Raw genomic sequence first — 265,131 nt, forward strand, 5'->3', positions numbered from 1 at the left:
GCTTCTTCCTCCCCCACTCCCCCTGCTTGTGTTCCCTCTCTCACTGGCTGTCTCTCTCTGTCAAATAAATAAATAAATAAAATCTTTTTAAAAAATTCTTAAAAGGCAAGAGAAGCCCACAGCTTCATTCATAGCCTACTTCAACTACTTTTTGCTGTGTGCCGTTGGTCATGTCACTTAACGTCTCTGAGCTTCATTTTCCCCATCTGTAAAATAGAATTAATTATACCTACTTCAAAGGGTGTCTTAAAATAAAGTGAATATATATAAACTACTTAGCACAGTACTCGGTGCCAGGAAGTGCTTATGCAATGGTACACGTGCGTCTTATTAGCAGGCTGCCATCAGTGCACACTCCAGCACAGATGTGGTGATGAGGTAGAAATGGTGTGGCCTTTAGGACCATGCAGACCTGGTTCGAAATCCTAGTTCCATTACTGCCATTATGGGGCCTGGGGAGAGTTAATTAACTTCTTTGAGCTTCAGTCTCCCTCTCTAAGAAGACGTTGATAACACTGGCCTTGTCAACTGGATAGAGTCGAGTCATCACCGAAGCCTGAGCACATCGAAGGTGCGCAGGAAATTTTAGCTACATTGGTATAGACTCATCACTCTCTTTCCAGCAGCCTTCACCTTGTTGGGTAGCTTCTACTGGGAGACGAAAGCCTGCTCAAAGTGATTTACTTCGGACAGCGTATTGATTTTCTCAAAGCCAGCGGTCTCTTTCCTGCTGTCATTCTTCTTGCCATCTCTGCCCTACTTGACCCTGGTGGTCACCTCTGACTTTTTTTACTTCTTTAAGACCTCCTCCCTCTCCTTGATGGTTTTCTTGACTCTTTGATCCCCTGATATTTCTCTCTCTCTCTCTCTCTCTCCCTCTCTCTCAACCCCGCCTTCCCTCCCTCCCTCTCTCCCTCCTCCTTCTCAGGCTCTTCATCTCCCTAGGATTATTCCTCTGTCCTTTGCTCTCCACATTCTTCCTGCTCTCCCCTAGAGAAAGGCGACAACACTGTCACCAAAAGCGAGCTCAGTCTGTTCTTGCTTCTGATCTCAAAGCTATCATTATTCTCCTGGCCACCCCCACATCCAATTCTAGATTCTGGTCTGTTTCCTTCCCTCTCTTTCTGAATCCAATCAATTGCCAAGCATGTCTATTTTTTTCTTCAAAACATTTCTCACATCCACCTCCTTCCTTCCCATCTCTTCTCGTGTCACTCTAGACCAATATCAACCCAGGTTTGATCCAGGGTTGGCTAATTCCAATCCATCCTGAATATTGCAATCTATGTAAAAAGATCACTATTTAAGCATGCCAGATATGCTCCTTCCATCCCCTCCCATCTCCTTCAAAATCCTATTAAGGCCTATTCCTTGGTAGATTTGAGGGCATTCAAGTCCTTCCATATCTGAGTTTCTAGATCTGACTTTCCATTAGCCCCAATCCAGACTTTCCATTTCATGAATGCCTCATCCATGTCCAACCCCTCTTCTTTGCCCAAGTCTTCTGCCTGGAAAGTCGTTCTCTCCATTCCCTCCTCTATTCAAATTCAATCCGTCCTTTAAGGTCTGGCTCAAAACTCAACTCCTTCCTGAGGCCACCCCTGCGCACTCCTGCCCACAGTTATCACTTCTTCCCAGTTTCCTCTGCTAATGATACGGCGGTGGGCACGGAGAGCCCCCTATCTGAGGAGCTGGTCAAAGCCTGCTGGCACACGTGCCACTGTCTCCTTCACCACGTTCCCGCGGGCAGAGTTGGGATCTCCTACATCCTCCTGAACGACACAGCATAGTGTCACTGTGTCACAGTGATTTGGATCGGGACAGACTTGTCTTCCAATCCTAATCTGTTACTTTCCCACTGGTTGCTGGGCCTTAGCAGGTGACCTAACCTCTCTCCAAGTCTCATGTCCCTCAGCTGAAAAGCGGGTCAGAGTGGCCTCAGAGAGCTGTTGTGCAGATTAAATGATAATGTGTGCAAATGGCTTTGCACAGTGCCTGCCACCCCGTCTACATTCAATAAAAGGTAGAGATTATTATAGTCCCTGGCACCCTGCAGTCCCGACACTACTTAGGCAGCCCTGCTCATTTACATAGCCAACAGTAATTCCATAGACCGTGATATTTTACTATAGGTAGATCTGGTTTCAAAACAGCTCTTCTCCAACTTTCCATTTTTATAAATTGTACCACTCTTCCAAGGCTCCGAGACTCAAATGTTGGCAGTGGACTCAGCTTTTCCTGCTCTTTCGTGGGCCAAACCTGTTGGCACTTAACCGTGGGCTGTCTCTAACTGTTCTGTCTTCACTCCCCATTGGGACTGTAAATGCTTTGAAAGCAGGAATTCTCTTATACTGCCTTGGTATCTATCATACTGGCGAAGCGCAGGGACCCAATATATATTTGTTTTCTGACAAGATGCTATCAATGAATGAATTTACAGAGACAGTTATGAAGGAGGTACTAAGACCATCTGAAACTAGGATAAGATATTCTGTGATTATGTCTTATTCTCTCCCCTTTCTCTACCCCATGAATTCCTCCTACTCATTCCTTTTTTTTTTTTTTTTTTTTTTTTTTTTTTAGGTTTTTTTTTTTAAGTAATCTCTATAGACAATGTGGGGCTCGAACCTACAACCCTGAGATCAAAAGTCACACGAGCTTCCTGCTGAGCCAGCTGGGTGCCTCCCTCCTACTTATTCCTTAAGGTCCAAATCAATACGCTCCTCTCCGAGATCTGCCGTAAGTGTTATTTCCTTTCTTTCTTTCACTTATGCTACATATTTAATTGCATAGAGTTTTTACCAATTTTTAAATTTAATATTTAATTGAAAAAAATTAAAATGACATAGAAAGGTATTAAGTGATGATGAAATTTTTTCTCATATTTCCTCTTCCCAAAGGTAACAACCGGGAACACTTTGTTGGGTATCCCTCCAGGTCTTTTCCTATTGCGTTAAGAATTAATATCCTATCCTAAGACAGAATATGAAAATAATCTTTTTAAAACAATTGTGCTTCGGGCTCCTGGGTGGCTCAGTCAGTTAAGCGTCCAACTCTTGATTTCAGCCCAGGTCATGATCTTGGAGTCATGGGGTTGGGCCCACATTGGGCTCTGGGCTCAGTGGGGAGTCTGCTCCAGAGCCTCTCTTTCCTTCTACCTCTCCCTCCCCCCAAATAAAAATATAAATCTTTTAAAATAATTGTGTTTCTCTAAGATTTTGCATGCCCCCCAAACGGCCACTTTATGAGCCGGATAGGAGGGAGATTAAAATAAATTCAAGTGGTGAAATAAATCAGTAAACGTCCCATTTGTCCCCCAGCACTTTGACAACTCTATTCCAGTGTGCACCCAGCACACTTCACTGTCTGTGTATGCCTCTGCGTCCCAGCTGGCTTGTACACTGGGGCAGCAACTGACATCAATTTTGGTATTCCCAACACCTAATTTGCACATAGTAAGTACTCAATAAGCATTTAGTGAAGAATGACTTAACTTTCATCTCCCATCGTTCTTAATATGTTCTTTGGCTTGAGTTATTTTTTTTAATAATAGATAACAGATTTATTTTGAAAATTTTGCATCTCACCTTTAAATGATTGATCTATCAGTCAGAGTCTCAGCAGGAAATGGAAATTCAGTTTCAGAGGATTCAAGAAACCTTAATGAAGAGACTATTCACGAGATGTGGGCACAGTTGAGGGAAACGAAAAAGGAGTTCGAGGGAACCAGAAGCTGGTAACAGCAGCAAGTTATTATCATGCTTGCTCAAAAAGACAAGGGGAAGGAAATGGAGTTTTGTGAACCCGGTGAGACCCTGAATCATGGAAGAGGGGCTGCTGACAGGAGCTGTTGCCTCAGAAGGAAGCAGTCGCCATCAGAAAATAAGAAAACGAAGCACAGAGCAGAGGGAAACCCCAAACTCTCTCTCGTCCTGCATGCCAATCTCTTGCCAATACCTCCCATTGGTAGAACCCAAGTGAGCAATGAGTCCAGGTGATACAGTCCATGGAGCTTAGCTTCCTGGGTCACAGGGCAAACGAGGGCAGAGAATGGATCAGGATGGGCAACACAGGAGAGGCACCAAGTCCATCAGTTACCAACCACCCTGTAATCAAGCGATGTCACCTCGGTTATCCCTCCATCAGAACCTAGATTGTAAAGTTAGCCACCACCAGTGTTTATCATGCCAGATAGTAAGGAAGTGGGGGAGGGGGAGAAACAGGAGCTACAGATCCTGCCTCAGCAGGTGGCCAGGAGGCTAAGCAGTACTCACAGCTACCTCCTATCATCTATTCCCAGTTCCTTAGTTCTGCAAGCATGTTGCCTGGGGGGGATTCTTTGCTTGGTGGAATGACAAACCTCCCTTTCTACAGAATTCAAGCCCTTCATGTTCTTGTCTTTACTGCTTTGCTACAATTTTACTTTGATGGTTATTAGGTATGGAAGAACTAGGAGGCAAGCTAGTGAATCCCCTGGGAAAGACAGAGTTCTCCTTGCCCCTGTTGGTAGCAGCAACTTAATTTCCATTTGATAATCAGGATCAATCACCCTAGCCAATATCGTAAAGCCATTGGTTGAAGAGCATGACGAGCCCAAAATGACCAGAGGGAGAGTCTCAGCTTCCAATGTAATGGAACCATGTTAATGTCTGTGTTCCCCGATGGAAGCATTCTTTGGGAAATAGGACCTCCAAACTCATTGAATCCAGAGTAGCAGGGTCAAAGTGCAAAAGTTCTATGGATGAGTTATTAAGTATAAATGTGAGAAAGCTCCCTCCCACTTCCACTCTGGACCCTTGGATTTTGGCCACGAGGAAGATGGCACCTTATACTGGTTGCTTGTTTAAGGCATATACCACTTCCTTTGACATCACCCTAACTTTGCACGTTGCTGTCTCCTAGATGGCACTCCCAGAAGTCACCTGTGATTTACTAAGCTATTTCTACACCATCCAGAATTTGTCTTAAGGTATGACACCTGAATTGGAAGTTTTTGTTGGTGCCTTACCATCTCTGAATGAAAGGGATATTTTGGTTATATGAGAACACCTTGTATTTTTATCATCCAAACAAACAAAACCAAGAAAATAAAAAAAAAAAAAAACCACTCTTGTTTATAATGATCTTAGATTCTATAGGCAGACCCCAGATAAGATACTTGGCTTCTGCCATGCTATTTGATTCCTAATTGTCACTCATATCTCAACTTCCATGGCCTCACCCCATCTACTGGAGAACAAGTCCACTGTACCGATATCAGCCATTTCACAGAGATGTTTTGTTTTTAAAGATTTTATTTATTGGGGGGCGCCTGGGTGGCTCAGTCGTTAGGCGTCTGCCGTCGGCTCAGGGCGTGATCCTGGCGTTCTGGGATCGAGCCCCGCATCGGGCTCCTCAGCTGGGAGCCTGCTTCTCCCTCTCCCACTCCCCCTGCCAGTGTTCCCTCTCTCGCTGGCTGTCTCTCTCTCTCTGCAATGAATAAATAAAATCTTTAAAAAAAGAGAGATTTTATTTATTGGGGCGTCTGGGTGGCTCAGTCGATCAAGCGGCTGCCTTCCGCTCAGGTCATGATCCCAGGACTCTGGGATCGAGCCCCACATTGGGCTCCTTGCTGATCGGGGAGCCTGCTTCTCCCCTGCCTGCCATTCTCCCTGCTTGTGCTTGCTTTCTCCCTCTCTCTCTCTGTGTCAAATAAATAAATACAATCTTTTTTTAAAAGGTTGTATTTATTTATTTGAGAGAGAGAGATCAAGAGAGCGCCTGCCCACTTGCAGGGGAGGGGCAGAAGGAGATGGAGAAGCAGACTCCCCACTGAGTGTGGAGCCCAACCACAAGCTCCATCCCAGGACCCTGAGATCATGACCTGGTCAAAGTCAGACGCTGAGCCACACAGGTTCCCCCACAGAGATGTTTTAGATCTCCTATTAAGAACCATTGCTGGGGCGCCTGGGTGGCTCAGCAGTTAAGGCGTCTGCCTTCGGCTCAGGGCGTGATCCCAGAGTTCTGGGATCGAGCCCCACGTCAGGCTCCTCTGCTGTGGGCCTGCTTCTTCCTCTCCCACTCCCCCTGCTTGTGTTCCCTCTCTCGCTGGCTGTCTCTATCTCTGTCGAATAAATAAAATCTTAAAAAAAAAAAAGAACCATTGCTAATGACAGCCTGGTAACTGTGACATTCATAAAGCATGATATGCTCTGTAACACATCAAGAAAGTGTCAAGTGGGCCCAGTGTTGAAGTAAAAAAAAAAAAAAAAAAAGATAATGACCCCTAGTGCTTCCCATTGCATATTTTGATCTGATAAATTAAACTGAAAAGCAGGGGTCCGTGGGTGGCTCAGTTGTTAGGCATCTGCCTTCAGCTCGGGTCGTGATCCCAAGTTTCTGGGATCAAGTCCCATGTGGGTTTCCCCGCTCAGTAGGAAGCCTGCTTCTCCCTCTGCCTCTGCCTGCCGCTCTTCCTGCTTGTGCTCTGTGCCAAATAAATAAAATCTTCAAAAATAAATAAATAAAATAAACTGAAAAGCAGCTTGGGGTAAAAGGAAGAGTCTGATTTGTTCAAAATTGTAGGAGAGGGGCGCCTGGGTGGCACAGCAGTTAAGCGTCTGCCTTCGGCTCAGGGCGTGATCCCAGCGTTGTGGGATTGAGCCCCACATCAGGCTCCTCCGCTATGAGCCTGTTTCTTCCTCTCCCACTCCCTGCTTGTGTTCCCTCTCTCGCTGGCTGTCTCTATCTCTGTCAAATAAATAAATAAAATATTTTTTAAAAAATTGTAGGAGAAAGACCTTCATTATAATAATCATTTTCATACATTTAAATAAGTATCTATTTCTTAGAGCCAATCTCAATACCGACTTGTAGTCTGAGAGCTTGGACTCCGAAATCAGACAACCCCAAGGTCCAAACTTTAACTCACCGCTTATGTGATCTAGAAAAATTATTTAAACTCTCTGAGCCTCAGCTTCTTCCTCCCTGTAAAGTGAGTGTAACTATAGTCCTTTCTCTTAGATTTAAAGGCTTGCACAGAGCCTGACATATATTACGTCCTTTAAAATAAAAAGGTAGTAATTGTGATTTGTAGTAATAATGTACCAGGCATTATGGGTGTTGGGCTCTAAGGTGAATGAAAGATTTTTGAAGTCTCTGTAACAGGGCAATTTACCAAGAGGGAAAGACCAAGTTAAGTTTCCTTTGGACAGTTTTTTTTGGGGGGGGGTGTTAAGATTTTATTTATTTCTTTATTTGAGAGAGACTGAAAGCGGGAGAGATCACAGAGGGAGAAGCAGACTCACCACTCACCCTAGGTCGTCTTCTAATCTAAAAACCATTGGATTTTTTTCTAGAAATAAATTCTTTAAAATGGAACTGTTTTGGTGGCTGAGTCGGTTGAGCATCTGACTCTTGGTTTTCGACTCAGGTCGTGATCTCAGGGTGGTGGGATCAAGCCTCGAGTTGGGGGGGGGAATCTGTGCTCAGCGGGGAGTCTGCTTGAGGATTCTCTTCCTCTGCCCCTCCCCTCACTCATGCTCACTCACTCAAATAAATAAATCTTTTTTTGTAAAGGTATCTGAAGGTCCTAAGTGCTCTAGTGAGCCTGTCTCAGGAAAAAATCTGACCGAACAGGGAATGAAACACTATCCAAAGAAATGCAAACCAACTATGCCAGTCAGGAATCCATTTTACGCACAACTACGCTAGAGGTTAGGGACAAACCTAGCAAGTCAGCTTATTGGAGCATAGAATCAACTGACTGGTCCCATCCTTCGACTGATAGAATTTTTCAGGAGTCCGTAAAAAAGCTTAAAGCAGGAGCGGCTGGCAGGTTCAGTTGGTAGAGCTTGTGACTCTTGATCTTGGGGTTGTGAGTTCAAGCCCCACACTGGGCATGGAGCCTACTTAAAAAAAAAAAAAAAAAAGCTTAAAGCAGGCCTCAAGCCTCTTTACCACACTGTCCCCCAGGGCTGTAGGCCCACGGATGGTAGGATCTAAGTTGTCTCAAGCAGTTTCCCAAGTAAGTCGTTTCCATTACTCAGAGAGTAGTGATTTTTCCCTCCACTGCTCCTTCTCACCTAGTTAGGGGAGAACACAGGTGTTCAATCAGCATGCTTTGTGCTTTTCGACCCTGGGTATAATATCAGGTTCAAAGTTACAGCTCAACAGATTATTATTAAGACTGATCCGAGGAGATTAGGGAGAGGCAGTTGAGAGTTGGGCAGGCCCCTGAACTATGTCATTCTGTGCTGAAAAATCTTAAATACCTTTCCCACACAAATTCAAAAAGCTTATATTAAAAAAAAAAAAACCCTTAAGACTGATTTCTTTTTTACAGGACACATACCTTTAAGATCCAGCCATGTGGCACTCCTTGTGGGTCCTCAAATTCACTAAATTCCCACTCCCCTCTAAGCCTCTCAGTGCCTGGGATGCCCTTTAGATTAGAGAAAGCGAGCAAGAAAGAGAGCACAAGCAGGGGGAGCAGCAGAGGGAGAAGAAGAAGCAGTCTCCTACCCTGAGCAGGGAGTGCAACGTGGGGCTTGATCCCAAGACCCCGGGATCATGACCTGAGCTGAAGGCAGCCCCTTAACCAACTGAGCCCCCCAGGCGCCCCTGAGACTTTATTTTTAAGTAATATCTACACCCAACGTGGGGCTTGAACTTACAACCCCGAGATCAAGAGTCACATGATCCACTGACTGAGCCAGCCAGGCGCCCCTGGTTTCATTGTCTTTCTAAAACTTATTCCAACCCTGTTAGTTTACTCAGTGATTATCGGCCTCCCCACTTTACAAAGTACCACAAAAGCAGGGACCTGTCTATCTCGTTCACCACTTACCTCAACACCCAGAACAATGCTTGGCATCTATTAGCTAGGTATTTAATAAATATTTATTGAACGGATGAATGCGTGCGTGCATAAAAGAAACAAGTGCTGTCCTTGAAGGAGTTGCTTCAACAAGAGTGTATCTACCCTTGTTCTGACAGCCATCATTGCTCAAAAGTATTGGGGATGGCATCTTTTAGAACTGACTTCAGGATCACTTTAAAAGTTACCCAAGAAAATCAGATTCACTACTCTGTCCTCACACCTAATTTTTTCTTTAAAAAATATTTCTCCCCAGGCACCTGGGTGGCTCAGTTGGTTGAACATCTGCCTTTGGTTCAGGTCACGATCCCAGGGTCCTGGGATCAAGTCCCGCATCAGGCTCCTTGCTCAGTGGGGAGTCTGCTTCTCCCTCTGTCCCCTCCCCCTGGCTTGAGCTCTCTCTTGAAAAATAAATAAACAAAATCTTTTAAAAATATTTCTCCCCAACTTGACTTCTTTTCTTTTTTAAAGTAGGCTCCACTCCCAATGTGGGGCTTGAACTCATGACCCTGAGATCAACCTGAGAAACATGCTCTACTGACTGAGCCAGCCAGGCGCCCTTCCCCAACTCGATTTCTATCTTATTCACTGATTTTCGCTCTGAATTACTTGTTTCCCCAAATTAAATTCACCCTCAAGAATAAAAAGTTGTCACCTTTGATAACAGTCTGAAGAATGGACTTTAGGCTCTGAAGACAAATTTGAAAAGAGGAATTCACAACCTCTCATTTCAACGTGTAAGTTCTGGACTGTTGTGTTGATTTCAAACAATGCCCTTATTTTACAGTGAAACTCTTTACACTGGGACAATAGTTTTTTCACCCCTGGACTGGATTTGCATTTTAGTTATTTTTGAAACAGTTCCACTTTAAAGGTTTATTTATTATTTGAGAGAAAGAGAGAGCGCACTCAGCAGGAGCAGGCTGGGGAGGGGCAGAGGGAGAGGGAGAGAGAGAATCTCAAGCAGACTCCCCACTGAATGAAGAGACCTATACAGGGCTCGACCCCACGACCCTGAGACCACGACCTGAGCCAAAATCAAGAGTCACACAGTCAACCAACTCAGCCACTCAGGCACCCCAAAACAGTTCCTTTTTAAAGAATTTATTTCCAGAAAAAAATCCAATGGTTTTTAGATTAAAAGGCAACCTAGGGTCTAAACAATTCGCTTTCTTTTCTTCTACAAAAATCACTCCAACCCAGTACTTCCCTATTCCTCAAACATCTCACACACCCCGGCCAATCCTTCCTGTTCTTTCTTCTGACTGGTATGGACCTTCCACGCTCCAATCCAAGCCCTAGCAAATTTGTATTCTTCTTCTTGGACCCAACTCAAAGGATTGCCTGTCAGAAATAATTCCATCATCCTCGGATCTCCCAAACCACTTAGGTACAAGCTCTGAGTCAGAGGCCATGTCTCTCTTCTTCAAAGTTGTATCTCAGCACCTCGCACAGTATCTGGCACATGGTTGATGCTCACGCTCAAAATATATTTCTTGAATGAATGAGTGCTTCTCTAGTCCATTATCTAACACATTAATATTTAGTTATTTATCTTTCTCCCCCCGAGACTGTTCATTTCTTCAATAGTAAGGACCATAGTCTTATTCATTTTTTCTCTCTCTGTGACATGGACAGGGCAATGGTGAGCCCAGAAAAAGTTAGCATTTATCTTGCTAAATTCCAAAGTTTCCATTCACTTACTCTCAGATCAGGTAGGATCGAAGTAGATTTCCTGTTTTGTTTTTGTCTTCTCTTTAGTCCAATAAAGCTGCTGATGGTGGAAGAGAGTCTCTAGGTTCTGAAGCTTATTCCCCTCCCCCACTCCAAGCCTGGGCCAGACTGCCTGGGTCCAGATGTAGTGTCGCTTAGGCCTAGGTGTCTCCAACTCCCATGTGAACTCCCTTCTTTCCCTTGCTTCCTCGGTCCTTGGCCCTTCTCCACTCGCTCCAGTCCATGGTTCCCTCTAGAAGTGGGTCACTAACTCAAACGCTTAAGAGTCTGGGTGGGTGCAAAAATGCCTGAGGAGTTAGAGGCAGTGCCCTCTAAAGGCAGAAACTAATTATTGCTAGAAGGAATAGGAACCAGGGTTCCTAGAACGTCCGGGGTTTCAAGAAAAACTAGAAATCCAGAAATTGTTTTTAAATGTGAACTCTCCCCAAGTTTAAGTACCAGCAACTATTTCATTTTTTACAAAATAAGGCAAGCCAATTAAAACATATGCACAGGTCAGATCTGGCCTGTGAGCCCCTGGTTTCCTTCTCTACTCTAGATCTGTGGCCAGGTCACCTCGCTGCTCCCCATGGGCATTCTATTTCCTTGCTTGAGCTTCCAGATACAGGCTACCGCTGGGCCTCATCTCCTGCCATTTTCCGTGCACACTTCCCCTCCCCCAGTCTAGGTCATATGACATGACTTGACAAACCAGGGACCCATGCCAAGGTTTGTAATGCTTTAGTGTACTCTGTATGTGCTGTTCCTATTTCGATTAACTGAGCCAACAAATCTTTATTGATCAGATAACCCAGCCCAGCATTCTGCTGGGTGCTGGAGACATAATCTTAAACACCACAGGCAAAGTTCCTGCCCTCATGGGGCTTACATTCAAGTGGCAGAGGTCGATGTTACTCAAACAATAATACAAAGTAAATTGAAAATGTGATAGGTTTCAGGAATAAGCCATGGAAACATATAACAACAAGAGCTAATCTGACCTCCTCTGGGGATCTGGGAAGGCTTCCCTAAAGAAGTGAAATTTTCAGGGCACCTGGCTGGCTCGGTCAGGAGGGCATGTGACTCTTGATGTTGGGGGTTGTGAGTTCGAGCCCCACATTGGGTGTAAAGATTACTTAAAAATAAACTCTTAGGGGCGTCTGCGTGGCTCAGTCGTTAAGTGTCTGTCTTTGGCTCAGGGCATGATCCCGGAGTCTTGGGATCGAGCCCCACATTGGGCTCCTCCGCTGGGAGCCTGCTTCTTCCTCTCCCACTCCCCCTGCTTCTGTTCCCTCTCTCACTGGCTGTCTCTCTCTCTGCCAATTAAATAAAAATAAAATCTTTTTAAAAAATAAAATAAACTCTTAAAAAAAAAGAAGTGACATTTTCATTTATCTGAAATTACAGTATACAGTATCCAAGGAAAAGAGGCGGGGGGAAGGGAGGGTTTGGGTTGGGGGTGGGACAACAGTGATTAGAATTTTAGGGTAAGGAGCCAGAAAAGTATGCAGTCTGGAGGAGGCAGGAATCTGGCTTCTTTGAGGAACTGAAAAAGGCCAGGGCTGCTGCATACAGGAACTGAGGAGAGAAAGTCCTGAGCTGGGGCAAGAAAGTCAGGCGGGGCTGGCCGTGCGGGCAGGGCGGAGTCAGGCGTGTTAAGAGCTCTGGTCTTTAATCCTGAGGGCAATGGGAAGTCACTGAAAAGGTTTTACAAGGTGTGTGTGTGTGTGTGTGTGTGTGTGTGTGAGAGAGAGAGAGAGAGAGAGAGAGAGAGACAGAGACAGAGACAGAGAGAGAGAGAAAGAGAGACAGAGAAAGAGAGACAGGCAGACAGACACAATCAAATCTGCCTTTTGAAAATATTATTCTGGCTTTTGGGTAGAGAATAGAGAAAGGATGCCGGAGTAGGAATAGAAGTAGGGGACGAAGAAGAAGGAGAAGGAGAAGTAATAGTAGGGGACCAGTCCAGAGGTGGCAGAAGTTCAAGTAAGGCATTACAGCACCTCAGATGGAGGCAGAGGTGGTGGAGATAGAGAAACACGGGATTTACAACATTCATGCAGGGAACAGCAGGACTTAGTCGTGGATTGTGTATGGCGAGGGTGAAGCAGTGGAGAGCAGTTAAAAATGACTCCCAGATGTCCAGCTGTGCAGTGAGTTAGGGGAGCTGTTCCCTAAGACAGGGGACACTGCAGGAGGAGCGGGTTGGTGGTGAAGGCAAGGGAGAGAATGGGAGTTTAATTATTTTGCAGATATTTACTTGGTCAACATACATTTATCGAATGCCTGCTCTGTTCCAGCCTCTGTCTTTACATACAAAGACAGAAATGTTTCCTGCCCGTAAGCTGCTCACCTTCTGGTTGGGGGAGACAGGCAGGAAAAAAAAAAATGATTATAACCCAAGTATCATGTAGGCCTCGTAAGCCTATGGACTCAAACAAAACCACATGAACTCTAATCACCCTGAGTTCCTGTTGTTGGCCCGGCAAAGTCCCCTTTAAGTATTTTGGGGATACCTCTAGGGACTTTTCACAAGCGGCTGTCAGACAAAGCAGTGGGTTAAGTCACTGGGCGCACCAACACTGCTCTGACCCCCGCTATCACTACCGAAGGCACCTTCTGTGGGAATGCTAAGAGCACCTTAGGACTAGAGTGAGGCAAGCAAGGAGCATAGCCTTGAGAGGGAATGCCTCCTTAAATTTTGCTTGAGGTGCTGGAGAAGGCCTGCATCCTGGAAAAGGAGCTTCTCCCAAGCCCCGAGCTATGTTAAATCATCTGGGCCCCAAAGCAGCAGTGCTGGGGCAGAAGTTTGAGTTCTATCGGGGACACATGGAGTTACACAGCCAGACAGGGATGTAACAGGGGTGCAATTGGTTATCTAGATCTGGAACTCAGAAGTCTGGGCTAGAGATCTACATTCAAGAACATGGAAAATGGAGAATAGGCACAGGGACCAAGCTCTGCTGAACAACTAACATTCATTCATTCATTCATTCATTCTGAACAACATTTAAATGCCTTGCCCCCACTCCACCTGGCAACTTCCCAAAGATCCAGCTTCTGTAATTCCTGTCCCTGTTGGTCAGGCCCTCTTTCCCATGCATTCCTACAGCCCTTTGTAGTCCTCTACCATAGCACCTTCCCGTCTACATGGTAACTCTTGGTTTGTATATTTGTCTCCTCGACTCAGCCGAGAGCTCCTTGAGGCCATGAACTCTCTTATTCAATGTTCAAGCTCAGGCCATTTTCATCTACTACATTGGCAAAGACTAAAATTATGGGAGGATGGTACCCAGAATTGAGTGAGGAGAAGGGAGAAGAGACTGCTCCCTCCCCTGCTGCATGGCACAGTCTTTCTGTACCATTTCTAGAATTACCCTGTAGATATGTGGATATTAGTGCACAAAAATGTTGTTCAATGATGCTCATTGCATTATGATTTGCCATACTGAAAAGGTGAATTGACCCTTACACATTTCCAAATATAGGCACCAGACCTACATTTCTATCAAAAGTGAACTGTTAAGAGGTAGCTGATGGAATGTTAGGCAGCCATGAAAAAATGAAGTACATTTCTCGAGAAGGAAAAATGACCAGAATATTTCATTTAAAAACAAGTCCCAAACTGTTCGTATAGAATGCTGCAATTTGTGTTTAAAACAAAAAAGATAGATTTGCATATAGATTTATTAAAATGTCTAGAAAGCTACACAAGTAACCATAGTAACCATTGAGTAATGCTTTGGAGAGGGGCAGTCAAGTGCATGGGCAAGGTTTGGGGAGAATTTCACTTTATGCCTATCTTATGGTTGGATTTTTCTTAAAACTAGAAATATATATATAATATACAATACACATACATATATACACATATGATTTTATTTTTAAGTAACCTCTACACCCAACGTGGGGCTCAAACTCAACCCCGAGATCAAGAGTCACGTGCCCTGTCGACTGAGTCAACCAGGTGCCCCAAAAGTATATATTTTTATAGTAAAACAAAAGTCTCAGAAAAGAATTTAAAACATTGAATCTTGGTCTCCCTTTCTCCTTCTCTACCCTCCATATATTTGGCACCAAGTAAGTGTTTAAGACTGAACAGATGAATTACACTCTTGGAAGAGAAACTCTCCTGTTCAGAGCTGTAGCCCTTCTTCTACCAGGAACTGGCCTCAAAGCAGGAGAGGTAGACAAGGCTTGCGGATCCCCCCATAGGTAAGGTCACACAGGTCAGGCAGCTACAGGCAAACCTTCATCTTTCCCAGTCCATCCATTAGGGACTCACAGGAAAGCGAAAGTCTGCAATAAGGTACTCAATAAATGTGTGTAATAATAATAACAATGGTCACCATGGCCTCTCAAGCACCTACTAATTACCAGCCCGGTGCGGGAGTGCTTTAATCCTCACAGCCCAGAGGTAGGTATTGTTTCCTGATTTTATCAAAGAGGAGGAAGGAGAGGCTGAGTATGGGTAAGGAATGTGCTCAAGCATCCAGCAGGTAAGCAGAGCCAACTCCGTCTGAATCACTATGCTCTCAATTGTTCCTACATCCTACACCATAGTAACTGGATTATGGGAGGAAATAGGGTAAAAGTTACTTGTGTTTTTGGGAACTCCCCTGCCAAAACAAAGTCTAGTTATAATCAGTGAAAATGAGACAGATTAGAGAGCAGGTCTTTCAGATCCACAAGCAAGATGAAGTACCCCGAACTCTTCATTGGGCACCAGATGGCGTGATAATAATTTTGCTTAGAAGTTCTACCGTCAGGAGATTTACACTGATATTTGTTCACAATTCTGCAAGGTAGATGTCATTACCTCCACTTTATAGAGGAGGAAACTAAGGCTCAGACAGGTTGTGCTTTTGCTAATGACATACGGCGAGGACAAGGCATTGCTGGGTTTGTATCTGTCTGCCTCACTCCAAAGTCAGTGCTTTCACAAGGCTTGTATATTGTTAATAATTTCTTCAGGTGAACCCGGAGCACCATGTGATACCGTGGTCAACACAAAATGAGCTCCAGACCTCTGGGCTTTCAGGACAGGAATTACTCTTCTAACCCCCAGGGAACTTCCCAGGGCCAGGCCCACCTCCACCCCAATGGAAGGCTGCCGCATCACTTACTTGGTAAGGACACCAGAGCGTCACAACCTGTTGCCTCAGAGATTACCTTTTATGTGTCTCATCCGGAAGAAGAGCTCAAATCTCCCTTCAACCCCACCCTTTTCAAGTAAGTAAAGGTTTGGCAGCCATCCTGAAGGACTGGTGATTCTAGTCCAGAAACCCACAGCTCCTCCTCAGACACTTCTTTATCAAAGTTTTATTAGCCTCAGCTCAAGGTACCTCCATCTGGGCATCTCATTACAGAGCAAGGACACTTCAGCCATTTGTAACACCACTCCCACCCAAACAAGGTTTTCAAGGACAGCACAGAAATGAGTTGCAAGAGAGCTATAAATCCACCTTGCCCCCTTTCCCCTCCTCCATGCATTTGCTCTCTCAACCCACCTATTTCTTCACACTCTCCAACTGGATTACTCTCGTTCCTTAAACACATGTCTGACATTCTCATCTTGAATGCTCATTTATTCACACTTCCCTTTGCTTGGAACTCATTCTCCCCTGGCCGAAATCTATCTCCTGCCTTGAACTCCAATTGCACTTAATTGTCACCTATCTTTTGGCACTGGTCACATTACATTCTTCATTACAATTACTCAAAAACATTTTTTCTCCTACTTATAAACTATCTATATGACTTCAAAGTCAAGTACTAACAGTGGATATACGTGTGTGTGTATTATGCGATAGTTTACGGAGATATTTGTGTTTATTCTCATTTCTGTGGGTAATTTCTTCCCCCCATCCCTAAGAAGGTAGCCAGGCCTTAAATGTTGCCTAGTTTGAAGGCTTCTACGTTTCGGATTCAAAAATCAACAGTTTCCAGCCACAGAGAAGACAATGTCCAGAAATGGTTTTGAAAAGCATGGGCTTAGTAGAGGAACTGATTCCAAAGGAAAAGGAATGGGAGTGCTTTGAATAGGGGAAGCACAAATCTGTGGAGGGAAAGGTTAGAGAAAGCACCCGGTTTCTGAGAGTTTATGGGAGTAGAGACCTAGGCTCATTTGCATATAGCACCCCGGGATGAGGAGACTGCCGTGGGAGACTGTCCACTATATACCTTGGCTTTGAGAGCAGTGGTAAGGCTCTGTCTCTTTGAGCAAGCCCGGAATGATCCATTGTGAAGGGTCCAAAAGAGGCAGGGAGATTCAGTAGGAGTCCTCCTACTGATACAACCATCATGGATTAAGGACCTGGCCTCTTCCTTACTTTTTTGCGCAAGAACCACTTAAGTCAGCAGAAAGCAGCAGTATATGTGAAGAGGTAAAATGCTTCGTCTTTTAAGACGACTACTCAGACCAACAATGGCTAACCTTTTAGCACCTACTGTATTGGAAACCTTGGGATAAGACTTTTGGGGTTCCCGGCTTCGGTCGGGCGCCCTTTCCCTCGCTAGATTTCAAGTCTCCAATCTAAACCTTCCCTCTTAGTTCAAGTCCTCCAACAGCCTTCAGTTTTCCCATTGACCCGTCCTTCCTCAATTTCTCCCTCCAAGCTTTCCTTCCCCATCTCCACCCCTCACCACGAGTCAGACTCTCCCTTAGTCGTGCCTTCTTCACCCCTAATTTCCCCCGTGCCCTGTCTCTTCCCCTTCCCTGTTCAGGCAGTCTCTCTCCTCTCTTCCTGCTCAGACCGCCCTCCCGCGACCCTCACTCGGGTCTCGGTTCATTTCCACACTTCACTGACCGCCCCCCACCCTACTTCACTTCCACCCCGAACCCCATTGAGCACGGGCCCCCTCCGCGTCTCAGCCGTTGGCGGGGGCGTGGCCCCGCGAGTAACAGGTCTCCCGCCCCACACTTCGCGGGCCCGCGCGCAGACAAAGACATTCCACAGCCCCCGCCCCTCCGCGCACTCGGCCAGAGGGGGAGGAGACACGTGTCCCGCTAGCGCCGAGTCACGTGGAAAAGAAAACGAAGCCCGCGGCCACTCGCGCACGCGCACAAGACTCTGGCCTGGCGGGCTCGGAGGGAAAAGGGGAGCGGGGAGGCGACTTCTTCGGGCTCCGCGGCGGTGCGCAGGCGCCGTGGCCCGACTAGAGACTTTGTTCTCCGCGGAGAGACCCAAGGGCGGTGCCGGTGGCTGGCTGCGCACGCGCGTCGCCTCATTTCCGGTGCTCTCTTTCGCTGGGTCGCTCGGGTCGGCTTCGGTCGCTGTCGCGCCCGCTCTCCCACCCCCGCCAACCGCCGCTCGGGCCTCTGCCGCTGCCGCGTCGCTTCCTCGATCCCTCGATCGCACATCCGCCCCAATGCAGCGCCGGGACGACCCCGCCGCGCGCATGAGCCGGTCCTCGGGCCGCAGCGGCTCCATGGACCCCTCCGGAGCCCACCCCTCAGTGCGTCAGGCGCCGTCTCGGCAGCCGCCGCTGCCTCACCGGTCCCGGGGAGGCGGCGGGGGATCCCGGGGGGGCGCCCGGGCCTCGCCCGCCACGCAGCCACCACCGCTGCTGCCGCCCTCGGCCACGGGTCCCGACGCGACAGTGGGCGGTCCAGCACCGACCCCGCTGCTGCCCCCCTCAGCCACTGCCTCTGTCAAGATGGAGCCGGAGAACAAGTACCTGCCCGAACTCATGGCCGAGAAGGACTCGCTCGATCCGTCCTTCACTCACGCCATGCAGCTACTGACGGCAGGTAAGCGGGCCTCCCGGGTCCCTCTGGGTCGCCTGGCCACCCGGGGGCATGGGCAGCAGTGGCTTTGTTCCGCCCGCTTCCCGCCCCCTCGGGGTCAAGGCAGTCGGGAACTCCCCTTCTCTCATCCTCATCCTGGGGAGCCTGGATTCCACACTCCCATCCCGGCCCTCGGTGCGAGGGAGAATTTCTGGACTGCGGTGGAGGCCCGAAGGGGACTTGGCGATCTCTTAGCGCAAAGATCTTGATGGATAGCGCTGCGCTCCCCGCCCCTTTGCCGACCCTTCCCCCTCCCACTTCTTGCAGCTGCCCTGCGCTCCGAGTGTTCAGATTCTTCCAGAAATGAACCTTTATCTCCCCCTACTCCCAAAGGGAAAGCTTTCTTCATTGCGGGTGGCGGTAGACGCCTCTACTAAGGGTATAGGGGGTGAAGACAGCCCGAGCAGGCGAGGGACCGTGGGAGGGAGGGCCGAGGTGAAATGGGGTGAGACTGGAGTGCCCTGTCCGGCGCGCCGCGGTCGTTGGGGCCGGGTAGGACTTAAGCGGTAACAGGAGCTTAAGTTGCTCGGAGACCGGAGCAACCTGTGAGAATCGGAGCTTGAGGTTTTCCGAATCAGATTTCCGACTTCGGCAGATAAAATGATAATTGCTGTAGAGCCCCTTTATTTTACAAGGTGGTGTTCATCAGAAGGGTAAAAAATAATCTTAGAGACGGTGAAATGGGGTAGGAGGAGGTCAAAGGTGGTTTGCAGGACATTCCCTAAGATGGACAAAAACAGAAGTCGCAGGATGCTTGTACCTGAAAGGCTTGGTCGTCTTGTTTTATTTCTTTTTGCTTCAGTACTGAAATAGATTAGGAAAAGTAGTCTTTGTTCTCAGTCTGTGGACTAACGCTCCTTTCCTGCTCTGCACTGGCCAATCACCTAGTCGCTCTGATTTCTCCCTAAAGCCATCTGTTTTGCCCTCACTTCTAGTTAAAACGTTATTTTAATAAATATTTCTTATGGAGGACTGAATTTTATAAGCAAGTAAAAAGTTGCAGCCTTCAACACTAGATGAGTAGTTGTACTCTTTGACAAGGTTGCTATAATGGACAGAGCGTTATGAAAATACCATTTCCCTCCCCTTTGTTCTCTATCTCCCTACATTGCTTAGGGGTCTTCACTTTTTAATGGAATAAACAAAGCTCGCTGTGGTCAAGAAAAAGAACATTTGGGTAAACTGCTTACATTTTCAATTGGGTGCTTTTCTGTTCTGTAACACAGATTGTTTGAAACATTACTGTTCGTTGTGTTCTTGAAGACCAGGATGCCTTTTTTTATCTTTGTATTTTTTATGTTGTCTTGCATATAGCAAACACCAGGTGTTTGAATCTAAAAGCAAGTACATGCAGACTTAGCAATGGCAGGCTAAATGCTAAAGGTTGACTTGGTAGTCTAATTTTTTATTTCCTCTAATCTTTAAGCAGGCCAGGTTAAATGAGTAAGAATAACAAACTTTAGAATTAAAGGTGTTAGCTTAGGTTTGAAATTCTGACCCTTAATTAGTTACCTACTCTTGGGGAAGTTTTCTGAACCTCAGTAACCTTATCTGGAAAGTGGGATGGTGAGTTGAGAGAATTAAATGTCATGTAAAAGTACTAGCACCATTCCATTTGGCCATAATCAGATAATAACTTATCACCACAGTTTTCTTCTAGCTGTAAATCCATGGTACTGAATAAGGTATGAAAACAAGGTATCTTTTGCCTTTCTGACTGCACCAAGTGCCTAGTACAGTGTTTTGTCTTTCAAGTAAAAGATGTTTCCTTAGAATAATCATCAAAAACTGTTGATCCTTACACGTTACTTATGCTCAGTCAGTAGAACATGTGACTCTTGATCTTGGAGTTATAAGTTGGAACCCATGTGGGTGCAGAGATTACTGAAAAATAAAAATATTTTTTTAAAAAGTTACTTAAAATTTTCACTCTTACTGCTTAAATTCTGTTACAAGAGAGTGCTCTTTAATATTTTTTAACTTGGGCTTTTTGGTGTTTTTTTAATGAACTAAAATTTTAATTGGAGAATTGGGGCTAAGGTGATGCTAGCTCATTGAGAAAACAGACTTGGAGTATATGGATGCTTCTAAGTGGGGTTAAGTTTTGATGTACATTGGACCTGGTTCTTAACGTATTTTTTAATGATCTGTAAAAGGGATTGTAGTGAAGTCAACCCACTGTGAGGAAGTGAGACTCTGAGAAGACAGAATAGTAGTATTTTAACTCTGATAAAGGGGTGCCTGGGTGGCTCAGTCAGTTAAGCATCTGCCTTGGACTCAGGTCAGGAACCCAGGGTCCTCGGATTGAGCCCTGAATTGGGCTCCCTGCTCAGGGTTAGTCTGATTCTCCCTCTCCCTCTGCCCCTCCCCTCAGTTCGTAGCTCGCTCTCTCTCTAGCTCTGCTCGCTCGCTCTCTCTCTCAAATAAATAAAATCTTTAAAAAAAAAAAAACAACTCTGATAAGGATACGTGTAAGAAAAATATAGTTAACACTTACTGTGCCAGGCACTGGTCTGAGCACTTTACATCAGATATTTAGTCTTTGTGACAATATTATGAGGAGGTTACTTTTTTTTTTTTTAAGATTTAATTTATTTGACAGAGAGTGCACGCACAAGCAGGGAGAGCAGCAGGGAGAGGGAGAAGCAGACTCCCATTAGACCAGGGAGCCCGATGCAGGGCTCGATCCCACGACCCTGGGATCATGACCTGAGCTGAAGGCAGATGCTTAAGGACTGAGCCACCCAGGCGCGCCAATGAGCAAGTTACTCTTATCCTCATTTTTACAGATGAGGAAATCAAGGCACCCAGAGATTAAATAATTTGCCTCAGGAATAAAATTAGTAAACAGCATAGCTAGGATTTGAAGTCAGTCTGAGTCTGGATCCATACACATACACCTAACCTTCCGCACCCATCCCACCCCCTACTATATATAGTACCTACAACAAATTGTACTTCAAAAATATTTTGTACTACTTGGACAAAATATTGCAGTTTATTTGAATGCATTGGAGTGCTAGCTAACAGGTCAGTAAAGATAATAAGGCCAGAAGAGGAAGGAAACCCAGAGAGCAGAGCCTAGCTCTAACTGACTCTCTCAGGCACCTCTGCTCATTTCCAAAGAGAAGCCTCAAGACCCAGACCACTCATCCTTCAGCAGCCTCATACCCCTTCCGGTTCCTTTCCTAGCCTTACTTTTTTTTTTAAGATTTTATTTTTAAGTGATCTTTCCACCCAACGTGGGGCTCAAACTTAGAAAACTTGAGATCAGGACTTGTATGCTCTACTGACTGAGCCACCCAGATGCCCCTCAGCTTTACTTTATTTTGTACTTAATCAGCATCTGATGTATTATATATTGTAGTTACGTATGTATTTGTTAACCACTCCTCCTTCACAGCTAGAATGTCAGCTCTACCAGGGCAGGGATCTTTTCTCTGCTTTGTTCACTGCTATATCTCCTGTTCCTCAGAAGACTGCCACACAGAATGGACTCTTACTAAATATTTGATGAACGAATATTCATCTTCATTGCATGATGGAAAAACATCAACACAGTTCTGAGAGATTTACATTTTGAATATGGACATCTATGTTAGCCAAATTGATATTCAGCTATAATGACAATTAAATGCATTTGCAGATATGCAAGGACTCAGTGTACCCATGCTTGTTTTCTGAAACAAAAATAATTGATCTTGTGTTACATATTTATGTAATAAACATACAATGCTTGTATGTATAGCAGTGTTCTTTTTCTACTTTGTACAATTAGGAAAATATAAGTTTGTGTAAATGACTCAGGAGTAAGTAAACATTTTGAATAGTTAACAATCCCCACAAGATCTTGAAAATATACTTAGAAATCCGTCTTTCAGAAGCACTCATCAGGGGCACCTGGGTGGCTCAGTCGTTAAGCATCTGCCTTCGGCTCAGGGCGTGATCCCGGCGTTATGGGATCGAGCCCCACCATCAGGCTCCTCCGCTATGAGCCTGCTTCTTCCTCTCCCCCTCCTCCTGCTTGTGTTCCCTCTCTCGCTGGCTATCTCTCTCTGTCAAATAAATAAATAAAATCTTAAAAAAAAAAAAAAAGCACTCATCAGACATTTAAAGACAGTCTATTGAAACTTCAAAATACTTAATTCCTTTATTTCTTTCACACTATAAAGAAATATCTATTTCATTTCATCTATAGGGCTAGCAAAACCTAATAAAATCAGAAAGTGGAATTAGTTGCAAAGAATTCTAGACCAAATATAAATATAAATAGTAGGGTAAACAGGCAGAGGTTATCATTATTTGCAACAATATTGTTGTTTACATAGGAAGGTGGTCTGTGATGCAGCTGATTACAAGATAGAGATGTATAAATCAGTAGGTTTCTGATACATGAGCAGTAGCCAGTTAGAAAAGATAAAATCTCATTTTTAGAATAGTATCCAAAAAATTAAAAATTAAAAAAAGAATAGTATCAATTGCCTTGCGATAAGCAATAAAAATCAGTTCAAAATGTATGTGAATAGGGGCGCCTGGGTGGCACAGCGGTTAGGCGTCTGCCTTTGGCTCAGGACGTGATCCCGGCGTTGTGGGATCGAGCCCCACATCAGGCTCCTCCGCTGGGAGCCTGCTTCTTCCTCTCCCACTCCCTCTGCTTGTGTTCCCTCTCTCGCTGGCTGTGTCTATCTCTGTCAAATAAATAAATAAATAAAAATCTTTAAAAAAAAATGTATGTGAATAATCATAAACAATAACGTTAAATAATATTTAACCATTGTGTAGAGCATGTAACATGGGCCATGAGGTATGCTACTTACTCAATCTTCCTGGCCGTTCTATGAGGAAGAATTTTTATCTCAGTACAGATGAGGAATATTATGATCACATACTATCAACTTAAAATTTTACTAAAGGTGATAAAGGAAGATCTGAATGAAAAGAGAAATATGCCATGTCCTGGGGAAGTTGTAGGGGGGCGTAAGGGGACTAGCATTGTAAAGGTGACAGAGGACTTTTAATATGTTGTTTTTTTTGCATTTCCCAAACTAATTCCAACTGGATTTATCTTTTTATTTTTTTAAGAGATTTATTTATCTTAGAGCACAAGTGGTAGGGGGAAAGGGAGAGGGAGAGAGAATCTCAAGCAGACTCCACACTGAGCACAGAGCTGGTCTTGGGGATCGCTCACATGACCCCAATGTGACCTGAGCCCAAACCAAGAGCCAGACACTCAAACGACTGTGCCACCCAGGCACCGCAACTGGATTTATTTTTTTCAACCTGACATGCTGAATATAAAGTAGCTGAAAGAAGAAATGAAGATAAATGAGAAAAAAATTTTGGAGATAGGAAAATAATGAAAATCTGCAATATTGACAGAAATTTAGTCAAACAATGGGGCGCCTGGGTGGCTCAGTCTTTAAGCGTCTGCCTTTGGCTCAGAGCGTGATCCCAGCGTTCTGGGATCGAGCCCCACATCAGGCTCCTTCGCTGGGAGCCTGGTTCTCCCTCTCCCACTCCCTCTGCTTGTGTTCCTTCTCTCACTGGCTGTCTCTCTCTCTCTGTCAAATAAATAAATAAAATCTTTAAAAAAAAAATTTAGTCAAACAAGACTCTTAGGGTTTGAGAGGATGAGAATTAGAAGGAACTCAAACATTGCTGGTGGAAGTATGAACTGATACAACCACTCTGGATAACAGTTTTAACATTTCATCTGAAAGTTAACTTTCAAATTCCTTTAAAATTCAGCAACACCATTCCTAGGAATATGCCCAAAGAAACTTTTGTACATGAATGCCTCATTCATAAAATGGTGCACCTTGTTCACAAAATGGTGCACCTTGTTTCACCATTGATTGGAGACTGTGAGCCTTTCAAAATGAAATATTTATATAGCTGTGAAAATGAAAACTTACAGCCTGATGCAACAACATAGGGAAATCTTGGAAATCTAATGTTAGTCAGAAAAGCAAGTCCCATAAGGCTAGATACACACGGTACAATACTATTTTTATGGAACATAATACTAGTGAGATTAAGCAAAATATTGTTAGCATACATTTTTCTCTGATAAAGCAGCTTTTTACAAAACTAAACATATGTTTACCATACGACTCAGCAATTGCACTCTTGGGCATTTATGCCAGAAAAATTAAAACTTAGTTTCACACAAACGTGTGCATGAATGTTCATAGCAGCTTTATTCTTAATACCCCAAAACTGAAAACAAACCATATGCCTCCAATAGGTGAATAAACTAGTACATTCATACCATGGAATACTACTTAGCAATAAAAAGAAATGATAAATGCAACAACTTGGATGGATCTCAAGAGAATTATGCTGAGTAAAAAGATCCAGTCTCTAAAGGAAACATATTGTATAATTCCATTAATTTAATATTCTTGAAAATACAAAAATAATAGAGATGGAGAACAGATAAGTAGTTGCCGGTGGTGAGGAACAGCTGGAGGGACAGGACTGTGGCTACAAAAGGGTAGCACGAGGAATCCCTGTGATGGAACTGTTTGCACCTTGACTGTGGTGGTGCTCACATGACTGATGAAACTGCATAGAACGAAACACACAAGTGGGTGTAAAACTGATGAAATCTGAATAAAGCCAGTAGATTGCATTAATGTTAATTTTCTGGTTATGATACTGTATTGTATATGTGCAAAGTGTTATGGAGAAAACTCGGTGAACGGTATATGAGATCTTTTATTTTTATTTTTTACTTTTTTTATTATGTTGAGATCTTGTATTTCTTACAACTGCATATAAATCTACAATTATCTCAAAAAAAATGGGGGTGTATGCCTGGGTGGCTCAGTTGGTTAAACATCTGCCTTTCGGTCAGGTCATGATCTTGGGGTCCTGGGATTGAGCCCCACTACAGGTTCCCTGCTCAGTGGGGAGTCTGCTTGTTCCTTTCCCTCTGCCCCACTTGTATGCACTCTTGCTCTCTCTCAAATAAATAAATAAAATCTTTAAAAAAGAAAAAAGAAGCTCTAAACTTTAAATTGTATCGTAAGAAAGAGATTCAAGAGACCATGGTCAGTATGTCATAACAGGGTTTGCCACTATCCTGGAATGTGAGAATTGAGCCCCTTAGAGGGCTCTTTACTCAGACTTCGGGAGATTTTTTTGAACTAATACCTATTCTCTGTCAACACTGTCTGTGAAATATTGTGTTGGTATCTTTTCCTAGGGAGCTAATCAGCTTTCATCAGATTCTCACAGGGGAAGATGACCCCAAAAAAGATTAAGAGCTGATTGGTCTGTGCTCTTTTTTAAAACAGTTAAGTAATTTGATAAATAAAAAGAAAGGAGTTTCTTTATACAAAGATAGTAAACTTACTGGACTTGTGATTCCACAAGTGGGTACCAACAGAAAAGTATATATAGGGCAGAGAATTACAAATTTGGGGATGATAAAGTCATGAAGGTATAGGACATAGAATTATAAACTTGGGCATGATAAAAGTCATGAACCATTGAGAGTGTTAATGGTACGTTTCTTTCATTCAGTAGACATTTATGGATGTCTATTGTGTATGAGACATTATACTAAAAATGGCAGGTACTCAGTTTAGTGATGGAAGGGGTCCAGAAATCATTAACAAGGGAAGGAGAATGTGGTTAGAAGTATGAACCAAGTGCATTGAAAGTCGAGAGGAGGGCATGACCCCTGACCTTTTGGAGTAGAGATTCTATGAATCTTGCCCTCTTAAAAACACTGTCCCCGGATGTCTTAGAAAATCTTGACCACTGTCTTGCTGCTTATGCAGCCCTTATCAAATGTTCAGTTAATGAAATGTTTGTGGTAATCTGTTTTTAGTTAAGCCAATCCAGTTGATAAAGTTTGTATATAATTTTTCCTAGCTTTTCTAGTATTAACATTTTTGTGTTTATTAAATCTTTTTTTCTCTCTCTTTTTTTTTATTATCCTTTTTAAAAGTAAGAAGGGGAGACTAAGAGAGGTTTAATGACTTGCTCAAGGTCACATACCAAGCATGTAGCATAAGTGGGAAACACAGTTCTGTCCGGCTTCAAAAGTCATGCTCTTTCCTCTGAGCTATGCATTTAAGAAACAATCTTTAGCAGTTCTTTCAGCCCATGGGTCCTATCCCTGTGCTTTAATAAAACCACCTTTTTGCACCAAATAAAGAAAAAAGAAACCTCATCCTTTAGAGCTTACAATCTGTGGTAAGACCTACCCAAAAAGGAACAGTTAAATTATAGTAAAAGATAGAGTAAGAGAAATGGCACAATATTAGTTGAATTTGCTTTGACTGGTGGAAGGAGGGACCTGGGTTTAAGTACCTGCTGTGTCACTAACTAGTTTTGTGGTCTTTGACAAGTTGCATAACTTTTCTGAGCCCAAGTTTTTGCACTTGTTAAATAGGGATAGTCCTGGTTATAAAGACAAAATGAAACAATAAGTACAAAATTCCTGACACATAGAGACACTGGATGAAATATGATTATTTATAAGCGTCTGGCTAGAAAACAAATGGGTCACCTCTCTGTGTTGTTTACACCTTAGCTTTCCTTTCTTTGGCTCTTGGGACATCCAAGGTCTCTGGTGGCCCAAGCAAAGATCACTTAAAGGAGTTAGTTTCAGAAAAGTTGTCTAGAAAGTACTTTTGCCTGAAGGTTAAACCATTTTTAGGAAGCTTCTCCTTGATATTTTTTTTTCTTCCCAATACAACCTACTCCAAGCTCTCCAAGAAGAGGTAGACCAAGGAGAAAAACAGAATTGGGGGGTGGGGGAAGCCAGACAAGATCAGGCTGCTGAACGTCTGAAGCACCCACAGAGTCCTTTCATGGACTTGAACCACGTGACAGTATCTGAGGATATAAACTGTATGCAAAATTTTGCAAAAAGAACTCTTCCTTGCTTAAATAAAGTTACCCCCCCTTCAGAAACTCTTCATTGAGAGGCAGTAATAAAAGCATGAGGTTTAAAGTTAGAGAAAGGCTGGGTTTTAACCCTTATTCTGGTACTTTAACAGCTCTGTGATTTAGAAACTTTTCTTTGGGGGCGCCTGGGTGGCTCAGTCGTTAGCGTCCAGGGCGTGATCCCGGAGTCCTGGGATTGAGTCCCGGGCGTGATCCCGGAGTCCTGGGATTGAGTCCTGCATCAGGCTCCTCCACTGGGAGCCTTCTTCCTCTCCCACTCCCCCTGCTTGTGTTCCTTCTCTCGCTGGCTGCCTCTTTCTCTGTCAAATAAATAAATAAAATCTTTTAAAAAAAAATTTCTTTGAGTGTGTTTCCTCATTTGCAAAATAGAGATAGTACCAGCTACTTCACTGAGTTATTTTGTAGGATAAATAAGGTAATATTTGTACGGTATTTGATACATAGTAGACATTGATTGAATATTCAGTCTTTTCCCTTCCAAACATGGAAGAGGAGCCCTCTTGAAGACTTCAAGTTGCCTCTTTGTGTTTTGCTTTCTAGGCTAAACTCCCCTGATTCTTTTATCTTTTCAGTGCTCAGTTTTATTTAAATCATCCTTCTGGGGCTTCTCTGAACATATTTTAATATTCTTTTAAAATGTTTGAGATAAGCTGGACAAAAGGATTCTGATTAAGATATGACTAGTGCAATAAATAAAATCTTTTAAAAAAAAGATATGACTAGTGCAAAATATAACAGAAAGATCCATGTTACAGAAAGAAAGGCCTTAAATTTACAGGGTGCATTACATTGCATAAAAACAAACCTTTCTCCTGAGTTCAATTTTTGCAGCCCTCCTTCCTACAGGAGTACAACAGATTACCAGGCTTTGACTCTTCTTGCACTGGCCAAGTAAAGTTTCTGGAAAGTGCTATAAAATATAGGGCCTAACTAGATGGTAGCAATTAGAACATACAAAGAGACATTTAAAATGAAGCATGTAATTTGTTCCACATTTTTAGAAGCTCTTTGGAATGTTTTCAGATCACAAAGGTGGCATCTTTGTTCCTAGGATTTTTGAGGATTGAGTACCCGGTTTTTCACCCTGGAAACTCAAGAAGAGATGTATTCAGAGATGGCAGGTTCAAAACTAGTGACTAGAAAAGGCTAATATTAGCAGCAAGTGGGAGGGCAGACTAGAGGTCAGGATATACCACCAGTAAAACAGCAAATAAACAAGAGCGTTGAATGAAGCATTTAGTCTGCTAATTTTAAGGTCAAGTTTGTTCTCTCTTTCAAGCAATGAAACATAGGAATGTGAAGAGCACTGTCATCTACGGTTCTTCTCATAGGAGTAAAGGTTTAATTAATATCTACGATATGGGATGGGGCGTCTGGCCGGCTCAGTCATTAAACATCTGCCTTTGGCTCAGGTCATGATCTGGGGTCCTGGGATCTAGCCCTGAGTCGGGCTCCCTGCTCAGTGGGGAGTCTGCTTCTCCCTCTCGCTCTGCTACCCTCTCTCTCTCTGTCAAATAAAATATTTTTTTTAAAAAAGAATATTTAGGGGCGCCTGGGTGGCGCAGTGGTTAAGCGTCTGCCTTCGGCTCAGGGCGTGATCCCGGCTTTATGGAATTGAGCCCCACATCAGGCTCCTCCGCTATGAGCCTGCTTCTTCCTCTCCCATTCCCCCTGCTTGTGTTCCCTCTCTCGCTGGCTGTCTCTATCTCTGTCAAATAAATAAATAAAATCTTTAAAAAAATAATAAAATAAAATCATATCCTATAACATCTGAAATTAGGCTTTTTAATAAGCAGAAGCCTTCAGTTTGAAATTCTGAACTCTTATGAAGTCTGTTAGAATCAAAGTGACTTTCCTTCATCTGTATACTTCACAGCCAGCCTTAGTCTAAACAGTTATTTTTAAAAACTGTTAAAGGTATGGGTTTGCACAATGTGTTTGAAGTAGTATATCTTTTTTTTTTTTTACTATTTTATTTAAGTGATCACCACACCCAACATGGGTCTTGAGCTCACATCCCCGAAATCAAGAGTCACATGCTCCACCGACTGAGCCAGCCAGGTGCCCCTGAAGTAATGTATCTTTATACCTTAAACCAGTGGCTTTCAAAGTGTGATCCCTAGATCAGCAAGATCAGCATCACCCTGGTAACTTGCTAGAAATGCAGATTCCTAACACAGATCCCAGACTGGCGTTGGAGCCCAGCAATCTAGTTGAACAAGCCCTCCAGGTGATTCTGATGCATACTGAAGTTTGAGAACCCTTACCTTAAAGTTATAGAAGATAGTGGGGTGCCTGGTTGGCTCTGTCAGTTGGGCATCCAGCTCTTGGTTACAGCTCAGTACACGATCTTGGTTTGAGATCGAGCCCACCTTGGGCTCCCTGATTAGCCGGGAGACTGCTTGAGATTCTTTCCTTTTCCCTCTGCCCCCTCCCCAGGGCATGCTCTCTTTCTCTCTCTTTCTCTAAAATAAAATCTTTTATAAAAATTATAGAGTATAGAAACACAGTATGGGAATAGTATATAAGGAGAAGAGTATATAAGGAGAACATAAGGAGAATATAAGGAATGTTCCACTGACTTCAGGGAGTATAAATTTCTTTTTTTGACTGTTTTCAGTGGACCATGTAACCTTTTAGTTGCTGTTCATTGCTTGCACACACTCTGCCCCGTCTGTGTTCGTACCCGTCGTAGCACTTAAGTGTACCTCATTGCCATCTTCATAGACGGGGAATGTCATTGTTTAAACATAGTGAAGATGGGGATTTTATCTGACTTGTTCTGCCGTATCTCCTGTACTTTACAGGATAGATGCCTGGCCCTTAGTAAGTCTTCCCTACTGGTTAATGATCATACCTGTATCTCTCCCTTCATCTGCCTCTCCATAGGAAGCACTCAAATGCTTCCAATGAATGAATGAATGAATGAATGAAGTTCCCTAATTATAGGAAATCTTTTTGGATACTAAGGTTATATCCGATGAAACTATCTTACCCTGTGAATTGAAAGTACCTTGGTGCATGTTTTCCTTTAGGAGGTTGACTGAATTTGGGCTAGATAACGTTGACTGTATGTTAAGCTCTTCTAGGAAATGGGCTTTAATTAGTACGTGTATGTATGTTATTTTATTCGGTCTTTATAGCAACCTCATGAGGTAGATATTGCTTCCATTTTACAGATGAGGAAACCAAAAAGTAAAGCAATTAAATAACTTTCCAAAGTTCACACAACTTGTCTTTCAGAACTCTTAAGGACTGTCATCCAAAGCACTACTCTCACAATGGAATTTTAATGGGACTCTTCATTGTGTGTTTAAATTACTGACCTTTGTTTCTTCATAAAGATAAGACTTGATGCTTTCTTTTGCTTGATGCAGACTTTATTTTTAGTTCATTTGTCCCCTTATCCCCATTTCTCTGCATTGGTTTTGTTAAATTTGCTTGTTCTTGAGAAACATTTGAAAGGCTCTGATGTGGAGGCTTCAGGTGGGGGTGGAAGAGCAAACTGCTTTCGTGAGAAGCAGCCTTTCAGTTTCCCAGTTGGCTCCACACGTCTGAACTGTTTGGTCTTATATTCCACTATTGCTTTAGGCAGACTTGGTAATTTGCCTCTAGTTACCAGAACAAACTAAATCGTGTTTGTCTTATCCAGAAATTGAGAAGATTCAGAAAGGAGATTCAAAAAAGGACGATGAGGAGAATTACTTGGATTTATTTTCTCATAAGAACATGAAGCTGAAGGAGCGGGTACTGATACCTGTCAAGCAGTATCCCAAGGTAAGGCGTAACGTGCCTCACTCACTTCGTTGTCTTTGTAGGTGTGAGAGCCATGGGCTGAAATAAAGACTTCGGGAAATTGTGATGCATCAGGTCCTTGAGCCCGTGAAGCTTCTCTTCCATACTTGCAGTACTTGTTTCTGGCAGTTGAAACATCTAAGTCCATAACGAACAGCATACCTAGAACTAGGAAGGAAATAGAATCAACTTTTTATTACCAAAAAGAATTTCTTTCTCAAATGTTTGTTCAGGCTCCAAGTTTAAAGAAAAAAATTGAAGAGTTGCTCTCTGTCAAAAGATTGATGTGGGGGAAAAAAGATTGGTGCAAAATCTAAATATAGGAAATATAACACAAATCCTTGGCTAGATGAAGTTAATTTTCTTTCTTAGTGTTTCACTTTTAAATAAATCCTTTCTTCTTTTTCTCCTCCTCCTCTTTTCCATTTTTTAAAGGAAAGAAATTAGTTCTGTTTAGTTTACCTAACAAGTACTGCAAAAGAATGCCATATGTCTCTTCTGTTCTGAGGTCACTGCCTTAAAAATATTTATATGTGTTCAAGTACTAAGGGTTGCAGTGCGATGATGTGGAAGGAGCACCAGACTGTATCAGGAAACCCAAGTTCAAGTCTAGGAACTGCTACTTTCTAGTTGTATAGTCTTAGACTATTCACTTTTTTCAGTCTATCCTCAGCATATCCTTCAGTAAAATGGAAATGGTAATACACTCCCTATTTTACAGGGTTGTTGAAGATCAAATGAGATATTGCATGTGGAAATGTTTTATAGGAACATGTGTATTGAGAAATCTATTTTTATTTTCTGTCAGTTCAATTTTGTGGGGAAGATCCTTGGGCCACAAGGGAATACAATCAAAAGACTGCAAGAAGAGACAGGTGCAAAGATCTCTGTGCTGGGCAAGGGCTCAATGAGAGACAAAGCCAAGGTAAGCTCATATCAGTGAGGCAAGAAGACAATGCGTTCTGGAAGCCAGCACTTGTAAGTGTACAGAATGTGAATCCCTTAAATTTGTGTTGGCTGTAAGAGATTATAGGCCAGGTTAACTCACTTGTTTGGCAACACTGGAAGAGCCTAGGTGTGCCCCGGTGATTGTTTTCTTTTCCTTATTTTTGACTGCATAGTAATGGAAGCAGCAGTAGCAACTTTCACATTTGTAGGCTTGTCCATGAAAACTTGGAAGAGAGCTGGATATACTAAAACTTATCTAGACTAAAGACACTAAAATGTGAATAGCATATTCCCTTTCCAGTAACATAGAGAAGTGAGGACAATAATGTTGTGAGTGCAGGTGAGTCTGAGGATTAGTTGTCTGGGTTTTTTTAGAGCCAGCTGGAACGTAAAGAACACTTAAAGTATTTCAAAAGGAACCATGAGTAATCCTGACAACAGAACCTAATGCTGTTTTTTTTTCCATGTCATAACCCCAGGGGCTTTGTATATTCTTTATAAGTATCAAAAAAATTCCTATCAAAACAGAATAGTCTTGGGGCACCTGGGTAGCACAGTCGTTAAGCGTCTGCCTTCAGCTCAGGGCGTGATCCCGGCATTCTGGGATCGAGCCCCACATCAGGCTCCTCCGCTATGAGCCTGCTTCCCTCTCCCACTCCCCCTGCTTGTGTTCCCTCTCTCGCTGGCTGTCTCTCTCTCTCTGTCAAGTAAATAAATAAAATCTTAAAAAAAACAAAACAGAATAGTCTTAACCTTCTAGGGTCAGCTTTTTAGATGAGACATACTAGGTACTGCCTAAAAACTTAGTCATTCAGGGCTCTTTTTATGCAGCCTATATTGCTGAACATTGTTTTCTCAGAGCCTCTTCATTTGTCCACTCACATTTCTCACTAGATGAATACACTTAGGACTGAAGTATGTTATTCTACCTAATGAGATTTACATGAGATTTTCTTCACTCTGTCCTGATTTTCTTCCTACCTTAGAACTCCCCAGACCATATAAGCAAATAAGAAGAGCTGGTGCTGGGACACCTGGCTGGCTCAGTCAGTAGAGCATGTGACTTTTGGTCTCGGGGTCATGAGTTTGAGCCCCACAATGGGGACAGAGATTACTTAATAAATTAAAAAAGTTTAGGGGCACCTGGGTGGCTGAGAAGCATCCAACTCTTGCTTTTGGCTCAGGAGAGAGAGAGCCCTGCTTCAGGCTCCACTCTAGGCATGGAGCCTGTTTATGATTCTCTCTCCCCCTCCCTTTTCTCCCCCTTAAATAAATAAGCTTATTTATTTATTTATTTAAAGTTAAAAAAGAAGAAGAAAAAGAGCTGGTACTTAAACAGCACTACCTGGGATTTAAAAGCAAATGCTTGGCAGTGAATGAATGCATGCATGCTTGGCAAACAGCTGATAATCTGAATAAAGACTGGAATTAAGTTTCTCTCTTCTACACCTTCTAATGAGAGCTGCAGTGAATACACCAGGAATTTAAGACAGTGGTTAACTTTTAGTAGCAGACTGATTATAGGTTTTGCAGGTTGTGTGAATTACTATTCTCCAGACCTTGTTTTGCTTTCTTCTTACACTTTATTGTTTTTCTTATGTGTTTAGGTTATTTCTTGCTGTCTCTTTGGACATCCATGTGATGTGATGTTTTTCTGCATTTTTCCATAGGAGGAAGAGCTGCGCAAAGGTGGAGACCCCAAATATGCCCACTTGAATATGGATCTGCATGTCTTCATTGAAGTCTTTGGACCCCCATGTGAGGCTTATGCTCTTATGGCCCATGCTATGGAGGAAGTCAAGAAGTTCCTAGTACCAGTAAGGAAATCCACATCCTATATCTTTGAGCAAGAGAGAACTGGTATCTTGTGCTGTTGCTAATAAGGCAGGGGTTCTTAATCATGGTCTCTGCATAACCTAAAATTGCATATCAAGTTCTATATGTTCATTTTTCTGAGGTGATGTGTTCCTTGTACCTAGTTCTCAAAGCACTATGCCCCAAAGCCACTCTCGCCTTACTTGTCTAATGTGGTTTTAGTTATATACCAGGATCTGTTGTTAGTATCTTAGGTCCACAGTGTGTCTGACATTTTAACATCTGGTTAACAATGGAGTCTTCACTGAGCTAAGTGTGTTGGTACGAGTGTGGAATGAGGAGGTTATGATAAGAAAATGGCTAAGATGGTTGTAAATCCCCTGTACTCAAGGGTTTGTGTTCTAGACTCTAGAGCGTGTAGAAGATAACAGTAAGGGGGTTCTAGCATCCAACGTGAATAGATGAGATTTTGACTTGGGTGCATTCAGGGCTTTCTCTCCTGGAGGAATTTGTTACATAGAGTTTGATTTGAAAGAGTCATGATTGTTATAGGCTTGACTGTTGATGATATTAAACAAATTGGTGTGCAGTTCCTTTCAGAGTATAACTGAGGCCCACGAAGAGTTGGGACAGAGCAGGTTACCTGTGTTGCTTATTACCATCTGGTCAGAGGGTCCATTCTTTGAATATGTAGAAAATGGTGTGATTTTTGCTCAGCAAGACCAGCTCGTTGTCAGAGTTAACATACTACAGTTGAATATTTAATAACCAAGGATGAATGTGGAACCTTAGGAAGCATCAGAAATACTCAGAACTAGAATTGAGTAAGCATCCTGTTTTCATTACTAAAACTAAGAGGAGGTGAGATACAGTTCTTGGTTTTCTTGTGTACACAAAATGAGGCGTTGGAACTACATGGGGTGTTAGAGGATGTGAGAATTGGTAGAGCAAAAATTTATAGGCAGTGTGTACCTATAATGCTGAGCTCTAAGAATTCCAACACTGTCTCAGATGCTTCGTTTCCAAGTACCTCGTCTTCGTTAGAATGTTCAAATGTGAAACAGCCAATTTAAAATATCCTAGAGAAGACCTCACAGCTGGTAAATTTTCCCTTGAGGGAGTTCTTTTTACTCTTTTTGTGTTCTGTTGAAGCATCCTGAGCCACCCGGTTTCTGAAGGACTGTAGGGGAATGCCCATCTCCTCTTTGTCCTTAGTCTCAGCATCTTTCTCAAAAGGGATAGCTTTACAAGGCTTGCATGTAAGTGGATCTTCTAAAAAGATGCCTGCCAGGCATATCTGGGTTTCTTCAGTGTTGGTATAGCATTTGGAGGAATCTAGGCAAATGGGCTGTCGTTGGTCACTTGATTCTCCAGGGTGGGTCTCAAGCAGCAGTCATGTGTAAGGTAGGAGGTGAAGAGTTGGAGGGGGGGCATCTCTGTGGTGACTAGAATCTTCTATTCTTGAAGCTCTATCCAGCTGGGATATGTAAAAAAGCATGGAGTATTAAAACTGAATGGCTCTCATCAGGAAACATGTGAAAAGATTTGCAAATGGCATTTGACTCAATTCTTCCCTCTTGTGAAGAAAAAAAAAAATGAGCCTATTTTTGCATCCATGACCAGAGCCTCCGTTTTCCCCTTAGAACCATTAACTGTACCAGAGAGGCTTCCTGGTACAGTAGGAAGAGCACTGGACTGGGACCTTTATCCGCGTCATCTTGGACAAGTTATTATTTCACTTTTCTGAGCCTCAGGTTGCTTGTTCATCCCAAACATTTGTTAAGTATCTGGTAGGTGCCTAATACTCTGCTTGGGTCTGAAGTTACAAAAAATGGCTCCTTTCTCACAATCTAGTGAGAAAGACAATTCTAGAATGACGTGGTAAGTGCTTGGGTAGAGAAAATTACACGGTGCTCTGGAAAAAGAGGAGGGAGTGGGGGTGGCATCAAAGACAGTTTTTCAAAAGAGGTAATATTTTAGATTAAGTCTTGTAAGAGTGAGTTAGTCTCTTAGGTGGACAAAAAAGGCAATGTAGTCTAATGATTCAAAGCCTAGATTTTGGAGAGAGGTAATTCTGAGTTCACGTCAAGTCTGCCACTTACTAGCTGTATGTCCTTATGTTGGTGTCTTTATATGCCCTGATTCTGTTTCCCAGCTGTAAAATGGGAAGACCTGTCTACTTACTTCAGGGTTATCTTGAAGATTAAACTGCAAAATCTATAGAGAGCTTATTATAAAGTGCCCAGTGTGTAGAGCTTAATTAACGTTAGTGACTTTTACTGATCTAGGAAGAGGCAGGTATTTGCAGGAATGGGTGTATAAGTGTGCCAGGTTCTGAACTACATACAGGTTGTTCCGCATGGCTTGAAAGGAGGTTATCCATGGAGAGTGGATGGAAGTGATACTGGAGAACTAGGTAGGGACTAATTTTGAAGAGCTTCAGCTGAATAATGAGGGGTCTGCCATCAGGACTTTCCTCGATGAGGTGACAGGTAGGGTGCCGTTTGACTTCAGAAAATGCATGACCTGAGACTTCATCCGGGCATTCAGAGCTGGTCTTAGTATCCAAGGCTTATGTGGGCTGGACAGCTTCTCAGCAGAAGGTGGAGATGTGGCCCAGTGGTCCTTATTATCTTTCATTTGCAGGATATGATGGATGATATCTGCCAGGAGCAGTTTCTAGAGCTCTCCTACTTGAATGGAGTACCAGAGCCCTCTCGCGGACGTGGGGTGCCAGTGAGAGGCCGAGGAGCTGCACCTCCTCCTCCACCTGTTCCCAGGTAAAAATAATGGAGACAACTAGAAACAGGATGTAACTTTGGCCAGTACCATTTCTCTCTTAATGGTGTTCTTACCTGCAGCTTGGAAGGGGGCCTTAGGATTTGTACCATCAAGAGTGGAATAAGTAGGTCTTAGGTATTTTGGCCATAGTCAAGTGCAGCAGTCCTGTTGAAACTTTTGGTCTCTTAATTTTGGACAGTTCTAGCATTTTTTTTTATGATTATGTTAGTCACCATATAGTGCATCATTAGTTTTTGATGTAGTGTTGCATGATTCATTGTTTGCGTATAACACCCAGTGCAGTTCTAGCATTTTAAAAATGGTCTCTGGCTTTAGAATTTTCCCTTTTGTGATTGACCTTTATGGAATGTTCAGACTTTCCGAAGTAGTCCCCTGATGAAACATTCACAGGTCCACTGTGGAACCTGGGGAGTCTCCAGTATGGGTCCTTTACCCACCCATATATTCCTCTGTGGGTTTTTTGGGAATTTTGTTTGTTTTTTCCTCTGTGTTGTAATAATAGTCTACTTAAGGCATTGTGAAATCTGTTTAGCTCCAGAATTTGCAAACAAATCTGAACATGAAAGTATTATCTATGTATTAAAAGCACCGTTTAAAATAAATTTTCTTTTTTCAGGGGCCGTGGTGTTGGACCACCTCGGGGGGCTTTGGTGCGTGGTACACCAGTGAGAGGAGCCATCACCAGAGGTGCCACTGTGACTCGAGGAGTGCCACCCCCACCTACGGTGAGGGGTGCTCCAGCACCAAGAGCACGGACAGCAGGCATCCAGAGAATACCTTTGCCTCCACCCCCTGCACCAGAAACATATGAAGAATATGTAAGAAGTTTGAACAGTGTGCCATTTCCAATACCTAGAAGGTTGCCCAAGGAAGTTGAGTGATAGGGCATTGGTCCTTGATGTAGGTGTCAGGGACTGCCAATAAGATCTGGAGTCTGGTCTCTTCTCTTGCAGCAAATGTTAAACTATGAGAAGATTTTTCCATTTTAAGCATAGTTTACTATGTGTGAGTAGATTAAACAGGAAATAGGCTGTGCCTTGATAAATATAGAGTGTTTTAGTAAGGGGTCTTTTTGCTAGTACTCCCGATAATGCTCAAGTTCAACATTTTACCTTGCTTCCTGCCCACGGTTTGAAGGGTGGTTTGGTTTGGTTTGGTTGGTGGTTCAGTTTTGTTTCATTTAAACAAAACAAAACAAAACAAAACAAAAAACCACCTGTTCTCTGTCAGCTATTCCCCAGTGAATGTTAATTTTGAAGGGAAATTCTGCTTTCTGTTAATCTAGAAGCCTACTGTCCTCCCCTGGGATGTAATTACCTTCCCTACTCTGTGTGATTCTGACTTTGTATTTCATTTTATTTGTTCTAGGGATATGATGACACGTATGCAGAACAGAGTTATGAAGGCTACGAAGGCTATTACAGCCAGAGCCAAGGGTAAGTCAGGCAATAGAAGTGCTGTTTTGTGTCCTAGGGATGGATGGAGGGAGTTGGAGCAACCGAGAGATTTAGGTAGCACACATCCAAGGAGCATTGTGGCTCCCCTTTGGAGGGCAGCTCCTTTGCTTTCCACGTCTGTAAGGCACACAGAGCTGTAAGCTTAGGTAACTGTGAATCTTAATTTGTAGTGTAGAATCTGGGAATAGCAGATGAGAAATTCCTGAGCTGCGACCACATGGAAATGAAGGGAAAATGCCTTTAAATTGTTTTGATGTATTCTTGCCACATTAAAGGTGCATAAAAGTTTAAAAAGAAGCTAGAATCCTACTACCATAACTTAGGTTACTTTCTGCGCTTGTCTTAAATAATGTTTTTGTGTATATGTATTTTATCTGCGATTGATTGAAAAAGTATTTCATAATTCTACAGTGGGGATAGAACAGCATGTTTGATTATTCTCTTCCAGTGAGCCGTGTGTGTGTGTGTGTGTGTGTGTGTGTGTTTAAGTACATAGCACATATGTGTTTTGGAACTACTTTCTGGTTTGGAGATGGGGCAAAATGAGCATTTTCCTGTCTTACACATGTAGAAAAATGCCTGAAATGTGGGAGGAAGGGGAAATGGAAATAGAGTTACTCTGTAGCTCTCTAACACTCTGTCTTTGGCTTTCAGGGACTCAGAATATTATGACTATGGACATGGGGAGGTTCAAGATTCTTATGAAGCTTATGGTATGTCTTTATTTCCATGGTGGGCAGAGTGTGCAAGTAAGTGCCTGCAGGAGTGCTAGTGACCGGATTATTGGGGGTTGCCAGTCACACACCCAAAGAGGAGCCTTTAGGAAGCCGAGATGTTGGTAGATGTGACAGTAGCCATCCCGCTCTTATTGAAATTGTGTGGTGTGCCATAGAAAGAGGAGATCTTAAGGTGAGACAGGGTTACTCTTGGAAGGCTAAGCAGATGTCTTAAACTAGGGCTCAGGTCCAGCTTGGCCTGGTTGGAGGAGCAAACTTTTAAGCCAATGTTGATCTTTTTCTACTTTAGACCAGGAGAGATTGCCAGGCCTAGGTCATGTTGCAGGTCCTTTGCTGCTGGTGCAAAGAACTTCATCATATCCAATTTTATTCTCCAGCCCCACTCCATTTTCTTTTTTTTAAGATTTCATTTATTTGTTTTGAGAGCGAGAGAGAGAAGCAAACTCCTCACTGAGCAGGGAGCCCAGCGCAGGGCTCGATCCCAGGACCCCAGGATCATGACCTGAGCTGAAGGCAGATGCCTAACCAACTGAGCCACCCAGGCGCCCTGCCCCCTTCATTTTTAAGAACAATTTTGGATCTCACTGAAAAGAGTCTCAGTGTAGAGGAAATGTTAGCTGAAAGGGCACTAGATGGCAAGTAGCTGGCCAAAAGCAGGTTGGGTGCAAGGATAGTCTCTGTCACTCTCAGATCTGAGGCAGTAGGGCCTGGAGCCAGTTCAGGGCAGTACTGGCACCAAGCTCCTTACTGGCTTGGAGACATCTCAACTCAGTCCTTGATTCCAAGAGAGCTACAGAGGCTGGAATGGCAGCAGAACCAAGCTGTCTTCCCTGAGGTTTAGTTGAAAACACATTGCTCAGGAGTGTCCGCAAGAGCCAATTATGGCCCCGTGTTAATGGGCCCCAGAGGGAGTGCCATGCGGCAGTGGGTGCAGAGAGAGCAGCCTTTTAAATGCAAGGTATTTTCAGCATACCTGAGGGAATTCCAGAGTCCTCGGCCAGGGGCTCAGAAATGGACAGTTCATCTTAAGACACTAGTTCACAGTCTCCCCTAACCCTAGCGGAAAAGAGGGAGTAGGGAGCCTCTTAGAGCTCCCATAGACAGACGAGCTGAGCTTAACTCCTCAGCACAGTATGTAGCAGCCAGTCAGCTGCTTGCCCAGGGAAACAGTTTTTACCAATTCTAGCGAAATGGTACTGGACAGTTGCCATCAGTAACACTGCTCTGCTCGTAGGCCACTATTTAGAAGGGCAGTGGGATTGCCCCAGGGTATTTCCCTCCCATTGGTGAGGCAGCACAATGGGGCCTCTGTATGTGTTTGACTAAATTACATTTCTGTTTGGCCAGAGAAGAGACTAGACTGAAAGAGGCAGGCTGCCTCTTTTGCTCCTGGTGTGATGTTGCCACAGTTAATGTTATGATTTCTGCCTTTATAAACAGAATTGCAAAAATAAACTGTCTTGTTAGTACCAGAAGCCACTTGGAAAGTGATGGATGTACCTATTATACTAAGGGTATAAACAGGCTTAGCTGGGGTTCTGTGGGACTTCAGGTCCATATAGAGGTTTTACAGACCTGTAGTGATGGAGGCTCATATTTGTGAATGCAGGCAGCTGGAGAAATGCATCAGGGATGAACTGGCGTGGGTAAAGTATGGGGGCGAGTGGGAAGTACAAGCTCATAAACGCGACTCCTTTTCATAAGCGGTCAGCTATAGAAGTAAGCGATCGTTTCCCTCAGGCTTTTCCCTGGAACAAAGGAAAGCCATTTGAGAATGTCAACCATACTGTCTGGCTCTGTGGACTATTGCATGAGAAAGGGGAAACAATGAATTTCTCCATATCAGTGTTATAAACACATTTCGATTGTACTTCCCTCTGTCAGAACAGTGGACCAGCTCTGCTGGTGGGGGAGGCCTCGTGAAATGTGGCTCTTGCTTGCTTCTCCCAGAGAGCCAGAGGACACTTTTCTTTTTTCTTTTTTTTTTTTTAAAGATTTTATTTATTTATTTGACAGGCAGCGAGAGAGGGAACACAAGCAGGGGGAGTGGGAGAGGGAGAAGCAGGCTCTCCGCTGAGCAGGGAGCCCCTCATGACCTGAGCCGAAGGCAGACGCTTAACAACTGAGCCACCCAGGCGCCCCAGAGGACACTTTTCAACAGGGAAACATGACCTGCTGTTGGAAAGGGAGCTACCTGTTTCCAGTCTGAAAGACTTCCCAAAGTGGCCACATTACCTGAGGCTTTCTGTACAGTTCCTTTGGGAACAGGAAAAAGGGCATTGCAGACCTGCTAAGATTCATTTCCTCACGGTCTCAAGCAAGGTTTTGGGTTTATCCAGGTTTGGGGGCTGGAGCACAGATCATGTTGCTTGTGGAGAACCTCTATGCTAAAGATGACTGTAGGCCTTTTCTGAGCTGTTTCCTTCTGTCTGTCCACTCAAAATTGCCCTACAGCTGGGAAATTAAGCTGTTCAGGAGGGCCAAGCAGAGTGAAAAGCAAGGACCACTGGGACGTGGCAAGACACTGGAAGCAAAGCAGTGTTTTTGGTGATCTTTACCATATGACCTATTCCTGCTCATCCTAGAATGCCAGTGGCACGTGGTTTATAAACTGTTCTTGCTTTCCCCACAGGCCAAGACGACTGGAATGGGACCAGGCCATCGCTGAAGGCCCCTCCAGCTAGGCCGGTGAAGGGAGCATACAGAGAGCACCCATATGGACGTTATTAAAAACAAACATGAGGGGAAAATATCAGTTATGAGCAAAGTTGTTACTGATTTCTTGTATCTCCCAGGATTCCTGTTGCTTTACCCACAACAGACAAGTAATTGTCTAAGTGTTTTTCTTCGTGGTCCCCTTCTTCTCCCCACCTTACTCCATTCTTAACTCTGCATTCTGGCTTCTGTATGTAGTATTTTAAAATGAGTTAAAATAGATTTAGGAATATCGAATTAATTTTTTAAGTGTGTAGATGCTTTTTTCTTTGTTGTTTAAATATAAACAGAAATGTACCTTTTATAATAAAAAAAAAGAAGTTGAGTAAAAAAAAAACCACAAACCTGTTAGTTTCAAAAGTGACATTGCTTGCTTAAAGGTTCTGAAGTTTAAGGCTTGTTAACTTTCTCTTAGTTTTGATTTGAGGCATCCCGTAAAGTTGTAGTTGCAGAATCCCAAACTAGGCTACATTTCAAAATTCAGGGCTGTTTAAGATTTAAAATCACAAACGTTAACGGCAGTAGGTGCCACCATGTAAAAGTGAGCTCAGATGTCTCTAAAAATGTTTCCTTTAAAAGCACATGGCGGTTGAATCTTAAGGTTAAATTTTAATATGAAAGATCCTCATGAATTAAATAGTTGGTGCAATTTTTAACGTTAATTGATTTAAAACAACAACAACAAAATTAGGTTTGTAAAACTGACTTTTTCATTATGTGGGTTTTGAAATCTAGCCCCAGACATACAGTGTTGAGAGATACTTCGTGGGGAGTAGGTTTTGAAGAGGTTAATTTGGGGAGAGGGGCTGGCCACCTGGATTGAATTTGATGCAGAGCTTTTTAGCCATGAAAAATCTTTCAGTGATAGTACTAATAATTAAAATTTCAGTATTTAAAAAGACAAAGTGTTTTGTCCATCTGAGGTTCTGCACTCCATGAAAAGCTCACTTGGACACTGGAACCAAAAGCTGATGATTTTTTTAAGTTGACGGTTGTCAATATTGAAATGTTCCCAAGGTAGTTAGTCAAGTATGTCTCAACACTAGCATGATATAAAAAGGGACACTGCAGCTGAATGAAAAAGGAATCAAAATCCACTTTGTACATAAGTTAAAGTCCTAATTGGATTTGTACCGTCCTCCCATTTTGTTCTTGGAAGATTAAATGCTACATGTGTAAGTCTGCCTAAATAGGTAGCTTAAACTTATGTCAAAATGTCTGCAGCAGTTTGTCAATAAAGTTTAGTCCTTTTTTAATCAAAGTAAATGTGATGAATTGTCATTTTTTTGGGTGGACAATAAAATAGTTTTCTCTTTCAAATAAACTTAAATTAACTCTAAAGTTAATGGGCTTGTTAAAACTTGGAGACATTCTTAAAAGTGGTGGGGGGGATTTTATTTTAAGTTTACCAAAAAAAAAGTTTATCGAGTTGTTAAGTTTTAGTTTAAAAATAACCAAAGCTTTTTCACCCCCGGGAAGTTGTTGACAGCAGTTTTATCCCATCCTATCACAAGCTCTAATTTCTGGAGAGAAAAACCCAACTGAGCCGAAACTTGGATTGGTTTCCATACCTAGGCCTCAGTGTTTAAAGTGCCAGCCACCCTCGCCTGCACCTCCGTAGATAGAGCTCCTAGGTGGCCCTAAACGTGACACCAAATAATCTCCGTGAGCTTGGAAAGGTATAGCACCTGCCTTTAGATAACGACAATTCAGCAAACCCTGGGTGCCCCTAAGGGTTTCCCTTATAATCCCAGAAATGCTGTTAACAAATCAGCTAGGCTGGGGCAGGATCTGGCATGATAGGCTGGCTCTGAACTCCCTCCTGAGAGACCAAGAGAGGAAATGATGGAATTGGTTGGCCCTGTTTCCACTCCTCTGTTAATTCTCGGGGTTCTCATGCCTTCCCTAAGGGGGCCGCCTAAACTGCTCGGGGGTGAAAAATCCTCTTGTATGAAGTGCCAAGCTGCCTGCAGCAGTGCATGATGGACATTTTTTTCTTTTTAAAACACACCAACAAAAAAATGTATTTGTAGATTGTGATAAAGTGTAAATAACTGAATTTTCAACCATGGTTTGAAGTCAGCTTTCAGGGCATTATGTCTTGTTTTGATGAAAAGAGATCACTCTATACCCCCCTTTTTAAAGGAAAATTATCGCAAGAGAATCAGGATGTGTAAAGCTAACATGCATCGCAAAAAACCAAAGGTAACCTAAATGTCTGATTTTAATAGCACATATTTCTCTTTTACATAAACTGTGACAGCAACTTGCATAAACAATTCTTTAGCTGTTAATGTTAAAACTTTGCAAAACTTGTTTAATAAAAATAGCTGTAAAAAGAAAAACCATATGCTGCCGCATAAATTAGCCATAACTCTTAATAATCCTGCCCATCACAAGTGAACTGTAATGTAACCTGGGCACAAAGTCTGACATCTTAAATGACACATTGTAAAATTTCAATGACTGTAGATTAGACCTGCTGCTCCCCAAAGTCAAGCTTTCTGCTCAGCTATTTAAAATGTACAAGGATGAGCCCCTATAGGTCCCCATATTGATATTCACAATGAAATGTTACTCAAAATTTCTTTAAAGTTGCATGTTTCTCTCCTGTAATGTGTAAACTGCATGCAGGATCTCTATCTTTTATTTTGTATGTCTTTAAAACTTCCTCTTCAAAAGGCTGATCTCTTACTTCTCCGTTTTCAGGTGACTGAAAACTCCTGAGGCATTTCCTGGAGTAGAATGGGTAGTGAAGACCCATGTCAGGTATGTTAAGGTGGCTTTCTATTAAGGATGTGGGACTTTCGGGGCGCCTGGGTGGCACAGCGGTTAAGCGTCTGCCTTCGGCTCAGGGCGTGATCCCGGCGTTATGGGATCGAAGCCCCACATCAGGCTCTTCTGCTATGAGCCTGCTTCTTCCTCTCCCACTCCCCCTGCTTGTGTTCCCTCTCTCGCTGGCTGTCTCTATCTCTGTCAAATAAATAAATAAAATCTTTAAAAAAAAAAAAAAAAAGGATGTGGGACTTTCATCCTACCTATAAAATAGTTTTGCCAGGAGGTGGCCTGGGACATGATCTGGGGGGAAATCTTTCTCTCGTGTCACTTGTACCATGTTTACAACACGACCATATTTATATGTTGGTTTACAGTCCATGTTGAATTTACTTGTGATGATTGTAGTATCAACTTATATCTGTTGAATCCCACCCTATCCTGTCAATAACCTAATCGGACAGGGTTTCATTTGGAGTTCACTGGCTGTCAGCAACAAAGTGACCGGCTAATGTAAATGAAAGGGAATTGATTAGAAGGATGTTAGGGGCTCACAGATTTAGTGTGAAGGCTAGAAAATCTGGCATGGGAACCAGATTGGCTGCAGAGAACTGGGACAGCAGTAATAGACCACAGGAATGTTCTTGAAGCCAGGACTCGCTGTTTAGGTGCTGTTGCTAGAATGAGTGAATTCTAGCCCTGTTTGCTTTCTTTTTCCCTTGAGATTCAAGTTAGGGAGGGAATGTCAGACTGTATTAGCTTAAGTCACATGTTCATACTTTACCAGGATGTGGTAAGAAAAAACTAATTCCTCAAAAGGAAGTCAGGGTGTTATTAGGAAAAGGGAATGGATACTGGGCAGGCAAACAATTGTCCAGTAGTATTTGTGTATTTCAGAAGTGACTGAGCCTTAATGAGGTTCAGTGACTTCCCGGGGTCAGATAATTAGTGTGGTTGGTTAGTAATCGAGCCCAAGTTTGTTGACAGAACCTGACATCTTTACTCTCCATATTATATTGCTTTTAATCTCAGGAAGGGGTATTGCTCACCCTGAGGAGACCCTCAGAAAGGGATAGTGTGGCATGGTAGAAAGGGCATGAGGCCTAACAGAGTTGAATCAACAAGCTGTCTTTGTTTAGTGGCCTAAAACCACTTATTTCGACATCTAGGAAGGAAGACAGTGATAATGTACCCCTTACAGTGGTCCGCAAACTGAATGAGTTGTACTATATAAAAGGCCAATTCGGTGTCCTATACATAGTAAATATTAGTGTTCGTTCTCTAAAAAGTTAGCCTCCCGATTTGGGTAGGCCGCGGCTCTGACAGCTGAGCAAGCCTTCTGCTGATTGAAGCCATCCAGGAACTAGCTGGATGATTTTTCCCTCTGCCCCTGAGTGAGTTGTTAGGGTTAGCAGGGCACCGAAGGGAATCAACCACACTGGGGAGAGGCCAAAGGCATGTATAGCCTTTGTCAGTGAAATTTGCCTTATTGGAGATCGTGTCTTCCCAACCTGCCTCTCCCAGAAGCCTCTGAGATCTGGAGACTTTAGGGAGGACCATGTGTATTGAGCATGGTTCTGGGCACCGAGGAAATCCTGAGTTTGATACCGATTACATGAACGGCAAAGCAATTTTAGAGCCAAGTCCCTGAATGCAGAGAATGAGTTCCAACTCTTCCTAGGGTAGTCTTAAGAGCAGAATATGGGGGATGCTTTTTTCCTCATTAGGCCTGTAATTTGCACCTGGAAAAACAGGTTTTATTGTTGGAAAAACAGGTCTGCCGGTGGTCTGCTTTTTCTGAGTGTGGAGCTTAGTCGGTTGGTTCCAGTGTTTTCTATAGCTTTCTGTCACTACCTGTGAATGTTTATTACAGTCCTGTAAGCTTTAGAGCCAGGCAGGATTGGGGACCTGTCCTGACTCTGCCTCATCATAGCCTTGGTCTTTGTTTTGACGAAACCAAGCCCTTAATCCCTCTCTGGGCTTCATTTCTTTATCATCAAATGAAGTTGATAATAGTACCTAACATTACTGTGATAATATCCTAAGCAGTTAGTAAGGGCGATCTCATTTGGTCTTCTCTACCTTTCTCTCTTAATTAATACAAAACTTGTGTAACTTCAAATTTACCGTTTTAACCATTTTAAAGTGTCAGTTTGGTGGCTTTTAGAATATTGACAGTGCTGTGCAGCCATCATCACTATTTAATTCCAGAAAATTCCCATTACCCCAAAAGAAATCCTATACCTATTAGCAGTCGCTCCTAATTCCTCTCTCCCCCCAGCCCCTGGCAACCACTAACCTACTTTCTGTTTCTATGGAATTGTATAATACGTGCTTTTGTATAAGATAGACTTCTTTCATTTTGCATAAACTTTTCAAGGATCAGCCCTGTTGTAGCACATTATCAGTACTTTGTACTAGTGATAGGAAGCATATTACTTCCAAAAGCAACCCATTTCATTTAAGACAGCTCCAGGTATTAGAAGTTATCCCTCATTTTGAATGAGTCACTCCGGTAACTTGCACTGTTCTACCTTGGACCCCTGAAGGAATATCCTGGCAAGCATTTGAAGTTCACTTTCATTCATGTTTCTTTTCCAGCTCCAGGAATTTTTTTGTTAGACTTGCTGGATCTGATCTTCCAGAAAAACTAGAAATTTGGATTTTACATACCAGCAGTTGTTTAATGTATGCTCAGATTAGCATTGGTCCCTGTAAAACCTCTGTGGCAAGCCAAATGCTGCCTGGAGGCAGCCTGCCAGCTTGCAGCCTCTGGTTAGCTTCTATTAATACAAATTAAAAGACGTGTTAGGATTATTGAGATACAATCGTATCCGTACGACTCACCTGTTTAAAGTGTACAGTTCAGGGGCACCTGGGTGGCTCAGTCGGTTAAGCGTCTGTCTTCCTTTCAGCTCATGATCGTGGCGTCCTGGGATCGAGCCGTATGTTCTCGGTCTCCCTGCTGAGCAGGGAGCCTGCTTCTCTCTCTTCCTCTGCCCTCCTCCCTCACCCCCCACTTGTGCTTGCTTGCTCTCTTGTGCTCTCTCTCAAATAAATAAATAAATCTTTTTAAAAAATAAATAAAAGTGTACAAGTCAGTGGTTTTTAGTAGATACAAAATTGTACAGTCATCACCACCATCAATTTGAGAACATGTTTATCACCCCCAGAAAAGAATTCCTGTGCCCTTTAGCAGTCTCCCCCAGTCCACTTACCTTCTCCTGCCCTGATCAGCCACTCCTCTGCTTCCTGCCTCTGTTGACTCACCTGTTCTGGACATTTCGTATAAATGGAATCATACAATATATGGGATCTTTTTTGACTGGCTTCTGTCACTTAGCATCATGTCTCCAAGTTCCATCCGTGTTGTAACATGTATCAACACCTCATTCCTTCTGTTGTCAATTATTGTTTCATTGTATGTGTTTTTCAGCGTTATTTGTCCATTCACCCACTGATGGACACCTGGGTTGTTTCTGTTTTGGGCTATGATGAAAAATACTGTTACGAGCGTTCTCGTGTACAGGTTTTTGTGTGGCCATATGTTTTCAGTTTCTTGGACATGCATCTAGGAGAGGAATTGCTGGGTCAGACAGCAGCTCAGTGCTCAACTGTGGGAGGGACTGCCAGACTCTTAGGTAGAGGCTGCACCATTCCCGCCAGTAACGTATGAAGGTTCTCATTTCTCCATATCCCCACCAACACTCGTCACGTTCTGCTTTGTTTACTGTAGCCATCCTATTGGGTGTGACACGGTGTCTCACGGTGGTTTTGATTTGCACTTCCCTAATGACTAATGTTGTCAAGCTTCTTCTCATGTGCTGATCCATTGTTTGTGTATCTTCTGTGGAAAAATGTTTATTTAAATGTCCTGTCGATATTTTAATTGAATTATTTGTCTTTTAATTATTAAATTGTAAATTCTTTATATGGTCTGGTGCGAGACCCTTGTCAGATAGGTGATTTGCATGTATTTTGTTCCCATTCCACGGGTTATCTTTTTATTTTCTTTGAGACACAAAAGTTCCATTTTGATGAAGTGTCAGTTTATTTTCTTTTGTTGTTCGTGCTTTTGCTGTCTTAGATAAGAAGCCATTGTCTCATTCAGGGCTCTGAAATTTATACCTGTCTCCCTCTAAGACTTTAATTATTTAAATTCTTACATTTAGGTCTGTGACCCATTTTGCATTAATTTTTGCATATGGTGTGAGGTCGGAGTTTCATATTCATTCTTTTGCATGTGGATATCCCGTTGTCCCAGCATCATTTATTAAAAAGACTGTTTTGGGGGTGCCTGGGTGGTTCAGCTAGTTGGACATCTGACTGGATTTCAGCTTGGGTCATGATCCTGGGGGTCATGGGATCAAGCCCCCACGTTGGGCCCCACGCTTGGCAGGGAGTCTGCTTGAGTTTCTCTCCCTCTGCCCCTCCCCCTGCTCTCATGGGTGCACATATGCACGTGCGTGTCCTCTCTCTCTCTGTCTCTCTCTCTCTCCCCCTCTCCCTCTCTCTCTCTCTTTTAAATAAATAAATCTTAAAAAAAAAAAAAACAACTTTAAAAAGACTGTTTTTTCCCCACGAAATGATCTTGGCGCTTTCGTCCATATCGGCACGCTAATTGACCACAGAGGTATGGATCCACTACCTTTTGAAGTAGGTATTACTTAAAAGGGATTAACATGATTTCTGGCATGCAGTAGCTGCTCACTGGTGAGGAGTAGCTGGCTGAATTACTTTGGCACCACTGAAGGCTAGTGGTGAGTGGTGGGGCTGGGATTTGGTCCCAGGTGTGGGTATCTCCAAACCGCATCTGTACCCTGTGCCCGTGCTGCAGGCTGCTAAGGAGGAATGAAGCCTCCTCTCTAGCTGCCGTGCCTCCCCGCATATGCCTTGCCTCCTCAGAAGCTTCAAGGCTGAGCACCACATGCCATTTTCCCCACCATCGACATCCATTGCTCCTCTCCATCTCCCTCCAGGATTTCTGTGGAATCTCTGGGGTGCTCCTGGCAATGACTGTCACTGCTAAGGGAACCGCCTCACCCTCTCTTACCTAGGGATATGGTAGTTATTCAAGAAACCTCAGGATTTGTCCCCTCTTGGTTTCTCCCCCACCACTACCCACCCACTGCCCCAAGCGAAGCATGAAGGTCCGGCTGCATCAGCAGCTGCTAGGGTCTTCTGGCCACTAAGGATAAAACAGATTCAGACTGTGTTGTATTTCAGGAACAGCAGCAGAGTTGGGACCAAAAAACCTTGCCCGTGCATGTGCAGAGTTCTGTACCATGTGAATAGGGGGATAGAAGTGTTGTGGTAGTGGATGTTTTGCTCAGGTTTTTGAAACTTAAGTATTCCCTGCCTGGTGTCAAACGCCGAAGCTCTGTGTCCCTCAAGGCTTTGCCCAGAGATCATACTGAAATTGGAACGCACAGGCAGAAAACAGGCTCCCTCTTCTCGATATGTTCTGTGCTTTGTATGAACCTATACGAGCTGCTGTTTGCTGGCAGCGTTACTGCTAAGTAGTCGTTTACATTGTTCCTCCATCCACTCCCATGCGTTGATCTTGACCCCACTTTGTAAAAGGAGGAGGAAGTGACAGGGAAAAACAGGCAGCTCTGTCTGGCTAAGGGAGGAGAGAACTGAATTTGCAGGCCCGTTGTGTGTCCCTATTTTTGTAAAGAAGGCAACTGATACTCGGAGAGGTGAAGTAATTTGCCACAGTTGCATAGCAAGTTGTGGGGAGTGCCTTTTACCATTTTTGTATACCGAAGTCCATCCTCTATGCTGAAAGCATGCTGCCTCTGTAAGATAGCATATTTCCTCCACACTGAGACCATTTATTATAAGATGTATCAAGTACTGCAAAGAAAGAAGAAATACTGCTAATTAAACCAACACGGTAGTTTGTTTTCAGATCAAGTATAAAACGCATCCTGATTTCGGGGATGTTAAAATCTGAAAAATATGTGCTTTAACTACTATTGCAATTTGTCAATTCTCACATTGATTCTTCACTATGTGCACTGTCTTCTCCACTTGTAAAGTAGCTATTATCCCGCTTTTACACAATGATGAAACTGAGGCCCAGAAAATTAAATAACTTACCCGAGGTCAGGCCTCTGTTAGGTAGCGGAGCTGGGAGTTAAGCTCAGGCAGTCTGACTTCAGAGTCTGTGATCAGCCTCAACTACAGGATTCTGCTGGAGTTTAGAGGGAGTCTTACCTGTCAGCCAGGACCATCTCGGGGAGCCTGTACAGCCCTTCTCTATCCTGGAAGGAGGCTGCTTCTGCAGGAGTATTCTTGCTAGTGCAGGGAACACCTGCTGAGGCCACTTAGGTCTTTATTCTGGCTGTTCTGGGCCATGGGTCTCCACCAGTTCATAGTGGGAGAGAGTCCGTCTTCAACAGTTACAGTAGCGTGGGGCTGTGCTCTGTTGCTGAACTGAATACCTAGGAGCCTGGGGAAGCTGTCTGAGAAGGTTCAAGAAGCACCAGGCAGACAGATTAGCATAACACCTTATTATGGCTTTAAACAGACTAATGTCAACTCCGCCGCCTCCATGGTTAGTTTCACTAGCTTTGGAGCCTTAGGTAAGCTGCCCTCCCCAAGACTCAGTTTCATCATCTGTAAAATGGGGGATTATCATTTATTTTATAACATTGTTGTAAAGATTGAGTGAATTCATGCAAAACATTCAACATGACCTGTAGTAAGCACCCAATAGATGTTAGCTATAAACAGAGACTGGAAGACAGATGAGTGCCCATTTTGAAAAGCTAAATGTTAGGCAAAGTAGTTGGACTTGACTCTGAAGTTTAGGGAGCTGTCGAAGGCCTTGCTCATGCGAGTGACTTGCACGCACTGTATCTGCATAGCGCCGGCAAGGTAGGGACCGAGGGAGAAAGCAGAAGAGCAGAGCCTTCTGTGAACCGGCACCACTCCTCGTGGGAGAGCGACGGGGATAGTCTCCCCTCACCCTGCCTGCCTTCTGCTCTCTTGCCTGAAGGCCTTTTGGTTCTTAGCTTTTTCAGAAAGAATAGTCCTCTCTCCTCTCAGAGACTTGGGCTATTTGAGGGTGGGACCTTAGGCCTTCGTCATATGTTAAGGGAGATTTCCCACCTCCTGTCCCTTTAACCCACCCGGCGAATTGGAGACCAGAACCTGGAGTCTCCTCTAATAGAAACATAGCTCCTAAGAAATTGTTCAGCTCAGCTTTGCTTTCCCTGAATGCATGAAGTCTCTGCCTCCATTTTAAGCTCTTAATTCTGTGCTAATTCCATTGGAATTATCATATGCAGATGTAGTGACCCATTTAATTTCAGACAGACAACCCTGCGAAGCGGAGATTATCCTGGGAAACTGACGAGTCCGGGTTAGGATGACCACAGGGCCCAAGAGCTGGAGTTTAGACCCAAGTCTCTGCTCTCACTTAACTGCCTCCCGGTCTCTTCTCTATACCTGCAGTGGCCACGGGAAGATCAGCTTACACTGAAGGTGGTTCCCAGCATCCCTGTAGGATGGTACCCCTTTCTGTGTTTCCAGGTTCCTGAAATTAAGAGAAATGGATCTTTCTAAGCCCTCCCGTTCTCTCTCCAGAACCTTCATGTACCTCTTGCTCTCTGGATTAATAGTCGTTACATGTTTAAAGCTAGCAAGCATCGGATGAATATTTAATAGCCTGAGCAGACAGGCTGGATACAGCTGTCTGAGATGGCAGCTGTTGGGGGGAAGGGGCGGAAGTGCACTGCCCCGCCTAACTACTTGTTCTTTTGTTCCCTGAGCTAGCCCTTGTAGGCCCCTTAGGAGCAAAGGCCTACGGTGGGCACTGTTGCCTAGTCCTGTCGGGGCCTGATTGCTCCCTGGGCTTCCAAGGAGGCTGCCTTCAGGCAGCAGACCAGACCTTTTTTAGGGGGTAATGAGCAGATAAGTTCGCTGACCTCTAAAGTCAGTTTTCTGGGGTGCCTGGGTGGCTCAGTCGGTTAGGTGTCCAACTCTTGGTTTCGGCTTGGGTCATGATCTTGGGGTCATGAGATCAAGCCCCATGTTGGGCTCCAAGCTCAGCAGGGAGTCTGCTTGAGATTTTCTCCCTCTCCTTTTCCCCCTCCCCCTCCAAATAAGTAAATTCTTCAAAAAAATAAATAAATAAATGAAATCAATTTTCTAACCCCTGGGCTGAAAATCATCTACGCTGTAACCTGTTCTAGCACTGGGGCTGAGGACATGTTCTCATCCAGTGTTCTGCCAACCGTAGCCCTCTATCCTAAGAGGAGGGAGACTTGTATCTGGAAGGGACTTGAATTTCATAACCATGCTGCTGGCATTTAGCTTCCTGACATTCCTTGACTACAAATGCAGTGGCTGGCAGGAGGTATACTGCTGTGGTGAGTGCCTTTGGCTGCTGTCGCTGGCGGGAGGTGGGCAGGTAGGAGTTCTTGGATGGGAACACAAGCTATCCCAGTGCTTCTCCCCACCTGCACCTAGGGAACTTGTCGCTTCAAGGAGGCCTTGTCGGTTCCAGGGCAAACTTGGGGAGGATATGGGGACTCCTGAGAAAAGACAACTCATTTGAGAGGTTTCCAGGCAGAGTATGGGGCACAGCCAGGCTGTCAGCCCCGATCAGTCACTTAAGTAGAACACATTGCCAGAAATTGGGAGACTGCTGTTCTTAAAACTTCATTAAGATGCCTGAATTAGCTGTTCCCTTGTCAACCTCTGGAGCCCACTTAGTTCACCTCGGTCTCTTCTTCCCAGACACTGTGGTGTGAGAACTTGAGATGGAAGAGTTTGTTTTCAGGTAGAGCTAATTCCTCCCGGGGGCTTTTGGCTCCTGCAGCTTCATGCTTCCCATTCACGGCCCAGCTTTAGGTATAGAACAGGTGGTCCCCATTTCTTAGGCTCTGTGAGGTGGGAGTTCAGAAACAAGCTTGACATCTGCCTTTGAGAAAGAAATACCTTGTGCTCTGATAGGCTTCTCTCCAGAGGTCAATATAAATGCCCCCCTTTCATTCATTTTATTTTTTTTTTAAGATTTATTTATTTGAGAGAGAGTGAGCAGGGGAAGGGAGAGAGAATCGTCAAGCAGACTCCCCATTGAGCACAAAGCCCGACACAGGGCTTGATCCCATGACCCTGAGATGATTACCTGAGACAAAATCAAGAATCAGCCACTCGGGGCGCCTGGGTGGCTCAGTCCGTAAGCGTCTGCTTTCAGCTCGGGGCGTGATCCAGGCGTTCTGGGATCGAGCCCCACATCAGGCTCCTCTGCTATGAGCCTGCTTCTTCCTCTCCCACTCCCCCTGCTTCCATTCCCTCTCTCGCTGGCTGTCTCTCTCTCTCTGTCAAATAAAGTCTTAAAAAAAAAAAAAAAGAATCAGCCACTCAACCAACTGAGCCATCCAGGCACTCCAATTTTATTAAACACATTGGCTAATATACATTGGAACGCCTACTATGTGCTAGACACTGGAGATTCAGTGGCAAATAAGGTGAAATTGGTCCCTGACTTCATGGAGCTTATATTTGAGGAAACAGACACTAAACAGTTGTTAGTCTCAAAAATAACCTACATTGTTTCGGTTGTGATAAGTGCTATGAAAGAAAGGAACAGGGTTCTAGGAGGACAGACAACCAGGCAGCCTAGCCTAGCTCAGGGGTTCTCTTTGAGGAAACAATGTTTAAGCTGACATCTAAAGGAAGAGTTAGCTAGGCAGGGTTTGTGAGATGGTTTGGGGCAAGGACACAAAGCACATTCTAGGCGGAGGGTGGGACTGAGGTAGGTTCAAGGTGAGGTGGGAACCTGGACTTTATTCTAAGGTCAACACTGAATCCAGAAGTGAGGTGTGGGGAACAACATTATTAAATTTAAACTTCACTGCTCCTGAGTGGAAAATGGATTATGGATTATGAGGCCCTGTTAGCAAACTTTGTGTTAGTCCAGACAAGAAATGAGGAAGACCTGTAGTAGATAGGGTGATACCCCTGAAAATGTGGAGAAGTGAATGGATCCAAGGCCTTTTCAGAGCTGCAATAAACATAATTTGGTGCCCGATTAGATGTGGGAGAAGAGGACATGAGTAAGGAGGGCTGGAACAGCCAGCAGAATAGGGGTGTCGTATTTTAAAAGAGTGGGAGTACTGCTACAGACTTTGGCGTGTGCGTCAGGCTTTAGATGTGTGTCTCCTGCAGATAACCCTGAGTATTTGGGGCTGGGGTGACCCCCTCAAAAGGCCAGAGGAGATGCCCACCTGAGCCTAGGACTGAGGTGCTAATAATAGCTATAGGAAGATGACTATTTCTTCATTCTCTTTCCTCCAAAGGCTTTTTTTTTTAAAGATTTTATTTATTTACTTAGAGAACACAAGTCGCAGGGGGCAGGGGCGGGGAGAGGGAGAGGGAAAAGCAGACTCCCCACTGAGCAGGGAGCCCAACGTGGGGCTTGGTCCCAGGACCCCTGGACCATGGCCTGAGCCAAAGGTAGACACTTAACCGACTGAGCCACCCAGGCGCCCCTCCTCCAAAGGCTTTAAAGCTCTTTGTTAATCTTAATGTGTTTCACATCTCTGGGAGAGCAGAAATCGTTCTCCCCTTCCTACAGCTGGAGGCCCCAGTGGCTTAGTTGATTCTGCCCTGGATCTCTCAGCTCAGGGGTGGCTAAGGATGGGAGGTATATGAAGGGAGAACCCATTCTCATTGCCCAAGCAACAACAAAAAGACAACTCTTAGGCTCTGGACTTCTATTGCCTACCCATCTGTGCACCTAGAAACCTGTACGACGGAATGAAATAACGAGAGTTGTGCTAGGGGATGGGGAGATTGTAAGGGGGGGCACCCTGGCCAGATGGGAGGCTAGGAAGCCCCCCAATAGGGTAGCTTCATGTCTAATTTTCTACCTGTGTCTTTGCAGCGATCAGAGGACTCCGAAAACCAGGAGAGCTGCCTGCTGTGTGGAGGCTGGCCTGAGGGCATTTGCTGAGCACAGAGAAACCCTGGAGGGATCAACAGTCTTTTCCCACTCCACCTCTTGATCTGTCTGATTTGCACACAGAAAGCCAGCCAGGATCCCCTAAGAGAGTCTCTAGGCCCAGAACAGAGTCCTGAGGGCTGCAGGGGGCTGTGATGCTAACGATTAAACCCGCTCAGGACTTCAGAGGGTCGAAGGGACTAACAGTATCCCTTCAGAGGGTCGAAGGGACTAACAGTATCCCAAGCACGGCCTCCTAGATCTGAGTAAACCGTCAACATTTTGCCTGCTTCCCCTTAGCCTCCAGCAGAACGGGCTGGAACACACTACCTCCTCCTCTTACTCCCCACTCTGCCACACCCGCGTTGTGGGGGCCAGCCCGGGGGCCCTTGGGCACCTCCAGAGGGCTCCCAGGACAAGGCTGGTTGGCACCCCTGTTAGAGGCAGAGGAAAGCCAAGTGAGAAGGTTTATTTACTTTGAACAAGTTATTTAACCTCTGAGCCTGTTTTTCTCTTCATTGTTGAGGACTAACCTTGTCCAAAAGGCTCTTGAGTGGGTAGGGCTCTTCCGACTTTACCTCTGTATTACATCCCTTCCCCAACAAATACCTGGCACTGAGGAGCTCAATAAAAGATTTGGTCGCGTGAAGAATGGTCCCACTCTGGTAGCTTCTGTCACCTTTGGGTAAGAGCCAAAGGCCCCTTGTCTAGCTCCTTTTCTTCTTCCCACTCTATTGAGCTAGCCGTTTGTCCTAATATGTTCTCTCGAAGGATTGGAAAGTCAGCCTTTGATAGACTTCTAGTTTCCTGTGGCCTATGTCGAGGCTGATTTCATACTGAGTTTCCTGAGAGGTTACGGATCTCTAACATTATATTCTTCCTTTAATAAAATAACTCTTCTGGTCATTTATCCTAACAAGGGAACCAGGAGAAGGGCTGAGTTTGGAAAAAGAGACTGTCGGCATTTTAACAGTGCCTGGGGCTTTCTAATGAGCTTGGATGCATTCTTAGCAGGAAAAGGATATTGAAATCAGTTGATTTACTTTGGGCAAGTTATGAAATATCTGAGCCCATTTTTATCCTCATTATTGATTATTATAAATAATAGCTAATAATTTATTAAGTGCTTAGTATATACCAGACACTGTGTCAAGCGTTTATATGCACGATTTCAACTCAACCCTCCAATCCATGATACTCATTTCACAGATGAGGAAACGGAAGCTCAAGGAGGATAAATAACTTGTATAAGGCTAAAAAGAAGCAGCTGTCAGACTTCACCCGTTTGTACCTCTCACCACCACAAGTTCCTTGAAACAGGAAAGCATTTGTGCTTGTGTGAGAGCTGTGTGTATGGTGACAAACCTTATCCAGGTTTGCCCAAGACAGAGAAGGTTCCTGGGATGTCAGACTCTCAGTGCCCAAACCAGGAGAGTCCCGGGCAGACAGAGATGCGTTTGTCACCTTGTTTGCACTGAGACTCCTGGTCCTGAGCTGGCCGCGGAGGCCGCATCTTCCTTGGCTTCTTGGTCTCTTGGGCCTCACCTTGTGTGGCTAGAGTCCCTTTATCTAGCATTTGAGGACTTGCTTCAGACCGGCAGGCAGGGAGGAGTTCGGCCTGGGGAGTTAGGGATTCGGATGGCATCTGAATGATAAACGGAGGCACAGAGCGTGGGGCACTATCTGAAAAGCCAGCAGGAGTATCCTAGGAGCCACACCCTCAACTCCCAGACGCCGGTAGGTACTCAGGAGCCACGGAATTACGGTAAAGCTCGCAGACCTAAGGCCAAACCCCACATTCAAATCCTAGCTCATCACCTGGGGTGTATTTTTCTGGGCCTGTTTCCTTGTAAAAGTAGGATAATAATCCTTATCCACTCAGTGGGATCTGAGAAACAAATGAAATGGGTGTGAAACACCTAACACGAGGTCTCCCTCTAATACTGCTCAACACTGAAGTTTCCTTCCTCCTTTTTTTCCAGCTTGTGGGTCTTACCCAAGTCCCATCCACCTGTCATGTCTGTCACAGACAGCCTCCTCCCTCCTCCTGTTACGGCTTGCAGCCCTAGGGATCTTCCTTTGAGAGCCCTGACCCAGTGGCCTTGGCCCACCCACCCAGCTGCCCTGCATGTCAGTCACCTCCCCTGCAAGCAGAGAAGGGATGACATCAACCCCCCCCCCATCTGAAGCCTCTGAACTGTTTGGAGCCATAAATATTTTAGCTGGGCCTTTCTCTGGCTGTTGCCAGGGTGATGGGCTCTCAGGGGACTGGGGTGGGAGTGTGGAGGCAGGGCTGGCAGCCTGGGGCCCAGCGGCTCTGGAGGGGCGGGTATGAAGTCTGGCCGGGAGGGGTATGAAGTCTGGCCGGGAGCCAGCTCTCGCTGCCGCAGATCTGAAGGCTGTTGCTCTGCCTGCCTGCCTTCCCCTTCCCGGGCCCCCAGAGTCGCTCCTACTGCTTCCAGGCCCAGCTCTGCCCTTTAGCGCTCCAGGATCTTGGCTCAATTGCGAAGGGTCTCTGGGCCTCCATTTTAACATCCATATCAGAGAAGTCCCTGCTTCACTCAGTGCTGGTAAGTGGAGAAGACAAAGCAAAGGAGCTTTTACAAAAATCCTATGAAATACTAGGTTAGTTGTGACTGGAGAAGCTAGGCCCCGTAACCCTTTCGAACAGACCTAACGGCTGGAGTCCCCGGGCAACGTGGATGCCACTCTCAAGACTGATTGTCAGAGGGGCGCCTGGGTGGCACAGCGGTTAAGCGTCTGCCTTCAGCTCAGGGCGTGATCCCGGTGTTGTGGGATCGAGCCCCACATCGGGCTCCTCTGCTATGAGCCTGCTTCTTCCTCTCCCACTCCCCCTGCTTGTGTTCCCTCTCTTGCTGGCTGTCTCCATCTCTGTCGAATAAATTAAAAAAAAAAAAATTAAATAAAAAAAAAAAAAAGACTGATTGTCAGAGAGGGCCCTGCCTCTCCCGCCCCTTCCTCAGGTTGCAAGCCCTGGCACCTTTTCTACGGGTCCCAGGTCTAGCTGGACCGCCTGGTCTGGCACGGGGTGTTCTAGCAAGGAGCTGGGCCCAGCGATGTAAGAGCAGAGTTGATGAAAGCCTTTTTTGCTTGAGATACAGAAACTCAGACCCCCCAGAGTAGATCTGGCCCTTATCCTCTACACCCCGTCCTAGAGGTCTTACATCTGGCCAGCTGCTAAATGCTGGGTTGTGGCAGCATGCCTCACCTCTGCTTGGGATGGGTCTAATAAAAGAGCCAGAGAGGGGGCATCTGGGTCCATGCCCCACTCATACAATTAAGAAGCTCTGGATTGGGTCCAGGATTCCACATCCCCTGCCCAACCCGGCCCACCACAATTTTCCTGTGGAGCTCGGAGCTCTGATTCCTTTGTATCAAGCTCCCTCTGGTGGTTGAGATATGCATTGCAGGGAAATAAGATCTCCAAAGTGAGGCTATTGCAGGCCACCCTGAGAGGTGGGATGATTTGCTTTATACCAAGGAGAGGAGAATCCTTGTCCCCAATTCCTAATGACAATCATTCCATTAAGATTTTGTTTTTATTTATTTGACAGCAGAAGCAGGGGGAGCAGGCAGAGGGAGAGGGAGAAGCAGGCTCACTGAAGCAGGGAGCCTGATTCAGGGCTTGATCCGAGGACCCCAGGATCATGACCTGAGCCAAAGACAGGCGCTTAACTACTGAGCCACCCAGGTGCCCCACTTTTTGTTTTGTTTTGAGAGACAGAGAGAGTGTGGGGGATGAGGGCGGAGGGAGAGGGAAAGAAAGAGTCCCAAACAGGCTCCACACCCAGTGCAGAGCCCAACTCAGGGTTTGATCTCATGACCTGAGATCATGGCCTGAGCCGAAAACAAGAGTCAGACGTGTAACTGACTGAGCCACCCAGATGCCCCTCATTCCATTTCTTATGTAGGCTATTTCTCCCACCTGTTTGCTTGTCATTAATCACATTTCAATGACAGGAATCATCCTAATTTTACCAAGGAAACAGGCTTAGAAACGTATAATCAAGTCCAAACTCTTCACTGTATGTAGCATTCAAGAACTTGACCTATTTTTCCAACCCCATCTTCAATTACTCTCAAGATGAAATGGACTTGCTCTTCTGGAACATTGCTTGCCTCTGGGCCTTTGCTCGTGCTCTTCTCTGTATCTTCATTGCCCACTCCATCCCCGCCCAAGCACATGACCTACCCAAATCCTGTTCGCTTTTGGACACCTAAACAAGAAATACAGTATTTTCTAAAGCTTGCACTTATTATCTTTGTAATAATCAAATACTATAAGACATGGGAAGACAAATGTCTGGATGAGTACAGGTGGGTGGGTGGCCCCGAGATGGGGAAAGTTAGACGGGGAGACTAACACATACGTGGACGTGAGAATGGCTCAGGAAATGAGAAGAACATGAAGACACGTGGATTCTCTTTCGGCTCTTGTAATAAAAACCAGGTGTAAGAATTCTTGCTGGCAGAAGAAAGAGCAAACCCCTGGGAAGCTGGGACAGAGCTACGGATGACACTTCTTCAAAGTCTTCAATCTTAAATTCACATTCATTTTCTTTGTACTTCATAATAGATCTGTGTTATAATTAGAGTAACTGAAACTTAAATAGCACTTCCCGTGCACCAGGCACTGTTCTAAGTACTTTCCACAGACGAATCTTCACCATAATCTCCTAAAACAGGTACTAATACTACCCTCTCTTGACACTGAGAAAACTGAGGCACAGGGAGGTTAAGGAACTCCCTAAGGTCATGAGGCTTAGAAGTGTTGGAGCCAGGATTTGATCCTAAGACTGGCGCAGAGAAGGTGCTCTGAATAACGACGCCTGAGCATTGAAAATATTGCCTCACATTTTCATGAATAAAGCTAACTCCAGTAAACAGTACTGTGTTTTATCCTGTGGTGTCAGCACCCCCACTGGCTGCCACTAGAGGTCTGTAGAATCCAGATAGAAAACTACTGATCTAGAGGACAGAATCGCCAGCCGTGGCCCCAGAACAACACGACCAAGGAAGAGATCCCAACTCCTGACACCCAATGACACAGGGCTGGCCCAGAGCCAGTGGCATTTCCTCAAAAATTCAGACTCCTGGGAGAGCCAATAGAGAGCCAGTTAATTAGGAAATGAAGATGCAAAGAAAGGAAGCGAGGGTTTCAAGGTCGTAAAACAGCTGAGACACGTGGCCACAGATCTGGAAAACAAGAACTTCACCAACATCCTGCCATCTTGGGTTCTCTTCCCCACAGATCCTGTAGAAGGCAGATGTGAAAAGTCTAGGACCCTAGATACCTCCGCTGGACACTGGAATAGAAGTGCACATTGTTCTGGATTATTTCAGTTGTAGCTGCCAGACACCAAACACAAACTGGCTTTTTGTCCAGGAGCGCCTGGGTGGCTCAGTCAGTTAAGGGTCCCACTCTTGATTTCAGTTCAGGTCATGGTCTCAGGGTCATGGGATTGAGCCCAGCGTCGACTCCACACTCAGCTGTGAGTCTGCTTAGGATTCTCTCTCTCCCTCTCCCTCTGCCCCCCTCCCCTCCCAAAAAATAAGTAAATAATTTTTTTTTTTTTAAGTCCATAGAGGAGGGGCGCCTGGGTAGCGCAGTCGTCAAGCGTCTGCCTTTGGCTCAGAGCGTGATGCCGGCGTTCTGGGATCGAGTCCCACACCCACATCCGGCTCCTCCGCTGGGAGCCCGCTTCTTCCTCTCCCACTCCCCTGCTGTGTTCCCTCTCTCACTGGCTGTCTCTCTGTCAAAATAAATAAATAAAATCTTTAAAAAAAAAAAAAAGTCCATAGAGGATCCAGGTATGGCTGGATCCAGGGGTTCAAATGATGCTATCAAGACAGTGTCTACTGATTTTTTTACTTTTCTGTATTTCCTTCATTGTCTAAGTTCTACCTCCCTGAAAGGTGGCAACATAGCCACCACAAGCTCCAAGTTTATATCGTGCTTGCTTAGCCATCCCAACGGGTAGGAAATTATTTCCCAATTATTCCAGCGAAGGTCCTAGGATTGCATTGCATCTCATTTGGCCTGACTAGTGTCACTAATCCCTCCCCCTCCCCAAAACCAGTCAGTGCAGCCTGGAGTGGCAGGGATGGAATGCTTTGATTCGCCAGGCCAGGGTTATCTGCCCACACTGGAACTGCAGAGTAAGGCAGCCCCGCCAGACCACATGGACTGAGACAGTGGGAGGAAGGGCAGTGTGTTCTAACCAGAAGGAAGAATGGATGTTGGGCGGGCAAAATCAATAGTCAACCTGTTCAAGGTGGGCAGGAGCCACAGATAATGGGTTACATGCACACCAGTCCATTTGGGTGGCTTTACCCTCTTACACTGGGTCACTGGGTTGTATGAATGTCCTCAAATCAATTAAGCAAACATTTCCTGAGTATTTGCCATGTACAAGGTCCAGCACCCTTCCACATAATAGATGGACAGCAAGACCACATAATAGATAGACAGCAAGACGTGCCCCTGCCACCAGCGCCCGTAAGGTAATTACCAGACCCGAGTTCTTACTTCCTCCCATAGGAGCATAACAGGCAAACTCTTACTCTTCTCTCAGAAACCAGCTCTGATGTCATCTTTCTTGAAGCCTTCTCTTGACTCCCTCCCCTGTCAGAGTTGGTCACCCTCCATCTGCCTCTGGACTTGGTATATACAGTTACTGTTATCACACCGTGCCATAATTCATTGATTCTCCTCCTTGTCTCTCCCAATGCTGTGGCACCTCGGTATCCATAGTGCCCGCTATTGCTCAGAAATGTTTGTCAACCTGAGTTATAATGAGTTCCCAGGAATGGCCCAGCTTCAGTGTTTTATGGACTATTCCTGAAACCCCTGAGCTTTCCTTCCCAATTGACTTTCCTTTTAAGAGCCAGTTTGCCTCTACCTGATTCAGCTGAACTAATACACATTGGAATGCCTGTCATATGCTGCCTAGTTCGGGGCTTTGGCAATTCAGAAATTAACAAGATACCTTTCAAGTTCAGTACTCTAAAGAGGTCAGAACCAGCTCTTCTAGGCAGAATTTCCTTGGCTGGAAGAAGAAATCTCAGCCCTGGGTTCTACTCTATTTTGTAAGCTGGTCATTATTCCTCTCTGGGCCTCTTTTCCCCCCAGAAGGGAAGGCCTGACATGGTGTAGAGTCTATAATTTAATAGATGTATACGTGTGGAATTAAACTCCACATTTCCATTTGCCTAGGCTACAAACCTTGGAGTAATACTCGATCTTCTCTTTCTTCCACACACTTATCCAATCTGTCCACAAATCCCGTTGACTTCACCTTCAAATCCAGAATCCAACATATCTCCCTCACTCAATCTGGTACAAACCATCAACATCTCTTGCTAAAATCATTGCCATATTCTCTGTCTGGTCTCCCTGTTTCCACTCTTGTTCCCTTACAGCCTATTCTTACACAGCAGCCAGAGTGAATCTTTAAAAACGTAAGTTCAAACCCTCCAACACTGCTCATCTCATTCAGAGTAAGTAGGAGCCCTATATGGTCCATCCCTTCTCATGTCCCACTCTCATGTCTATTCCAGCCAAGCCACACTAACCTCCTTGGTGTTTCTTAAACACACTAGCCATGTTCAGACCTGATGGCCCTTCCACTGATTTTTCCCTCTGCCTGGAATACTCCTTTTCTTTGGATATCTGTTATGACTGACCCACTCATTTCCTTCAAGTGCTTGGTCAAACGTGACCTTCTCAGTGAAGCCTACTCTGACTGTCCCGTTTAAAATTGCAACCTCCCTTCCCCCTTCCTGTTTACGTCCACAACAATTATTCCCTTCTAAAATACTACAGAATTTACTTATTTTTATGTCCATCGCCTCCCACTTAACCGTAAGCTCTGTATCTATTAATTAAATATCTACTAATTCATTCAATTAATTGAGTATTGATGTCTATTATGTGCCAAGCACTGTGCTAAGCCATGGAGCTACCAGGTGACTAAGACAGTTTATAGGTCTTGCAAGGGAAGAAGTCCTAACAGTTGGTAGTTACTAGTAGCTCATTTATTGAGTTCTTCGTCTGTGTTGAGTTCTTGCCATACGTCCTGATAATAATGACGGCTAACATTTGTTAAAACAGATCCTGTGCTACGTGAGTTATCTCGTTCAATCCTCACCAATACCTATAAGGTGAATATTACCAGCCTCACTGTAAAAAGCAAGAAACAAGATTTCAAGGCTCAGAAGGAGCAGAATCAGGATTTGAACTAAGGTGATGACAGGAGAAAGATTTAGGAGTTAGGGTCAGCCAAACGAGGTGAACGATTGGTTGTGGGGGGGTCGAGGGGAAGAGGGAGAGGACTCCCAGGTTTTGACTAGGGGGCACCAGAGAAAAATAAGGGCGAAGACAAAGACGAAAGCCCAATTTGGGACGCGTTGAGTTTGAGGCGCCTGCGGGCCACTCCTGGATACAGTCCATCTCGGGCAGAAGCCGAGAGGCGATTCCGGCCCCCTCTCTCGGGCCTGAAGAGATGCTGGGAGAAGGCCCGCACGGGAAGAGCAGGAGGTGACTTCCCTCCCTCTGGGGTCTCGAAGCGGCAGCTGCAGGAAGAGCGTAGGGACCGCGAGACAAAGAGCGCGCAGCCACCGCCTTTGTCCGCGCGGCCCCTTTAAGAAGCGCGCCCCCAGCTTCCAGCCCGCCTTGTATGCAAATTTGGCGGCCCGGCGGGAGCGCGCGGCTGATACCCGGGGACTGGGCTGCGGCGGTTAGTCCTCTCTCGGCCGCCGTCGCCTCCGACATATTGCCCGCAGGAGCTGCGGCGGCGGAGCGGAGAGCGCCGGGGGGAGGAGATGGGTGAGCGGAGCGGCTCCGGCTCGGCCGGGGAACGGGCGGGCGTGGGGGTCGGGATGGCCAAGATGCTGACTGCTCCCCCACGCGGACAGGATCCCGGCGAGGGAAGGGGGAGGGGATGCGGGGCACAGTGGGACCCCGCCCCCTCCTATCGCTTTACGGGGTGGGGCCTCGCTTGTGGGGGCGGGGCATTGGCGCGGGGGGCGGGACTTCTAAAATGGACAGGGCCCGTGGGGCTTCGGCTTTGGTGGGACCGGCTCACCTGGGCTAGAAGTGGGGACGGGGCTTAGCGGTGGGCGGGGCCTTGGTGCTAGGGCGGAGCTCCTGGGCTGTTGGCGCTTGAGCGGGGGCGAACTTTCCGGGTTATAGGGGCTTGGCACTGCTGGCGATGGGGCGGGAAGGAGACCTTGCAGACCAAGGGAGCCCATTCTGGAGCGGGGCTTCTGGGCTAAGAGAGCTTTTATTAGCTTGTGGGCGGGTTTTCTGGGCTGACAATAGTGTGTAGGCGGGGCTTCTGGGCCCAGGGGCTTTATGTGGGTGTAGAGCTTCTAAAGAGAGGAGAGTAGGTGTGGGCAGAGCTTTTGGACTGAGGGTGCGTGTGTGGGATGTTTAAGCCAGGTATAATAGGGTATACTAGTATATGAACAGGGCTCTGGGTTGGGGGCTGGTTGGGTGCGGAGCTCCTAGACAAGTCCTTTTTGGAGACATGTGAGAGAAGCTTATGAGCTGGGAAGCTAGGGCAAAGGGTGTGTGTGTGTGTGTGTGTGTGTGTGTGTGTGTGTGTAGGCTGTGTTGCCGTGAGGAGGTTTGAACAAGGCTGTAACTTTGATTAGGACTGCGGTGGTGCTTGGGAGCTTTGTGTAGAATCTTTGTGCAGGACGGTGCCTGGGAGCTTGGGCTAGACTGCTAAGCCAAGAGAAGTAGGTTTGGGGCCCACAACCGCAGCATTCTCCCAGAGCCCACCTCCTTGACTCTATGCTCAGGCTCTGCTCCTGACCATGAGACACCTATTGAGCTGGATCTCAGACTGGAGGAAAAGGTTTGAAGAATCGTAAGCCTAGAGAGACTTGTAGAGTCTGAACGAAGCAGTGTACGCCAGACCTAAGAGCACAAGCCTCAGACCCCAAACTACCTGTGACACAGTGTAAACTCAGTTTCCTAGTCTGTGGAAGACCTAACTTTGCCGGGTTCATTCACTCATCAGCATACACTTACAGGGTACTTACTTTATGCTGGACACTGGTGGAAGGGAGGGGTGCAACAGTAAAAAAGACGTATAAGGGTAATGACCTCACTGACTTTCTGTTCTAGTGAGACAGACAATAAATGTATTAACAAATGAATAAAATAAATCCCAAGAGTGAATTATTGTGGGAAAAAAGTAGAAATGAGAGTTATGGTTGCAGGTACTTTAAAAATGGCAGTCAGGGAAGGGCTTTGCGGTTAGGATACAGAAAGTGCGAGAGGTAGCAACAAGTTTGGTTTGGTTAAGGAGAGAGGACAGGAAGGCTGAGGCATAGAGGCCAGGCAGAGAATGGTAGGAGATGAGGCTGAAGCGGTAGGCAGGGGCCAGATCAGAGGTCTCTGTGATTAATGATAAAATGAGACACCAGGTGACCAGTAGCCAGTGTCATTGCTGTTATCCTTGCTCTGTGCCCTCCGGCTTGAGGATCTCCCTTATGTTGAGCCCCACAGGAGGACGAAGAGGTCCCAACAGGACATCCTACTGTCGAAATCCTCTGTGTGAGCCGGGATCCTCAGGGGCCTCTGGTGGGGGCCACACTTCCAGTGCATCGGTCACCAGTGTCCGTTCTCGCACCAGGTAAACCACCTCTCTTTCCCCTCACTGCGGGCTCCCGGGGGCAATAGGAACAAAGCTCTGCTTCACTGGGCTCAGGCTCTAGGATTTAATACCCCAGATGTCAGATGGGGGTTTGAGTACAGAGAGCAGCAAAAAAAAGGCTTCAGAGGTGGTGGTCACTTGGGCAGATGCAGTGGGATGTAGGGTAATAAGCCCAAAGGCCTGGATTCCAGTTACAGTCCTGCTCCTGATTTTCCGGTGGCTTGAACAAGTTGTTTCCCCTCTTTGGGCCGCCTTTTCCTCATCTGTCAAATGGATCTAATAATTCTTACCTTCTTGGGCAATGTTGGGAAACCCAAATAGGATTAAGGATAGGAAAAGGCTCTGTTGGCTCCTTTGATGGGCAGGGTTAGGAGGACTCCAGCCTTGCCCATGAGCTGCTTTTCTGATCTAACTCCACCACCCTGTGCCCTGGAAGCCCTTCTTGGTGGGGTTCTCCAGTCAGCTCCTGATGTTTTTCCCTCCCCACTTCCCAGGAGCAGTTCTGGGACGGGCCTCTCCAGCCCCCCGCTTGCCACCCAGACGGTCGTGCCCCTCCAGCACTGCAAGATCCCCGAGCTGCCAGTCCAGGCCAGCATTCTGTTTGAGTTGCAGCTCTTCTTCTGCCAGCTCATAGCCCTCTTCGTCCACTACATCAACATCTACAAGACAGTGTGGTGGTATCCGCCCTCCCACCCGCCTTCCCACACCTCCCTGGTAGGTGCCCAGCTAGGACCAGCTCTGTGCGTGCGTGTGTGTGTGTGTGTGTGTGTGTGTGTGTGTGTGTGTGGCATTTGGTTTCAGTTTAACACAGCTTACCAAGTGCCCTGTACACTTGGCCTCTCACTGGGCATGGAGAGTGTAGAAGGTACAGGAAGCGAATGATTCCCGAACGCTCGCCCCTAATTGCTCAGTACCATATGAGGCACTTGAAAGGTAGCAGAGATAAATCCGACAGATGATGCTTAAAGGAGCGTAGAATCTTAAGTGCTGTGGGGGAGAAGAGCCACAGGCGTACATGAGTATTTCAGGAGTGGAGAGATCTCCATGCCGAAAGAGAGGTGCAGGGACAGGGGCACGGGTGATCAGAGCAAGAGGGCTCACACACCACTCTCTTATCTCCAGGGACTGTCCCACTTCCCTCCTCTGGGTCCTGTTCTGCTCCTCTAGGTAATTTCCTGGCCTGACTCAGCTGGAGGCCTGTGAAGGTCAGAGAGTGGCGACAGTCCCTGTGGAAAGGACTGAGCAGGAGGAGGTGGGGATGAAAAAAGCCCGTATATGGGCAGGCGGCCCACATGACCCCCAGCCTCTGCCCCCCCCCCCCCCCCAAAATTTCCNNCACCTGATCGACTTCAACTTGCTGATGGTGACCACCATCGTTCTGGGCCGCCGCTTCATTGGGTCCATCGTGAAGGAGGTGATTGGGTCCCAGAGGCTGGCCGGGGACTTTGGGACTCCCCTTTCCCCTGGGGGTACCAAGGAAACATGCCAAGCCCTTCAAGCCTAAGGCAGTTCCTTGGGGCTCCCTTTGAACTTGGTTGAAGAACATTACATCCCATCACTCTTGGAGTTTACGAGGCATCGAGGAAAAGGATTCACCTTGCCAGGTTCTGCCCCACATTTCCCTGGGTGGGATCACAGGCCATGCTGGGTGGGATGTGGGCACAGCCCCGGTGGCCTCCATCCAAGGCCCCATCCCGTCCTATCTCGCCCTGACCCAGGCTTCTCAGAGGGGGAAGGTCTCCCTCTTTCGCTCCGTCCTGCTGTTCCTCACCCGCTTCACCGTTCTCACGGCAACAGGCTGGAGCCTGTGCCGCTCCCTCATCCACCTCTTCAGGACCTACTCCTTCCTGAACCTCCTGTTCCTCTGCTATCCGTGAGTACCCCTCACTTCACCCCTCACTGCCTCGCACCCGGCTCCTGACCTCTGCCCTGAATGTGGCTGGGTCAGCAGGTGCCCAGACCCGGGAGACTCACGCAGGGCAGGAACAGTATCCTCTCACATTGTCTGACAGCATCGCCCTGGGAACAGGATGATTAGCTTGCTTTTGCAGGAGCGGAAACTGAGATAGCAGGCATGATTCACCCTAGGTGCCGCCATCGGGGAGGTCAGAATGGGACTCAGATCTGAGTGTATACGCCAAAGGAACATTCCTGATGGGGATGCATGGGCTTTGTCTCCCTCTCCTTTCCTTTCCTCTCCGGTTCTTTCTCTTTCTCTGTCTTTTTTTTGTATCTTAGTGTTTATGTAATCTCTCGGTGCCTCCCCCAGGTCTGTGTGCATGCAAGCACCTGTGTGTGTGCATGTCTGTGTGGGTGTCTGTGCATGAAACCTGTGTGTGTGCGCACGTGTGTGTATCTGCGTGTGCATGTGTGTGTCAGTCTTTGTGTCTGTTTGCTCACTCACTGCATCTCACCAGAGCCCACATTGTTGGGGATCAGAAGATAGTGTCTGGGAGGAGCCCAGGACTGCTCCCTTCTGGCCTAGAACTGGGGAGAATTTGGCAAGACGTCCCTTCTGGCTGTTTCTGGGGCGGGCTCCTGGCTGTCTGGGCATTTACAGTCATTTCCCAACCCCAGGGCTTTCTGGTTCATGAATTTCCTCAGGCTGGGCCAGTTCTCTGTCATGGGAAGCTTCAGAGCCAGACACTCATCCCTCTCTACCCTGCATGAGCAAAAGGGCGCTGTCATGGGAGAAGCCCCATCACACTTGTTTTCAGTTATAATTAGTTTTTAATTATAAGAGTGACACATGTGTCATATAAAAACATTAAACTTTACAGAAGCTTTTACTGTAGAAAATGAAAGTCCTTTGTAATATCAGTCCTCCAGAAAACCATTATTTGCAGCATACCCTCCCCAATATTTTTTCAAGCATACACACATACATTTTTTTAACAAAAAAGGGATTAATCTATGCATGATGCCACACAGTTTACTACATTTTTCGCATAATCCCATAACTTGGGTATTTTTCCATGGCAAAACATAAAGGTCAGCCTCATTTTTTTAATGGCCTCATAGTATCCCATTATATAGATTTTTCACAGTTGTGTATATCTTCTCTTGGTGGCCTTTTGAGGTATTCCTAGCTTTTCCCTATTGAAGACAATGAGGTAGGGAACCTTCTTTTGTATACATCTTTGCCCACTTGTCCAGTAGTTCTGTACAGCAGATTCCCAAAGTAGCTTTACTACACCGAAAGATGCAGTCCATTCATATTTCTGATAGATATTAACAAATGGCCCTCCAGGGGTCGTAGTGGTTAGAGTTGCCTTAATTTTTTCCCGTTGTGGTTACTATCCAGTGAATCCATCCTGCTCGGATACAGGTATCCCCCAGTATTCGTATTTTGCTTTATTTTTTTATTATTTCATTTATAAATTTTTATTAATATAAGGCAGGCGTATCGTAACAAAGCAGTCCAGGAGTGGTAAAAAGCTTATGATGAAAACCAACCCCATTTTTCAGCATTTTAGTCCCACTTCCCCAAAGCAATCTCCTTTACTGTTTCTGGCTTTCACTGTTTTTTGAGTTACCCCATAATTCTAGTATCTTTGTACCTTTATTCCTTTTAAAAACATGTGATTGATTTTATAAGTTGGATAATAGGTTTACAAAGTTAAAATTCAAAATGTATGAATATGTGTAAAATGTATACATTTAAAATGTGTAAAGAATATAGAATGAAAAAGTCTCTCCTTGGCTCCTGTCTGTTAGCTGCCCAGTTTCCCTTCCAAGAGGCAACTACCAATATTTCTGGTTTCTTGCATATCCTGGAAATAAGTGTTTTATGCATATACAAGCATATCATACACACATACATGCACACATACAGTGATTCCCTTCAAGGACAGATAAAGATTTACTTAGTTCACCCTTCCATCCATACTATTCCCAGTATTTTAAAGGTGTTATTATTCTTTATTGATTATCTTTTCCAACAATGTCAATATGCCTGTATTTTTTATTTCATCAACAATGGTATCTTAATCCCTTTTATGTAGATGGTAATATTAGGAACTCTACCCATCCACTTTTCCTCCCCCCTTCCTCCTCTCACTTCCTGGCAGCTATACTCTTACAATGTTAAGCTTGACATTCACATTCTCCTATATAACGACATTTAAGTCTTCCATTCTTTGTCCAAGGTTAATTCTAAAACCTAAAAAGCAGTAAGTAGTCTTGATGTTATGAGTATGAAAATATCGTTCACTTCAGGGCCAAGTAGATGATATTCCTTCTCTATAGTTACTGAATTATAATCTTGGGCCTCTTAAAAAAAGAAAGTTCCTCATGTCAAAGTCAATGGTTTCTCTTTTCTTACATTCCATCATTTGCTTAAAATCATGTCACATTTTAGTTTGCTTCATATTTAGATTGTAACTTTCTTATACAGCCTTTTTTTTTCTTGGAGTTCTAATTGCCTTTCTTTTTTCTTGTTGACAAAAGAATGATGGGCCTTCAACATATCCTCAAGTTTATCCAGCCTCTCAGTCATGCTACCTGTTGCCTGGAGTCCATTTTTCCCCCTAAAGACATCCCTCCTGGAGCCCTCCATCCTCCTGCTCCAGTCTGGAGTGATTGTTCTTTAGGCCTGCTGTACAGCTCTCAGCCTGGGACTTCCCTTCGCTGCCCTCCTGGGTTGGATCCACTGTTTCCTGGATCCCATGTCTTCCTCTTTCTTGGTTTTCTCCCTTATTTTGCTGGAGTGCATTATCAGGTAATTTCCTTAACAATGGGTATGTGGGAGGTATATACATTCTGAGGCCTTGCATGTCTAAAAATGTCTTTATTCTGCCCTCACACTTGATTGATGGTTCAGCTAAATGTAGATTTCTAAGTTCAAATTCATATTCTCTCGGAAGTTTGAAGATACTACTTCATTGTCTGTAGCATCCCGTACTTCTAATGAGAAGTCTGATGCCAGTTTGATTCCAATTACTTTGTAGATGACTTGTTTTTCCTTTCTGAAAACTTTTAGAGATAATCCTGTTTATCTTTTGATTATTGAAATTTCACAAGGAGGTGTCTGGTGTGGGACTTTGTCTTTCATCTTATCAGTACTCTAGGGCTCTTAACCTGGAGATTTGGGTATTTCTTCAGATCAGGAAAATGTTCTGATTTCTTCGATAATATCTTCCCTTCTATTTTTTTTCTATTCTCTATGGGACTTCTGTTCATCAGGTGGTAGACCTCATAGATTGATCATGTGTTTCTCTTATATTTTCTCTCATATTTTTCATCTCTCTCCCTTTCTCCCTCCCCTTCCCCCCATCTTTCTTTTTCTCTGTCTCTATCTCTCTCTCTTCCCCCTCTGTCTCTTTCCTCTCTCTCTTTTTACTTTGCCTTTAGGGAGATTTCCTCAACTTTATCTTTCAGCTTTTTTATTGAGTTTTTCAGCAATCATATTTTTCCTCTCTAAGCCTCTTTCTTATTTTCTGATTGTTCTTTTCTCATAGCATTCTGTTCTTGTTTTAAAAATCTTTTCTGTTCCCTCAATTTTGTCTTTCCACTGGGGTTGGTTTTTTGTTTCATGCTGCTAGTTTTCTAAGCATAGTTCGTTTGTTTGGTTGTCTTTACACTGACAAACAAAGGACTGAATAGGTTGGAGTGCACTTCCTCTCACTCTGCCATTATATATGTGAGTGGGAGGCTTGACCAGGAATTCTAAGTACATGAGCAGGACACACTGACTGGCAGACTTTGCTTCAGGAGGAGGGAGTGTGGTGCTAGTTGTCAGGTTGTGGGCCCCCATAAACCAGAAGCCAGAGTGAGGGGTTACTCTAGGGTCCCCCCATTATAGACCACAATTCTCCCTAGACAGTTTATTCAGTTTTTTTACAGAAGAATCCTTCAGGGTGGGTTGTATATGAGAAAAGAGAATAAAGGGACTGACTTCTACAAATAAATGCAGATCTTTGTTTAATCCCATTTGTTCAGTCCTCCTGCTTGATTCTGCCCTGATATTTATCAGCTGTGCCTACTTCAGGTCAAAGTCTCTCTTGGGTCTTTGGGCAGATAAGCTCCTACCCCCAGTGCAGCCCTCTCACAGCATATTCTAGACCTACACCATCCAGTTCAGTAACTTCTAGCCACCTGTGGTTATTGACCATTTGAGAGAGGCTATTTTGGATTGAGGTGTGTTGTAAGTGTGAAATAAACTTCAGATTCTAAAGACTCAGTATAAAGAAAGAAAGTAGAGGCACCTGGGTGGCTCAGTGAGTTAAGCATCCGACTCTTGGTTTTGGCTCAGGTCGTGATCTCAGGGTTGTGAGATTGAGCCCTGTGTGGGGCTCTGCGCTCAGCGTGGAGTCTGCTTGAGATTCTCTGCCTCGCCCTCTCCCTCTGCCCCTCCCCCTACTCACGCACATTCCTGTGCATGCTCGTTCTCTCTCTCTAAAATAAATTCTTTTAAAAAGAGAAAGTACAGGGGCACCTGGGTGGCACAGCGGTTAAGCGTCTGCCTTCGGCTCAGGGCGTGATCCCGGCGTTGTGGGATCGGGCCCCACAATCAGGCTCCTCTGCTATGAGCCTGCTTCTTCCTCTCCCACTCCCCCTGCTTGTGTTCCCTCTCTCTCTGGCTGTCTCTATCTCTGTCAAATAAATAAATAAAATCTTTAAAAAAAAAAAAAAGTACAAATCTAATTTGTAAGAAATGATTATATGTTGAAATGATGTTTTGCGTATATTGCATTAAGTGAAATAGAGTGTTAAAATTAACTTCATATTTTTTTTCCATGTGGCTACCAGAAAATTTCGAAGTACATATGTGATTCTCATTATATTTCTGTTGGACAGCACTGCTCTAGATGATGGCTTCCTTCCTCATCTGTCAACATGTTTCCATCTGCTTTCTAAATTTGTCAAAATCACTTGTGAACTGATAACCCCACTCCCATTCTTTTTGCTGATATGAACTTATTTTCTATGTTTATACTGTCACGCCTTGAGTGGAGAAGATGAGAGGGAATCTGCCATCTTGCCTGGGAAGTAGCTTCTAATTTGTGACCTGTGGAGCAGTCATTTGCTGTTACCAAATAATTTAATTCTATCTGCAGTCCTTCTTAGAGGCAAAACCAGGGAAACTCTTAAGGACTTGGCCTTAGGTTTGGGTCTGAATCCCTTGTATGTTCCTGTAGGTGCCCCACTCCTTCATTCCCACAAGGTGTCCAGAAGAGTGTTTTGGGAATCCCATTTCAGTCTTCTGTCCCACAGAATCACTGGTCTTTCTTTTCTAAATAAAATTTTATGGATCTTCTGCTTTGGATCAAGCACCGTGATGAGTGTTGTTGCAAGGTTTAAAGAGAGTATTTATGAAAACACGAGGTGTAATGTCTAACTGAGTGTAGGGAATCAATACAAGCTCTATAACTTAGGGAAAATTAAGGAAACTGAGGCTCATAGAGGTTAATAACTTGCCCTGAATTACAGTACTAGTAAATAGCAGAGCTGGGATTTTAATCCTGGCCTATTTGACCAAAGGTTATGCTCCTGACCACAGTTCTCTAAGTTATCATACTTAACCTTACCCCGGGGAGAATGGGTAGCATCCCGATTTTATAGGCCAGAAAGCAAAAACCCAAAAAGGCCAACTGCTTGCCCAAGGACACTCATGTATCCCTTCTTGGAACATCAGAAAGAAGGAAGAAAAAATCATTACTGACAAGAAAATGCATTCTCATTGGCCCTGACTCCTGGGGGCAGCCCAGGGACCATTCTGCGGCTCTGTCTGAAAACCTAGAGAAATGGATAAGCCCCAAGCTAAAAAAAGGAATGTGTGTGAATAGCACTTACTACAATGTTCCGTGGACCGTGCTAGGCACTTAGCTACTTTTTCTCCCCTTTTTTATTTATTTGTTTTTATTTAAAGTAATCTCTGTGCCCAACATGGGGCTTGAACTCACAACCCCCAGATCAAGAGTCCCATGCTCCACCAACTGAGCCCGCCAGGCACCCTGACTGCTTTTTATAATTATCTACTTTCCTGGGCTTTGGGCCCATCTAGTTTTCTCCTCAAAAGGTACCAGCCATAGACTCAAAACACCCCTTGACTAATTAGCTCCGGCCCTAGAGGCACGGCTCAGAGAAAGGGATTTGTACTGTTGTAAAGGCCCATTTCAGTGCCTGGCACATAGTAGGCACACAAGAGATACTGTTCCTGAACCTCGTTCCTCCACAAGCTGCAGAGCTGCCCCCCGAGTATGCAGCCGTAACAACTTAGACCTCTCTCTCTTGTGGTAGCACGTACTTTTTTTTTTTTAAGTAAGCTTTGCGTTGAGTGTGGGGCTTAAACTCATGTCCCCTGAGATCAAGAGCCGCGCGCTTCTCTGACTGAGCCAGCCAGGCACCCCTTGTACATTTCTAGCTAGTTAATTACGCATAGTGTTTGTTGAGTATGTGTCTTGGTCTTTGGTACCAGACAGTTCTGGGTTTGAATCCCAGCTCTGTTGCTTCCTTACTGGTCGGGTAACCTTTGAGAATCCACTTCACCTCTCCGAGCCACAGTTTCTTCAAAGGAGTACAAAATAATAGTACTGAATACACAGGTAAAGTGCTTAGTACGGCGTCCAGAGCACAGCGTGTGCCCAGTGAATGTGAGCTATGAGGGTCACTGTTAGTCAGCAATAGACCACGAGGCAGGGCCTCATCCCTCTTCCTACTTTGTCCCCGATGCTCGGCACAGTGCTTGGCCTGCAGTCGATGCCGATACCTATGTTGAATGTCTGATCAAAGGATGGCTGAATAGAAGGATGGGTACATTCTCCCCTCTTAAGTTGCCGGGAGAGCTCAGGCCCAGGGAGGAAAGAAGATTCCTTCCGTGGGTAAGGGCGGGGATCGTGGCCCACGGTCAGGCCTCCCCTCACCACTGTCTTCCCCAGCAGGTTTGGGATGTACATTCCGTTCCTGCAGCTGAACTGTGACCTCCGCAAGACAAACCTCTTCAGCCACATGGCCTCCATGGGTCCCCGGGAGGCGGTGAGCGGCCTGGCGCGGAGTCGGGACTACCTGCTGACGCTGAGGGAGACGTGGAAGCAGCACACGCGGCAGCTGTACGGGCCGGACGCCATGCCCACCCACGCTTGCTGCCTGTCCCCCAGTCTCATCCGCAGCGAGGTGGAGTTCCTCAAGATAGACTTCAACTGGCGCATGAAGGAAGTGCTGGTCAGCTCCATGCTGAGTGCCTATTACGTGGCCTTTGTGCCTGTCTGGTTCGTGAAGGTGCGTAGCTCAACCCAGGGAGGGAAGGGGCCTGCCTGGGGCCTCACCTGCTGCCCGCCGCACAGGAGCCCTCCTGCTTACATGAATAACTGCACCGTGTTTGTAAGATTCCCATCTGTTCTCTTGAGAGCTAGAGTAACGACGACCCCGATTTCAGAGTGGAAAGAACAAGGCTCACTGGGAAGGAGTAGCCTGCAGAAGGCCACCCAGCCGACGAGGGGCCATGACATTGTTCATAATACTTGATAACAGAAAGCAGGGATGTAATTCACTAGGGCTGCTTTGGCCTAGGCGTGTCACAGGGTCCCGCTTTATCATGAAGTAGGAAAGCCAGGATTCATCCAGACCCTAGTGACTCCAAAAGCCCGCGCTTTCTCTCTAGTTTGTATGGCCTTCTGGGAAGGCACCTCCCCAGCAGACAGGAGGCTTGAAACGTTTCTCCAGGGGTGGACTGCACTGAATGGTTTGAGGCTGAGAGGACTTAATGTTTCTTGAGCACCTACGATGTGCTAGAGCTTTCGTGAGTGTGATAACCCTCCGCCACCTGTCAGGGGTGCTTGGTAGCTGTTCTTACAGAACAGAAGGGAAAAGCGAGAGCACAGAGAAGCGAAATGACTTGCCTGGTGTCACATAGTTAATAAGCAACAGAGCCAAGATTTGGACTCATGTCTGTTGGACTCCAGAGCCTGTACTCTGGCTCAGAGTGGTAGGCAGTAGGAGCGATTTTCCTGTAAGAGGAGCTGGTAGACAACGGAGTAGTGGGCACAGCGGCTAAGCCCATGAGTAAGCCCCCTTTATTAGGTGTTTGATTCTCCGTCTCAGGGCCCCCAGAAGGCTGTCCTGCTTTCTGAGGCAGATCGAGTCAGGGAAGGGGGAGGCAGGGAGGCCATTACGGACATCCCAGGCCTTACCCATCTCCCGCTGCCCCCAGAACACGCATTACTATGACAAGCGCTGGTCCTGTGAGCTCTTCCTGCTGGTGTCCATCAGCACCTCCGTGATCCTCATGCAGCACCTGCTGCCTGCCAGCTACTGCGACCTCCTGCACAAGGCCGCTGCCCACCTGGGCTGCTGGCAGAAGGTAGACCCAGCGCTGTGCTCCAACGTGCTGCAGCACCCGTGAGTCGCCCTCCCCTTCCCTGTCCAGCCCCAGCCCTTGTGGTCCGTGACTTTGGAGTCACTGGCCACCTCCCTCACCAGCTGCTGCATTCAGTCGGCAGATGGTGGCTGAGCATGTCTCGTGTGCTAGGCCTTGTGGCCAGAGTGGGGTATGGCCGGGCCCAAGGCAGATGCATCCCCTGGGCTTAGGTAACTTGCAGTGCCCCGGGGATCGGAGGAGGCCAGGCAGTAAATTCACAGACCTCGTTGACTTTCTCATTCACTGATGGTTACTTATGCAGCTCATTGACCGATTTGCTCCTGCCTCCATTCATTGCTTCTCTCCTTCTGCTACCTGCTCACTCAACCGCTCAGTCATCAGGTCACCTCCTTTCCAGCAGACATTTACTTCTTCTGAAGCCATACCTGGCCTGGTGCTCTGTACTGGACAGAGGAGCTTGGACTTTGACCTCCAGGCAGAGGGCGGCTATGGAGGTTTTGGAACAGTGAAGGAACCCATTCCGAGCTGCCTAAGAGACATCAGTGTGGGCAGAGGATAGGGTGCCATGTTAGCCGGTGGTGACCCCTGGCCAGGGAAGCAGAGCCACAGAGAGGGAATGACCGAGACGAGGTCTTTGAGGAGTTCAGTCTGGTGGGGGTGAGCACCGCATACACAAATGGTTATAGGATGATGGGAAGAAGGAAGCCGGGCTGCAGGACAGCTGCAGAGACAGAAGCACCGGCTCAGGAGCTCAGCCTCCCCTCAGCCTGGCTCATCCTTCGTGGCTCATCCTTCACGGTGCCTTCCTCACCGTACTTTTCAACCAGGTGACTCTCACTTTCCTGCCTGCATTCCCCCCATTACACTGGAAGCTCCTCAAGGCCTGGCCCACCCGAATCACATCTGAGGCTCGGGCCCAGCACAAGGTGTGGCAGAGAAGAGGCCCCTAAGACAGGTTTATAGAGGTAGGTCCATCAAGAAGCAGAGATGCAAAGGGAGGGAGGCCACAGAGACACCTGGCTGGCTCAGTCGGTACAGCATGTGACTCTTGATCTGGGGGTTGTGAGTTCGAGCCCCATGTTGGGCATAGAGATTAGTTTAGATAGATAGATAGATAGATAGATAGATAGATAGATAGATAGATGAAAAGTAGCTAAGTGCCCAGCACGGTACATGGAATACTGTCGTAGGTGCTATTTACAGACATTCCTTCTTTTTGCTTGGGGCTTGTCCATTTCCCCAGGTCCTCAGACACAGCCCCATTAGGGTCCCTGGGCTGCCCCCAGGAGTCAGAGCCAATGAGAATGCTACATTTTCTCATCAGTAGTAATTTTTTTCTTCCTTTTTTCTGATGTTCCAAGAAGGGAAACATGAGTGTCCTTGGGCAAGCAGTTGGCCTTTTTTGGGTTTTTGCTTTCTGGTCTATAGAACAGGGATGCTGCCATGCTCCCTGGGGTAAGGTTAAGTAAGATAACTTAGAGAACTGTGGTCAGGACCATAACCTTTGGGGTCATATAGCCCTCCGTGCTAGTCAGGGTCCCTCCCAGGCTCTGTCCAAATGGTCGAGGTAAGGGCATAGACATTGGCAAATGGGCCTCAAGGGGGCCCAGCTTAGCGTTAGCCTCTGAGGGGAGGGAGGAATAGAAAGGTAGAATAGAGCTGAACATGAGGAGAAACCTGTCCCTAGCTCACCATGGTCCGCAGAGAAGACCCAGGCTCCTTCGCATGGCTTCCCAGCTGATGAACTGGGTCCTGCCAGCCTTTTCTGCCTCCTCTCTTACCATGCCTTCCCCACTTACACTCTGCTCGAGCCAGACCAAACCGCTTCGGATCCTCAGATTCTTTTTTTTTTTTTAAAGATTTTATTTATTTATTCGACAGAGATAGAGACAGCCAGCGAGAGAGGGAACACAAGCAGGGGGAGTGGGAGAGGAAGAAGCAGGCTCACAGCGGAAGAGCCCGATGTGGGGCTCGATCCCACAACGCCAGGATCACGCCCTGAGCCGAAGGCAGACGCTTAACCGCTGTGCCACCCAGGCACCCCTCGGATCCTCAAATTCTATATGCATGTTTGTATGCAGGTGTTGGCACGCGATGCTTGTTTTGCCAGGAACACCCTTCCCACCTTTCTCTTCTTGATTAATTGCTATGCATCCTTTAGCAGTTTGCTTCCTCCAGGAACAGTTTCCTCACCACCCAGGATGGGTTCCGTGCCCCCTACCCCATGTTCCCACAATCCCATAATGTCATGATCATTGCACCTAACACTTTCTGCTCTGTTTGCTTAGTTACTCACCTGTTATTCCAGGACTAAAGCTCCTGGAGGTCAGGGTCCTTGCCTGTCAAGCGCTCAGCCGTCTCGCTCCTGGCAGTTTGCCTGGCTTATAATAGGTCCATGGTGAACTTTGGTGGTTTGTATCTAGTCTTTTTTTAAGATAAAATTTATATACGGTGAAATACACAAATCTTTTTTTTAATTTAAATTCAGCTTAATTAACATATAGTATATTATTAGTTCCAGAGGTAGAATTTAGTGATTCATCAGTGGCATATAACACCCAGTGCCCCCCTTAATCCCCATCCACCCAGTTACCCCATGCTCCCACCCACCACCCCTCCAGCAACCCTCAGTTTGTTTCCTAGAGTTAAGAGTCTGAAATGCACAAATCTTAAAGTGTACAATTCTTTGAGTTTTGATAGTCCTATACACCCATGTATAGGTAGACCTGTACCCCCATGTGGAGGTAGGCCTGTACCCCCATGATAGGCAGACCTGTACCCCCACATATAGATAGAACAAGATAGAACATTTACAGCCTCTCAGAAAATTTCCTCGTGGCTCTTCCCAACGACCGCCCCCACTTACCACTACCACCCAGACAACCATTTTTCTACTTTCTTTCAAAACTAGCCTATTCTACAACCTCACATAAATGAAATCTTGGGTTCAATTTCTTTTTCATTCGGCATATTGCCCGTGAGGCTCACCCATGTTGTTAGGTATAACATGATAACTAGTTTTTAAAAATTTTTTTAAAAGATTTATATGTGTATTTGAGAGAGAAATGGAGAGCGCATGCACATGAGCAGGGGAGGGGAAGGGGGAGAGAACATCCAGGCAGACTCCCACTGAGCGTGGAGCCTGACGTTTCTCTCACGAGCCATGAGCTCAGGACCGAAGCCAAAACTAAGAGTCAGACACTTAACCGACTGAGCCATCCAGGTACCCCGATAACTGGTTTTTAAATGAATGAATCAAAAAGGAAGGAACAGGGGTTAGAGTTTTTTGTAGACAGTGACTCTCTGTCCTCTGGCCCAGGACCCTTGGAGTCCCTGGGAGATGTGGCAGAACTAGAAGATCCCACCATCCCGTTGACATGCTCACCGAGGCCCCTCTGTGCCAGCCCTGTGCCATGCTCTGAGGACAGAGAGATGAAATGGACACGGTCTCTTCCCTCAAGGGCTCCCGGACGAGTGAGGGATACAGGGAAATAAGTGATGAAACACTGGAGAAAGTGGACCAGTAGCAGGAGATTCAGGGAGCTGTTGAAGGATGCCGAACTCTGTGGGGAGTTTGAGAAAGGCTTTCTGGAGGATCCCGAGTTCGGAAAGAGCTTGCCAGAAGCATACAGCATCAGGAAGGGCCGTCTAGTGGGAGGGAGTGACTTACCTAGAGATCTGAACAGTAGGCTGTGCTGCAGGAACTAGAAACCACTGGGAAGGGCTCCAGGCAAGCTGTGCGGTGGGAGTCATGGAAGACCGTGCAGGGCTCAGAGGCCACAGCGAATCTGGGGACTTGACTCCAAGGGCACTGAAAATACTTCAGAGGGTTTTGAGCAGAAAAGAGGCCCAGCTTGGTGTTTTACAAAGACCACTCAGGTGGCTCTGCAGTGGACCCGTCGCAGGCTAGAGGTGAGAGTAGGTGAGGAAAATGCCAGGGCACCTGGGTGGCTCAGTCAGTTGGGCGTCTGCCTTCGGCTCAGGTCATGATCTCAGGGTCCTGGGATCGAGCCCCGAGTCCATTCGGGCTTCCTGCTCAGCAGGGAGCCTGCTTCTCCCTCTCCCTCTGGCCCTCCTCCTCCTCCTGCTCTGTCTCTTTCTCACTCAAATAAATAAATAAAATCAGGAAGGAAGGAAGGAGGGAGGGAGGAAGGAAAGAAGGAAGGAAGGAAGGAAAGAAAGAAATGCACCCAAAGAGGGAAAAAGTTTTTCTTGACAGTCCCTCAGACATGAATCTCAACCCTGGACCTTCTGACTCCCATGAATTTCTCATGATTCTTACCCCGTTTTTACAGAGGAGGCACCTGAGACTCAGAAAAGGAAAGTCACTGTGTCTAAATGATAGCAGTGGGAGTAGGGCCCTGGTGGTTACACCAGGCCCAGTGTGCTGGTGCCCTGTTGTGTGGGTGAGCTGAGTGTAAGAGGCACTATTGGGCTGTGCCTCCAGGTGGACGGAAGAATGCATGTGGCCACAGGGCGTGCTGGTGAAGCACAGCAAGAACGTCTACAAAGCCGTGGGCCACTACAACGTGGCCATCCCCTCCGACGTCTCCCACTTCCGCTTCCACGTGAGTCTCCTCCCCTGGGAAGGAGGGGCGGGGCCTGATCTCTAGCGGGGAGGATCCCGGGGCAGGAGGGTGACGTCCTAGCAACAGAAAGCTATTTTCAATATTTTTCAAATCCAAAGGAAACCCCACATGTGCAGCACAGGACAGCCCTACAAACAGTGACTTCATAACCACTGCTCACTTGGTAGCAGGTCTTTGAAAACGTCGGGTGGAGGCGGGAAAGAGGACACCATAAAAGGAGGGGTTCTTGGGGCAAAAATCATAACTATCCTCATTCTGTATGGTGTGCCGGGCACAGTGGTAAGCACCTGCCACACACCCTCCATTCAGCCTCCGCCTGTGTGTGAGAGAAGTGCCAGGCTATTCCTACTTTCCAAGACTGAAACTGGCCTAGGGTCTGACTTGTTCAAGGGTGCCTTGCTGGGAAACTTGGGGTCTGATGGTGAGGACTCATGGACTCAGCATTACGAAAAGAGCTGCTGAAAATCACTGAGGCTAGTGGTCTCCATTTTATTTACTTATCTTGCTGTCAGAATCTTTTTTCCAACACCATCAAGACCTCGTGGCACCACTCTATTCGAAAGGGTTGGGACTCCCTTCACTTTCCACTCACCACTGCTATAGGCCCCTAAAAAGGCCTCCTTAGATCCTGGGGTTCCAAGCAGCACAGTTTGAGAAATCGTTATGTGGGTGATGTCTTCACAGTAGTAGAGAAAGCTGAGGCCGAGACAGGAAAGGGACTCGCCCAGGGTCCTGCAGGCTGTCCGGTGCCAAGCTGAGCCTGGCGTGCTGTTTTCTCGGACTCCCACTCTCTGCCACGTGTCTTCCCGTCCTGTAAGCAGCTCTTGAGGTGTACGCACCTTGGCCCCTGCAGAATCGAGATTCCCTAGACGTTGATCACTCTTTGGAACTGAGCAAAACGTTCGTCTTGAGTCCCTGCACTCTCCCTTGCTTTGTGAATACCAGATCAGAGCGAGGTGTCACCACATGCCCTGGAAGCTTCTGGCCTAGGTCAGGCTGCTACCCGTGAAGAAGTGCGTGACTCAGGCTGTAGAGTCTGTAATAACTTTCCATGCCTATGTCATAAGAGTCTAATTGGTTCGGGCCTGACTGTACCCGGGAGGATCCCCTATAAAAAGGTGTCGATGGTAGACCAGAAAAAGTTTGAGGGAGCAAGCAAGGTCTCTCAAGAAAAGCTTCCTGGAGGAGGGTAGGAGTTCAGCAAGGTCTTAACTTCTGTGGGAGTCTGTCATCTGGACAGAAGAAAGACCACAAGCAAAAGCAGAGAGGGTGGCAGAGTCCCCGCCCATGTCTGCATGGGGCCCCAAGAGCTTGTCCCCTTCACTGCCCCCCCAGAACCCCCATCCAGGAGGCACGTTTCTGGAACATACTTTCCAGTCCCTGCCTACCCTTTCCTGGGCAGTTCTTTTTCAGCAAACCCCTGCGGCTCCTCAACATCCTTCTGCTGCTGGAGGGGGCTGTCATTGTCTACCAGCTGTACTCCTTAATGTCTTCTGAAAAGTGGCACCAGACGATCTCCCTGGCACTCATCCTCTTCAGCAACTACTATGCCTTCTTCAAGCTGCTGCGGGACCGCTTGGTTTTGGGCAAGGCCTACTCCTACTCGGCCAGCCCCCAGAGGGACCTGGACCACCGGTTCTCCTAAGCCCCAGGGTGACCCCAGGGACAGCATCCACGCTTCAGCCTTGGGCTCTGTGGGAAGGGGCTGTCGGGGAGGGTTGGGTGAGGGGCAAAAAAACCCACAAAAACAGACAAAAAAATTCACCAGAGCTTTGTATTTTTGTTACGTACTGTTTGTTTCTTTGATAATTGATGTGATTATTAGGGGAAAAAAAAAGTCCTATTTTTATACTCCCATCAAGCCTGTGTGTCCTTTATTTCTTTCCCTTCTTCTTGCCTATCAGGCAGAGAGCAGAGGTTAGGATTCTGGGCCAGGAAGCCCCATGTGTGGCTTCTGGGGCCCCTGTGGGTCCTGCCTTCTCCAGTAGAGAAGAGATGGGGCGTCAGAGGTCATGGTAAACTGATGGCTGAATGCTGTGTGCCAGACGCTTTTCTAATGTGTATTATAGGCCTGTCTCAATCCAACTTCCATGGCAACCCTCGGAGGTAGGTGCTGTCCTTCCAATTCTATAGATGAAGAACGAGCTCAGAGAACTAGAGTGACTTGCCGAAGATAACACAGCAGTCCAAAAAACCCTCCCAAAAGACAACAGCACTGTCCTAGCCGAATGTGATGTCCAGATTCTCTCAGCATGCAGTCTCTGAGACCCTGCTCTGTGTCACTGCTGCATACAGGATGCCCAGACACAGAAACAAAAAAGCCACGCTACACTGGCATGGGTATAACGGTTCCAAGATACAGAGTAGCACAGGAGAGAAACTTTAATGCTCTCTGCACTTCTTGGAGGAGGGGATAGTCGGAGTTGTCAGCCACTTCTAGGTGGACAAAATGGGGGACAGGCACGTCAAGCAGAGGAAAGGACACATGGAATAGCACAGAGATTTGGAACATCCTGGTATATTTGGGGAGGGTAAGCAGAACAGTTCCTAGAGCAGGAAGGATAAGGAACATGGGGTGGGTCTGCAGGGAGATGATGGATCAGGAAGGACCAATGGTTCTGGGCGAGGGAGGGTGTGTAAGCAAGGCCAAGTGCTAGAGTGGAAACAAAGCTCTGTGGAGAGCCCCCCCACCCCCACCCCGGCTCCTACAGGACAGGCGGGAGGGCTCAGGCTGGGAGAAAAGGACAGTCATAGCCACTCATCTACTCTGCTTGCGTTCACTGAGCCCTTATTGGCCACAGGATATGCAGATGAGTCTCTGGTGGTGTATGGGAGACAGACACTACAACAAATGTTTTTGGTGTCTCTGTTGAGGAAGGCATCATGCTAGGCAGGGGACAGATACAAAGATGAAGATGCTGTCCCTTAGACAACCAGGAGAGACACCTTGTGAGTAAATTAAGTTGCTAAGTTTTCACTGAGAAAAATGTGTGTCCAGGGCACTGGGGAGCAGAGAGGATGGATACCAAGACTGTCTGGAAAGACAGGGTTTTTCAGGAAGGGGAAAGTTGAATTGGGTCTTGAAAGTAAATTTGTTCACCCCATGGTCAAGGGGGAAGGGAGGACATTGCATTCCAAGCAGAGGAAACAGCATGCATAAAGGCAGAAAAGAAGATAGCATACTTGGGGAAAGGAGGTTCCCCAAATATGGATGGAGCCTGGGTTGCCTGGTGGGGAGTAGCCCAAGAGGTGACTAAGGACCAGCCTGTGTGTCCGATTGAAATGTCTGGGCATTACCTAAGGGTGGGCAGACAGAAGTTGCTAAGCAGAGGAACAACCTGGCAAGGTCTCTGCTTGAAAAAGACGGCGCAATTGGTGAGCCTGGAGGTGGGAGACTAGTGAGGAGCCGGCAAAATAGACCAGGAGAAAATAAAGAGGGCTGACCTTGAGCAGAGGCAGTAGGAAGAGAAAGATAATGCTCCCTTTCTTGACCCTGCATTCCAGAGTTGGCTTTTTGACCCGTTTCCCTTAATGGGCCAGGCACAGGCCAGACACACAGCTAGGGGAGGCAATTTGTTGCCACAAAATCTGGAAACCCAGGTCCCTCATTCTTCTTCCAAAAGACAATTTCCTGTTTGACTAGTGACTTGAAGACATACCCTTCTCCTGTTTTTTGAGGTGGGGGACCAGGACTGACCTGTCATTATGCAAAAAGGGAGATCTGAAGTGTACCAACCATAAATTCCATGATTACAAAAGGCACGTGAATGCTTAGCCTCAATTTCCTCATCTCTAAAAAGGGAGATCATTCCTCCCTTTGTGGAAGTCACAGGCCTCTTCATTTGTTGCTTATTCACTAAACGATTATTTATGGGGCACATACCATGTGCCAGATCCTGTGCCAGGTGCCGGAGATGTGGTGAACATACAGAACCTACCCCCTGCCCTCAGCTTGCTGGGGGTGGGGGTGGGGGTGGGGGACGAAATCGCACGGTCAACTGTAAAGCCCTGAACCAGTCTCATTATTTTTCCACTTCTTATCTCCCAATAAGGTTGTAATCGGGTTAACTCTTAAATTCTTCATTTCCTTATCTCCATATCCTCAAGCAAATCTCTTCCCCCTCTCCAGAGGATTTCTTATTCATATCCAGCTCAGGGTCTATGATTGGCTTTACGAAAGGAGAAAAATTTTCTAGGGGAGGAGACCCCACTATAAAAGAGGGAATAGCAGAAAAAGCTGAGAATTCCTAAGCGCACTTGGCTTTCTTTAGTAAGTATCCCCTCCTAGTCTTTCTTCACTACTCCTCTTATATTCCACCCCTATTCCCCGCCTTTAGTAGCTGCGGTCTCTTTAAACGCGCTCCTCCCTGTAAACTAGGCTGTGGGGCGGAGAGCGCGTTTCTTCCCCGGGTTGAATGTTAAGTTGTTTGTCCGTTTCGGGCTGCCGTCCTGCAGATCCGCCATATTGTCTGCTGAAGCTACCGCTGAAGCTGCCGCCGCCGCCGCTGCCGCCGCCAAGTACGAGCGAGCGGAGCCGCGATGGGTGAGTAAGGACGCCAGGCAACTGGAGACTCGAGCTGAGGCAGTCCTGGGGTTTGGGGTCTGTCGGGAGCCTGTTTCCGGTCTGCAGAAGATGTCTGAGGCCCCTCCAAATAGGTTTGAGGGGAGAAGCCAGGCCGGGAGAGCCGCTCAGGCCAGTTTGGGGCCGGGCTAGGGCCCTTGCGGGAGCAGTCTTCGGGGGCTGAGCACCTTGCCACGCCTGGAGCCCCCACGTGGTGGCCCACGGCCGGAGCCCACGCGTTCCCGGGGGCTGGAAAGGGGCCGCTCCTCCGGCCTGCGCCGAGACCGGGGCTTGGGGACGGACTCCCGGCGGCAGGCCAGGGCGGCGTTGAGGGAGCCCTCTCCAGGCGTGTGTTTGACCGACGCGCATCTTGACTGGATTCGGGGGCTCCTCTGAACTCAAGGGAAATCCTGCCTACGTCGCGAGTAGAGTCCTCCGGTGAGGAAACGCCAGGCGAGCCGGCTCCGGGCCCGTAACCAGGGGCAGCCATGCCGTAAGCAGCCCGGGCCGCTGAAGGCCGACAGAACTTCCCGAGGCACGGGCGGAAATGGGGTGGTTCGGTGGGACTCAGAGTGACAGCCTAGTAGTTGAAAACCACAGGCCAAGACCTCGGGGCCGTATGTAGTAGATTGGGGATGTCAGGTGTGGGCCTGGCCCTGGTTAGCAGAAAAGGAACGACCTGTTGCTCTCTCCGAAGGGACTCTGGCTGGTGAGGCCTGTGCTCCGAGAGAATACGATGGCGAAGTCTTTGGACTAGGGACAGAACCATCAGTGAAGAGCTATTTCCTCTTAAGCATTTAAAACTGTTCATCTTGCTAAGCTCTTCCTACGCGTGGGCTTGTTCTGACTGCTTTACATGTCACGTTTTACTTAATATGCACAACCTAATGAGACAGATACAACTGATACCCCAGTTTTACAGGTAAGGAAACTGAGACTTAGAGAGAGGTAAAGTAACTTACCCAAGGTCACACAGTTAGTGGCAAAATCAGGGTGATCTCTCCAGAGCCCTAGTGTATAGCTGCAGTTCTTTATAGCTTGGCCACCTAGTGGTTGGGCTGGAAAGGGGGGAGGAAAGCTTTTAACCCTAGGCAAAGTTGTAAATGTGGTTTTTTTGTGCTGGTGGGCCCACTTTGAAATCTTAAATCTGAATGAAACTGAAAAACTCCAGAGTGAATTGCTAACCCCAACTATTGTGTGTGGAGAGGAGAGCTAAATGAGATTCTGGGATTGAGTTTTTTAAGAACCGTGATCCTGAGGAAACGTAAATTATTCCCTTGAGCTGCAAGGCAGTGACTTTAGAATCAGATCTGGTATTATAATCCTGCCTGCCACTTTCTAGCTCTCTCATCCAGAGAAGTCACGTAAATATCAAATGCAGGAGAAAGCATCTAGCACAGTCCACGATAAATGTTATTTTCCTTTCCGGTTCTTCCTTTTCCTCATCTCTAGAAGGAGGGGAAAGGGAGTGTTACCAAGATGTTTGAGGACTAAGATAACAGTGTTGAGAGCCTAGTAAGGGCTCCATAAGCATCAGAACAGATTCTTTTCTACCTTCAACAGCATTCCTTTCCTTGGAGCATTCTGGTTGCCAGAATCTGCTGTCAAGCCTGATAGGCTAATCTTTGTAACTGCAGCTTTATGTATCAATGGAAGATTTAGGGGACTTTCATGTTACAGATTTTCTGTTGGCTTTCAATTTTAGAGACACTGGCGCCTCAAAGAGAAGAAGCTAATGTTAAGTTTATTAAGCTCTGTGAAATGTTTATAGATTAGGAAACTGCCTCAGAGAAGATAACACAGCTAGTAAGCAGCAAAGCCAGAAGTGAGATCCTTATCCATTTTGCTGTACAAAACCTCTTAGAAGAGTTAAGGTGTGAAGTAAAATTAGTCCTTTTCTGGTAGACTTTGAAATGAAAGTTCCTATATGGAGCAACAAAGCCTGACCAGCGTCCTGAAGGGGATTTTTAGTCTAGAGTCAGGTGGCCTCCCTTTTTCTCTCCAACCCTGTTTTAGGTACCTCTCCCCTGTCCCACTTGGTCTTTCTGAATGTCCAGCTATTGGCGTTTATGTTTTTTGGCTGATCCCTGTACATACAATGTGAGTGAAAATAAGAATACATTTCATCCTAACATGGAATCCAAGGTAGTTTGGGTTATCTCCATTCATAAATGAGTAAACTGAGGCTTTGAGAAGATTAGGTGACTCATCCAAGTCTGGTGATGTAGGCCCTTTGTGTTCTGGGGATACTAACGCAGCCCTCACCACACCTCCATGAATCTAGAACCTACTGTATTTCGCTGCCTCTCGGGTGTGCTCTACTCAACGCGCTGGCTTCTGTCCTCCTATACTGTTTGTCCTTTGCCAAACTTCATTAGCTTTAACAGACTTCTGTAGTGATTTCACTGTCATTAGGAGCCTGTGGGGATGATGCTTACAGCTCTGGAAGTTACTTATTCTGACCGACCCTGACAGACCCCAGTCTCTTAAGACTAAGCCTTGGCAGACACTGGTTGTTTTATCACCCATTCCTGCCATCTTGCTAACCGGGAATCTGGCAGCCCCTCCCCAGCCCCAGGGATAGGTCTTGATTAATACAAACTATAAACCAATCATTGTAATTCTATCTCCCTAGGCAGTGATTGATTTAGGCTGGGGTATGTGATGCAGCTCTAATTACACAGGAAGGGAAGCCTGGGGGACTTCTGGAAAAGACTTCCTTATTTAAAAGAGATTTGCCAAGTTCTATTTTATTATTTGTTTGCCAGTTTCTGTTTTAACTTGGGTATCGCCAAAGTACAAGAACCTCAAAAAAAAAAAAAAAGAGAGAGAGAGAGAGAGATGGGCAAGCTGTAATAATAGCACTTAAATAGAACTTGTTACGTGCTAGGCACTAAGTACTATAATACTAACTACTTCTCAGATTCTTATGTTCTAGTTGAGGAAAACTGAAGCATGAAGTTCAGTTAACTTGTGCAAGGTCAGAGCTAGTGAATAGAAACACTTACTCAGGTAGTGTGGTTCTAACCAACATATGGGCTATTAAGGGCTGTGTTTTGTCTCTGGAAAGGAAAGAGGCCTTTTCTGACCCTGAAACTGGCATTAGTAATGCTGGGGTCATGAGGCCGAATTTATAAATAAGAGCAGGCAGTTCTAAGGGTGAGAGTAGAGAAGATGGGAAGAATCTGATATTTTCTTGATGTTTTTGAGCCACTGAACTAGGCAGCTTTGGAACTTTCTTATCTGTTGGTTTAACTAGGATACTGAAGGCCACTTCTAGTTTGTTTTTTAGCTGCAAATAACAAAACCTTTCTGAGAACTCTTCCTGGTCAAGAAGTAACTTAGCCCATCTCTTTTAGTTTCCCTCCAACGTTGTTTACCCACACATGTGTAACAGCTACTTGCAGAGCAGGCCCCTAATCATCAGTCCCCACCTAAGTGCCCCACAAGCATCAAACTCACTCCCCTTTCCTGGCCCACTTTTCCTGCATTTTTATAAATGGTAGAACCATTGGCCCAGACACTAGGGCATCTATCCATCTTTGGTTCCTCACTCTTTTCTTCCCTTTCTGAGTTGGCAGTTAAGACTGTGATCATGTTACTTCTAAATTGCTTTGTGTAGGTTTTTCTCACAGCAGAGACCCACAAAGAGTATTAATTTTGTGCTCTCTAACCTTACCGAATCTCAGGCCACTCAAAGTGAAAATGTGAATAAGGGTGCGGGGGTGGCACAGTTGGTCGGACATCCGACTCTTGGTTTCAGCTCAGGTCATGATCTTTAGGTCATCATCATCAGATCAAGCCCCGCATCGGACTCCACGCTCAGCTGAAGACTTTTCTCTCTGTCCCCTCACCCCCTGCAGGCATGTGCTTACGTTTTCTCTCTCAAAATGATAAATAAATCTTAAAAAGTGAAAATATGGGTAACATAATTTTTTAAAAGACTTTATTATTTGACAGAGAGAGACACAGCGAGAGAGGGAACACAAGCAGGGGGAGTGGCAGAGGGAGAAGCAGGCTTCCCGCCAAGCAGGGAGCCCGATTCAGGGCTCTATTCGAGGACCCTGGTACCATGACCCCAGCTGAAGGCAGACGCTTAACAACTGAGCCACCCATGCGCCCCTGGGTAACACTGTTTATTAATATTAATGAAGATTCAGTGAAATACTAGATACCAAAAAGTGTAAATTGTAAAGGTATTATTTTAGAAGCTCTCCATATCTCTCCTATAGCTTCCTGTACCACTGTTGTAATTCTTGCTATAGCAATGTTGCTAAAACACCCATTTGATCGTGTCACTCTACTCCTTAGTTTAGGAACCTTCATGGACTTAGTATTTACAGGATGAAGTCATAACCCATGCAGTGTGGTATTCAAGGCCTTCCTAATGATTTTACTAATCTTATTCTATTGAAAGATTTATCTACATATCCTGCGTTCCACTCAGACTACCTCCTTTGTATTACTGTCAAGAAGGTTACAATCCCGGGGCGCCTGGGTGGCAGAGCGGTTAAGCGTCTGCCTTCGGCTCAGGGCGTGATCCCGGCGTTATGGGATCGAGCCCCACATCAGGCTCCTCTGCTGTGAGCCTGCTTCTTCCTCTCCCACTCCCCCTGCTCCTGCTTGTGTTCCCTCTCTCACTGGCTGTCTCTATCTCTGTCAAATAAATAAATAAAATCTTTAAAAAAAAAAAAAAGGTTACAATCCCTTCCCCACCCATCTTTTCCTATGGAAATCTTGCCTGATTTTCAAGGTCTAATTTAAATGCTTCCTCCTTCATGAATTCTCAAATACTTTATGCCTTCCAAGCTGTAAGTGAACTGTCCTGAATTCTGTAGCACTTTGTTCTTGCCTTTCATATAGCCCATTTCATATTCTTTCTTGTGTTCCAGTTACTTAATCTGTAATATAGGGGCACCTGGGTGGCTCAGTAGGTTAATGGTCTGCCTTCGGCTCAGATTAAGATCCCAGAGTCCCAGGATCGAGCTCCCTCTGCTTCTCCCTCTGACCCCCCTCCCTCATGTTCTCTCACTCTCAAATAAATAAAATCTTAAAAAAAAAAATCTGTAATATAATATGTTCTTCAACCAGTAATTTAATCTCCACAGCCTTATAGTTCTCATCTCTAAAATAGGGATAGTATCAGGGCACCTGAGTGGCTTAGTCGGTTAGGTGACTGCCTTCGGCTTGGGGCATGATCTCAGGGTTCTGGGATGGAGTCCCAAGGCAAGCTCCCTGCTCAGCGGGGAGTTGTCTTCTCCTTCTCCCTCTCCCTCCACCTCTCCCCCTGCTTGTGCTCTCTCTGTCTTTCAAATAAATAAATAAAATTGTTTTTAAATAAATAAATGAATGAATAAATAAAATAAATAATATATATATGGATCCATATATATATGGATATGGATCCATATACCCATATGTATCTATATATATGGATAATATCTACCTCTATATAGATATATATCTACATATATATAGATTAGATATAGATATGGATAGATATGGATAATATTTACCATATATATCTATATACAGATATATATGGATAATATCTACCTCAAAGGAGTGTTAGGGGGATTCAATGAGCAAATGCATGTAAACCATTTTAGCATGGTGTTTATTATTAGGTAGTAAATACTTAACAGTAATTGCTTTTAGTCACTTAGTAAATAAATAAAGGACTTACTATGTTTCAGGCCCTATGCTAAAAATAGATTAATAGATTAAATAGTTTGTCTTTGAGGGGAAGGCGATAACATATTATGAAAACTTGTCAGAAACATACTTTTAGAGGCCAGGCAGGCAACGGTTATTCAGCAGTTTTAGCAAATGTTTATTGAATACCTAGCATGTGCAGGGACTATTCTGCTCTAGGCCCTAGAAATACAGTGGTGAACAAAACAGACAAAAATCTGTCTTTCTGGTGAAGTTTCAGAGTTTTGAATTCTAATGGGTAGTCAACCACATGGAGACTGACAGGCCATCTACAGAGCTCCATGTGGTCTGTGCAGCTCTAGCCAATTGTTGCCATGGGGGACTGGAGGTCTAGCATTGCCTTATTGCATAATTTCCCATTCCTTTCCACAGGCCCTCTCCCCTTGAAGTTGTAAATCCAGATTTTCATGATATTATTGGATTAAACATTTGTAAATATTACAAGTTAACTCTTAAAATCTAAAAACCTTGGGGCACCTGAGTGGCTCAGTGCGTTAAGCCTCCAACTCAACTCTATCTCAGCTTGGGTCTCAATCTCATCATCCTGAGTTGAGGCCCCATGTTGGGCTCTATGGTGGGCATCGAGCCTGCTTTTAAAAAAAAAAATCTAAAAACCTTAAGCCAGCCTAATATTTGGATATTTGAGATATAGACCAAGAACTGTCTGTCTTGTAAAATATTAGAAAATATTCTATGTATTTTATAAAATATTTCTTTATGTATTTTTTTTAAAAAGCATTTTAAAAGGAAGAAGATAGTTGCTCCTCAGTCGAGTGGTGGGTTGGGCGTGCAACTCGGTTTTGGCTTTTGGCTCAGGTCATGATCTCAGGGTCAGGAGATTGAGCCCCACGTTAGACTCTGTGCTGAGTGTGGAGTCTGCTTGGGATCCTTTCTCCCTCTGCCCCTCCTGCCTGTGCGCTCGTGTGCACGTGCTTTCTCTGTGGAAATACATAAATCTTTTTAAAAAAGGATGATGACACATTTTTAAACTCTTGCTGATCATGATAGCATTATGTATTTAGTAGGTATTCTTTTTTTTTTTTTTTAAGATTTTATTTATTTATTTGTCAGAGAGAGAGAGAGAGCACAAGCAGGGGAGCAGCAGGCAGAGGGAGAAGCAGGCGCTCCACTGAGCAGGGAGTCCCATACGGGACTCAGTCCCAGGACTTGGGATCATGACCTGAACCAAAGGCAGATGCTTAACCGGCTGAGCCACCAGGCATCCCAGTAGTTATTTTTTTTAAGCATAAAATGCTTTTGGAGTAAGATGCACAAGAGAGGGGCGCCTGGGTGGCTCAGTTGGTTAAGCATCTGCATTCAGCTCAGGTCATAATCCCAGGGTCCTGGGATCAAGCCCCACATTGGGCTCCCTGCTGAGCAGGGATCTTGCTTCTCCCTCTGCATGCCAACCGCCCCCCCCCCCAGTTTGTGCTTTCTCTCCTTCTCTCTCTCTGTCAAATAAATAAATGAAATCTTTAAAAAAAAAACAAAAAACAAAAAAACAGGATAGCTTGTAAATCCGCTTAACTAGGCACCCAAACTACATTATGAGGCAGTATCTTAAATGTGAGTGAACTAGTATCCTCACCTTCTTGGTATAACTTCCAGTCTTCCTTCAGGAAAACTTGGCCATGTGACCAACAGATAAACATTGCCACATTACCTGTATTAACAGGCTTATATGTATATATATACCTATGGTAAAGGTAATCCTTACTAATACATATATTAGTATATGTTTTTCTTCCTACCTCCTAGTTAATCTTGTGTCCCACACTTTGGAGACCAGTGAAAACTGGTAAATATTTGGATGAGGCAGTCCAGAGTGCTGTAGACACGTATAGCAAGGGGGTCCACCCTAGCCCAGGGAAATCAGCGAAGGCCTTTAAGCTAAGTGAGATCTGACCTATGGAGTAAGAATTGTCAGTGGCAAGGTGGGAATGATTATTTCAGAAGCAAAAGATTGGTAGATTAAATGGATTGGTAGCATGGGGGGAATGATATTTGGACTTTATCCTGATGATAGTGAAATGCCATTGAAGAATTTTAATCTCAGAAGTAATATGATCAAATTTATTTACTTATTTATATCACCTGGACAGCGCTAGGAGGATGAATTAGGCTGCAATAAGATTCCAACTAGGAGGTTCTTTAAGTGGCTGGTTTTTAAGTAATGCAGTAGTTCTGGCAAGAGATGATGATGACAACGATTAAGGTGGTAATGGTAGGGAATAAAAGAGTAGGAATTTGAATTAGCAGGACTTGGTTGTTAATTTCACTTGGAGGCTGATGGGGCATGTGGGGGAATTAAGCATGACTCTAGACCTCTTGCCTTAAGTAGCAGAGTGGGTAGTAATGCTATTAACGGAGATAAGTTTAAATTTTGACATTTTGAGGTGTTTGTCTGACCTCTAGGGGAAGATGTCCAAAAAGCAATTGGATATAGAAGTCTGAAGCTCCAAGAGTGAGGTCTGGGGATGGGGATAGATGTTTGATCATCTGTTGATCTATATATGGTAACTAAAACCATGGAATCACTGATGTATCATGGGAGATGGGTTCAAAAAGAGAACCCCAAGGTGCATCAGCTTTAATATGCAAGAAGGGGATCAGCAGCCAGAACTGGCAGAACAAAACAGTGATGTGTCAAAAACCAAGGAAAAAGAGTGTTTCAAGAAGGAAACGGTTGTCAGGGTTGAGTGCTGCTAAGAGGACCAGCAAAACATGGACTAAAAAGGTTGGTTGTTGGGGTGCCTGGGTGGCTCAGTCATTAAGCGTTTGCTTTCGACTCAGGGTGTGATCCCGGGGTTCTGGGATCGAGCCCCGCATTAAGCTCCCTGCTCCACGCGAGCCTGCTTTCTTCCTCTCCCACTCCCCCTGCTTGTGTTCCCTCTCTCGCTGGCTGTCTCTCTCTGTGTCAAATAAATAAATAAAATCTTTTAAAAAAAAACAAAAACAAAAAACTGAAATCAAGCATTAAAAAAAAAAAGGTTGGTTGAATTTAACATCATGCCTGATCAGTTGCTTTTACAAAAACAGTTTTGATGGCATGCAGGCAAATTGGAGTGGGCTAAGGAATGAGCGAGGAGAGGAAAACTGTTCGAAGAAGTTTGGAGTATATGGAGAAAGAAGAGGTTAATGAGGCTCTTATAAAGTCTACACAAGAAATCACAAAGACCTGAGTTAGGGCAGTTGGCAATAGGAATGGAGAAAAAGAGGGTGCAAAAATAATTAGGAAATAAAACTAGTATTTATTGATTGGGTGTGGGGATAGGGGAAAGTTGTCAAGAGTAACTCTCAAGTTTCTGGCTTGAAAAGCTAAGATGTTGGTATAGACCCCTAATTCCTTGTATCGGTATTTTCTCAACTTTTCTTTCATTATCACCCTCCTAAGGATCCCTTCTAGACATTTTTTTCCCTGATGGATCCCTCCCATGAAATCTTAACACACAGATATACTCTTTATGTACAGTAGTATATCTGTGCTTTATACATAAAAAGAGTAGACATAAAGCTTGCTTTTTATTCAATGTAAGGTTAAGAATAATGAGACAAAAATTTTAGTTTTAAAAGCTGTTTGCATTTAACTAAGTTTGTAGCTGTATTTGCTGAGTAACTTTTAATGTAATTTATTTACTTATGTGAATGATAATGTATCTAATTGCATATGCAAATTAACATTTATAAATACCTAACTAATGTAATAAAAAATTTAAAAATCATTCAAAGCTGTTCATTTTCCAATAATAGAAAAAAGTCACTTTCTTAAAGTTATTTTTAGTGAACTTTTCAACTGCTTAATATGAAAAAACTTACTTAACTAGCTTTTAGATATTCTTTTAGATATTGTTGACATTTTTCTTTTCAATACTTGGCATAGCTAATCATGACAAATTTTAGTTTGTAGAATTAAATAATAAAATATAAACTTTTAATTTCCAAAAAACCCTTGTCATACACAAAAGCACCGAGGATAAAACATAAATAACATCTGTAAGGCATAATAGTCATACGCAAGCCACTCGTATGACTTTGAGATCCAGTGGTCAGTCAAGAGAAAGTCCCCCAGTCGTGGCCATCTGTTCACTGTAACTTTGTAGTACAGATCTTGCATACTTATTGTCTGCCTTCCATGAAATCAGTGTTGGTATTGCTCATGTAATACTCAAGAGAACCCAATGAGAGAAATTAAATACTAAGAAATAAGACTTTATTGATAATGTTGAGCTTTGGAGCACCACATACTATTGTAATATCTAAGTCCCCCCACTACCTGTGAACCAGTTGTACCCTTTTGGGTGCAGTATTTCCCCCCTTGAGAATGCATACCTTTAAGAAACCATTTAGGCCAGATAGTTCAGAAAGGCATTATAGTACATAAGAGTTGGATAGCACCTCCAACAGAGTCTGGGGTAGAGTCCTATGTAGTCAAGTATTACTCATATTTTGTAGTAAACCATTAAGTGGGATAAATAAAGGCTGTAGTCTCATGTTTTGTTGGAGTTTTGCTGAATGTTTTGAAGCTGTATTTACTAAAGATCTTATTTTCAGAGCTCTTCTGATTTCAAAATTTCAAATAAGGGATTGTAGATTGTGAATTAAAAGAAATGTATAAGGAGCAGGTTTATGGAAAAGGTGACAACTTAAATTTTAACATGCTTTTTAAAAAGATGTTTCTGGGGGTGCCTGGAGGGCTCAGTCACTTAGGCGTCTGACTTTTGATCTCAGCTCAGGTCTTAAGTTCAAGTCCTGCATTGGACTACACACTGGGCAGGGAGCCTACTTAAAAAAGAGAGAGATGTTTCTGGGATATGAGTGGAAGGAACCCCTTGGGTATTAAGTGTGGACTACAGGTGTAGATTTGAAAGTTATCACCATCTTCCAAAGAGGCAGTAATTGTCTAACAAGACATGATTGGAATTGCTTATTTTGTGGTGAGTTAAATGGTAGAGAACAGCCCCCCCCTTTTTAAAGATTTATCTATCTATCTATCTATCTATTTATTTATTTATTTATTTATTTGAGAGAGAGGAACTGGGGGGAGTGGCAGAGGGAAAAAATCTCTTAAGCAGATTCCCCGCTGAGCGGGAGGCCAACACAGGGCCTGCTCTCCTGACCCAGGAGATCACTACCTGAGCAGAAACCAATAGTTGGACGCTCAGCTGGCTGAGCCACCTAGGCACCCCAAGAACAGGCCCTTTTTTTAAATGCTGGCCTAGCTTTGGAGGGAGTGAAGATGGACTAGAAAGATAAAGATTAAGAGGAAGGAGTGACAGTGTTAGGAAAAAAGAAAAGGAAAAACCGCCTGTTACAGAGAGCAAGAAAATATAGCTGTCCTCTTTGATCCTAACTTCCTAGAAATTGCCCTCATGGGGGATTGAGGCCTTTCAGAATAGGAGCCCAGAAGAAAAAGAAAATACCATTGATTCAGCCCTGAGGTCCTAGACACCGTCATATTGCTTCATCAGTCCTGCAGGGCTATAAAGTTTATTATGCTCATTTTATAGCTAATGCAAGTAGAGACTCAGAGGTAGTGGTTATGCCATTGGGATTGGAGCCCAACTGCCTGCCTCCCGAATTGTTGCCCTTTCTCACTACATCATTGTGCAAGGAGTTAATAGGGTTTGAGGGGGCAACATGGGATGTCTGTCCACAGCATGCCTTCTGAGGGCAGAAAGGATTCCCTTTGTGTGGCCTCTCAGTCTGGTGCTCCTCCACATATTGTCTGGGCCCTTTGTATATGGGGCCTCAGAAGACTGCCTCCCAAAATTGGCTCCTTCTTTTTGCATTAATATATACAGGTTAGAGGGGCGCCTGGGTGGCACAGCGGTTAAGCATTTGCCTTTGGCTCAGGGCATGATCCCAGCGTTATGGGATCGAGCCCCATATCAGGCTCCTCCACTATGAGCCTGCTTCTTCCTCTCCCACTCCCCCTGCTTGTGTTCCCTCTCTCGCTAGCTGTCTCTATCTCTGTCAAATAAATAAATAAAATCTTCAAATATATATATATAATGTATGTATACACACAGGTTAGAGAAATCTCTGGTTTTAATTTGTCAGAAGGGCTCTTGGAAAAGCCCTTTCTCAGATTACTAAAAGTTTAAACAAAGAGCTAATCAGATTTGTGTAGTCCAACCTACAGACAGACAATGCAGAACCCTCCTCGTTCAAGGCCTAGGGGTGGAGCAGCGTAGTGCTGCAGAATAGAGACCAACTAGCCAGCAGTTCACTTTTACATCTCAGGGATGTTTTGCTGTGGACCTTTGTTTTTTATACCTAACCGAACTGTTCTTGTTCCTCAAACCAACCTTGGGCTTTATAATCTCCTAATCTTTGCTCCTGGAGAACTGCTCTCCCTCCCCACCCCTATTACATTCAGAAAAATTAACCATTTAGTGCGGTGCCTGGGTGGCTCAGTTGGTTAATGGTCTGCCTTCAGCTCAGGTCATGATCCCTGTATCGGGCTTCCTGCTCTGCTTCTCTCTCGCGCCCTCTCCCCTGCTGCTTGTGCTTGCATATTCTTACTTTCTCTCTAGTGTGTTCTCTCACAAATAAATAAATAAAATCTTAAGAAAATAAGAAATATTAACCATCTAGCCTCCAAAGACCCCTGTAGAGCTTACACTCAGGACAGATAGTTCTCACTCCTTCTGAACTCATTAAACACTTAGATTCATTGTCTTTTATATTCTTAATGCTATGAGAGTGAAGTAAGTTGTAAAACTTCCTAAAGGCAGAAACCTTTACACAGTGCCTGGCACACACATTTTTTTAAATGAATAATAAATTCCTTGTCAATTTGAGTCAGTTTGGAGATGATTATTTGAGATACATATATAGATATATAGATACAGATATACAGATATATAGAAATATAGATATATATTATATAAAGATTTTATTTTAAATTAAGTTTAACATATATGTATTATTGGTTTCGGAGGTAGAGTTCAGTGAATCATCAGTCTGATAAGATTTCTTTATTTGACAGCACAAACAGGGGGAGCAGCAGAGGGAGAGAGAGAAGCAGGCTCCCCACTGAGCAGGGAGCCCAGTTTGGGGCTGGAGCCCGATGTGAGGCTCAATCCCAGGCCCTACGATCATGACCCAAGCTGAAGGCAGACACTTAACCGACTGAGCCACCCAGCCATCCCAAGATTTTATTTTTAAGTAATCTCTACACCCAATGCAGGGCTCACACCTATAACCCCAAGATCAAGAGTTGCACACTTTACCAACTGAACCAGCCGTGTGCTCCTGTTTTTTTCTTGATTCCTTGAACAGTGTGAGTGCTTAGAAGATGATCAGTGAATATTTTGGGGCTGGCTTAAATGGAAGTTGGGCTCTTTGATTTCTCTACTTTAATTCATCTTAGTTCCTTGTAGTACCTAGTCATAGTGGCAATAGGTTGTCCCTAAGAAGGTGAGAGCTGCCAGATTCTGCACAGTCTACAAAGGATAGTTGGAAATTTTCTTTTGGAGAAATTGTTTGGACTATAGCTGTCCTAGTCCTGTCCTATGTTTCTCACTAACCCTTACTTCCCACCCCTGGGTCTGACCATTGCACTTGCATATAGACTCAAGGGCCAAAAGAACTAGTAAATCTACGGGAGAATTAGCATTAGAGAACTAGTCTCTGGGACTATCAACGTCTGATTGATTCAGTACTTTAGCGTGCCATAATTCACTTAGACCTTGAGCTTTGAATACATAGTTGTGTGTGCAGATACAGTTTTTCCACATGGTCTTTTAGCCAGACCACCTAGTTTATAGATTCAGCTTTGTTTCCTAGAGTGATCACTGCTCAGCCCACTCCTTGTGAGGATCTGCCAGAATAGGAGTAGCCTTATTATGGCCCCATTGTGGACTGACCCAGTTGTCCCATAGAAGAGCCTCTCCCATTGTCTTGGTGACTAGCATTTCTGACAGGTTGGCAGATAACACCCTGAGAGCCTTGGGGCGCCTGGGTGGTGCAGTCGTTAAGCGTCTGCCTTCGGCTCAGGGCCTGATCCCAGCATTCAGGGATCGAGCCCCACAGCAGGCTCCTCCGCTAGGAGCCTGCTTCTTCCTCTCCCACTCCCCCTGCTTGTGTTCCCTCTCTCGCTGGCGATCTCTCTGTCAAATAAACAAAATCTTTAAAAAAAAAAAAAAAAAAAAACACCCTGAGAGCCTTAATGCTGTCTTGCCTGTTTCATGTACTGTTTTCCTGTTTGCAGTATTTTCTGGTCATGAAGCTGGGGGAGAAATTCCAGAAGTTTGGAAAGCTGTTACCAAACCTAATCCTAAAGTATTTTTGTGTATATTCTTATTTATTTTCATCATAACTCTGAGGTAGGAGACAGGGTACGGGTAGGAAAATCAAGATACAGTTAAGTGACACCCAAGGTTGTACATTTATTAAGTAGCAAGACCAGAAATCAGTTTATCCAGCCTTGTAGCATCCTTCACCAGTACCACACCGTCTCTAGCGTGCCTCTTGGTGGTCCACCTAGCACAGCTGCCTTCTCTTAGCCTCGCTGGTCCTTTCTAATGCAAACCCTTGAGGATATTCTGCCATTTACATAATGTTGAACTTTTTTAAAGATTTGTTTATTTTTAAAGATTTTATTTATTTATTTATTTTTAAAATTTTATTTGAGAGAGAGAGAATGAGAGAGAGTGAGCATGAGAGGGGGGAGGGTCAGAGAGACAGGCCGACTTCCTGCTGAGCAAGGAGCCTCATGTGGGACTTGATCCTGGGACTCCAGGATCATGACCCGAGCCAAAGGCAGTCACTTAACCAACCGAGCCACCCAGGCACCCCCATAATGTTGAACATTTTTTAAAAACATTTTCAAGCCCTACACCAGACTTAAATGACATTTGTCTCAGCTCATCATATTTCCCTCAACTTGATATCATCAGTGTAGCTGCTGCCACCGCCGCCAGTGACTTCCTTCTACACACACAAACACGGGCACATGGGGTGGGGCACTTCTAAAACAAGGAGGATTAACTCAAATGACTTGTTTTGTTTTTCTTTTGAAGTGGCAGACAGCCTTCAAATGACTGCCTAACCACCTGCCAGTCCCTACAATTTTCTACTTCTGTTCCTATCAGTGTTGTTGTCCTCTAATATTTGTATTCTCCATTCCTGGCAAGAACTGGATCACACCTCATTTGAGGGATTGAATCAGACAATGTTTAGGGTAGTAGAAGGAACATTGACATTCTGTCCAGAAAATAACAAGGGAGTCCCTTTGTGGCTACTATGCTGTTAAGTAAGGCGTATGGAGTAATGGAAAGAGCATTGGCTTTTAGAATACCTAGATTAGACCCATTTGGTTAGCTGAGTCCATGGGGTGCCTGGTGGCTCAGTTGGTTAAGCATCTGCCTTAGGCTTGGGTAGTGATCCCAGGATTCTGGAATCAAATCCCACATCGGTCTCCCTGCTCAGCCGGAGGAGCCTGCTTCTCCCTCTCCCTCTGCAGCTCCCCCTGCTTGTGCGCCCTCTCTCTCTCTCCCCCTGACAAAATTAAAAAATCTTCAAAAAAAAAAAAAGATAAATTACAAAAAAATCATAAATGCTAATAATAATAATTAGCTGGGTCCTTCTGCACGTTATGCCTTGATCTCCCTACCTCTAAAATGGGGGTTCTGTATGAGGTTAGCCTTAAAAGCTAAGCAAATCATTACTAAATTATTACCATTGAAATTTGAATTAACCCTCATAGAGGTTAGACATTGACTTTGGGGTATTTCAGAGATCTTTCAAAAGGGATATCTTGGCCTTTACTCTGGATTTAGAGAAAACCTTTTGACCATGGCTAGAGACTTTGGAAAGCATTCTGGGCTGAACTCGAGAAGACTGCTTCACATCTAGCAGTGAGAACCAGATGGGTGATTTTCTTGGCAGAAGCATCTTGGTCCTTGCCTGCCTTGGAGCCTGACAGAGGTCTCCTAGCAAGACACAGAACTAAGAAACTTGACACAGGAAAGGAACTTGTTGTATCCTGCAACAGTTTGTTGATTTAATCATAAAAATCATTAACTTTGAAGGCATCACAATTAAAGATAAATCCATTAAAAAGGGACTTAGGTGGATCACTGGTTTATTTTTATTATCCTCATGTGCTAGGTATTATATATAATGCCTAAAAAGAATAGGTATCCATTTACAAAAGAACAAAGTTGGACACTCACCCCCCCACACCTTACACATACACAAAATTAGCTCAGTGGATCAGAGGCAGATATAAAGGGCTAAAACTGTAAAACTCTTAAGAAAACGGAGTAGATCTTCATGACCTTCAGTCAGACAGTAGTTTCTTAGATACAGCATCAGCACAAACAAAAAGGAAAAAGATGAAATGGACCTAGTCAAAACTTGAAACTTTTGTTCTTCAAAAGGCACCATCACAGGAACGCCTGGGTGGCTTAGTTGCTTGGGCATCTAACTCTTGATTTCGGCTCAGATCGTGATCTCGGGGTCTTGGAAGCGGGCTCTGTGCTCAATGAGGAGTCTACTTGAGATTCTCTCTCTCTCTCTCAAATAAATAAATCTTTTATTTAAAAGAAAGGTACTAATGAAAATTATGTGAAGTGTTCGCTCATTGCTTTGTTTTGGCTGCCAGGCAGATAATATGTCAAAATGCAACTCAGTTGTTTTGTTTTGTTTTTTTTTTTTCAGATTTCATTTATTTCAGAGAGCATGTGTGTGGGAGTAAGCATGAGTTGGAGGGAGAGGCAGAGGGAGCAGTAGACTCCCCACTGAGCAGGGAGCCTAGTGTGGGGCTTGATCCCAGGACCCTGAGATCATGACCTGAGCTGAAGGCAGACACTTAACCAGCTGAGCCACCCAGTTGCCCCAAAATGCAACTCAATTTTAATAATTGATTCTTATCTTGCTATTTTATTTATCTATATCTTTCCTTTTTTTTTTAAGATTTCATTTATTTATTTGTGATTGAGAGAGTGTGAGCGGAAGGGGGGTGAGGAGCACAGGGAGAGGGACAAGCAGACTCCATGCTGAACATGGAGCCGGATGTGGAGCTCAATCTCACGACCCTGAGATCATGACCTGAGCCAGAATCAAGAGTCATATGCTTAACTAGCTGAGCCACCTAGGTGCCCCTGCCCCTCATCTTTCTGTCTTCTATACAAATTGGCATATTCCTATTTCAGATCTTTGGTTTTGTATTTTTTTGTTGTTGTTGAATTTGTTGTAAACCACGTTGGATCCTTTGGGAAACTGAAGTTTTTAAGATGTTGGATGGAACATTTGAGGGCATGTGTGTGGTGTGCACTGTGCCGTGGATTCTTGCCCTCAAAGATTTAATGGTTTAGAAGTGAGAGGTGTTCAGTTGTAAACTAAAACAGTGTCATTGCAGGTTGTCATTGTCAGTAGGAACCAATTTGGGTAACGAGTCAAAGATAAAGTGGACACTAGTTAAAGTGACAAGTACAGATTTTAATCAATAATATACTATCATAACAGGGAAAAGTGTGCACTGAATTCAACTTCGATTTCTACAATGTTAACTGGGCATTTTAAAGGGAGGATGGGGGGCGCCGGGGGGCGCAGTGGTTAAGCGTCTGCCTTCAACTCAGGGCGTGATCCTAGCGTTCTGGGATTGAGCCCCACATCAGGCTCCTCTGCTGGGAGCCTGCTTCTTCCTCTCCCACTCCCCCTGCTTGTGTTCCCTCTCTCGCTGGCTGTCTCTGTCAAATAAATAAATAAAATCTTTAAAAAAAATAAATAAAAAGTAAAGGGAGGATGGAAGAAGAGAGGGGCCAGAGAAAGGGGGCTTAGAAGAGGCAGGAAAGTGAAAAATTACAAAATGTGAGAAAGGGGGATTTGTCCATCTGAAACCCATCTGGGTTTGCTAACTGTTGCTTATTGACCTTAGGCTCCTACCCTCCCACAGAGCCTGGGAGATGGGCGCCCTATTTTCAGGTATTGGTGGAAAAAACAATAAATTCTTTTCACAGTCCTGAGATTTTCTCAAGCGGATATTTTAAGTGGGTACTGGGGTCATCCTAGTGATGCGACCTTGATCCGTTAGAAACTATGTTAGTGTTTTGTACAATGATTTATAGGCCATGGTTGAGGCCTAGTTGAGAAGGCTCAGAGGAAGCTGGATAGACTGTGGTTAAGGAGAGACAGGCACAGGTAAAAATCAGTTTATCAGTCTGTTGGAATTTGGGGAGGAGGAAGTTCATGGCTGACTTTAAGGCCAGGTGAATGGTAATGGGATTAATTGAACGAGGGAAGATAAGAGAAGAAACTGGCTAAAGAGAAAGCGAGGTGGAGATATAGCCAGTAGGCATTTGGAAATACACTTTGAAGCAAGAGGCAGTAACAGTAGGGATTCGGTACTTGGCATAAAAGTGGAGGTTGAAGCCAGGGGAGATCGATTGGTGAGGGGGCTGCTCCTGAGAAGAGGACCGAAGGTAGAACTGTGATCCACACTGACAGTGAGAGATGGGCACTGAAGAGAGCACAGTGTGAAACCTGAGGTGTGGTAAGAAAGGTGGAAGCGGAGAAGGCGGAGCCATCAGAATCATGAGTGGAGTTTCAAGAAGGCAAAGGTGATCGATCATCAGTGACAAATTAGAAAGTCAAATAGAATTGATGACGACAAGGTGACTGGATTTAGCAGCCCAGAATGTATACTTCTGAAGCACCTGTGTCCTGCTTTACAACTTGTTTTTATTCCATTTTCATATCAATCCAGTCAACCATAGGAGGAAACCTATGGTTTCTGGGTTTTTAGGAAGAAACCCTTCTAAAAAATCTGTCTTTGGAAGTTGTCCTCCTCTCCAGTCACAGGAAGACTTCTTTGCTATATACTTCTTCACTTACCGGCAAACACATGTTATGCAGCTATTCCAGCTAGGCCTTGTGTCTGAGGCAGTGTAGGTGTTCAGTAAAAATTGAATAAATAGTCGAACAATGATTCATTAACAAATACTTGTGTATCTATGATACCGTAGATGCTGGAGATAAAACAAAGGTCTCTGCCTTCGCAGGACTTGGATCATCCTACGGAGGCGAATAGACACAGACTGTAAAATAGTGTAATGAAGGAAATAAAACAGGTGTTCTGGCAAAAATAGAGTAGCTTACTTTGGGTTAGGGTAATGAGGAAAGGACCTAGCAATTCTAAGAGCTAGGGAAGAGGATTGTGGGCAGAGAGAAAGCAGGACTGCAACCGGAAACAGCCTCCAAATACTGGAAGGGCCATTGTGACAGGCGCATATGATAAATGAAGATACAGAGTTGAATGAGATGAGATGAATATATAGGCAGGACCTTGAACTGGGAAGAGGATTTTACTCTACATGGAAGCAGTGGTGTCTCTGGTTTTAAAGATTTCATTTATTTGTCAGAGAGAACAAGCAGGGGGAGAGGCAGAAAGAGGGAGAAGCAGACTCCCCGATGAGCAAGGAGCCCGATGTGCGACTCCATCCCAGAACCGTGGGATCATGATCTGAGCCAAAGGCAGGCGCTTAACCAGCTGAGCCACCCAGGTGTCCCGCTGTGTCTCTGGTTTTATTGTGATTTGGGAAAAGAGGAAAAGGTACGTTGTTTTAGTAGCTAGGTGAGAGATAGTAGTGACTTGGATAGTGTGGGGGTCAGGAATTGAAAGACCTGTAAACGCATTCAGGATATATTTGGAGGTAAAACTGAGACAGGTTTTGGCAATGGAGAGAGAAGGAATCAGGGATGGCTTTTACTTGGGTTTTGGGTTGAGTAACTTGTAAATGTTGTCGCTGTTGCTTTTCAGGGTGGGGGGCGGGGAGTTAGAGTTAGTTTTGGATATCTGGGTAAAAATTTTGATAGATGGTTGAATATATGGGTCTGGAGCTCAAGGGAAAAGGCTGAGCTTTGGAAGTTATCACGGGAATGGATGAAATCAGCTAGAGTGAAGATAGAAACCAGTATGTAGATGTAGGGAGGAGGAGCCCTTAAGAGGACTGAGAAAACTGGATGGGGTTGGGAGTGGTGGCAAGACAACAGTGTTTCCAAGAGAGAAGGGATTAGTAATTACTACTGAGGGTTTAAGAAGAGGACAGACATCAGGCTCCTCTGCTATGAGCCTGCTTCTTCCTCTCCCACTCCCCCTGCTTGTGTTCCCTCTCTCGCTGGCTGTCTCTATCTCTGTTGAATAAATAAATAAAATCTTTAAAAAAAAAAAAAAAGAAGAGGACAGAAATTTCTGTCCATTAGACATGGCAACAGGGAGGTTGCTGGTGACCTTGATAAAAGCAGTTTTCTGTGGAACAGAAGTAATAGAAGCCAATTTGAAGAGGTAGAAGAATGAACAGAGCACATAAAGATTCAACAATAGTGGTAATGCCTATTTTTAAAAGTTGGTCATTTTATCATGCTTTATATCTTACACATAAAATACGTAATATTCAAGAAACATATCACAACAAATTTAAGGTGAATGGAGACTTAGTGTATGTAGATGACTTTCAAGAGAGATCTGGTTGCCATCTTACCAAATTTATTAGCATTATCATTTGGGCAGCCTACCATTACATGCCTCCTAATGAGATAAGTATGAAACAGCATCCCCTTTACGTATTATTGCCAAAAACATATTGTGAACCCAGGGTGCCTGTGGCTCAGTCAGTCTGCCTTTGGCTCAGGTCATGATCCCAGGTCCTGCTCAGTGGGGAGCCTGCTTCTCCCTCTCAGTCTGCCCCCTCCCCACATGCTTGCTCCCACAGATATCTCTCTATCAAATAAATAAAATCTTTTTAAAAAAAAATACCGTGAACCTGAATCTACTCTAGCCTCAAGACCTAACTTCGGTTTTATGGGAAATACAGGAGATAGGCATATAAATTAATGACCAAAAATGAGAATGCAGGGCATTCATTAAGACAGCTGACCTAGTCTCTTCAGAAGGTCAGTTATCACTGGTAAATAAAGGGGCCAGGGGGAGAGGATAGGGATTTTATAGATTAAAAATGACCAGATGTTGAAATGATGACATTGTAATTAAAAAAAATTTTTTTTGTTTGATGGGGCACCTGAGTGGCTCAGTCGTTAAGCGTCTGCCTTCGGCTCAGGTCATGATTGCGGCTCCTAGGATCGAGCCCCACATCGGGCTCCCTGCTCAGCGGGAAGCCTGCTTTTCCCTCTCCCACTGCCCCTGCTTATGTTCCCTCTCTTGCTGTCTCTCTCTCTGTCAAATAAATAAAATCTTTTAAAAAAATATTGAAATAAGTAAGAAAATTTGATGGGCTAGATAATAGGTGTTTCATTCATTTTCTTAGGTTTGAAATTGTGGTTATATAAGAAGGTCCTTATTAGCAGGGACATACTAAAGTAATGAGGGTGAAGTGCAAGTTGTGACATTTACAACTTTGAAATGTTCAGTTAAAATATATATACATATATATTAAAAATATCATCCGTACATCTGATGGAGTAAAATAAATATGGCGTTGTTAAAAATTGTTGAATCTTGGGGCACCTGGGTGGCTCAGTTGGTTAAGTGTCTGACTCTTGATCTCAGTCCAGGTCTTCATCTCAGGGTCATGAGTTAAGCCCCATATTTTCTTTTTTTTTAATTGTTGAGTCTTAAAAGAGAGTTCAAAGATGTTTATTATGCTATTTCAATTTTTCAGTGTTTAAATAATTCATGGGGCATCTGGGTGGTTCAGTCAGCTTAGCGTCCTGACTCTTGATTTCGGTTCAGGTCATGATCTCAGGGTCATGAGATTGAGCCCCGCCTTGGGCTGTGTGCAGAGCGTGGAGTCCACTTAAGATATCTCTCTCCTGGGGCGCTTGGGTGGCACAGTGGTTAAGCGTCTGCCTTTGGCTCAGGGCGTGATCCCGGCGTTATGGGATCGAGCCCCACATCAGGCTCCTCTGCTGTGAGCCTGCTTCTTCCTCTCCCACTCGCCCTGCTTGTGTTCCCTCTCGCTGGCTGTCTCTATCTCTGTCAAATAAATAAATAAAGTCTTTAAAAAAAAAAAAAGATATCTCTCTCCTTTTCCCTCTCCCCCTCCCCCCTTCTTGCTCTCTCTAAAAATAAATAAAATATTTTTAAAATAAATAATTCTTCATAAAAAGGGGACAAAAAGTTGTTTTGGTCTTCATGAGAACAGAGAAATGGGGCAGTAGCTTGGGTAGGGGGGTGAATGAAGAGGTATACTCACAAGTGACTGATTCTTAGGATAAAGAATTGCAGGTGGTGGGGCACCTGGCTGGCTCAGTCGGTGGAGCATGTGACTCTTGATCTCAGGGTAGTGAGTTTGAGCCCCATGTTCATATTGGGTCTGTAGAGATTACTTAAAAATCTTTAAAAAAAAAAATAGAATTTCCCGTGGTCAGATTCCTGGAACTATTCCTGTGGTGCTGATTTTAGCTAGCAAAGTTGTAAATCAAAAATACCAAAACTTTGCCATCAACTTCATATGCATTCACAGTAATTATCTACTAGGTAGACCAGCAAGAAGACAGGCAAAATTTAAGCCAATCTTTGTTGTGTTTGATAAGAAACTGAGCCAGGTAAGTTTTGGGAGAACATCTTTGAAAATGTTCAAATTTACCTGTCATTTGTGTTGTATGTTGTCTTCCCACCCTTCCAGTTCCATCCTGGCTGGCTTTACCTGTTTTGGAAGAATTTTGTTTGTTAATTCTGCTTGTATGGGTGTTCACACAGCATCAGAGGTACTTTAGGGTTGTGGTCGGTTGGATTTGTGGTCTAGGTAAGAGGAGTCACTGCAAAGAACAACCTGTACTACGAAAATGAGCTCCTAAAAATCAGATAGAATGGATAGAAGTGGAATTCTCAGGCAAACATCTTGGCAAAGTTTTCAGTTGCTCCCTGTTCATATGCACTAATTAGAGAATTGATTGCCAGTAATTCTCAAGTTAAAATGACTGTGAGTACGTAGATCAATGTAGGCAGAACCTAGTCCAAGGGCAGGAGCCAAATTGAATAGAATTATGTGTGTTGGAGGGATGGAAAGAAGTAATTCTCAGAGGTTGGATGAAAGTGGAGGCTTTTAGAATTAGAAATCTAGATCCCAGTCCCAGCTTCACAATTTAATAGCTGAATGGTCTTGTGTAAGTCGTAACACTTCTGAACCTGGTTCTTTAGCTATTAATTGCTATTTAGCTACTGTCCAGGGGCTTAAAACAACTGATTTCACCATGGCCCCTGTCAAATCTTGTTTGGCCGGCACAGTGTTGTAAAAACTGAGTATGAGTGCAATCCGTGATGTAATATTATGGCTGTCCTGTTAAAAAATCATTCACCTCTTTACCTTTTAAGGCATTTGAGTTTGTGTTTAACTGAAATTCTGGGATATGACCAGATTTGTTTCTTTATTGGTGATGGAGTAGCTTCCAACCCAGAATTCTGATGGATTTGCTGTTACCAGTTTTCCTTCTCAGGAAATGAGAAGAACCTGGAGTTTGGGACCAAGTAGGTCAGGGTTGATGTATTAGCTTCTTGACCCTCTGAGTCTCATTTTTCTCATCTGTTAAATGGATTCTCAGAGTTGTTGTGAAGATTAGAAATATCGACAAAGAGATTGGCACATTAACAAATGTTGCTAGCCTGCTAGGGCTTTTGGACATTATCCTGGTACCCTTTTACCCTTTCTTTTCAGTTAACAGGCATATGGCCATAGTGTTTAAACCCAGAAATCTTATGTTGATACATAACTTGCTAGAGAATTCCTAGTGAAAGGTATGAAAGGCCAACTAAAAAAAGCCGTATCAGCCTGGGAGGAATCAGGTTCCTTCTTTCTTGAAGAAAGAGGCCTTAAATTGGGGAGTAACCATTTATCTCTTTTATCTCTCTTCCCAGTGCCATTAAGAAACCTTTAATGCATCATTATGAGTTGTAAAGCTTCTAACTGTAGCATATGCCAGTCAGTCTGTGTGATTTAAAACCTTAGCTCACTCTCAGTATCTGGGCAGCTACAATAACATTTCTTTAGAAAGCCTCCCTCTGCCGAGGAGTGCCCACTCAGCACCAGGACAAGGGAAATCATTTGAAAAGACTGACTGCTTCATAGTGTTCCGGGTCCCATCTCCTTTGAAGATTGTCAGGTCATTGCCTAGAAAATAATGCTAGTTCCCTTATCTACTAAATATAGCTCCTTTGGGTTCTTCCAGGAAGATGCCTTCAATCAAGTGATTGCTTGGTAGCTTTTTGAAGTACCGATCATGAACATAAGGCTTTGATTTGGAAGGCCCTAGAGCCAGCAGGTGTACAGGATGTGAGCTTGAAGGTGTAGTAGTATCGTTCCCATCTCACGCACAGCACAGCTGGCGAGAACGTGTGCAAAATTTTAAAGTTTTATGAATCTCAAAATTTTAAACATATCAGCGATTAAACACAGCACTGTAGTTATCTTGCTACTGCTCAGTGTGTGACTTGAGACTCGGGTTCTTTATCAGTTAGGGCTTACAGTAATTTGCTGCGCTGCCATGACAAAGTACCACAGCCTGTCTGGCTTAAACAACAGGAATTTATTTTCTCACAGTTGTGGAGACTGGAACTCCAAGATCAAGATATCCGCAGGGTTGGCTTTTTCTGACCCCTTTCTCTCTCTGGTTTATCAGTGGCTGTCTTGATGTTTACATGGTATTCTCTGTGTGCATCTGTATCTTCTCCTTTTTATAAGGACACTAGTCATATTGGATAAGGGCCTTATCCCAGTATCCTCACCACTTTAAAGACCCTGTCTCCGGGGCGCCTGGGTGGCTCAGTTGTTAAGCGTCTGCCTTCGGCTCAGGGCGTGATCCGGGCATTTTGGGATCAAGCCCCACATCAGGCTCCTGCACTGGAGGCCTCTTCTTCCCCTCCAACTCCCCTGCTTGTGTTCCCTCTCTCGCTGGCTGTCTCTATCTCTGTCAAATAAATAAATAAATAATCTTTAAAAAATAAAAAATAAAGACCCTGTCTCCATATAGTCACATTTGAAGGGAGTAGGGGCCAGGCCTTCGACATAGGAGTTGGAGGCAGGGCAGAATTCAGGGCATAACAGGGTCCTTGCCTATCTTGTATTATTATTACTGGTCCCTTGGTTCTAAAAGTTTATAGATAGTGCATGGTAGCATTAGCCGTTTATTTCCTAGAAATGGGAGGTATAACTTCAGGAACCTATTTACTTTGAGAGAGTTCCTTGACTAAGAAAACCCAAAGACTGCCTAAGACAGAAGCTAGAAAAGGTATATTTGTATCATGGATTTCTTTCTTTTTTTTTAAGAGTTTTAAAAATTTATTTGAGATAGAGCGAGAAAGAGAGAGGGAGGGAGAAAGAGAGCACAAGTGGGGCGGGGGCAGAGAGAGAGAGGGAGAAGCAGGCTCTCCACTAAGCAGGGAGCCCAGCTCAGGACTTGATCCCAGTACCCCAGGTTCATGACCTGAGCCAAAAGCAAGTGCTTTTGCTGAGCCACCCAGGCACCTGTATCGTGGATTTTTTGATCCAGCCCCAGCAAGTAGAGAAGTGCATGATGAAAAAAGCCCCTTTGCCTACTGGTCCCTAAATGAAAGTCCAGCATTCCTTTGGTTGCTGATTCCAGATGTGCGTCTGCAGTTGTTCCTTCTTCCAATCTAACCTCCCCTGCCTGGCTTCTCCAATGAAGTCATAAGCAAATACTTGTGATAGTTTCTTGTCACCATGGTGACTAAAGAAGCACAGCCTGGTTCTCCTTCCAGCTTTGCTGTCAGCTCTGCTCGAAGGAGGGGACAGCCCTCTGGGAGAGCCCAGACTCAGAGTCATGAAAAACCATGTGTCAGGTAATGGAGGACAGCAATCCATAGTGCTACCTTTAGGAATTTGTCCTGTGCCTCTTTAGTCTCCAGGTACCAGAGTAATCAGGGACCCCAAGGGAGGCCACTGCAGTCCCCTAGAATTTTTTTTTAATAATAAATTCACTTAGGGTCACCTGGGTGGCTCAGTCAGGTAGGCGTCTGCCTTCGGCTCAGGTCATGATCCCAGGGTCCTGGGATCGAGTCCTGCATTGGGCTCCTTGCTCAACGGGGAGCCTGCCTCTCCCTCTGCCTGCTGCTCCCCCTGCTTGTGCTCTCTCTCTCTGATAAATAAATAAAATCTTTAAAAAAAATAATAAATTCACTTGGGCTTCGTCAAGTGGATGTGGAGACTCACACATTCGAAGACCCACTGCTGCAGTTGGTTCACCCAAGCTACTTTCCAGAATGACCGAGGCACCTTCTCTGAAGTTTCATTTCCTCAGTTTCTCTAGCTCTGGAATTAATCTCTTTTCAACTTCCCTTTTCATTTCTCTTTCACTCAGATTCTCTTAGTAGACTCTACTCTGTCCCCCTCCCATTTATGTATGGGTGTTTCCACCCCCAACGTGATTTCCTGGTTAAAGAACCAGCCCAAATCTTATCTTAGGAGATATTTTTAAACTCTGAACTCTCATTACAGGGGCACCTGGGTGGCTCAGTTGGTTAAGCATCTGCCTTCAGCTCAGGTCATGATCCCAGGGTCCTAGGATTGAGCCGGCCATTGGGCTTCCCTGCTCAGTGGGGAGCCTGCTTCTCCCTCTCCTTCTGCCACTACCCCCTGCTTCTGTGCGCACTCACTCATGCTGGTGCGTGCTTGCTCTCGCTTGCTCTCGCTCTGTGTCAAATGAATGAATGAATGAATGAATGAATGAATGAATAAATATTTTTTTTTTAAATAATAAACTCTCATTACAGTCACCCCAACCACTTCAGGAGGGGGCAGTCTTAGAGTTACTTGTTCTTTCTGTGTGCCTATGAAGCTTATTTTTCACCCCTTTAGCAATACTTTAGTAACTGTTTCCAGTTAGAAATTTAGAGAATGAGGTGTGGAAGGAAGAAGTTTGTTATGCTCATAGGTCAGAGAAGGAGCCACTGCATGCATATAGGGTCACAGAAGAAAGCACCAAGTGGTCAGGAGGCAGAAGGGGCGGGGGCAAGCCAATTTAGGCCAGAGCCTTTACTGAGGTTTCTGAGGGAAAGTGAAGGCAGGGCAGAGTAAACAGTTGAGGATTGGCTAGTTTCTGGGTTGGTTTGGGTTTTTTTTTTTTTTTAAGATTTTATTTATTTATTTGTCAGAGCAAGAGAGCACAAGCATGGGGGAGCGGCATAGGGAGAGGGAGAAGCAGAGTCCCCACTGGGCAGAGAGCCTGGGGGAGGGGGCTGGATCCCAGGACCCTGGGATCACAACCTGAGCCAAAGGCAGATGCTTAACCAGCTGAGCCACCCAGGCGCCCCGCTGTGTATTATTCTAAGCATTTTATGGTCTTGGCTTGTATTTAGGTTGCTGATCCATTTTGAGTTAATTTTTGTATATGGTGTAAGCTAGGTGTCCAACTTCATTCCTTTGGATCTGGAAATCTCGTTGTCCCTTCACTGTTTTTTGAAGAGACTATTCATACTCCATTGAATGGACTTGATACCCTTATTAACATTTTCTGGCTGGCTATAGATGTGTGAATTTATTTTCTACACTCTGAATTTTATTCCATTGATCTGTAAACACCCTTACGCCAGTACCACACTATTCTGATTACTGTAGCTTTGTAGTAAGTTATAAAATCAGGAAGTGTGAGTCCTCCAACTTTATTATTTAAGAGTATGTTGTTAGTTTCCATATATTTGTGAATTTCTGGCTTCATTCCATATGGTCAAAGAAGATACTTTGTCTGATTTTAATGTTTTAGAATTCATTGAGATTCTCCGTGGCCTATAAGGTCTGTCGTGGAGAATGTTCCATGTATACCTGAGAAGGTATATTCTGTTGTTGGGTGGAGAGTTCAATGGGTCTTTTTAGGTCTAGCTGATTCATAATGTTGTTGAAGTCCTCTGTTTCCTTACTAATCTTCTATTTAAGTGTTCGTTGTTTTTTTTTTTAAAGATTGACTTATTTGAAATAGAGAGCACACATGAGCCAGGGGAGGGGCAGAGGAAGAGGGAGAGAGAGAATCTGAAGCAGACGCCATGCTGAGCTTGATCTGGAGACCTGAGATCAGGACCTGAGCCAAAACCAAGAGTTAGCCCCTTAAGCCAGCTGAGCTACCCAGCCACCCTGGTGCACTTACGTTTTATAAGTGCCATATCTTCTTGATGAATTGACCCTATTATCAGTATATAATGTCCTTCTTTATCTCTTGTAACAATTTTTGACTTGAAGTTTTTTGTCTGATGTTAGCATAGCTATCCCAGCTCTCTTTTGATTACCATATGGATGAAATATCTTTTTCCATCCATTTACTTGAAACTTGTTCATGTCTTTGGATATGCAGTAAGTCTTTGCAGACAATGTATAGTGACTGGAGAGCTTACATTTACATATAATATATTACTGATAAAGAAGGACTTCTGGCATTTTACACACTGTTCTTTTTGTCTTGCACCTTTTTTGTCCCTCTCTTCCTCTATTACTGCCTTTTGTGTTTAGTTGGTTTTTGGTAGTTAATTGTTTTGATTCCCTTCTCATTTCCTTTTGTGTATATTTTTAATTTCTATTTTGTGTATGTATTTTTTTTTTAGATATTGTGGTTACTATGGGGATTACATTTAACATCCTCCATTTATAGCAATCTAGGTTGAATTGGTACCAACTTAACTTTAAAAAGTCTGTTTCTGTACAGTTCCTATTCCCTTTATGTTGTTGCCGTCACAAATTACATCTTTACACGCTGTATGCCTGGCAACACAGATTTATAATTATTTTATACGTTTGTCCTTTAAATCATGTAGGAAATAAAAAGTAGAGTTACAAACCAAAAATACAATAATACTATTTTTTATGTTTACCCATGTAGTTACCTTTACTGGCTTCAAGTTACTGTAGAGTGTCCTTTCATTTCCTTTCATTTTAAGTTTGAAGAACTCCCTTTAGTATTTCTTGTTTAGCAGGTCTAGTGGTAACATACTTCCTCAGCTTCTGTTTATCAGAAATGTCTTAATTTCTCCCTTGTTTTTGAAGCACAATTCTGTCAGATGTAGAATTCTTTGACATTTTTTTTTCTTTTGGGTCTTTTTTTTTTTTTTTTTTTTAAAGATTTTATTTATTTATTTGGGAGAGATAGAGACAGCTAGCGAGAGAGGGAACACAAGCAGGGGGAGTGGGAGAGGAAGAAGCAGGCTCACAGCAGAGGAGCCTGATGTGGGGCTCGAACCCATAACGCCGGGATCACGCCCTGAGCCGAAGGCAGACGCTTAAACCGCTGTGCCACCCAGGCGCCCCCTTTTGGGTCTTTATTTGTCATCCCAGTGCCTTCTGGCCTTCATGGTTTCTAATGAGAAATTCTCATGTGGTGAGTCGCTTCTCCCTCACTGGTTGTAAGATTCTCTTTGTGTCTTTGACTCTCAGCAGTTTGATTGTGTCTAGATGTGGAGTTTATGCTCCTTGGGATTCAGTGAACATCTTTATAGGTAGATTCATGACTTACATTGAATTTGGGAGGTTTTCTGCCATTATTATTATTTTAAGTTCTAGGTTTGTTTTGTTGTGTTTTTTTTTTAAGATTTTATTTATTTGACACAGACAGCCAGCAAGAGAGGGAACACAAGCAGGGGGAGTGGGAGAGGAAGAAGCAGGCTCCTAGCGGAGGAGCCTGATGTGGGGCTTGATCCCAGAACGCTGGGATCATGTCCTGAGCCGAAGGCAGACGCTTAACGACTGCACCACCCAGGCACCCCTCTGCCATTATTTCTTAAATTCTTTCTGTCCCTTTTTCTGTTTTGACTCCCATAATGCTTGTTCAAATTTGATGGATCTTCTAGGCTCTTGTTACTTTTCACTCTTCTTCCTTTCTGCTCCTCAGATTTCATAATTTCAGTGTTCCTGTCTTCAGGTTTGTTGCTTCTATCATCTGCTCACATCTTCCATTGAACCCCTCTAGTGAATTTTTCATTTCAGTTATTGTACTTTTCAACTCCAGAACTTCTCTTTTTAAGTTTTTTTATTTATTTAAGTAATCTCTACATCCAACGTGGGGCTCAAATTCAGAACCCCAAGATCAAGAGTCACTTGCTTCTCCCAACTGAGCCAGCCAGGCACCCCTCCACTCCAGAACTTCTGTTTTTCTTTATCTGTTTGTTGATACTCATTTTGTTCATGCATTGTCTTCCTGATTTCCTTTGTTTATTTTTAGCTCTTTGTATTTAAGACCGTTTAAAAGTCTTTGTCTAGTATGTCAAGTATCTGAGTTTTCTCAGGGATAGTTTCTTTTTTTTTTTTTTAATTTTTTTTTTTTTAAGATTTTATTTATTTATTCAACAGAGATAGAGACAGCCAGTGAGAGAGGGAACACAAGCAGGGGGAGTGGGAGAGGAAGAAGCAGGCTCATAGCAGAGGAGCCTGATGTGGGGCTCAATCCCACAAAGCCGGGATCACGCCCTGAGCCGAAGGCAGATGCTTAACCGCTGTGCCACCCAGGCGCCCCTCTCAGGGATAGTTTCTGTTAATTTATTTTGTCCTTTCGAATGAGCCATGCTTACCTGTTTTTAATTAAAAACTGGAGATTTGAATATTATAATATTCAAATATTGTAACTCTGGAAATCAGTTTTTTTTCTATTTGTCATGTGTCTTGGCCTGTTTTTGTTTTATATATAATTCCATTTTATCTCCATTATTGGCTTATTGGTTTTAAAGAAATGTCTTAAATGGGATAAAGTTATTTTATACGTACCCATATGTTTACCATTTCTACTATCCTTCCTTTTGTGAGGATTTGAGTTACCATCTGGTATCATTTTCCTTCTACAGAGAACTGTAGTTTGTTGTTTTTGTTTTAGAACTGTAGTATTTCTTTAGTTCATGTCTGCTACGGACAAAGTCTCAGCCTTTTTTTGAAGAAGTTGATTCCTATTTCAGTTTCATTTTTGAAAGCATTTTCATTGGGTGTAGAATTCTAGTTTGACAGGTTTCCTTCAGTACACAAAAGATGGTATTTCATTATCTTCTGACTTCTATAGTTTCTGGCAAGAAGTCATGTCATTCTTACCTTTGGTCTTCTGTGTGTAATGAGTCATTCTAGCTGTTTTTCAGATTTGCTTTATCACTGGTTTTCAGGAATTTTGCTATGATGTGCCTTAGTGTGATTTTCTTTGTTTTGTTTTTTATATTTATTTGAGAGAGAGAGTGCGTGCATTTGTGTGCAAGGGGCGGCGCGGGGGGCGGGGGGCAGAGGAAGAAGGAGAGGGAGAGAGAATCCAAGCCGACTCCGTGTTGAGCACCGAGCTTCGCACAGGACTGAATCTCACAAGCCTGAGATCACCTGAGCTGAAACCAAGAGTCGGATGCTGACTTGACTCTACCATCCATCCAGGTGCCCCTGATTTTCTTTGTTATTATCGTACTTAACGTTTATTGTGATTTCTTGGGCATATGGGATCAAATTTGGAAATTTTTCAGTCTTTGTTTCTTCATAAGTTTTTTTTCTGTCTCCCTTCCTCCTGCACCCCACTTTTTCTCCTGTGACTCCAGCAACAGGTATATTAGGCCATTTGATAGCATTTGCACTGCAGCATCATTTTGGGGTCTGTCTCTGTTGGTTGATTTTTCTTCTGACTGCGGGTCATATTGCCCTGCTTTTTGGCATATCTGTAAGTTTTTAATTGGATTTTTGATGTAATTTTTGTTTTGCTTTTTTAAAGGATGTAGAGCTTTATAGGCAGTTGTTACATTCTGCTCAGTTGATCACTTTAAGTGTTGTTTTTAAACTTTGTTAGTAGTCCTTTATAGGGATAGTTTAATCTCACTGTTAAAGCATAGCCCTTCTAGGGTCTTCCCTGAATGCTCTGAGTGATCAGTGAGGAATTTCCATTTCTGATTCATCAAGTGCCTTCCCGCCGTTAGTCTTCAGCAGTGATATAAGGGAATCTCAAGCAGATTTCCTGAGGGTTTTTTCTGTGTATCTCACTCTTCTCTGGAATTATGCCTCACAGGTTCCAGGTGTCTCAATCTCCTTAAACCCTCTAGTCTCTTTCCCCAACTAGTAAGATCGCTGTGCTGTTTGGTAACTCTCTCCCTGCTCAGTGGTCTAGGACATCCTTCCAGGCAGAAAGTCAAGGAGATAAGTAGGGCTCACACTCTTGGGGATCACAGATTTTCACCGCCTCATGTCCAATATCTGAAACAGTTTACAGCAAGAAGGTAAATCCAGTCCCTCTTATTCCACCATGACTGGAATGGAAGTGATAGATAGCTATGTTAATGTCTAACAAAGTAAGACAAAAAGCATTATTAAGGAATAATTAGGCTGTTTACAATTTTTTAAAAAAATTCTTAAATACACCAGGAAGAAAGGACTGTTCTAAATGTGTGTACCTCTAATAAAATTGTCTTAGAATAAATAGAGCAAAAGAAACTGCAGGGTGAAATGGATACATTCAGTGTTGGATGTCAAGAAAAAAACTAGTAAAGCAATGGAAGAGTTGAACAACATGGGGAACAACTTGATTTAATGGACACATGGTATATAGAATGCCATGAACAATTATTAAAGAATACAGATTCTTCTCAAGGACACATGGGGCACTTAATTGAATACATTTTAAGCCAAAAAAGCAAATCTCAATATAGATGGTTCCTGACTTAATGATGGCTCAACTTACCTTTTTTTTTTTACTTTACCATGTTGTGAAAGCAATACACATTCAGTATAAACATTACTTTGAATCTTGAATTTAGGTCTTTTCCCAGTCTGGTGATATGTGGTACAATACTCTCTCCTAATGCTGGCCAGCAGCAGTGAGCCCCAGCTCCCTGTCAGCCATGTGATCACAAGGGTAAACAACTGGTACACTTAAAACCATTCTGTGCCCATAGGGACATTCTTTTTTTTTTTTTCCACTTTCCATACATTATTCAATAAGTTACATGAGATAGTGAATATGTTACTATAAAATAGGCGTGTTAGATGATTTTGCCCAACTGTAGGCTAATGTGAGTGTTCTGAACACATTTAAGGTAGGGTAGGCTAAGTTATGATGTGCAGTAGGTTAGGCGTATTAAATGCATTTTTGACTTATAGTATCATCAGCATAACAGTGGGTTTATGTGGGCATAGCCCAGTCATAAGTCAAGGAAGATACGTAAATTTAAAAGAATCTCTGAGACTCTAACTACAGTGTAATTATAGTAGAAGTAAATAACAGAAAAAGTCAGTCCCCAAATACTACTAATTTAAAAGAACACTCATGATCCAAATAAAACTGATGGAAATTAAGTATTCAATTACAGTGAATTACAATGAATATTAATTTGAAGGAAATTTAAAAGCCTTAGGAAGATAATAACCAAAATAAAAAGTCTGAATATTAATGACTTAGGTACATGAGTTAGAAAAAAGTAGAAAGGAGGGGCTCCTGGGTGGCTCAGTCGATTAAGCATCTGACTTCAGCTCAGGTCATGATCTCAGGGTCCTGGGACTGAGCCCCATGTCAGGCTCCCTGCTCAGCGGGGAGTCTACTTCTTCTCCCTGTGCCTCCCGCCCTCTATCCATGCATTCTTGTGTGCGTGCTCTCAAATAAAATCTTTTTTTAAGTAGAAAGGAGAAAAATCGTGCAGTAGAGAGGATTAAAAAAGGCAAAACTTAGATCTTTCAGAAGACTAAAAGAAGTCAAATCTGGTAAGATTTTTAAAAAGAACAAATGAGGATATAAATAATATTAGAAATGAAAAAAAAAGAACTACAAGTAAGGAAATTAAAAAGAACATTAACAACTTTATGCTGACACCTTTGAAAATGACATTCTTAGAATAACGTAAGTTACTACAGTTGACTCAAATAGGATATTTGACTAGCCTTATAATCATGAAATATATTGAATCAACAGTAAAGACTATTCCACAAAGAAAATGCCAGGCCTAAGTGGTTTTACAGAGGAGTTCTGCCAAATTTTCAATAAATTAGTTATTTTACTCTTAAGCATTCAGAAAACAGGAAAAGAAGAGGTATTTCTTTCTTTCTTTTTTTTTTAAGGTTTATTTGTTTTCAGAAAGAGCGAGTGGGGGTAGGGGCTGAGGGAGAGAATCTTCAAGCAGACTCCCCGCTGAGCACCAAGCCAGACTTGGAGCTCAGTCCCAAGACCTATGAGATCATGACCTGAGCAGACACCAAGAACTGACACTTTACCAACTAAGCCACCCAGGTACCCAGGGAGCATTTATTTTGGTAACACCAAAGGAGAATGAGAAGGTCCTATACTTTTCTTATGTCACTTGTGAGCAAGGATACAAACATTCTAAATAATATTAAAACATAACCAGCAGTTTATAAAAAACGAATTCTTCCTGACCAAGTGAGGCTTAAACAGGATCTCATGGGTAATTTTATTTATTTTAAAAAGAGTTTATATATTTATTTATTTGAGAGAGAGAGAACGAGCAGTGGGGAGGGTCAGAGGAAGAAGGAGAAGCAGACTCCCTGCAAAGCAGGCCCAGTGCAGGGCGCTATCTGAGGACCTGGAGATGATGACCTGAGCTGAAGGCAGACACAACCAACTGAGCCACCTAGGTGCACTCATGGGTAATTTTATATTAGAAAATCTATAGTGTAATGCATTCATTATGCCTTTTAAAGAGAAAAACCACATACCATCTCAGTAGATGCAGAAAAAGGATTGGATAATAATCAACAGTTAGTTATGATTAAAAACCTACAGAAAATTAGGAATACAGGGACCTTTTTTAACCTGATCAGAGATATATGCCAGGGCACCTGTGTGGTTCAGTTGACTGCCTTTGACGTGGGTCATGATCCCAGGGTCCTGGGATTGAGCCCCATATCAGGCCCCCTGCTCAGCAAGGAACCTGCTTCTCTCTCTCTCTCTCTCTCTGTGACTCTCTCTCTCAAATAAATAAATCTTTTTTTAATTTAAATTCAATTAGCCAACATATAGTAGTACATCATTAGTTTCAGTTGTAGAGTTCAGTAATTCATCAGTTGCATATGACACCCAGTGCTCATCACATCATATGCCTTCCTTAATGCCCATCACCCTAAAATCTTTTTTTAAAAAAGATTTATTTATGTTAGAGATTGGGGGAGGGGGCAGAGGGAGAGGAAGAATCTCAAGCAGAGCCCAACAGGGGACTCGATCCCATGACCCCGAGATCATGACCTGAGCCAAAACTAGGAGTCAGACACTTAATGGACTGAACCACCCAAGCACCCCGCAAATAAAATCTTTTTTTTTTTTTTAAAAAGAGAAAATATGATGTTGGAGCAAGAAAGAAATTGACCATTGGTAGAGATTCTAAAACTAGACTTGGTCATAGAGGGAGATTTGCTTGATGACAGGAGTGGCATAGTGAGAAAGGAAAATGTTCAGTAAACCATGCTAAGACAGTTATTTATCCACATTGGAAAAAAAATGAAATTGAATCCCTACCTCATATGCACAAATTTCAAGTAGATGAAACATTTGCATGTAAAAGGCAAGCTTTAAAACCTCTAGAAGACATAAGCTATCTTTCTGATTTGGGGAGCATGAAAGGATTTATTAAACAAGACACATGGAAAAAGCTAAGTGTAAAAGAAAATTTTAACTACATAATATATATATATATTAAGAACTTCTTCTTTTTTTTTTTTAAAGATTTTATTTATTTGACAGAGACAGCTAGCCAGCGAGAGAGGGAACACAGGCAGGGGGAGTGGGAGAGGAAGAAGCAGGCTCCCAGCAGAGGAGCCTGATGTGGGGCTCAATCCCAGTACTCTTGGGATCACGCCCTGAGCCGAAGGCAGATGCTTAATGACTGAGCCACCCAGGCGTCCCAAGAACTTCTTGTTAAAGAACTCCATAAAGTAAAAATTGAAAAAACTGAAAAGCTTCAAAATGCTAGAAGATATTTATAAAACAAATAACCCACAAGTGATTAACAACAGAATATCTAAAGAACTAAAGATTAATAAGAAAAGGGCAAATAATTCAATAGAAAAATATTCAAAATACACAAATAGATTTTTCACAGAAGGGGAAACATGGCTAATAAATATAAAATCTAACCTCATTAGTAATCTGGGATATGCAGATCATTATCAGTGAAATGCCTTATACACAGTAGATTGACAAAAGTGGAAATTCCAAGTGATAACATATATATCAATGGGAACCTGTTGTATATTGCTAAGATAGTGTAAATTGGTATCACAATGGAAGGCAACATGGTGCTAGTTGGTCAGGTTTAACATTTACCTGCCTACAACCCAGCAATTCATTCCTTGAGAGTTCTCAAAATGTGAGCTGCGGAGTATTTCAGAGGGCCTGGGAAGTGAAGACTAAGATGTTGTTTGCCAACTCAAAACGGATTAGAGACTTAATTGGTAAGAACCGAAACTATAAAACCCCTAGGAGAAAACATTGGAAATAAAGATCGTGGTCTTGGCAATGATTATTTTGGATATGACACCAAAAACATAAAACAAAAGCAAAGATAAAGAAGTGGGACTACATCAAACTAAGAAAGCTTGAACTTAACTTAAAAGCTGCTGTTACAGGGGCGCCTGAGTGGCTCGGTCAGTTAAGCATCTGCCTTAGGTTCAGGTCATGATCCCAGGGTCCTAGGCTTGAGCCCCGCATCGGGCTCCCTGCTCAGTGGGAGTCTGCTTCTCCCTCTCCCTCTGTCAGTGCTCTGCCTACTCGTGCGCTCCCTCTCTCTCTGTCAGAAGAATAAATAAAAATCTTTTTAAAAAAGAGAAGTTCTATACAGCAAAAAAAAAAAAATAGTCAACAAAATTAAAAGACAACCTGTAGAATGGGAGAAAATATTTATTGTATCTGATAAGGAGTTAATATCCAAAATATGTAAGGAGCTCATACAACTCAACAACAACAGAACCCAAATACTCTAATTAAAAATGGGCAGAGGACCTGAATAGACATTTTTCCCAGAGCCAGACATATGAGTGGCCAACAGCTACATTAAAAAGGTGCTTAACATCACCAGCCATCAAGGAAATGCAAATCAAAACCATAGTGAGGTATCACCTCACTCCTATTAGAATGGCTATTATCAAAAAAACAAGAGTTAAGGTCTGCCTGGCTGGCTCAGTTGGAAGAGCATGGAACTCTTGATCTTGGTGTAGTGAGTTCAAGCTCCACCTTGGGTGTAGAGGTTACTTAACTGAATAAATAAATAAAAACTTTAAAAACCCCAAGAGATAACAAGTGTTGGCAAGAATCTGGAGCAAAGGGAAGGTTTGTACACTGCTGGTAAGAATGTAAGTGGGTAGGGGTGCCTGGCTGGCTCAGTCAATAGAGTTGCAACTCTTGATCTCAGGATGGTGAGTTCAAGCCCCACACTGGGTGTAGAGTGTACTTTAATTAAAAAAATAATAATAATAATGTAAATAAGTATAGCTACTATGGAAAAGAGTATGGAGCTACCTCAAAAAAAATTAAAAATATAACTACCATATTACCCATCGATACCACTTTCTTGAGATGAAATCACTATGTCAAAGAGATATCTGTCCCCTGGTGTCATTGCAGCAATATTTACAGGAACCAAGACATGAAAACAACCTCAGTGTCCCATCAACAGATGAATAGATAAAGAAAACATGATGTATATATATAAACAATGGGCTATTATTCGGCTATAAAAAGAAAGGAATTCTGCCATTTGTGACAATATGGGTGAATCTTGAGGTCATTATGCTAAGTGAAATAAGTCGAAAAGAGAAAGACAAATATAAATCCATGTATGTGAAAAATCTGAAAAGACCAAACTCAGAAACTGTAGATTGGTGGTCGCCAGTCTGGGGTGGGGGGAGTGGATGAAGGTGGTCAACAAGTACAAACTTCAGTTGTAAAGTAAGTTCTGGGGATCCGATGTATAGCATGGTGACTGTAGTTAACAGCACTGTACTATATACTTGAAGTTGGTAAGAGAATAGATCTTAAATGTTTTCACCACACACACACACACACACACACACACACACAATGCACACGGTAACTGAGGTGATGGTTGTCAGCTAACCTGTGGTAATCATCTTGCAGTATGATGCGCAGATCATCACTTTGTGTGCTTTAAACGATGCTATAGATCAGTTATATCTCAATATAGCTAGAAAAAATTTTAAAATGTGATATGCCATTTTTACTATTTTGATGTTTGTACTGCAGAAGTACGAAAGCAGTGATGGGTGAAATGTCTGGTGCCTTAGAACAAATCAAGACAGTGGCACCATACTGTACTAGTAGTCCATGTATTTGCCACTAACTCACTCACTGTTGGAAAAAAATTTTGCTAGTTTCACTTAAGAATGTCCTTGATGGGGGGGGGGTGCTGCATGGCTCAGTCGGTTGAGTGTCTGCCTTTGGCTCAGGTTGTGATCTTGGGGTCCTGGGACCCCTGCATTGGACTCCCTGCTCAACAGGAAGCCTGCTTCTCCCTCTCCCTCAGCCTCCCTCCCTGCTCGTGCTCTCTCTGTCTCTATCAAATGAATAAATTTAAAAAATCTTCAAAAAAAAATAATGTCCTTGATGAAACAGTACAAACCCAACCTTTGAAAATGTGTCTGGAGGAAAATCACCTGTGGGTAATTAAGTTACTAGCTAATTAGACACTTTTTTTAATTGGCACCGTTTTTTAAGAAGGAGACAAACCAAAAAATAGACTCAACTATAGAGAACAAACCAGTGGTTACCAGAGGGCAGGTGGGTGGGGGGACGAGTAAAAGGTGATAGGGATTAAGAGCACACTTATCTTGATAAACACTGAGTAATGTGTACTATTGTTGAATCACTATATTGTACACCTGAAACTAATATAACACTGTATGTTAACTATGCTTGAATATTTTTAAAAAGTTGACACTGTTTTTACTGAATGACTGATAAACTGGTTATTCAGACTTAGATACTAGGCAGACGTTTTTTCAAAATGAATGAAATTCAGCATAGCAGTTTCCTTTTGGCTGGAGTTGGAGTGGGGCTGGAGGAGCCCAGGACTGGGTAAGGGCCCACAACAAGATTCAGGCATATTGATAATGTTCTAGTTCTTAGATTTGGTGGTGGGTTTACAGATGCTCATTGTGTTTTTTGCTTGGAAGCTTAACGTTATGTTTCATCTTTTTGTATGTATCAAATATTACAGCATAAAGTTTAACTTTTAATTTGAAAAATAGATCGTGGACATATGGGTTATTAAAGATAACATGGTATTGCATTGAATTAGATATGTTGTAATGTATGTCACCTAGCTTGGTTAAATATATTTGAGTTTATCGGACAAGTTAAGTTTTCTCTCTTTCATAGAGGTGATCATAACCTGTGACCATTTACCATATGGCCTAGCATTGTTCTAAGTAGTACTTCACAGGTATAAACCTGTTTAATCCTTCTTATAACTCTATGAAATAGGAAGTTATGTCCCTGTTTTAAAGATGAGATGTCAGGTGCTAAGTTATTGAGATTATCAGGCCTCCTTGAGGAGCTTCTGTCCCCCTGAGTAGGGGAGGTTGGGAGGCGGGGTAGCGACAGAAGCCCAGTGAAAAGGAAATGCTGTCTTAAGAACTTTTGTATTATCTCTTTTTCTAGAGACCATGGCGAGCCCTGGGAAAGACAATTATCGAATGAAGAGCTATAAGAACAATGCCCTAAACCCTGAGGAAATGAGACGAAGAAGAGAGGAAGAGGGCATTCAGCTCCGGAAGCAGAAGCGGGAGCAACAAGTAGGTTAACCTGAGTATGCTTGAACATACTGTTCAGGAAAACAATCCTGCCATCATGGTTGGTCTCCACCTTTCATTCTCACTTTCTCTTTAGGAAAATAGCATAGCTCTGTGGGCCACTCATCTAGTTTCCTTTATTGTAAAGAAATGTTGGAAGCTTTGAAAAAAGAGAATCAGTCCCTTTCTCCTTTTCCATAATTTAGAACAACTTATGGGGCGCCTAGGTGGCTTAGTCGGTTAAGCATCTGACTCTTGATTTTGGCTCAGGTCATGATCTCAGGGTTGTGAGCTCGAGCTCCCACCCCACCCCCCAATCAGGCGTGAAGCCTGCTTAAGATTCTCTCTCTCACTCTGCCCCTCCTTCCCCAACTTGCACTCACACATACTCTTTCGTGATTAAAAAAAAAAAAAAACGGGCGCCTGGGTGGCACAGCGGTTGGGCGTCTGCCTTCGGCTCAGGGCGTGATCCCGGTGTTGTGGGATCGAGCCCCACATCAGGCTCCTCTGCTATGAGCCTGCTTCTTCCTCTCCCACTCCCTGCTTGTGTTCCCTCTCTCGCTGGCTGTCTCTGTCTCTGTCAAATAAATAAAAATAAAATCTTTAAAAAAAAACAAAAAACAAAAAAAAAACAACAATTTAGACATCATTTATGTCTTCAATATAACATTCTAGTTCTAGCCCCTCGATGCCTTCTCTCTTCTTCACCCCAGTAGTCAGTGTTAGACCTGGCTCTTTAAGAGGCTCATCAGCCATTCTGGCGGCCTTAATTCTGTGTCTTCAGTCCATTCTTTGTTAAGTCTCCCTAGGACTAAGACTTTATTAATGCCTTATCATCTGTGCTCTGCCATGAACCACCACCGTACTGGTGCCTTGCCCAGGTCTAGATGCAGTCACCTGACCTGCTTTTGCCCACCCTCTTGCTTTACTAATATTCCTTTCCTTCAAAGCCTTTCATACGCATCAACTTTTATACAAAAGGCACAGAAATCTTTAACTGTTCTCTTAGGGACACCTAGCTGGCTTAGTCAGTAGAACATGCGACTCTTAATCTCGAGGTCATGAATTCAAGCCCCACACTGGGCATAGAGCTTACTAAAAAATAAATAAATAAAAATAAAAAGTTCTCTTAAAAAATGTGAACAATTAGGTGTAACATAGTAAAGCCCTTGAATATCTTTTCATGTCAATATATTAAGCTTGGCGTTATCTAAGCTATGCTAGCATTTCTCAGTTATTGCCATAATTTAATATTGGATCATTCTTTGTTCATTACAGTGAGTAGTTTTACCACTCTCTTTTCTTTCAGCTTTTTAAACGGAGAAATGTGGAGCTGATTAATGAAGAAGCCGCCATGTTCGACAGTCTCCTCATGGACTCCTATGTGAGCTCTACAACTGGGGTAAGGCCCTTGCATGTGCTTCAGGCAGGCCTGGGAAGTACCGGTGTCTACAGAACAGAAATTTGGCAGTTCTCGTCATCTAGTGGCTTTGCCAACAACCGTGCTAAGTTCTTTCTTCCATGGGCCCTTTTGTAACTGGTCAGCATGAGGAATCAATGGGGTTGCATCTGCGATGGAGACACCTGAGGCAATATTTAAGGGAAGCCATCATTTGCCTCAGAGGTTAGGAATCATCCAAATGTCCCAACTTAAAGCAGCCATGGATTAAACAACAAATACCTTCTCCTGAGCCTGCTGTTATACCATCCTTTAGCCCTCAAGTCTTTAGAAAGCAGAATGCCAAGCAGGAATGTGTACTCATATCTAGCTCTGGTGTTGGTTTGCAAAGTCTTAGATCTGTCTTATGTTCTAGGAGAGTGTGATCACACGAGAGATGGTGGAGATGCTCTTTTCTGATGATTCTGACCTGCAGTTAGCAACCACACAGAAGTTCCGGAAACTGCTCTCCAAAGGTACAAAGCCTGGTCCTCCCCAGGGAGGCCCTGCCCTGCATGATTTAACCTCTTGTTTCCTCTCATTGACCTCATCTGCTACTACCCTTCACTCATTCTGCTTTAGTCATACTGCTTTGGTATTCCTTGGACAAGTCAGGCACATTCTTCTTTTTGCACGGGCTGTTCCCTCTTCCTCATATCCTCTGGTTGCTGATAACTAGCTGTGTGCCAGCTCTCCACTTCTATGATCATATTCTAGGTTCTCAACAAGCCTGCCCTAATGCCCTGTCTAAAATTGTGGGTCCCCTCCACCCTCAGCACTTTTAATCTTCTTACCCTGCCCTACCTCTTCTTTATTTCCCATTACACTTATTAACATAATACAATGTCTCTCCTTGTTAGATGTAAGCTTTATGAGGGCAGAGACTTTTGACTTTGTTCATTATTTTATCTCCACTACTTAGAACCATTTCTGGCACACAGTTTGTACTCATTAAAAATTTGATGTTTGGGGCGCCTGGGTGGCAGAGCGGTTGAGCGTCTGCCTTCGGCTCAGGGCGTGATCCCGGCGTTATGGGATCGAGCCCCACGTCAGGCTCCTCTGCTATGAGCCTGCTTCTTCCTCTCCCACTCCCCCTGTTTGTGTTCCCTCTCTCGCTGGCTGTCTCTATCTCTGTCTTATAAATAAATAAAAAATCTTTAAAAAAAAAATAAATAAAAATAAAAAAATAAAAATTTGATGTTTGATAGAAGTACTTCTTGTCTCAGTATATGAAGCAGTCCTCCCAAGAAAAAAATGCTCTTTTTAGAAGGGAAATATTTAGATGAGGGTTCCCCATCTCTAGGGCTTTCTTCTCTTCCTTAATTCCTTACTTCGGGAATTAAGTTTCAGGAAGCCGAAGGTGAGTATACTTAATTTAGGATTGCTTTTCTCTTTAGCATCTCAACTGTATCACACATTTCAAAGATTACCAATTGTGAAAACTACCTCACCAAAAAGGAGTTTGAGAATACCATAAGGACAGTCAGTACTATCTAGGAAGGATGGTGGACTGACCCCAGTGAATGCACCAGCCAAAACCTCTGCTGACTTTTCCTTTCCTTCCTTTCTCCCTCTTCCAGAGCCTAGTCCTCCAATAGATGAAGTTATCAACACTCCAGGAGTGGTGGATCGGTTTGTGGAGTTTCTGAAGAGGAATGAGAATTGTACATTACAGGTGAGGCCTGGTGTAGAAGGGTACCAGATGAAAGCCGTTTTCCCAAGAAATTGTGGGGTGTTTCTATAGACACATCTCTCAGGAAATAGACAAGTGATATGAGGAAGTATTTAAGAGATGCCTCAGAGGTCTTGGTCTCAAATAAGAGAGCCAAAATTTCTTCCCTAAAACAGTCTGAATGGAAAGATACCAGAGAGGTGTTTGGGTGGCAGTCGGTTAAGCATCTGACTCTTGGCTTTGGCTCAGGTCATGATCTCAGGGTCGTGCGGTCGAGCCCCAGGTTGGGCTCCATGCTCAGCATGAAGTCTGCTTAAGACTCTCTCTCCGTCACTGTCTTCCCCACACACACCCCAGTGCTCATTCGTATGCTCTGGCTCTCTCTCAAATAAATAAATAAATCTTTTAAAAAAAAGAAAAGAAAGAAAGATACCTTAATATGACAGATTGATTATTCAGTTATAAATCAAAGGTTCTAGGGGCACCTGACTGGCTCAGTCAGTAGAGCATGCAACTCTTGATCTTGGGGTCATGAGTTTGAGCCCCACATTGGGTGTAGAGTTTACTTAAAAATACATACATATATCAAAGGTTCTAGTCCACTTTTAATTACCTATGTGACCTGAGGCAAATCATTTAGCCTCTCTGCATCTGTCTTTTCAGAAATATGTAATGAGTCCATCCATTAGAGCCTAGCCAGAAACTCAGCTGAAAGGGACTTTGAGAGATACATGTCACTCTGATCCTGGTTTCAGAGATGAAGAACGTGAGACTCAGGAAATAAAGCGACTTACCAGAGGACTCGGGTGCTGTACAGAACCAGACCTGGGACCATTGAAGCCTGGGTCCATCCTTCCATTGTGTTACATCACTGTCCACACCACTTTTTGTCAGTTTTGTAATATAAAGATTTTATTTGTAACTAATCACTGCACCCAACGTGGGGCTTGAACTCAACAACCCCGAGATCAAGAGTTGCATGCTCCCCTGACTGCGCCAGCCGGGTGCCCCTGCTTTCTGTCATTTAAAGGGGAAGAGGAGGACGTTCCTGGGTGGCTCAGTCAGTTGAGGGTCCAACACTTGGTCCCAGCTCAGCTGTTGATCTCAGGGTTGTGAGTTCATCCCCCACGTTGAGGGCTCCGTGCTGGGCATGGAGCCTACTTAAATATAGTAAGATAAAATAAAGATAAAGGGGAAGAGGATGAGGCTTATGTTTTAGTTTTTTAGTCAGGGGCAGGAGGCTAACTGATCTCAACTAGTTGGTAGGCTTGGCTGCTCTGCCTGGAATGACCTCTCAGCCATGGCTTAATCTTACTTTCAGTTTGAAGCTGCCTGGGCTCTAACGAACATTGCCTCTGGAACCTCTCAGCAGACCAAGATTGTCATTGAAGCAGGGGCAGTCCCCATTTTTATAGAGCTGCTTAACTCGGACTTTGAGGATGTACAGGAACAGGTAATGCTCACATTTGGCTTAATTCTTGATGGTACCTGTATTAGAATAAAAAAATATATTTGGTCTTTGTGCCCAGTTCCTAAAAACTAAAAACCTTGGCATTTCCTGGGTGATAAGAGTGTCTTTTGCTATTTATAATGGAACACACCTAATGAGATGATTGGGTGTGGCCCCTAGGTAGCCTCAAGATGAGGAGGGTGGTCATCAGAACTCCTAGCTCTTCCCATCCCTCCACCCCAACCTCCCCAAAGAGCTTCTGGGTTGGTGAGCACATTGACACAGTGCCCTAGAGAGGGCATGGAAGTTTGGTCCCACCCTGTCTGCTCACCCCGTACCTTGCCCTGTGCATCTCATGTCCTTTAGCTCTTCCTGAGTTGTATCCATTACAGTAAGCTAGTAAATGTAAGCAAAGTGTTTCCCTGAGTTCTGTGAATCATTCTAGTGAATTATTGAACCTGAGGAGGGGATTATGGGAACTTTTGAATTTATAGCCCTTTGGTCAAGAAGTATGGTGGCACCTGGGAATTGCAGGTGGTATCTAAAGTGGGGGCAGTCTTGTGGGCCTGAGCCCTTAACTTGTAGGGTCTGTGCTAACTCTAAGAGTTAGTGTCAAAATTGAATTGGATTGTTGGACACACAAGTGGTGTTGGAGAATTGATTGCTGGTGTAGAGAAAACGCACCACATTTGGCATCAGAGGTGGTATTGGAAAAAAGACACCACAGTACACATTTCTGGATACCTGCAGATCATAGAGATTAAGACACAACTTGAATTTCTTCCACTGGATTTTTACTGATAGGATAGAAAGTGGAAAGTGGTGCCTAGATTTTTTCCTCCGTTACTACATACAGGGTAGCTCCTGTGAGGCTGCAAGAATGAAACTTTCCAATCACTTTCTCTTTTTCTGAGGAGTGGGCATAGGGAGCTCTTGGTTTGGCTTCTTTGGCTGTGGTACAGATGTCACCCCTACTAAATGAGGAACTCAGAGGAAAGGCCCTCATAGAGCAGATGCTCAATAAGGAGGGTACCTGATCCTGTTCAGGATCTCGGGCCTTGATATGGTTTTTGTCCAAGTTACTGGGGGGTACTTACTCTGGTATAAAATATTGACAGCCGCCACTAGAGTCTGTGAGTGACGGTTCTGTCATCCCCTTTTCAGGCAGTCTGGGCACTGGGAAACATAGCTGGAGACAGCTCCGTTTGCCGAGATTACGTCTTGAACTGTTCCATCCTTAATCCTTTGTTAACGTGAGTAATTACTATCTTCTGCACCTGGGGCATCTGTAAGGCAGCCATGCGGCAGATCTTTTGGGGGCAGCTTAACTTAAGATGTTGAGTAAGTGCAAAAACACTAAAAGTGTGTTGATTGCCAAAGTAAGAGATATCTTTTGAGAGTAAGAAGATTGTGCCACTGGTCTGTGCCAAGACGGATCTTCTGTTTGCTTACTTCATGGCACTATAGATTCTCATGTTGGTCATACCTGCTTCGTTGTGGAGCCAAGAGAGAGAGGCAAGACTAGCCCATCTGGAGGGGCGCCTGGGTGGCTCAGTCATTAAGCGTCTGCCTTCGGCTCAGGGCGTGATCCTGGCGTTCTGGGATCCAGCCCCACATCAGGCTCTTCCATTGGGGGCCTGCTTCTTCCTCTCCCACTCCCCTTGCTTGTGTTCCCTCTCTCGCTGGCTGTCTCTCTCTCTGTCGAATGAATAAATAAAATCTTAAAAAAAAAAAAAAAAGACTAGCCCATCTGGAAAAATCCAACTTTCTCTATGGAATGCATTGATTTGCTATTTTATGCATAGGTACATTGGAGAGCTATGTTGTAAACCACAGATTAAAGACCTCATGAAGGGATGTAGGGATCCTTCACCAATCTCTCCCTCCTGTACTTTTCAAATAGAACTTCATCTAAATCAAAATAGATGGATGAGCTGTACTTTGGAGACCACAGTCTCCTAGACTACCACTATAATTCTTTCTTGGGCCCTTCATAGAAAATCATTGCTTACCTCACACTAGACCTTCAGCTTTGATTTCCAAAGAGAACAGTACTCCTTGTTTAGATCTTGTGGCTAGAGTTAGGAGCACAGTATGTCCTTTGCTCCTATCTAAAAAGGTTTGCAGGCTTACTCAAAATCCAGCCCTTTGTATGTCCTTACTAGCTGTGGTCTTAACTAGCCACAGCCGGTCCTAATCCTCTGTGAAGATGTAGGTCAGCCTCCTGGCCCAGACAAGCTCAGTTAACTTAAGGTCTGTGGGTAGAAAGAAACGGTGATGCTGCTTGATGCTGCTAGAGTCGTAAGGGTCTGATTGGATTTGCTCCTGGGGTTTATAGGTGACAACCCTATGCCCAGGGCATCATTGCTCAGGATCTATCTGGCTTTGCTGTTTCCTTCAGACTCCTGACCAAGTCCACACGACTGACAATGACACGGAATGCAGTCTGGGCCCTGTCAAACCTCTGCCGAGGAAAGAACCCACCCCCAGAGTTTGCAAAGGTGAGCGAGCTTCTTACGCAGTTCCTGAGTGAAAGCAGTTTTCTTCATATGCAGGCAGTTTGATATTGTCAGTGAGGTAGGTGATCTTGTGTGCCTTGGATAGCAAAGTGAAGAGGGTAGTCCTGATGGCTTAATGTAGCAGAAATCTCTAGGGCTTAGAATTACTTGTAGAGGAGACAGCGGTGTTTGGCTTAGTTGTAGAGCTGATGTAGCCCTGTCCCTTCACGAGTCCCTCTCACTCTGCTTCCAACAGGTCTCCCCTTGTTTGCCTGTGCTGTCTCGCCTCCTCTTCAGCAGTGACTCAGACTTGCTGGCAGATGCTTGCTGGGCCCTTTCTTATCTGTCTGATGGCCCCAACGAAAAGATCCAGGCAGTAATAGACTCTGGAGTCTGCCGAAGATTGGTAGAGCTTCTAATGTGAGTGTCTGGTTAGAAAGATTCCCTAAAGTTCTCCAAGCTCCAGCTAAAGGACTGCAGTAAGCAGTCTGCTGCTCTGTGCAGAGCTCTGGAGCCGTGACAGTGCTGCTGGTCCTGTGCTGATCAGGTCTCCCTCCTCTGTAGGCACAATGACTACAAAGTGGCCTCTCCTGCCCTGAGAGCAGTGGGTAACATCGTCACCGGGGATGACATCCAAACCCAGGTAAGGAGGGAGCTGTTTAGGGACAAAAGCCCTAACCAAGGGTTTGGGTTCTTTTGGGGGGTAGCATGGTCCAGGAGACAAAGCATGGGCGTGGGTCAGAAATTCCAAATTTGCCACTTCTGTACGATCAACTTGGGTTCTTCTGGGGGGTAGCATGGTCCAGGAGACAAAGCATGGGTGTGGGTCAGAAATAACAAATTTGGGGGCTCCTGGGTGGCACAGCGGTTAAGCGTCTGCCTTTGGCTCAGGGCGTGATCCTGGCGTTGTGGGATCAAGCCCCACATCAGGCTCCTCCACTGTGAGCCTGCTTCTTCCTCTCCCACTCCCCCTGCTTGTGTTCCCTCTCTCGCTGGCTGTCTCTATCTCTGTCAAATAAATAAATAAAATCTTAAAAAAAAAAAAGAAATAACAAATTTGCCACTTCCTGTACGATCAACTTGATTGCCTTAATTTCTTCTATAAGTTGGAAGCAAATCATTGTCCATTGGGTGCTTTTGAAGGAAAACTAAAGGGAATAGACTGACTACCTGGGACATTGTAGGTTAATTCTTAAGTTTTTGAGTCACGGTCCCCTTGAGACACAAAGCTGTGGAACCTTACCCCTACTTCCTACACCCTTAGAATCTTCACAGTATAAAGGGTTCCTTTGTTCAAACGCTAGAGATCAGAGTATTCTTTTGGTCTTGAGTAGTTGGCATAATTCTGTGGGATTCTTGACAAATTTCTAAGAGGTGAGTAATCTCACTCAAATCCACACTCATTTCCTAGGTCATTGTGTGTGTGTGTGCACGTATTTGTGAATTTTCATAACATAACATGTACTGCTTTTACCATTCAGTGTACCCTTCAGTGGCATTCATTCCATTCACATTGTTACTCAGTTGTCATCACCACCCATCCCCACAGCGTTTCATCATCCTAAACTGATTCTCTGTGCCCATTAAATGATAACTCCCCGTTTCCCCTTCCCTGGGCCTCAGTCCCTGGTAGCCATCACAACACATTTTATCTCTTAGGAATTGATTACTCTAGGTCCCTCATATAAGTGGAACTATATATAGTTGTCCTTTTGTGTGAGCTAATTACACTTAGCCTAATTTTTCAAGGTTCATATGTAGCGTGTAACCTGCCTTCATTCCTTTTTATGGCTGCATAGTAGTCCATTGTGCGTATATCCCATTTGTTTATCCATTTGTTGATAGATACTTGGGTTGTTTTCACCTTTGGGCTATTACATTGAACAGTGGCATACAAGTATCTGAGTCCCTGCTTTCAGTTCTTTTAGGTACATACCCAGAAGTGGTCATATGCTGATTTTGTGTTTAAGATTTTGAGGGACCACCAGCTGTTTTGCACAGTGGCTACACCATTTTCTATCCCTGCCAGCAATGTCCTAGGTTCCAGTTTCTCTACATCCTTACCAACAGTTGTATTGTCTGGGTTTTTTGATAATAGCCGTCCATCCTACTAAGTGTGAAATGGTATCTTATTTGCAGTTGGTTGGGTTTTTTATTTTGTGTTGTTTTTTTTTTTTAAGATTTTATTGATTTATTCTACAGAGACAGCCAGCGAGAGAGGGAACACAAGCAGGGGGAGTGGGAGAGGAAGAAGCAGGCTCACAGCGGAGGAGCCTGATGTGGGGCTCGATCCCATAACACCGGGATCACGCCCTGAGCCGAAGGCAGACGCTTAACTGCTGTGCCACCCAGGCGCCCCTGTTTTGTGTTGTTTTTTAAGTAGGCTCCATACCCAATGTGGGGCTTGAACTCACAACCCTGAGATCGAGTTGCATGCTACACCAACTGAGCCAGCCAAGTGCCCCCTTATTGCAGTTTTGATTTGCATTTCCCTAATGATTAGCAATGTTTGGCGTCTTTTCATGTGCTTATTGGCCATCTGTATCTCTTCTTTGCAGAAATGTCTGTTCAAATCCTTTTGCCATTTTTTAAAGTGGGTTCTTCAGTTTTTTTGTCATTAGTTGTAAGAGTTCTTTATTCTGGATATTAATCCTTATCAGATACACAATTTGCATATATTTTCTCCCATTCTGTAGTTTGCCTGTTCACTCTGTTAATGGTATCTTTTGATGCACAAAAGTTTTTAATTTCGATTAAGTTTTTAATTTGATTAAGTACCTAACTTTTCTTTTGTTGCCTGTGTTTTTGGTGTTCTAGGTCATTCTTAACTGTTCAGCCCTCCCTTGCCTCCTCCACTTGCTGAGCAGCCCCAAGGAGTCAATCCGGAAGGAAGCTTGCTGGACCATTTCAAATATCACTGCTGGCAATAGAGCTCAAATACAGGTAAAACAAGCAGAGAGAAGGGGGCGGGCGGGAGCAGGTGGGAAGGCAAGGGAACATGAGAGGTGGTGGGCTATTTGCTTCTAGAAGAAAGAATTTGTTTCCCTTTAGAAATTGCGGTCAGTGTGTGCTGTTGAAGATTCTTTGTAAGAAGCCAGGTTCCTCTGTAGCCTCTTACTTCTCTGGGAAGAACAGAGGACTCCCAGGAAGAGGAAGATATCTGAATCTTAGCTGATTTTGTAGGCTAGATTTGCTTACTCTTCTTAAAGTGACTTTCTCTGTGTGTCGCCCCACCCCCATCCTCTCTCAGGCTGTCATAGATGCAAATATCTTCCCTGTGTTGATCGAAATCCTTCAGAAAGCAGAATTCCGTACGAGGAAAGAGGCAGCCTGGGCCATCACCAATGCCACATCAGGAGGAACCCCTGAGCAGATCAGGTATCCATTCGTTTTTCATTGTCTTGAGTGATACGTGTACTCTCCTCCTTGGTTCATGGTCTGCAGTAACCACTAAACTGCTTTTCCTGGGCTAGGTCTGCCCCAGTCCAACAGCACCAGGTTTAACTGGTAAGCTGCTAGATTGGCATTGGAATCTGGAATAATAGATTCCTCTAAAGCATGTACCTCTTTTCTTCCTAGAAAATAGAAACCTCCAGGACACAGACATCCATCTCTCTCCCCTACTTTCTGCCTTCCAGAGAATTTAAATCTATATAATTCTCAATTATCCATACAAATAAAGGAAAACCATGCTGTGATTCATTCATAGCAGCTTCTTTGGGAAATCATTTGTGGGGGGTGACACTTGGGAGAAGCAAATAGAAAGCCTGTGTGTGTGTGTGTGCGCGCATGTGTGCATGTGTGTGCTTTGATTTTAGTTTGCATCATCAGCATGAGTAGGAGTGACGGGAACTGAACAAGTGTTTTGCCCTCAGCTTGTGGCCCAGGAAGAGGAGTAGGAGTATACTTAAAGCCTTAAGAGAAAAGGGATAGCCATTGAGTTAAGCTTTGAAGTATTCAGGGTTGTAAAAGCCCTCTTGGACAGGAGAAAGCATAAGTAAAGGTACAAGAATCAGAAGCCTGGAGATGTTTACTTGTTTAACTGGAATGTAATGTCCTTGGAAGGGAATGATAGGCGATGATGCTAAAAAGGAGGGTAGGAACCTGATTGTATAGAGGGTCTGTTTTGTCAGGCCTGTAGAGCTTGGACTGAACATTTTAAGCAGAGAAGTGATGTGTTCAGAGTGGTAACATTATAGCAAGGGGACAATAGAGATGAGGAGGAATCTGTGGCAGCCTTCCCCATGGAAATGAACTAGACCCAGATCATTGGAAGAGTGGAGAGACTGAGATAAAGAAGTGGTTATGAAGGCTCAGCAAGAGGGGGTTGCTGCAAATGTTGACATGTATGAGGGAGACCCACAGGCCCTACAGCACCTGCCTAGCACCTCTCTTGCCCTGTGTTAATTTAGAACTTAACCTGGTCTCTGCCCCTAGGTACCTGGTCTCACTGGGCTGCATCAAACCCCTGTGCGACTTGTTGACTGTGATGGATTCGAAGATTGTGCAGGTGGCCCTCAATGGGTTAGAGAACATCCTTCGGCTTGGAGAGCAAGAGGGCAAGCGCAGTGGCTCAGGGGTCAACCCCTACTGTGGCCTCATCGAGGAAGCCTATGGTATGTGTCCTGTCTCTAGCCTCACCTCTGCCTTAGAGAAGTTCCAGGTCAGGACCCAGGGACTGTGGGCCCCCAAAGTAGTCTATATGTGAGGCTGTGGGATTTGGGGGGTCATCATTGAAGAAGGTTTTATCCCATCATTTCCTTCTCCCTCTGAGGCGCAATAGATCCACTTCTCTTTTTGATAGGCTCTGCCCAGTACGTAGGCATGGCACAGATGCAAAAACAGAGCTCCAGAATTGATGAGAGAAACAGGCACTGGAAGGTATATGTATTCAGCTCAGTTTCTAGCAGGTTCCAGTAAGAGTGCTCATCACTGATCGAGCTTCAGAGAAGCTAATGATTTGCCAAGCCACACCAGTAGTTAAAAGCAGAATCAGAACTAGAACTTCTGACTTATAACTGACATTTTGGTCTTTTTCGGGTCCAAGAGAGATCTGATCGTATTACTTACGTTGATAAACACTAACATACCTCAGGGAAGGAAAAACAGGTAAGTGTTTCATGGCCCCATAGAAGAGCAGTCACATTTTACTCTTGTCCCCTCTTCCTTTTTGCCACCATAGGCTTGGATAAAATTGAGTTTCTCCAGAGCCATGAGAACCAGGAAATCTACCAGAAGGCCTTCGACCTCATTGAGCACTACTTCGGTGTAGAAGATGATGATAGCAGCCTGGCTCCCCAAGTGGATGAGACACAACAGCAGTTCATCTTCCAGCAGCCTGAGGCCCCCATGGAGGGCTTCCAGCTATAATGTCTGCCTCCGGGGAGGGGAGGGGATGGGAAGCACCACCAACCAGCGGAAAAGCAGCCCTCTGGTGGACGGGAAACCAGCCCCCCCATCGTCAGCCACCACGCACCTCTTGCTGCCCTGGAAACTGTGCTTTTGACCTGCTCCGCCCCCTTCCCTGGAGGGAGCACCCTCTGGACAGACAGAACCATCTGAGGCTCACATTTGGGTTTTGTGACAAGAAGGGGACGTGTTGGGTTTTTCTTCCTTACACTATATTTTGGCTGCACATATGTCTTTAACCCAGGAGCCCAGGGGTAGACAAAGGAGGACTGAGGTAATCAATTTTGCACCTTTTTAATTTTTTTTTTTTTTTTTTTTTTTTTTGGGGGACTTCCTTCCCTTTTTTTTTCCTTCTTCCTTNCCCTTTTATCTTCCTTCATCCTTCCCAGTTCTCTGCCCTAATCTGTGTAACTCTTATCTTGGGTACTTGAGCAGATGGAATATTCCAGAGGTGGGGGGTGGGAGGGGCGGGGAGAAATTCAAAACAAAGTGTTCTTGCTCTGACAGAATATTAATCTTGTATGCTTGGATTGAGTTATTTAATTTTTTTTTCTTTTGCACATTTTTCTTGTATTAAGACGGCTCTTTCCAAGAGCCATGAGTTCCTGGTTTTAGGAATCCCAGCTACCAGCATGGTCTGGGACTAGAGGCTGAGAGGGAGGTCACCATGAGACAAAGGCTCCTTCCTCCCTCTAACCCCTTCCCAGACCTCTTTAGTTTGGGAGATCTCCTTCCCTCCAGGGGCAAGTACACCAGTGGGAGTGGAGGGGAGGAGCACAGGCCTTCAGATGGGGCTTCTCATGTGTCGCTACTGATCCCATGTTTCCTACCCACCTTCCAATGGTGCGACCCAACTTCATTTGTTTACTTGAAAATTCCCTCAGAGTTGAACGAACCTCTGAGGTAGCTGTATTTTCTCCGAAGCACGAGACAGGGCGATGGTCCTCCTCTCTCCTGAGGAGAAAGCCCTTGCTCTGGTGACCCATAAGTTGCAGAGGAGGTGGAGCGAGAGTGTCATGTATTGGGATAGCCAGGGATCCCTGCCTTCGGCCTTTCTTCTTCCTCTTCCTCTTCCATAGTTGGATCATGTATATTTTACTTCCAAAGGAGAGAATGTCAAAAAGTTCTGTATTTTTTTATATTCTATATATTAGGTAGGTCAATCTTAATTGGTCTCAAGAGGAAGAACTGTCTGTAATTTCTGTAAGTAGGATACTGTGAGGAAGACCAAAAAGAGAGGGGGAAGCTGCCTCGCTCAGGGAGCCTGAGCTTGGTCCTTTTCCTCTCTACTTAGGTTCTGGGCCACCACCTGGGACCAACCCTTAGCTCTGGAACCTTTATTTAGCAGGTCAGCCCGGTCTGATTATCCCAGTACCCGAAGGGAGCAAGGATGGCCCCAGGGCCTGGAGAAGTCTACCATTCTAGTCCTTACTGCTAAGCATCCTGCTTATATCAGGAAACCCAAAAAGCATTCTACCTTCTCAGATTCAGTCTCAAAGCCCTGGCCACATAAGGTATCACACTTGCCTGCCTCTCCAGTGATCATAGAAACTTAGCAGCCTCGGGACTTTTGTGAGACTTACTGGTATCTTTCCTGTTTGGGATCCTTGGACCTGGTTTGGGTTTTTCCCTTCCGTGTGACAGTTATAATCCTAATGCCTTTTCTCTTTGAGTAAAGCTAGTGCGATGCCTCAGTGGCTTGCCTTCGCTTCGGTGGATTACATGACAGTAAAGCCCAATTGTTGGGGAGAGGAGTGGAGAAAGTTGCTGGCTAAGTGTAGACCAACTGTGGAGCTGTGGGCACAGTTTGCCTTGCCCCTGCTTCTCCACTGTGGTCAGTCACGTGCCTGTGCCGAGCTGTAGTTGCCCTTCCCCAGAGACAGTGCCACTTACTCCCATTCCTGCACACCCCTTCTGGCTCAGGTGAAATCCCTGCCCCTCTGCTTACAGATCTAAAGTTCAGGTGCTCACTGTCTGCCATTGGTCTTGATTTTGCCCTCTCCTAGTGTTGAGATCCAACTCCAGAACCATTTGCTGAAGAAGGTGGTGCGGGGCTTGCAGTTATCACCAAAAAGTCACACCAGTGCTGTGCCACCTTAGTATGTCAGACCTTAGTACCCTGACCTTGTATGTCAGATGCTATTCTTCAGCTTAGGAATGAATGACAACTACCAGCCCACAAGGAGGCAAGGGGCTGGACCTCTGTCACTTGGCCCACTGACTCCATTACAAAACTTTTCCCCTACAGTTAGAAAAGCCACCTGCTCCCCCCACCCGCCCCCTGTCCTTATCCAAAGGGCAAAGCACTTTAGTAGGACCTATTTTGTACATCTCAAGCAATAGTTGAGTCCCTGTCATTGGGGCCAGATTTTTATTGAGAGACATACACACCCTGCTTTTCCCAACTACTCCTCTAAAATCTTGCACTTCAGATCTGGGGCCTATACCAGATGGAAGACTCTTTTTTGATCGTCTGGCTGCTGCTGGGAGCCAGTTTTCTCCAAGGACTTGAAAGGCTGAAGTCTCCCAGGGTGCAACATGAGGACAGATTTCTCATCAGATAAGGTGGCCTCTAGGAGCTTTCCTTTGGCGTCTTCCTCAGACCATATTTTCCCGTTATTTCCTTCTACCCCTCTTTCAGCCAGCAGGTGAGGTTCTTCCAGCCCACAGGGGCAGTAACATCATCTTCAGTGTCTCCTCCTCTCCTTTGGTCCTCTTGGAAAGCAAAACATTATTTCTGTAGCCCAGCCTTGACAGCCACTCTTAATGGGCAGCCCCCATCTAGACTTCAGACCCTGGCCTCAGTGAGGTCAAAGGCTGCTTTCCAGTAGATCTCTGAATGGATGTTGTAGGGGTGATGTAGGCTCCGCAGCCTATTGTATGGAATAGCCTGAAAAGACATGTTTTTGGAATCTTCATGTGCTGGCACATAGCTGGTGTATCCATTGTAAGATCCCTGCTGGAGGTGGAGGTATCTAGGTGTGGATTAGGGGAAAAGGAGCCTTTCTCTTAGCTGAAGTGTTCAAAGACTGTTGGGACAGTACCAGCCTATTCTTTATTGCCAGCCCCTCTGGTTATCCCACCCCCAACATCTTCTGTAGTACTAACCAAGTCTCTGGTCTTACAAGTCTGCCTTCAATTCTGAGCTGTCCCCAGGTGACTGCCTGGCCTTGGCTGCCGCCATCTGGTAGAGCTGCATGGATTCCACTTGTAGCTGGCCAGCCTGGTTACTTGGGGCAGTGCGGACAAATGACCCCTCTGAGGAGCAGGCATTGATGACCTCAGCTTTCGGGGACGCTTGCTCTTCCCCCCCCTTACCTAGGACCCTTAGATCTACTTCTTCTACTCTTTGCCCTGGAAGCCACTTTCTAGGAGCCCTGTTTTTTGGAGCTGAACTTCACAGATTATAGCTGCTACTGTACTTGGTCAAGGAAGAGTGAAAGAAGGCTCTCAGGCACACTTTTCTATTTCTCTCAAGTCACACTAGACGGCAGAATGAACTGGATTTCCATGTTCTCATGTCTACCTGTTTCCCTCTACACCCTAGAGCTACTTGTTTCTAGCAAACTAAAAGGGAAGGAGATGAACGCCTAACTACTTCCCTCCTCTTCTCCTTGAGACTCACTCAGCTTGGTATCCATCGTCTTGGATTCTTCAGTAGATTCATCTGTGAGCTCAGATTGTGGATTTTCAGTTGAAGGCAGGGAGCCGTAGGGAGGATGGGCTGGCTGGAGGCCTCCCTGGCAGGCTGGGGAAAGGTGCGAGGCTCAGTGCACTGAACCATAGGAAGTACTCATAACCAGTAGCAACATCTTCTAGGTAGGACTGTCCTAGAAGTGAGTGAGTGTGAGACTGAGAAATTGCTCAGAGTAGGTTTCTTCCACAGCCGTTTAGGATTGCACATTCTAGACCAATCTTGTCCAGTATTTTTTCTGTGTCTTAACTTTTGAAGTCTTTTGTTAAGCCAACAAGCTGAGAATTTGGCCCTGCGGGGATCCCTGTGGTAGGCACTAGCTGCTCTTTGGCCAAGGCCTTCGTAAATGATTCAGTCATCCTACTGTCTGCCCCCTAGCCCCACCCCCACTTTAAGACCATGACAAGGGAAGAATTTGAAGTCAATACCAATCAAGTCTGTGAATTAAAGCTGTTGTTTTTCCTCTGAGAGGGCATTTTGCATCAGGCCTGGGGTATGTGCAGAACCAAAACTGGGTGTGGGGGGCAACATTAAATTTTGGGCCCAGAACACCCAGGAAAAAGGTTTCTGTAGTGTGTCATAAAGGTCTCCAGTGGGTTTGGGCCTACCTCGCTATTTCTGGGCCAGCCTGACTGCTGATGTCCATGTTAGCATATACCTAACCCCTTTCCTAACGCTAGCCCTACTCCTCCGTGTAGGTTAGATCTTCAGCTCCTGGGTTTGGGGAGAGAAAGCTCTGCCATGGCCTGGGGCTGGTGAAGGAAGTCAAAGCTCAGTTCCTGAGACTGGCTGGGAACCTCCTGACTCAGGATGTCATTAAAGAGTCCACCTCTACCAGAACCCTCAGACTCTGGAGTTAGATATTGTCTCGCTTAGCCAGCTTCTGTGGGAACTGCCTTTGACCACTAAAGAAGCTAAGGAGGGGTCGGGGGTGGATATGAGGTCCTAGCCACCGAGGTCAGACTCGATGCCCTTCAAAAACAGCTTGGGTTCCCAGCTAAAGACCCCAGGAAGGTGAATTGAAACTTTTTCCTCGTTGGTTTATTCTTTCCAAATTTATTTGCTCTTAGTTTTCTAAGAACTATAAACTCTGGCTGTTTTCCATGTTCTCAGGGCCCCTGGGTAGACAGACAAAGCTTGATGATTTCAGAGCAGACATAGGCCAAGAAACCGTGGCATTGAGTGTGCTGAGTCCAGACAAATGATATTTATATACACATCCAAATTTGAAGAGAAAATGTATTTCTTTAGGTTTCAAACACTGTACTAGATATAAAGCAAAAATAAAAACCTGTTGCAAAGTTCTAAATCGTCTTCTTTTGAATCATCCTAAACTGGATTTTTTGGAAGTGCATGAAGTAAGGGTATTTAAACGTGTGGCCTAACAGTGGAATTAGGATTGCAGCAGCCTGCTCCTGCTTATAAGAATTTTTTTTTTTAAAGATTTTGTTTATTCATTTGAGAGATTGAGAGTGCACGAGCTGGGGGAAGGGGCAGAAGCAGATTCCCCAATGAGCAGGGAGCTCGACCCCTGGCCAATCCCAGGACCCCAAGATCATAATCTGAGCCCATGACCTGAACCGAAGGCAGATGCTTAACCAACGGAGCCACCGAGGCACCCCAAGAATTTCTTTTAAGTAGGCTCCACACCCAACACGGGGCTGAAACTCAAAAACAATCCTAAGATCAAGACCTGAGCTGAGATCAAGAGTCAGACGCTTAGCTGACCACTCAGGAACCCTAAGAATTTTTTTTACTCAGCTTTATTGAAATACAATTGAGATACAGTAAATGGCACATATTTAAAATGTACAATTTGATAAGTTTTGACATACACACCCATGAAACCATCACCACAATCAAGATAGTGAACATATCCATCACTTCCAGAAGTTTCCACATGCCCTTGTGGAGTCCCTCCTTCCCACCCAACCCCCAGAACACTGATCTGTGTTCTGTCACAGTAGTTTAGTTTGCATTTTCTAGAGTTTCTCTACAGGATTTTGACATCATTTCATCAGTTCCACTTAACAGCCCTTTGAGCCACTGGGGTCGTACGAACTTCTCCAATTTATGTCAATTCCTAGGACAGAGATTACAAACAACCAGCCAAAAAGCTGATTCAACCTAAAAGGAGGGTTTTGGTTGGGTGATAGAGTATGTTTCATTCATTGCGAACATTTTTTAAAAGCTCTGTCTGGCACTACTGGATCTGAGTTTCTGCTTGAAGACAATCTGCAAGAGCTCTATTCTGCCACAATCCCCACCATTCCCAATGGAATCCCAGCTGACTCCGGAAAATGTTAATGTTGTTGCTATTTTCTTTTATAGCAAAGGAGAAAATAACCTTTAACCCACGTTTTGCAAATTTTCTTATTCCTTGCCTGCCTGCTCATTATCCAGCTGGCTCCTGTAGGCCACTGTTGATCCTTCTAGCTACACCATTCTACCCTTTACCCCCCACACACCTGTTCTTATTATCTTCTTTATCTCTGCCTAGAACACCCTCTTCCCATGGGAAGCCATCAAGGCCTAATTATGTGTTACCTCAAGAGATTTCCAACATGTTTTTTGGAAATAATCAGGGCCTTAGTTCAGAGACACCTGGATTCCAAATATTTCTGGCTTGAGTTCCACCTTTATACTATTATACCATACTCTCAAGGTTACCTGGTAAACATCAGACTACGGGATGGGGAAGAGCACTGCCTTTAGGTCTAACTGGGGAAAATACTGAACATTCTTAGGAGCCACAAAACAGTGCTCAATTTGCACAATTTCATTCTCTGCCTTCACTGCCCCAGACTGATGCTAGGCTTTAGGACTACAATTTTGCCAACAGTTCCTGTAATGTTCACTGACTTGTAAGCAAATGATTTCAACATATCACTACATATGCTGTTACAGAGCTCTATCCAGACCTAGGGAGCTGGGACAGACTGCAGAGCACTGGGAAGGGCTCTAAAGTGACCTTTGTGCTGGACCTCAATGGTTTTGTCAGGGCATTTTGGAAGCTGGAATAGCAACTGCAAAAACAGGGAAATCCTGGAAATAGTAATAAGTATAGTGGGAAGCAAAAAAGAGGACATGGGCAGGATTGGCTGGAAAATGCCAAACCATTTACACATTAAATTCCAGGCACATGGGTTGTTGGCTTTTACTTCATTGTCTATAAGCAGCTGAATAAAGAACTGTGATCTCACATTTGTAGAAAGTTTGGGTTTTCCCCCTTTAGCCCCAATGCAACTCGGATTTTGTAGAGGGTGGGCCAGTCAGAGAAAAAACTCAGGAATCTGCTGAAGCCAAACTTCCTGCAGAGCCCCCTCAGTTCCTTCCAAAGAGGGACTCAGGCTGGTAAGGGAGAGTTGGGGGCGGGGAGGGGAAAAATTTCACGAAATTACCTTGACTCATCCTCAGGGAAAGGGTGCCATGGTTATTTCTTCTGGGTACCAATCAGGGTAGTCCAGGAGTTAAAATGGGTACTGTGCCAGGCTTCCTGGTTTTGAATTCCCGCTCACACTACTCAATAACGATGGGACAAGTAACTTTTGCCTTACCGTCCTCAGATTCAAATGGGAATAACAAATAGTACTGATCTTAAGTAGTTGTGAGGATTAAGCTAGTAGATGGGAAAGCACACTGTAAGCACTCAAAGAATTATTGTTATGAAAAGTTTTCATTTGAATACGGAAACTGAAGCCCTGGGAGAGAAAAGAATGTCCGGTCACATGGCAAATTAGCGACGAGGTTAGGACTGGAATACAGGTCCCCTGATTCCCAGCCCAATACTTTATTTCTTGTCCTCAGAGTTCCTAGTCACAGATATTCACAGCAGAGGGTTGAGGGTTGGTGGGGGCGTACAGGAAAGAACAGCCCGTCGCAGGTCTTTGGACCTGAATCACAACTTCTGCACGACGGGAAGGAAACGGACTCGAGTATTTGTGCAGAATGACTAGCTCCTTTCAGACCTCTTGGGTATCCGGCTCCCAGAACTAAAGTCCTTTCTACTGCACCTGGGGAGTCCGGGTCAGCCCCGGTGCATGGCGGGAGGAGTAGTCCTCTCCCTCCCCCGCCTTCCCAACTCACCCGCCTCAGAGGCCGCCTTCGCTTCATCTTTCCCAGCAAGCCCCGCGAGAGCGTCGGCTATTGATTGGCTGCGGCAGGAGCAGGCGGCTCGGCCAGCAGCGGTTACCCAGGGTTTCCGGTGCGAGGCCAGAGCGGGCGACGCTTTCGGGAGGTAGGCGGTGAGGTGCGTGTCGCGGAGGCTGGGCGGACGAGGCGGCCAGAGGGTCAGTGGGCCTGAACGCCGTCGGCCAGTGATGGGGAATCCTGCCGATTCCGCGCAAGGGCGCGGGCCGGGGGAGGGGGGAAGGGGGGCAGGGCTGCGGCCTGTGCGCATGCCGCGGGCGGGCGGTGCGCGCGGCTGGAGGGCGCGCGGGGCGTGGGTGGCTGCGCGCGCGGGGGCCCACGTGGGGCCTGGGGGCCGGGGGAGGGATGGGAATCCAGCGTCCCGCCACGTCAGTCTCCTGCCCTGAGCCTATCCCGCGCTCTGCCTGTGGTGAGGGGGCCGTGTAGTGCCGGGAAGCGGCTTCGAGAAAAAGGAGGCCTCGCCTGCCCCGCTTCTGGAGCGGCGCCCCGAAAACCTGCCTGGGCGCGCCGTCCTTCCCTCACCGGCCTGAGACAGAACCGTTGACTCCCTCCGGTGAAGGCCGGCCGGTGTGTTCTAGGAAGCTTTGTGCACCCGGTATTGGGACTCCCAGCTGTGAAGAATTTCGAAGTCGGGAAAATAGCGCGTGTGCTTGTTTCTGTAGGATCTGCTCCCAGCCTAGCTTTGCAAACCACAATGAAGAACCAAGACAAAAAGAATGGGGCTGCCAAGCAGTCGGGCAACACCTCCAACCCAAAAAGCAACCCGGGGCAAGCGGAAGCAGGACCAGAGGGAGGCCAGGGGCGGCCCAGCCAGCCGGCTCCTGCGACAGAAGCCGAAGGTTCCTCCAGCCAGGCTCCGGGGAAGACTGAGGGTGTGTGCCAGCTCTGCTTTCCAGCGGGCGGGGGGAGGAGTTTGTGGTGCGCCGGGGTAGCTTCTGGAGTTCGAGGCCTCTGCCGCTGTTTACCCAGGAAGGAGGACGTGTAGACTGAGAGGAGGACGGCGCTGAGTCTGTGCCACCCCCAGATCCGCGGTTCCCCGGGGCGGGGCGGGGGTCGGTAGAAGCTCCTACTCTAAGCACAAGAACTGAGGTCTTGAGAGAAGGCTCTGACAGGGTTAAATCAGGTGGCAGTCAGATAAGACACTCAAGCAGCCAGCCGAGGTGAGAAACGCCTCCACCAGTGGGTAACTGCTCTTCTTATTGGGGGCCTTCCTGGAACTTTTTTAATAGCCAGAAATGACTTGCGGGGAGGAGAAGGGGATGGACTAGATGTTGAGCTCCAGGTACATGCCATCCGTATGTGCTGGATGCTTTATTTCCTTCACTTTTTTCACATAAAAGACATGGTGGGCAGTAGTGGGAAATAATTATATCATTTCATAGGTGAATAAACCGCGGCTTAAAGAAGGTAGGCAACATTTAACCCGAACCAGTAAGTTTGGGCCTGAAAAGTTGCAGCCAGTGGAATAACCATCTTGTCTCTCATTCTGCCCCTCATCCTGTCCTGCTGTAGGAGCACAAGCCAAAACTGCTCAGTCCGGGGCCCTCCGTGATGTCTCTGAGGAGCTGAGCCGCCAGTTGGAAGACATCCTGAGTACATACTGTGTGGACAACAATCAGGGGGGCCCAGGTGAGGATGGGGCACAGGGTGAGCCTGCTGAACCGGAAGATGCAGACAAGCCCCGGACTTATGCTTCACGGAATGGGGAGCCAGAGCCAGAGACCCCAGTAGTCAATGGTGAGAAGGAGACCTCCAAGGGAGAGCCGGGCACAGATGAGATCCGGGCAAGTGACGAGGTCGGAGACCGAGATCACCGAAGGCCGCAGGAGAAGAAGAAAGCCAAGGGTCTGGGTGAGCAGAGGGCAGCTATTGGGGAGGCTGGTGAGGCAGGGGAGTTTGGACCTGACATTCCTTGGGCTAACCTGCTCTGCCAAGATTCAGAGGAAACTACTTTACAGAACAGCAGGTCACATTAGTTTGAGCCAAGCCAGGGTTGTGGGCCATAGAACAGAGGCATGTAGGTTGTTCACTGCACAGGGGCTTCTGGCCTCGGGAGTAGATGGGAACCGAAATCTAGCCTGCTTGATCTTTGAGAAACTGGGGAGCAGGAGGTCTGGGTGGGCTCCTGGGTCAACCAACACTATTTTTTTTTTTTCCTTTAAGATTTTATTTATTGATTTGACAGAGAGAGACAGCGAGAGAGGAAACACAAGCAAGGGAAGTGTGAGAGGGAGAAGCAGGCTTCCCGCCGAGTGGGGAGCCTGATGCCGGGCTCAATCTCAGGACCCTGGGATCATGACCTGAGCTGAAAGCAGACGCTTAACAGCTGAGCCACCCAGGCGCCCCAACCAACACTATTTCTAACCTGCTCTGTGAACTTGGGCAAGACCTTTGTCATTTCTGGTCCTTAGTTTTCACTTCTTTACAGTAAGATTTGGACTAGACCAGGGTTGAAAACTCAGATAAGCCAAGTTAGACAAGTGATCCTATGAGGATAAGACATTGCCTGCTGCATCCAAAGGGGTGATTGCCATCTGGTCCCAGCATGCTGATAGCATGTAACACTACAGGCTAAGTGTAGCCAGCCTTTTTTTTTTTTTTTCTTTTTTCCGTTTCTTTTATGCAGAGTTACGTGAACTCTCTCTGGATTTTTAACAATTGGTGACTAATATGCTCGGAGCCAAACAAAACCCACGTGTGGGTTGGATTTGGCCTGTGTGCCAGTGCTTTGCAGTCTCCACACTGATCTTTCGAGCCTCTTGGGGTCGACGCTTCAGGAGCTTGGTGCTGTGCTATGTTCAGCAGCCCTCCAAGGAGACAGAAGGAAGACCCCTTGACTCAGGCACAGACAGTGAGAGAAAGTTATGGGGGAGGGGCTAGTGTGAGTGTTAAAGAATCAAAATTAAGTGATATACCCATGTCTTAGTCCTCACATCTGCAGCCTCTGCCTGTCATCCTAATTGAAAGAGGGTTTTTTGTTTTTGTTGTTTCTTAATCTTGGGATGAAATATTGGAAGATGTATTCGTTTTAAAGTTCACTGGGAGGGAACAATTAAATAAAGTTCACTGTTTGGCTGCCTCTGTTGACAAGACTTTAGTAGTTCTGAGGGAGACCTAGTCCTTTTTTGCCTGTGTCCTCTTTCAGAAGGGCCTTCCTCGTATCGACACAGTAGCACTTAATTGGCCAACGGGATGTCTTTTTTTCTCCTGCTGGTAGAGCAGACAGGTTTTTTCTCCCACCCCACCCCCCCAGTGTTCACCACAGAGTGTCCACACAGCCTCAGTCATTTGTCAAGCGTTTGTTGAGCACATCCTCCAAGATGGGCGCTAGAGACAGGACCGGGCAGCACTGGGGCCACAGCAATAGGCAGGAGTAAGTTGGCGGCCACCCTCATGAAGCACACGGTCTGACCGGACGGCAGCCAGTTCAACCGACAATATAAAGCATAATTGTGGAGGGCTGTCTCCAGGCCTAAGAGTGTGGACCGAGGCCTGGGGAGGTCCCCAGAGAAGAGGGTACATGCTTTCGCTTCCTGTGCTTTGCAGGGAAGGAGATCACATTGCTGATGCAGACATTGAACACGCTGAGCACCCCAGAGGAGAAGCTGGCAGCTCTGTGCAAGAAGTATGCTGAACTGGTCAGTTCTCCCCCTTCTCCTTGCACCCGCCCTGCCTCAGAAAGTCAGCAGGCCACCTGGCATGGGGTTGAGGGTGCAGGGGCAGGTGGGTGGCTTAATTCCTGTTCAGCCTCTCTCTGAGCCTTTTCCCCATCTGTTACGTGGGGAGTCAAGTCCCAGCTGGCCTCTTCCAGGCCGACAGTAAGAGGAGACCCTTTGCATTCCAGTAGTAGAACCCTGGCTCCTGGCCCCATGTCATCTCACACCTGTGTGCTTCAGTGTGCATCTCCCCAAAATGTGGAAATGCACAGCACCATCCTGACACTTAAAATTAGCGCTGAGCACGTGATATTCTCTAATACGCATATTTCTCCAGTTGTTTAATGTCCATTTGATCAAATCAGGGTCTAAAGGAGGTCCATTTAATACATTGGGTCCGTACAACTTTTTTCCTTTTACTCCAAAACAGTCCTCATCTTACAGCCAACCTTTTTCTCCTGACATTGACTTATGCAGATCATTTGTCCTATAGGGTATCTCACTTTCTCAGTCTGTGGTGGCATTTAACTTGCCTTAGTTCCTGTAGATAAAGTGGAAATTAGCTCTAGAAGCTTGATCCAATGCAGGTTCAACTCTTGATAAGAATTCTTCGTAAGTGGTACTCTGTAGAGAAACAGTGTGCTTCTCCCACTTCTAGTGATGGAAGATTGTCCACTGGGTTCAGGTGGGGCCAGCCAGGTTCCTTCTTTGTCAGGTTGCCATTAGAATTTGAATGAATGGATTCATCCACTGAAAGTCATTTCCTAATTACCTATTTTTAACTTCTTTCACTCCATTCACACTTATTAGCTGGAATTCTCCTATAGGGAGTTTTTCTTATTTGTAAAATTGGGGAAATCACACCTGCCTAATGGGGTTATTACAATGATTAAATAAGGGACAGGATATGAAAAAGATACCACCCCTTCAGAATGAGCCAGCCAGGGAAAGATGGATGAAGAGAGGAGGAACTGAGTCACTAGAGTGATGTTCTCAAGTAGACGAGGAGGTAAGGGCCAGAGCGAGAGGGCGGGCCGTGGTAGGAAGCACGGCTGGGTCCTGGTGGCTGGAGGAGAGGGCAGGTGGAGGTGGGTGGCCAGAAGTGGAGCTTGTGCCCCTTTGCCTCTGGTTGCTTCCATTCTCAGGGAAATGAAAAAGATAGTTGTTTCTGGGGCAGAGGAAAGTTGAAAGGAGGATGAAATAGTTCTCTGGAAGAGGAGTGTGAATAACATAAGGAATATAGTTGGGCCGCATGGCAGACAAGGGTCTGCCCCAAAGGGGTGGTCACAAATTTAAAGTGAGATGCTTCGGGCAAGGCTGCTTCAGTGCCAGTGCAGAGGAATCAGAAGGCTGGTATATCATATCAGGGTTGGAGTTCTGCTAGGAAAAAGGGGCATGGGAGTTGAGGGGTAAGGTCAGTGATTATTTAAAGGAGAATTCAAGGAAAGTGAAAGGATGGTTGGGTCATTGGGTTGGAGGTCCAATATGGTAGACTTTCTGGGACCACAGATTTTGGAGGGAAGGAGCTAGAATGATAGGTGATAGTGGTCCTGCCCTGGGATGAGATAATGGAGGTGTGTGTGCTTCTGGGTGATGACAAAACCTGGATCTGACCGGGACAGTAGGCACCAGCCGGTTGACATGTGGCTACTCTGGATTTGGATGTGCACGCATTGGATTTCAAACACGTAAGGAAAAGGGGAAGGATAAAATACTCAAATTTTTTTACATTGATTTCAGGTTGAATATTATAATATTCACATATTAGATTAAGTAAATATTTTACTGGTGTTAATTTCATCTCCTTTTTAATGTGGCCACTGGAAGAGTTGTCATTACATAATTGAGTCGCACTGTATTAACATTGAATGAGCTCACGGGACGGTAGCTGATCTGGGGGGAGGTCGGGGTCTGAGGAGGAGGTTAAGATCTGTCCATAATGAAAAGGCCAAAATGTTAATAGCCATCACACTGAGGAGAGAAATGTGCTGAATTTCGGAGAGTGAGAGGGAGTGATGGGGGGGTCTCATCTCAGGGCATGAGCGTCCCAAGAGTTGAGAGTCTTGAGAACTTTGTCTCTGGAGTCAGAGCAGAGGGAGGCTGGGGTCTGCAGCCTTTGCACCCCTGCTTGTCCCAAGGGCCCATTTCTGTATCCTTGCGATGGGGCCCTCGGGGTTATCGGAGCAGTGCGTAAAGCGCCCGCACAGTGTCCGGCAGGAGCTGTTAACAGCTGGAGTCGGGAGAGGGCCGGGGTCCCTGGGGAAGAGCCCCCCACGGCACTTGCTTGCCTTGCCCGTCCTCAGCTGGAGGAGCATCGGAACTCCCAGAAGCAGATGAAGCTGCTGCAGAAGAAGCAGAGCCAGCTGGTGCAGGAGAAGGACCACCTGCGCGGGGAGCACAGCAAGGCCGTGCTGGCCCGCAGCAAGCTGGAGAGCCTGTGCCGGGAGCTCCAGCGCCACAACCGCTCCCTCAAGGTGGGCCAGCCCCTGTGACTCTGCTTCCCTTGACTTCCACTTTTCTTTGGTGGGCTTTCCCCTTAAAAAGTAGCACAGGGGCGGGGTGGTAAAGGGAGGCGCCTGGGTGGCTCAGTCGGTTAGACAGTCTGCATTCGGCTCAAGTCGTGATCTCGGGTCCTGGGATCAAGTCCCCCCTCAGCAGGGAGCCTGTTTCTCCCTCTTGTCCCTGCTTGTGCTCTCTGTGGCTATCTCTGTCTCTCTCAAATAAATAAAATCTTAAAAAAAAAAAAAAAAAAGCAGCTGCATGGACTTTTGGCAGAGAAATAGATGTCCCCAGTAACGTCCTACCTTAGAGTCAGCTTCTTATAACCACTTGACCCGTATTCGTGTCAGGTAAGGTGAGGGCTGAGATGCTAAGGGAGCCCGGGAGGCAGAGATTCGGTATTTTTCAGTTTGCTGGCAGTCCGTAGGTAAGCCAGGGTCCAGTGCTGGCGGGCAGCTCCTCTCCCAGCCTTGGTCCGTCTGGGATGCTGGGTCTTTTCTCTTCATTCTGCTTCTCCTGGGGCGGGGTTAGTCTGGTTAAAGCCCAGTCACTGCTATGACCTCTGGGTGGTTTTTGTATATGGATCCTTTCTCTATTTCTTACAAATTTAGGTCTGTGAATATATGGTGTTTTGCAATGTGTTTTGCTCATTTTTAGTTTGTCTTTGACAACATTTCAACTTTAATATAAACTTGGTATGAGAGATTCAAAGGTGACAATTGCCCCTCCCCCTCAACTCCAGTGTCCAGCAGAAACCACTGGGAAGTAACCTACTTATGCGTGTGTTGAAGTACAGCCTACAGGCTTGCCTGCGTCCATACGTGATCCTACGTAGGCTTCTCTAAACAGAGCTCATACATGCATCGTTTCATTTCCTGTTCTGTCTTCTCACCTCCCAGAATGCATAGCTCTCTTTTCCTCTCAGTTTATTTAGGTCTGTCTCATTCTGTTTGATAGCATTGTTGTATGCATATCCTGTATTCTATCAGTGCCCTAGTTAAGGAATTGCTGGGTGGTTTAGTGGAAGTTCTTGTTGTATACGTCCCCGACTCGTATACAATGTATCCATAGGATAAACCTCAGAAGTGAAGCGTCTGGGTTAAAGAGTGTGCACATTGTAAATTTTAATAGATTTTGCCAGATTACCTTCCCACCAGTACTATCTGCATGCCTGATTCTGCACAGTCTTGCCAACCCTGGGTACTACTGAATTTTAACTAGTTGGTCGGGGGCGGGGAGTGAGAGGTGAGAAATGAAAGCGCAGAAGCAAGACTGCTTAACCTGAGGTCTGGGAGAATGGGCTTCGGGAGATCCAGGTCGCTCTAGAATGGCACTTAGGTGTATGCCTGCATCTTTCCAGGGAGAGAATCTCTCCCTTGCTGTCACCTGGTAGACAGAGGGGTCCATTGGGAGCCCCCAACGCATGACATCTTGGAACCTGGCTGCTCCTCATTCTGAGAGCAGGGAGGGTTGTTGGTACAGACCATGGCTGGCTGGGGAGCTGCAGGTGATGGAGCTGGGGCTGACTTCTCTGCCCAGGAAGAAGGTGTGCAGCGGGCCCGGGAGGAAGAGGAGAAGCGCAAAGAGGTGACCTCACACTTCCAAGTGACGCTGAATGACATTCAGCTGCAGATGGAACAGCACAATGAGCGCAACTCCAAGCTGCGCCAGGAGAACATGGAGCTGGCGGAGAGGCTCAAGAAGCTGATCGAGCAGTACGAGCTGCGGGAGGAGGTAAGGCATCCTGCACGGCCCACACCCACCACCAGGCCACCTTTCCTTTCCTAGCCAGAACAGAGGTGACGTCCCCACGTGCCTTTCTCCGCTGCTTTGACCTTTGAAGCCACACTGAGTCTACTGCCTCCTGCCCACTCCTGCTCTCGCACCCGTTCCCGGCTCCCAGGGCCCTTCCGGCAGCGAGGACTGCCTTGGAATTCACACAGCTAGTCTTGCCTTTAGATGGGGCAGATCTTTGCCGACAGGGCTGAGCTGTTGCATTGGTGGAGGTGTCGTTTTTGTCCTTTTTTTCCCATTTACGAAGGAGTCGGGCTACAAAAGTGAGAGTGGTTAGCCCAGCGGAGTGATCTCCTTGGGGCTGGAGGTTTGAGTGTATTTACCACTTGGCTTCCTGGGGCCGATTTCATCCCGGTGCACACCCAGGACTGACTGGAGAGAATCAGGGTGAGGTTGCGAAGTAGACCTTCCAGGGGCTTGGAGCCCACGTGCTGTGCCACATGCAGAGTCCAGTGTGTCACAGTGAGAGGGGAGGCTGGGGACCCTGGTCTCTGCAGATGGGACGTCCCTGCCACCACCAGGCTCCCTGAGAAAGGGAGCTGCTGACCGGTGGCCCTCCCGCCATGCTCTCCTACAGCATATCGACAAAGTCTTCAAACACAAGGACCTGCAGCAGCAGCTGGTGGACGCCAAGCTCCAGCAGGCGCAGGAGCTGCTGAAGGAGGCGGAGGAGAGGCACCAGCGGGAGAAGGATTTTGTGAGGCTCGGGCCCTGAGGGCGGGGAGTCTGGGAGGGGGCGGGTTGGGCTCTGGCTCAGCTCCTAGTCGAGTTTGTCAGGGAGAGTTGCTTCCTGGCCAGACCAGGACGCCGCTTCCGCAGATAGCAGTCAGAGAGCAGGGAGCTTCAGCGGGTCCTGGGGTGTATGGCTAAAAAAAGGCCAAACAGCCTCTAGGGGCTTCTGACAGGATCTGGGGTCCTATCTTGGAAACAGCTCCTCAAAGAGGCAGTGGAGTCCCAGAGGATGTGTGAGCTGATGAAGCAGCAGGAGACCCACCTGAAGCAGCAGGTGAGGAAGAGTGGGTCCTGATCCTGTGCCTCTGAGGTCCCCTCGCTGGGCCCCCATCCTGGGGGAGGGAAATGGGACCCTCGTTCTAGGACCACCTTGACTGCTGTGTGACCTTGCTGAGCCTTTGTTCTCTCTGGATCTGCCCAGCACCTGTGGTGGTGACCAGGTGGCTAGGTGAGCTTGAAGGACTTCGTTGCTAGTTGGAAGTGTTGTGCTGCATTTGAGGAGTCAGGGACGGAAAAGGTGTTTTTAATTACATTTAATTGTACTTTGTTTTTTTAAAAGATTTTATTTATTTATTTGACAGAGATAGAAACAGCCAGCGAGAGAGGGAACACAAGCAGGGGGAGTGGGAGAGGAAGAAGCAGGCTCATAGCGGAGGAGCCTGATGTAGGGCCCAATCCCATAACGCTGGGATCACGCCCTGAGCCGAAGGCAGCCGCTTAACCGCTGTGCCACCCAGGGGCCCCTACATTTAATTGTACTTATTTTCAGAAGAAAAGTTTGAAAACATACATAGAGGCAAAATATAAGTCACCCCCAATCCTGCTTTCTAGGCCTAACATTTTGGATTCTGTCGTTCCAAATACATAGTTTTTGTTTTGTTTTAAAGAAAAATGGTATCTCGGGCACGTGAGTGGCTCATTTGGTTAAGCGGCTGCCTTCGGCTCAGGTCATGATCCTCGGGTCCTGGGTCGAGCCCCGAGTCTAGCTCCCTGTTCAGCGGGGTGCCTGCTTCTCCCTCTCCCTCTGCCATTCTCCCTGCTTATGTGCTCACTCTTTCTGTCAAATAAATAAAATTGTTTAAAAAAAGAAAGATGGTATCTCAGTAGTAAGTGTTGGGTCCAAGGTCCAAGAATGGGTCTATGTTAACCAGAAGTGCCCTCCAGAGGCCTAATCTTATCTCTGGGCTTCTTTCTCACTCAGCTTGCCCTTTACACAGAGAAGTTTGAGGAATTCCAGAACACCCTTTCCAAAAGCAGTGAGGTGTTCACCACATTCAAACAGGAGATGGAAAAGGTAACAGTGTCCAGGCTGGGTGTGGCTGCAGGGGCACACGGGGCCTGCTTCAAGAAGCCCCAGCCCCTGAGGTGCCTCGTGGGGGGCTGTTGACAGTAACAATGTGATTGATACCAAGGATGGGCTGTAAGGAGGGATCAGAGTCTTTCCCCGCCTCTCAAGGAAGCATCACTGATAAGTGCATCCTTCAGGTTTGTCCTGGAGAAGGGGCAGCCTTGTCATTCCCTGTTGGTGGTGGTGGCATTTACTTTGAGATGTCCCGAGGTGGCACCAAAAGCACTGACTGCGCCCTGTAATATCTTGCCCCCTTGGGACTGTTCCCCCCCCCCTTGGAGACACAGATGCACAGATGGTCTGGCCCCCTGGTCATTTCCTTCTGTCTGTCCCATAACCCAGATGACTAAGAAGATCAAGAAGCTGGAGAAAGAAACCACCATGTACCGGTCCCGGTGGGAGAGCAGCAACAAGGCCCTGCTCGAGATGGCTGAGGAGGTGGGCTGTGTGTGCTCTGCAGCTGGGGAGCCGGGCCGGGGTGGGGGGGGAGGTGGGTTTGAGTGTTAGGCCCTTTCCTCTATATTCTGCCAGTAAGTCATGAAGCTGGCATGAGATGGAGCTGGGACTCATGTGTCCATCTGTCCAGGTGCAAAGGCACTGCCAGCTGTCACCCGCTGGGAGATGGTGAGCCCAGGGGTAGGTCTGCAGTAGAAGCAAAGAGAACAAACGAAAGAAAGAAATACAAGAACCGAAAAACCAAGGGTACCCGTGATGCGCACAGCTCATATGCAGAGTAGCCCAGCTACTTTGATTTCGTGGTTTGAGATGCAGGAGAAAGGAACGAATTGCTGGAGTAGCTGCTATTTATTAGACCCGCCTGGATGTTTTAGGCAATGCCAGTTCATTGAACCTTCTCGCGATCTGTGAGGTTGATGTCAGTAGTCTCTTTTTTTTTTTTTTTTTTAAAGATATTCATCTAGGGGCACCTGGGTGGCTCAGTTGGTAAAGCATCTTGACATCTGACTTCAGCTGAGGTCACGAGCTAGGGTCCTGGATCGGCCCAAGTTGAGCTCCCCGCTCAGCGGGGAGTCTGCTTGTCTCTCTGCCCTCCCCCCCGCCTTGTGCACATGCGAATGCACTCTCAAAACCTTTTAAAGAAAGACTGAAGAGAACGAGAGCATGCACAGAGGTGCACGTGTGAGCAGGGGGGAGGGGCAGAGGGCCTGGAAGAGGAGAGAATCTCAGGCAGGGTCCTTGCTGAGCACAGAGCCCGAGGTGGGGCTCAGTCTTGGGACCCTGAGATCGTGACCTGAGCTGAAATCAAGAGTCGGATGTTTAACCGACTGAGCCACCCAGGTGCCCCAGTAGTCCGTTTTAAAAGATAAGGAAATCAGCTCCAAAAGCCAAGTCGTACTTTGTGTCACCTGTAGATACATGGAGAGAGAGAGGGAGAGGTTGTCTTCAAGCCACGCCTCTTCTGTGCTCCACAGTGCCCCCTACCAGCAGCCAGGTTTTGGCACACACCAGGGCTGTTCCACTAGGAAGGGGACCAGCTTTTGGCTCTGGTCTGCTCCCAGTATCATTCAAGTGTGAATGTTTTCTACCGTCTGACTCTGTGGAGTGGGGGGGTTGATGGCATGGCACTAAGGCCCCATTTCGCTCCTAGAAAACACTCCGGGACAAAGAGCTGGAGGGCCTACAGGTGAAAATCCAGCGGCTGGAGAAACTCTGCCGGGCACTACAGACAGAGCGCAATGACCTGAACAAAAGGGTACAGGACCTGAGTGCTGGTGGCCAGGGCTTCCTCCCTGACGGCGGCCCTGAGCGAAGACCAGAGGCCGCAAGTGCGTCCAGGGAGCAGGGTTGTGAGGGTCCTGGGGCCCAGTCACTGAGCTCCCTGAGGGTCGCAGAAGCTCCTTGCTGCCCTGGAGCAGCGAGCACAGAAACACCCGGTCAAGCGGGGCCCCAGGAGCCCACCTCCACCACCGCCTAGGGAACCTGGCACGGGGGGCGTGCTGGGAAGGGAGCGAGCAGCCCAGCCAGGCCTGGCCCAGGCAAGGCTCCCACCGCTAAGCAGTCCAGTGCTGAGGCCCAGGGTGCTCCGACCTGGCTGACATCTGACACTTTGCAGTTTTGGATTTTGTGGGTCAGTTCTACATACACACGGCATATGTGCAAGGCCTCCTACATTTCTAAGTGTAACATGGGCTTGCACTGGAGGTGGGGGTGTGTACGGGTGAAGTCACTGGCACTTCTGTGAGCTGAAGAGTCTTAAAGAGGAGCTGCCGTCTGTAGCTGCTGTCACAGTGAGCTGGCAGGACAAGTGACTTGAGCATTCCCCTGCCTGATTTGAGGCTCAGACCCCCTCCCCCCCTCCTGCCCTTCAGGGCTTGTGACAGTGACACACTCAGGCCTTGACTGCGCTTCCCTCATTAGCAGGGCTTGGGCGGCTCTGGCTCTCCTAGCTCCCCTGGGAGCTCCTTTGCTTCTCTTAACCCGGAGGAGGGGGTCCCTGGGCAGAGCCTGGGCAGGGCCCGCAGAGCTGGGGATCCAACTGCTGTCCCACTTTGGACAGGGGACCTGGAGAAAGTTGCCGTGGGCTGGCACATTGTTAGGGAGCCCTCGGGCGGTGCCAGGACCAGGCCAGCGATGCTTCTCAGTAGCCTTATCATTCACAGGTGCCTCTCTAGCCCGCACGAATGATTGACGAGAGATCACCCAAAGGATGCTTTCTGAAGGTTTCTGTTTTGGGGGGTTGTTTTGTTTTGTTTTGCACATGACAGTGTGTGTATTGATCTGAGGAAGGAGGGGGGTGCTGGTGCAGTTGCCCTCCAGTGCCCCCCACCCTCACTACCCCACCTGGTGTCTTTGCCACGTTGGTGCTGAGATTTCCTGTTCGGTGAAATGAGATTGCGGATAGGAGGAAGAGAAGGGCATCTGATGGTTTTGCCACAAGCTTGCCTGCGTGTTTCAGTCCTGGAAGGCCGCCGCTGACGCCCATCACTGCCGTCTCCATGCGGCAGTTGCTGGGCCCCGTGCCCAGCTGTCCCGTTGGCTTTTAGGAGTCTGTTTCTGCTTCTCACCCCACCCTTAATGTGCAATCCTTGAGGTTTGCCCTGGTTCCATTGCCTGAGGACTAAGCTGAAGTATGTCCTAGACATTGCATTCCTGTGTGGAGGCGCCCGGCTCGTCTGACAGCTGAGGGACAGAGAGAGACTTGACAATTGACGAGCCTCAGAAATCACAGAACGGCTGCAGATATTTGGGTCTGGTGCCCCCTCACCCCCAGTACCTGCTGCTCTGGACTGAAAGTTCTGCTGGTTGCACGCTTGCCACGGTAGTCACCAGGCTATAGAGCAGTTTTCTGGAACAGCAGAACGAGGCAGGGGTTGGGAAGCTGGGCTCTGGTGGGCTTGAGCTGCTGCACCCACCCCCAGCCGGGCCTTGGCTTCAGTGTCACTGAGGGAGCCGTGGGCCAAGAGGCACGGGACGTGGAGCTTTTGTTTCTTGCTGGGTTTCCTTGAAGCTAGTTCATTATCCTGCCGGTCCCTTCCTTTCCAACAGCCAGCCCGCCTCCGTGCCTTTCCCTTTGATCCCTCCCACAAACAGGTTTGTGAAGAGTGCGAAGTGCTCCTGAAACATGTTACGACTTAGACCAGAGATGGCAAATGAATGGCACACCCGTTTTCCTCTGCCCCCGTAGCAGGTACTACTGACTGGCCTCTGAGTGTTTCCCGCTAATCCCTGGATATCTAGCTCACAGACCCCCAGCAGCCAGTACAAGTGTTGACACCTATTTGCCATCCCTGGCTGAGCTGCTGCTCTCCTGTGGAGAAGTGTTTCCTAAGACCTTTTCCCCTGGAATGGTTGGATCTGGAATAGTCCCCGGATCTGCCTTTTCCTTCCCCAATAAGGCTTTCCTCCCCTCCCACCCCACCCCCCAGCCTGTGTGTCGGGCTGAGACACACAGGAACTGCCAACCCCATACGGGGTTTGCCGGGCTCTGGAAGCACAGGGAAGAGGCAAGCTTCTGCTTGCCCGGTTTGAAGAGTGGGAGGCCTGCAGTAGCCCACGTGATTGCCGTGCTTGCTTCAGCTACCTCGTAGAGCCCCCGTGGTTGAGGGGGATGGCCGCGGGAGCCCACTGTGGAGTGGGGGGGTCACGGCCGTGTGCCTCAGCCAGCCCCAGAGACCGAGGCTAGTTGCTGTGGGGCTACGGTGAGCAAGGTGGCCCCAGCCAGGCTTCCCAGATCCAAACTCCGGGCCCTGGGCGAGTAGAACCTTGGCGCTCCGCTCCAGCCATGTCTAGATATCCAGGCCGGGCTACAGATGAGTATCCCGTCTACCCTTTCCGTCTTCTCCCCATTGACCAAATCACACTAATCACTACAGCTGCTCTGCTTGTCATGCTTTCCAAAGTCCGCCCAGCTACCTGGGTGCTGCCCTCGCCGTCCAGGAGCCTGGGCCAGGTGCGGGGAAGGTGGCCTGTCGGATGAAGGCCACCGCCTTCCTCAGCGGGGCAGGTCCTGTGCACATGACCTCAGTTTTAGGACCAAGAGCTGTGTTGGGTGCTTAGATTGCTAGCATTTCCTCCAGGGGACCGTTGCCGGAGAGGCTCGCCGCCCAGAGCCCTTGGCCCTGCAGACAGTACTCTGTGTTCGGACCACGTCCGGCTGACAGCCTCGCGCACGCCAGTCTTGAGAGGTATCGGCAGCACTTTGTTTTAATTTGTTTTCCATGAGGTTTTTGGACCATGGGCTGAGCTCAGGCACTTTCTGTAAGAGAATGTTCTGTCTGTAAAGATGGTTCTTTCCACTCCTCTGCTGCCATGGCGGTGGCTCTGCTGAGGGCTGAGGAGAGGCCGGTGGACCTGCGCCCGCGGCTGCGGGGGAGGCCGAAGCCTGCTGAGCTGACTGCAGCGGCTGCTCCGGCCCTCCCTCCGGAACAGCACGGAGGCGGTCACCCCGGGGACAGCCGGGCACCTGCCTGGGGGAGGGGTGCTGCCTTCTGTCCCTCTAACTGCTTCCCATATGGCCCGACCTGGCTGCCCAGATTTGTTGTAAAGCTGTGCTGACAGCCCTTTTTTGTCTCCTTTTGGTATTCACAACAGCCAGGGACTTGATTTTGATGTATTTTAAACCACATTAAATAAAGAGTCTGTTGCCTTACTTGTTTCTCTACTGATCTTCGTGGTCATTTGGTGCTTCCGGATCCATCTGGCCACCACTGACTGGTCTGGGTCCGCGGCAGAGCCTTGGGCTGTGCCGTACGTGCATCTTCCGGAGTGCCCCCTGCCTGCCAGGAGTCACCACATTTGAGCTGCCTGAGCAGAGCTGTTGGCAAAGTTGGCATGACGCTAAAAAATCAAAATAATCTCTACACCCAGTATGGGACTTGAACTCACACCTAGATCAAGAATCACGTGCTCTACTGCCTGAGCCCCCAGGTGCCCTGGAGAAAGAAGTTTTATTTTTTACTTTTTAAAAAGATTTATTTGAGCACAAGCAGGGGGAGCAGCAGGCAGAGGGAGAAACAGGCTCCCTGCCGAGCAAGGAGCCCGATGCAGGACTCAATCCCAGGACCCTGGGATCATGACCTGAGCTGAAGGTAGATTTTTTATTTTTTAAGATTCTATTTATTTATTTGACAGAGATAGAGACAGCCAGCGAGAGAGGGAACACAAGCAGGGGGAGTGGGAGAGGAAGAAGCAGGCTCCCAGCAGAGGAGCCTGATGCAGGGCTCGATCCCATAACACCGGGATCACGGCCTGAGCTGAAGGCAGACGCTTAACGACTGAGCCACCCAGGCGCCCCTGAAGGCAGATGCTTAACCAACTGAGCCGCCCAGACATCCCAAAAGATACTTTCAGATAAAGAAAAGGGGGTGCTGTGGAACCATAAAGGAAGCCCCTGTCCCTTCAGCAAGGAGCGCGGGGTGGACACCCGAAAGGGCCTTATGACCCAAAGGGCAGGTAGAAGTTTGACAGCTTGATTTAGTGGTGAAGTAGTTCACCTAGAAATGCACGTGCCCCGGAGGGTAGTAGGAGGAGGTCACCAGGAGCCTATGTGCCAGGTTAGGGAATCTGGGCTAGATCCAGAGGACTGGAGGGACCACTGAAGGTGTTGAAATAGGACATTGGGAAGATCCATGAGGAAGGCATAAGGTAAGGAGACCAGAGACCTAGGCATAGGCAAGTTGAGGCCCAAAAGCGGATGTCTGGACACTGTCATCACTGCTGTTCAGGGCTTTCTGCCCTTGGTAGCATCCTTTGGCATTGGCCCATCTGAATTCCTTTGATTTTGTGCCTGCCTTGAGAAGACCACATTCTCCATACAGTTCTGAAGAATGCGCTGGTTTTTTACAAATTCCTGCTCACCCCGCCAAGGCTAGGTGCTAAAGTTGGGGCTCCTGTACCAGCACCATATTCTCTCGAAGCCTGGGATGGCCTGGCATAAAGGATGGTTATGTGAATGCCCAACAAATGGCAAAGACAAGTAAAGGGCCCTTCCCTCCAGGCCTCCACAGCAGGTGTGTTCACACTGGCTGTGACAGTTTCCTCCCTCAGAGCCTCTGCCCCTTCTGATTAGGGTCCAAACAGGCTGATACTTTTCTGTGCTGGCCCCAATGGTTCCAGTCAAAGATCCTTTGGAAGGAGTCTGGAGAGGCTGCCCCAACTCTAAACTCCCAAGCCACGCATCTCTGAAGATAGCTTCACCCTAAGGGTACTCCTGCACCTGCCACCACTTTCCTGGAGGGACCCTGGTGCCCCTCTAGCAGCTGGAGAACAGCTTACTGGTTGTCCTCTCTGCCTTCGCAGACCCTTCCCTCCAGCCTCTGATTATTGAAAAAGTCCTGAATTAATGTCTCCCTTTCTCAAATAGTCTAGGTGCTAGGCGTTGGAAGCACCAGCACGGGTGCCTGTGGAAACAGAGCCCATCCCTCCCTAACTTATCTGGAGACCCAGGTGCCCGGAAGCTGCTCCTGCCCAGTGGGAGGGGAAGGGGGCCTGGGGTGCTGTGCATGTTGCCCTGGGGCAGTTACTTGAGACTCTAGGGCAGCCCGGCCAAGGATAAGCCTGTCTCCTGTTGCATCAGATGGTTCTCTGGGGACCTGAGCTGGGAGCCTCTGCCAGGTCTTTAAATAGCTGCTCCATTGATCTGGCCTCCCAGGCAGCAAGGACAGCACTGGGTCAGCCTCCGGGTGGCGCTCAGGTTTCCCTCCTGGGGGCTGGGGTCAAGCGCCAGGTAATCGCACAGATTTCCCTCTGACCTGATGCTCCCCACGCGTGTCTCTTAGACCTGGGGGTGGGGAGGGAGGAGGCTTGGTCCCATCACTTCATCAGGGGCTGAATATAGTCCCCACTGCTTACCAGCGAGGAGTGTCTGGGTATTGTAGGGTGAGTGGTATTACCCTCCAAAGACTGTAGTTTACTTTCAGCAAATGGGATGATGACAGTATCTTCCTGCAGGATTGTTACGAGAATAAAATGTACCTAACGGTGGACCTAGATTTCATAGGTGGTTGTCTTCTCTTACAGTTTGTTTCTGCTGCTGCTGTGTATAGGCTTATGTATATATATCTTGTACGCTTATTTATATCTTACATGCTTAAGTACATTTTCTGCCCCCATCCCTATCGCCCCACCCTGGCCTTCTGACAAAGCCACCACCATTTTGTAAGGGACTGTAACTTCTCCCCAAACTGATGGGAAAGTGAGTTTTTTAGATTGCCATCAGACAACCGACGTTAGTCACCTTAGCTCAGCTGGGGAGGTGGAGGCAAGGGAGAGGGACAGCCTGGTTAACCGTCGTAGGCTCCTCCCATCTTCTGCATCCCGACCGCTAAAGAAGGTCACTTTCTCTTTAAATGCAAATTACCTCCTGCCTGCTCTGCTTGCACCCGCTTGGTTCCCTAGGAGGAGAGCACTGAGGGCGGAGGGAACGGCACCGAAGCCTCACTCCTGACCGACACCTCCAGGTCAGTTGCCCCCTTCCAGGGTGTGTGTGGGGGGTGCAGAACATCACGGGTCTGACGCTCCATTTTGGATCCCGGCTCCCCAGCTGAGCGATCCGTTTGGCACGCAGCTTTGAAGACTGAGCATGGGAAATAGATCCCAGGTGGCCCCCAGCCATTCCTGGGGAGCAGGGGCTCCTGCTCCAATTCTTCTATCAAGTCCTTAATTGGGCCAAGCTGCTGCAACGCAAGACAGAGGGCGTGCTCTGGTCTCCCCTCCACCACACCCCCTTGGGGCCACCCAGCCAGGTGCCAATTTCAATGCTGATGCCCCCCGTGGTGCCACCATCACGGCGTGCAGACCCAGGCTGGGTGGCGGCAGCCTGGAGCGAGCAGCTTGGGAGAGCCCCTGGAAAGGGCCCCCAGGCCTCCACCGGGAGGACCTCAGCAGACCTGAGGCTTAGGGGGTGGAGCTGGCCTGGAGGCTGAGCGGTGCCAGCCACAGGCACAGCCATTGTTGGAGGCCCAGACGGCCGCTGCCCGACCACCCACCCCACGCTGGCCGCAGCTGAAGCAGAGCTGGGCCTTTCTGACCGGGGAGGGGGAAGCGGCAGGAAGCCCGTCCCTGAGAACTTCTGGGAGTTGCCTGCTGTTTGAGGTTGGGAGTGGGCGGAAGAGGATGGATGCCAGTGTCTGAGTGAGGGGGAGATCCCACAGCGAGCCCCATCACCCATCCTCTGATGGTGACTGCCTGACACTGAGGTCTTCCCAGGCGCCCCCACCTACACCTTGGTCACCTCCCTTGCTGATGGGCTTTGTCAGCATCTGCCTGGACAGCTGAATAAATAGAAGAGGACCGAGTTAAGACACTCCTAATCGGCCACTGGCTTCCTGCCGGCTCACATCCACGCTGCCTCCCCCTCCGTTTCCTCTGCCAGCTCCACCCCCTCAGCTCCTGGGACAGGAAATCCCAGCAGCAGCGGGACAACAGTGTCTGGTCCAGCCCTTTCAGGCAGGGGCCAGGTTTTCAGGCCAGGGCTGCAGGGCAGGTGGGGGACCTGGGGTGGGCCCTGGAAGGTCCTTCAAATACACATTCAAGAACCCAGCGGGAAGGTGCTGGCATCTGGCCCTGCCCATCCTGGACAGAGGAGGGGACCGAGGCCCTGGCAGTTGTGAGGGGACAGTGGGAAGGTCCCAGAGCCCTTCCTTGGCAGCTCTCAGGGGTGGCTGGGTGAAGTGAAGTTTTTGCCTCTCACTGTCTCAGCGGCACCTGAGGCCCAGCCGGCATCCGATGGAGGACAAGAAGAAGAAAAGGAGTCCCAAGCCCTGCCTGACCCAGCCAGCGCAGGCCCCGGGCACACTACGAAGGGTCCCTGTGCCCACCAGCCACAGCGGCTCTTTGGCCCTGGGACTCCCTCATTTGCCGTCCCCCAAGCAGCGGGCCAAGTTCAAGAGGTGGGTACAGAAGGAAAGCAGGGCAAGGAGGGAGGGACCCCAACTCTGGGCTGAGCCCTGTGGGAAGGAAGGTAAAGACAGCCGTGGCCTAAGCCCTAACTGAGCCTTAGCCTTAATAACAACGGACTCCTTCCCTGGGCTGCCTCTGCCGGCCGCTGAGAACTCGGAGAAGACTCAGCCCCAGTCTCTGCCCTCAGCTGCAGGGGAGAGGCTAGATGGGTGACTGGGATCTCACACCATGTTGATGCACCTCGGAGCGGGGAGTGGGCGATGCTGCCAGAAAGTGAGGCTGTAGGGCACACTGGAGAGACAGACAGACAGACCATGTCTAAGCTGAAGGACTTGCCTGACATAAGTACGGAAGGAAAATATTGCCTGGGAGGTTCCAAGAACCACAGGAGGTTGGTGGCCCTGGAGCGTCATGGAGCAGGAGATGGTAAGGGGAGACTCGGATGTACAATTTGAATTTTTGCTTAATTTTTCTTAGTGATTGGGGATTTGGATCCTACTGTACGTGTCCACGTTTGTTTCCCACAAAACACAAGGCGTTCCTTCTCCCATGACTGTGCCTCCCTGGGGCTTAGCGCGCTACCTGCCTGAGAGATCTGTCTGGGGATGGCCACACTGGGGTGTCGCTGAAGCTCAGGGCTGGAGCAAGAGCAGTAGGAAATGCAACAGGATGGGGGGGCAGGCTGAGAAGGGTCCTTCTGTGTCATTCTGGGGACAATGGAAAATTCAAAGTTTTGGAACAGAAGAGGAACTGAAGGAGATTTTTGGGAGAGGTAAGATGGCTGTCGTGGCAACAAGGAGTAACTATCCGCAGTGAGGACAAGTGATCCACCGGGGTCATGGGAGGAATGAGGGCAGGGCTGAGACAGGGACCCAAAAGCCCCCCTTAAGACCCGGGTCTGGCTATAAGGGTTTTCTGAAGAAAAAGACTTCCTTTGACCTCTTCTCCCTTCCCCTCCTCACTCACTCCCTTCCCTTCGCAGTCCTGGTGCCCAGGGCAGGGCCGGCTGGGAAGATGAGTTAGTGCCTAGACTGATGGCTTAAAAACCCTTCGGGTACCTGGCCGCCTGTGCCCTGTGACCATGCCCATGCCCCCCCTCCCCAGGGTAGGCAAGGAGAAATGCCGCCCCGTGCTGGCTGGAAGTGGGGGCGGCTCCGCAGGCACTCCCCTGCAGCATTCCTTTCTGACCGAGGTGACGGATGTCTATGAGATGGAGGGGGGACTGCTGAACCTGCTCAATGATTTTCACTCAGGCCGCCTGCAGGCCTTTGGTGAGTCCCCGGCTGGGCTGAGCGGGGGTGTGGCTGGGGCCGGAGGGCCTGGTGTCCCGGGCGGTGGCCGGGGCCAGCGTCCCAGGCTGCTCCCAGGGCTGAGACAGGTGTTGTCCAGGGAAGGAATGCTCCTTTGAGCAGCTGGAGCACGTGCGGGAGATGCAGGAGAAGTTGGCCCGGTTGCACTTCAGCCTGGACGTGTGTGGGGAGGAGGAGGAGGAGGAAGAGGAGGACGGGGTCACGGACGGGCTGCCTGAGGAGCAGAAGAAGACGATGGCGGACCGCAACCTGGACCAGCTGCTTAGCAATGTGGGTCAGGGCTGGGTGCGTGTGTTCCCGGGGACGCGAGGGGGTGGGGGAGGTACATGATCTAAGGCTATTCCGGGCCCCTGGGTGGAAAGCTGGGGGTGCATGGAGCCCCAACGCCCACCAGAAGATGGCTCACAGAGCATCTGGGGTTTGGCCTGGTGCCTCTCCTGACAGAAACCTCCTTTTCTCTCTCCTGACAGCTGGAAGATCTTAGTAATTCTATGTATCCTTTCCTATGTGTATGTGTGTCCACACTGCCCACAGACGAAATCCGTTTCCTTCTCCCCACCACCCTCCAGGAGTATTTATAATAAAACTAACATCTCTCCTTTCTGTCCTACTGAAGCAGAATTAGCCACAAACCGCCCCCATGCACATTTCTCCCGAATATCAGGAGAAAGACAGTTACAGGGAATGTGATTTCTTATGAAGATCCTTGCAAGTGAGGCCTCTGGCTGGCTCAGTCGGTAAAGCTTGGGACCCTTGATCTCTAGGGTTGTAAATTCGATCCCCGTGTTGGGTGTAGAGATTACTTAAAAATAAAACATTTTTAGTCACACTAGTGAAAAAAGTTTTTTTTTTTTTTTAAAGAGAGGGAGAGGGGGTGAACAGAGGGAGAGGGAGAGAATCTTAAGCAGGCTCCACACCCAGAGTGGAGCCCCCTGCAGGGCTCAATCTCACAACCCCGAGATCATGAGTCGCACCCTTAACTGACTAAGCCACCAGGCGCCCCCAAAATAAAATCTTTAGAAGAAAGAAAATCGTTGCAAGTATTTTAGCTGACACCAATCCACGGCAAAGCTTGTCTGGTGTCTTCCTACTCTTTCAACATTGAACAATTTTTGTCACTGATCTAGATTATCTCCCCATCTAGTCTCAGCCAGAAATAGTGCGGGTGCAAGTACCTGCAAGATCTAGACCAAAAGAGAAGGGAATTATCCACCTAGCAAGGAGGGCAGGTGTGGATTGCAACCTGGATCACGGATCACCCGAGTCCTCCGACCCCTCCCTTTTGTGCAACTGGAGAAACGAAGCCTCGCAGGTCGGGCAGACAGGGCAGGAAAGGCTGGGGTCTACAGCATCGCAATCCTTGACTGGCACAGACAGAAGCTGCACCTGGCCGAGAACGCCGAGCCCGAGGAGCAGTCCGCTGTGTAGGTGTCGGACCCAAGCCCAGACTGCCCCTCTCATTCCCTTCAAACTGTGACTTTTTACGGACTCGATCGGGTATTCCGCGGCCCCCCAGGTGCTATGCGGGAGGGGGGCACTGGATAGAATTAAACCAGAAAGGTTTAACTGGCTCCTCCGTGTGCTTCCTCCCCTCCTTGTGTCTCCACTCGCCGAAGGCCCCAGGTCCCGGCCTCCGGAGAGGCACCCCTGCGCGACACAGTGGTTTGGGTGGTTCCGCTCCGCGTGGCGGGAGGAAGGGGGAAAGGGACTGGAATTCCCAGCGCGGCTCTGGGAGTGGGAATTGGGAGCAGGCGACCCAACTCTGGCTGCCGCCGCCGCCGGAAAAACACGGTTGCCATGGAGACGACAGGGGCGGGGCCTGCACGCGGCGCGGACTAGTGACGCAACTGGCAGGCACCCCGGCTGCAGCCGGTCTGTTGGCGCCGGGATGGAGCGGGAGCGGTTGATTCGGAGGGTGTCGGTGCTGCAGGTGCGGACCCGGCGGGGGGTGCACGATTCCCACCATGGGATCTCGGATTGTGACCTTCGAACGAGATGAAGCTACCACGTTCGGTCACCTACCCTCATGCCCGCCTCTGGAGTTACCGACCCACCCCCACCGCCCTGAAGAATGCTGGGACCCCACGGACCCCCACCGGCCTTCCACTCCCACCATACGCTCCTGCGGGATCCAGGAACTGTCGGGAAGGGCCTTAAGTTCAAGAAGGGGACCCAGTCCGGCATCCTCCCTTGAACCACCGGAGACTGGCCTGACGTACAGCGTCATCACCTACTCTTTATCCGCGGCCAGAACCCGTCTGAGTCACTGGGACGATCTCTCCAGGAAAATCCCCCCAATGCCCCCACTTTTGCAGTGATAAGCATTTTCTTTCCCCCTTATTCTCCACGCAGGCCTGCGTCCGAGGCTTCTTGGTCCGACGCCACTTCCAGAGTCTGCGAGCTGAGTATGAGGCTATTGTACGAGAAATCGAGAGTGATCTGGGCACGCTTCAGTGGACAGAGGGCTGGATTCCCAGGCCCCAGTTTCTCCCAGAGGTAGTAGACACCCCAGTGGAAGAAGGGAGGGGTAGGAGGGACCTGGGCAGGGGATTCAAGGAAATGGCAGAATCCACCCTTCCTGTTGACAAGCTTTTCTCAGTGGAAGATACTGCACTCCTCACATTCGGATCCTTAATCCTTACCACCTTGTATGCTAAATCTTGGCATCCAGATATCTGGAAGGTTTACCTGTGAGGTTCTCATACTTCTCATTTCTCAGAAGGCAAAATCCCATCGGACCCGGAAATCCCAAGGGAGGGCACCAGATCCAGAGCAGGAACTGCGGAGCCGCTTCCCATGTAAAGAACATGAGAGAGAAGCTGTCTTGGAGGAGCTGATGCTGAAGAAGTCAGGAGAGAGCTCCGCAAACTCAGGAAGTCTTCCCTGCAGAGGTGACAGCCCCTGGCTTCGGGATGAGCACAGCAGGACAGCCAGGAGTCCCAGCCAAGGGGAGACCAGAGATAAGTCAAGGATGGAAAACCCAGGTACCTGTGTGCCTAGATTCAGGGCAAGCCCCTGACCCGCTCTGGGCCTCAGTTTTCCCATCTGAAAAGTGAAAGGCTTGTGCTCCATAAGCTGCATCCCTCTCTTTCTTCCCAATGCCTGGTTAAGGGCAGTTTGTGAGTGGGCATGGGCAGGGTGCTAGGGCTTAATGGTAGCCAGTGCCCAGTGTGTACTCCTAAAGCCTTCTCCATTTTTCTTTCCTCCTCCGCAGAAGCTGCAGGTCCAGGACTGCCCTGCAGCCAGACTGAGCTCCAGGAGCTCCAGTACCACCACAACCACTTGGCCATGGAACTGCTCTGGCTACAACAGGCCATCAACAGCCGTAAGGAGGTAGGCATTCCCTTGGAGCCCTGCCTGCACATTTAGGGCCAAGGGTAGGGGTTAGGGGAAAGCCTCCTGCTCTGTGCTCAAGCAGTCCTGCCTGGTACAGTGTCTTTCTCTTCCCCAACAGTACTTAATTCTCAAACACACACTGACATCCCCGGAGGCCAACCAGCCCAGAGACAAGCCCAGCGTGTGCCCAGACTACAGGGCACAGACCTGTGAGAGGGCTAGGTCGCAAACAAGCCCGCCACCGAAAAACCAGTCCTACAGAGACAGGACCACTAGAGAGCCGGACCACGTGGGTGACTGCTGGAGGCTCAAATCACCACCCCACAAGACCCCGGAAAGACTGGCCACTGCAGATAAAACCACTGCTGGGGTCAAGTACAGGGACCCATGCTACAGGAGGGCCAGGCCACAGCTGCCCACACCATCAGGTAACCAGGCCTTAGAGAACAGGTTCACCAGAGACCCAGACTGTGGCGAACAGACCTTTGGACGGACCTGCCCGCAGCTGACGACTGTCCTGGACAACTGCACCCCCCAAGGCCTCAAACCTAGGAGCTACTGTTCTGAAAAGGCCAGGACCTGGGTGCCCACACTCTGTGAAGACCCAGAGATTGAGGACAAATCTCCCAGGAGGCCAGAACACAGAAAGCCTGATTGCCAAAGAGCTAGGCCACGGAAGCTGGACTTCTCAAAGGACCATCGCATCTGGGATGAGACCTCGGCAGAGCATGGTGGCCAGGATCTCTGGGAGACTAAACCACCTAAGGGCCAGCTCCTTAGTGAGAAAAGCTCCAATGAACCTAGCCATGAGGAAGGGAAAAACCAGAGGACTGTACCATGGCGATCCAGGCCACCTGAAAAACCGTCTTTGACGGGGTCAGCCCACATGGGAGAGGAGCACTGGAGGGGCAGGCCATGGAAAACAGGACCACCAGGCTAGGCCCTGGGGAGCCAGGGGAAGCCCAGGTTCCAAAGAGGGATGCTATGAAAGGGTGATGAGGGAGGCAGGGCCTCATCCTTGCTCCCTGGTACCAGCTCTACCCCCTGCCCTTGGCCGTTGGTGGCTAACAGGGCCAAGAGAAGCTGGAGCAGAGCTGCCACCAGTATAGGGAGGGGAGGGAGAAGGACATTCTTTCATCCTCTGCCTGTGGCTTCATCCAAATTTTGGGACAGGGAGTTACCTGGGGAAAGTAACGGAGAGCCTAATGGAGAATAAAGGTTTTTCACGGATTCTGTACCGGTTGCATTCTGCCTCTGTTCAGGACAGACATTGGGCCCTCTGTGCCTTTCCTGCTGGCACGCGGCATCTTCCCCACGGCTGGCTGGGAGCCACAGTCCGGGGGCAGATGGGCCATCCATGGGAACAGTCCCCAAAGCCGGTCCTCCTTTGAGCTCAGCCCTTGGGCTTCAGAGTAGCGGGGAGCCTCTGAGGCGTCTTCCCTAGCTGGTATTGGAACATCTGTGTTTCGGGGTGATCTCCACCACTGCCTCTCTCACGGAGCCCCAGGGTCTTCCTTCCAGTATAGTGATCAGACCCGCCCAACTCTCTCGAGGCCCCACCAAGGGCCGGCTGGATGAGACGCTGAAGGCAGACGCGCTCCTGCAGTCTCTCCGCGCCTTCCTGGGTGACGGGGCAGGACTCCACTTCTGATTGGCACTGCTCCCAGCCTGCCTTGGCTGCCTGGCAACAGTTCTGCGTCTCTCGCTGAGGACACATGATGGCTGGTGGTGGCAATCCAGCAGCCAAGAGGGTGGTGGTATACCGGAACGGGGACCCCTTCTCCCCAGGCCGCCAGCTGGTGGTGAGCCAACGCCGCTTTCCCACCCTGGACGCCTTGCTCCATGAGGTGACCTCGACTGTGCAGGCCCCAGTGGCTGTGCGGGCCCTCTATACTTGTGGTGGCCACCCTGTCACTGACCTGGCTGACCTGCAGAACGGAGGGCAGTATGTGGCTGCTGGCTTCGAAAGATTCCGCAAGCTGCAGTGAGTGGGCCGGGGCTGGTTACAGCCTTGGGAGGGCGGTCACTGCAAGAGCAATCGTGTTCGTGTTCAGGGCTTATGTGTATGCGCAGGCACTGGGTACGTTCTCTTCTGGAATACAGTGGCCCTACGCAGGGGGGCGCTCTGCTCCCCTTTCTTTAGAATGGGAAATCAAGACAGGCTGAGTCACCTGCCTCAGAGTACGCAAGTTACAAAGAGCGAAGCCACAGCTCTAGGCGAAGTAGGACACTGATGTTTATGCTGTCAGAACCAGGCTGCGAGAACATTCTCCTGCAGGTGGAGCCCCTTTCTCCAAAGGCTTTTCTTGATTGGGTCCTCTATCACCAAAGGCTAAATCCATCCATTGCTTCCTCCCTGCTGTAATTAGGCATCCTGGGCTCTCCACGGGCTGGGGTCATCCCCTTTGCAGGGTGGGGCCATGCCTTCCAAGATGGGAGAAGAATTTTGAGTGTCTGAGCTTCCAACTCAGATCTGGCTCCCAGGTGCTACTCAGCTGTCCCCTGGGGTTGCTTACAGTAGCATAAGGAGCAAGGGGTGGGAAGCCAGACAGACTTAGAATCTGGGCTCCATCACTTACTTCCGTATTACTGTAGGTGAGTCACGTAACTTTCTCTGTCTCACAGAAAATGAGACAAAACCTTGTGAATGAGAAAATTTCTGAGATACAGTATGATGCTTAATGAACTAGTTTCTCTTGACCTTTAATCTTAACGGTTTGTGTCTGAGACGCCAGTCAGCCTGACGCAGGGCCCTAAGGACCAGCATCTGTTTCTGGACAGATGTTTTGAGAGTATCCCAGTGGGAATGGATACCTGGTAAGCTGAGCCCTAGACCCTCACTCTGGCAGCCACCAGGGTGTTGAGGTCCCAGGCTCCCCAAGATGGCCTATGACCCATCTGTCCTTTCAGGTATTTACCCCCTGGACGGAAGGATCCAGGTGGAAAGGGCAGCAGACTACGAGTGAGTCCTGGGGGACGCTGGCCTCCAGCCCTCTGTCTTCTCACCCCTCTTGGGATTGCCCCCGATTTGGCCTGGGAAGTCAGGGGCTCTAGAAATAACAGGATCTGTCAGGTCCATGGGGGACACACCCTACATCCACTCTGGAGCCAGCTGCTACCCTTCCTTGGGTACAGGATTTTAAGACTATCCCTTGCTCCTCGCCCAGCCTTTTACTTTATCTCCAGGCTGTGGTCCCCAAAAGAGAGAGGAAGTTGTAAAACATATGGGGGCAAGGGGATGGTTGGAATGTGACTTCGGGGAGGTAGAAGGTTCCTTTGGTGAAAGGTGTGACCCATCCCATCCCTCCCTGCCCCCTCCTTCACTCACCCTACCTGCCTTGGACTGACCCACCCCTAGCCAAAGGCCTCAACTCTCTCTTGATCTGAGGGCCTGACTTGGGTTTCAGGATCCTCCAGTGACTCACTACCCAGGTGACAGGACCCTTGGAGCGCGACCACCTGCAGGTTCCCCCTGCTATATCCAGTGAGTGCCAATGAGGGGGAGCAAAAACACAGATTTTGTTTCAGCGAGACCAAGAAATTGTGGGTGGGTTTGTTCCTGGAGCCCTTGGTCACTGGTGGGGATACAGAAAATCCCAACATGCCTGATGGGTGAAAACGGACCAATGCCCCGGTTCTCAGACCACCTTCCGGCTGTGCTGCCCTTCTTCCTCCATGTGTGGGGCGTTCTGGGGACCCTTCTCCTTACCTGACTGCTCTTTGTCCCAGTGTGTTCAGGAACGGGGACCTGGTAAGTCCCCCATTTAGCCTGAAGCTGTCCCAGGCTGCTGGCGAGGACTGGGAAACCGTGTTGAAGCTCCTGACTGAGCAGGCCGGACTGCAGGCCGGGGCTGTGTGCAAGTGAGTGTGGGCTCCAGGGAGACCCACCAGGCCCCAGAGGGAGCCCCCCTTGCTGATTGGGGCTGTCCTTGCGGACGACATGGCGAAAGGAAAGCACATTTCCCCAAACAGGACTTCCTTCTATGCCCCAAGGAGAGGCCCCTCCAGCTGAGCCCCTGGAGCCGGGGCAGAGCCGAGGTGACTGGCCCATGTGCCCAGAGGGTCGGTGGCCAACGGGTACCTCGGAATAGCCGCACCCACCCCGTCCCAGTCTGCCGAGTATGAAGAGGCATCTTGTCCACCGGCCTTTATACTCACCTACCTCTCTCTCCCAGACTCTGCACCCTGGAGGGGCTCCCACTGGCAGCAAGAGAGGCGCTGGTGAATGGCCATTATTATGTGGCGGTCGGAGAGGAGGAGTTCAAGGCCCTCCCCTATCTGGAGCTGCTGGTGCCTAGCCCCTCGCTGCGCAGGGGCTGCCGGTATGACCGTGTGAGGTGGCGGGGCAGCAGGCCAGAGCAGAGGAAGCCACCCTGACCCCCTGCCTGCTCCGGCTACTATAAACCTTTTCTTTCATTGCAGGCAACCCCCAAACCCAAAGTCGAAGCCCCGCAAGCCATGGGTAGGTGACGGGGAGGCCATGGGAGGCAGGAAAGGAGGGGGTGACTGGTTGACCTCTCCTCCAGCTCAGGCTCTCACATCACACTGCATCCTCATGTGGAACAGAGGTTACCATTCCCATTTTCCAGAGGAGACACTCGGGTTCACAGGAGTGAAGTCAGTTGTCTAGGGTGACACAGTTCTTGAGTGGCAAGGGCCAGACCAGAAGCTGGTGTAAAAGGCAGCTCAGCTCGGCTCTATGAAGACTGGAGGCCTCTGAGTTGCCGGAGCTGATGCCTTCCTGCTGGGCGGGCCGCTGGGAGAGAGAAGTGGCCTCCCTGGCATAGTGGGGTCCAGCTCCCCGGCTGATCCCAGGCCTGAGCCCTCCCAAGAGATGAGCCCGTGAGCGCTGGGTGGGAAGTCGGGAGACACGGCCTGGCTTCATTGGGCCTCCTGAGTGCCAGGCACCAGCAGCTCTGTCCCTGGATAAGGCAGCCTGAAGGGAAGAGGGAGCTGGGGGGAGGATGCAGGCTGTGAAGACGGACGGCATCTCTCCCAAACTCCCACAGGCCCCAAGGGCGTGCAAGCTTGGCCTGAGGGGAGAGAAGGCAAGAACCATCATCACCCACAGCCCAAGCCCAGTATCCCCTCCACGGGCCCAGGGCCACAGGGCTCAGGCACCTCAGACCTCTCCGGAGGAGCCCAGCCCCATTGAGCCATCTCCTTTTTAGGCCAGACCCCAGCAGGCCACTCAGCCAAGCAGCAGGCTACCCACGCTCTCATTTCCATCAGGTGAGGGGACCCTAGGCCCTTCGCACCCACCCTCGGACGGTGACACAGAATGGTCCCTGCTGTTGCGGGAGAGGTCCGTGGGGGCAGAATGCCCGGGGTACAGAGCTGGCCTTGATGTCAGCACAGATCTTTCCCGCTGCCCCATGTGCACACGCAGTCCCTGGCTGCTTCGCAGGGAGCTGGCAATATGAAACGAGGCACAAGGAAACTTCAGGGGTGGGATTTGGAAGGGATGGGGGCCAATGGCCTGCCTCAGAGCTACCCTGCCAGTCTCCAAGGTAGTGGGGAGCACGGAGCAAGACTCAGGGGAAGGGAAGGGCCTGGGAGAGAAGGGCAAGGGAAAGGCTCAGGACTCCTCGGCCTGGGCATCCGCCGACACTGCCTCCCTCATCAGGAGTCAAGGGAGTATATGAGGCTCCCTACCCGAGGAAGGAGACAGCAGGGGCCCAGGAAGTGGCAGATGACGAAGACACCTACACGGAGGAACCCTTGGATCAGGTGGGCGGGGGCTGGAAGCAGTATGTTGCTTCGGGAGCTCTGAGCTCGAATGGCAGCCCGGGGTCCCAGGAGAGCTCCCCCTTGGGACTGTGAGATCTAACTCTCCAAGCCCGACCTCCTACCTTGTTAAAGGAGAGAGCAGATCCGAATTTGTAAAGTCTCTTCCTCTCTGGGGGTCGGAAACTTCAGCTGAGGGCTGGAGGCGACAGGGGATGCTAATGCTCCGTTCCCTATGGCCTTCCGCCTCCTCCAGAGGGCAGCACAGGCGGTGGACGAGGCCCTGCGCCTGGCAAAGCAGCCTGGGCTGGCGCGGCAGTCTCAGCCTCAACCCCATCTCTGCCATCTCGGGAGCCAGCAGCTCCAGCCAGGAACTGGGGCGGCCACTCTGTAGCCACCTTTAATCCTCTTCTCCAGCAGTCTGCTCCAGGGGACCCAGCGCCTCCCCTGGGCTCACAGGATACCCTGTAGCCCCCTCAGCCCCGGCCCACTCTTCTGCTCCTAAACCCACAGCCCCATCTTCTTTTCCTTCTGAGCCAAGCAGCCCTAGCCATGGAGGCCAGGTTCCTAAGGAGTTCTCTGGCCAGAGACAGGAGGAGCCAACTGAGCTTCGAGGAGAGGCTACGAACTTGGCAGCAGGTCTGTCGCAATAAAAGAACACTTACTGTCCTCCGTCTGTTTAGTGCAGATTTATTTGACGCTACCCCGCGCCGGGCACCGTGCCACGTGGCTGAAGTGACATGGTGCTGGGGCCCCAGGCTGTCTGTCTGAGGGGGCGGGCAGATGAGGACTTCCACCCACCTCCTAGCTGGGCCAGGCAAGGCTCCTGGACTGCCCGTCTCCTCTACACCTGCCATCCCGACGTACTTCCTCCCCTCAGGGCCCTGCCTCAGCCAGCCAAGGCCCCTGGCAGCCCCGCGGCCTCCTGTGCGCATGTCTGGCTCGGACGGCGGCTGGCCGGCTCCGTGCAGCCCGTGCACCCTGCTGCTGTGACAGTCTGGATCAGGCCATGGTGACAGTGGCTGCGCTGGGGGCCTGACATGACAGCACAAGCACAGCTGCTGGGGCAGAAAGGTTGCTGGGGAGGTATGAAGTTTCTTGTGCTAAATCCTAGCAGCTGAACAGATCTTTCACTGTGGTTCTCCCGTGTGAGCCACCCCGAGGTAGCTGTTCGCCCCCTAAGGGGTGAGGGCGCAGAGGCTCAGAGGGGGAAGTGCGAGGTCTGTCTGCTCACTGGCTGCGCCTCCTGGGTGAGCGGCTTCCTGGACACAGAAGGACTGGAGGGTGGCATCGGCCCACTCAAAGGGCAGACAGTTGCCCCTGGGTCTTGCTCACGGAGCTCGTGACGCAGAGCGCGATCCCCACCACGGTGAGCACCATGCCTGTGAATGCTCCTGGGAGAACGGGCAGAAATCGAGGGGCTGAGCCCAGCCATGCTAGGAGGAGCTGGTGCAGGGCTGAGGGACCAGTGCAGATGGGGTCTGTCCCCAGAATGCCCAGGGCAAGGAAACTCTGAGGGCCATAAGGAAGCAGGAGAGCTGCCGAGGAAAGGGGAGGGATAGGGAAGGATCCTCTCCTCCCCCACCCGTGGCAGCCGGGCTCTGGGAAAGGACTGACTGGTTGTGGCAAAGCCCAAGGAGCGGCTTCCAGCACTCGCAGTGGCCTGACTTACCTTTTCCACCTATATCTTCTCCAAGAACCTTCCCGACAATCAGTGTGAAGACGATGGCCAGAGAGTTACTGATGGGCACGGCTAGGGTCAGATCTGAGTGATCAGAATGAAAAAACCTCTGAGATACCAAAAAATGCCTTTTTAGGCAAAAACACATTTTACCAAGACAGCCTCGGGCGCCTGGGTGGCACAGTGGTTAAGCGTCTGCCTTCGGCTCAGGGCGTGATCCCGGCGTTATGGGATCGNTGGCCAGAGAGTTACTGATGGGCACGGCTAGGGTCAGATCTAAGTGATCAGAATGAAAAAACCTCTGAGATACCAAAAAATGCCTTTTTAGGCAAAAAACACATTTTATCAAGACAGCCTCGGGCGCCTGGGTGGCACAGCGGTTAAGCGTCTGCCTTCGGCTCAGGGCGTGATCCCGGCGTTATGGGATCGAGCCCCACATCAGGCTCCTCCGCTATGAGCCTGCTTCTTCCTCTCCCACTCCCCCTGCTTGTGTTCCCTCTCTCGCTGGCTGTCTCTATCTCTGTCGAATTAAAAAAAAAAAAAAAAAAAAAAGACAGCCTGATAAAAAAAAAAGAAGCTATCTTATTTCCCCGATGAAATTGCAGCAAAGCTCAGGATTCAAATCAGGTTTCCCGACTCTATATTCGGTGCTCCCTCCACTCCAGCACGAAGACCGGAACAACAAGGTGGTCTGGGACCACCCGGGTTTGAGGCTGAGGATGAGGTCTTTGCAATCGAAGAGCTCCTGAGATCGCAAGGATATCGGGACAGACAGGCCCCAAAGCCGAAAGGATGCAGTAGGGTGAGTGCACCAGCGCAGCCGCCATTTATTAAGTGCCAGTTGTGTACCCATCTTCAATCTTCACAACGGCACTGCGAGAAGAGCATTAGCACTTTGCGTAAAGGAAACGAAAGCTCAAAGAAGACACATACACTGAGGCAAATCGAGGACTTAAACCAAGTCGGCCTGACTCCACAGCCTGGGCCCTGACTGAACCAAACGGAGATGGACAAACCGAACAGCCGGGGAAGCACGCGAGCCTGCTTCAGCTCCGGCTCGGGCCTCACGGAGTTGAAGAAGAGGAAAAAATGTCAGAAGCAGGAAGGCAGGTATATGCTCAGGACAGGGCCCCCAGGGCTGGGCCTCGGGTAGAGGGCACGACAGCCTAGGATCCCAAGATCGGTCCTTTAATTTTGAAGTTCCAAGGGCCTGACTCCCAATAAACAAACTTGAAAGACTAATCCAGTTAACACGGTTAGCTCAAAATGTGTTACGCTTTAATTCTGCAATTTTTGTACAAAAAATTGTGTACTTTTTAAAAATATTTTTATTTATTTGACAGAGAGAGTGAATGCCTTCACGAGTGGTGGGGGGGAAGGCAGAGAGGGGAGGAGAGCAGGGCGCCCGATGTGGGACTCCTTCCCACGATCCTGGGATCATGACCTGAGCCAAAGGCAGACGCTTAACTGACTGAGTCACTCAGGCGCCCCTGCACTTAAAACTTTTTTTTTTAAGATTTTATTTATTTATTTATTTGAGAGAGAGAGCGCATGCACAAGAGAGAGCACAAGTGGTGGAGAGGGAGAAGCAGGCTGCCCATTGAACAGGGAGCCTGATGTGGGGCTTGATCCCAGGACCTGGGATCAGGACCTAAGCCAAGGGGCAGACACTTGAGCGACTGAGCCACCCAGGCGCCCCCACCTAAAACTTGTTAGGAAGATAGGGGGCGCCTGACTGGCTCAGTCAGTGGAGCATGTGACTCTTGATCTCAGGGTTGTGAGTTCAGACCCCATATTGGGTATAAAGCTTACTTAAAAAACGACGACAACAACAACAAAACAACCTTTTTAAGAAGGTAGACCTCATGTTAAATGTTCTTACTACACGCATACCAAATAAAGAAAAAGGTAAATCAGATACTGAGTTACTTGATTACGACAAGACTGGCCAGGCCGACTGCTCACGTTGGCTCCTCAGCTCATTCCTTCCCAGCATTCCTGGTTTACCTCCCTCAAGAAGAGGAGAAACTGTCCTGCTTCTCATCCCGAGAGTCCCCACCGTGGCTCACATTCCCCATCCAGGAAAATGACCACAACGCCTACCTACTCAGAGCTGCTTCCTTGGGCTTATACCCCTTCCATGGCACGCCAGGACGGATAACGACTGGTTTGCAACAGTAGATGGGAAGGGAAGCAGCAAGGGGCAGTGGAAGAGCAAGGGCGCTGGAGTGAGGCAGACCTAGGCTTCCCTGTGTGACCTTGGTTAGGTCCTCGTTCGCTGTGCCCTATAACAGTGATAGCAAGGGGACAGCATCTCCGTACCACAGAGCTGCTGTAAGATGGAACAGGGTCGTGTGTCTAGTCCTTGGCTGAATACGTAAATCCTTGATAAAGTGGCCACTGTGCCTGATTATCACGGGCAGATGCTAAAGGATGGAGGTGGGGCAGGCGATGACATAACAGGACCCTAATGTTGCTATTTGCTCAAAACTTGGTAAAGGGCTAACTGCAGTCAGCCGGCCAGAGGGTTCAGCATTCTTGGGCAGCAGGGAGTGCCAGGCTTTCAAACTTTCTTTTCTTTTTCCAAACTTTAAGTTGTATTTAAGTAATCTCCACACCCAACATGAGGCTTGAACTCATGACCCTGAGATCAAGAGTCACGTGCTCTACCTACTGAGCTTGCCAGGCGCCCCTCAAACTTTCTTTTAAATGATGTCTTATGAGAAGCCCCAAATGTAAAAGAGAGAAAGGTAGAGTGCCCTTAGTTGAAGCTAAGGTGGCAGCTCTGGAGGTCAGCCTGTCTCTTCACTCTCCCATGGCCTCTGAGGGGTTCCCCAGAGCTATTTGGAGCCCAAACTCCCCTCAAGTCCCCGGCGTTCCTGGGTGAGATTCCAGATGAAACCACAGCAGGGAGATTTCTCATAGTAAAGTTCAAGAGCATGAACTTGAAGTAATATATGGTTTCAAATCCTTTTGCACTGACATGCTTGGGACTTCAGAGAAGGGAAATAAATTGCCCCGAATTTTGTCACTTCATCTCCTACATGGAGATCATCAGGTCTGCTCCAGTGTCCTAATGAAGATCACATGCAGGCTTGCTTCATTTTATTGCACTTCTCTCTCTCTCTCTTTTTTAAAGAGTCAATTATTTGAGAGCGAGAGAAAGCAGGGGGAGGGGCAGAGGGAGAGAGACCCAAGCAGACTCTGTGCTGAGCAGGGAGCCCGACGGAGGCCGATCCCACCACCCCGAGATCATGACCTGAGCCGAAACTGAGAGTCAAATGCCCAACCAGCTGAGCCACCCAGGTGCCCCATATGCTCTTGATTGTACTTCGCAGATACTGTGTTTTTAACAAATTGAAGGTTTGTGGCAACCCCACGTCAAGCACATCTACCGGTACCATTTTTTCCGACAGCTTTTGCTCACTCTGCGTCTCTGTGTCACGTTTTGGTAATTCTTGCAGTATTTCAAACTTTTCTTTATTGTTATATTTGTCATCCTTATCGGCGATCAGTGATTACGACTCACTGAAAGCTCAGACGATGGCTAGCATTTTTAGCAGTAACATTTTTTAATCATGTACACTGTTTTTGTAGACGTGATGCTACTGCACATGTAACAGGCTACAGGACAGTATAGACTTTACTTTTTGTTGCTTTTTAAAAAGATTTATTTATTTTTAAAGATTTTACTTATTCATTTGACAAAGAGAGCACAAGCAGGGGGAGCAGCAGGCAGAGGGAGAGGGAGAAGCAGGCTTCCTGCTGAGCTGGGAGCCCGATGCGGGGCTCCATCCCAGGACCCTGAGATCACGACCTGCGCCCAAGACAGACGCTCAGCCGACTGCCGGGTGGCCCCTAAAATTTATTTATTTATGTTAGAGAGTCGGTGGGGGAAGGTGCAGAAGGAGAGGGACAGAGTCCCAAGCAGACTCTGTGCTGAGTGCAGAGCCTAATTCGGGGCTCAATCTCACAACCCTGAGATCACGACCAGAGCCGAAATCAAGGGTTAGATGCTTAACCGACTACATCACCCAGGTGCCCGTTTTATTTTTACTTTTAATTTTATTTTAAGTAAACTCTACGTTTGAACTTATGATCCTGAGATCAATAGTCGCATGCTCCACTGAATGAGCCAGCTGGGTGCCCCTAAAAATAACTTTTTTTTTTTTTAAGATTTTATTTATTCATTTGAGACAGGGAGAGAGACACCGTGAGCAGGGGGAGAGGCAGAGGGAGAGGGAGAAGCAGACTCCCTGCTTGAGCTGGGATCCGGACATGGGGCTCGATGCCAGGACCCGGAGATCATGACCTGAGCTGAAGGCAGATGCTTAACCATCTGAGCTACCCAGGCGCCCCTAAACATAGCTTTCACGTGCACTGGGAAACCAAAAAAATCATCTGACCTGCTCTGCAACATCTGTTGTATTGCAGTAATCCGGAACCAACCCTGCAATATCTCTGCGGTATGGCTGCAAATGTGTACAATTAGTAAAGTATCTGATGCAGGAGAGGACAGTCAACAATCAGGGGGAGGAAGGAAATATATAGTCACTGAGCTCCTACAGGGCGCACCAGCTACTCTGCTCGATGCTTGCCATACACTGGATTTAATCCTCTCAATGATACAAAGACCATCGTATAAAACCAACACTCAAATAAGAGAATTGGTCAAGGTAGCACACCGTGGAAGCAAGAGTGTCAAGGCCAGCTGTTGGCACAGCCAAATGAAACTTCCTTCTTCCTCCGCTGCTGCACGAGACCGCCAGGCTTCAAACCAACCTGAGTGCCTGGCGGCATACTCACAAGCAGTCTGCTGTGCCCCAGTTGCTCAGAGAACAGGGTGCAAAGAGGGAACCAGAGATAGTGGGCTCTCCCGCACTCATGGAAACAAGGTGTTTCCAGTACCCTTCCAGGTGGCCTCCACCACTGAGCAGAGCAGTTCAAAGACCCACCTGTTGATGCCAAGGTGAGGTAGTAGAGAAGGGAGCCACACTGGTTGAGGAAAAAGGGCATCAAGTACTGGAAATAGAAGAAATCTGCAGTCAGTGTGATGCTTGACTCAGGAGCACTGCCTTCTCTGAGCTTCTAGATATGCCCTTCCTTGGAGGAAGCTACAATAAAGCTTCCTTATAGCTGTAAGCATCCAGAGAGTGGTTAGCCCTCCGAAAAGGACCCTTCCGGGGCAGATGGCAAGTTACTGACTGAACTCCATGCCTTTGCCTTGAATGCTTCTCCCTCAGCCCTGCTAGTTCCCATCCTCCCCATCCTGCAAATCCCTGAATGCCAATCACTCCCTCCGAAAAGCATTCCCCAAGGCTCCTAGCTCCAGCCTCCCTCCTGTGAACTCAGGAAGCGCTTAATCTGTATCTCTCTCATAGCCCTTAGCCCTGAGAGGTGCTTGTGTCTATGCCTTGTCTTTCCCACTAGCCTAGACTGGCAGCACTGGGGTCAGAGGTAGTTCTCCATACCCTTCCTTATCCTCCCTCCCCAGGGTCAATTTGAGCCCCAAGTCCTCCTTTGGAAGGTCTGTTGGAGGGATCACCTCTAACTAGTATAATAAAATACTAGTAATAGCAGCTACAGATTGAACGCTAATTATGTACTGGGCCCAATGTTAAGTGCTCTATGTGCTTCACCTCACTGAATCCTCACATCTGCCCTATCAGATGGCTACCATTAACGTTCCCTATTTTACAGATGACGAAACTGAGGCTCAAGGACAGGACTCCTCCAAGAGCTTCTAGCGAGTAAGCTGGTGGGGAGCAGATTCTAACCCAGCCTTGTTTGACTCCAGAGACCAAATTTTTAGCAGCTACGCGCGAGAAAGGGGCCATTCACAGACACACCTCAGTATTCAAGAAGAGGGTCTTCATCTCCTGCAGCAACTGCCGGGCCCAGGTCCGCTCATGAACCTGCTGCAAGCGGGAGGAGGCCCGCTTCAGCAGCGGCTGTGTGCCACCCCACAAGGCGGCCACCAGCACCAGAGACAGCACCTGCCCTGGATGGAGATGCGAGTGACCCTCACCCCCAGCAAACGGCCGCCCGCTGGGCCCGGCCCTCCTCGAGCCTCCCCTCCCCAGCCAGCCGCCCCCACATCCCTCCCTTGCTCTCCGACGCCCCGGGTGCGACTGGCGGGTAGGACAGGTCCCGGGAGGCCGGGGAGATAGATCCGGGAGCCCGGAGTTTGGGGTTCGAGCAAGGGTGAAGGTCAGGTGTCGGAGGTGGAACGGGAAATGAACTCGGGGCAAGGTTTGGGAAGCCCCTAGAGGGGCGGGGCCGCCTACCCACCAAGAGACGCCGCCATGGCAACGCCGCTCCCGTCCACTTCCGGGAACGAAGGGGGCGGAGACCCACAATCCGGAAGTGGCGCCGAAGCCTCTTCCGGTCTTACTCACGTTGCTTCTTTCCTCGCCGTCAACGCCGGGATGGTGAGTTCCCTAGAGTTGGGGTGTTAGCGTGAGGGTCTGGGACTGGGGCGGGGGCCGATCCTGGGCGCTGACACAGCTGTCCTGTCCCCACAGAAGCCGATCCTGCTGCAGGGCCATGAGCGATCGATTACGCAGATTAAGTACAACCGCGAGGGAGACCTCCTTTTCACGGTGGCCAAGGACCCTGTGAGCGTCGGCAGAGGGCGGGCCGGCGGGACTTTGGGGCCCGGGGGCCCGCCGGGTGGGGGCGAATTCATTCTGCCAGGGCGAGGGGTGGAGAAACCGGTCTTCCCGTGAGAGGGGAACCACACAGCTCCCCATTCTGAGAAGTAGGAAGACACCATCCCGGGAGTAGGTGGGCGAGAGCATTATACCGGGAAAGAACGCAGTTGTTGGTAGAAGAAGTGGACGGGAGAAAAAGAGCAAGAGACCCTTATGGAAGGGGGACGGGGATGAGAGTGACCGTTCTTCCAGGGCAGGGGAACAGATCACCTCTAGAAGGGGAGAACTGATCCTTGGGCGGTGAGGGACAACAGAGGACTTACTGGAGGTGTTCCCGTCTCATTTCAGTAGGTCCTTCTGGGCCCCATCCTGCTTTTCACTGAGTACAAACAGTCCCTCACAGTACTGCGCTTTGAGGCACCTCCGTATGGAAGATGTTTACTCTAATGGCTAAAAGTGGGAGTTCGGAAGCCAACAGACCCGATTTGAATCCTGACCCCTGCATCCGAGTAGCAGTTTGACTTTGAGCATGTCATTTAACCTTTCTAAATTTGGTTTCCCTTTTTATAAATTACGGGGACTAATAGTACCTCCCTCGTGGGGTTGTCCTCAGGGTTAAATGAGATTATTCAAGTAAGTACGTCATGTATATTAGTGGAGAATTGTTAGTCACTTGTATTTTAAATTTCTTAGACATCATTTTATTGAAGCCTCACAGATACCCTTTAAAGAAGGCATTATTGTTGTGTCCATTTTTCAGACAGGAAAATAAGCTCAGAGAAGAGAAGCACTGTAGTTGAGGGTTTCGGGAAGGAACAGGACAATGGCACGGAGATATTTTTGCAAGCCTCCTGACTCCCCTGCCAGTTACTTGTATGAAGGAGGAGAATCCAGGAGTTTTTACCAGCAACCTGCTGTTTCCCGAGAGATGAGCAGGAGAGGGCAAAATCTGGCCTGGCTCGAGGCTGCTGAGGGCTCCTGGGGAACCTCTAAGTAGGAGACCATTGCTCTGCCTGGGATGTTTACCATCTGTCACATTGTCATTGAATCCTCCAGATTGTCAATGTGTGGTACTCTGTGAATGGTGAGAGGCTCGGCACTTATATGGGCCACACTGGAGCTGTGTGGTGTGTAGATGCTGACTGTATCCTTGTCTTTGCTCTGAGTCTGTGCTCCCAGAGTTTGCCAGCAATGGGGAGGCTGCAGACTTGGAGTTGGGAGTTTGGGATGCTATTGTGGGTCTAGGGAATGATACCTACCTCCTAATCCCTGGTCCGTTCACTGGTTGGGGGAATATTCAAGACAAGTTCCAGTTCTAGACAAGGAGGTTAGAATGCTCTGAGATAAGAGAGGAAGAAAGGCTGTCTGGGACTGAATGGGGAGGTGATTCAGATGGTTTTCCAGGAGGACAAGGGCTCGGGTGAACTCGGTCATGTTTCTTGACACGCTTTTCAGGGGACACCAAACATGTCCTCACCGGCTCAGCTGATAATAGCTGTCGTCTCTGGGACTGTGAAACAGGTAAGCCTGGATCATTTTTCACCTGACAGTGAGGACCTGCAGCGTACCTGTTCAAGTGAACAGGTTTTGGGGAAACAGATAAATCCAGAGATGGCTCCTGTCCTAAGGAATGAGAAAGAGACAAGGAGAGGAAGAGACAAGCAAAGAGGCAGTACAGTAAGCTATGAGGCACCTTAGAGAAAGCACGGAGCACTGTGGAAGGCCAGAGGGGGCAGCTGACTGCCTGGAATGGGGATGGGAGCAAACCCGGCACAGTTTCCCAATGTAAATGTCATACGAGCTGAGGCTTAAAGGATGAGAAAGAGGTCACCACTTTGGCACATTCTGGAATGAAAGCATGGCAAGTGTCCTGTCCAGGTCATCTGATCTGATGGGAGCTCTTGCTTCTTCGGAGATGAAATAGACAGTCAGGAGAGAAGAGGAGGCAGGCTAGGGTCAGAATAGGCCTCGAATGCCAGACTCAGGAGCTTGGCTTTGTTCCGTAGGACTTGGCATACCATGGAGATCCCTGAGCAGGGGAGAGTATGTTTCATTTTGGCGAGCTCAGGTAGCAGTGGGGAGTATTGGAAGAACAGACCGGAGACACGGGAGCCTATTAACCTGCTCCATCTAGTAAATATTTACTGGGCACCCAGTTCTGTGCCAGGTCGATGCTGGGTTCTGGGGACATGCAGAGAGATGAGAGCAGATCCTTGTTGTGGAGGAATGCGTTCTGAGGAGAAGACAGATGTATTACAAGGCACTATGAGCAGTGCCTCAGCAACAGGATGTCTGAGGAGAGACGGCGGGGAGCAAGTTAAAAATCTTGAGCCAAAGCATAGCAGCGAGGAGGAGACGGTGGTGGGTGTGGTCACTAGAGCTGGGGACACAGTGGACAGGAGGATAGGCAGGTACAGAGTGTCCTCCCCTCAATGGCATCGGGCAGGGGGTAGCCCAGACTCTGCCTGTCCCCAGGGAAGCAGCTGGCCCTACTCAAGACCAATTCAGCTGTCCGGACGTGTGGCTTTGACTTTGGGGGCAATATCATCATGTTCTCCACGGACAAGCAGATGGGCTACCAGTGCTTTGTGAGCTTCTTTGACCTGCGGGATCCAAGCCAGATCGGTGAGCCAGCGCTGGGGTATTGGGGTGGGGGTGCAGGGTGCGGCTCCAGAGCCCGGGCCCTGACATCTTCTCCCCCACACAGACAGCAATGAGCCCTACATGAAGATCCCTTGCAACGACTCCAAGATCACCAGTGCTGTTTGGGGACCCCTGGGGGAGTGCATCATTGCGGGCCATGAGGGCGGAGAGCTTAACCAGTATAGCGCCAAGGTGAGGAGGAGGGTGGGGCCCAAGCCCAGCAGAATGATTCCCTTCAAGAGGCAGGATAGCGCAGTAGTGAAGACCAAGGCCTTGTTCAAATACAGATTTCACCACTTTTTGGTTACATGAACTCAGGCAAGTTACTTCCCTGAGCCGTCTTGTCTGTAAAATGTTGCAAGGATCAAATGACATTGGGCATTTGGAAAACTTGGCCACAGAGTACTCTGGACATGTTCATGGTGATCACAAGTAAGCCTTTTCCTGCCGCCACTGAGTGCCAGGCCTCGTGCTGGGCTCTGAGGGCAAAGACCTGAATCTCCCTGCCCCTAGGGAGACAGACTGTCAGACAGCTAGCACAGGAGTCAGGTGGTGAGTTGTGCCGCCATGGAGGTCTCAGTCAAGTACAGAAAGTGCCCTCTGTCACAGAGAAGGTGGCCCGTGAAGAATACATGGAGCTTCAAGCAAGAAGAGAAGGCCATTCCACAGGCGAAAAAAACAACACACGCAAAAGCACGGGGTTAAGGGAATAGGGGGTTGTTGGGACAGGGCTGTGGGGGAAAGTGGATAGCAACTAGATTTTTTTTGAGTGTCAGGAGGTAAGGAACTGTGATATTCCTTTAGGCAGTAGGGAATCTTTTTTTTTTTTTTTTAAGATTTTATTTATTTATTCGACAGAGATAGAGACAGCCAGCCGAGAGAGGGAACACAAGCAGGGGGAGTGGGAGAGGAAGAAGCAGGCTCATAGTGGAAGAGCCTGATGTGGGGCTCGATCCCATAACGCCGGGATCACGCCCTGAGCCGAAGGCAGATGCTCAACCGCTGTGCCACCCAGGCGCCCCTAGGCAGTAGGGAATCTGTAAATGGTGATTGGTGATCAGATTTTTCTCTCTTTCTTTTTTTTTTTTTTTAAGATTTTATTTGTCAGAGAGAGCACAAGCAGGGGGAGCAACAGGCAGAGGGAGAAGTATTCTCCCCACTGAGCAAGGGACCTGATGTAGGACTCGATCCCAGGACCCTGGGATCATGACCTGAGCTAAAGGCAGATGCTTCACCGACTGAGCCACCCAAACACCCCCAGGTCTTTCTCTTTAGAAAGCTTTTGCAGGCTCAGTTCAGAGAATGGACTTGAATGAGGCAACAGCTCTGGGGTGTGGAGCACCTGACAGAGTCAAGGGATATTTAGGGGTGACTGATGAGATGGGGGTAAGGAAAGGGTCAAGTCTGGGCTGTCTTGGATTCTCATTTGGGTGCCCGGGTTCCTGGGCAGTGCTGGCATGGTCTGCCATAAGGGTTAGTCAGTCACTCAGCAAACACTGACTGTAGTCCACTAGGTGCCAGACCCACCCACAAGAAGGGNCCCAGACCCACCCGCAAGAAGGGAATGGGAACCAAGGTCCAAGGCGTACATAATGCTTGGTGTCAGCACATGGGGGAGCTCTTCGGTGCCTTCGGATAAGCCTGACTGCAAAGCTGGTGCTTATTCCCCGAAATACAGGAGCCAGATATGTCCCTACCATGTGTCCGCGTTGATGGAGGAGACAAAAATACATCCTTCTCACAGAATAGGTAAAAATAATTCAGAAAAGGACTTGGCTGGCTTGGTCAGTACAGCATGCGACTCTTGATCTTGGGGTCATGAGTTCAGGCCCCGCGATGGGCGTAGAGCTTACTTAAAAACAACAACAGGGGCGCCTGGGTGGCGCAGTCGTTAAGTGTCTGCCTTCGGCTCAGGGCGCGATCCCTGAGTCCTGGGATCGAGCCCCACGTCAGGCTTCTCTGCNTGTGTTCCCTCTCTCGCTGGCTGTCTCTCTCTGTCAAATAAATAAATAAAATCTTTAAAAAAAATAAAATATATTTATTAAAATNTGTGTTCCCTCTCTCACTGGCTGTCTCTGTCAAATAAATAAATAAAATCTTTAAAAAAAATAAAATAAAATATATTTATTAAAATAAATAAATAAATAAAAACAACAACAAAAATAATTCAGGAAAGGAAAGTTCTCTGAGGATCTCCTGTGTGCGAGGCACACTGCTCACAAGGCCTTTTAATCATCTAACCAATGTCTGCAGAACATAGGCCAGGTTCCTGTCACAACAAAGTCAAATAAGACACAGTCCCAGTAGCCCTACGGTGACCCTGGGTGGTGGGTTTTTAGTCATCTTGTTTTCTAGAGAGAGAAATTGAGGCAGCGAGAGGTGCTTCTGAGGGCAGGCTCTCAAACTCTGCTCTTCGTACCGTACAGGCTGGCAGGTTGCCGAGTGGGAGGGGAAGTCAGGAGATGAAATGGCCCTTTGAGAAGTTCTAAAAAAAAAAGCTGGACATTCAGCCGTCCCGGTGGTCTTGATGCCGACCCTGGCTGGGCAGGGGGTGAGCACGGGCTCTCTGCGTCCTACGGGTTGCAGGACCTCCAGCGAGTCACATCACCCCTCTGAACCTTAACTTTCTTCCTTTGAAGATGCCCTTTAAAAGACCCACTTCATAGGTTTGTTACGAGGACAAAGTCAGGTGTTGAGCCCGTGGTACAGGGCTCAGCAGATTGTGACTGTTCACAAGCCGGGGACTATTTGTTGAAAGAAGGAGGAAGTGAAAACAGCTCTACCATTGTGACGTGCTGGTTAGTTACTGGGTCCATAGATTTGTCACCATGAGCCCGTGTTTTCCCAGCCAGACTAGCCGTGTTGATGAAATGTGTACACATGGGCCAGGTTAGGATGGGGGCTTGGGCTCGGGAGTGGGGGTGAATGTTGGTCCAGGGGATTTTTAGGCTGACTGGGCCCAGACCCCACCCCCTGCACCCCCGGCTGGGACAGGGAGCAGTATAGAAGCCCGGCGGAGCAGCGGGGCCGGTGGAGCTCTGGCCGCCTGCAGCCTCACTCTTCCGCCTTCCCCAGTCTGGAGAGGTCCTGGTGAATGTTAAGGAGCACTCCCGGCAGATCAATGACATCCAGTTATCCAGGGACATGACCATGTTTGTCACCGCCTCCAAGGACAACACAGCCAAGGTGAGCCTGGGCAAGGAGTCTGGCGGGGCTGCTCCCACCCCCTGCAGAGCTTTCGGGCTTGCCCGACTTGCCCTCAGGAAAACTCCTATTACAGATTTTCTTGCCCTGTCTTCTCTCTCTAGCTCTTTGACTCTACAACTCTTGAACACCAGAAGACTTTCCGGACAGAACGTCCGGTCAACTCAGCTGCCCTCTCTCCCAACTATGACCATGTAAGGGAACCCCCCCGGGCTTCCTGCTGATGCCTCAGGATGCTTCGAGGACCTAAGTGTTCATGTAGCAATTGGGATATGAACTCTGTGGGAAGTCGTGTCAGGTAGAGAGGAGATTCCCAGAGCAACGAGAAGGCTGAATGATCGGGAGCCCCAGAGGGCAGGGCAGGAGGTGGCGGAAGGATCTGTGTGGGCCCTGCCCTTAGCATCCTCTCAGTCTGATGTAGGACATATTAAAAGCTGATGGGCTGGGGGTAAAAGACAGAAAATGGACTTGCCTGCCCTTTGGGCCTCTCTAGAGTTTCTTCTTCCCTTCAGGTGGTGCTGGGCGGTGGTCAGGAAGCCATGGATGTAACCACCACCTCCACCAGGATCGGCAAGTTTGAAGCCAGGTAAAGAAGGGACGGCGGGGGTGGGGGGTGGTGGTGGTGCCTGGGTGGCTTAGTCGTTAAGCGTCTGCCTTCAGCTCAGGGCGTGATCCCGGTGTTATGGGATCAAGCCCCGCATCAGGCTCCTCCGCCGGGAGCCTGCTTCTTCCTCTCCCACTCCCCCTGCTTGTGTTCCCTCTCTCGCTGGCTGTCTCTCTGTCAAATAAATTAAAAAAAAAAAAAAGTGGGGACGGGGCGCCCAGGTGGCTCAGTCGGTTAAGCGTCTGCCTTCGGCTCAGGTCATGATCCTGGGCTCCCTGCCCAGTGGGGAATCTGCTTCTCTTTCTCCCTCTGCCTTCCGCTCCCCCTGCTTGTGCTCTCTGTCAAACCAATAAATAGAATCTTAAAGTTTTCCAAATTGAAACCCATGGAGTGTCTTGTGATGGACATAAACCATATACCTGAGACTTCCTTATTTCATTGCCTGCTAGGAAGTACAGCCAGGTTTGAGGCCTTCTGTGACAAGTGTGTAATGTAGCGGTTACGAGAATGACCTTGGGCTCCCTCTGAGGCCCTGGACCCATCCTTGTATTTCTCTGTGCGTGGTTTTCTCCACTCTATGTTGGGGACAGCGATAATATACTTACCTTATAAAAATTGTGCCGATTAAATGCACGAGTTGCTACTCGCTGCCCAGCACGTAGTAAGGAAGTGTTAGCCAGGTCTGCAGGCACACTTGGGTCTGGTCTTACCCTTCTCTTATTTTGTTCACATCCCCCTCCCCATCCCCGTTTTCCCACTTTCTGCTTTGCATTTGGGGAGTGGTACGTCCAGGCATGTCTTGGAAGGAAATGGAGAGTGACCTGTCCCTTCCCACCACCCTCCAGGTTCTTCCACTTGGCCTTTGAAGAAGAGTTTGGAAGAGTCAAGGGTCACTTTGGACCCATCAACAGTGTTGCCTTCCATCCCGATGGCAAGAGGTAGGGCTCCATGCAGGGAACTGAACTCAGCCTGGGTCTGGCCTCTGGCCCTTTCCCATGCACACCCCCGCCCCCCCGGCCTGCCTCCCTCCAGAGGGGACACCTGACTGGTCCCTGGCTCTCTCTCCCCAGCTACAGCAGTGGCGGCGAAGACGGTTATGTCCGCATCCACTACTTTGACCCGCAGTACTTTGAATTTGAGTTTGAGGCTTAAGAAGCTTGGATCTCCATCGGGACCAGGGCAAGTTTCTGGGCCAGGGCTCACGGAAAGTTTTGGACTCTGAGAAATAAATTAGTTTGGAAAAAAGTGGTTTCTGGTCAGAAATTTTGTGGGGACTGTTTCATCCTTTTCCCTTCTCAGTGACACCCCAGTGAGCTGATAACCAGTCATGGAGATCTTTATTATTTAGACCTTCTCCCTACACTACAGACACTTCAAACCTGGAGCTTCAGTATGTTTTGGACTAGGATGGGCTGCAGGCACCCTCTTCCAAGGTCCAAAGGTGCTGAGGGACCTGGAGGAGTCTCCGGAACATCTCAGCCACTATCCAAGGAGCCAGCACTTAAAGTTGGGGCTCAGAGGCTGAAACTGTTGGCTCACAGCCCTCTGTCTTCTCCTTATCTGTCACTATTTGCCACACCTTGTCCCAGGCTACCTCTGAAGGTTGGGGCGGGTCCAGCGCAGAAACAAGCCTGAGAAAGAGGAGGAGGACAGATAAGGAAGCTGAGCTGAGGGCCTAGCTCCCCAGGGGACAAGGCTGGGTAGGGAGTCACCTTGCCACAGTCGCAGGCTCTGGGGCTCCACAGAGGGCCAGATGGCCAAGGGACTGGGGACGTAGAGCGGGTTCCGGAGTTTCCTTTGCTCTTTTGGCTGGTTGAGCCCAGACCACAAGGAGTGGGTTCGAGTCCTCACTTCACACAGGCATCTGTAGGGAGTGAGTTTCCAGACTCAAGCTATGCCTTCTGGGATTCTGGACTGGGGACCCTGGTTAGGAGGGTGACAGCCACCCCGGGGACTGTGATAACCTTTCTCCTGCAGATGTTCTTGCCAGTCAGATCCTGTACTGAGCACTAGGATAAAGTAGAACAAGACAAGGCCCTAGTTGTTCGGGAGTTCCATTTAGCTCTGCTTGGAAGTGTCAGGGAAGGTAACTGAGAATGTGCCCCTTGGGCTGGTTCTGTCCGCAGAAGTTCAGCAGGTGTGTAGAAGCATGGAAATATTTAGGGGACCTTACAAGCCCAAGAGCAAGAAAGTAGAAATGGGCCCAAGTGACTGTTGGTGGGTTTTTGTTTTTTTCTTTAGAGAGAAAAAGCACGAGCAAGGGGTGAGGGGCAGAGGGAGAGAGGGGGAGGGAGAATCAAGCAGGCTCCACATCCAGCATGGAGTCCTTCGCGGAGCCCGACATAGGGCTCGATCTCATGACCCTGAGATCATGACCTGAACTGAAATCAAGAGTCGGACGCTTGGGGCACTTGGGTGGCTCAGTCATAAAGCGTCTGCCTTCGGCTCAGGTCGTGATCCCAGGGTTCTGGGATCAAGTCCCGCATCGGGCTCCCTGCTTGCCGGGAAGCCTGCTTCTCTGTCTCCCACTCCCCCTGCTTGTGTTCCCTCTCTCGCTGCTCTCTCTCTCTGTCAAATAAATAAAATCTTAAAAAAAGAAAAAAGTCAGACGCTTAACCGACTGAGCCACCCAAGCATCCCTGTTGGTGAGTTTTCTAAACTGATAATAGAGCTGGAACAGTGAGGCAGCTGTTCCCACAGCCCACATGGAAAGAAGAATCTGGACTAGGGTTAGTAGAAGGGGCCTTTGACAGGAAAGGACAAGGTAAGAAAGTTTTAGGAGAAAGACTATATATGAAGGAAAGGGGAAACCAAGGTACGTAAAGGTAAGAGTTTCTAACCCCAGTGACCCAGCAGTGGAGTCAGTGAAAACAATGTTGGTCAGAAGGGGTGGGGGTTCCGGCAACAGAAGCAAGGAGATGAGTGAGTCCTCCTTCCCCTCATGCCAAACTGACAAGAGAAAGATGGCTTTGGGGGGCCTGGGAGCATATGCAAGAAGCAAACCAGATCGTAAGGACAACCACTGCTGGGGTGCCCACATGCCAGGCACTGCGCTAAGCACCTCCCATGCTTTACCCCAGCTACTCCACACTCAGCCCCGGCCCACACAGATGCCGGCTTCGACTAGAAGCCTCCTTGTTACTGACAGGAAACAGGTGTCCTATGATCACCCAGCAGGTGCGTGGTGGAGCCGGAAGTTAAGCCCAAACAATCTGACTCCATTTTCAACATCTACTCTGTTGTTTTACTAGAATCAACCCTGCAAAGTGGTCGAGAGCCCCAGAAATTATTTTCTTGGCAGCAACTTTCCCCTTCAGTCCTTGTTTTTAAGCGAGGGGCACACTTGCTCTTGGCTTTCAACAGACTGGGTAGGTCCAAAGGACTGGCCTTGGACTCATTCAAATTTGGGTTTGCAGAAGTTAGGGGGAAGGGTGAGGTTTGGAGGCAGGGGAGGCAAGAACACTTTAGTTTTCCCCAAAGGGAAACTCATCCAAAAGGGAAATATGTCTTCTAGGGACGTCGGTGCTGATACAGCAGGTATCTGACCCTGGCCTGTGCCTGGCCCCTGACCCACCTTGACACCCCCTTCGCTCACCTCTCCTTTTCGCTGCTGCAGAGGAAGGTGCCAAAAGGGGAGGCATAGGCGTGCTCAAACAGGGCCAGCAGCAGCCCCTCCCCAAACTCCAGCAACAGCGGGAACTGACGGCCCAGCTGCCACACGCAGTCCAGGAAGAGGAGAAAGGTGGGTGCCTCGTGCTTGGGGCGGGCATGGGAGAAGGCCGAGTGGGCACAGCGCAGCTGGAAGGGGTGGCCAGCCTGGGGAGGGGGCAGAGCGATGGGCACAAGGAAGCAGGGTCTCTGGATGGAGGGGCAGGGCTGGGGCTGAGCGGCCACTTACCTGGATCCACTCCCGCTCCACCAGTTCCTGGAAGCCAGCCATGGTCCGGCTCGAGGGGTCCAGGATGAGCTGGGCCAGTGAAGTCACCAGCAGGGTGCTGTCTGTGCCTTCAGCCCCATGCACCAGGACGCAGGCCCCTTCCCTGTGGACCAGGGCTGTTAGCGGTGGCCAGCCCTTCCCAGCCTGGGGTGGCGGGACCAGGAATCAAATGGGCCCATTTCTAGGCTCTACATGCTTACTGAGACATGGCTGTGTGCCCAGGGCTTGAAGGCCCTGCCCGTCCACCCTGTTCTCTGCCTCGTGGCGGGGGGCTCACCTCTCCATGGCCTGGGCTGCTAGGCAGGCGGTGCTCAGTGCCTCCTTCACATGTCCCAGCCAGTGGCAGGCCTCTAGTCGACTGCGCCAGCAGTCCATGCTCTGCTCCAGGTACCCACAGGCCTCCACCAGGCGCACGAAACTCTCCTGTAAGGGCCATCCCCTGCACAAGTGGGAATCTGGTCATCCCATCCCCACCGAAGCTCTGGTGAGCACAGCCTGGGAACAAGAGCTCCAGACCAATGAGGCAGACAGAGAACCCTCAGAGGAAGCCATCTGACAAGAGGGACACTGGACCCTTTGGGGAGCCCACCTAACTGACGGAAATGATTCAGTATCTTGGAGGATTCCCCAAGCTGATGGAGGAGACCCCAGACTCCTTGGGGGAGACCTAGTCTGTTGGGGGGTATCCGGGGAGGGGGTCACACAACCCTCTCAGGAAACAATGCCCTGGGAAACCCCCAGTTTGATGGAAGCATCACAGTACCCTTGAAGTAGCCCAATCTGATGGGAGCAACACAGCACTCCCTGGGGATTCCCAGTCTGACAAGAGAAACACAACACTCTTAGGATTCCGGTATCTGCTCCTGTTTCCCAGGAACTGCTCTGCTCAAGATCACCAAGGTAACCTCCCGCCAGAAAATCTAATGGAGACTTTTCCAGCCCTGTGTCAAAGACTTCAGTGGCTCCCCCCTGCATTTAGGATACAGTCTAAGCTCATAACCATGGCATTCAAGACCTCTGCTCTGGTCCCTGTCACCCCTCTAGCCCCATCTCTCTCTGCCTCTACCCCACACTCTGCACTTCCACCATTCTGAAGTGCTCACAGCTCCCCGAACAGGACAAATGACCCAGAGTTCTGCTCCTGGACACCTGCCGTTCCTGCCGCCGGGACTGTCCTGCTCCCTGGCCAACTCCTCTTTCAGGTGTCAGCAAAGGCCTCCAATTCTCAGGGAAGTTCTTTGCATTACCTACACACGGGAGAGGGGCGCCTGCTCTGTACCGCTGCTCAGGACACAATCCTAACTGCCCGCTTCTGGCCGATCTTCCAGCCATGTCTGGGCTGCCACCATCTCCGCCTCAGCCCTCAATCAACATTGGTTGAATCAAGGAATAAACAGTTTTGTACTCTGGACAGGGGAGCCATCCACTCTCCTCAAAGCGCAAATCTCCTTGAGGACCTCCTCTTGGTACTACCATCACCTGGCTAGATACAGCTGTGCAGGTAGAGCCCTCAGGGGAGGGCTGGGACCAACGAGCAGAGGGGTGTGTGTGGGGGTGGGGGGTAAGGTTGTTCCTGGAAGACAAATTTCAGTTTAAGGTAAAGGAGGCTTTTTCCTTCCAGGCAGAGTTGGGGTGCTTAGAGAAGAACGAGCTCTGTCATTGGGGGAGTTGTGCAAGTGGGGATGCTCACCGGGTAGGATGGCTACCCGGAAATGCCTAACAGTCCCCAAGGTTCCCGGAAGACACTCCTCTACTCCCCTCCCCTCCCCCGCCGCGTATCCCTGAAGAGTCCGGTAGGAGAGCGCCTAGGAGAGGACAGGAAGACCTCTCACCTCTCCAGGGGCCGGTGCAGCCGTTTCCAGCCAGGGTAGGCGGCTCTGGCCTCGGTGCCGCCGCCAGTCATGCGGGCCTGTTTGGCGGCCTGAGCCGAGCGCGTGTCCAAGATGAAGCCCCGGGCCCCAGGGCGAGCCCCTGCCAGCACAGCCCGCAGCAGCTCCTCGTCCTCAGCGCAGCGCCTTTTCTGGGGACCGGTCAGGGGCTGGCTGGAACGCAGCAGTACCTGCGGACGGGGACTTCGCTCAGGGAGTCCCTAGGGGGGGTCTACACACTCGGGCGGGTCTAGAGCTGGCAGGGGCGGGCTGGAGCGCAGGGACCCTGGCGGCGGAACTTACAGGGTGCAAGGCCCAGGCTTGGGTGGGGTGTAGCCGGAGGGGAAAGGGACCCGAAGAGTAAACCGTGGACGGGTCCAGGGATGACAAAGACGGGACTAGGCTCCAGGGACCCGAACGGCCGGGGGCGGGACCCAGATTGGCAAGACTCCTTAGCCCGGGAGAGGGGCGGGGTCAGAATCCGGAGAGGGCGGAGCGAACGGAGGGGGCGGGGCCCGAAAGGGCTGGAGCCTGGGCTGCAGGCGCGCGGCGAATTGGCCGGGCCAGTGCAGTAAAGGGCCAAGAAGGGCCGCAGTTGTTCCTACTGGCGGAGTGTGGGGAGGGGCGGGCTCACGGTTCCGCTGGGAGCGTGGTGGTAGCTGAGCACAGGGAAGCGGCCTCCCTGGCGGAAGCGGGCGCAACGCTCCAGGGCATCGTCGTCTACAGCGCGAGGCACGATCACGGCGCGGGGGTAACTCGGGCACAAGCTGAAGTCCTCGTTCACCTCGCTCAGCCGCCACGCGTTGGTCTGCGGCGCAGGGAGAGGCGAAGGCCAGGTTAGGGCACTCAGTGAGAGCCCGGTCCTCGCGCCCCTTCCAGGCGCGGCGCTCGCATAACCGCAGGCCCCCACGACCGCACCTACCTCGCGATCCACTCGCTTGTAGTAGCGTTCCGGTGGGTGGAAGTGCCAGGCGTCGCCCAATCTCAAGCCCTTGGGACGGTAGAAGAACGGAAAGGAAGTGATGACCGATTCCAAGGATGACAGCGCCTGGGGAAGGAATTCGGGGGATCTGGGCAAAGTCGGAATATTCTCATCCGCGCACTACCAGCCCCTCCACTCCGCAGCTCCCTCCTCTGCACGTACTCCAGACCACCTGCATCCCTTGCCATTAGCTGTGTTCCAGGATAACACTGGGTGCTGAGTCTCCTTGCGCAGCAGCCCGTTTACTCCCCTCGTTACGAAATAGGGGTAGCTTAAGGGCCTTGGGAACACCGCTGGCGTACCTCGATGGAACGGGCGATGTCCAGCGTGGCTTCTACGCCCTCTATGTCCAGCTGCAACACTCTCAGGTCCTTACAGCGCAATGTGATGGTGCCGGAGTCACCTGAGACCCTGGGGATGGACCGGCTTAGGCTTAGTATCCCCCGCCCCGCCCCCACCAGGGGAGGAGAAACGAGTTTATTAGGATTGGACGTAATGCAGGGGGGCACCAGATCCCACTGCGCTTGCCCTTCCCCCTCCTCCGCGGAGCAGCAAGCTCCGCAACTACGGGGACTCCCCCGCCACGTCTCACCGCTTCTCGATGGAGTCTACACTACGCAACAGAAGCAGCCACAAGTCTGAAGTCGCCTGGGGCCCTGGCGACAGCAGCAGGTGGTGACCGGTGACGCATAGCGTGCCATGCAGTGGGGGCACCTCCGGACCCCGCAAGAGCTTGGCTTGGGCCCGGCCGGTACGGATCAGCTCCGAGAACTCCATTGCGCTTGAGGTGGGCCTGGGGCCCAGCAGAAGGACAGACTCCAGGAGCGTCAGGCGGGGCCAGCGCGGGCTCCGAAAGGGACAGGAACTGGCTGGGCAGCTGGCGACGCCGGCAGGACAGCTGTTAAGGAGGCCCCTTGGAAGAAGGGATCGAACAGTTAGTTTCACAGGAATTTCCCCCTCCTACTGCCAGCACCTCTGAGCGAGGACCCCGGCCAGAACCTGTTAAGGAAACCTCAATTTCATCCATCTGTGAAATGGGGAGAATAATCTTGCTTAAAGCCCTTTACCTCGTGCCTTGGTCTCGGGTGGCACTCAACATTTTTGTGTTTTTTTTTTAACCTAGGCTCTGGTACTCTCACTGACTTAAAAAAGAAAAATCACCACCTCTTCTTTTGTACCCTGGTGGAAGGGGTGGAAAGGGTGGGTGTGAAACTGGGAACTGTCTGCTTCCTCCCCCTACACCTGAGGCTGGGTGGGGGAAATCCCTGAGTCCACCTTAAATGCAAGCAGCTGTGGCGCTGGCGCCCCTCCCCCACCACAGCTGGAAGTCCCTGCCTGAGGGCGCCCTCTATGGGGGCCACTTCTGGTTTAGTTCTGCCCTCAGAAGCCCCATCTCCTATCACTCCATCCTTCAACCCATACACTGAGCTGGGCCCTGTATTTGGTGAGGGGACCCAAGGATGGCTGAGGAAGGCTCCGTTCATTAGGATTTTCCGGTCTGGCAAGAGACACACCTAAGCTGGCAAATTATAAAAGGTGAAAGGATGGAGGACCCATCCATCCAATTATTCTTTCATTTCTTTTTATTGTTTTAATTCTTTCATTTCTTAAACACTAATGCCTACACTGTGTTAAGTGCTGGTTACTAAGAAGAATAAGATAGACTCCTGCCTTCAAAGGGCCTTTTGGTACACTCGGTTCCAGGCTTGTGTGTGTGCACACACGTGTGCAAAAACTTTTAAAACACACACACACTTGGGGCGCCTGGGTGGCTCAGTCCTTAAGCCTCTGCCTTCGGCCCAGGGCATGATCCCAGAGTCCTGGGATCGAGACCCTCATCAGGANAAACTTTTAAAACACACACACACTTGGGGCGCCTGGGTGGCTCAGTCCTTAAGCCTCTGCCTTCGGCCCAGGGCATGATCCCAGAGTCCTGGGATTGAGACCCTCATCAGGCTCCTCCGCTGGGAGCCTGCTTCTTCTCCCACTCCCCCTGCTTGTGTTCCCTCTCTCACTGGCTGTCTCTCTCTCTCTCTGTCAAATAAATAAAATCTAAAAAAAAAATAAAACACAGGGGCGCCTGGGTGGCATAGCGGTTGGGCGTCTGCCTTCGGCTCAGGGCGTGATCCTGGCGTTGTGGGATCAAGCCCCACATCAGGCTCTTCCGCTATGAGCCTGCTTCTTCCTCTCCCACTCCCCCTGCTTGTGTTCCCTCTCTCTCTGGCTGTCTCTATCTCTGTCGAATAAATAAATAAAATCTTTTAAAAAAAAATAAAAATAATAAAAATAAAAAAATAAAACACACACACAAAGAACAGAAATCAGAAGTGGACACGCATGGGGCGCCTGGGTGGCACAGCGGTTGAGCGTCTGCCTTCGGCTNAGCCCCACATCAGGCTCTTCCGCTATGAGCCTGCTTCTTCCTCTCCCACTCCCCCTGCTTGTGTTCCCTCTCTCTCTGGCTGTCTCTATCTCTGTCGAATAAATAAATAAAATCTTTTTAAAAAAATTAAAAATAATAAAAATAAAAAAATAAAACACACACACAAAGAAAAGAAATCATAAGTGGACACGCATAATATAAACATAAAATTGTAATGATTTGTAAAAGGAACCAGACATAAAAGAGTACAAATTCTAAAATTCCAGACCAGCTGAGATGGGAATTCGTTAGAAATGCAAATTATTAGGCCCCACCCCACATCTCCTTAAACACATTTTCCAGGAGATTTCCATTCACACTAAAGTTTGAGAACCTGGAAAGTACACAAAAAGGCAAAGCTAATCGTTGCTGTCAGAGATTGGGAGAGTAGTGACAGGCCAGGGGCACTTTCTTGATGCCAGTAATGCTCAGTTGTTCCATCTGGGTGCTGGGTACATAAGTGGGTTTAGTCCGGGAGAAATCAGCAAGGTGTGTCATTATTTATGATGTGTGAAATTTTCTGTGTGTCTGTTATATTTCAATACAAAGTTTAAGAAAGGGAACAGCTCTGTTTGAAGCCCTGGGAGGGGCAGGGAGAGGGAGGGTCTAGGAGTCCATCTACAGCTTTACCCTTATTCCATGCACAGTCCTTGAAGGAGTTCCAAGGGAACCTAAAGGTCTTTAGAGTACAGCCTGAAATCATTGATCTGTCCCAACAGAGAGTCAGTGACTTGTCCAAATGTCGTGAAAACAGAGGGCAGCTCATTGGCCTTCTACCCACTACCCACCCCCTTAACTTGGGTCTTGGGAAGAATGCCAAAACTCTAGTGTGGATGATGCTTTTCTCATCCTGGAGCAACTTCCTTTCTGGGAACTGGGTGTCTCCTTTTGGGCAAAGACAATAAAATTCATCCAAGGGGCCGGAGGCTCAGGGCTCCTCCTGCCCCCATCCGGATGGGCATCACGTGGCTCCCGGGTTAGAAGGCCAGGAAAATCCCAGCCTTTGCACATTCGGCCTCCCATACCCCTCTATTCACCCATCCTGACGCACTCAGCCTCCAACACCCACCTTGAACATTCCCCATCACACACTCCCCGGCACAGTTCTGTCACCCTCGGCTCCTGCTGCCACCCCCCAGCCATACTGCCAGCCTTTCCCAGAACTTCAGCCTTGCCCCATCACTCACCCCAAACCCACCATGTCCCTCGGGCCACTGAAATTCCAGGCAGTAGGTGAAGAAAATGAAGAGGATGAGGAGGAAGAGAGCCTGGACTCTGTGAAGGCACTGACGGCCAAGCTGCAGCTGCAGACGAGGCGGCCTTCGTATCTGGAGTGGACAGCCCAGGTCCAGAGCCAGGCCTGGCGCAGGCCCCAAACCAGACGTGGGCTGGGGGGCCCTGGGGCCCTCTGCGGCTTCGACTCAATGGACTCTGCCCTCGAGTGGCTCCGACGGGAGCTGGTGAGTCGGTTGGGGTGGGCAGTCATCCTTAGGACCCAAGAACTGGGGGCGTGGGGAGGGGATGAGGACAGACCTTACCTCCAGCAACTGCCTCCCTCCTGTGGCTTTGTCCTGGGGTGAAGGAGTGGTGAATGGACTTGTCCAGTGATTTATTCAGGGAGACTTGGGGAAGCAGGATTCCATCCAACCTACCTACTACTGACTCCTGGGGCTGTGGGGACAGAGCCCTGCCCTTTGGGGCCACTGCTTATAGGTGGGGAAGGCATGGCCTCCCCTGTTCTGGAAATTGCCATACCTCAAAGATGCAGTGAAGGTCAAAATGAGGCACTGACCACACTCTAGGCAGAAGCTGAGGAGGCCAGCATTAGCAGGTGGCTCTTAACCCAATATGCGCAAAAAGATCTGTAGCCTCCAAATCCGAGACTCCAGTTTTGTTGACCTGGGGCGGGGCCCCAGGCACCTGTATTTGTGTAACAATCGCTCCTTCGTTTTAGAGCAAGATCTGAGCGTTGGGGAGGGATCAAAGCTGGGGCGAGAGGGGGATGGGGAGGACGCAGCCGGTGCAAAGACCCAGGGTGTTGACAGAAGGGAAGACTGACACGAGCGGCTGAGGAGCCGTCCCGCAATCTCACGCCCCCTCTCGGCCGCAGCGGGAGATGCAGGCTCAGGACCGGCAGCTGGCGGGGCAGCTGCTTCGGCTGCGGGCCCAGCTGCACCGGCTGAAAGTGGACCAAGCCTGTCACCTGCACCAAGAGCTGCTGGACGAGGCGGAGCTGGAGCTGGAGCTGGAGCCGGGGGCCGGCCTCGCTTTGGCCCCGCCGCTGCGGCACCTCGGCCTCACGCGCATGAACATCAGTGCCCGGCGCTTCACCCTCTGCTGAGGGGCGCCTGGGTGCCTCCTGAGACCTCCTGGGAAGGAGGAAGGGAGGGGTGTCTCAAAGGTGCCAGCCCCTGGCAAGGGGTAGTGGGAGGGTTGGGGGGGTGTCACTCAGTTCTCTGGGAGCATAAAGCCCCAGCATCCCGGTACCCCTGCTGCCCTGGCTTGGGGAGGGGAGGTTGGAGGAAGGGGAAAAGCTCACAGACCCCCAAGCTCTTCAATAAAGGCCCTCTCCACTTCCCACCAAGGTCTCCGCAGTATTTATTCAGGCCCAAGGTCGCTGTGTGTTATCTGTAGCTGGGACCAGGGATTCCACTGCAGGAGAGAAGGCCAGGGTTGGGGGTGGAGATGAACAGATGGATCCCCATCTCTCCCCCGAGCTCCAGCTCTGTCTCCCTCTCTTATCAAGTTCAGAACTGGGCAAGAACTTGAAATCCTAAATTAGCCCTATGGAAGGTGACGGGTCCATGGGCAGCTGAAGAAGGCAGGACCTGGTAGACCTGGGTTCAAAGCCAGCTCCACTGTGCATTTCCTTTCTTTTTTCAGAAGATTTTATTTCTTTATTTGAGAGTCAGAAAGAGAGAAAGAAAGAGAAAGCACGAGCAGGAGGAGGGGCAGACGGAGAAGCAGACTCCCTCCGAGCAGGGAGCTGGACCTGGGGCTCCATCCCAGGACCCTGAGATCACGACCTGAGCCAAGGCAGACGGGTTCACTGAGCCATCCAGACGCCGCTCCCCCACGCAACTCCGTCCGACCTTGAGGAGGTCCCTGAAGCCTGCCGCTTTTGGAACTGGAACCGCTACTCTGCTAGCTCGTACTCCATAAGCTGTTGGGGATGTCTTAAGTGAGACGATGCTTAATAAACACTCAGAACCGGGGCGCCTGGATGGCTCATTCTGTTCAGCGTCTGCCTTTGGCTCAGGTCACAATCCCAGGGTCCTGGGATCGAGTTCCACATCCGGCTCCCTGCTCAGTGGAGAGCCCGCTGCTCCCCTGCTTGTGCTTGTGCGCGATCTCTCTCTCTCTCTGACAAATAAGTAAAGACTTTTAAAAAAACAAAGACCCACTCAGAACCCAAGAACTCTCTCTTGCTTATCCTTGCTATCACCAGTGGTCTCAGTACTGCTGTGCGGAGGCCAGAGGTGGGCAGGCAGGGCTCTGGGTCACGCTGTGGGTTTTTTAACATTGTATCTCCTCAGCCTTTGTTTCTGTATTAGCCGCTTTGTCTGACTTTCCAGCTCGGGCTTCCTCTTCCCCCCACCCATTTCCTGTCTCCCCCTTCCCTCTGCAGCTGAGGTGCACAGAACATCAGCTTCCACCTCACAAACCCCAACAATGCTCTGTGGGCTCCCCTCCCCCACCTACTCACTAAGTGTTGGCTCCAGCGGTGGTGACTGTGACACATTTATACTTTCCTGGGGGGGGGCAAGGCCCAGCTCTGTGCCTCATAGAGGCCACCCAGGGTTCCTCATAACACTGGCGACCTGGCACTTATCCTGTGATGGGGGCCACCCGCAGCCTGGCCCCAGGGGAAAGGGAGATTCTTGGCCTGCTTGCTGCTTGTGACAAGGTTCCTGCCTCTGACAGAAAGCCGTGCCAGTCAGCTGCCTGCACTGGTTCCCCGGGCAGGAGGGTTTGCCTGTCTCCCACCTGTTGCAGGAGACGGTGGCAGGCCCTACATCTCTAGCAGGGGCTGTGGCTTTGCCTCTTCCTGAATTAGAAATCTCACCCGAATTAGAGGGTGTTATCCTGTCCTCTGCCCACAACAGGGGCTGTTACTTGGCCGTCTTGATGCCACGGGGTTGTCCTGCCTGCTTCCTTAAACAGCTGGCTGTCCAGCATTCTGTCTGTAAGGAGAGTGTTAGCTTACCCTCTGACTCTGATAAAGTTACGTCCCTCGCCCTGAGATGACAGGACTATGGTTAGGCAGCCCTGTTAGCCTGACATCTGACTGTAGCAATAGGGTGTTCGGCTCCCCAACTATTTAGCAGGGATGGTGTTCTCTCCTCTGACTCTGAAGTGGGGTTAGCTTTGCCCTCTCTAGATTGTAAAAGGGTCCCTCAGCTTTCAGACTGTGACGGCGGTGCCACTTGCCTTTCACCGAAAGCTGAGTGTATGTCTGCTTGCCCCCTGCTCACTGGGGTATAAACGCTGCCCTTGAATCTCTTGTCCAGGTGCCCCCTGGGGGCAGGAGGGAGGCTCCATCAAAGATCCTCTTTTCAGCTCCAAGTGCCACCCTCAGGAAAGCCTGGAGCTATTTAGGACCCCCAGGGACTGAGGAGTGGGGGGCTATGGCAGCAGGAAGCTTGGGGTGCTGGAGGCTTGTGGTTGGGCTGCTGGGGCCCGGTTGGCTGCGGAGCCCTCAGGAGGAGGCAGGAAGTCAGGGTGGGACGTGGGCGCGCTAAGACAGGCGGTGGCTACCTCCGCGAAGGGAGCCGAAACCGAGTGTGAGCAGCCAGGCTAGGCCACGAGGACCATGTGAATGGGGCCAGGGGGCTCCTGGGCTGGGCAGGTAAGGAGTACTGGGAACAGGGTCTAGGGACTGCGGTGGGAGGCTGACAGCCGGGGCTGCATGTGGGCATGGGGCTGGGCCCCTGGGTATTCAGCAGCCCTCCTGCTGAGGGATAGGAAAATCTTGCTGGGGGTAGGTGGGCGGCAGGCCGTGCAGCTGGATTACCTCTTCCCTGCGTAGCTGCTGGCTCTCACCCCCGCCACGCTGTCTGCCACCGGTCCCTACCTCACTGGGAGCCCTTTTTTGGAGATCTGGCACATGGACTGTCAGGTATTAAAAAGGCCTTCAGAAATCCCCAAGTCCAGGGGCACCTGGGGGGCTCCGTCCGTTAAGCGTCTGCCTTCAGCTCAGGTCATGATACCAGGGTCCTGGGATCAAGTCCCGCATCGGGCTCCCTGCTCAGTGGGGAGTCTGCTTCTCCCTCTCCCTCTGCTTCTGCCCTCCCTCCTAACCCCACTAGTGCTCTCTCTCTCTCTCTCAAATAAATAATAAAATCTTTAAAAAAAAATCACCAAGTCCAGTCCCTGATCCCGTGATGGATGGACTTCCTGAGGCCCAGAGAGGGCAAGCCCTCCCTTCCCGCAGTCACTCAGCAAAACAGTGGCAGAGCCAGTCCCTGGGGGAAGGTGATGGCCTAGGCTAGGACTCTCCCACCCCATCCACGGGGCAGGGCGATGGTCAGCCTTGAGGCAGGGGACCCAGGAATCCTATTGATTGCTGGGGCAGACCCCAGTGACAAGAATCTTCTGAGAGAGAGAGAAAGAGAGAGAGAGAGAGATTGAGAGAGAGAGGAATCACCCAGAACATCCGGATGGACACGTGAGAAGTGATTTTAGCCTCAGTGACCAGCGGTGCTGGAGAGGCGGAGGTGTCTTCTGTTGGAAGCAGATGGATGTGTGAGGGCACGTTTATCATCTGGGTTGGGCCCTCCAGGGCAGAAGTATCTGACCGGAGGCTGGGAAGTTGAAGGACAGAGAATGGGAAGGGCAGGGCAGAGGAAGGGCTATTTTTAATCGAGACAGGGGTGCAGTTGGCCCTGGGCAAGGAACGTCTGCACTTTCATCTGGAAAGTTGCCATTCCTGCCCCTGCCAAGTGTCACAGGATGCCCCCTCCACTTGGTTCCTCTGGCTTCACCCCCCCAACACACACACACACACACACACACACACACACACACACACACGGCATGTGTAGGACCAGCTGGTCTTGCTGATTGCTGCTTCAAACCCCAGGAAGGTGGAGGCCCAGGAAGGCATAGTCAGCTATCTGCCCATCTCCTCACATTCTTCTGAGTCTTCAGTTTATGGGGGGCATCCCCATGTGAGCCAGACTTTCCAGGTTTCCCTTACCCCACCCTCTGCCATTGGAGTTTTTCTTGACATGCAATTTCCACCTAGTCAGCATGTCCCAGCCTTTCTCTTGTCCCCAAGTCCAAGGCCCGCAGCCTTTTGTGGGGGTTGGAGAACACGCTGGCTCTCCCTGTGCTTCAGGGGGGCTCATCTGCACCCTAGACCTGCACTTCTCATCCAGCATGTCCTGACAGATGACTCAGGGTCCCTTGCCCTCATGGCTAAGGGACGGAGGGTCTCCTCAAAGGGTAAAGGGCCAAGTGAAGGAGCAAGAGAATGAGGTGAGATTCTCAGAGAACAGAAAACTTCCCTCAGGTGATTTCGGAGGCTCCCTGGAAGAGTCAACACAGTTCTGAGAAAGACAAAGGCCCATTTTGGAAAGCACTTATGACATGAGTCAAGGTCACTGTCACTGGTTTCTGTTTCTTGAGTGCCATGAGGGCAGGACAAGACCAAACACCAGAGAGTTAACGGGTATGGTGTAGTGCAGAGAACATGGGTTTCAGGGTCAGGCCAATCCAGGTACAATTCCGGTTCTGCCATTTCCTTGAACAGTATTGACTTCACCTCTGTAGACTCCAAACTCTGTAAAGCAGCATGATAAATCTCTCCCTTGCAGAACGCGTGTGGGGACTTGTGACGTGCCCTGGGTTGTGCCTGACACACAGTAGGTGCTTCACAGAGGTGAGGCAGCCCCTCCTCCTGGAAACGGTGCACCAAAGGGAGGGCTGTTCACACCCAGAATTACACCTAGTCAGCACCTTGGCTGGCCAGCCTACCGGCCTTGGCACCTCGGCCGGCCGCGTACCGCTCCTGCCCTCACACTTGCGGTGCGGCTTTGCAAATGAGCTTGTTTCCTGTATACGGTGGGTGTGAGAATTCTAGGCTGAGCCACAGACCCTCTAGGGTCTGCCTTAGAGGAGAGTCCCCCACATAACTTCACACACACACACACACACACACACACACACACACCCTATCCCAAACACCAGACGTATCGTCAGAAAATGTCTGTGCGCAGGTCTGGGCAGAGGCGGGCTGTACACACACCACACACATTGGATCTTACAAATCTACACACACCTGCCCAGGCTGATGACTTCAACGCCAAGCTCAGTTCAGTGAAAGCAATGCTGAGGGGAGCTGGGGGTGGGGGGTGGGGTGGGGGCAGGCAGGACCAAGATGCCACCCGGGGATGTGGCCTCTAATAACACACTCTGGCACTGAAGTAGCTGGTGCTGCGTTTCCAATGCTTGTGCTGGAGAACGCCAGTCCCATGAGGCGTCTGGAAGGAGAACGGTTCTGGGGCCAGACCCACAGGGCCTCAGCTGCAGACTGGCCCCTATTAACCTCTTGCTCATTGTCAGTTTGTTAGCACTCTGAAAACTCCCGCAGAGAAGGGGCCTGATCGATTCTAACTCAGCATTTCCCAAACGTCTTTGGTCACGGAAGCCTTGTTTCCTGGATGACCCCATTCATTCCATGCCTACCTTTCCTGAGACAAGGAGAGGCATGGAAGGGTGGGCCATGCAATGAATCCTCCTCAAACGATCCTGTCTCTTGGCAGAGTTTCCGCGTTGTTGGTGGCTGGTTGTTTTTGTTTTTCATCTACAAAATTAGCGCATGGCTGTCGTTAAAAATTCAAACAGTACAGGGGCATACAAAGAAATATAAGAAACACAGCCGCCTCTGATCTCACTTCTGGGATGTGTTCACTGCGAACAATTTGGTGTATGGATCCTTCCAGATGTTTCTATGGACAATTGCTGCAAAGTGGAGCGGTTAGGAGCCCTGCCTCTGGAGGCAGATAAACCAAAGTTTAACTTGCCGCTCCCCTACTTATTTGTTTGTTATGAGGCCTCAAACAGATCCTTTCACCCTGTTTGTGCCTCAGTTTTTGCATGTGTAAAATGGGGATAATAATAGCCTTTACGTCATAGGATTGTTATGAGAATTGCATGAAAACATGCAAATAAAAGCTTAGCACAGAACCTGGCTTAAAAGAATCCCCAAATATACACATTTAAATGCAAATAGGCATCTATGCTACATTCTGTTCTGTAACTTGCTTGCCTTGTTTTTTTGTTTTTTTGGGGTTTTTTTGCTTGCCATGTTATATCCGGGATGTCTTTCCATGTCAGTACATGGAGATCGACCTCATCTTTAGTGATTTTCGCTAAACGTCAACTTGGTAAATGGGTAGTGGCGGTGATTTTGCAATGCTACTTCCTGACAAGTACTGCTGTTTGTGTTGCCAGTGTTGCTGTGAGTCACAGACATTACCAGGCACTGAGCTGAAGACAGGCCTATGGTGTCCTGTGACAATGGAGTGACCTACCAGAGAGGGCAGGGCCAAACGGACACGAACCTCTCTATCTGCCCACCTCTGTGTCCCCAGCACTAGATCAGAGCCTGGCACAGAGAGGTACCTGTTAAATTTTTGTCAGTAGGCTGGCCAGTTAGGAAATGGTATGTCCTCTAACTCACCAACAGAGGTCTAAGCCCAAAGTTCTGTCTCACATTGCAGCATATCCCAAAATATGGCCTGTGCCCCTCTGCTGTGGAGTGATTTTAGGGGGTAATGAATGTGAATTTACATATGTTATTATAGGTTTGTTTTAACGGATACTGATTCCTATCTATGGCTGGTGATACTGGTTTTCCATTTATGGTAGTGAGGTTTCCATTTAGGGAAATATATTGAAGGTGAAAAGGTGGTCTGTGGAAGTGCCCAAAATCACAAGGGAGAACAAAAATGATTGGTAATGGCTAATGTTAGCATTTAGACTAGAAAGTGTTTAAGGCTGATGCAATGAAATGCTCATGCTAGCTTCAAACAGCAATTAGAGTTGACCTTTCAACAACAGCGGGGTTGTGCTCTGACCGCATGTAGTCAAAAATCCACATCTAACCTTTGACTGCCCAAAAACTTAACTACACTTGACCCTTGAACAATGTGAGGGTCCTAGCACTGACTACCAGCGTGGTCAAAAATCCACGTTTAACTTTCCCCAAAAAACGTTACTAATGGCATACTGTTGACCAGAGCCTTACTGATAACGTAAATACTTGGGTAACACATAGTTTGTATATGTCTTATACACTGTATTCTTAGAATACAGTGAGCTAGAGAAAAGAAAGTGTTATTAAGAAAATCATAAGTAAGGGGCGCCTGGGTGGTTCAGTCGGTTAAGCATCTGCCTTTCGCTTAGGTCACCATCCCAGGGTCCTAGGATCGAGTCCCACGTTGGGCTCCTTGCTAGGTGGGGAGTCTGCTTTTCCCTCTCCCTCTGCTCTTCCCCCTGGCTTGTGCTTGCTCTCTCTCTCTCAAAATGAACAAACAAAAACTTTTTAAACATTAAAAAAAAAAAAAAAGAAGATCGTAAGGAAGACGGAGCACCTGGCTGGCTCAGTCGGTAGAACGTGCACCTCTTGATCTCGGGGTTGTAGGTTCAAGCCCCAGGTTGGGTGTAGCGTTACTTAAAAAGAAAATCTTAAAAAAAAAAAGGGGGGGGGCGCCTGGGTGGCGCAGTCGTTAAGCGTTTGCCTTTGGCTCAGGGAGTGATCCCGGCATTCTGGGATCGAGCCCCACATTAGGCTCCTCTGCTAGGAGCCTGCTTCTTCCTCTCCCACTCCCCCTGCTTGTGTTCCCTCTCTCACTGGCTGTCTCTGTCAAATAAATAAATAAGAATAAATAAATAAATAATAAAAAAAAGAAAGAAAGAAAAGGAAAATCACAAGGAAGAGAAAATACATTTCTAGTACTCTACAGTAAAATATCCACGTATAAGTGGAGCCATGCAGCACAAATCCGTGTCGTTCAAGAGTCAACCGTGTTCTCATTTATTTGGTTTTTACCGTGTACTGAGCACATGATAAGCACTTTATGGGATCATCTGTATTTCACAGGTAAGGCTTACCGCAGCCCTACCTGCAGGTCCCACTATAATTCCCATTTTGCGGATAAAGGAATGGAGAGAGGTTTAGGACCTGCCCCGATGCCCTCTGCCAGGGAGTGCCTGGGAGGCCTTGGGATTGACCTTGTGTCACTCGGACATGGATACGGTGGGCTGAGACTCCATGACCTGCAGACTCCCAGAAGCTTGAAGAAAGCAGCATGGCTTGCCAAGCTGGAAGTAAGGCCCCGTCCAGTCTGATAAAACCCTCCCGTCACAAAATGCACGAAGAGGTACACAGGGAGTGGACTCGCTAGGAGGGATTACTAGGTATATACAAGTCACTAGTTGGAGGGTCTCTACCAAAAATACCAGCTTTGGCATCATTGCTCCGTAGCCCCTATCTCTGGCAATAATTAACTAACAATCAGTGTTATGGTCAAGCCACTCTCATTTTTGTGAGAATAAATCCATCTTGTTTGCATTGAAGGGAAAGTTTACCTTTTTGTTCTCTATGGTTAAAAAAAAGGTGGGGGGTTATACCAAAGGAACACATGAAAAAGGAGGGAACTTAGGACACATCTCTCTTTCACCTGTTAGAAATTATTTACCTTGCCCGCCAACCCTGATTCCTTTTTTTTTTTTTTTAGATTTTATATTTCAGAGAGAGAGAGAGAGCCCAAGCAGGGGGAGCAGCAGGCAGAGAGAGAAGCAGGCTTTCCTCTGAGCCTGATTCGGGGCTCAATCCCAGGATCCTGGGATCATGACCCGAGCCGAAGGCAATCGGTTAACCGACTGAGCCACCCAGGCCCCCCAACCCTAATTCTTGAGTACCACGATGAGGGATCTGTGTGGGCCACCTCCACAGCCAAGGCTCTTCATTGAACATAAAACAACTTTGCTAACAACCAAATCTCGGCCAAAGTTAAAAGGCCAAGGAAATGTTTTAAATGATTCCCAACAGATTTTGCCACACAGTGGCCCAGGTAGCACCGTGGTCTCTCACGCGATAGCCTGCCTGCTCTTGACTAAGAAACCCAGGCAGGAAGCTAGCACACATTATGGACAGAATGTTCGATAAATGAATAGCTTTACAGTTTAAGGGAGGGAAAGGGTTGCCTTTTNCTTTTTTTTTTTTTTTTTTTTTTAAGGGGACAAAACACATCCTAGGGCCAGCCACGCCAGATAATGTTTATGGAGTTGATAAGGGTGAACGAGTCGGCAAGAATCGGAACTCATGGTGACATGAACACTAAACAGGTCTGGGTTCAGACGATCCAGGCCAGGAGCTGCACGTAGTCTGGAATTTTTGATCAGTTCCATCAAGTGAGCAGGGCCGCTGCTTGTGTGAGGGGCACAAAGGGGAGGGGACTGAGGTCTAGCCCTCACTCCACTCTTCAAGTTTGAACCCCCAGGGAGGGGTAGCTCTTTATAATTGGCACAACGTGCTCTGTGGACCCCGAGCAGCTTTGAATTTCACCGAGCACATTACAGACCCTGGTCAGAGGAGGTCAAGATCTATAAAATTCCTGCTATTGACCTTGAATTCTTAAGCCAGGAGAAGAGAATGTCCTGTTTCATTCACCCCAGAATCTGCCCTCGTTGCTGGTTCTGAGAACGCTGGGGATTCTCTGGATCTGTTATTTCTTCTTCTTTTTCTTTCTTTCAGACAATGAGATATTTATTTAGTTAGTTTATTTATTTATTTATTTTTAAAGATTTTATTTATTTATTTGACAGAGATAGAGACAGCCAGCGAGAGAGGGAACACAAGTAGGGGGAGTGGGAGAGGAAGAAGCAGGCTCACAGCGGAGGAGCCTGATGTGGGGCTCGATCCCATAACGCCAGGATCACGCCCTGAGCCGAAGGCAGATGCTTAACCGCTGTGCCACCCAGGAGCCCCTGTTTATTTATTTTTTTAAAATAAGGTTTTATTTTATTTTATTATTTATTTATTTATTTATTTTTAAGATTTTACTTACTCATGACAGAGAGAGACAGCCAGCGAGAGAGGGAACACAAGCAGGGGGAGTGGGAGAGGAAGAAGCAGGCTCCTAGAGGAGCAGGGAGCCCAATGCGGGGCTCGATCCCAGGACTGTGGGATCACACCCTGAGCTGAAGGCAGACGCTTAACGACTGAGCCACCCAGGCACCCCTTTGTTTATTTTTTAAAAAGATTTTGTTTATCTATTTGAGACAGGGAGAGAGAATGAGTAGGGAGGAGGGGCAGAGGGAAAGGGAGAAGGAGACTCCCCGCTGAGCTGGGAGCCCACCTGCAGGGCTTGGTCCCAGGACCCCAAGATCATGACCTGACCCGACTGTGTCAGACGCTCAACCTACTGAGACACCCAGGTGTCCCTGACAATGAGACATTTATATTAAGCTTTCATTTTGATTTTCTTTTTGCTGACCTCATTTATTAACCTGGTTAGATCGTGTTGGCTACCCAGTAATTTTTGTCAAACTAAGACGAGAAGGATGGGACCCACATTTTGCTTCAATAGGTGTATCCATACAGGACCTCACAATTACATAGAGACAGGCACAAACTGTCCATACCCCATTCTGTTACACATCCATCTGCACACACAGCCTCGGACAAACCCACGGGCATGCACAAGAAAGCACGGTGCTCACTGAATCATATGCCTTCATATACACAGACCTGCATTCGCCGTCAGGTAAATGGACTCAGAAGCATGCATTCTAGGCGGAAGGAGAATTGTCTCAGAGAAAAAGCCCCCCCCTTTTCTTTAAAGATTTTATTTATTTATTTGACAGAGAAAGACACAGCGAGAGAGGGAACACAAGCAAGGGGAGTGGGAGAAGGAGAAGCAGGCTTCCCGCCGAGTGGGGAGCCCGATGCCAGGCTCGATCTCAGGACCCTGGGATCATGACCTGAGCCGAAGGCAGACACCCAATGGCTGAGCTACCCAAGGGCCCCGAAAAAGCCCTTTGTTAACAGCGTAATGATAAAAAAATTTTTTAAAGATTTTATTTATTTATTTATTTGAGAGAGCAAGAGCAAGAGAGATCACAGAGGGAGAGGGAGAAGCAGACTCCCTGCTGATCAAAGAGCCCGATTCGATCTGGGGCTCCATCCCAGGACCCTGAGATCATGACCCGATCCAAAGGCAGACGCTTCACTGACTGAGCCACTCAGGTGCTCCATGATCAAATTTTTGATGAAGAGTGGCTCCCCACCCTGCCAGACCTGCCTCCCTGACCTGTTTCCTCCAACACCTCATAGGCTCCTCCACCCCCTTTGGACTTCCCAGGGAGTGAAGAATAGAGGGAAATACCTTGATAAAAGATAGGGACCTGATTTGAGTTTCACCTCTGCCTAGAGCCCTCATGTGCTCTTGGGAAAATCACGTAACCTCTCTGATCCCCCAGCTTCTTCATCTTTGAAACAAGGCTGGTAGAGTACACTAGTGCTTCTAAACTCTTCCCTCCCAGACTCCTTGGCCCCTTCCCCTGTTGTACTGCCCAGCCTCCTGGGTTACGGATCTCATGATTTTGAAGTTTTTGCCTACTAAACTACTTTGTTTAAATCCCCACTTCCATGTTCTCCAATTCAAATTTTAATCAGAGACAATCAGTATGCATCGAAGAGACAATAATATAATTTGTCAAGCTAAGAAACAAATTATAGTACAATTTCCCTTCAGGTTTTTTAAACTACGGAAATAGCCTACAGGCCTCCTACATTATCCTGGGGCCTCCCAGGAGCATGGAGCTCCCAGTAGCTGGGAGCCACTCACCAAAATCATCTTTGACATTGCCGGATCCTAGTGTCTCATGATTGCTGCCAGGCCCTCCACTCCACGGCTCACACTTTGGAGAGGACAGGATCTGCTTCCTACAACTGGCGAGCTCCAGGAGCACAGAGCAAGCCACGGAGGAGGAAACACTAGGGGTCAGATTCCCAGAGGAGTTAGAGTTCCTTTTGGCTTAATGAAGACACAGCTTGAATTTTTCCTCATTCCTGGCCCCAGTCTTTAGGGACATCAGGTCCTCTCTGCTAGGCCCAGAGTTAGTCCAGGACGTAGGTCTTGTCTGCATGTTGTCCTGGACCCTGGCCCGAGGCCTTGGGGCTCTTTCCCCCCTCCCCCTCCCCGCATGACCAGGTACCAGCTTCCAGCCCTGTGATGTGCAGTCTTGATTCTTCCTGGCCCTTCCACTGGCCTCTCTTCACTGCTGCATCCAAACTCATTCCCTTACCTCCAACCGCAAGATTTTTTGTCTCTCTCTTACTCCTTTCTGAAGCCTCTGAGAATGTCGGTCTGGAAGAGACCTTACAGATCTAAGTTCAACTCCATCTAATGTTGGCGTTCTCTCTATAGTACAACCAATCTGTGATCTGCCAAGGCCCGTTCGAGTGTCACGAACAACAGGATGCTCATGGCCTCACTCCTCGCTCAGCTCATCTCAGGCTGCTTCCAGATGATTATCAGTAGTTCTCTGGAAGCTTTTGCTGCTCATTAGTTCCGAGCCATAACAAAATTAGGTGTCAGAAAAGCCATTTGCAGGACGCCTGGGTGGCTCAGCCGGTTAAGTGTCTGACTCTTGATTTTGGCTCAGGTCCTGATCTCAGGGTCCTGGGATGGAGCCCCACGTCGGGCTCTACCCTGAGCGTGGAGTCTGCTTGTCCCTCTCCCTCCGCTCCTCCCCCACTCATTCTCTCTCTCTCCCTCTCAAATAAGTACATAAATAAAATCTTTTTTTAAAAAGATTTACTTGAATTTAATTAATTAATTTGTCAGAGAGAGAGTGAGACAGCACAAGCAGGGGGAGCTGGAGGCAGAGGGAGAAGCAGGCTTCCCACGGATCAAGGAGCCTGATGTGGGGCTTGATCCCAGGACCCTGGGTTCATGATCGGAGCTGAAGACAGATGCTTAACCAGCTGAGCCACCCAGGCGTCCCATAAATAAAATCTTAAAAAAAAAAAAAAAAAGCCGTTTGCAGTCACAGATGGGGGGTTGAGCAGGACTTCTCAAATGTCTCTTTCCCACACTCCAGGACTCCTAACAGTAGAGGGGAGAGTGAATGTGTACCCTTTTCCTTGAAAGTCTCTTGATTTGGCTTAAAATTCCATGTACATTTTGCATTTTCCTCCATAATAGATCTATGTTTGTTTAAGTCTATGAATAAGGTCAGATAACACTCATGATCTAGGAAAAGGCACACCCGTGACTTCTGGTACCCATGAGGGGCTCTGAGTATCTCAGTTTAAGAAACATGATTTTCTAGTAAGGAGGATTATTTACCATCCCATTCTGCCACCCTCCACAGTAGGTGCTGGGAGGGCAGAATGAGCAGGGGTGGAAGCTTTAGAGCTTCCTAAGCTCTAAACGAAGCTAAGATTTGTGTAAGCTTATGAGAAAGGGTTGATGATCCCCACCGGACAGGAAAGGAAAAGTGAAGCTTGGAAAGAACGATTTCAGCAAAGTCATACAGTAAGTGTCAGAACCGGCGTTTGAACTTAGGTCTCTCTGACTCTGAGGCCTGCCCTTGAGTCTTTTTTTCTTTTTCAATCGAGATATATTTGACATGTGTCCTTCAGTCTTGCAAACCCAAAAACCTCTACTAGTCCCCACTTCTACTTGGTCCCAGCATGGATTAGCATCTCTAGCTTTGTTCTGTCCCAAATAGGTTGTGTGATTCTAATTTTTTTTTTAAAGATTTTATTTATTTATTTATTTATTTATTTATTTATTTATTTATTTATTCGACAGAGATAGAGACAGCCAGCGAGAAGAGGGAACACAAGCAGAGGGAGTGGGAGAGGAAGAAGCAGGCTCATAGCGGAGGAGCCTGATGTGGGGCTCGATCCCACAATGCCGGGATCACGCCCTGAGCCGAAGGCAGACGCTTAACCACTGTGTCACCCAGGTGCCCCTTGATTCTAATTTTTTAAAAGTATTTTTTCATTTATTTTTAGAGAGAGAGTGTGCCCAAGCCAGGGGAGGGGCAGAGGGAGAGAGAGAGAATTCCAAGCAGACTCCCCGCTGAGTGCAGAGCCCAAGGATGTGGGGCGGGGGGTTTGATCTCACAACCCTGAGACCATGACCTGAGCTGAAACCAAGAGTTGGACGCTCACCGACTGAGCCACCCAGGTGCCCCGTGTGAGCTTAATTTTTTCCCTAAGATTTATTTATTTGAGGGCGTGGGAGGGGCAGAGGGAGAGTGAGAGAGAAACTCAAGCACACTCTGCACTGAGTGGGGAGCCCAAAGTGGGGCTCAATCTCACAATCCCAAGATCAGACCTGAGCCGAAACCAAGAGTTGGACGCTCAACCGATTGCATCACCCAGGTGCCCCCGTGTGAGTTTAATTTTAAGCAGGCCTCTCTGGACCTCTGTTTGCTCATCTAAAATCAGAAGTTAGACTTGGTGATTTCTAAGACTCTTGCGGATGAGCGAATCTGTGCATTAACCCTCCACATACCAATATTTATTAACGACAAATAGTTCTGGGTGCTGGGGCATTCAGGCAAGTAAAGCACAGCTTCTGTTCTGAACGAACCCCCATCTCATCAAACGGGTGGGAAAGGCAGTGGGACTGACACATAAATCAGTCTAGTCCTGGCACTCAGTGCTAAGCTGACGACTGTGTCTGAGTAGAGTGTTGTAGGAGCAGAGAATTGGGAGGGCTTCACAGAGTAGGTGATATTTGAGCTGAGCCTTAAAGGTTGAGTTAGTTCAGTAGGCAGTCAAGAAAGCATTCAAAGTAAGGGAACCGCATGTGCAAAGGCATGGAGTAAAAAAATAGTATGGGGTGTTTGGGAAAGGCAGGGGTGGCTCAGAATGAAGGTTGTGTGACGTGTGTGTGTGTGTGTGTGTGTGTGTGTGTGTGTAGCAGACTAGACTGTGGAGGGGGATTTGATCTTGATATTAAAGGTCATGGGGGAGGACCTGGGTGACTGTCGGTTGAGCCTGACTATCCGTTTCCGCTCTGGTGGTGACCGCAGGGTCGTGGAGTTGAGCCCTGGTGGGCTCTGAGCTTAGTAGAGGGGTCTACTTGGGATTCTCTCTTTCTCCCTCTCTTTCTGCCACCTGCGAGTATGCTCTCTCTCTCTAGAATGAATAAATCTATATTTTTATTTTATTTTTAAAGATTTTATTTATCTACTTATTTGAGAGCGAGCAAGCGATCGAGAGAGAGAGAGAGAGAGAGAGAGAGAGAGAGAGCAAGTGGGAGGGAGGGGCAGAGGGTGAAGCTGAGTCCCTGATGAGCAGGGAGCCCAACTCCTCGACGCTTGATCCCCGGACCCTGAGACCATGACCTGAGCAGAAGGCAGATACTTAACTGACTGAGCCACCCAGGCACCCCAATAAATTTTTTAAAGGGTCATGGGGTGCCTGGGGTGGCTCAGTCTGTTAGACACCCGACTCTTGATCTTGGCTCAGGTCTTGATCTCAAGATCGTGAGTTTGAGTCCTGCGTGGGGCCTACTTAAAAAAAAAAGGGTCTCGAATGGTAAAGTGAATTTTATCTGAGGAGTAGTGCTTTCAAAGCCATTCCGAGGGGCAGCCCTAGGAAGGTGGTGTCTCAGGACTCCTGGGGGCCTCACCATGACGTTTCCACTCTGTTTCAGGAAGAATAGCCCCACTTTTACTTGCTTTATCTATGAGGTTCCGCTTGACTTCCAGCTGACAAAAATTTTGTCAGATTTCCACCTGACAAAAAGTTTCCACTGCTTAAGCAAACAAACAAATTAAAAAGTTATGGCCAATAGCATCACTGAAGGGTTTTCTGCTGGGGGGAATCAGCACCCTCTGAAGGAGACTTGTTCTGGGGAAGGCTGGGGCCTGACCTCTGACATGAGGGACCAGGGTCCTCTTATTCAGCTTTCTGTGCCACAGAAGGGAGCGGTAATTAGGAGGTGGGGCACACACACCTCTCTGGTAGGGGAGGATCAAAATTTAGGGCTCCCCCAGGGCCTGGGGAAGTGTGTGTGTGATCTCTAGTAGGTAGTCCTCCAACATGGGGGATGGGAGGAAAGAGAGGGTTGGGGGAGAGGCAGGAAGTGGGCAACTAGGCTAACAAAGGTATGTGTGGCGGTTTGCCCATCCCAGGTGGGAGGGCGGGGCCTAGGGGCCGGTGGAGGCCCATGTGTGACTTGACTTGTGGCCGGGGGCTCAGAGGGAGCACCAGTAGGGAGCTCCTGACCCGACCAACTCGACCAGCTCAACCCATTTCAGCTTTTCTGTGGCTGGTGAATGGGGGATGGGGACATGACAATCTCAGGTACTTTTGGAAATTCCCAGGGCAAGGCCCTAGGATGTCTGATGTTGGGGAAGTAGATCTTGGGGGAGCCCCTTCAGCCCCCTCTCCATTCCCCCAGGGACCATGGGCTGTAGCTGCAGCTCAAACCCCGAAGATGACTGGATGGAAAACATCGATGTTTGTGAGAACTGCCATTACCCCATAGTCCCACTGGATGGCAAGGCCACGGTAAGAGGCAAGATGGGGGACCTGGTGAGGGAGTCGGGTGGAGTATACAAGCCAGAAGGAAATGGACCACCACCGAAAGAACAAAGTGACCCTTTCCCCTTGGGAAACAGAAAGGGAAGGAGGTCCAGAGGGGGAAGGGACACTCCTAAGTAGTTGGCAAATGCAGGGATAAGACCCAGCCAAGCCAGAGAAGTGAAAACAGGGCAGTGGGGAGGGGAGCCAGGATCTGACTCAGTCTCTTGCTCTCCAACCCCACTTTCACCCCCCACCCCACAGCTGCCCATCCGGAATGGCTCTGATGTGCGGGATCCACTGGTTACCTACGAAGGCTCCAACCCCCCGGCCTCACCCTTGCAAGGTGACCTCACAACCAGCAGGGCCATGGATCTTTGGCTGTCAGCTTCCATCTCCCTCTCCACTCTCTACCCTGTCTTGCCTCTCTTGCCCCTGATCTTCCGCACTGCTCTGTAATTCCTGAACTCTGTGCTCCCAGCCTAGTCCGGGCTGGTTCTCCCTGACGCCCTCTGTCTTTCCAGACAACCTGGTTATCGCTCTGCACAGCTATGAGCCCTCTCACGATGGAGACTTGGGCTTCGAGAAGGGTGAACAGCTCCGCATCCTGGAGCAGTGAGTGCCCCCTCCGCCCCACGCATCCTTGCCCTACCGGAGCACGGAAAGGAGCAGGGATCCCCTGTATCGATCGCGGTCCCTGATTGGCTTGCAGCGGGAGCCCTTGGGACAAAATGGGAGGCTCCAAAGTGCTGGGCTGGAGGGTGGGGTGGCAAGGTGTAACTGGGGGCTCTGAAGGTTTCCAGCCCAATCCAAGGCCAAGGAGATCCCACCAACTGTCTCTGTCGCGCAGGAGCGGCGAGTGGTGGAAGGCACAGTCCCTGACCACGGGCCAGGAAGGTTTCATTCCCTTCAACTTCGTGGCCAAAGCGAACAGCCTAGAGCCCGAACCGTAAGAGGGGACTGCCCGTGGCGAAGGGTGGGAGCAGAGGTGGAGTTGCTAGGGCTGGTGGTGAATGCTTGAGGGCGGCGGCGGAGGAACTGACCAACAACAGACGACGGCCTTCCCTTCTGCCTTGCGCAGCTGGTTCTTCAAGAACCTGAGCCGCAAGGACGCTGAGCGGCAGCTCCTGGCGCCCGGGAACACGCACGGCTCCTTCCTGATCCGGGAAAGCGAGAGCACCGCGGGTGAGCTGCGGGGCGGGGCCCGCGGGCCGGGGCCGGGGCCGGGGCCGTAGCGCGGAGGTGTGGGCCGGGTGATCCCCGGGAAGGGGTGCGGGGTCGGGGGCGCCCCTCGCAGGAGGCCACTCTCCCCCTCTTTTGCGTTCGTTCACCCATTCTTTCATCCAGGATCGTTTTCACTGTCCGTGCGGGACTTCGACCAGAACCAGGGAGAGGTGGTAAAACATTACAAAATCCGTAACCTGGACAACGGCGGCTTCTACATCTCCCCTCGCATCACTTTTCCTGGCCTGCACGAGCTGGTCCGCCATTACACCAGTGAGCCCTAGCAGGAGCCCCTCCGACGTGCGCCCGCGGCTCCTTCACCCGTCCCCTACCAGCCTGCCTCCCCTAAGACCCTCTCAGGGGTACCCTCTACCCATCTCAGTATGATCCTTCATTCCCCGCAGTGGGTGAGGTGCGGTACCCTCTTGCCCAGGTGTCGGGTGACAGCCCCACACCTCCCCTGCCAGTCCATTTCCCCTGGCCGCGGACTTGGCCCGGTGGGGATTCGGTGGTGGCACCCGAGTCCACCCTATTGACGGCTCTGACCCCCTCCCTTGTGCTCGCAGATGCTTCGGACGGGCTGTGCACGCGGTTGAGTCGCCCCTGCCAGACCCAGAAGCCCCAGAAGCCTTGGTGGGAGGACGAGTGGGAGGTTCCCAGGGAGACGCTGAAGCTGGTGGAGCGGCTGGGAGCTGGCCAGTTCGGGGAGGTGTGGATGGGTGAGTGAGAACCTCCGGGACCGCGGGGGAGAGGGGAGGCGTCCACTGAGGTCGTGAGAGTCCCGAGACAGTGTCCGGTCAGCTACCTGGCTCCAGGGGCTCAGGCTCCCAGCGATTCCCCAATCTATCCCCGCCCCAGGGTACTACAACGGGCACACAAAGGTGGCAGTGAAGAGCCTGAAGCAGGGCAGCATGTCCCCCGACGCCTTCCTGGCGGAGGCCAACCTCATGAAGCAGCTGCAACACCAGAGACTGGTCCGGCTCTACGCGGTGGTCACCCAGGAGCCCATCTACATCATCACGGAATACATGGAGAACGGTGGGTGCCGCCACTGAGATCGACCGCTGGGGGGCGCTGCCATCCCCTCTGCCACTGATAGAAGATGGAGGAGATCTATCTGCCTTTTCGCCTGGCTCAGGCACCGAGGGTTTCTAGTTTTCCTGGGCCTGGAAGGACTCACCGCCAGGGACGGGAGGAGGGTGTGATGTCCGGGCCTGTCTGGGAGCCCAGCGTAAGGTGGCAGGCTCTGGAAGAGCTTTCACTTCTCCCCTTCCGTGACCTGCAGTCCTGTTTGCCTTTTTCAAAGCCCTACCTTGATCTCTGGGATGCTTATTTTTTTTAAAGATTTTATTTACTTATTTGACACACGCACAGAGAGAGAGAGAGAGAGAGAGAGAGAGAGAGAACAGGAGAGCAAGCAGGAGGAGAGGCAGAAGCAGGTTCCCCACCCAGCAGGGAGCCCCACCCTAGGATCATGACCTGAGCAGAAGGCAGTTCCTTAATGGACTGAACCACCCAGGAACCCCCCGGGGATGCTTGATTTCAAATGAGCGGGTCTCTAGCCCTATTTCTCTCTTCTTTTTAACCCTGACCCTCGGGAGGGCAGATCTGCCCCCAAATCTCTCTTTTTCAGTTTTAGGTGAGCCCCTTGCCCTCCCTGGACTGATTGAGAGCACCCAGGAAGGTGGATAGAAGTTTCTCGCCCCCCCCCCAAAGAAAAGTTTCTAGGCCCAATTTTGTCACCCATTTGCTATGACACAGGCCAGGTCCTTGTCCTGTCTCTGGTGCTCATTTTCCTGAAGTATAACATCTGAAATCTGAATGGGCTCACCCAGAAATGATTTAGAGTAGTCCTTAAGGGCTCTAGAATCTGTGTTAGAATCTTGCCTTCACCATGGTGTGGCCTTGGGCCAATCACTTCACAGCTCTCTGCTATAGCTTCCTCATCTGTAAAACGGCGGTAATAATGCTGTAGTGACTTTCTCACAGCCTTTGGGAGGATGAGAGAGTCAGTGTATAGAGAGCAGGTAGAATAGTGTCTGTACTATACTAACTGCTCAGAAAGTTTGTTGTCATCTGGCTCCGATTCCTTGGGCGTATAAAGTCTGTCCCTCTTTCAGGAAGGGAAAACAGCTTTTAATTGGCTAATGGATTCTGGAAGTAGCAAATAGGTTTGACCACGTGGGCCAACTTCAGTCGGTGGCTGCTTGGAGTTATGTGTTGAGGATTCTGAGGCTCACGGGAAATGCGTGCTGGGATTGACCAGCCGCATCCGACGTGAGCCTGATGCAGGAGTGGCAGTACGTGTCCACATAGTTGCTGTGTCTGGGGGAGCCTTTTATCTACGGCAACTAATTCAGCGCTCGTAGCGGGGACACTGAAGTTGTTACCATCTTTACGCAGGGCTTTAATCTCTTGAGAAAGGCTAGCAGTCACTGGCTCCGTTCCAGCCACTCCCATCCCTGGTCTCCTCGTCACCCTCTGCTACCAGACATGGTCCCTCAGCCCTCCAGGCACCTCTTTCCATTCTCCATTCAATACATTCAGCATACATGTATCACTGCTCACTTTGGGCTGGGCCCTGGGAGCATGGACGGACAAAACAAGACTCTGGCTTCCAGGGAAAGTTCGTTTTAGCTATGTGGTGCAAACTCTAGGAAAACCAGAGTTTTGCCACGGGCAAGTTCCAGCATGTCCTGGGGAATGTAGGTAAAGATGCAATTGATTAGGCCTGGTAGGACCTAGAGAGGCTTCCTAGAGGAATGATCTAGCTGGGCCATGAAAGAAAAGTAGAATTTTTGGTAGGCAGAAATAGGACAAAGAGACTTTGGGGTGAGAGCCTAGTGGTCTATGTGAAAAATCTCGAAATTGTCTAGAGTGGGTGAAGTGAAAGAGGCAGGAGTGGGGGAAAGGGAAGAAACTACGGTATGGACCATGCAGGGCTCTGGACACCTGGCTAAGGAGTTTGGACTCTACCCCATTGGTGACGAGAAGCGTACAGACTTCTCCAAGCATGCTCCCTCCTAGTCACCAAGAAAAGACTCATGTATCCTGGGTATCTTCGCCCTGAATGCACACTTCTCCATTCTCACCCCTTACTCCTCTTTCCACATGTCAGATACTGCTTCTAGACAGCCAGTTCGGGGAGAAGGGTCTGGGAGTTTTCTGCTGGGGCAACTTGAGTCAGCAACTTCCGCTTCTGCTCACAGGGAGCCTGGTGGATTTCCTCAAGACCCCCCCGGGCATCAAGCTGACCATCAACAAACTCTTGGATATGGCAGCCCAAGTAAGGAGACTGGGGAGGGGCTGGGCAGGTGCACAGCCCAATGGGGTAAGGATGCCTGGCCCAGGACTGCTGACCTCCTACCCGGTCTGCAGATTGCAGAGGGCATGGCATTCATTGAAGAGCGGAATTATATCCACCGTGACCTGAGGGCTGCCAACATCCTGGTGTCTGACACCCTGAGCTGCAAGATCGCAGACTTTGGCCTAGCACGCCTCATCGAGGACAACGAGTACACAGCCAGGGAGGGTAGGTGTGGGATATAAGGGAAGTCTGCGGTCTGCAGGATCTGGCCAAGCAGACTCAGGTGCCTTCACTCTGCTTCCCTCCAGGAGCCAAGTTTCCCATTAAGTGGACAGCACCAGAAGCCATTAACTATGGGACGTTCACCATCAAGTCGGATGTGTGGTCTTTTGGGATCCTGCTGACGGAGATTGTCACCCATGGCCGCATCCCTTACCCAGGTCAGGGCCAAGGGCAGGAACTGAACGAGTGATGGGGAAGAGCAGCAGATCCATGTCTGTCCACTCACTTCACCTGTCCTTGGTTCCGATTCTGAATCTTTCTAGCTGCTTTTCCTGTATTCACTCAGGACTCCAGTCAGGTGCCATGTCTCCCAGGGCTGGCTTCCATGTCTGTCTCGATTTCTCTCCTCCTGCAATAATCCCAGCTCTTTTCTTTAGTTCTGACACGGGCAGCCCAGGATGGTAGAAGAGGGTCTGGCTCGGGAGGGAAAAGGCCTGCCTTTGTTACTAGATCTGCTACTAATGCTAACTTTCTGTTTGGCTTTGATCAGATCATTCTTTCTGTCCCCATCTGTAAATTGACATGAGAACAGTACTTGGCCCATACTGAGCACTCAAGCGTTTTAGGTTTTATTATTATTTTTTAAAGATTTGATTTTTTAAATATTTTATTTATTTATTTGAGAGGGAGATAGTGAGAGAGAGCGTGAGCAGGGAGGAGAGGGAGAAGCAAGCTCTCTGAGAGCAGGGAGCCCGATGCAGGGCTCAATCCCAGGACCCCGGCATCATGACCTGAGCTGAAGGCAGATGACCAGCTGATTGAGCCACCCAAGCGCCCCAAGATTTATTTATTTCATAGAAAAAGAGAGCAGGGGGAGGGGTGAGGGAGAGGGAGAGAGAGAATCTCAAGCATACTCCCCGCTGAGCACAGAGCCAACTCGGGGCTTGATCTCACAACCCTGAGATCAAGACCTGAGCCAAAATCAAGAGTCGGATGCTTAACCGACTGAGCCACCCAGAAGCCCCTAGGTTTTATTATTAATCATTCACTTTGGGCAAGTGACTTCATCTCCCTGAGCCTCAGTTTCCTGACATGAACAAAGGAGACTATTTGTCTTGACTTCTAGTAGGTGCTCACTAAACACTGACTTCCCTTCCCTCTGAAACTTTCCATCTAAAGAATGAGAGAGACGTGTAAATGACTAATTTGTACCCTCTCCCATCGCTTCCTCTAGCCTCTGGACAAAGTTCTTTACCCCTGAATTCAGCCAAGACAGATGGAATTTTTTGAAAGGAACTTGCTAGGAAACTCTGGGGAAAGGAAATGGAACACAAAGACAAGGGAGAGAGGTCACACAGCACAGTGGCCAGATATGCAGAAGCTTCCCTCATCCCCAGAGCAATATGTACAGAACTTTGCTCCTAGAAAGATAAAGGCACCTTAGAATCAGGTGAGAGCCTGAAGGACTTCTCTGCCCAGGATCGGCCCCATCACAGAGTCCAAGGCAGCGTGGGGGCTAGAACCACAGTCCAGTCAGCCTGCCAAGTGTCCTTACTGTTCCTCCACTGTGCCCACAGAGATGAACCCACAGAGAATTTCTCTGTTAGAAGAAAAGAAAGCATGGGGCACCGGGCCAGCTCAGTTAGTATAGCGTGCAACTCTTGATCTCAAGCTCAGGAGTTCAAGCCCCACACTGGGCATGGAAGCCACTTATAAATAAATACAAGTAAATAAATAAATTTTTTAAAAGATGAAAAAAAGCATTCAAAGCATGATGATAATTGGCAACTGACACTTCAGGGTCAGGGAGACAATGTGGAGTAATGGGGACCTGGGTAAACTTCCATCTGCTCCAGAAGACGGTTGCTACTAAGACATAGGGACCCCCAAAACAGATATCTTCCTTTTTTTTTTTTTTAAAGATTTTAAAAATAGGGGCACCTGGGTAGCGCAGTTGTTAAGCGTCTGCCTTCAGCTCAGGGCGTGATCCCGGTGTTCCAGGATCGAGTCCCACATCCGGCTCCTCCACTAGGAGCCTGCTTCTTCCTCTCCCTCTCCCCTGCTGTGTTCCCTCTCTTGCTGGCTGTCTCTCTGTCACATAAATAAATAAAATCTTTAAAAAAACAAGATTTTAAAAATATATTCATTTGAGACAGAGAGAGAGAGAGCATGAGCAGGGGAGAGAAGCAGAGGGAGAGGGAGAAGCAGGCTCCCCACTGAGCCTGGAGCCCAACGCAGGGCTCGATCCCAGGACACTGAGATCATGACCTGAGCCAAAGGCAAATGCTTAACCATCTGTGCCACCCAGGTGCCCCCAGATCTTTTCTTTTTCAAGAGAAGCCAAAACTTGGAATTTAAGGAAAATTTGCCTATATCCAAATATTGATGATGGATTCAAATTGTTTAAAACCACAGTAGGGCACCTGGGTGGCTCGGTCGATTAAGCGTCCAACTCTTTTTTTTTTTTTTTTAAAGATTTTATTTATTTATTCAACAGAGATAGAGACAGCCAGCGAGAGAGGGAACACAAGCAGGGGGAGTGGGAGAGGAAGAAGCAGGCTCATAGCAGAGGAGCCTGATGTGGGGCTCGATCCCACAACGCCGGGATCACGCCCTGAGCCGAAGGCAGACACCTAACCGCTGTGCCACCCAGGCGCCCCTAAGCGTCCGACTTGATCTCAGCTCAGGTCTTGATCTGAGGGTCTTGAGTTCAAGCCCCGCATTAAGTGTGCAGTCTTAAAAATAAATAAAATAGAAATAAAAACACTGTAGGGGTCAAACCAAAGTAGGTCGATAGGCTATATTTAGGCTGGGTGCAGACCCTGGGTTTGCATCCTTGACTCTAGCCATGGGTATTTAGTTCCCTGGTCTATGTCCTCTAATTTCCTGGTTTTAAGGGACATGGCCCCCAAATTATTTGATCTGCGTCATGGAGGAGACTGCTGAATCTACTACCTTATCAGAGTCAGCTTTGCTGGGGTCCAGGGCCCATCTGGCTTCCTGATTCAGCATCTCATGTACCTGGTCCCCAAGCCAGAGAAGCCTCGCCCCCCTGCTGTCTGTGGGCTCCCATCCTGCCCTGGGCCCTGACCCCATCTTCCCCCACCAAATCATAATAATCACAGACAGTCTTCATACAGCATCTTCTCTCCAGGACCCATACTTGGTGCTTTCTATGCACTGTCTCATTCAATTTTCTTTTCTTTTCTTTTTTTAAGATTTTATTTATTTATTTGTCTGAGAGAGAGAGCACAAGCAGGGGGAGCAGCAGGCAGAGGGAGAAGCAGGCTCCCCGCTGAGCAGGGACCCTGATGCAGGGCTCGATCCCAGGACCCTGGGATCATGACCTGAGCTGAAGGCAGTCGCTCAACCGACTGAGCCGCCCAGGCACCCCTCATTCAATTTGCATAACAGCTGTATGAAGTAGGAGCTGCTATTTCATCCATTTCCCAGATGAGGGAACTGAGGCTCAAAGAGGGGAGATGACTCACCCAAGGTCTCACAGTCAACATGTACGTGTTCCTGAGCGCTTAAGCCACAGCAGACACTTCAACTGGCGTGACTGGCATTTGGCTGGTACCTGACATATACGGTCAATTGACGCAGACCCAGATCCTTTTGGATTGGTACTCACACCGTGCCAGTTACGTATGCTGAACACCGCACCTCCTGTGGGTGTCCAAAGCCTGGGGCCTTGATGTTGTTTCTCCCGTCAACCTCTAGGGATGACCAATCCCGAGGTGATCCAGAACCTGGAGCGAGGCTACCGCATGGTGCGACCTGACAACTGTCCGGAGGAGTTGTACCATCTCATGATGTTGTGCTGGAAGGAGCGCCCCGAGGAACGGCCCACCTTCGACTACCTGCGCAGTGTGCTGGAGGACTTCTTCACAGCCACGGAGGGCCAGTACCAGCCCCAGCCCTGACAGACCTAGCCGGCGGCCCGGAGCCCTCCCTGCATCTAGCCAACCTGGCTGAGGGAGATGCAGTTCTTGTGTCATAGCCATGTCAGCTCTGCACGTATGGACTATGCGTGTGACTCCCACCCACGGGTGGCACATACACTTCTCGTGTCTTATACGGGGGTCCTACAGTTGTGTGGGCTCTGCACAGGTGTCTTGTGCGTGTGTGGCATGTGTATATATGTCGTGGGCACCTGTTCAAGTTGTCCCTTTGTGGGCCCTTCGACTTCCCAAGACCACCAGAGAGAAGAGCGACGCCTGTGATTGACGCCAGCTTCTGCCCGCCCCCTCTCCCTTTTCCCCTCGCCATCAAGAAGCTCCCTGAAGGCTGGGACCTTATCTAACACCTCTGTGCGCTCCTCCTTGGTGCCTGGCACACATTAGGAGCTCAATAAATGACTCTCTGTTGATGAAGATGGTACAGCTCTCAGCTCCCCACTCCCATCTCCTCTCCCTTGGGAGGGGGGAGTGGGGGTTCAGAAGATGGAAAATAAGTCACCCCGAATTGGGCTAAAACATGGGATTGAGGGGATGTCTGAACTTTTTCCAGCTCTGCTCATTTGGGGGGCCAAGAGGAAGTTCCTACACTTTGCTGTATGGGCTCTTTGAACTCCTTCAAACCCCCACCCCAGAGGATTAAGGGTGACCCCTACCCAGAACCTCCTAGGAAGTGGGCGCGTCCCAGGACCCTCTCCTCCCATTATGTAAGGGCAATAGCATTTTTTACAGCTACTGATTCTGGGGCTATATTTGTACTCAGATTTGTTTTGTTTTAAAACTTTTTTTTTTTAAGATTTTATTTATTTATTTGACAGAGAGAGAACACAAGCAGGGGGAGCGGGAGAGGGAGAAGTAGGCTTACCGCTGAGCAGGGAGCCCAATGCAGGACTCGATCCCAGGACCCTGGGGATCGTGACCTGAGCTGAAAGCAGATGCTTAACCGACTAAGCCACCCAGGCACCCCTAAAGATTTTATTTTTAAGTAATCTCTACACCCAGTGTGGGGCTGGAACTCACATCCTGAGATCAAGAGTTACGTGCTCTACTGACTGAGCCAGCCAGGCGCCCCCAAGATGTTTTTAAACATTGAATTAATTCACTCATTTGGCAAATATTTATTTACTTACATATGATTTATTTATTTATTTGAGAAAGAGACCACAAGTGGGAGCAGCAGGGAAAGGGAGAGAGATTCTCTTGACGGGGTGCTGAGCGGGGAGCCCCATATGGGGCTTGATCCTAGGACCCTGAGATCATGACCTGAGCGGAAACGGGTTGGACGCTTAACTGACTGTGCCACCCAGGCGTGCCTCGGCAGATATTTATTGAACATCTGTGTGGTAGCCATGGTTCTGGGTTCATAGAATATATAGTAGATAAACAAAATGTCTGTCCTTATGGTGCTTACATCCTAGTAAGGGAAGACAGACAATAAACGTAACAAAGAAGTAAATGATACGGTATGCTACAAGGTGCTGAGTGCTAAGGAGAAAATAAGCAGGGTAAGGGGAATTAGGAATGTCATGTTTTGGGGGGAACTGTGCACTTTTAAATAGGGTGGTCTGGGAAGGCCTCATAGAGAAGGTGACTTTTGAGCAAATATTTGAAGGAGAGGAGGGAGCAAGCCACGTGGTACTGGGGAGGAGAGGCCAGGATGAGGGAACAGCCTGAGGCGGAAGCTCCTTTGGCAAGCACAGAGACAGAAGGTCCAGACAGGGGGCCAGAGGCACAGAGATCCTGTGGGGCCTTGTAGCCTTTGCGGGGATTTTTGCATAGCCATGACCTGACCTGACTTACATTTTATTATTATTATTATTATTATTATTTTTAAAGATTTCATGTATTTATTTATTTGACAGAGCAAGAGAACATAAGTAGGGGGAGCTGCAGAGGGAGAGGGAGAAGCAGGCTCCCCGCTGAGCAGGGAGCCCCACGTGGGGCTCGATCCCAGGATGCTGGGATCATGACCTGAGCCAAAGGCAGATACTTAACCTACTGAGCCACCCAGGCACCCCTTATTATTATTTTTTAAGCTTTTTTTTTTTTTTGAGAGAGAGTGTGTACACACACACACACACACACACACACACACACACACAAGTGATGGGGGGAGCTAGAGGGAGAGGAAGAGAGAGAATCTTATGGCCCCACACTCAGCGTGGAGCCCAATGTGGGGCTTCATCTCACCACCCTGAGATCATGATCTGAGCCCAACCTGATCCACCCCTGTGCCCCATGATCTGACTTACAATTTAAACGAATGGCTCTTCCTACTGTCTTGAATGTTAACAGAGTGAGTTAGCAGTCAATTTATAAAACTGGGGAGATTTTGCATAATACTACAGATTTCTGCCTTCTCTTGGGGAAAAAAAACACTTTGAAGATTTGGCTTCACTGGGCTTACCAGTCCTCATGGAGCTGAGTAGTGGCCCCCCCCCTTCAGGTAGGGCTGGAGCTCTTCCTTTGCCGGAGTCTTCCTTTGCCAGAGTCCCTCTGCCAGACAGTGAAACTGAGTGTTAGTGGTTATTTTTCATCATGCTTGCACTGTTGTTCTTATAATGAAGAGGAAATTGAAATGTTTTTCACCTCTATTTCCGTTAAAAAGTGAGAAAATGAAAGATACCTGCAGATGGCAGTGTGATTGAGGAAAGATGGGGAGAGGCATATTGCTTTATGAAAGTGAAAAAGAATCCAATTTTAGAAATATTGCAAAGCACCTGAATCAAACTAATATAAATCCACTTATTTTTATACCACCTGCCTCACCTCTGGAAGGATCTGAGTTTCTTTCTTTCTTTTTTTTTTTTTAAAGATTTTATTTATTTATTTGACAGAGATAGAGACAGCCAGCGAGAGAGGGAACACAAGCAGGGGGAGTGGGAGAGGAAGAAGCAGGCTCACAGCAGAGGAGCCTGACGTGGGGCTATCCCATAACGCCGGGATCACGCCCTGAGCCGAAGGCAGACGCTTAACCGCTGTGCCACCCAGGCGCCCCAGGATCTGAGTTTCTGATTCCTGTTCTGCATTTTATAAAATGCTGCCACACCCATGACCTCGTCTGATCCCCACCCATCTCTTCACTTGGATACTGTGGCAGCCATAGAGTTGGTGAAATTTGTATTCTTATCCTCTCCATTTTGCAAAGAGGGAAGTGGGGGCCAGAAAGGTTATTAGCCAGGAAGCAGCAACACAGAGCTGGAAACAGGGTTTGTTCCCTGGCCCTTCAGCTTTTTTTAAATAGAATTGCCTAGTCTTAGATCTTCTGTTACTTTTAGAATTAGTTGCCCAAACGCAGTTCTCAAGCGAGGAACACAAGTGCCCAAGCACTCTTTAAATTGTAGAAGTATCAGGGCACCTGGGTGGCTCAGTTGGTTAAGCTTCCAACTCTTGATCTCAGCTCAGGTATTAATCTCAGGGTTGTGAGTTCAATCCTCCTGTTAGGTGGCTCACACCCAGAGTGGAGGCACCTTAAAAAGTAAACAAATTGTAGAGGCATAAAAATGTATCTATCAACTATAGGACTATGAGTTTGTAAGTTACTTGGCACACATATAGTAAGTACTCACTTAACAGTAATACTGTTGTATTTTGTTATTTTAATAGCCCATCGCAGTGCCTTTCAGTTTTTCAGCTTTCAATAATGCGCAGTTGATGATTGATCAATTTAGTGTAGTGGTTCTCAAGGGTAAGGTGGGAGCGATATTAAACACACACACACACACACACACACACACACACACACACACACGCCCTTTGCCCTAGGGACAATTTTGCAATGTCTGGAGACAATTTTGGTCACCCCAACCCGGGGTGGGAGTGGAGGGTGCTATTGGCATCCAACGAGTAAAGGCCAAGGATGCTGCTAAACGTCCTACAATGCACAAGACAGCCCCCTACAGTGAGGAATTATCCAGCTCCAAATGCTAATAGCTTCAACAGCTTGAGAAACCCAGTTCTCCTACAGGCGGACAATCAGTTTCCTCTTGTGTAAAGGCACTCTTCAGTCCTCCTGGGTGACAGCATCAGGGAAGTAGGCTTCGCAGTAAGAAAGACCGGGTTCTGCACCACCCTTAGAGTGTCTCTGTTGCACAATAGGCATTCAAAAAATCTGTAGTACTGAAAGTTGAATTTAATTACTAATTGAGTGACTCTGAACAGGTCACAAAGATCTGAAGTTCATTATCGTTATCCATAAAATGGGAATAAAAAGCCTCTTCCAGAGCTGCTGTGAGCAATCATTGAGATAAACGTCGCTAAAGCTGTTGCACAGTACTTGGCCCACAGAGGCTTTCTTTCCTTTGTCAGTTTACTTCTCCCTCTTCCAAAGCCACGTTCTAATCCACGGTCAGCCCTGTCATTAACTGAGCGACCTTGTGCAAGTCACTTCCCCCCCCCCCCGACCCCCGGAGGCCTCGGTTGAGTCTCTACAAAATTACAAAGTTGGCTTCTGATCTCCAAGCACGCTTCCAACACCGAAATGGGACCGTGAAGTGCACGGATCTGCTTTCTTCCCCCGGGACTAATGGTACGGTCCCCGGGCAGCTCCCCCACCCCCCTGTCGCAGACCTTGGTACAGGCCCAGGGGGCCCTCGGCTGCCTTTCAGGGCTGCCCTTGCCCCCCGCCGAGTTCCGGGCCGTCCCTGCGCAAGCTGATTGGCTGGAGCCGTGCCCGGGCTGCGCGGCTATAGGTGAGCCCGGGAGGGGACGGGCGGAGCGGGCTAGAGGCCCGCCCCCTCCCCCCTAGGTCGGACGCTGAGCGGAGCCGCGGGCAGGAGGCCGGACGGACCGACTGACGGGAGGGACGGGAGGCGAGCAAGATGGCGCAGACTCAGGGCACTAGGAGGAAAGTCTGTTACTACTACGACGGTGAGCACCGTGCGCGGGGTGGGGGCGGGGCCGGGCCGGATCCGGGAGAGGGAGGCTGAGGAGATGCGAGCGGGGAGGCTGGGAGAGGCTGAGGCGTTGGGGAAAGGCTGAGCGAGGAGGCTGCGAGGAGGACGAGGCTGAGAGAGGAGGCTCAGAGGAAAGGAGAGCGGGGCAGAGGGAAGAGGCTGAGAGGAAGGAGGTCGAGACTGAGGGAGGAGGCTCAGAGGAAAAAGGTCAGGGGGAAGGAGGAGGCAGGGGGAGGAGGCTGAGAGCAGGAGGTCGAGGCTGAGGGAGGAGGCTCAGAGAAAAGGAAAGGAAGTGGAGGCTGTGAGAAGAGGCTGAGGCCGATTCGGGGTCTTCTGGGGAGACCTGGGGTAACTTGCTGGGGAGGGGATTTTCAGGAAGCTTGATGGGGAGAGTTTGAGTCGGACTCCTGGGGGGGAGGCTGAGTCTGAGGGGGGAGGCAGGATCTGGCGGAGAAGGGTGCAAGGATGTGTTTTCCTGCCGAGAATACAAAGGTCTTCCTCTGCCCCTTTGCTTCCTCATCTTTTTTGGTGAGAGTCCTGCAGGAGTCACCACCTCCTGTCACCAGCCTCCCCTCCCCCAGTCTTTGAGCTGGGCCTGCAGTTGCTGCTGGGAAATGGGGCCCCTGGGCTTGGAAGGAGAAAGATGCAACCTGTTAAAACAGACTTTTTCATTTAACAGAAGCCTGTGGAGCAACTTACTCTGTACTAGGGACGTTTGGGTGCTGGGGCCATGGGGCTGATCAGGTCACTTATCTTCCTCTCAGTGTGGAGGGGGAGATGGGCAGTGACAGAGAATTGCTCTCCAGTATCATGCTGGGATAAAGGAAAGCTCAGAGTGTTTTGGGAGCACAGAGGAGAGGCATCTAGTCGAGGTGCCATCTCAATTAGGACCTGAAGAACAGGAGTTATTAGCCAGGCCCAGGGAAGGCAAAGATGACACTAAGTTCAGAGGTAAGAGAGAGGACAGCATTTTTGAAAGACAGCAGGCATGTGTACAGTATGGTTGGAGCATAGGTTTGAGGGCAGAGCGTAGAAGGTCAGGGAATAGGGTGGAAGGAAAGATTGCAAGTGATGAGGCTGGAAAAGTAAATGGGGACCAGATTGTGAAGGGCTGGACACACTGTCTTAAGGAAGTTGAGCTTTATTCTGAGTGCACTTGTGAATCATTGAAGTTTTATGCAGGCTAGTGACATCATCAGATTTATACCTTAGAACTGTCACTCTAAGGCAGAAATTAAGTACACAAATGTGGGGGTAAGGAAGAAGGCAAGGATCCCAAACTCCTGGGTTGGGCAGTTTGATGTGTTAGGAGAAGGCTACATCAGTTATAACTTCGAGTTTTGTATTTTTAAGAAATACTTGTTGAGGGATATCCCTACTGGGGGATATCCAAGTAGAGGCATCCAGTAGGCTGTTGGCCATTCAGGTCTGCAGTTTAAAAGACAGAAATGAGAAGATAGAGATTTTTGGTAGTTTTCAGCGTACAGATGGTAATTTTAGTTAACAGAAGAGGATGTGATCACCCAAGAAGTTGTATAGGGTGGTGAGAGATGAGGATCCCGGGTGGAATTCTAAGGAAGTGGACTGAGCAACAGTCTAGTGCCCTTCAGGCTCTGTACTCCCTTGTCATAGCGCTTGTCACTGTGTATTGGAATTGCCTGTTTACTTGTTCATTCTTCTTAGACAGTAATCTCCTTAGGGAATGGGATCGTGCCTTATCTAGCTCTGTATGCTCAGCCCCCGAAACAGTGCCTCGGTCATAGTGGGCTCTCAATAAATACTTGCCGATTAAATTGTACAGGGGGAATGTAAGTGAACCAGAAGGTTTTTTTCTTTAAGTAGGCTCCACGCTCAGCATGGAGCCTACCACGGGGCTCTAACTCACGACTGACCGTGAGATCAAGACCTGAGCTGAGATCAAGAGTCAGACACTTAACTGACTGAGCCACCCAGGCACCCCATGAACCAGAAAGTCTTGGGTTACAGTAGCCAAAAGGAGGGAGTGGCCAAGTGTTGGCAAGAACTGTTTCTTGTGCACAGTTTGGAAGTGAAGCTATATTGCAATAGATTGAAGAATGAGTGGATGGGTGAAGAGAAGATGTCAGCTTGAATGAACCCTTTTCAAAGGAAGCTTGGTTGGGGCAGAGAGAAAGGGTTGTTTATAAAAGGAGACATAGTGGTTGAGGGTTGAGCATATTCAAAATCCGAATTGAAAATAGCCAGAGGGAGTGGCTGAACAGGAGAGAGGGGCTGGTAATGATGGAGGTTCCTGAGGCCAGGTGAGATGGAAACCAGAGCACAGGGAGAGACACTAGCCTTCAAGGGGAAGTTTCTTCATGATGAGAGGCAAGGAAAAGTTCAAATGTAGGTAAGTTGGATGGGGAGAAAGTTGAGGGAGTTTTCAAAATGAAGTAAGTGAATATTCCTTTTCCCGTGAGTGCAGGAGGGCAGTTGGAAGAGTCGGCATCTCAAAGAGAGATAGTTGTTAAGTAGCTGTTGTGAAAGAGGGAGGTAGGGAAATAAATTTGGAAGGACTGCTGGGCAGTGGTGAGGGCCCATTCGAGGCTGGAGCCTGTGACTTTGTAGCCATTATCAGTTTGCACAGTGTTGTGATCTCTATACCGCAGTTTAAAAAGAGAAAAATTGGAAAGACCTTCGTTTTTAGACAAAGGAGACTTCTTACTTCTTGAGAAACCGCTTGTGCGTTTTGCGGTGAGGTCGCTAGCTTGGGACCCAGACTTAGTTCTGCCCCTCAGAAGCTTTGCAGTATGGGGCAAGTCACTTTACCTCTGTAGGCCTCAGGTCACTCTCCTATAAAACTGAAAAGCTATGAGAAGTGTGGGAAAAGCTCTCTAAACTATAAAGGTAATATCTAAATAAAAAGGATTATTTCTTTTAAAAAGTCTCCAGCAACTGGATTAAAAGCTGTTAAGAAAAGGATGGTGCCTCTGGGCCCCACCGTCAGGTACTCCCCTAGCCTTCTAGATAAGTTATCTTAGTTCCCCAAGTCTAAGCCTTGGCTGAATTCAGGTTTGATAGGCCGGGTAGTTGCTCGGGATTAAGGCCCAGGCCAGAGACTTGGGTAAGCCAGGAATCCAATTACATTAACAGTAGTGGTCATGTTACTGTCTGCCTTCAAATTGGGTTTGCATCTGCATGTCTCAGCCAATGCCTTGAGAACATATTCTGCCAATCCCCGTGGCTGATAAGGTGGACTGAGGGTCTCTGGAAACAAAATTTCCTCCTGCCTTCTCTGCTACTGCATCTCAAAAGTCTGTGTCTGTATGAGACAAGGGTCCCAACTGAATGCCACCAGTACTGCACTCTGGCTTGTGGGCTGTAGCTGAGAGCACAGTTCTTGCCCTCAGAGGCCTCACTAAGATTCAGAGAAGAGGGTAAAAGGACGTTAAGTAAACACTAAGGAAGTTTGAATAAAGCATAGGCTTTTAGGGGCGCCTGGGTGGCACAGCGGTTAAGCGTCTGCCTTTGGCTCAGGGCATGATCCCGGCGTTGTGGGATCAAGTCCCACATCAGGCTCCTCTGCTATGAGCCTGCTTCTTCCTCTCCCACTCCCCCTGCTTGTGTTCCCTCTCTCGCTGGCTGTCTCTATCTCTGTCAAATAAATAAATAAAATCTTAAAAAAAAAAAAGCATAGGCTTTTAGTTGATACTGAGTCAATACTGGTTCATTAATTGTAACAAATACTTATTTTATCACGTAGAATGCTGATAATAGGGGAAACTGCCTGTGGGGTATCTGAGAACTCTCTGTACTATCTTTGCAATTTTTCTATAAATCCAAAATTGTTCTAAAAAGTAAAGGCTATCGAAAAGACAGAGAAGAGGGTGAGATCCTAAACACCCAGCTGTTTAGAAGTGTCCCATTGTCCCTGGCCATGTCTATGACGAAGAGCATGGAGCATTCCCCACAGTGCATTACTCCCTAGAATGAAGACCGTTACTGACACCACCAAACCACGATGTGTGAGAGGTTGGGAACTTCTTTTCACTGGTGCCCAAAGATCTGCTTCAACCTGATGGACTTCTGAGGAAAGAACCTTGGGTGTGCAGTTCTCTTGATTTTTGTTTTGTTTTGTTTTGTTTTTGTTGGTTTGGTTTGGTTTGGTTTGGGGTTTTTTTCGTTTTGGTTTGTTCTTTTCCTTTCCTTTCTTTCTTTCTTTCTTCCCTTCCTTTTCTTCTCTTCTCCTTTCCTTTCCTTTCCTTTCCTTTCCTTTCCTTTCCTTTCCGTTCCGTTCCGTTCTGTTCTGTTCTTTTCTTTCCTCTGTGCCCAAGGTGGGTCTCAAACTCATGGCCCTGAGATCAAGAGTCGCATGCCCTAGTGACTGAGCCAGCCAGACACCCCGACTTGATTTTTGGAATATTTGTGCCAGGAACTTTGTTCCAAGGAGAATCACAGAGCCCTCTAGATTAAGTGCAAACTGAAGTAGGTACCTGGAAAACCCAATGCAGCTTTTAGGATACTGGATTTGGAGTCAGAAGAGTTGACTCCTTCATCGCTTGTTAGTTTGTGATCTTGTATAGTCACTTAACTTCTCAGAGTCTCACTCAGTTCAATTCCTTGAATCTTTATGTTGTACAGGGCGCATTTGTCCTTGCCTTCAAGGAGCATCCAGTCTTATGGATATAAATAGATATATAAGTAATTCAGACACAAAACAAAATGTATTTATTTATTATTTATTTATTTATAAAGATTTTATTTATTCATTTGAGAAAGAGCACGAGTTGGGGGGAGGGAGAGGGAGAAGCAGACTTCCTGCTGAGCAGGGAGCCCGATGCAATGCGTTGTGGGGCTTGATCCCAGGACCTGGAGATCATGACCTGAGCCGAAGGCAGACGCTTAACCATCTGAGGTACCCAGGTGCCCCTCAAAACAAAATTTATTAAGTGATACATACAAATTGCATGGAGAGGAAACGACCGTTTAATTTGATCAGGAATTTGTTTGGCGCTTAAGCTGGGCTTTGTAGTGTGAGCATCATCAGAAAAGGAAGGACATTCCGGGTCAAAGGAACAGTCTTAACAAGGCTACTTGGGTGTGAAGGTGAATGATGCCATGTTCAGGATGCTGATAACCATCTAGTGTGTTTAGAACAGAGGTTGGCAAATTTTCTATGAAGGTCCAGATTGTAAATATTTTTGGCCTTGTGTGCCGTGTGGGTGCGGCTCTGTGGTGACTGTTTACTCAACTCTGCTATTATAATGTGAAAGCAGCCATAGACAATATTTAATTTAAAGGGCATGGCTGTGTTCCAATACAATTTTATTTACAAAAAACAGGCAGCCAGTAGTATTTGGCCCAAGGGCCATAGTTTGCCTACTCCAGTTTAGAGCAGAGAACTGGGAGAGGGAGAGAGCAGGAGAGGGAGAGTGTTGTGGGTTGAGTGCCAGGCCAGTGAAGTTGTTCTTTATCCTGTAAAAGATGGGGAGCCGTTAAGGATTTTTGATCAGGGGAGTGATGCTATTAAAACTGTGTGTTAGAAAAATAACTGGGTAGTGTGACAGATAGTTTGAGTTGAAAGCAGGGAACCAATTAGAAGTCTATTACTATATGGGGCGCCTGTGTGGCTCAGTCGTTAAGCCTCTGCCTTTGGCTCAGGGTGTGATCCCAGAGTCCTGGGATCAAGCCCCGCATCGGGCTCCGTGCTCTGCTGGGAGCCTGCTTCTTCCTCTCCCACTCCCCCTGCTTCTGTTCCCTCTCTCGAAGGCTGTTTCTCTCTCTGTCAAATACCAGGTTATTGAGGATCCAGTAAGAAAATGAATTCAAATGTGCTTTTTAACTCCATAAAGTGTTATAATGTGAAAGAGGTGAACTGTGACTTATAATAATTCTGAATAGTAATGGTTATTTTTCTGTTGTAGGAGTGAATCCTTTCCCCACTACCTGCTATTCTCCCGTAGCTTTGGGATGAACCATTTACACTGTCTAGTGCCTGTGGGCTAGACTTACATCCTTAAGTGCTGACCTCCCCAGGGCCCCCTGCTTTTTTTGTTTGTTTGTTTCTGTTTTGTTTTGTGTTTTTTATTTTGGAGTTACTGTTCCTCCTCGAGAATCTTGGAGACTAGAATGAAAGAGAAAGAATTTGACTAGGAGATGATTGTAAAAATTCCTGGATTCTCCTGGGAGTGTGTGTCTAACTGTGTCACTGAAACTGTCACTCTTTCTTCTTCAGGGGATGTTGGAAATTACTACTATGGACAAGGCCACCCAATGAAGCCTCACCGAATCCGCATGACTCACAATTTGCTACTTAACTATGGTCTCTACCGAAAAATGGAAATCTATGTGAGTTACTGGGAGCCCCACCACTCCCTAACCCCATAAGCTCTGGTCATATATTATTCATCTCATTTTCTCAACTACTCATTCATCAAATGTGTCGAGTGGCTATTATGTGGCAGACACTGTAAATGATAGAGATTTCTGTTTTTAAAGGGTTCACTCTTGTGCTGGAGACTGACAGGCACACAAATAAATTGTACTACAGTCTGTAAGTACAACAATTAAAGAATGTACACGGTGCAGAGATAATGAGAAGTGAAGGAGGAAGGGGAGCCTTGGAAAGTTTCCTGGAGCGCTATCTGAGCAGAATTTTATTTTATTTTATTTTATTTTATTTTATTTTATTTTATTTTATTATTTTATTTTATTTTATTTTATTTATTTATTTTGGCTTTTAAAATTAACATATAATATATTATTTGTGTCAGGGGTACAGGTCTGTGATTCATCAGTCTACACGTCATCTTTATCCATTCATCTGTCGAGGGACATCTGGGCTCTTTCAATAGTTTTACTATGGTGGACATTGCCGCTATAAACATTGGGGCGCAGGTGTCCCTTTGGATCACTACATTTGTGTCTTTGGGGTAAATACCCGGTAGTGCAATTGCTGGGTCATAGGTTAGCTGTATTTTCAACTTTTTGGGGAACCTCCATACTGATTTCTAGAGTGGCTGCACCAGCTTACATTCCCACCAACAGTGTGGGAGGATTCGCCTTTCTCCGCACCCTCGCCAGCATCTGTCGTTTCCTGACTCGTTAATTTTAGCCATTCTGACTGATGTGAAGTGGTATCTCATTGTGGTTTTGATTTGTATTTCCTTGATGCCAGGTGATGTTGAGTACTTTTTCATGTGTCTGTTGGCCATTTGTATGTCTTCTTTGCAGAAATGTCTGTTCATGTCTTCTGCCCATTTCTTAACTGGATTATTTGTTTCTTGGTTGTTGGGTTTGATAAGTTCTTTATAGATTTTGTATACTAGCCCTTTATCTGATATATCATTTGCAAATATCTTCTCCCATTGTTGGCTGTCTTTTGGTTTTGTCGACTGTTTCCTTTGCTGTGCAGAAACTTTTTATCTTGACGAAGTCCCAATAGTTCGTTTTTGCCTTTCTTTCCCTTGCCTTTGGAGACGTGTCTAGCAAGAAGTTGCTGTGGCCGAGGTCGAAGGGGTTGCTGCCTGTGTTCTCCTATAGGATTTTGATGGATTCATGTCTCACATTTAGGTCTTTCATCTATTTTGAGTCTATTTTTGTATATGGTGTAAGGAAATGGTCCAGTTTCATTCTTCTGCATGTGGTTGTCCAGTTTTCCCAACACTGTTTGTTGAAGAGACTGTCTTTTTTCCATTGGATATTCTTTCCTGCTTTGTTGAAGATTAGTTGACCATAGAGTTGAGGGTCCATTTCTGGGTTTTCTCTTCTGTTCCATTGATCTGTGTGTTTGTTTTTGTGCCAGTACCATACTGTTTTGATGTTTACAGCTTTGTAATAGAGCTTGAAGTCCCGAATTTGATGCCTCCTGCTTTGGTTTTCTTTTTCAACATTCCTTTGGCTATTCGGGGTTTTTTCTGGTTCCATACATATTGTAGGATTATTTGTTCCAACTCTGTGAAAAAAGTTGATGGTATTTTGATAAGGATTGCATTGCTCTAGGTAGCACAGACATTTTCGCAATATTTGTTCTTCTCTTCCATGAGCATGGAATGTTTTTCCATTTCTTTGTTTCTTCCTCAATTTCTTTCATGAGTATTCTGTAGTTTTCTGAGTACAGATCCTTTGCCTCTTTGGTTAGATTTATTCCTAGGTATCTTATGGTTTTTGGTGCAATTGTAAATGGGACCGACTCCTTAATTTCTCTTTCTTCTGTCTTGTTGTTGGTGTATAGAAATGCAACTGAATTCCATTCATTGATTTTATATCCTGCCACTTTACCGAATTCCTGTATGAGTTCTAGCAGTTTTGGGGTGGAGACTTGTGGGTTTTCCACATAAAGTATCATATCATCTGCAAAAAGTGAGAGTTCGACTTCTTCTTTGCCAATTCAGATGCCTTTTATTTCTTTTCGTTGTGTGATTGCTGAGGCTGGGACTTCTAGTACTGTACTGAACAGCAGTGGTGATAGTGGACATCCCTGCCGTGTTCCTGACCTTAGGGGAAAAGCTCTCAGTTTTTCCCCATTGAGAATGATATTCACTGTGGGTTTTTCATAGATGACTTTTATGATTTTGAGGTATGTACCCTCTATCCCTACACTGTAAAGAGTTTTAATCAAGAAAGGATGCTGTACTTTGTCAAATGTTTTTTTGCATCTATTGAGAGGATCATATGCTTTTTTTTTTTTTAAGATTTTATTTATTTATTTGACAGAGATAGAGACAGCCAGGGAGAGAGGGAACACAAGCAGGGGGAGTGGGAGAGAAAGAAGCAGGCTCATAGCAGAGGAGCCTGATGTGGGGCTCGATCGCATAACTCCGGGATCACGCCCTGAGCCGAAGGCAGACGCTTAACGACTGCGCCACCCAGGCGCCCCGGATCATATGCTTCTTGTATCACATTGATGTGTGGATGTTGAACCAACCTTGCAGCCCAGGAATAAATCCCACTTGGTTGTGGTGAATAATCCTTTTAGTGTACTGTTGGAGCCTGTTGGCTAGTATTTTGGTGGGAATTTTTACATCCATGTTCATCAGGGATATTGGTCTGTAATTCTCCTTTTTGGTGGGGCCTTTGTCTGATTTTGGGATCAAGGTAATGCTGCCCTCATAAAATGAGTTTGGACGTTTTCCTTCCATTTCTATTTTTTGAAACAGTTTCGAAGAATAGGTATTAATTCTTTAAATGTTTGGATAGAATTTAGCCTGGAGTTCAGGAGGGGACTGACATTCTAGACCAAGGGAAGAGTGTAGACAAAAAGGCAAAGAGGTGAGAACAATATGGTGTATTTGGGGAAACTGTAAGTAGTTTGGTGTTCAGGTAGTGCTGTAGTGTAAAGGTCACATGTGAGAGTGAGGGGACCTAGAGCTGGAGAGGTTAGCAAGGATTGGATATTCTGTATTATGTAATAAGCAATTCTGATGAGCCAGGATGAGAAAAATCCAATGCCTAAAAAAAAGAGTGATCAGGATTGTGTTGAACTAGACAAGTCTCTGATTACTAGAGAGCATAGACTTTCTAACTGCTTAACTCAGTTCCAACTGATTTTTGCCCACCTACCAGTTTTAATTTTATTTATTTATTTGAGATTTCATTTTTTTATCTGAGAGAGAGAGAGAGCACGAGCAGGGGGAGAGAGAGAAGCAGACTCCCCACTAAGCAGGGAGCCTGATGCAGGGCTCTATCCTAGGACCCTGGGATTGTGACCTGAACCAAAGGCAGACACTTAACTGAGCCAGCCAGGTGCCCCCACCTACCAGTTTTTTAAGAGAATCTAGAAATCTACATTATTATGTAATGTGGGGTCTAACCTCAACACCCTGAGATCATGTCCTTAGCTGAAGCCAAGAGTTGGACGCTTAACCGACTGTGCCACCCAGGTGCCACAAAGATTTTTTTTTTTTTTTAAGTAATCTCCACACCACTGTGGGGCTGGAACTTACAACCCCAAGATCAAGAGTTGCATGCTGTACTGACTGAGCCAGCCAGGCACCCCCAGGTCATGGATTTTAAATCAAAGAGATACAAAAACAGGCATGCAATTAATTAATTCATTCATTCATTTACTTATTTGTTTTTAAAAGATTTTATTTATTTATTAGGAAGAGAGAGAGATGGTGGGAGGGAGAGGGAGAAGTAATCTGTACACCAGTGCGGGGCTGAAACTTACAACCCGAAGATCAAGTCACATGCTGCACCAACTGAGCCAGTCAGGGCCCCCAGGCATGCGTTGTAGAAGCAGGGAAGCTAGTTAGGAGGTTGTTGCAAAGGTCCAAATGAGAAAATAAAGAAGGGCTCGGGTCCCATGTTGCCTTGTGGTTAGAGCCTAAGATTCTGTGGTTAAAGTCTGTGCCGGCAGCTTAAGTAACCTAGCAACAGCAGTATCCTTCCTCACCATTCCAGAGACTGAAAGGAGATGAGTCTTCTGTCCCAGATGGCCCTGTTATGTCCCTAGGGCCACTGGAGGCAGCTGGGGAAGCAAGGAGGAGAGGTAGAGGAGCAGACAGACATTGGGACCAGAGAGCTTTTTCAGGCGTGAAAGGCATCTGGGAATGAAAAACGTAAAAGATAGCAAGACAGAGGTGTTGAGGGACTCTAGGGAGCAGACTAAGCATTTAGATAAAGAGAGGATACCTGAATGCTGAATAGCGAGCACCAAGACCTTCCAGAGCTGCCTCGTACACATCTCTACCATGCTGATCTGGCCCCAGCCTGCCTCCTTCCCTGCCACTCCCCTCTCAGAATCCTCTAAGTCAGCCACATCAGATTTTGCCTCTTTCCACACTATCTGACTGAGAGGATTATTTACTCTGCCCAGTCATATTTTACTCATCTTCAAAGTCACCTTAAGCCCTCTTTCTTTCATTCAATAGATTTTTGTTGAATACTTGATATACCCCAGGGACTATGTTAACCTCCATGAGTGATATTGAGATATTAAAAAATGGATCCTATCTTCAGGTGAGAGGAAAAATAAACTAACATTTATTGAAGATTGCTTAGGTGGGAGGCCAGGGCTACCTGTTATTTCGTGTAATCCTCATAGCAACCCTAATTTATGGATGAGAAAACAAGGTCAGAGAGGATAATTAACGTGTTCAAAGTCACATAGCTATTTACAGATGAGCTAAGACTCCAATCCAGATCTCTCTGGTTCCAGAGTCTTTATGTGTCCATTTGTCCTATTCCCTCTTCCTAAGCAATATATGTATATTTTTAAGTAGGCTCCATGCCCAGTGTGGAGCCCAACGTGGGGCTTGAATTCACAACGCTTAGGTCCAGGCCTTAGCTCAGATCAGGAGTCAGACACTTAACCAACTGAGCCACGCACGTGCCCCCCCTAAGCAATATTTTAATAAGAAGCCTAGAAGTAGGGGCGCCTGGGTGGCGCAGCGGTTAAGCGTCTGCCTTCGGCTCAGGGCGTGATCCCAGCGTTGTGGGATCGAGCCCCACATCAGGCTCCTCTGCTATGAGCCTGCTTCTTCCTCTCCCACTCCCCCTGCTTGTGTTCCCTCTCTCGCTGGCTGTCTCTATCTCTGTCAAATAAATAAAATCTTTAAAAAAAAAAAAAGAAGCCTAGAAGTAGACAGTCTCAGGAATGTTTGGTAATGTCATGAGGGACCCAGGCTTATTCTGTCCTCCTGCTCAGCCATCCTTAGCTTATTGATTTTTTTTAAAGATGTATTTTATTTATTTTAGAAAGAGCAGGGGGAGGCAAAGGGAGAGGGAGACAGAGAATCTCAAGCGGATGCCCTGAGTAGTGTGGAACCCAACGCAAGTCCAATCTTGTGACCCTTGAGATCATGACCTGAGCCGAAATCAAGAGCTGGACACTTAACCGACTGAGCCACCCAGGCACCCCAGCTTATTTGATTTTATCCTTTTGTTTTTTGCCTTGAAATCCCTTGATAGCTGTCTCAGCTCCAAGTATCTTGTGTTCGTACAACAGAATACAAAGAAGAAGGGAACCGGAGGCAAATGGATCATTCTCCACTATCCCTACCCCACGCTCCCTTTTTTATTAAAGAGAAAAACCCTTCCCATAAGTTTCCCAGCAGATTCCCCCTTAAATCTCATTGGGTCATTTGCCATCCTTAGGCCATTCACCAGCAATTGGCTTAGCCTAATCACATTTGATTCCTTTGGCTGAGTACATTAACACCCAACCAAATTGAGATCTGTTAACAAGAAGGGAGAGGATTGCTCTTTGGGAAGCATCTGATAGTGGCTGTCATAGAGATAATAATACCTTATCGGAAATTTCTTCATCTGTAGGTATCATTGTAAACTTCTAAAGCAAAATTCCAGTATAATCTCTTTCTTAAATCTCTAGACTTGTTCTGTTTAATGTGATCTGTTTTCTTCTCTGGCCCTACCTCTCCATTGAGTATGAACCTTTGATCCTCTTCCCCAGCAGGGTTTCTGTGCATTCATCCCTTCTATATCTTCTCCTTTCTCTGGGCTGTGATCCTAGTATTCCTTCCCCAAAGCACAGATGGCCATTTTAATATCTGTCCTGAAATTGATGGCTTTTCAGAGTCAGTCCTGGAAGAAGCTCCTTAGACTTCTTACAGAAGTTGCTGTATTCTGGGTGCCTGGCTGGCTCAGTTGGTAGAGCATGTGACTCTTGATCTCGAGGTTGTAAGTTTGAGCCCTATGTTGGATGCAGAGATTACTTAAAAATAAAATCTTAAAAAAAAAGTTGCTCTATTCTGTCTCTATACCTGAAGAGGACATGTTGAAGTCTTTCACACAGTTGGTCCCTCCCCCAATTCTGCCTCCACACATCTAATTAATCTCTCCCAGAATCTATATCCTCATTTTTCATCCAGGAACCTTCCTATTTACATAATCAACAATTCTGCTCTCTTCCTTGCCTTGGATGCTAATTTTGTATATTCCCAGGCTTCTTATTCATCGCCTTCTGTTCTTTTGTGCTTTTTTTAAAAAATGTTTTTATAAAATATTGAGTAGATATGAAAGAATTTTTATAAAATATGTGGAAGGTATAAAGAATCACAATACAATTAATACCACCTAGTTAAGAAAACAAACATTGCTATGACTGCTAAAGCCCCTATAATCCTTCCCTGATCCTATCTGCTCTCTTCCCCAGAGTTAACCTCTGCCCTGTGTTTGGGGCTTATTATTTCCTTGCTTTTTAAAGATAATTTTACCAGTATGATTTCTTAAACAATACATGTCTAGTTTTACATGCTTGAGTGTTATATAAATGAAGTCGTACAGTATTTATTATGTGACTTGCCTTTTTTGCTCAACATGTTCCTGAAGAGTCATACCTGTTGATGCACATAGCTGGATTTATTTTCACTCTGTTTCATTGAAAGAATATACTACAGGATGTATGCACATATTTACCCTTATTAATGTCAGAATGGTGTCCAGTTGCCAGCAATGTCGAAGAATTGCAGTTGCTCTAAGTCCTTGTCAACACTTGATTTTGTCATATTTAATTTTTTTTCAGTTTAGCTTGGCATGAAATGATATTTTACTGTTGTTTTGATTTGTATTTCCTTGATTCCAAGGGAGATTGAGAAACTTTTTGTATGTTTATTAGCCATTCAGGTTTCCTTATTAAAGTCCCTTTTCAAGCCTTTTACCCGTTTTCCTATTTGATTGCCTGTTTTTGTTTTAATCAGACCTTAGATACACGGAATTGGAATAAACATTATCTTTGGCTCATAAGCATCAAAAGAAGTTCCATTTTTGATCTTCTTTTTAAAATATGTATTTTATGGTTTGTTTATTCATTTATTAAATATTTTAATGGTGCTGTGGACATCCATATTCCTACACCCTAATCACTCTTCTAAATTTTGTGTTTATTATTCTCTTGCTTTTTAAAAAATGTTTATCCTGTGTGTATATGCCTAAACAATATATAGTAATTATTCTCTTGTTTTTGAACTTTTTAAAAAAGCCACCCAGGCACCCCCTTCCCTTTTTAAAGTTTATTTATTTATTTTTGGTAATCTCCACACCCAACGTAGGGCTCGAACTCATGACCCCGTGACCAAAAGTTGCATGCTCTTCCGGGACACCTGGGTGGCTCAGTCAGTTAAGGGTCTGACTTCAGCTTGGGTCATGAACCCGGTGTCCTGAGATTGAGCCCTGTATCAGGCTCTACGCTCAGTGGGGAGTCTTTTTCCCCTGTCCCTTGTTCTTTGCCCTTCCCCCCCACCCATCCTCTCTCTCTGTCTCTCTCTCTCAGATAAATAAGTAAAATCTTAAAAAAAAAAAAAAAAAAAAAGTTGCGTGTTCTTCAAGCTGAGCCAGCCAGGTGCCCCCGTGACTTGCTTTTATCACATAATATTGTGTTGGTAAAATCCATCTACCTTTCTGCATATAGCTATTGTTCTCCCATTTTTCTCTGCTGAATAATATTTTATTGTCATTATACTTCAATTTATCCCTTCTCCTATGATCTTAATTGCCTGAGTATTCTTGTAACTGTCTCTTGGTGCATACATGCAAAAGTTTCTTTTGGGGGCCCCTGGGTGGCTCAGTCGTTAAGTGTCTGCCTTTGGCTCAGGTCATGATCCGAGTGTTTTGGGATCGAGCCCCACATCAGGCTCCCTGCTCAGTGGGAAGCCTGCTTCTTCCTCTCCCACTCCTCCTGCTTGTGTTCCCTCTCTCGCTGCCTCTCTCTCTGTCAAATAAATAAAATCTTTTAAAAATTTAAAAAAACCTTTCTTTTGGCTGTTCTAGTACTAGAACTGCTGGACTCTAGGGTATGTGAACATTACATGTCACATTGCTTTTCATTGTGGTCAAATGAATTTGTACTCCCACTGCAGTGTGTAAGTGATACCTTGAGGGGCACCTGGCTGGCTCAGTTGGTGGAGTTGTGCGGCTCTTGATCTTGGGGTTATGAGTTCAAACCCCACGTTGAATGTGCAGATTGCTTAAAATAAAATCTTAAAAAAAAAAAAAAGAGCGATACCTTGATTCATATCCTTTCCTGTACTTGGAATTAGACTTTTAATTTTGCTGACCAAATGAGTATAAATAGTATGTCATTGTGGTCTTGATTTGCATTTTGCTAATGACCAGTGAAAATGAGCGTCTCATTGTATGTTTATTAACTGTTTGTATGCCCTCTACTGTGAAATGTCTTTTCTTTTGCCCATTTTCCTTTTTTGGGTTGTTTAACTTTCTTTTCCCTACCAATTTGTAGTTTTTTATTTTATTTTATTTTATTTTATTTTATTTTATTTTATTTTATTTTATTTTATTTTTTACTTTTTAAAGATTTTATTTATTTGACAGAGAGAGAGAGACAGCCAGCCAGTGAGAGAGGGACACAAGCAAGGGGAGTAGGAGAGGAAGAAGCAGGCTCCCAGCAGAGCAGGGAGCCTGATGCAGGGCCTGGGATCATGCCCTTAGCCGAAGGCAGACGCTTAACGACTGAGCCACCTAGGCGCCCCTGTAGTTTTTTATTTTAGTAAAAATAGTCCAGTATCAGTGTATTGCTCTAAATATCTTTTTTAAAAAAGAGTATTTATTTTAAAAAAGAAGATTATTTATTTTAGAGAGAGAGTACACGGCAGGGAGGAGCAGAGGGAGAGAGAGAGAATCTTTAAGCAGAATCTGCGCTGAGTATGGAGCCTGATGTAGGTCTGGATCCCACGACTCTGAGATCACTACCTGAGCCAAAACCAAGAGTCAGACGCTTAACCAACTGCACCACCCAGGCGCCCTGCTGTAATTATTCTGGTTTTGTCTTTTCACTCTAATGTATCTTTAATGAACAGAAATTCTTGATTTTTTTTTTAAAGATTTTATTTTTTTATTTGACAGAGATAGAGACAGCCAGCAAGAGAGGGAACACAAGCAGGGGGAGTGGGAGAGGAAGAAGCAGGCTCATAGCGGAGGAGCCTGATGTGGGGCTCGATCCCATAACGCTGGGATCACGCCCTGAGCTGAAGACGGATGCTTAACCACTGTGCCACCCAGGCACCCCTCTTGATTTTAATATAGTCATATTTATTAATTGTTTCCTTTATGAGGGCTTTTGTGTCTTAAGAAATCCTTCCCTTGCGGGCACCTGGTTAGCTTAGTCGGAAGAGCCTGCAACTCTTCATCTCCAGATTGTGAGTTTGAGCCCCACGTTGGATGTGGAGATCACTTAAAACAAAACAAAACAAAGAAAGAAAGAAAAGAAAAGAAAATCCTTCCCAAGTCTTAAGGTTATTCTCCTGAGTTCATCTTTTAAAAGCTTTATAGGGGGGCACCTGGCTGACTCCATCAGTAGAGCATGTGGCCCTTGGTCTCGGGTCATGAGTTCAAGCCTCATGTTGGGCAGAGAGTTCACTTAAAAAATTAAAAAAAAAAAAAGAGCTTTATAGGTTTCCCTTCACATATTGTATTTACAACATCTATAATTGATTTTTTAATATGGTTTGAGGTAGAAATCCACTGAAATTTTTCTCCCATATTGCAGCTGATTTACTGAAAAGTGTGTTGTTTCCCCACTGATCTAAGTGCCAGCTCCTTTATGTATGAGATGTCCATATTCATTCATTCCACAAATACTTAAAACACCTGATCTGTGCCAGGCACTGTGTGTGGGTCTGTTTCTGGGCTCTGTGTGCTGTTGACTTGGTCTGTTTATTGACCCATATGCCAATACCCAGTGGCCTAATAATGGCTTTTCAGTAGGTCTTGATATCTAGTAGCACAAGTCCTCCCACTTTGTTCTTAAAAAAAAAAAAAAAAGTGACTTGCTATTTGCCCTTTGTACTTCTATATAAATTTTAGAACTCACTCATCAATTACTACAAACAAATCTGCTGGGATTTTGTTTGTAATTATATTGAATCTTTACAGCATCTTGGGGAGAATTGGTATTTTGAGACTGTTTAGTCTTTGAGTCCATGAACATGTCAGTATCTCCATTTATTTAGGACCTTTTATTTATTTTTTTAATTGAGTCTTTATTTTTTATTTTTTTAAAGATTTAATTTATTCATTTGAGTGGGGGAAGACAGAGGCAGAAGGAGAAGCAGACTCCCTGCTGAGCAGGGAGCCTGAGGTGGAGCTCGACCCCAGGACCCTGGGATCAACCAGCGGAGACACCTACGCACCCCTAATTAAGTCTTTTTAAATGTCTTCTACAAAGGCTTCTTTTAGCTTCTTTATTGTAAAATATAATACATGTACAGTAAAGTGTATAAAATATATGTGCAATTTAGCAAATTGATAAACACTAAACATGCTTGTAAACACCAGCTAGTGCAAGAAGTAGAACTCTGCCTATGCCCCTTCCTGACCACAGCTGCTTCTCTTGCTGCGGAGGTAACCAGAATCCTGATTTTTCTATTAATTGCTCCTCTTCATCACAATTTAATTACCTAAATATACATCCCTAATATAATATAGTTCAGTTTTGCGAAACTTGATATAAGTGGAATTATACAATATCTGTTTCTTGTAGCTTGTTCATATTAATTGCTGTATAGTATTTTACTGTAGAATATAGCACAGGTTATCCATTCAGCTGTTGATGGGTGTTGAGATTTTGGCTATCAGTTTAAAATTTTATAAATTTCTCCGTAAGGTCATGCACATCATTCCTTAGATTTTTTCCCCAAGTATCTCTTTTTAATGCTCTCATGAACTATATCTTTTATAAATTTTACATGTAGATTGTTTACTGGTATATAGAAATATAATGCAGTTTTTTTTTAAAATTTAAACATATATCCAAGGTCTCTAAATCTCTTTCTGCTATTCGTTGTTTCTGTGAGCTCTGACTCTTAGTGCTTTGTTTCCTTGCATGTTTTGTGATTTTTTAAAATGATTTTATTTACTTATTTGAGAGAGGGGGGAGAGAGAGATGGGGAGAGAGAAACACAAGCAGAGGGGAGGGATAGCAGGAGAGGGAGAGGAACAAGCAGACTCCCCGCTGAGCTCCATCCCAGGACCATGAGATCTTGAGCTGAGCCGAAGGCAGACGCTTAACCTACTGAGCCACCCAGGCGCCCCTGCATGTTTTGTGATTTTTGACTGTGAGGTCATATATTTTGGAACTTTGTGGCCTGGGATGAAGATAGATTCTTAGAGCAAGATTTGCTTTTACTTCGTAAAAGAGGCAGCTTTTGAGATGGGCTTTGTCTTTGTTGAATGTAGTAGGTCTGGAGTGCAGAATTAAGGGTGGCTTGTCTTGAGCAACTGGTGGGTGGTGGTGAGGATGGGAACCCTGGGAAAGAAGAACATAGGAGAAATAAGGCGGTGGATGCAGTCAAGATTATGAAGGAGGTATAATGAAGGGGATTGGCAGTGGATTGAAATGGAAGTCAAGAAAGGGCGGAGTTAAGTATTACACTTAGGTTCTCAGCCTGAGTGGATGTTGGTGTCATTAACTAAAATAGTAAAAGAGAAGTCTGGAAGTGAAGTTAAATTTGAATGCCTCTGGGCTCTCTATGAATCGTTAGATCCAGTTGAATTTGAAGTGCCGTTAGGGTTCACAGGTAGAGCTGGCTGAGAAGCTGTTGGAATTGTGAATGTGGAGCTCAGAGCAGAAATCAAGATGGAGTGAGTCTGGGCAGGTACCTATGTAGAAGGGGTAGTCGAAGCTCCGTCCGCAACATTGCCATGAGGGTAAAGGGTTTTTAATATGTTTTTATATAGTAAAAACAACTTAGTATTTGGAGACAAGTCTTCTTCTTTCACTATGGGTGTGTTATATAAAACAGTCTCCATCTTTTAGTCTTACGTTCCTCCTTATATTAAGTGAGGATGAAACAAGAGTCAACTAGTGCCTGCAGCCAGACCTCTGGGTTCCTAGTCCGGTTTACCAGCTGTGCAGCCTTGTGCAAATTACTTAACCTCCCCGTGGCCAAAGTGAGGGTACTAACTGTATGGAGTTTAAGAGGTTGTTGTAAGGATCACAAAATAGCATACAGTGCCTGGCTCAGGGTAAACAATGTTGGGTGTGTACTGAAAATGCTTTATAAACTGGGAAGGTATTGGTAGCTAGAAAAACAGAGGGTCATCTTAGAAGGAGACCTACCTTTAAGGGATGAGAGGAAGAGAAGAGAAGTTTTTTAATTCTTTTTTTTTTTTTTAAGATTTTATTTATTTATTTATTTGAGAAAGAGTGAGCACGAGAAGGGGGTGGGGCCGAGGGCGACAGAGAAACAGACTCCCAGCTGAGCACAGAGCCTGATATGATCCCAGGACCCTAAGATCATGACCTGAGCTGAAGGCAGAAGCTGCTTTTTTTTTTAATTTGAAATGGTGAGAAAGGCTCATTTTTTTTTTTTTAGAGATTTTATTTATTTATTTGACAGAGAGAGAGCATAAGCAGGGAGAGCATCAGGCAGAGGGAGAGGGAGAAGCAGGCCCCTTGCAGAGCAGGGAGCCCAGTACCGGGCTTGTTCCCAGGACGCCGGGATTATGATCCGAGCCGAAGGCAGACACTTAACCAACTGAGCCACCAGGTGTCCCGAGAAGAGAATTTTTAAAAAGAGGGAAAGATGAATCAGAATGTTAGGAGAATCTGGAAATTACCATGTCAAGGAAGCTTCAGTAGGGAGGGTATGATCAGAATCGTTGGTGTGATGATGATTTATAAAAAATTTCCTGTTTCAATTATTGTTAGTCACCCCTTTTTCTCGAACTCTTGGAGCCATGTGGCTCATAACTATATATTGTTATACTTAAAAAGAAGTAAGAGTTGGTAAAGCTCTTCACAACGTACAAGGAGATTTAACATCTCGTGCAGTTCTCACGATCCCTGTGAGGTAGAAGTTACCCCCGTTTAGGAAATGAGAAAATTGAGGCTCACTAGATAGCCTTGCCTGAGCAGCAGAGCCGGGGTTGCAGTCGGGGTCTCCTGATACTGACTCTCCTTTGATAATCTTCTGTGCCTAATGAGATCAGAAGTTTCTGGAGCCTTAATCTACCCAGCAATTGCTTTTCAACCTTTACAGCACCTAGTTCAGTGCTGGGCAGATACTGAGTGACCACTGGCCGTGGTTCGGGAATAACGCGTCCTTTCTCCCCTCTGCCCTCTAGCGCCCTCACAAAGCCAATGCTGAGGAGATGACCAAGTACCACAGTGACGACTACATTAAATTCCTGCGCTCCATCCGCCCAGATAACATGTCCGAGTACAGCAAGCAGATGCAGAGATGTAAGTCCATTCTGTTCCCTCCTTACTCCGGGCCCCTGGTGGGTCTGCCTTTGAACTGCAGAGGTCCACCCTGCCTTCCCTAGTTTCTCCCATTCAGCCGACGCCTGATTTCCCCTGCCTTTCAAGGATGCCGAAGGGCTGCTTTTTTCCTCAAGTCTAGTTTTGCTTGTATCTTGATGATAAGGAATAGAGTTTGATCTTTGTCTAGTTAGGTTCACAACACTATGCCAAGGAAACTGTAAATGTTGGAATGGAAAAAGCACTGACCTGGGAGAGGGGCATGGGAAATGCAAGCCCCAGCTCTGACTCTTTTTTTTTTTTTTAATATTTTATTTATTTATTGACAGAGATAGAGACAGCCAGCGAGAGAGGGAACACAAGCAGGGGGAGTGGGAGAGGAAGAAGCAGGCTCATAGCACAGGAACCTGATGTGGGGCTCGATCCCATAATGCTGGGATCACGCCCTGAGCCGAAGGCAGACGCTTAACCGCTGTGCCACCCAGGCGCCCCCCAGCTCTGACTCTTAACTGACCAGGCAAGTCACTTTCCCTTAGATTTTTTCTTTTGTAAAATGGACTGGATGTCGTCCTTTACAAGTAGAGCTGCTCTCACTCTGTGAGTATTCACCGAGAATTGGGTGGCCGCTTAGAATAGACTCTAGATGATGTGATCTTTGAGTTGAGGTGATGCTGCTCCTGCTTCCTGAGACTTAAACCCCAGAACAGGTGGCATCTCAGAAGCCACACTGGGTTTGTAGGATCATGGGGATTTTTTCAGCTGTGGAAGAAAATGTGTTGAAATTTGGGAGAAAAACTATCGTATCTGACTTCTCCCTTATGTTCTTTTAGAAATTTTCTCTCAGTACCTAATATCTCATATAATAAAACAATGAAACAACATTGTCCAGAGAAGTTTTGATTAGCTCATAACAGCTTATTTTGAAATATCAGCAAATCTGTGGTCCTTGTTTCTGCTGGCTACAAGGTAGTCTGATTCCCAGGGCAGAAAGTTTATTTGTTGCAATAATCATGTCGTTGTAATGATTACAGAACCACAGAGACCTTTTTTAAAGCATCAAGCTTCTTTACCACCTACACCTCCAGGAGCTGTTGCCCCTTCGAAGTGCAGTATTTGCTCTTTGAATTGACAAGCTCTTATTTGCTTCCAGGATGAGACAAATTCCTTCCTTTGCTCTAGATGGCTTTAGGGCTTCTCATAACCTATTTAGGCCAGTGATAGGCTCCACTGTCAGCAGAGAGGATTCTCATTAGAGAAGCAGCTTGGTGTTGAAGCAAGAAAATGAACTTTGATGTCTTGGTTTGAAGCCCTTCGTCACTTAGCTGCTGTGTGTTCTTAAGCAAGTCCCTAGCCTTTCTAAGCCTTGTTTTGTCTTCTTTCTTTCTTGAGTTTTAAAGATTTATTTATTTATTTTAGAGAGAGAGTGCTTGTGCAGGGGGGAGGGGCAGAGGGAGAGGGAGAGAGAATCTCAAGCAGACTGCTACTGAATATGGAGCCCAGAGCCTGGAGCCAGATGCAGGGCTTGATCTCACAACCCTGAGATCATGACCTGAGCCGAAACCAAGAGCCGGGTGCTTAACTGACTGCACCACCCAGGCACCCCTGTTTTCTCTTCTTTAAAAGGAAGAGAGGGGTGCCTGGGTGGCTCAGTCAGTTAAGTGCCTGCCTTCGGCTCAGGTCATGATCCCAGGGTCCTGGGATTGAGCCCTACATTGAGCTCCCTACTCAGCAGGGAGTCTGCTTGTCTTTCTTCCTCTCCCTCTACCCCCTTCCTCGTGCATGCTTTCTCTCTTACTCTCTCTCAAATAAATAAAATCTTTAAAAAAAATAAAGGAAGATAATAGTGCCTATTTCATAGTGGAAGTTGGGGGGATAAGGGAGATAGCACTGACTGTCAATGAATAGTAACTTTTGCTATGATGCCATATTACTTTCATTCTTTTTTTTATTTTTATTTTTTTTTAATTTTGTTTTTTTTAATTTTTTAAAGATTTTATTTATTTATTCGACAGAGATAGAGACACCCAGCGAGAGAGGGAACACAAGCAGGGGGAGTGGGAGAGGAAGAAGCAGGCTCACAGCAGAAGAGCCTGATGCGGGGCTCGACCCCACAACGCCGGGATCATGCCCTGAGCTGAAGGCAGACACTTAACCGCTGTGCCACCCAGGCGCCCAATTTCATTCTTTTTTTTAAAGATTTTATTTATTTGTCAGAGAATGAGAGAGAGAGAGAAAGAGAGAGAGAGTGTGCACAAGCAGGGGAGGGGCAGAGGCAGAGGAAGAAGCCAGCTCCCCTCTGAGCAAGAAGCCCGATGCGGGACTTGATCCCAGGACCCTGGGATCAGAATCTGACCCGAAGGCAGATGCTTAACTGACTGAGCCACCCAGGCATCCCAGCTTTCATTATTTTCAAGTCTGTCAAGGCAGGCATAAAATATTACGCTCTGAGGAATGACCAGGTTTAGGTCTGGCTCCCAGTTTGCTCCAATTTTCTTGAAACTAGCATTCTAAGGTTGTGCATTAAAAAATTAGGTCTGGGATTTTCTCTCACTGAAGATGGGTTAGGAAGGGTGAGGCTCTCTAAGGACTTTCAGGCACCTTCCTGACTTGATTCATAGGAAGATGTCGCTTAGTGAAGTGCTGTATAACTAGGGGTATCTACAGAGACAACAACAGGGATGTGAGAGCTGAGCTTTTTTTTTATATTCACCAACACCTAACCTAGGAAGTTACACGTGTATTTAGACTAAGTAAGTTAGGCTTCCTTGCTCTTGGCTAGAATGTAATGAATGTTTTGTGGTCATTTTGAGACTTTGAGAACCTTGATCAGAAGTTCTGACCTAATATTTTATTTTATTTTATTTTTAATTTTATTTATTTATTCGACAGAGATAGAGACAGCCAGCGAGAGAGGGAACACAAGCAGGGGGAGTGGGAGAGGAAGAAGCAGGCTCACAGCAGAGGAGCCTGATGTGGGGCTCGATCCCACAACGCCGGGATCATGCCCTGAGCCGAAGGCAGACGCTTAACCGCTGTGCCACCCAGGCGCCCCAGACCTAATATTTTAATTAGTTAAAATGGGGCCATGCTGTACAGTAGACTCCCTGACAACCTGGCTTGATCTGCCCATTTGCAGTCGGTCCCCTGTCAGCCAGCCTTTCCTTGCCGGCGAACTCGTGGCCTGTTGGGCTCAGGCCTTCTTAGAAATAATAATAAATAAACAAAATGGGTTCGAACATCAATAAATGCAATTGTTTTATTTTTTTGCCAGATTGTTTATCAGAATGTGAAACATGGTGGGAAAATGATAAAGGAGAATTATGGTGGCAAAATTTGGAGACATTGTCGTCCATTTTATAGATATATAAACTGAGGTGAAATGACTTTTCCAGGGTCACCCAGCGAAGTAGTGGTAGAATGGAGAATGGAACTCGTTTCCTAATTCTGGAGTATTTTTAAATACATTGCGTGTAAAATATTTCAGACACACACACAGAAGTATAAAAAGTAATAGAATGAACATTCAAGTACCCACTACCAGCCTTTTCTTCTAAGAAAACAGTACCAATATAGCTGAAGCCCCCCCCCCGGCGCCTCCCCTTGATCACACATGCTGTCTCTCCTACCCTCACCCCCCATTACAGCACCACAGTGCTGTGATGTCCCTGTTAATCCCGTGCATCTCTTTCTGCAGTGGGCTTTCTACTGCCTTCCCCATCTCCTTCTGCTCTCCCATCTCTCACCCAGTATTGCTCCATTCAGTCTAACGCCAGCCTAAGAATAAGAAACATATTTGTAGTGGGAAGAGGGAAACCCATAGAAAAGTCCTCCCTCGTTTCATACATTAGCCCAAGCGAGGGTCTACACTCCCATTTCCCCCCCTTTCCAAAATCTCCAGTCACACAGCTTGTTGAACTGGGAATAATGGGCTGGCCATTTGAGCCACATGTTGGTTTGGGGTCTGAAGAAAAATATTTTTTTCTCCTATCTAAAACAACCATTTCTTGGGGCACCTGGCTGCCTCAGTCAGTAGAGCATGTGACTCTGTTTTGGGGTCGTAAGTTCCAGCCTCCTGTTGGGTATAGAGCTTACTTAAAAATAATAATAAAAATAAAAAATAAATAAAACAACCATTTCTCCCATGGTGGCTCCACATCCCAAGTGGGAGTATAAGCAAATCTCTGGAAACCTAGGCAGGCCAAATCCAGTGAAGGAGGAAGCAGCCGGAGGGGGCAATTGGTTGCCAATGGATAAAGAGCCTGGCCCCAGAGACCAAAGTTCTTATTGACACAGCCTCCCAGTGTTTACCCAGGCAGTGGGGGTGAGAGCCACCTAGCACTGCTCACCCCTTTATGCGGGCCACACTTCCTCAGAGCGCTTGTCTTAGCAGGACACCCTCCAAGTTTAGGGCAGTGCCAGGGTTGGTAACGTGTGTGGTTATTGCAAACTCTGAGCTTCAGCTGTCTCTCAGGTTACCACAGTCTGAGCTGCGCTCTGCTACCATCCTCCTCCTAGGGCTCCTCGCTGCTCTGCTTGGGGAACCCCAGCTGATAGCAACAGGTGCAGTAGGGAGGCTGGGGCAAGGAATAGCCCTTGCCTCTCATTTCCTGTGTATCATTCATGTCTCAGTAGTTTCCCCCCCCCCTTTTTTTTTTAAGATTTTATTTATTTGAGAGCGAGAAAGAGCCTGGGAGTCTGAGGGGAGGGGAAGAGAGGGAGGGAGAGAGAGAGAGTCTCGAACAGCCTCCTTGCTGCGCAAGGAGCCCAATCTCATGACCCTGAGCCGAAACCAAGAGTAGGACGCTCAACTGACTGAGCCATCCAGGAGCCCCTAATAGTTTGCTTTTCTGGGAGAGGAGACTTGGAGCCCTAAGGTTCCTCTCTAGCTCTGTGACTCGGCAGCCCTCAGGTGTGCTTCCTTTCCTGCCTCTCTGTTCATTTGCATCACTGTTTGCATGTGTTTCCTCATTACATGTTAGTTTGTACTTTTGCCCCTTTTAGGCCTGAAATAACTTGACTCCAGTTGTCACTTGTAGGTGTAGTAGAAAGAGCACTGGACTGTGGGAGTCAAGACACCTGGACTGTGATTCGGGCTCTGCCCCTGCCTGCTTATATAACTGTGGGCAGGTCACTTAATTCTCCGGATCTGTTTGTTCCTGTGGACGGTGGGGTTGATGTGTCTTGTCCAACTCATGGGGTTGTGACAAGGACCAGATGAGATTGTATGTGAAATGATTGGAGAGAAGGCTAGAGTATATTTTCATGGGCTTTTAGGGCAGGCAGACCAGTGCTTAAACGTTGCCTCTGCTATTTACTAGCAGTTCACCTCTCTGAGGAGGTTTCCCATTTATAAAAGACGACCAAGTCCTGTCTCAGAAGGTTAGAAGGTTATGTGAAGATAAAGGACATAAGGAACTTAAAGCCTTTAGCACAGCGTCTGGCCCATTGTGAAGCGTTCAGATGATAGACAGGTCTCAGTTCTTCCCTGCCTTGTCGGTCAGCGGAGTGAGCCCCGGAACAAACCCGGGAATAAGCAGCTGTTCTTCTCCCTCAAGGAAAGAGCCAACATTTTCTGACTACTTACTTGCTATATTCTTCCCCATGTAAGATTTCTGTTAATCTTCTCAACGTTTAGGTGAGGTGGATACATGATTGCTAGTTAAAGGTAATGAGCCAAAGCTCTGAAAAGTTAAATGATTTGACCCAATCACAAAACCAGTAAGGAGAGCTTGGACTAGAACCCAGGCCTTCTGAATCCAAATTCTGTATTCCGCCCCCTGCACCCATAGGCTCATAAATATGTAAACAAAAACTAAAGGAATTGTGGAAACTAACCTTTCTCTTATGTCTTTTAAGTCAACGTCGGTGAGGACTGTCCAGTATTTGATGGCCTGTTTGAATTCTGTCAGTTATCTACTGGAGGCTCTGTGGGTAAGGAATATGCCTCCCTCCTCACGGGCTGTGCTGGGTTTAACTAGTGAGGTCTGCCTTTTAGGCCACTATCCCAGTAGGGCTGATCTGTGACCCTGTAAAATGGTCCTGTGAGTTTTTACCTTTAAAATATCATTCTGGTTCAGTCCCAGCCCAGGTTCAGTCTCTGACATGGTACTGACAGGTGTCCTTGACTGTCCTCTCCTACCAAGAGATCTTATATACTGGAATTCCCTGCAGACCTCGTGGGGCTGTGGAGATGCTGTACATAGAAGCAATTTGCAAACAGCAAAGTGCTATAAAAATGGGAAGTGTCATCATCTGTGTCTTACAAAAGACCATAGTAATTACCTTTAGAGGTCAGACAGACTCTCTACATATCTCCCACTTCCATTATTAACTTCTAGATTACCTCTACGATTACTCTAAACCCTTTCTTAACAAATATTTATTTTCCTATGATGATTGTTTTCTATCCTCTCCCCTTTCCCCTGGCTCCCAGTATAATCTCAGAAAACAAAGATGTGCATGGGAAAACATTGCTCACTATCACGCTGTCCACGAATAATCATTATTACCATTTTGGTGTTTGTGCATCCATTCTTTTTTCTGTGTGTATATATCTGGATATAAAATATACATCTGTATTTTACAAAAAATGTGTCACATGCATAATTTTGTGTCTGCAGCTTTTACTTAGTAAATCTTTAAAATTTCTTTAGCTCTAGTAGTCCACAGCATGATTTCTAGTGGCTACATAATTATTCCATATTATGGACCAACTTCGGTTGATAAAATCCGTCCCCTCTTGTTGGATCACTTGGCTTGTTCCATGTTTTTATTGCCGTTAAAGTTACACTGCCACAGACGCACCTGAATACACAGGTGTACGTTTCTCTCATTTCTGTGGCCTGTTTGTACTTTGAGCTTCTAATACCTATAGTATTTTCACCATTTTTTGACCATGAGCCCCAGTAAGAAATACATTTACCCTTGCAATCGAGGTTGTGCACACACGTTCTCGCTCTGAAGCCAGTTTCACAGAAGAGCAGTTATCTTTACTGTTACTTTATCCTAGTTGGTTTTGTTTAATACACACACACACACACACACACACACACACACACACACACACTAATCATGACCCAGTAAACCAGTTTTAAGGCTTACCGGTGGGTTTCCACCCTCAGTTTGGAAAAAGTTACGTAGAATAGCCAGTGTCATATTTACTCCCTGTTGGAATAGGGAGGGAGGGAGGGAGAGGACTGGCCTGTGAATCATACAGTCCAGTTTGTTGAATAGGTCCCACTTCTCACTGGGTTTCCTGGGCTTCTTGGGGAAAAGGGGAGAACAGCTTGCTAACAGTCTTATGTTCATTCTCCCACACCCAGCGAGTGCTGTGAAACTGAATAAGCAGCAGACGGACATCGCTGTGAATTGGGCCGGGGGCCTGCACCATGCAAAGAAGTCTGAGGCATCCGGCTTCTGTTACGTCAATGATATCGTCTTGGCCATCCTGGAACTGCTAAAGTATGCCTGCCTGGCCTTGTCTCTTGGAGGAGCACCTTAGGCCAGGTTCCCACTTCCCTGTCCCCCTGGGCTTGCCTCCCTAGTTTGCTTTTCCTAGCGGTGTGCTGGCTAGGATGTGTTCAGTGAGTGTCTCTGGCCATCCTCTCCTTGACGGGGTCTTGGTTTGATCTGAGCCCACGGCAAGATCAGGGGCAGGCGCTGCTCAGATCCTGGCTCCAGAGTGTCCCTGTGTGGCTGGAGTTGACCCTGGCTGTAGAGTAGGAAGATCGGACTTGGTCGGCTTGGTCAGGCCTCTGGAGACACCCTGGCGCTCTTCCACCTTCCTTCAGCCAGTTTCCACGTCTCTGGTGCTTAGAGATACCTGAGGGAGGCAGCCAGCCCGGTAAGCTGGGACCTGGCGCCCTTGGCGCGTCCCATTCCCAGAGAGCCCCCAGACCCCTGACCCCCTTCTGATCCTAGGTATCACCAGAGGGTGCTGTATATTGACATTGATATTCACCACGGCGATGGCGTGGAAGAGGCCTTCTATACCACAGACCGGGTCATGACTGTGTCCTTTCATAAATACGGAGAGTACTTCCCAGGAACTGGGGACCTACGGGTGAGAACTCCCTTCAGGGGCCTACCAGCTCACCCTCAGCTGCCAGCTCTAACTCTCCTATCTCATGTCACCAGACACCACTTCCTGCCTCTTCTGCCGTTCGGAAAGCCATACACCAGCCTAGGGTACCTGCCCTGGTCTCCTTCGCTCCCTTATTCTGGAGGAAGGGAGTGATGGGGCCCAAGGGGTTGGGAGGGATAGGGGTCGCATGACTCATGACAGGTCCCTCTTGGCCATAGCTAAGTTACATTATACTACTTAGGTGTCCCATACGACTTGAATTTTAGGCTAGAAATATCAGGTTCTCTCCCATGGGCTAGGAACTGGGACCTTATGGACCATCTCAAGGGTTCATAACCTTCCCCTTTGATCATGTGCCTGAAAGTTATGGACTCTGTCCCTAGGAAAGTATAGGAAATCTTTTGTATCTGATACTGAATAGTTAATTAAAGACACCTCCCCTTATGGAAGACCAGTAGACCTGGTCAGTAGACCTCAGGGTAAGTCCTCGGAAGCTAACTCACTGAACCGTTGTATCTGTTTCTATTAGCATGAATATGAAACCGGCCCTTTGCCATGCGGTAGCCCTCTGGTGAAAAAGTGGCACTAATTCATTTGTTTGCTGTGGCAAGCATTAGAATACGTGGGCATTTCTAATTTTAAAGAATTCTTCCACCTTCTCCAGGGAGGAAGCGGTTGTCCCAGGGTGGGTATTGGCTCTGGCCCAGCCCAGCTCGGAGGTCTCGTGCTGTGGGGTGGGATCGTCCATCTCCGACACCATAAACAGTTCTCAGCCTGGGCACAGGCTCAGTGGTGTGTCCAGAGATGTGAGCTAGACTTGCCCCTGAGGGGGTTGGTATTAACCAAGACGCTCCTGTTCTGTCCCTGGCTCAGCTCATGGGCCCCTCTTGTCTCCCTTAGAACCACTGCTTCTGTCCTGAGCCTTCCAGCCCCATCCTTGAACTTCTTTCTAGCTTCATCTTTCAATTTTACTTTAATGTCCCTCTTGATTAGGACATTGGGGCTGGCAAAGGCAAGTATTACGCTGTTAACTACCCGCTCCGAGATGGGATCGATGACGAGTCCTATGAGGCCATTTTCAAGCCGGTAAGTGGCCTATCCACCACCCGGCTGCAGTCGGGCTTGGTCTAAGGGAGGGGTAGCAAAGTACCCCCAGCATACCTCAGGGACCTCTCCCCCCGTGAGAAGCTGGTCAGGCAATGAGATGTGTTTTGACCCTGGATTGTATGCTGTGTGGTCAGCTAGAGGAACGAAATTCATCCAAATATTTATTGATGCCTTCTGTGGGTCAGACCCTCTGTTGGATACAAGAATATCTGAGACATGAATCATGCCCTTGAAGACCTCAGAGTCTACATTGCGGGAGGCAGGCACATACACGGCAGTGTGTGGTCATTACTGTTTTTGCAGGATGAACAGAACAGTGGGAGACAAACCACTGCCTGGGCTGGGGAGAGAGTAGTCAGAGATGATTTCATAGAGGTGGTGGTATTTGAGCTGGACTCTGAAAAATGAGGAGTTGCCCGTGTGAAGACGGAGATGGAGGCTAGAGGGCTGGGGGTGGCATTCATCAGGGGGAACAGCACCAGCAGAAGCACAGAGGTGCCAGTACGTAGCTGTGTGTAAGCCAGTATGATGGGTGGGAGGACTGTTGAAGGATGTGGTAGGACACGTACGTTGGGGTCAGTATTTCAAAGGGAGCCTTGAATGCCAAGCTGAGGAGTTAAATCTCTGCCTGCAGGCCACAAGGAACCATTACTGGAGTATTAGACTAATAAGTTGAAGTAGTCAAGTGCCTGCTGTATGCCTTGTGGTAAGGGTGACAGCGAAGCCCAAGGTATGGGCTTTGTCCTAGGCTAACGTCAAAATCTTGTCAGCAAGAGAAAGACAAAAGTGAGCGCTCCCTCACAATATGAGGCTCAAAGTCTGTGGGACCGAAGGTGTAGGGCAGATGCAGCTAAGGGTCAGGAGTGGCACTGGAGCTTGGGCAGTGAAAGTAAAGAAGGGAAAGTTGAGGAGGCTCATCTAGGTTCAGCATTACTAGAGCTAGAAGGATCTTGGAGAGCCTTTCAAATTGCAGAACTGAAATCCCAAGGAGGGAAACAGGAACCCCAGACCGATGTTCCCTCTTTACCACCCAGCATGAGGGAGAGTGGAAAGGTAGGAGTAAATGATAGGAAACAGAAGTACTGCACCCACCCTTTGCAGCCCCAAACATCACATAACTTTTCCTAAAGCCAGTGGTCACCAGGATGTGTCCTTTTAGGTCATATCTAAAGTGATGGAGATGTTCCAGCCCAGTGCGGTTGTCTTACAGTGTGGCTCTGACTCCCTGTCTGGGGATCGGTTAGGTTGCTTCAATCTGACCATCAAAGGTGAGACCGTGTAGGATAGGAATGGGTGGGCAGGGTCCCCCTGGGTATTCCTGTAACCCAGCACCCCTTTCTCCCACCGAAGGGCATGCCAAGTGTGTGGAGTTTGTGAAGAGCTTCAACCTGCCTATGCTAATGCTGGGCGGAGGTGGCTACACCATCCGTAACGTGGCCCGCTGCTGGACGTACGAAACGGCAGTGGCCCTGGACACAGAAATCCCAAATGGTAATAGCTCCAGGGCCAGGTGGGGCTGGGCAGAGCTGGAGTGTATGTGTCCTCAAGTTCACAAGCCCTTTCGCATTGGCCGTGTGGCCTCTCCTCTTCTGATACTAGTCATTGATTCTCTTGCCTATGCTCTTGTGATTGTCAGGACTTCAGTGTTTCCTGAGTCCTTTTTTGACCCTGTCCTCTCTCCTTCCCGCTTCTGGTCTAGACAAAATTATCAGTGGTTATTTATAGCTTTGGAATTTCTACTCCGTAGGGGAACTGGGGTAGTCAGCGAGGAAGCGCTCCCAATGAGCATTGCCTAAATGTTTCCAACCAGGGGCTTGTGCCTTCTCATTGTGTGTGTGTGTATACACTGGAGAATGGCGTTAAAAAGACTGAAACCCTGTAAGTACCCAAGTACTCTGTTAGATGGTTGGGCTGACAGTTCTAGATAAACCTACAAATGCTTTTCTCAGGGTCCCGTGGTAGCCAGGTCTCTTGACTCTTATCTCCTGCCCCAATTAGAGCTTCCGTACAACGACTACTTCGAATACTTTGGGCCAGATTTCAAACTTCACATCAGTCCTTCCAATATGACCAACCAGAATACCAATGAATACCTGGAGAAGATCAAGTGAGTATATCCCCGGACGCCCCCTGACCGAACATTCCAGGCTCTGGTTTGTCCCTAACCAGAGCCCAGCCACCCTCTCTACCATTGGCCATAGACAGCGACTGTTTGAGAACCTGAGAATGCTGCCCCACGCACCTGGGGTCCAAATGCAGGTGATTCCTGAGGATGCCATTCCAGAGGAGAGTGGCGACGAGGACGAAGAAGACCCTGACAAGCGCATCTCGAGTAAGACCTAGACCCAAGGGCCAGTACCTTCCCATTCAGTAGGTAGCTCTGACTTCCCACCACTGTTCTTGGTTCCACATTCCTCCCAAGCTACCCCTCTGTTGAGAAACCCAAATTCTAGTACTTGGGACAGTTTAGGGAGTCTGAGCTTCGTTCCCCTCTTCTTGGTCACCCCTTCCCTTGGTGTCTCCTGGAGGACACACAGGGAAGCACTGGGCACAGACCCCGAGGTAAAGCTAATCTCCTGCTGTCTCACCCACGTTTCCCATTGCTTCCCAGTCTGTTCTTCTGACAAGCGAATTGCATGTGAGGAAGAGTTCTCAGACTCTGATGAGGAGGGAGAAGGTGGACGCAAGAACGCTTCCAACTTCAAAAAAGCCAAGAGAGTCAAAACTGAGGACGAAAAAGAGAAAGACCCAGAAGAGAAGAAAGGTGGGTTTGGATCACGCCCAGACTTGGGTCTTGAGCCCCAGACCAGAGAGGAGGATGAATCTATGTAGGGCACTGGGAGGAGGGAGCTGACTCAGGCCCTGCCTTGTTTGGGGTTCTGCCCCAGCTCCCAGAAGTGGCAGGGCCCACAAAAGAATGAAACTCGATTTGTCATCTCCACTGGCTGCTTGAGCCCTGCCAGGCTCCGGAGCCAGGGACATGCCTGGGCTCCCCGTGGTCAGGAGTGTGGCTCTCACATACCACCCAACCCCTTTCCCAGCACTTCACCCCAGTTTCCCAGGGGGCTGCCCCCGCCCACCGGGTTCAGGCACTAGCAGGCTGGGAAACCGGTCCGACCTGTTTGTTCTCAGCAGGGCTCAATGGGAGGGCCTGGGATGGGCTTTTCTCTCTTTTGTATGCCCAGTGAGCCGTAGTGTTAGGGAATGGGTTTCAGGCTAAGTAAAGATTCCGTGGGTCTTTCTGGAGGGGAGCCCTTGGTCATCCCTGTACTCTTATGTTCTAGAAGTCACAGAAGAGGAGAAAACCAAGGAGGAGAAGCAAGAAGCCAAAGGGTGAGGAAGGAGCTGTCGGCCATCTCCCTGGCATTGGAGCACCAGCCCCTTTGTCCGCTAGGCTGAGAGAAGGCGCAGGGACAGCTGGTGCAGCTTACAAAGACCTCTTTCAGGGACCAGTCTGTCTGTCTCTGCAGTTCTAGGCAGAGCTAGGAAGCCCCAGCCCTCGGCAGTCACCTGGGCAGCTGGGGTCCTATAGAAGTCATTGTCCCCATGTTTTGCCTCAAGGCCTCTGGGGTGCATTATCTCATGCCAGTCTCTGCTCTCTCCACAGGGTCAAGGAGGAGGTCAAGTTGGCTTGAGCAGACCTCTCCAGTTCTGGCTTCCTGCCAGGTTCCCCACCTTTCACCCACAACCCCTCAGATTTTATATTTTCTATTTCTCTGTGTATTTATATAAAAATATATTAAATATAAATATCCCCAGGGACTAGACAGGAACCAGGGCCCTGAGCCCAGGGCACAAGTTATGAGTGAGCTTTTCTAGTGGCTGCCTTGCCACCTATCCTTCCCCAGTTCTTAATTTTGAACCATAACGGGTGCCGGGTCTGGAAGGCATACTCTTAAGCAGCCATAGGACAGAATCCTAAAATGCCAAGTGCCTGCTTAGTAGCTTTGGAAAGGTTCCCTTGTTGAGCGTTCTAGGAGTGGCTGGGTTTTCAGGGACCCCCTCCCGTCATGCTCCTTAAGGTAACATCAGCCATTTTTAGATTGGTTTGGTTATCATACCTTCCCACTGGCCCCATGTGAGCCAAGGAACTCACACTGCCTGCCCTCTAACCTCGTCCAATTCTGCAGGTGGAGATTGGTAGTCTAGTATCCTTTTTGAGATACTATTTTCATTTTCATGAGGATCTTTGTAATAAAAATGGTACATTTCTACATTCTCCTGAGCTTGTCTGCTGCCAGTGTCCCTGGGCACTCCCTGCCCTTCTGGGGTCCATGAGAACCTGGGCAACCCGCTGAACAAGAAAACAACCCCACAAACTTACCTCTCACCTTAATCCCTCCCTCCAGGGTCAAGGTTAACCGATCTTCTCACCCTACCCCCAGAAGACCACTCATTAAAAAGCACTACTAAAGGGACGACATTTATTCCTTTTCCAAATGTTACAGTAAAACCAGGTGGAAGAGAATGGTTTTAGCAGTTAGAAAAAAAAAAAAAAAGTACAAATCTGGGGTTTGGCCATTAAAAGTTATTTACAACAATGGGAGGGGAAAAAAAAGACAACAAGAAGTTGTTTCACATTACAGACCTCCCCCCCACCCCAAAGCCTAATACTTGCTTACCAAGTCAAAAAAGAGACACAGTCGATTCACAAGCCGGAGGTTTGAACTTGAGTAAGACATTTATAAAAACCTAGACAGGGGCAGTGTCCTCCCCAGCCCAGGTGCCACTAGGCACAGCACAAGAGACTAAAA

The 265,131-nt window shown here is 47.4% G+C and overlaps 13 protein-coding genes across 36 annotated transcripts; 11 read left to right on the forward strand and 2 right to left on the reverse strand.

Moving 5' to 3' along the window:
- The first annotated feature begins 17,797 nt into the window (after positions 1-17,797).
- On the forward strand, positions 17,798-55,937 carry KHDRBS1 (KH RNA binding domain containing, signal transduction associated 1). Of its 2 annotated transcripts, XR_857564.3 has the most exons (11): positions 17,798-18,323; positions 30,937-31,061; positions 31,888-32,004; positions 33,698-33,844; positions 36,489-36,622; positions 37,261-37,462; positions 38,013-38,080; positions 38,756-38,814; positions 41,471-41,663; positions 44,263-44,322; positions 55,232-55,937. XR_857564.3 is itself a non-coding variant. In XM_002921870.4 (9 exons), exons 1-9 carry the CDS (start codon positions 17,942-17,944, stop codon positions 41,566-41,568), a joined length of 1,332 nt encoding a protein of 443 aa, XP_002921916.2. In that variant the 5' UTR covers positions 17,798-17,941; the 3' UTR covers positions 41,569-42,819. The 2 variants fall into 2 exon arrangements, 1 of the variants encoding a protein (XP_002921916.2); XM_002921870.4 differs by lacking the exons at positions 44,263-44,322; positions 55,232-55,937 and having other exon boundaries at positions 41,471-42,819.
- Positions 55,938-63,984: 8,047 nt separating this feature from the next.
- On the forward strand, positions 63,985-82,744 carry TMEM39B (transmembrane protein 39B). Of its 5 annotated transcripts, none has more exons than XM_034648342.1 (9): positions 63,985-64,136; positions 65,829-65,955; positions 66,471-66,690; positions 67,144-67,390; positions 67,695-67,849; positions 74,859-75,195; positions 76,127-76,314; positions 80,742-80,862; positions 82,286-82,744. In XM_034648342.1, exons 4-9 carry the CDS (start codon positions 67,235-67,237, stop codon positions 82,526-82,528), a joined length of 1,200 nt encoding a protein of 399 aa, XP_034504233.1. In that variant the 5' UTR covers positions 63,985-64,136; positions 65,829-65,955; positions 66,471-66,690; positions 67,144-67,234; the 3' UTR covers positions 82,529-82,744. The 5 variants fall into 5 exon arrangements, with proteins under 5 accessions (XP_034504233.1, XP_034504249.1, XP_034504243.1 ...); XM_034648358.1 differs by having other exon boundaries at positions 67,280-67,390; XM_034648352.1 differs by lacking the exons at positions 67,144-67,390; positions 67,695-67,849.
- A 2,563-nt stretch (positions 82,745-85,307) lies between these two features.
- Positions 85,308-142,285, forward strand: KPNA6 (karyopherin subunit alpha 6). Of its 4 annotated transcripts, none has more exons than XM_011228281.3 (14): positions 85,308-85,426; positions 124,685-124,818; positions 126,125-126,217; positions 126,630-126,729; positions 127,834-127,928; positions 129,247-129,378; positions 130,540-130,628; positions 131,777-131,876; positions 132,130-132,293; positions 132,438-132,516; positions 134,691-134,816; positions 135,124-135,251; positions 136,311-136,489; positions 137,056-142,285. In XM_011228281.3, the coding sequence occupies exons 1-14, from the start codon at positions 85,423-85,425 to the stop codon at positions 137,241-137,243; spliced, it is 1,611 nt and encodes a 536-aa protein (XP_011226583.1). In that variant the 5' UTR covers positions 85,308-85,422; the 3' UTR covers positions 137,244-142,285. The 4 variants fall into 4 exon arrangements, with proteins under 4 accessions (XP_011226583.1, XP_034504220.1, XP_034504203.1 ...); XM_034648329.1 differs by lacking the exon at positions 85,308-85,426 and adding an exon at positions 85,463-85,882; XM_034648312.1 differs by lacking the exon at positions 85,308-85,426 and adding an exon at positions 114,316-114,439.
- A 2,798-nt stretch (positions 142,286-145,083) lies between these two features.
- Positions 145,084-160,261, forward strand: TXLNA (taxilin alpha). 3 transcript variants are annotated; one of them, XM_011228277.3, is made up of 11 exons: positions 145,084-145,213; positions 145,788-145,997; positions 146,638-146,976; positions 148,672-148,763; positions 151,085-151,255; positions 152,820-153,014; positions 153,652-153,771; positions 154,006-154,080; positions 155,008-155,100; positions 155,497-155,592; positions 156,761-160,261. In XM_011228277.3, exons 2-11 carry the CDS (start codon positions 145,820-145,822, stop codon positions 157,085-157,087), a joined length of 1,686 nt encoding a protein of 561 aa, XP_011226579.2. In that variant the 5' UTR covers positions 145,084-145,213; positions 145,788-145,819; the 3' UTR covers positions 157,088-160,261. The 3 variants fall into 3 exon arrangements, with proteins under 3 accessions (XP_011226579.2, XP_011226578.2, XP_011226580.2); XM_011228276.3 differs by having other exon boundaries at positions 145,090-145,225; XM_011228278.3 differs by having other exon boundaries at positions 145,142-145,265.
- A 2,657-nt stretch (positions 160,262-162,918) lies between these two features.
- Positions 162,919-167,395, forward strand: CCDC28B (coiled-coil domain containing 28B). 2 transcript variants are annotated; one of them, XM_034648424.1, is made up of 6 exons: positions 162,919-163,070; positions 164,311-164,501; positions 165,616-165,782; positions 165,901-166,091; positions 166,292-166,314; positions 167,195-167,395. In XM_034648424.1, exons 2-6 carry the CDS (start codon positions 164,338-164,340, stop codon positions 167,247-167,249), a joined length of 600 nt encoding a protein of 199 aa, XP_034504315.1. In that variant the 5' UTR covers positions 162,919-163,070; positions 164,311-164,337; the 3' UTR covers positions 167,250-167,395. The 2 variants fall into 2 exon arrangements, with proteins under 2 accessions (XP_034504315.1, XP_034504312.1); XM_034648421.1 differs by lacking the exon at positions 167,195-167,395 and having other exon boundaries at positions 166,292-166,698.
- A 168-nt stretch (positions 167,396-167,563) lies between these two features.
- IQCC (IQ motif containing C) lies at positions 167,564-170,394 on the forward strand. 2 transcript variants are annotated; one of them, XM_034648403.1, is made up of 5 exons: positions 167,564-167,751; positions 168,174-168,317; positions 168,541-168,805; positions 169,036-169,154; positions 169,276-170,394. In XM_034648403.1, exons 1-5 carry the CDS (start codon positions 167,710-167,712, stop codon positions 170,095-170,097), a joined length of 1,392 nt encoding a protein of 463 aa, XP_034504294.1. In that variant the 5' UTR covers positions 167,564-167,709; the 3' UTR covers positions 170,098-170,394. The 2 variants fall into 2 exon arrangements, with proteins under 2 accessions (XP_034504294.1, XP_034504300.1); XM_034648409.1 differs by having other exon boundaries at positions 168,541-168,712.
- Positions 170,395-170,539: 145 nt separating this feature from the next.
- DCDC2B (doublecortin domain containing 2B) lies at positions 170,540-175,355 on the forward strand. The gene is given in 10 exon segments (XM_034645153.1): positions 170,540-171,141; positions 172,068-172,119; positions 172,565-172,641; positions 172,887-173,018; positions 173,333-173,479; positions 173,580-173,619; positions 174,167-174,389; positions 174,784-174,887; positions 175,141-175,189; positions 175,192-175,355. Coding segments are annotated over 10 exon segments (1,257 nt in total). The 5' UTR covers positions 170,540-170,872.
- A 203-nt stretch (positions 175,356-175,558) lies between these two features.
- On the reverse strand, positions 175,559-182,940 carry TMEM234 (transmembrane protein 234). 4 transcript variants are annotated; one of them, XM_034648434.1, is made up of 6 exons: positions 182,857-182,940; positions 182,415-182,566; positions 181,521-181,587; positions 180,972-181,037; positions 176,557-176,649; positions 175,559-176,278 (listed from the first exon to the last, which is right to left on the reverse strand). In XM_034648434.1, the coding sequence occupies exons 1-6, from the start codon at positions 182,870-182,872 to the stop codon at positions 176,184-176,186; spliced, it is 489 nt and encodes a 162-aa protein (XP_034504325.1). In that variant the 5' UTR covers positions 182,873-182,940; the 3' UTR covers positions 175,559-176,183. The 4 variants fall into 4 exon arrangements, with proteins under 4 accessions (XP_034504325.1, XP_002921915.2, XP_034504332.1 ...); XM_002921869.4 differs by lacking the exon at positions 180,972-181,037 and having other exon boundaries at positions 182,857-182,939; XM_034648441.1 differs by lacking the exons at positions 175,559-176,278; positions 176,557-176,649 and adding an exon at positions 179,843-180,423.
- On the forward strand, positions 182,848-190,914 carry EIF3I (eukaryotic translation initiation factor 3 subunit I). Its single transcript, XM_002921868.3, has 11 exons — positions 182,848-182,996; positions 183,090-183,182; positions 184,275-184,362; positions 184,674-184,739; positions 185,694-185,843; positions 185,926-186,053; positions 188,937-189,047; positions 189,170-189,259; positions 189,578-189,651; positions 190,515-190,607; positions 190,740-190,914. Exons 1-11 carry the CDS (start codon positions 182,871-182,873, stop codon positions 190,819-190,821), a joined length of 1,101 nt encoding a protein of 366 aa, XP_002921914.2. The 5' UTR covers positions 182,848-182,870; the 3' UTR covers positions 190,822-190,914.
- Positions 190,915-190,979: 65 nt separating this feature from the next.
- Positions 190,980-200,762, reverse strand: LOC100483016 (myotubularin-related protein 9-like). 5 transcript variants are annotated; one of them, XM_034648392.1, is made up of 11 exons: positions 200,417-200,762; positions 197,049-197,455; positions 196,759-196,867; positions 196,397-196,522; positions 196,109-196,282; positions 195,439-195,665; positions 193,884-194,045; positions 193,568-193,709; positions 193,265-193,425; positions 191,382-191,533; positions 190,980-191,300 (listed from the first exon to the last, which is right to left on the reverse strand). In XM_034648392.1, the coding sequence occupies exons 2-11, from the start codon at positions 197,231-197,233 to the stop codon at positions 191,260-191,262; spliced, it is 1,479 nt and encodes a 492-aa protein (XP_034504283.1). In that variant the 5' UTR covers positions 197,234-197,455; positions 200,417-200,762; the 3' UTR covers positions 190,980-191,259. The 5 variants fall into 5 exon arrangements, with proteins under 5 accessions (XP_034504283.1, XP_034504279.1, XP_034504274.1 ...); XM_034648388.1 differs by having other exon boundaries at positions 190,981-191,300; positions 193,265-193,485; positions 196,397-196,465; XM_034648383.1 differs by having other exon boundaries at positions 190,982-191,300; positions 193,265-193,485; positions 197,049-197,369; positions 200,417-200,761.
- FAM167B (family with sequence similarity 167 member B) lies at positions 199,880-201,475 on the forward strand. Its single transcript, XM_002921867.4, has 2 exons — positions 199,880-200,338; positions 200,989-201,475. Exons 1-2 carry the CDS (start codon positions 200,078-200,080, stop codon positions 201,217-201,219), a joined length of 492 nt encoding a protein of 163 aa, XP_002921913.2. The 5' UTR covers positions 199,880-200,077; the 3' UTR covers positions 201,220-201,475.
- Positions 201,476-203,572: 2,097 nt separating this feature from the next.
- On the forward strand, positions 203,573-226,572 carry LCK (LCK proto-oncogene, Src family tyrosine kinase). Of its 3 annotated transcripts, none has more exons than XM_002921866.4 (13): positions 203,573-203,727; positions 217,322-217,431; positions 217,708-217,789; positions 217,968-218,058; positions 218,294-218,392; positions 218,525-218,628; positions 218,791-218,940; positions 219,234-219,386; positions 219,526-219,705; positions 221,877-221,953; positions 222,046-222,199; positions 222,283-222,414; positions 225,920-226,572. In XM_002921866.4, exons 2-13 carry the CDS (start codon positions 217,327-217,329, stop codon positions 226,120-226,122), a joined length of 1,530 nt encoding a protein of 509 aa, XP_002921912.1. In that variant the 5' UTR covers positions 203,573-203,727; positions 217,322-217,326; the 3' UTR covers positions 226,123-226,572. The 3 variants fall into 3 exon arrangements, with proteins under 3 accessions (XP_002921912.1, XP_019658020.1, XP_019658019.1); XM_019802461.2 differs by lacking the exon at positions 203,573-203,727 and adding an exon at positions 214,815-214,868; XM_019802460.2 differs by lacking the exon at positions 203,573-203,727 and adding an exon at positions 217,070-217,224.
- A 4,295-nt stretch (positions 226,573-230,867) lies between these two features.
- Positions 230,868-264,596, forward strand: HDAC1 (histone deacetylase 1). Of its 3 annotated transcripts, XM_002921865.4 has the most exons (14): positions 230,976-231,024; positions 237,244-237,356; positions 251,052-251,169; positions 257,044-257,118; positions 258,510-258,648; positions 259,108-259,249; positions 260,264-260,356; positions 261,537-261,645; positions 261,728-261,868; positions 262,376-262,484; positions 262,579-262,709; positions 262,989-263,141; positions 263,662-263,710; positions 263,985-264,596. In XM_002921865.4, the coding sequence occupies exons 1-14, from the start codon at positions 230,976-230,978 to the stop codon at positions 264,010-264,012; spliced, it is 1,449 nt and encodes a 482-aa protein (XP_002921911.1). In that variant the 3' UTR covers positions 264,013-264,596. The 3 variants fall into 3 exon arrangements, with proteins under 3 accessions (XP_019658018.1, XP_034504375.1, XP_002921911.1); XM_019802459.2 differs by lacking the exon at positions 257,044-257,118 and having other exon boundaries at positions 230,868-231,024; XM_034648484.1 differs by lacking the exon at positions 237,244-237,356 and having other exon boundaries at positions 230,887-231,024.
- The last annotated feature ends 535 nt before the right edge of the window (positions 264,597-265,131 follow it).

Source organism: Ailuropoda melanoleuca, chromosome 2 (assembly GCF_002007445.2).
Source record: "Ailuropoda melanoleuca isolate Jingjing chromosome 2, ASM200744v2, whole genome shotgun sequence".
NCBI lineage: Eukaryota > Metazoa > Chordata > Mammalia > Carnivora > Ursidae > Ailuropoda > Ailuropoda melanoleuca.

What these genes read in the sequence shown, in the direction of transcription:
- CCDC28B (XM_034648421.1), top strand. Translation starts at nt 164,338, where the DNA reads ATGGAGGACAAGAAGAAGAAAAGGAGTCCCAAGCCCTGCCTGACCCAG. An exon ending in CAGCGGGCCAAGTTCAAGAG is followed by an intron (nt 164,502 to 165,615) that starts GTGGGTACAGAA and finishes CCCCCTCCCCAG; the next exon opens with GGTAGGCAAGGAGAAATGCC. An exon ending in AGGCCGCCTGCAGGCCTTTG is followed by an intron (nt 165,783 to 165,900) that starts GTGAGTCCCCGG and finishes GGTGTTGTCCAG; the next exon opens with GGAAGGAATGCTCCTTTGAG.
- EIF3I (XM_002921868.3), top strand. Translation starts at nt 182,871, where the DNA reads ATGGCAACGCCGCTCCCGTCCACTTCCGGGAACGAAGGGGGCGGAGAC. An exon ending in CCAAGGACAACACAGCCAAG is followed by an intron (nt 189,048 to 189,169) that starts GTGAGCCTGGGC and finishes TTCTCTCTCTAG; the next exon opens with CTCTTTGACTCTACAACTCT. An exon ending in ATCGGCAAGTTTGAAGCCAG is followed by an intron (nt 189,652 to 190,514) that starts GTAAAGAAGGGA and finishes ACCACCCTCCAG; the next exon opens with GTTCTTCCACTTGGCCTTTG.
- HDAC1 (XM_002921865.4), top strand. Translation starts at nt 230,976, where the DNA reads ATGGCGCAGACTCAGGGCACTAGGAGGAAAGTCTGTTACTACTACGAC. An exon ending in AGTCTGTTACTACTACGACG is followed by an intron (nt 231,025 to 237,243) that starts GTGAGCACCGTG and finishes TTTCTTCTTCAG; the next exon opens with GGGATGTTGGAAATTACTAC. An exon ending in GAGAAGCAAGAAGCCAAAGG is followed by an intron (nt 263,711 to 263,984) that starts GTGAGGAAGGAG and finishes CTCTCTCCACAG; the next exon opens with GGTCAAGGAGGAGGTCAAGT.
- KHDRBS1 (XM_002921870.4), top strand. Translation starts at nt 17,942, where the DNA reads ATGCAGCGCCGGGACGACCCCGCCGCGCGCATGAGCCGGTCCTCGGGC. An exon ending in TCAAGAAGTTCCTAGTACCA is followed by an intron (nt 33,845 to 36,488) that starts GTAAGGAAATCC and finishes TTTCATTTGCAG; the next exon opens with GATATGATGGATGATATCTG. An exon ending in AGATTCTTATGAAGCTTATG is followed by an intron (nt 38,815 to 41,470) that starts GTATGTCTTTAT and finishes CTTTCCCCACAG; the next exon opens with GCCAAGACGACTGGAATGGG.
- FAM167B (XM_002921867.4), top strand. Translation starts at nt 200,078, where the DNA reads ATGTCCCTCGGGCCACTGAAATTCCAGGCAGTAGGTGAAGAAAATGAA. An exon ending in AGTGGCTCCGACGGGAGCTG is followed by an intron (nt 200,339 to 200,988) that starts GTGAGTCGGTTG and finishes TCTCGGCCGCAG; the next exon opens with CGGGAGATGCAGGCTCAGGA.
- LOC100483016 (XM_034648383.1), bottom strand. Translation starts at nt 197,233, where the DNA reads ATGGAGTTCTCGGAGCTGATCCGTACCGGCCGGGCCCAAGCCAAGCTC. An exon ending in GCAGCCCAGGCCATGGAGAG is followed by an intron (nt 193,710 to 193,883) that starts GTGAGCCCCCCG and finishes CCTGGTCCACAG; the next exon opens with GGAAGGGGCCTGCGTCCTGG. An exon ending in GAGCCTGCGACTGTGGCAAG is followed by an intron (nt 191,301 to 191,381) that starts GTGACTCCCTAC and finishes CCTCTTTCTCAG; the next exon opens with GCTTGTTTCTGCGCTGGACC.
- TMEM234 (XM_034648434.1), bottom strand. An exon ending in CCTCACCTTGGCATCAACAG is followed by an intron (nt 181,038 to 181,520) that starts GTGGGTCTTTGA and finishes ACACATTTGCAG; the next exon opens with CCATACCGCAGAGATATTGC. An exon ending in AGAAGATATAGGTGGAAAAG is followed by an intron (nt 176,279 to 176,556) that starts GTAAGTCAGGCC and finishes CCGTTCTCCCAG; the next exon opens with GAGCATTCACAGGCATGGTG.
- KPNA6 (XM_034648312.1), top strand. Translation starts at nt 114,412, where the DNA reads ATGGTTTCTAATGAGAAATTCTCATGTG. An exon ending in TAATGAGAAATTCTCATGTG is followed by an intron (nt 114,440 to 124,684) that starts GTGAGTCGCTTC and finishes CTCTTTTTCTAG; the next exon opens with AGACCATGGCGAGCCCTGGG. An exon ending in GGGATGACATCCAAACCCAG is followed by an intron (nt 132,517 to 134,690) that starts GTAAGGAGGGAG and finishes TTGGTGTTCTAG; the next exon opens with GTCATTCTTAACTGTTCAGC.
- LCK (XM_019802460.2), top strand. Translation starts at nt 217,197, where the DNA reads ATGGGGGATGGGGACATGACAATCTCAG. An exon ending in GGAAAGCGAGAGCACCGCGG is followed by an intron (nt 218,629 to 218,790) that starts GTGAGCTGCGGG and finishes TCTTTCATCCAG; the next exon opens with GATCGTTTTCACTGTCCGTG. An exon ending in CACGGAATACATGGAGAACG is followed by an intron (nt 219,706 to 221,876) that starts GTGGGTGCCGCC and finishes TTCTGCTCACAG; the next exon opens with GGAGCCTGGTGGATTTCCTC.
- TXLNA (XM_011228277.3), top strand. Translation starts at nt 145,820, where the DNA reads ATGAAGAACCAAGACAAAAAGAATGGGGCTGCCAAGCAGTCGGGCAAC. An exon ending in ACCAGCGGGAGAAGGATTTT is followed by an intron (nt 153,772 to 154,005) that starts GTGAGGCTCGGG and finishes TCTTGGAAACAG; the next exon opens with CTCCTCAAAGAGGCAGTGGA. An exon ending in AGACCCACCTGAAGCAGCAG is followed by an intron (nt 154,081 to 155,007) that starts GTGAGGAAGAGT and finishes TTTCTCACTCAG; the next exon opens with CTTGCCCTTTACACAGAGAA.
- IQCC (XM_034648403.1), top strand. Translation starts at nt 167,710, where the DNA reads ATGGAGCGGGAGCGGTTGATTCGGAGGGTGTCGGTGCTGCAG. An exon ending in GTCAAGGATGGAAAACCCAG is followed by an intron (nt 168,806 to 169,035) that starts GTACCTGTGTGC and finishes CCTCCTCCGCAG; the next exon opens with AAGCTGCAGGTCCAGGACTG. An exon ending in CCATCAACAGCCGTAAGGAG is followed by an intron (nt 169,155 to 169,275) that starts GTAGGCATTCCC and finishes CTTCCCCAACAG; the next exon opens with TACTTAATTCTCAAACACAC.